The sequence below is a fragment of the Melanotaenia boesemani genome, chromosome 14, assembly GCF_017639745.1.
Source record: "Melanotaenia boesemani isolate fMelBoe1 chromosome 14, fMelBoe1.pri, whole genome shotgun sequence".
Classification (NCBI taxonomy): domain Eukaryota; kingdom Metazoa; phylum Chordata; class Actinopteri; order Atheriniformes; family Melanotaeniidae; genus Melanotaenia; species Melanotaenia boesemani.
This window is the reverse complement of record NC_055695.1, coordinates 12,183,392-12,471,749: the sequence shown is the minus strand read 5'-3', so window position 1 is coordinate 12,471,749 and position 288,358 is coordinate 12,183,392. Positions and strand designations below refer to the sequence as shown.

The window sequence follows — 288,358 nt, the reverse complement described above, 5'->3', positions numbered from 1 at the left end:
AAGCTCCTGAATTGGATTAAGTGGGTATAGAAAATGGATGGACAGATGGTTGAAGCTGACAGAGAAATGCAATCTCATTCCAGAGTCTGTGATAGCAACTGTACTTTGGTCCTCTGTGTAAAATAAATCAGTTTCTCACTGTAGACTTACTTCCTTCTGGGATTCAAAATGTGTAAAATTTCTCTCTGCTTTTTGAAGTCATAACACACCTCTCTTTTGCATTACATTAAACTGTTATGCAAAATTATAAAATTGCTCACTTTCAAGGCTAAAAAAATCTGTGCTTCACTGTGTATGTAACACGCTAAAGTTCTGCATTACATAAAACTGTCACAAATGTCACAATGCACTACTTATAAGTCCCACAACTGGCCATGCTTAAACATTCATAAATACCTGGTTAATGGTTTGCCACAAGCCACCTTAACCCCTCCTTACACAAAAAAGCAACAATTTTGGGCTTTCATTGGGATAATAACATAGCTTAGACATGTGGAAAAACAAATATATCACATTTTTCTAGTGAGACTGGCCTTGATAGAGAAGCTACTGTACCTCAGGTACCTGGTCTAGGCAACAAATAATCTTGCACTGCAAAGCACGCTGAACCTTGTGGCTACAGATGCAACCAACCACGTCAAGTTCCACCCCTTTCTGCAATAACATGAATCTGAAACTGGAATTATGCTCAGACTCATCCAAACTAAATTGGAGAAATGCAGCCTGTTCTGATGGATCTCAGCTTCTGCTCAGGCTGCAGATGATAAGCTAGGATTTAGTTCATCCCCTGTCCTGAGCAGCCCTCCAGAGTGCAGACTGGTGCTGGTGCTGGTAGTGTAATGTGGCCAATGCTTTAATGACACTTCAATGGGCCCTTTAGTGCCAATGAGTTTTTGTTCAATGCCACCATGTGCATCCCTTTATGGTCACAATTTACCAACAAACAGCTACTTCTTGCATGTTAATGCACCATGTCCCAAAACAGAAGTTGTCCCAAATTACTTTCATGAACACAACAATGTATTTCAGTGGCTTCCCCGGTCTCCTGTGGGATGTGACAGAATTGTAGATCTGCAACATGGCTGCAGCAGACAAATCTTCAGACATTATGTGAAATCATGTCAACATACACCAGCACACTGAAGGATTGTTGCTTGAAACCTTTGAAGCTAATTACACAGAAATAATTGTATTTTCCTTATTAATAATAATAAATAAATTATTATTAATTATTATTCCACAGCCCTAAATAACTTGGACGTGATTTTGCATTCATCAAAAATGATAATGTGGAAAATAACTGGAAAAGATATATTTTTAAATTAATGGTATAACTACATCAAGTAAAAAAGATTAAACTTTCATTAATTCTTCCAAGAAGAATAAAGAGTGAGTTTGGTTTGAAGAGCGTGAGATGAGGCTTGTTGCATCTACAGAGCAACATTCAGTACCAAATGATTGCAGTCCAATAGTCAAATAACTGAAAAATATATTTTTTAAAAAGCAGAAATCATAGCAAAGTAAAACTAAGAACTAACAGTAAAATGTAGATTAACTTTCTTCCTTTTTATCTGCTAATGAAATGCAGGCAACTTTTGTCGTAGACAGAAAACATGAAACTTCTCATTTAACATTATACTTTGCCACTGATATACTTTTCTCATGTATGTTTGCTGCAAAAAGAGGACATGAATACATGACAGGAAAATTGAGATTCTAAAGCTTTATCCAGGGAAAATGACAGGGATTTGTAAGCACTGCTGTGGAGAATGCCATTAAGCTCTGAGAGCTTTGCAAAATGAGCTTGTAGCTTGACCAGTTATAACAAAAAATTAATGTGTATAGCATGAATGTCCAAAATTTTGGCCAAAGATAGTGTTAGAAAAAGGTCTTTCTAAGGGGAAAAAAGTTTAAAACCAATTTGATAAGGGAATTGTCCCTCTTTATCATTTGCCAGAGCAGACTGTGACCAATAAGATAAGAGGAATACAAGCAGCATCACATGAAAGAAAGAGTGAGAAGAGAGCAGGAGATGTAATGCAAAAGAAGAAGACTAAGACTGTGAATGGAAGCTTTTGAGATTAAAATAAATAGGATGATTTTCTACAGATATAGAAACTAGCTATCATCCAGTAATTTGATTCTATTCATTCACAGGAATCTCTGCAGGATGGAGAAAATAATAAGACTAAATGTGAATACTTAGAGTGAGATATATAAAAGCAAGGTAGAAGATAAAGAAATGTTTTGATTCCCCCTTCAGTTGACAAGAGATGTGTTCCTAAAGTTGGGTAGCAGTCTATAAAGCAGTATTTCAGACCGTAGTAGATTCATTTAATAACTTAAAACAATACATATGAACTTCTGAGGAACAGTATTTAGATTACAACAGAAAAACAACAGGAAAAACTCAAATAAAACTACTATAAACATTATTTTAGATTCACTCTTCTTTTCTCTTCTCTTCTCTTCTCTTCTCTTCTCTTCTCTTCTCTTCTCTTCTCTTCTCTTTTCTAACCCCAGGTCCATCATTGTACAAAGGGAACAGCAACAGTCCCATCATATCTGGGCCTGGGTATCACTGCAGCATGGCATCTTTCCATAGCGAGCAGAAGGGGGAGATTACTCCTTGCTCACATCAAAGGAGGTTTGTCTTACTTGGGTCTGGCGTTTTGCTGGTGGAGCGAGTCCTTGGAGCAGCCTCTCTGTTCTTATCTCTCCCCCACAGACTCTCTGCTTTCTGCTGCAACACAACTGGGTCCCAGTAACACTGACACATGAATGCATGGCTCTGCACGGTCAAATGTGCACACAGACAAACACCAGTTCACATTCTCTCATATGAAAACACATATACAAAAAGACACACACAACACTGAGACAGATCTCTTTTTTTTCTGATATTAGTAGAATTTGTTCTGCTGAGTGAGTCTCTGTCTCCCTCCTCCAGCCTTTGGCAAGACCTGAACCTGGTTCAGCGAATATTCAGAATGGATTAAATGATTATCCTGGGACAGATGTTTCCAAAGGGAACTATGTGAATATGATTTTGAATTTGTCAGTGTCTTAAGGTGTACTAAACCCGAAACAACATCAAACTGAAAATCCCCCACATGGCCTATCTAAACAAATAGGTTTATAGGAAAATCTCAGAAAGATTTAAACCTCAAGATAAACTGTAACATCATGAAGTAACTATTTAGCGTGTGCTACTGCCAACAAGGAGTTTGCTTAAGTAAACTTTCCACATAGCTTAAAAACTGGGAGTTAGCATTGCTTTCTTTCCCCATCTTCTTCTACTTCTTACTCCCTTACTCCTCTTTTCTAAATTTGGAGTTCTGCAAGCCATGGAGCTGACACCACTCCCCAACATAAATGTAAGTAAAAAGAAAATAATAATGTTAAAAGAAAATAGATTAATGACTCAAATCTGCGTGTGTGTGATGTGTGTGTGTGAAAGAAGCAGGCTTAAACAGAAACAATGTGTGTGTTTGACAGTTTTCACTGATAGCAGTTACTGTAATCGACAAACATTAATCGACTTTGTTATGAACTGTGCATCCAATCTGACAGCTAAAATAGTGTGAACCCTAAACACTACAGTTAACTGCTTTAAAATAAGTAGACAAACAATGAGCTTTCCAGTTAATAAACATTAACATAATTCAACTCTGTAAACAGTTGTTTAGAGCAGCTAAAATAATTACCATTGCTCAATTACCACAGTGAAGGAAATCCAGTCACTGGGACTCTCTCTCTCTCTCTCTCTCTCTCTCTCTCTCTCTCTCTCTCTGTGTGGGTGTCTCTCTCTCTCTCTCTCTTTCTCTCTCTCTCTCTCTGTAGGTGTGTCTCTCTCTCTCTCTGTCTCTCTCTCTGTCTCTGCTCTCTCTCTCTCTGTGGGTGTGTTTCTCTCTCTCTCTTTCTCTCTCTCTCTCTCTGTAGGTGTGTCTCTCTCTCTCTGTGTCTCTCTCTCTCTCTCTCTCTGTCTCTGCTCTCTCTCTCTCTGTGGGTGTCTCTCTCTCTCTCTCTGTCTCTCTCTCTCTCTCTCTCTCTCTGTCTCTGTCTGTCTCTCTCTGAGGCAGGAATCACCGAGTTCAGAGTTACAGAGTTACAGTTTTAAGAGAAAAGCAAGACTAATGCTGACATAACTAACTGGATATTGGTGTATCATTAACCCAGTTCTGCCAACTGGATTTCCTCTTAGTATGTCATACAAGACAAACAGTGGCCCCTATTGGTCAATAGGATACATTACAGGCACAAAAACTGGATCTCATTTCAAAGTATTTGGTTTCCCTGAAATGTCACCAGGTATCTAAGGTACTTAAATACACCACATACGGTACCACATATGGTACACTTCTTGATCTCCCACTCTTAAGCAATCTTAAATCTGCAGTATGCAACGTGAACAATGGATGACAGTTTTAACATTCACACGTTTATGTTTCTGGGGTTGAATGAACTGCTGGCACATTCATTCACAAATATCAGCTATCTCTGCTACCAAAAACACTTTGTCCTTGGCTTCATTTCAACATCCCTGTCCTGTTTTGATTCCAAAAGTCACTGCCTGGATTAAAGACAAACACAAGAGAACAAACTTCACTTTTATGCAGCTCTATCTGGAAGCTTTTACTCAAACCTTTCCCATCATGGACATCTGCACCTTTTTACTGCTATCTCTACTCACTCTGAGTGCATACGGGGGAGATTTTGTACTGATGCCTATCGAACTTGCTCCTATCCCATGTAATGACAAAGCAGTGATGAAGCTGTCACGTCTGGCTGTAACCTACATCAACGAGGATCGCACTGAAGGCTATAAGTTTGCCCTCAACCGTATTACAAATGTCCACCTGCATGCTCAGGTCAGTACAGAAACAAAGTCTTGATGGGAAAGCTGCCCCAGTTTGCTACAAAACATTGAAAGTGGGTTATTTGTTCATATTCCTATCAGGTGGGAAAAGCTATTTTTCCTGCTGTTTGGTTTTAAATATGACTTTTGATATAAACCAGCTGTTGCAAGTCTAACACGGCCAGACGTCGGCAGGACCCCACTTGAAAACATTTGTGTTTTTTAATAAATAAATAAAACTAAAAATAAAACTGTGACTTATATATGACTTTGTTATATTGTCACAATGTGATAACTCTCAGAAATTATAATGAAATTAAACTCAAGGACATTTTGTGGTATCTGTATCCAAGTTTACATTAAATCATTGCTAAGAAAAATAAAGGCAATTACATTACTGTGCAACCTCTGAGGAGTAAAAACAATAAATATTGTTCTCTGCACTTTGCGCTAAGCAACCATCAGCTCGTGTCACTTTTTATAAGCATATAGCGTTAAAATCAAAGTACATAGCTTTATGTCCTGAAAGGAGAGGCCATCCCCCTTTCACGCCTCATGAAATAATAGGCCTTTACCACAGCAGTGACTGTTAATAAAGTCCAGAGCAGTCCGGTGCATTGCTGCTGGGACAAACTGACTTTATTAAACTTATGCTGTCTGCTGCTGAAAGCTACTGTGGTCTGACTGCGAGATACATCACCTTTTAAGAGGCTCAGTTCAACATCCACTAAAGTGTTGGCATTTGTTTTTAGTGTTATGGCTTGGCTCAGTATTGTACAAAGTATTTTATGGAATTACACAAAGAGCTTCTATATTGTTCTTTATTGCATATCTGAACAACAGATGGTTGGACAGTTCCCACAGATCTAATCCTGAGATATCTGCTTGTATTCACATAATGTTGCAACTTCCTGCACAAACACTGGAGCATATGATTGTTTTTACATCTCTTTCCTTTATGATTTCTCCTACACTGTGAATGGCAGGGCCCAGCAGGCAATGTGTATTACCTGGATCTGGATGTCCTGGAGACCAAGTGTCACACAGGCAGCCCAAAACCATGGAAACGTTGTGACATCAGACCATTCATGGACACAGTAGGACACATATGCATAAACAACCAAACAAACATTTCTACTTGTAACATATCTGTATTGCAGTAAAGTTTGCCCCACCCTGTAAAAGAAGATTTTATTAAATTAACTTTCCAACTTTTAGGCACCTTGACTAGGAATTTATGTAGTGTCATGGTTGAGTTAGTTGTTTTTTTTTGTTGTTTTTTTTTTACAGATTGTAAGGTTTCAAAGAAGCAAACTGTGGGAAGTCAGGTTTTTGGAAGCATACAATTTGTAGGCTTTCTAATATTTAGTTTACTGCATGAGCATAATTCGTGCAACTTAATTTTAATTTGCACCAAAAACAGCATTTTGACCGAACAAAAACAACATCTTTACTCCAAAGACCTAGGTCCTCCCATTGGCAGATTTAATTAAAATAGACCCATAAGAAGAATATCAGCAATAGAGCAATAATTCTTAATCAGTAGGCCATGTGTTATTTTAAAAAAGTTAAGCATTATTTGTCTTTCTGTCAAATAAAAAAATGCATGTTAATGAAAAACTTTATCATAGCAACGATTCTTGCTCTGCTGCAATCCTGTAAAATTTAACAAAGCAGAAAAGTCTCACAACAATGTTACAATATACAGTATCATTAAGCCCAGACAGTGTTTTCCAGAAACTTTCCAGAAACTTTAGACATTCGGTTTCACTTTAATGAATTAAAAAGATGGAAATAATTGGTAAAATATTTCAAAATATTATTGTAAAGTAGTTGTGATTGTGCACAATCTGCAAGAACCAACATTAATTTTGTGTATTTTATCATTTTTAGCAAATCTCTGGCAACTGCAACACCACCATTCTGCACACACCAGAGGGCTATTCCTACCTGTACAGCTACGACTGTGCTTTAGTGCCAGGTAATACAGTTATGCTAATGGCTTCACACATCAGTTTAACCTCTTGAATACCTCTGGGTCCTGGAGACAACATTGGATTGCAGGGGGTATTGGTTGTATTAAAAAGGTTGACGCATTTGTATCTAAAGGCAGGTATTTCTCCAGATAAAATATTATAATACAAAAATTAGCAGTAACAAAGAGTAAATTACTGTATCAAATAAGGAAAAAATAAAATGTACCAGTGAATAAGCATGTCTCACTGTGCAGTTTCTGCATGCACAAATAGCTAATATAATTAATAAGAACTCAATGGCACAGCTAAATGATACTTAAATAAGTAGTCATTAGTTACACATGCAACAAATCAAATGTTGTCCATGATATTATATCTGTTAATTTTAGTTTGATCTCAATACATTGTTTTAAACTGTATGCTTGTTTTTCTCTTACTTTATGGCCAACACAATTTTTCTAATCCTTCTTGTGGTTTAAGCCTTGTCTCTGATGAAATTTCAACAGCTAAATTCTAATCATTTACACAAGTCACTAAACTGAACTCTTTCACCTTGTACCTCAGACTGAGGGTCTAATCAATGCAAATAAAATGTTCTTTAGAGGTGCAAAGGTTCCACATGCTTGAACATAATCCACATCAGATGTCATAGATGCCATACAATCTCTGCACAGGTTTACTAAATTACTTTCGGTCCATGTAGATCCTCCAAAGAAGCTCCAACAGACCTGTCCAACATGTCCGCTCCTGCTTCACGTAGACAGCCCAGAGGCCATGGCTGCTGCCCAGATCACGCTAGCAGCCTATAAGATGCAGTCCACTTTGGGTGCAGGCCTTGGAGTGAAAAAGATCACCAGAGTTGCCTCACAGGTACAAGCATGCAAGAAACAAAGCTCCAGGGCTGATTTCACTGCTCAACAATGTGTTGAAAGGAAAACTGCAGTCAAGACTAACCTCTGGGTTCACATGAGCAGATAATGTGTTGCATTTTACGCTTATATAGTACAGATAAAAATCATTATTAAATCCTTCAATTTAAACCATAAATGGGTTTTTATAGATAAAAGACATGCTGTGGACAACCTATTTTACTGGACTACTTTTACTGGACCCTTGCTGCTGTAACAGGACTATTTTTGTTGCAGTATCATCTACTACTGGAGTACAATATGGCTGAAAAGATTAACTGCATTGGCAACTAGTCAGAAATAAGTGTTTACTGAATCTACAGTTATGATTGTAGCCTGGATACATCATTTTACATCAGCTTGTCAATTGTGTATAACATGTGGAGGTACTTGGAAGAGAGACTGCGTGAAATACATATTTATTTCTCACGTACCACCCATGAGCCGTCTGATACTAGTGGGTTAATTAATATAAGTTAATTCTAACAAAAGAGATGGGTTGCAAAGGATTACTGAAGATACTTCAGACCTTACTGCTTTTCCTGTTTATGTTTAGGAAGCAAATGAGGATTGAAATTGTTTGTTTGGGGACTAAAGCTTAGTCTTTTATTGCCACTCTTTGCTAATGACAGGAGGATGGCCATTATAGGACAGTGAAGCACCAAATTATGCAGTGTTTGTGGATATATTTGTGCAATCTGCTTTTTTGTTGTTTTTATTTATTTATTTTTCTATTGCAGGATGTGCCAGTTAAGGCGATCTTTGTTGAGTACACAGTCCAAGAGTGTCCAGAGGGAATTACAGAGAGAGGGACCTGCCAGCGCCTGACACTTAAATCTGACACAGAGGTACTTAAGCTGTATTTAACCAGACATATTGCTCACACTCTTAGTGGTCACTTTAATTTGTACATCTGTACAAATTAATGCAATCCCTTTTTTTTCTCTCTCTCTCTCTCTCAAAAATGGTTATATTGTAATGAGAAAATACTGTTGGAAGTGTCCATACAGTATTTAGTGACTATTATTACAGCCACGGTGCTGGAATTGACTTTTGAAGCCTTATGTATGTAAACTAAAGGGGGGAAATGTAGAAAGTTCACTATAAAGTTGAAAACAACATTATTCTACCTGAAAACAAACAAATAAAAAGACTCATACATGAAAAATAGAGTATTATAAATGTTTGGAGAGGTAGAATTCATAGCAGACCTCTGTGGATTGTATAATGAAGTGGCCACTAAGTGTTTGTAAATGTAAATTTCTTAATTAGTGTACAACTGAAAAACATGCTGACAATGTAATGCTAATTAATGTTGCAGAAACTCTGAAATACCTTTGATTAGCTGAACTAAAGCAACATTTTATTAATGTAACTTCAATTCATTTAGAAATGGCACCACTAAAAGACTTCAGTAATTATTTCCCTTTTTTGATAAATTTGACAGGATTTTGTTGCATCCAAAACTAAATAATAAAATGTTTCATTCTTCTTTTCCTCAGACTGCCGGTTTCTGTACAGGATCTGTGCACGGAGACATCAACAATAATCCTGATGTTCAGGTGTCCTGTGAGATGTTTAAAATACAGGTACATACTCCAAATCAGGGAAATATCTCAAACACCTCCATACAAGAACTTTTATGTAAAATAATAAAAAATAAATAAATAAAAAATCCTACGTTGTAACAAATGTTCTTTCGTTCTTGATAAAAGCAAGAGACAGAATTATGTAACTATTAATTTACAGGGTGAACAACAAGAAAAAAATCAACTACTTTAATAAATGTGTATCAAGAAGCAAGTAAGGGGAAAAACTTTACTAAATTGAACAGAAAATGCAAACCTGAGTTGGATGTGTAAAAACAGATTTCCAGGCCTGAACATGTCTATGATAAATTTTATGTTTCTGTGCTTGCCTTTTTTTTTTTTTTTTTTTTTTTTTAGAGCTGTGGTGTAAAATGTAATATTGCATTGCTGATATTCTTTTTGCTGCAGCTTGACTTTGCTGAGTTATAATTTCAGTGCAATGTTGCTCATTTGTCTGCAGAATGTGGATGTGTTCCAACCAGTGCAGCCACAAGGTCACAACCTCCCCCAAGATCCTATGATCCCAACCCTCCAAATCCTCCCCCAGGACCCAGGAATTAGACCGCAGCCTGTCCCCTCTGACCTGCCACCACCCACTAAGGCTCAGCCAGTACCCTCAGACCCAGCAGTTGCAGTAAACCCATCTGTCCCACTCACCTCTTCTTCCAGCGAGTCTGATGAATGTCTTAGACACCCCCAACAACACCAAGTGATTACAGGATCTTCTGAGTCATCCTCAGAAGAAATTGGTGGCCCCGTGGCTCTTCGTCCACCCTTGAACTTCCGCTACCAGAGGCGTATTCGGAAAACAAGGCAGACGTTGATGGAACCTTCACCCTCTTCCTCCTACCACCCAATATTCCTGTCAGATTTTCCTAATGGGCCTTCTCCTTTCCGCTCCTGTCCTGGACCAGCTCGATATGCTACAGTGTAACCAGGGCTGTTCTGCCCTGAAATCCATTTGCTCATGTATGATTAAGACCCTGATCCCTGACCCTGATTAACTGATCAGCTCCTTGTCACTGCAGGCTTATACTAATTTGTGCTGATGAGAGGAATTCACTGGCTCTGAAGCCGCCTCTGCAATTCGGATGTTAAATCAGCTCAGACATGTATTTGGAAATAGCTTCAAACATGTTTTTTTTTTTTTTTTAATTCCAATAAATCCCTTGTGAACTACTTGAAGGTAGTACCTACTGTAGTGCTGAAATTGGTGGTAAATTTTTTTAGAGATTAATATTTCAGCTATTAATCTATTCATTGTTATATAGAGCAAACAAAAAGTTCATCTGCAGCTATTTTTTTATAATCGCTTAAATGTACATGTCAGTTTACAGGTCCAATTTTATACTTGAGGGCTATTACAGCAAATCTTGACATCCTCTGCTTAAATTATTTAATTTTAGCTCCTGTTTCTTTAAAAGGTACTCTTTAGAAAGGCATACTAGAGAATGAAGAAGTAGGTATTCCTATTATTAAAAGAAAATAAAAACTTTTAAACAACTTATAGACATGTATCAATGTCCTCCCTTTCTGTAATTTCTTAACACTAGAAGAACTGTGTGTTCATCTTCAGTATTTCTCTACACTGTTACAACCCAATGCTGCTGACTCCCCAGTTTAATCTAATTTCTATTGTGCGTTTGACATTTTTGGGCTCAAGTTTTTGGTAACAAGATGTGTAAACAATGGCAGCAAGTGAGCATGAAAACAGAAAGAATAAAGAAATCTCTACAAATAACTGTTACATTTACCATAACCTGTCTTTAGAAAGAAAACCCACATAAAACCTGCAAATGAAGCAACTTCCCAGTACATTATGTTGTCATGTGCTTCATCAGCGTCAGTAGACTAGGTTTTATTTCTGTGACTCACTGCTTGTTTTGTTATGACTACATCTGACTTCCTGGAAACTCTGAGTTTGCAGTCACTGACTGGGAAAACTACAGAAAATGTCACAAGAAGTCATATTTGCATGTTGTAGCTCAAGTAAGGTTTTCACAAGTCAGCTGATGTATACAATGTTTTGATCAAAAAAGTCCAGTGCTTGTGCTGGGCTGGTGATGCAGAAAACCACAGTGCAGGGAAACAGTTTATCAGTTTGTTTGTTTTGTTTTCCCAACAAATTAATGCCTTAACATCACCAGTCTAGTTTATAAATGCATGACTGATTGTTATTTTCAAATGCTGAACTGTATCTCTGAATGGCACTGTCCTCAGACCTGGTGCCGGTGTAGCACTTGTTTTTTGTGGCTTTGGCAACTGAAACAGACAGGAGTGATTCCAAATTAAACCAGCTGCTCTAGAGGAACTGTTTTGGTGGGAAAACCTCAAACCACAGGCTTACATAATACACATTTCTTAAACAGTGATGTCACATAGCAAAAGAAAACTAGTCTGATCTTGAAACAAGGTGTATTCAGTACCTTTGTCTTTGTATGAAACTATTTGTTGACACACTGAAGGAAAAATGGTTGACCACATGAGTCAGCATTTCTTTTGTGACCCACATTTAACTTACAGCATTGACACAGGACACGTCTGGTTAATTAAGCTGAACCACTGGTGTTTAAATGGGCCAGGTGTCAGGTTGGTTTGTTGACCAAAACTTTTAAGGGCTAGAGGAAATTACAAGTAGTGTTCATACTGAGTGCTAGCTCAGTCACCTACAATACAGACTATGTATCAGTGTTATGTGAACTGAGGTAATCTTTTATTGTTCCACTTTAAAAGAGACAAATCATTTTACAGTTTCGCATTATCTAATCACATAAATTCCTTACAACCAGATTAGTACTCTTTAGCTTCAAACCACCTACAGTGCAGAAGCAAAAGACAGTTATAGATAAGACATGACTGCATTTTCCAAATGCATATGGTTGAAATGTCAAGAAAGCATGCATATCCACAAAAAGCTGACCACTTTTACAAGATTTTAGTGTATGGCTAAAAATATGTATTGTAAGTTTATATGATCACAACAAAGTCTTATATCTAATTGTTAAAATCAAGTAAAGACAATCTGCCATGGAATGCTGCTAATTCATGTTATATATTCCAACAATAGTTTCTTGATACTAGTGAGTTACTGTATTTGAATTTGCAAAATTGAAAGCTTACCAGGATCATCCACAGGGCACAGTTTTAAATTAATATTTCTTAAGAAATAATAATAAAAAAAAAGATTCCAGAATTTGCTATTCAAACCAAGATTATCCTCTTTGACTTGAGTTGTGCCTGAAATCACACACTCACAAATCTCCACTGACTGCTTAGGGTGTTGTATGTAGAGGATTAACTCAGGGACTCGTTTTAATGAAGAAAATGCTTTTGGACATTACTTTGGTCATGTTCCCTGCAACATTTATGATATGACTGTGTTCGCACAATTTCACACAGCAGGGGCCTTTTCTACAAAGCAAGAGGTTTAGCGAGGTAACTTCAGGATCAACTCTGGGTTTTCACCGCTATAAAGCTAGTTTATTTCTTGCCAGGGTGTACCACTGTAGCAACTTATGCTGGAAATTGGTGCTTCTGTAGTTCATAAAGCAGTCTGGAAATAATAATTTAATATGAATTCCAGAGAAAATAGATGTAAACATATAGATGTATCGTTTTCATTTTGCATGGGTTGGGAAAAGAATGCTGAGGTCCTGCTCGATGCTGATAGGTCCCTTGTACAACAGACATTGGAGAACAGATCTTTATTACATCCATTTGGTACTTCTTATTTGCCCGTTTTATTTGGTGTCCCTTCACTTTTATAGTTTTTGCTGAAGTTGAGAGGATTTGTGTGTGCTTGGAATGTCACCACAATCTCCCAAGAGGACATAAGGGAAAACAAGCCAACAGAAACATGTTTCTCATGTAGAATTAAGAATACTGTATGCTGATTTAACTTTATCCATGTGGAAAATTGCTATGTGATTTGTGTAAACCCTTTTTAGAGCTTAGAGGATTTGCAGACTAAAAATCACCATAAAACTGTTGGATCTGTGTGATATCTTTTCAAATAGATAATGAAAATTTGTCATAAAATAGAATCAAATGCCCATGCACACCTTCATTGGATGTGTATTTTGGTCAAACATGCTAAATAGTTTAGGCTTTTGAAATATAGTTTACAATGTTTAAAATATGGGTAACATATCTAAATCGATCAGTTGACACAATGACATAGCAGTAACTGTATGTTGGTAAGTCCAGCATAGGAGCTTATTGTATTCTGACTAGACTGTGTGATACACAGTCCAATCTTTCGCCAGGACATTGATCCTGTTTCCACAAAGCTTCCAGGTGTACCAGACATAGTATTACATATATGTAAATGTAGCTGTGACAATTTTTTTTCCTCTGGTTTGCTCAAGATTTAAAATAGATATTTTTTCTGAAGTTGGAAATCATTTCACCATAATATTCACCTAACAGCCTTTGTTGGTATCATCATCTTTTTATTAAAGTTATAGCCCAAAACACCCCAAAAGAATGAACTCTGTATGTGAAAATATTTCAGGCATGTCTGAAAGACCTTTGTGACTGTATTCTGTTGTCTACTGTTGGTAAAATAGAATAAACAAAATTTAAGAAATGCTACTTACATTTTTAAATGCTGCTTTCACGTACCTTTTGTATTTTTATTTTTCTATTTATTTATTTTATAATTTTTTTTAGAACGTTTGTATATGTGTGTGTGCTTGTGTGTGCGTGTGTGTATTGTAGAAATAGGGTAGCAAAGATTAAGTAGAGCGGCAGAGGGCACGAGAGACCTTCAAATGTAGCTACAACCCGTGGTAATTGACTCTGAATCAATTGAGGCTGATCTCCAAGTATTACGGTATAAAACATGACTCAAGGCAGAAGTACATGCCTCCTCCTTTAACGTCATATTTAAAGCTTATTGTTTGGTCGCTTTACAAGAAATATCAACATTTCCCATGTGTCCTGAAGGCAGCAGCAGTTGTATCCTAATTGGACCCAGATTATGAGCGCGAGGAGGGGCCTCAACTTTTGCTTCCCGAGACAACGTAGACTTCTTCCTCCCAGATGGACAAGTGGATTGTAACTTCGCTGTAAACAACAGTGGGAACTGATTTAGTAGTTTGGAAGATTCTGTCTCGATTTCACTATTTTCTAAAGCTGAAGAGATGTTTATGGTTCATTCAAGAACTTCACTCTGAGGTAGGCGAAATCATTTTTTGACGTTATTGGTGTCCGTCTTGTCTGCTATAGTTTTACAAACATTGGTAACCTTCGAGAGAATTTGCTTTATTTGCTCTATGTAAACCGTTTGTACGATATTCTCACACTACCAAGTAGACAAACTTGTCCTGTCAGTGTCTACCGTTAGGACAGACAGGGGACGTGTCATGGCATGTTTGTGAAACTGACTCATTTTCACCTTTGTAGGACAAGCTTTCCCTGTCGTCTCCGTAAAGACTGTCACGAGACCAAACAGGGCTGAGAAAATTTATTTTAGTTTAAATCAGCCCTGCAAACTTGGTTTAAAAAGCACACTATTTAATGCATACTTTCCCTTTTATGGTTTAACGCACTCGAGTAATTTAGGCTCAGCGGTAATTACAGAGCAGACCTCCGTTATGGTGTTGCAGCTAGTTTTCCTCTCGAATTTGCTGTAACTTTTTTCCCCCCTTAGGTTGGTGGCTTTTCATAAGCTTTTTTTTCCGGAAAGGAAAATGTTTATTACTGTAGGACGTATCATTTAATTGAAGGGAGATGGGTTGGGCGTAATCATCTTGAAATAATTAAGGTTTCCAATATTTTAATAAGAGAGTATATGAATAAAATAAGTTATAGTTTCTATGCAAAAACTGTGAAGAGGGCATTTCTTGTTCTTGGAATTTTACACGTAGTTTTTATATACAAAGCATTGGGTTACTGACATTACTAGAGATTCTGTATATTTCTCAAAGTGTTGGCAAAAACAACAACAAAAAACAAACAAATAAGTAAACAAACAAACGAACAAAAACACTTTCCCATGTGTTTGTTGTATGGGAAAGATAAGCGTATTTTCAGCGAGTAAAAACGATTAAAAAAAAATTAATCTGCATTTGTTATTGTAGGTTTAGTTGAAAGCAAACGTTTAAGCCATTTTAGTTCCTGCAGGACAACACCTTATATTTGAGTTTGTCATTTTTCTCTTGATGTGGTATTTCACATTAAAGAGATCAAATCTGTTTTCAGTTCACTCTAAAAGTGCAAGCAAAACTAAGTGTATTCAGATGAAATGAGTAGTTTTGTTTTTATGCTGCCAAAGTTCCTGTTATTTTGTTGTAGAAATTCTCGCTAACCTGCTGACACTACATTCTTGGAAGTGAGAATAAATCGTGGAAATGTAACAATACAGTTACGTATAACATGCTTAAAGTGAACTGAATTATTTACATTTTCTGCCTATTTTTTCACAGTTGGGGAAAAATAGTGAACACATGCTGGAGGATCAGAAAGCTACTAGTTTACAGTTACTACAAAGACCAAGGAGAAATGTTACCAACTTTAAACTTTTTACATTAGAAACTATGCTAACTTATGGGGATTTTTGTGGCCTACACTGTATAGAGTTCACAAAGAATGACGTAATTGAATTGCAAAATCTCCAGTCAATTCTTTGTGTGTAAGCACTGCAGTCAGTCAATGAGATCATTCTCAGACAGGAGGGAGGCAAACAAGTCAAGTACAGCTCAGTGCAATGGTATGTGCTAAAGAGATAAATCTAAAAAGTAGTACTAAAGGCTAAAACAGGTCCATTTAATATTAAATATATAGTTTTAACTGTTGGTGGAAATTGACATGCATAGCATTAAGCATTCCTTTACTGTCTCCACTGACTGGTGAGGATGGTCTCAGAATTTTAGGCTATGTTTACACTGCAGGTCTTAATGTTCAAATCCAATTTTTTAATATCAATGATTTTTTTTTTTTTTTTTGATTTTTTTTTTTTTTTTGCGTGGTCGTTTACATTATTATTTCAATGCGACCTTCATCCCACTGAAGTGTGAACGGTATGTGGCCTTGAAGTGACACGCATGCAGGGGGGTTAACACAACATCACGTGGTATTTATTCGCTATAATTAAGGGTGTGTCCTTTTGATTGACATGTATCCAATATCCACGGAAAGAAAGGAGAATGCAGCACAACCACGGTTTAAAGCTGGCTCACAGCGTGCCTTAGCTTTAGCACGCCAGCCTCCGTTAGCTGGTTAGCAACCATTAACTCCGGGTTAGCTCGGTTAGCTTTTAGCTACAGGCAGCTCGGAGTTTGATGGGTGTCAATCATCCACCCCCACCTTGACAGTCCCCCTCTCAGCCCCACCTCTTTGCCCATTTTTGGATTTTCCAGGAATGACCACACGCGTGACGCTTCCAAGATGCCAACTCTTTAGAAACCTACGCGTGACTTCACAGAGGCTCCTTCCATCCATTATATACAGTCTATGCTCTTAACTGATAAAAATATGCCTGCCTGATCAATGAAAGGAGACTGAGATAAAGGAAAGCACAAATGTTAACAATACCCTTTTGTGGAACAGTGGCTTCTATTTCTGTACAGTTGTATGTACAGACAATGCAGCCAAGTTCGTCTGTACAGAGCCCTGCACGGGTCCAATGTTATCAACCTGCACCCGCCCAAACCTGTTAGGATGATTACTAAACCTGACCTGACCAGACGATTTAGGATAAACACGACCCGACCCACACATTAACACATTCTATTTGTAAATAACCCCGTCCCCCCCTTCATTGCATTACTTTACATAATTTGTTTATATATTTAAAATGATGGTGTCGTTTTGTTGTAATTTTTGCCTGACGTTTGCCTGACTTCTGTGATGTCAAAGTTGGATGAAAAGCGACATGACCGTTCAGACTGAGGTCGCTTCCACACAGATCGGATACATATCCGATCTAGGACCACATATGAAAGTTGCCTTGGTCAGATTTTAACAAATCTGATTTGCACTGTTGAGATTGTCACAATAAAATCTAATATGAGTAGGGATGTCCCGATCCCAATATTTTCACTTCCGATCTGATCCGGATACCTGGATTTGAACATCTGCCGATACCAATTCCAATCCGATACCGCTTTTTTAAATAAGTGTTAATATAGTTCTATGGATATACTACATAACCGGGCCATCTAAAAATCATGCATCAAACTATGAAACAAATATTTCATTCCCCAAAAGGAAGAAATGCTCACACCATAAATAAAGATTTGTAACACTGCTGCTTTTTATTAGCTTTTAGCAGCAATTACAGGGTCACACTACCATTCAATGTGCAAAACAAAATGTAAACATTCATTACAAAATCCAACTAAAAAGTGCAATCATATAGACTGTAACTTCAATAGGTACCAAATATTATTAACTAAAACAGCAGTACCTCCTCTTTTAAAAGTGAATAGAACTGTTATCACAGATAGGCTATTACCCCTGCTATCAACTTAATTCATTTTAACATAAGGGGCAGATTCTGTTTTAGAAAGATGAGCATTTCAGCTTTCTCAGCTGTCAGCCTGTTTCTTCTTTCATCAATAATATTGGAGGCTGTGCTAAAAAGCCTCTCACTCTCCACACTTGTTGATGGTGCACAGAGATATTTAGCAGCAGCGGATGCTAGCAACGGCAGTCTGGATTGGTTGACTTTCCAGTACAACAGTGGACTGTCTGAACGCAGAATATTTGGCTCACTGAAGTAAGTCTGAACTTCAAAGCATGCAGTAGGGGTAGCTGACTCTGTAACAGCTGTGCATTCATCCAAGATTTCATTGAAAATGCTTTCAAGTCCACTACAGTATCCACCTTCGACCTTTGGAGTCTTCTTTGCAGGCTCTGAGGCTACTGACTCAGGTGACGTCCCCTCTGTCGGTCTTGAGGCTTCCATCTTTTTTAACTCCCCCAGTAATGCATTTTTTCCACGCCTTGAGGTTTCTGCATTAGTGAAGAACCTGGATAAAAATAAACATATGTAAGATTTCAAATTAATGTACCTTAACACACAAATGGGATATATAAAGTGAACTTAATAGACATCATACCTGTCCTTATATCTTGGATCTAGCAGTGTAGCAACAGAATATAATGGCTCAGATTCCACATCACTGAAACGTCTGTCCACAGCCTCAAGCAGGGTGGTTCATGGTCTTCACTCCCGCGTCTGCGGGGTCTTCTCGACAAAGCGCTCGTTTGAGCACACAGACAATGGGAATGACATCAGATGCACATGCAGATGAAGAGCTCACCTCCCTTGTCAGCTCCTCAAAAGGAGCTAGCACCATTACAGTTTTTTCAAGTAGGCTCCACTGGTTTGCGGTCAACATGGCTGGAAGGTCGTACTCCGCAGCATATGCACACAGAACCCGTTTTTGAGCGATAAGGCTCTGGATCATGTAAAATGTGCTGTTCCATCTTGTTCGTACATCTTGCTGAAGGCGCTTGACTGGCATATTCAGTTCCATCTGAATGTCCTCTAGGCGTGAATATGCAAGAGGGGAATGCTTGAAGTGACCCACTATTTTTCTGCCGGCAGACAATGCATCATTTATGCTACGCTGTGCTAGCAGTCCCTCGTTCACAACAAGTTGCAAGCTATGTGCAAAGCACCCCAAACTGGCCACTCCAAGGCGATCCATTGCTTTGACGACATTACTCGCGTTGTCTCGTAAAATGACGTGGACATGGCTCTTTTCAATCCTCCATGCTTCTAACATCTCCTACATTGCTATAGCATTAGCCTCCCCCGTGTGTGAACCACAGAACTTCTTTGCATGTAGCTCTGCTTTTTGCAGAGTAAAAGTTGAGTCAATCCACTGGGCTGTCAGACTGAGTAAAGACATTGGACACACGTCTGAGCTCCAAATGTCGGTTGTAAAACTAAATGTGGCAACGTTTTCTAAGCACTTTGAGATGAATTCGCACACTTGTTTGTATTTGTTTGGTATAGCCGTGTCAGAGATGAAATGTCGGGAAGGCAACTCGTACCGTGGCTAGGCCTGTCACGATAACAAATTTAGCTGTAGGATAAATTTTCTCAGAAATTATCGCGATAAACGATAATATTGCGCAAAGCGCTAATGTGTCATTTTGAGACCATTCTCAACTAATATAATGACATATGCCATAATAATGCAAGTACCCCTTTTGTAAAGGTCAATAAACTAAATAAATAAAAGCGCCTTTTTCACATACGCCGGGACACCGGCCCAAAAGTAATGCGACCCACTGGGAATCCTCCCAAACCTCTCGATTAGCCGGCATTGCTCTTAATGTGTATTTTGTCAAATACGCTAGTATATAGGCTGACTCTATTTGCGTAATGTGCCTGCGGATTACAGGGGTTATTACGGTAGACCAGGAAGTGGGGGCTTTGTACTGACGTCGTAAGCTAGAATGTGTGTGTTCTGCTTACATGTGGGGAGCAGCGAAATGATAAAAGAGGAGGTGCTTGCATCTATTATTTCTCCATTCGACTTATTTACATATTTTAGCATGAGAATCGGAGGTTTAGCGCGAGAGCGTGAGAAGCCACTTAAATGCGCAAGTCTCACGGCCATTGCGTGTTGGCAGCCCTGCAAAACAAATGCGGCTTACCGGCTCGTGCTGCAACATGCTGCAGTCAAGTATGACACCAGAGAGATCACTCCGCAACAAACCAGAGCGTTGAGTCGAAATACTCCATAGTGAAACCTATTGTCATACACAGTTTATGGTAAAGGGGGGACTAATAAAAATTATTGCGGCCGGCAAACTTATCGTGCTCTTATTTTCTTATCGTTCAATTAATTGACTTATTGCTTATCGCGACAGGCCTAACCGTGGCTCCATGTATTCCATTAATCGTCTAAACCCAACATTTTCCACAACGGAAATGGGCTGGTCATCCAGCAAAATGAATTCAGTCACTTTCTCTGTGATCATCTTAGCTTTGTTGCTCTCTGATGCAAGTTTCTCGCGCCTCTGTAATGTTTCCTGCAGCGTTTGTTGTTGTGGCGCGCTCTTCTTTTTTGCACTGGTTGTCTGAGTAAATTCTTCAAACTCCTTTCCGTGGTGCTTACGTAAATGTTTTATCAAGTTCGAAGTGTTGAAATCGGCTTTGCTACTCCGACCCCTGGAAACACTCTTTCTGCACAGGTTGCAATCCGCTGTTTTGCTTCCCGCATCAGGAAGCTTAAAGTAGGTCCACACTGCTGACATTGCAAGAGCGCTAGCTAGGTGCTACCTATGATGCGTTACCTACTCGTCATGTGACAGGTACTGCGGCCTTCTCGCCCACCAGCCCTTCTCTCCGTGTTTAGCAAAAGAAAGTTAGGCCAAATGAATCGGATCGGACATATTAAATTTTTGTTATCAGATGTCCAATCCTAGCATTTTGTACATTATCGGTCTGATACCGATGCTGAATATCGGATCGGCTCATCCCTAAATATGAGTCACAAATGGGCAAAAAAAAAAAAAAAAAAAAAAAAAAAAAAAATCTGAATTGAGCTGCAGTGTGAACGGAGGCACAGTGTGATGCATTCTGTACAGTATAGCAGATAAAAATCAACCAAATGGAGCAGTGCACACAAACATTCCTGGTGTTGAGTTGCAGTCCACGTGGTTTCAGTTTTGCACTTGCATTTATTTATTTGTTTAGTTACTTTATACAGCAGAATAACAGTGTTGCAGAGTACTGCTTCCCAGCACAAGCCAAATGTCCTCATTGGCATAAACAAAACATATTCTATGCATCTTATTTATTTTTTGATATTACAACTTTGTGAAGTATGAAAAATATAATTATTACAGTTAACAAAGGCTGGAAGTGATGGGTCATAGTAAAATTATGTCAACATATGCAGCAGTGAATATAATTAAGGTAAACAGCTTTGCTGATTCAAGTGTGTTCTTATAAAATAAGAGATACAAATACATGCATAGCCGTGTTCAGTCTGTCCTGATGAACATCACCTATGGATGTGTGCAGATTTCTTGTCAGTTTTTGGATTGTTTAACACTTTAAACTCCGCAGTTTGCAGGGATTTATAATGTGGCTTGTCCTCTGGCTGTGTTCACCCAGGCTCGTGTTAGGACTGCTGGGTTGTTGTCATGTATGGCGCCATTTCTCTTCAACATGCACAAGACAGGGAGCATTTACTTCATGTCCGTGAGAGGTAGGCTCTATGTGTGTAACTGGTGTGTAATATGTATGTATGTGTGTGTGTGTAACAATGTTTTTTTTTTTTTTATTTATTTTGTCTGTGACAGTAACATGACACCTTACTAGCTGACTGATGAGTGATTCTGACTGCAGGAGGTCCTTACTGTAAATATTTCAAAGGACTGAAATTGTGAGATGAAGCTGTTGTGTGTTAGGTAAATGAAATGTGTCAGCGTGTAGTCATTTTTAACACTGCAAACAAGTCCCATCAAGCCAAGGCATCAGCACCCTTCAGACTAGAAGTACTATTTAGTTTTGATTATGTATCTGCTTCTCTTGTTCTAATATCAACAAATTTTGCAAGTTGTAAACGGTAAGGTTGGGTTATGGTTGGGTTTTTTGTAACACTGCCCTCATCATGTAAAGATTTACCTGGCATATGGTCAAATGAATTGGTTGCTTCAGTGTCACATGGCTTGCACCATTGTTCGACAATCTAATGGCGAGAGGAGCATATTGCTTCTCCCTCCTTAGAGTGCACATTAATTAGTCCAGTCAAGGGATTGCTCTTGATTGTCAACAGTTTAGTTACGAGAAGCTTTGGAATGGAGATTGTGGTGGGAGGTGTGACTGTTTTTCTAACTCCCCTGTACCAAGACACTTATGTATCCCTGTGGAATTTGCATGAAGAAATTTAGACTATAATGAAAATTATTTTATTGATATGTATATAGTCATACAGGGAAAGTACTTTTGATAACTTAGTGGTAAAATATAATCTACTAAAGCTACATGATGCTGAATGACTAGTTCAGTGTTGAGCAAGTAGCCTTAGGATTCACTAGAGCCACTTGGCTATAATTAACACTGACGTCTGGACTAATTGGAAGTGACACACACCATCAGGTGGCTTATAGATGCAGGTTACCAGTGGCTAGAAAAACACTACCATTTACTAAACATGGCACCCTGTCCAACTGCTCTCACTTCAAATTATTTCTGCTTGGTAACAACCTGGAGTTAATCTGGATTCAACAGAACAAGAGGTCTTCCACGCTGGCACTTAAAACGTTAAGGTCGATGTGAATGCTGAGAGGATTAAGTCTTTTGTTTTGCTTTAACAACCTGTTAGCTGAGTGCACGTTGAAAAGACTGCAGATCTAAGGGAGTTTTCTCTATTCTTAAGAAATTTGGACACAGTGGGCGTGTACGTTATGTACAAGAAGGAAAAGAAGATAAAGGATGTTATGCAGAAAGAGTGGTGTTTCCTCCAGAGAGTGATTGAGAAGCTTGAAATGTCGGTCGTGTCAAGTTTCCTGCAGTGCATGAGAATGGGAAAAGGCAGTAGGTATGTCGGACTGTGTATTGTATTTGACCTCAGTATGACTGCGATTGCTGAATTTTCTCTTTAGATCATACAGAGCACATCGTCTAGACAAAATAATATTTTAAATGATACATTTATGGCAGATTCAGGGTAATCTGTCTCCACACTGTGTATAACAGCTATGCATGAATGGATTTGTTTTGCTATCCTATGAAATATTTCCTTGGCATCACTCACCTTTTCCTTTTATGCCAAGGTGTTAACAACTGGTATTGTCTCCTGGTGTGTTTTGTGTCTGTGTGGTTATCTTTCCTATGAAATGGAGACTTCATGTGAATGTGGGGACAGCAGTTCGGTCCCCATGGGTACAAAAGTTTTTTCCTCAGTATAAAGACTTGATTTTAGTGTCAAGGTTAGAATTAAGGCATAGTTGGGGTTAGGGTTAAGATTAGGCATTCAGTTGTGATGGTTAAGGTAAGGGTAAGAGGCCAGGGAATACACTGTGTCAATGGAGCGTTAGAACAACACACACCAGTCTGTGTTTGGTTTGTCATGGCAAATTGTAATCTTGAAAATAACATGTTGTTGGAGGAACTAGCACAGTCATTTTTAAGCAATTTTGTGGGTGTTTCCATTTCTGTCTGTGGACCGATTTAGTCCTGCAAGATGTAACCACAAGATTTTACAGGTGTGTAGTTGAGATCAAAAAGAAAAAAGATTGTGGTCTGCCCCATGAGTTATGAGTATTCAGCTAATCAGCTATAACAGATGTAAATATACTGGATTCCATAGAAGCTTTTAATGAGATCAGTTAGGATAAAAAGGGCAGGTGGAGAGCAAGAGGATGGTACAGTAAGTAGAAAATTGTAGTTTGGGCAGGACTGCTGAACGACCATACAAACCAGTTAATGTAAATCTTAGCTTTTTTAGTGTTTAGTGGGGATTTGCTGACCATTTAAAGACATTCCATGTAACTTTTCAACCTTAAAACTCTTCTTTCCTGATTTTTTTGACAGCACAATGCTTTCATTATGTACATTTCTGGAGCTGTCACTGCCCAGCAGCATCCTGAGGTTGAGGAACCACAATTGACAACATCTGGTTTCAAAATGCCACATACTGTTGTAGTTGAGTTTCACTTTATGCACCGAGTCACACTCTAGCAAATGGATATCAACACGCCAGCCAGGCACACCAGGCAAGTTGAGGTGAATCTGTTGAATTTTTTATTTTTTTTTTATTTTTTTCTTTAATAATTTCTATGTTTTGTTCACCTGCAGCCAGCATTTTGAGAGCCTGAAAACATGATATTGCCATGTTCCAGAGTGCGATGGCTGCCGGCAGGAATGATGTGCAGTATCTTTATGTCTTGCATCAGACTTCACCATGTCCCACACTGAGTACACAATGTTGTTTCTTCACTGTGTTGTGAAGAGGATGTGAAAAATCGTCCATTATTTTCATCAACTTGTGCGGTATTCTTTTCTGAAAAATTAACTCGAGTAGCTTTAGCGTTATCTCCAGCACAGAACAAGCATTCTTGACCAGTTTGTTCAGTCTGTTTAAGTCTCTGGCTCTGATGCTGATGCCCTAACAGATGGCTGCAAAGCTGATTGCACTTTCCTCAACAGACTTATAGATGATATGCAACACCTTGGTGCAGACATTGAATGATCTTAGCTTCCTTAAGAAGTAGAGTCTGCTCTGTCTCTTCTTGCAGAAGTATCTGTGTTGCATTCCCAGTCCAGTCTGTTGTCTAGCTATACTCCAAGGTACTTGTACTCTTCACTGCCTCAACCTCTTTTCCATTATGGAAACAGTATTTTTTTGCACTTGTTCCTCCTGAAGTCAACAATCATCTCTTTTGTTTCTATTTAAGATGAGGTCATTGATTCTGAAACATCTCACAAATTGACTGCCCAGGGGGTATTACAAGAAGTGTTTAGTTAGCTATGTTAACCTAGTCTAAATGGTGATCTTAGGTTTTCTGTTCCAAACTGGCTAATCTAGGTAAGTTAATACGGAAACATGTGCTGTGAACATAGCCTGGTAGGGAATAGGTTTTGCTCAGGCAGGGCCCCACATATTTCCAGCATAATGTTTTGAGGGAAAGTCACCATATGCGTGATCAAATCTCTCAGAACCAATTTAATTAAAAGAAAAGAATAGGAAACTCTGTTTTCAATACTTTTTTAAAATTTTAATTATTGTCTGGCAACGTACCCATTGCATGTTTTATTGCTTAAAAAGAGAAACACTTATGCATTGTCATCATTCACTGACAGGCTTTTCATTTTGGCCTATTTATCCATGAATTTTTTTTTACCTCTTCAATTTTATATATTCCATTTCCAGACCGCCTTTGCGATCTGGCACTGGAGGTGGAGTTTTTAAAGGTCCTTTGTAATCTTCTTGTCCCCTGCTCTGATGATGTAACCCCCAGGATACCCTCCATCATCGGGTGCTCCTGGCTGATGCTCACTGCGAGCCCCTTCACAGGGGTAAGGGGTTGTTGCGGTCACCACAAACCCGTCTTCCACCCCTCCACCATCTTCTTATTTGCTGTGAAATACACTTTTGCTGTGAGTCTACGGCAACATCTATGAAGTTTTTGACTACCAGGGGAAATTTGTCCAAACTCTTACCAGTCTGAAGAATGTTTTAATAGTTTTTTGCTTGGACCCAGGCATGCTTAGGGACGGTCAGGTTACATTCGATAATATATATATACATACATAGGCCTGTCGCAATAACAAATTTTGCTGTGTGATAAATTTTCTTAGAAATTATCGTGATAAACAATAATATTGCGCAAAGCAATAATGTTGTCATTTTGAGACCAACTAATATAATGACAATGCCATAATAATGCAAGTACACCCTTACAAAGATCAATAAACTTTCATTTCTAAAGAACATTTTACACTAAAAAAAAAAACAAAAACAATAATTAGAATGGACTCTCAGTCTCATTAACGATGAATGAAAACCAAACACAACCAAAAACAAAAAGTATGATAGAAAATAAAGTCTGCTCTGTAAATAAAACTGACCTTCAAAATATATAAAAATATTACACATGGAGTTCAGTCAGGGAAAACTGCCAGGTAGTACTTCTAAAAATGAGTTTATCTCAAAAACTAAAAGAGACAGATTAGGGGTGCCCTGATACAACTTTTTCACTTCCAATACAATACCGATATTGCAGCCTTCAGTATTGGCTGATACCGATATCAGTCCGATAAAGTATCACGAATCATACATATTTTTACTTATTGTGTAGTGTGGAATGTGAGAAAAGGCTTAATCAAATTATATTACTAAGAGAACAATAGTCAGCAACAGCAGGTATGGAAAAAGAAAAACAGACCCATTTATTAATAATCATTTGATCTTAGACTTAAGGATATTGAACAAGTAAATAATATAAATAAATAATACATTAAAAGACCCTGGAAAAAAAATAAAAGTTGGACAATATTGTGCATTGTCCAACTGTTCAAAGTTAAGAGTCCACAGTTTCAATTTCACTGACTCCCCAAAACAATGTGGTCATTGCACTTAGTCTTCACAAAAAATAGTGTCAACAAAATAAACGTATCACAAGAGTGGAAAACAAATAATAATCAGTCAGACAACTGAAAGGATGACTAACCTTCTTACTTCTGTATTTCCACTTTCTGCAGTCTGAGGACGATGTGGGGATTCTTTTTTTAAGACGATAATCATTTCGGCATACTGACATGTCAGCCTGCTCCTGTGCTCTTCAGTGATATTTGATGCTGTGCTTCTTGAGCCTCTCGCTTCTTTTTTGTGATGCTGCTTCAATTGTGCGATGATGTTTGATGTATTAAACTTCCCCAGTTCTCTTCCACCTTGAGAAACTTGAACGTAGGGTGGAATGGACTCTTTATATCGGAGTGCTTATGTCGGAGATTTTTGATGGAGGTCGATATAATCAGATACTTTTTTTTGGCTGATATCGAACCTATTTCTGATATCAGTATCAGATTGGAACACTCCTAAGACAGACCATTGCAATAGCTTCTGTAGTATGAAGAATTTTCTTTTTGTGCATTTAGAAATGTTTTGGATAACTAAGTTTTGTGTGTTTATTTTGCAAAATGTTATGAAGAATTTTCAGATTTTTGAATATTTTTTTTTATATTTATGGCATAATTTCAATGCTTTTATAAGTTATTATTGTCCATTGACCTTCATAATCTTTTAGCTTAAGGTGTACAGATCATAGAAATATAAAGCACTTGAGGATACTCCAAGAAATGACACAGCTATGAACAAAAAAACCAGAATAGGCCCAGGCGGACCATTTCTATTGCAGTTTTTAAAGGGTTAAAAAGCACTGCTCTCCACATCACTTTAGCTTTCTGCTTACTTTCTTATTGCAAAAGGTTTTTCATTAAATAAAATAAATTAAATTAAATGGAAACACTTTATTCATCATTAAGACATCATTAAGTATCAAGCCATGGAAAATATGAAGCATTTGCAAGGCTTCTGCTCTGCTGTAATAAAATCCTGATTTTATAAGCGCAGCATTATTTGACAAACTACCAAGATAAGTTGCAGCCAAAATCACTGTGCTGCACAATGTACAAAAACTTCCAAGAGTGAAACTCAGAAATGGTAGAATGTCTAGAATGTAATAAACTTGAGTTAGCAGCCAGGCAACGGGTGCTGCTCCACTTTTTCTGCTCTGCCTCTGTTGTACTGTTGGCACTGCTACAGGAGCACAAGTGAGCCTGTCAGCTATTTACTTACTTGACTCTGCAGTTCAAAGACAGCAGACAAAGTGCATCCTGTTCTCTAAAAGCAAGACTTTCTTCTCTAAGCAGTAGCTAAAGATTGTCCTAAAAATGGTTGACTTTTACTCTCATTGCTTTTTAGGCTAAAGGTTTCTGACCAGGTTTGAAAAATAACTTTATATAGTGACAAATGAACTTAGTTGGACACACTGACCCACAGTAAATCTGCATCAGAACTACAGCTACAGGAATTCACTTGAGGAACATGTCCTCCCATCCTGAAAAAAACTCCAAAAAGCATAGTAACTCTTCAGATGTATTTGAAATACTCATGTTGAACATTTATGCAAAAGTAACTTGTTTGGAAAGAATAACTGCTGTGTTAACCACTCTGTAGTATTCTTCTCATTTTAACAGTCTGCAAACATCAGGCAACAGAGACCAGTTGCTTGACTTAGAGGGGTGTATTGCCCCATTCTTGCCTAATATTGGATTCTGCTCAACAGTCCCAGGTCTTCCTAGTCTTAATTTCCTTTTAATGATTCCCAGCATTTTCTCTGGATTTTAGGCAGGCCAGTTCAGCACCCATGCTTTTCAACTGCTAAGCATCCTGTTGTAATAGATGCAGTATATGAACTGCTGAGATATGTAAGACCTCCCCTCACTTTCCCTTGTGTGGGTGGTAACATATTTTGCCGTAAAAGCTGTAAAAACCTTTCAGCATTCATACTGCCTTTCCAGGTTGCAAGCTGCCAGCACAACAGGCACTAATGCACCCCTGTACTATCAGAGATGTAGGCTTTTGTTTATAGGTCCAAATCAAATTGTCCTATCCCTCTTTAGTCAGGAAGATGCAGTGTGGTGGTTTTCTGTTTGATTCTAAAGCTTCTTAAAAAATTGCACTAAGTCAGCTGTCCTGATTTCCTTTGGTAGGTGGATCCAGACCCCAAGGATCTGGACTAAAAAGTTTAGTCTCCATTTGTTTTCTGCTGTGCGACTGGAACAGATAAGGCCTCTGCTAGAGGATCACAAAGTGCATCAAGTAGTGTAAAAGGTTAACAGGTCAGTGATGTAACAGCAACAAAGACCTTTGAGTTTTTCAAAAGTAATAATTTAAATCTTAAAAGCAATCCTAAAATGTACTGGCATCCAATGTAAGGAAATATGAACATAGTGGTAGCATGCTTCCTTATTCTGGTTTGGCAGGAGAGATTTGCTAAGTCTATAGTCTGTCCAGGTATTTTTGATTCACATAAAAGTCACATAAAATGTGTTACAGTATTCCAGCTGTGATAAAATAAAAGCATGTAAAATTATTTCATTGTCTTTTAATATTAAAAAAAAAAAAACATAAAATCTTGGGAATATTTCAAAATGACAAAAATACAGTTGTGCAAATTTATGGAATGTTCCTCATACTTCAATTTATCATTGTGCTGAGATTCTGGACTTTTTGGGCATACCACACACGTTTATAGTTGCATTTATACATCTGACGTGATAGCCGGAAATGAGACGTTAACCCCTTAACTCCCGGTAGCAAAGCGTGCAGGTGCAGTCAATCTAAGAATGAAAGGCTAGAGAAATTATAGGCCAGAAATCTGAATAATGAAGCACTAAAGGTGCATAGATGGAAGTTATTGTGCATATTGTGAATATTTCTCTCTCCTCACCATCTAGAAGCTGCGAGATTCTAATCCTGCTTTCTGTCGGTTCACCTGCTGCTGATATTCATCACATATTCTTCCTTCTGTGTTTAGAAGGAAGCAGCTTCACAGCTTTAAATTCATCCTGCTGATCTTTTACATTTAGTTAGTAAATCCTGAACATTTCATCCTTCTTTCTCATAAATATTTGATTTTATAAATATATATGAAGAAATATTTTAACTGTTGCTGTTTAAAGAGAAAACTGCCGCTATTCTATTCTATTCTATTCTATAGTCATTTAGCAGACGCTTTTATCCAAAGCTACTAAACCTGTTTGTGTGTTTAGTGCAGGGGTCTGCAACCTTTCCATTCCAAAGAGCCATTTTTCCCTCAGCCAGCTAAATAAGACACTATTAGAACTGCAAATGTTACAAGACTTTTCAAAAAGGCAGCTCTCTCTCTCTCTCTCTCTCTCTCTCTCTCTCTCTCTCTCTCTCTCTCTCTCTCTCTCTCTCTCTCTATATATATATATATATATATATATATATATATATATATATATATATATATATATATATATATATATATATATATATATATATATATATATATATATATATATATATATATATATATATATATATATATATATATATATATATATATATATATATATATATATATATATATATATATAATGTGTCTGTGTGTGTGTGTGTATATAATTTTATTTATTTTTTATTTTTTGTGGAAGAGCCGCCATAGGATATTTGATATTTTTGAAGAACCACATTTTTATTTCCATTTTTAGGTTTTAAAATAAAGAAAAACATAAACCTTTGTAAAAAGAGGATAGACAGACTTTCTTCTAAGGGATGTAGATACTTGTGGAAAATGATGTAACGTAAAAGAAAAAAAGTCCCAGGTTTCCAACCTAATGACAAGAAAGAAAGATTAAAAAAAATATTGTAGCCACGTATTTAGAGGCATTGTGGAAGGTCTAGAGAGCCACTTGCTGTTCCAGAGTCGCAGGTTGGAGACCCCTAATGTAGTGTTTGTAAACCAAAATTTACTGCATTTTCTTTAAATAGCCATAGGCCTTCTTTTAAAGGGAAAGAGATATTTTGCGTGTAATATTTGTTTTGTTTTGCCTTTTGAGGCAATCGCTGCAATCAAACGATTCCTGTAAATGTCAATGAGACTTCTGCACCTCTCAGCAGGTATTTTGGCCACTCCTCGTAAGCAAATTGCTCCAGTTGTCTCAGGTTTGAAGGGTGCCTTTTCCAGACGCCATGTTTCAGCTCCTTCCAAAGATTCTCAATAGGATTTAGGTCAGGGCTCATAGCAGGCCACTTTAGAATAGTCCAGTGTTTTCCTCTTAGCCATTCTTGGGTGATTTTAGCTGTGTTTTGGGTCATTGTCCTGTTGCAAGGCCCATGACCTGCAACTGAGACCAAGCTTTCTGACACTGGCCAGCACATTTCTCTCTAGAATCCCTTGATTGTCTTGAGATTTCATTGTACCTGCACAGATTCAAGACACCCTGTGCCAGATGCAGCAAAGCAGCCCCAGAACATAACAGAGCCTCCTCCATGTTTCACAGTAGGGACGTGTTCTTTTCTTCATATGCTTCATTTTTCCATCTGTAAACATAAAGCTGATGTGCCTTGGTAAAAAGTTCCATTTTTGTCTCATCTGTCCATAGGACATTTTCCCAGAAGCTTTGTGGCTTGTCAACATGTAGTTTGGCAAATTCAATTCTGGCTTTTTTATGATTTGTTTTTAACAATGGTGTCCTCCTTGGTCGTCTCCCATTAAGTCCACTTTTGCTCAAACAATGACAGATGATGCGATCTGACACTGAAGTTCACCTTTAACCTCTACGTTTTTCTGGGCTCTTTTGTTACCGTTCGTATTATCCGTCTCTTTGATTTGTCATCAATTTTCCTCCTGTGGCCACGTCCAAGGAGGTTGGCTACAGTCCCATGGATCTTACATTTCTGAATAATATGTGCAACTGTACTCACAGGAACATCAAGCTGCTTGGAGATGGTCTTATAGCCTTTAGCTTTAACATGCTTGTCTATAATTTTCTTTCTAATCTCCTGAGACAACTCTTTCCTTTGCTTCCTCTGGTCCATGTTGATTGTGGTACACACCATGTCACCAAACAGCACAGTGACTACCTGTAGCCCTATATATAGACCTACTGACTGATTACAATATTGTAGACACCTGTGATGCTAATTAGTGGACACACCTTGGATTAACATGTCCCTTTGGTCACATTATTTTCAGTCTTTTCTAGGGGTACCATCATTTTTGTCCAGGCCTGTTTCATGAGTTTATTTTTTTAAATAATTCTGTTGAAGCATGGTTGAAAAGCAATATCTGATTTTCATTGGTTAAATGTAATATAATTTTTATTTATTATTAGTTTAGTCAGATTCAAGTTATTTCTGTGACCATTGTGAGTTTTTCTTTCATTAACCGAAGGTTACCAACAATTTTGTCCACGTCTGTAAATCCCACCCAGGCCACTTTCATATGTGGTTCTTGATCGGATACATATCCGATCTGTGTGGAAATTATCTCAGTCTAAACGGTCCGATTTTCACATCATAGAAGTCAGACAGACATCACAATTCTGCTGTTTTACAATATTTACTGTGTTTTCCTTTTTTTAATTGTAAATAAAAAAGTCGTGTTATTCTCTGAGCATGCGTGTCACTTCAGGGGCACATACCGTTCACACTTCAGTGGGATGAAGGTTGCATTGAAATGATAATGTGAACGACCATGCAAAAAAAAAAAAAAAAAAAAAAATCGTATTTCATTAAAAAATTGGATTTGAACATTAAGACCTGCACTGTGAACATAGCCTAAAATTCTGAGACCATCCTCACCAGTCAGTGGAGACAGTGAAGGAAAGCTTAATGCTATGCATGTCAATTTCCACCGACTGTTAAAACTATATATTTAATAATAAATGGACCTGTTTTAGCCTTTAGTACTACTGTTTAGATTTATCTCTTTAGCACATACCATTGCATTGAGCTGTACTTGACTTGTTTGCCTCCCTCCTGCCTGGGAATGATCTCATTGACTGACTGCAGTGCTTACACACAAAGAACTGAAAAACAACACAATTTTCAGTATGTGTTGATTAAATGATGATAGTTTAATAAGAGAAAAAGATGTTGCTAAACAGATGTCAAGTGGGGTAGTTGGGATTGCTGCCATTTTAATACAATGTGATATTAAAAATATTTACCGTTGACTTCAGTCACATAGATCCCGTTTCCTTACAGGATGGAATCTTCCTGTCTGGACCTGGCTCTGGAAGGTGAGCGGCTCTGTAAGACAGGCGACTATCGTGCAGGTGTGTCCTGCTTTGAGTCTGCCTTGCAGGTTGGAACAGAGGACCTCCAAATCCTTAGTGCCATCTACAGTCAGCTAGGAAATGCCTACTTTCACCTTCAGGAGTATAAAAAAGCTCTAGAGTACCATCAGCATGACCTCACACTTACCAGGTGAGCATTTAAAAATGTCAATGAGTCATGTTTAGTTAAACCTTTAATCACACTATTTCCCCTCACTGATTGAATTGTCAAACTACAGTCCTGGAGTGTTACTGTATGTGGCTGTTTTTTTCCACTTTTTTATGTTTTCTTAGTCTGTATATACAATTTGTTTTATTCATTTATTTATTTTTCTCCATTTCAATCCCAGAACAATTGGAGATGAACTTGGGGAAGCTAAAGCCAGTGGTAACCTTGGGAACACGTTGAAGCTTTTAGGACGTTATGACGAAGCAGTGGTTTGTTGCCAAAGACATTTGGATATTACAAAAGCCATATATGATAAGGTGGGTTATATTTTTGACAATTAAAGTTACAAGGTATAAAAGTTATTTAAGTTAATGTGAAAAGTTCATTTGGTTTTTTTTTGTTTTAGTAAACCAAGGATAAATTCCGTGACTGATAAAAAGGCTCATTGACTTTGAAATGAATAAAGGGATTCAAATTTAATTTTACCCATACCACATGAACCACTTAACGTGCTTCATAGCCACATAATATTATAAGCATGCATGACAACTAAATAGAAAATTTGTACCAACCCTTAGAAAAGTTTGCCAGCCTGCATGCAAACACGAAAGTCTGATTTCAATGTATTTTAAGTATTTAATTACAGCCGTGGTCACTCTGGTTCCGGTCTGTTAAAATCTGCTGTGCGTGCTGTAGGTTGGGCAGGCTCGAGCTCTGTATAATTTCGGAAACATTTACCACGCCAAGGGTAAGAACATCTGCTGGAGTGGAGCTGAGCCAGGAGAGTTTCCAGAGGAGGCAAAGATTGCCCTGAGAAAAGCAGCATATTACTACGAGTGAGTTGCTGTTTACCTTATCTACCTATCAACTGTGTTTTGTTTCAGCATGAAATTTATGTGAAATTATACAGAAGCATTTGCAAAACATTTAGGAATGAATTAAAAGTTTTGGTCCTCCATACTCTTTTTTTATAGTGTTTTTATTGAAATCGATATCTTAGTTGGTTAAATTTACATATTGGCAGTGGTCATTTTAGTTCTTCAAAAGGCTGTCTTTTAATTAAACCTGTGGATGAAATTGCTTTTAAAATGTTCTGAAGTTTGACCGACTACCAGCAATCTGTATCCATGGTAGTATGATAAAGCGTTGAAAACATTGAGCATTCATACTTTGACTTTTCATTCATTCATTCATTCATTCATTCATTTGTTTTCTGTACCGCTTAATCTAATTAAGGGTTGCGGGGAAGCTGGAGCTTATCCCAGCAATTAACAGGCGAGAGGCAGGGTACATCCTGGAAAGGTCACCCGTCCATCGCAAGGCCACCTTGTAATTCAGTACTACTAATTAAGTCCTTTACCCTACTTGGAAAATAGGTGAAAGCAGTGACATGCTTTACTTAGCGGCTACTTTATTAGGTACACTTGATTAGTACAAAGTTTAACAGTTTTTCCTTCAGAAGTGCATTTATTCTTCGTGGCATAGGTTCAACAAGGTGTTGGAAACATTCCTCAGAGGTATTTCTCCATACTGACATAGTAACATCATACAGTTGCAGATTTTTGGGCTGCTCATTCATGATGAGAATCTCCCGTTCCACCATATCCCAACAGTGTCTATTGGATTGAGATCTGGTGTCATGAGAGGCCATTGGAGTTCAGTGAACTCATTGTCACGTTTAAGAAACCAGTTTGATATTTTTTGAGTTTTGTGACATGGTGCATTATCCTGCTGGGAGTAGTACACTGTGGTCATAGAGGGATAGACATGGTTAGCAACAATACTCAGGTAGGCTGTGGCATTTTAACTATTAGGGACCGATCCGATCCAACTTCGTTATTGGGCTCCAAGTGTTTTACTCCAAGTTTCCAGTTTAGACTCAGTGTTACAGTACACCCGCACCTACAAGTCTGATGGAGAATGAGCTGCCTTTTCTACTTTAGCATGTCACTAATTTGGATATATTTGCAAGACAGCTACTTGAAATGTGTGTATGGCCAAGGGTTCCAGGTTAAAAAAAAATGTTCAGTTAAGAAGGGAAAAGAAGAGCAGAGCAGTAAACTTTCAGCAGATAACATGAAAGCTGAAGGGGTTAGCCTACAGAGAAGTTGCTCTAATACATCATTCTGGTCAGTCAGTCTCTATCTGACAAGGAAGGTTCTAGAAAAGTCTACCTAAAATGCTATAATGCTGCGTGACAATGAAACTCACTTGCAAGAAGGTGAAGGAATTGGGAATTCTCCAGTTTGGGGTGTTTCACAGCACAGCATTAGCCTTGCTTTCACTAATTCATGTAAACAGTTACAGTCCTGTTTGTAGGATCTTCAAACTGAACTGAAAGTTCTTGCAAACTGACTTCATGAAGACCTTCCGGCCAGATTGAACAGCAGCTTCTATGATCTGAAGTCCTCTTCAGCAGAAACGAGTCTTCTGTGTTGATACTGCAGACCACAGTCAGAGTGCCACGCTGTCAGACTACCTAATGTTCCCAGATTATTTATACACTCTGCTTCCCTTTCAGCACATTATTTTGGACCTTAAATTTAATGAAGTTGTTACTGCTAAATTATTACTGCCTTTGTTTTCATTAAGATTAAGAAACAGCTACAGACATTGTATTAGATTTACTTTGGCTGTTATCAGATATCAGACATATTCAGCTACTGTTTCCTTTCCATCATCTCCAGTCAGTCTGCCCATTCCACTCTGATCGCAATCATCAACAAAGCATGTTCATCCATACAACTGCTGCTCACTCTTTTCTCTTTTTTGACCAATCTCTGTAAACCCTAGAAATGGTTTTGCATGAATATCCCAGTAGATCAGCATTTACTGGAAAAACTCAGGTCAGCCCATCTGATACCAACAACCATGCCATGTTCAAGATCACCATTTTTTCCTCTATTTTGATGCTCCATTTGAAGTTTAGCAAGTTGTCTTGACCATGTGTACATGCTGCCATATCATTGGCTGATCAGAAATTTGTGTTAACAAGCAATCGAACAGGTGTAACTAAGAAAGTAGCCGGTTAGAGTATATAAATGTATATACACATTTGGCTGAGAGAAATATTCTTGTGTTGTCAAGTTGAGTTATTGCACGGAGGGAGTCATTACAAAGCCCTGGTAACTTATTACAGCAATTTTATGTTCATGCTTGTGTGTAAATATGGTATTAAATTTGTATATGTACACTATCTCCACCCTTAATTAATTTTTTTTTATTATTATTATTCTTGTTAATAAACAAAGAGCAAACCTGTCCGTGGCGAAGGAGTTAGGCGACCGTGCAGCCCAGGGCCGTACCTGTGGAAACCTTGGTAATACTTATTATCTCTTGGGTGACTTTCAGTCTTCAGTAGCTGCTCATGAAAAGGTAAGAAGCAAATTTCTTATAACAGCAAAGATGACTTAATCTTGTGGGGTTTTTTTTTCCCCAAGTGCTTTTGTAGCATTAGTTTAATACTGGTTTAAAGTGGTAATAAGTGTATAATTGCTAATGAATATTCTTACTGGCCATGAAGAATGTTTTCTCTTGTTTTCTTTCGCTTAGAATATTTTATGTTTATTCTGGCTTCAATGGGAGTCATTTGTAACTTTACTATTTGTTCTGCTGGGCAGCGGCTTCTAATTGCTAAAGAGTTTGGTGATAAGTCTGCTGAACGAAGGGCTCACTGCAACCTTGGCAATGCACACATATTCCTCCGCCAGTTTGAAGTGGCTGCTGGTCACTACAAGTGAGTGAATCTGAAGCTCTGTGCTAGTCTATCTAGTAAATGGCTGGTTATCCTTTTTTAATATAATTTTTTTGTACTACAAAAGTAGGCTAAAATAAAATAATGACTAGAAAAAGAGGAAAATAAGATTAAACTTAAATTTACACTGGAAAGTATGTTCATTACACAAATAGATGAGAATATTTTTATGTATGTCCTTTAGGACTTGTAGATCGTGCGTGTGATCTTTAACTAATGTTTGTAGAGGCGCAGTGTTTTTCTCAACTGTCTTCAAAATCCTCTATACCACTATTTTCATATAACATAAGAAACAAAGATAGAAAATGAAGAGCAGATAACTATCACTCTCCAACACCCACCCTAGACATTCTTTGACCTTCTTCCTTCCCTTCTTGTTTGTCCTAAGGAGGACTTTGCAGCTGGCCAGGCTTTTGAAGGACAGAGCAGTGGAGGCTCAGGCCTGTTACAGTCTGGGTAACACCTACACACTTCTGCAAGACTATGAGAGAGCCATTGATTATCACCTCAAACATCTGGTCATTGCTCAGGACCTCAAGGACCGGTACCATGAAGGCTATTTATTACCAGTTTCTTTGCTAAACTGTCTTTGAAGTGAAACATGCATGTGCACTTTGAATGTGGGTGGCCCTTGTGTAAGTGTTTGTTAAAAATTAAGAAGGGACACTATTGTTTGGTCATCAGACATCTTAAAGACATTACAGAACTTTAGCAATTTTCTCACTGATGCGCCCCCTATTGTCGGCTAATTCGGCATCCTTCTTGCATCCTACCTGTACCGTGAGCTCCCTCCAGCAAGTAGAAGAAAGTCCTATCTTTCCTTGTCTTGTCTCTTGTTCTGTCTTGTTCTTTCTTTCTCTTTCCTCTGAAAATGTCCTCTTGCATGTCTTTGCTGAATTTTGATATAGCCGTTTTGAATAGTGCGTGTTCAAAACGGCTGGTGTGCTTATATCCTGTGGCATCAAATGAGTCCAGAATGAGGTGTTTTAAGGTCAGAAAGCTACATAATGTGTTTTTGAAAGAAGGCAAAATATTTATAGTGCATACTTTCTAATTAAATCCAGTTAGAAAGTGTCTAAACTTTTGACTAGTAGTGTATATTCATTCATAAGCTAAGCTTTAACAGGTCAGCTTCACAGGTGAAGTACCTGAAAGCTTCTTTTGTGCCATAATTCTATAATATGGCCAATCTTTTAGTGTAGTGTGCAAGACCGTTTTTTCTCTGTAACTTCCTGGAGAAATGCTTAAAAAAGATATAAGTTATGTGATCTCTAAATCAGAATTGTTTCTATTTCTAAACAAGTGAAAAAAATTGACAGCATTGTATACAGAAAAAACAGATCATATTTGGATGCGTTGTAAAATACAGTATGTAGAAATGAATACTTAATTTATATGTATTTACTTGCTAAACCATTCTTTGTTGCAGTTGTTTTCCATGTATTTAAAATTTTATAGTTAAATACTAACTGTTTAAGATCAGGTTGTTAGGATTTTACTCTTGAGTTTGAGGAATGCCTTTCCCATTTTTACACAACTACTGTTAAAGTAGCTTAGTTTGTTTCACCTTGTCTCTTGCTGCAGAGTTGGTGAAGGGAGAGCCTACTGGAGTTTGGGAAATGCTCACACTGCCCTGGGGAATCATGAGAAAGCCATGTACTTTGCTGAGAAACATCTGGAAATTGCCAAAGAGGTGACTGTTTATAATTCACCTCCTTTCTCCAAGTCCATTCAGTTGTTTTCATCAAGCCACACTCCCATCTAGTGGTTGTTTTGTAAACTGCAGAGAATAACTTTGTTTCTTATGTGTAGCCTATTTACTGAGTCCAAGTTTAAATTAGCACCATAGCCCTGTATTTTAAATTCACATGCTCATATTAAACTTTTAAATTTTATCAATGATGCAGACTGGTGATAAAAGTGGCGAGGCGACAGCTAGGATGAACTTGTCAGACCTACGACTTTTTGTAGGCCTCAAGTCGAACTCCAACATGCATCACGTCTTAAGCAACACCAATACCAACAGCTCTGCAATCACAGGAACCCACCAGGGTCATGTCAACCTACCAGGTAAATAAATGCTTCTTGGAGCAATATGCCTAATCCAGTTTTTACATCTGAATGAGTGCAACTGTATTTTCGAAACATTGATATACCAGAGAACACAGTTAATTGACATTCATGTGATGTAGAAATGGCAGGTGTGTCCGAATTACGCAGAGATGCAAATCTAAATTTTCTATGCTTGTTTCAGGGGTTAAGTCTTCAGTAAGGCAGATAGGCAGGGCAGAAAACCTGGAAGTTGGTCCAAAGCCTGATAAAAATCAAAGTGGAGATTCATCTGCATATCCAGTATGTATGACTTTACTTACAAAACGAAGTTGCAAACTCTTCTTTTTGTTGGTTCTTTTATTCATAAGATCATTTGCAACCCAGTAAAAATTCTTAGGGTAATTGGGATTTTTTAAATTAAACATTTGTAGTCTTCCAAAAAGTAGTGCCAAGTTAACAATTTGCCGACAGTCTGAGCAGGATTTGCTTGTGTCATCCTGAACATTACCATCTCTGTCCTGTTGTGGATTTGAAGTTGTCTAAAAGTTTTTAAACTTTTCACCATACCCGTTGAACATACTATGTGTACAGAGGATACTATTTACTTTCTAAGAAACTCATTATTTTTTACATAGTGGCCAAATAAAGTGAGAGACTATGGGAAGCTGCTGAATGCAAGTTCATCTCCATCCAACACATGATTCAAAATTTATATAATTTACATGTAGATTCATTCAGATTTTTTTTCTTTTTAACATTTTAAATGGACCTAAAATATATTTTTAACATGTTTTTCACACAATTTTTAAAAACAAATAGTCCTTAAAATGTTGTATTAAGAGTCACACACACACTCAACCTATGGGGGGGTGAAAGAATGGATGAATTGTCAATGATTTATGTTTTAATACCTAAAACATGATTCGGGAATAGTAATGCGTAAAGTTGACTGTCTGTATGGACTTTGTATTGACAGGAGTTTGAGGAGGATGTGTTTCCTGGGTCATCAAAAAACAGCACAATGAAGGCGTCGACTAAACTTTTCCTTTTCCACCGGCTTAAAAGTAAGAAGCAGAAGAACAACAAATCATCTTCCAAAGATGAAGAAGAAAACCACACTGAGCACAAAGTTTCTGAGCAAGATGAACCAGTGCCTTCTAAGGTATTTCTAAATTACAGCGCGGATTACAGTACATAACCTGCTTAGAACATCCCAAACGTGCCTTTTTGGCAGCTAGGTTTTATTTCAAAAGTTAAATGTGAACCATTTATCCTGTGGCAAAGCCTCATTCCCAAAGTTGTTCCCATGTGGTATTAAGACAAATGCAGAGGAAGTATTGTCACAAGAAAGGTTATCATTTCAAACTTATATTTCACTTTTCTAAATGGTCTCAGTGCCAGTTTTACAGACTGTTAAAGACAAGGTTAGTTTGTACAAAATGAGTTTTTGTATAGTGGAGTCAAAACCTTGTGCATTCAGTGCCCACATAAAGCAATTTTCTAGTGAGAAAAGGAATTAAAGATGTAGAAACAATAAAATGGGGAAAATACACATAGAGACACACAGAACAGCTGAGCCTTAAAAGCTGCCATACACAAGTACAGGAAAATAACATTTTAATTGTCAGCTATTCATTTGATTTTATTTAATCACAGAATAATTAAATTATTGTACTTTATTTTCATTTATCCTGTTTTTTTTTTACTTGTTTAAATCTTGTCAGCTGATCAGTATTACCTGATGATAATTCCTCAACTTTATTTTGTTTTTAACATCACAGTCGATACCACAAGACACTGTTGGAGAGGACGGCTTTTTCGACCTCCTTTCTCGTTTCCAGGGCAACAGAATGGATGACCAAAGGTGTACACTGGATAGCCAGAGCCACCTCCCTGCCCATTCCTCTCCCTCCTCTACCTTACCTTTAGCTGAAGAGAAATGTGAGTCAGTCCTGTGTTTTCATCTGTGTTCACACCATACTATATGTAACAGTATTGTTTTCTTACTTGTTTTTCAGGGTTATATAAATGTCAAAGAAATCTGACTATTTGGCTGTTTTTTTTCATGTAACTACATCTTATTTCTTCATTAACCACAACACTAAAATATTTTTCAATAGTTCCCTCTGGAAAGAAGGCATTGCAGCCCCAATCCCAACATGGTGTGAATGCATCAAGTCCCTAAGTTTGTGCTGTGACTGTTTGTGTTGATTCACTGTGCTGTTTGTGTATGGGTTGACTTAAAGCAATAATCCACCCAATATCTTCCACTCCTTCTAGTGAGCAGTGGGATTTATGGACCCTCGTGATACTCTAGATTAGTTGTTGCAGTACTCAGCTGTAATAACTGAATAACCTCTTATCACAGTCATACTCCACGAGAACAGAATTCTAATCCAGCCTGATCATGTTGGGTGGGATATTGCTTAATAAAATGTAGAATTACATATAACTGAATATATATTATGTATTTCTCTTTTCTATGTTTTCCTTCAACAGTTATGTGTAGGTAATTAATAACAGCTGTTAAAGACTTATACACAATCATTTTGTCTCCAGCTATTTCAGATCGCGATCCTGGTCATTTCCTGGAGCTGCTGGCCAGCTCCCAGGCCCGTCGCCTGAACGACCAACGTGTCAGCCTCAGCCAGTTTCCTGGCTTACGTCTCAGCACCTCCAACCCGCCTCATATACCCAACACCTCCAGAACAGACCAAGCCCTGTCACAAGGTGATGAAATATAAAGCACATCCAATTTGTGTTATGTTTAACAGCCCTAGGTTTACAAATACTTGTCTATCTTCCCAGTCCTAATCTCCAGTGCAGACACACCCCACACACCCTCCGTATACAGCCACCTCGAGGCCAGCACTGACCAGCCTGAGGGGGATGAGGTCTTCTTTGACCTGCTAGTCAAGTGCCAGGTGAGAAGGCCCAATGCATTGTGTGGAGCTCAAGTTATTAAAGTTAATAAAGACATCTGTGTCCAGGGAGCAGTTTGTTTATGAAATATTACTTAATGTCATAGACACTATTATTTATGTATGTTATTCTGGCATCAGTTCATTTGCAGTTTTTGAAAGTCATCAATCTCTGTAAAATTAAGTTATTTAAACTAACTCTTAAGGCTCAGATCAAATGACAACTGATGTAAAGACTCAATCCCAAGTGTCTTGGAAAAGGTTAAAAAAAAAATAGAAAAAATTCTTGGGAAAAAAATTAACCGACTTATTTGGACAACAACAAACTGTTTCATTTGAGCTTTGTAGGTTTCTTTTCACAGTTGACTGAGAAATATGTCAAAACAAGAATAACCTGTTCAAATATTTTGAAATATGAAGAAGGTCATCAGATAGTTGCATATTTTCTTTTTTATTTATTTTATGCTCAGATGTTACAATACATTCTTAAAACTAAATTAGTATGATTTTTTTTATTTTTTAATATTGTTTTGTGTGGTTTGATTTATGCACTGATCTTGTTTTTTCTTTCTTTCTTTTCTTTTTTTTTTAGGGCTCCAGACTGAATGACCAGAGGTGTGCTGCTCCATCATCTACAGCCAAGGGGCCTACTGTTCCAAACAATGATTTTTTCAGTCTCATCTTGCGTTCCCAAAGCAACAGGATGGAGGAACAGAGGGTTCCACCTCCCACTGGCATCACTCAGTCCAAACCTGACTGACTTAATGGAGAGATTTCTTGTATCCCAGGATATCAAATGAAGTAGCTAAGCATTTTTCCTTTCATTTCTAATTAGATTTTGTTTTTATAAGTTTGAGTCCTGCAAGTGGAATACATGGAAACCCTCTTTGAATAAGAATCTTAGATGTTAAAAATTAGACATTGTGATAAGATAGAAGAAAGAAGATTTTTTACTTTGTTTTTGATAAAGGCCTTATATGTGCGACATATGCTTCCATCAGAAACCTCTGTCGCAGTGACGTCTGGCTACCCTGGAGGCTTGCATCAAGTCAGTATGAACTGTGGTTCGTGGTGGTTCATATTGGACTCAGTTCTGTATTCCTGTATCATAAGCAAAACAAGTAAATTACTGCTTTTTAATGATGGAGAAGGGATATAATTTGAGCCAAAGGTTCTGCAATAAAGCAAACTGGAATACTGCAAGCAATATAGTGTACAATTACATTTCCTTCAGTCTTATGAAAACATGGCATTTTCATTTGAACTGATCACAGATGTGTCCAGAAGTACCTTTCCAGATGGTCTGAAATGGAAAATCTCTTCTGTGAAAATAAAAGGCCATATCTAACGCTACTGAATACTGGAGCCATTAACATTGACTGCTTCTGGATATTCTTTCTGAAGATTTAAGGACTCAGTTTTACACTGTTAAACATCGAATGGCTTGTTTTATTACTATGATTTTACAGAGGATTAACTAGTATGTGGGGGAAAAAATACTTTTATACTTATGCCTTCTCCTGACAATGGAGAAATAAAATCTCAGTTTACATTTCAGCTTATTTATTGAATCATCATTCATTCTTGTGTGACACAATGCTGATATATACAATATACGGTATATACAGATTTAAATGATCATCTTTTCATCTATACAAAGGTGTATTTACAAGGTTCATTGCATCATATTTTCTCAATTTCCCATTCACCATCTGGACATAAAGGTCAGGTCTCTTCAGCAGTGATAGATACCATTTTACCTGGTCCAATGACAAATCCAATTTTAAAAGGGGAACAAAAAGTTTAAAGACTTTCCAACCAACTTCCATCTAATATAATAGTGTAAAGTGCACAGTGTTTAGTAGGTTATTGTTTATACAGTACAGCCACTGATATTCTTGATGGAGAACTGTTACGCTTCTGAAGTCAGCCTCTCTTGCTGCTCCCTGCATCTGGAATGAGAAAAATGGCTCAGCTTAGTTCCCATTCAAGATTTGACTTAAAATGACTACATTTTAATTGATTTGACATTTCCATCTTAATTGTTTTAATCTAAGCAAGGGGTATCCAAAGGTTCTTTGGACCAAAGTGAGTAGAAAAATTATGTTACCTGTTGATGCAGCAGTTTAAGATACAGTTGTTGCTCTTGTCAAGTCTAAACACTCCAGAATTTGGCAGATCTTTACACACTGCCAGGAATTTCTGCAGCTCTGACATCAGGACTCCACTCTGCTGCTGTTGCTAAGTATTGTAAATCAGAAAGTGACATTACCTTAAACTGACTGTGACAACCTTTAATCCTTTATCTAAAACTTATGTGTTTTAACCTGAGCAGCCAACATTTAAGACTGGATATGAAATTGGCAAATACAAGATAATGAGTAAAAAGTCAACAGGTAGTTATCATTACCTTGATTGTGTCATATGTGTCAGTGATGATGGTGATGAAAAGGCTGAGGATCATGTATATGAACAGAGACACAAAGGTATAAAGGTAAACCCTGCTGAAGATCCACACCAAGCTGCTTTTCTGCTTCATGTTCTTAAATGTCGGAAACATGTCGTCTCCATTGATGAGTGAGAACAGACACTCTGACACTGTGTTCAAGGTCCGGAACTGAAACAATGTCAGATAATACAGTATGTTAATTTTATAAACAGAATTCTAATAAATCTGGAAAAAAAAAGTTTCATTCTTGCTCCTCTAGACTTTTCCTCTCCTGTGTATTATGTTACCTTCTCATGATACGGGCCAAGAACGATCCAACCACATAAACAGTAACTCAGGTAGATGATACCCGCACAACAGATGAAACGAATTACATTTGGAAAAGCTGCCCTGAGTGTCAGAATGAGAATCTGGAAGTAGTCAAAGAAAGAGTTCAAGTGTAAACATTACTCTGGACAACAATACAATATATATTCTTTTTCTAAACTAGGCTGAAGTGCACTAGTTGACATTTACCCATAAAATCCACAATATTTTCCCTGTTCGATGCAAATGAGTATTGCTGCAAAGCAATGATCTGCTGCACAGCATGCAACACTGAAAACCTATTGAACATTTCCTGTGTTTCATGTATCAGCTGCAGTCTTACATTATACTTCCTAAAGTAGCCCATATAGCGGATAACACCAATCCAGACAAACATGGTTCCTGTGCCAAGAAAGATGCTGCACACATTATAGCTTGTGAGGATCTGCAAAAACAAGGTTTCAGAAATGTTGCAGATGAGCTCAACCAATAAGGGAAAATTGTAGTTTTATAAATGATCTGACTGAAAGATAAATCTTTACCTTTGTCTGGATTTCTATCTTCAGAATGGAGCCTATAATGGTCAGGGTGTCACTGACAATGATCAAGATATACCAACCGTTCACAAACTCCAATTTATCTGACCACGGTGTGTCTTTACCGCAGTGTTTACTGCAGTGTTTGGTGTACTCCTGTTCAGGATAAAGCAAAATGCAGGTTTTAACTTCTGCAAGTAACGTTTTAATCATTTTACTGTATACAATGCATTTACAATACAGTGTGCAAAATCCTGCCAGCAAATTAGACAAGTATGTGCAAGATACACCCATCCATCATATGCTTTTCGCTACTTTTTACCCATTAATACATTTGTTTTTATTAATTAACAGATCAAGTAAATTTCCACCCTTCATTGTTGATTTTTGGGTAAGTTGACAATTAACTTTGCTTCACTTAGATACACAATAACCTGATATGCATCATGCAGTTAAAGCTCTCAGCAAGTACTCCTCTAGGTGGGGTTAGCAAAAAACTCACCAACATCAGCAGAATCCCTTTGATCACCGAGCGCACACAGAGGGTGAAGGAGGTGATGCAGGTTATAACAATGAGGCAGTCAAACAACACAGTCAGGTATATCTGTTTAGCAGCTGAGGGAATAAAGCAGTTCAAATTACATTTAGTCTCATGGGTTTAAAGAAATGCAAGTGATCCTCTGTATTCTCACAGTCAACTTACAGGCTCCAGTTACTTTCCAGTCTCTACATTCATTGATCTCTACATCACTTTCCAGCTCAACCTTTATCCTGCCACTGTGAGCTTGGTTGTTGAAGGTAATCTGTAAAACAGACATACCAATTTAAAGAAGAAATGCAGACAATACTCAAAGTTCCCACAACCTTAAATTTAAACATTATGAATAATCAACTATCAAGCCTTAAAACTAATGTTTTAAGGCTTTAAGACTGTGCAATAAAAAAGAATTGGTACAGAATTCACATTGGCTTTTGGGTAATGCTACAAAGTGAATGATGCTTTTGAGTCTTCTTTTTTTGGCAGTTAAGAAGAACAGAAGTGCAGTCAATTTTTTTTTTTAATTAAATCTACAAGCACTGCTATAAAAGTATGTTTAATTGTGAGTAAAATTAATTTGTGCTCAAATTTAAAGGCAAAAAGTATATGTGGATCTATATCTTTTGTTTACTGAGCTAAATCTATTAAACGGTACTAAATCAAAAAGACGCAAGTCATCATCTCTTGTGACTACTTGCAATAAAGCATTTTAATTCCAATGTATGTAGTTTAGCTTGATTGTATAATCTCAAAAGTTGCTCCATGCAGATGCAGAGTTGCAAGAACCCCCTGTTACATCAGAGGAAGGGATGAAGTGATTAGGTGTGTCATATTGCTGTTCTTGTGTGATCCATGAACACAAGACATACAATAACATTGAAGTCGTAGCAGTCTGGCAGCTCTCGGTGTCTCACAGTCTGTAAATTTATGGCCTTGATAACAAATGTGATCTTGATGCAAATTAGCCTGAAAGAAAGAGGAACAATATGAACTAATGGGGCTTTTCAAACACACTACAACAGAAGGGGAGCAAAAGAGTGTTGCTTTAAGTTAGAGAAAATGGCAAGGATGTTTACAAACCTTTTGAAATGCACCTCAAAGTTTTGAAGCAGATCACGTGATGTTAGAGAATACATGGGGTAAACTTCTATGCAATCTGTTATAAACAGGCCACAAAATAGAAAGAAACTGGTGATAAAACACAAGTAAACGGGGAGAAATTCTTTCAGTGCAGAGAGTGATTCAGGGGTTTTGTTATTGTCACTATTATAAAGCAATATGAATGCCATCGTAACTATAAGAAACGTTAGTCTTAGACTGAACATAGGATTTCTCAATAACGTTGTCTTCTGCATTAAAAATAGTTCATCCCAGAATTATCTAGTCATTCCTTTAAAATTGAGAGTTCTTTAGAGTATTGATAAAGACTCTTTTTGAAGATGTTTTGGGTGATTTTTGAGTTTGTGAGAAATAGGTTTATTGGTCTTTCATTGAGGGGATCCTTGTGAGGGGCAGTCCTTATATATTCTGGGTTGTCTGAATACCGTTTGATGTCTTACAGTGATGACAGACAGTTGTTCCTCTTTACTTATCTGAGTAGTACTGCCAGAAGGTGTCAAGAAAGGCAAAACATACTTTCGGTTAATTTTTGACAAGGATAATCTTGTCAGTGTTGTTAGCAATTACCTTTTAAAGCTGACTCCCAGCCAAGTGCTAAATGCTTTTTAATTAGTTTGTCTCTTGCAGTAACAGAAACTAGATAGGCTTTGTAGGTAGGGAAGCCAAGACTTTAAGCTACCCATCATTGCATAATGGTTTTATTTTATCAGCACTCCAGCCATTAATAAAACTATCTTTAAACAGTGTCATTTAATCCTAAATAATTGAAAGAAAGAAAGAATTAAAAATAATATTTGAATGATAAGGTGTCCTCTCCTTTGGTTAGTAGTGCCAAGTCAAAACTGATGATTATCATGAATGATTTACTAGCAATTGTAAAACTTACCTGCATCCACATGAGCATCTATCTCAAAGGTTTCATTTCCAGGGTAGATGGCACCATTCCTGTAAAACTCTTGACAAATGGACAGCGCTGTGTAGCCACTACCGTTTTTCTCATATGCATGATTGCCCACTGTGTTGTTGTGCAGAAGGCCGTACTAAAAATGAAAAATTGAAAACAGTTAATACACTTCAAAAAAAAAAAAACAGCATGGTGGAAAAAGTACTGATACCAAAGGCTTATATTGTATCTATTAGTTTTTCCTGATTTCTATACTAAAATAACTTGCAGATCAGGACATGCATTACTTGTTCTTTGTCGGTTTACATGGCTTAAAGAATAACGGAAATGTTATATGGTAGCTTTATGCAATCATAAATAACATATAACTTATGGAAATGAACAAAGTCCAATCTCCTGATGCGATAAAGCCAGTCAGACTTGCTGCACATGTAAGGCAGCAAAACAATAAAATTTCAACAAGAATTTGCTGTAACACAAAAGCAAAAGAAAGAGATCTATAATATGACAATCAAAATAAATCAACATGCATTGTCAATCAAAGTCAGCTCACTTTAAGTTTTTTACTAAAAGTAAAATCCGCTTACCTGTGTTATGATGTAGTCAATGTGATCATAAACATCTGCTTGTCTATAAACAGCATATGTATCCATCCCTCCATCAACATAATCTTTCAAGAAGAGGTGATTGAATGCCATCAGACTTTCCTCCTTAAATGTAACAACCATCTGGTTGCTCAGCCCAAAGGACACCAACTGTGACAGAATCAAAACACTTTTATGGGGTTGATTCAAACAGAAGAACTGATATTATGGTCGTATCTGAGGTTACTACATACCTGTATGGTAATAATTGCAATTTTGACAATCTGCAGTATAAGTTTCCATGGTTTTCGTCCACGTGCATGGTATTTCTCACAGGGGTTCATAAAGTAGTATTTTATTTTCCTTCTGAGGTGCTCAACTTCATCTAATTCTGAGAGACACTGAGGCTGGTGCTCTTGCCAAGTAGGAGGGTGGTTTATGTTACACACAGCATACAAGTCACTGGGTTCCTCCATGTCCAAAATGACTGCAAAATTAGGGATTTGTTGGGAGAAAACTTACTAAAATTAATAAATATGTCACAGAAAAACCTATTATTACCCCCAATACTTCTCTTTAAAAAATAACAAACAAATAAAAATAAAACTCCTATTGTTACGTAGTTTTGCATTGAACTTAATTGATCTTGTAAAGCACTCCTACATGACAACTGGAGACAAAGTCACTAAACAGGAAATACAATAGAATTAAGGAAGAAAAAAGATTAAAAACGAGGCCTCAAGATCACCTCAAAGTGTACTTGTTGAATACACAGCCATTTGCCTTCAGAAACCTGACCCTCCTCTACCACTAAGGTGACAATCAATTATTGATTATTTGTTGTAAACATATTAAACTTTAAACCGAAAGAATAAAAATCACTATAATGCAGAATAACAGCGGATAGTTTACTTACCAATGTCCCGCAGCAGGTTTATGAACGTTTACCTCAACCACTGGCTGTTTACAACACAAAACCCGACTTAAAATATAATCGTCTCAAAAGAAGAAAAAAAAATGTACTATCTATAAATACTATAAATGCTTTTTTTTTTTTTTACCATGAATGTCATAGCTGGACTGATTAAAGTTGACTGAACATCTGAAATACCTGTTTCACCATTGAACTTCGTAAGGTTTTTTCCGTATAACGTCACTGAAAGAGTGTGAGCTGGTTGGCTTTTTAATCTGTCAATCAACTAAGCGACTTCTTATTTTCCCGCCTCTTTTGTAACCAATGGTAACCAAACAGTACCAGGCTAAGAGAGTTCAAACTGAAGCGTAACTAACGGTAAAATGATTTTTTAAATGCATGTATTTGTCTATAAGCTGTTCTGTTTTTATTCAACTACATTAAACTTGTTTAATGTAGTTTAATAGAAAGCAACTGGACTACTTTAGCTGTTCAGCTGTTTCATACTCAAACATTGAGAATGACTAGTCAACATGAAAACATTTAAGCTGGTTATTACGAATAATTCAGCGTTAATCTTTGCAGATTTTTTTTCTTTCTTTCTTTTTTTTTAAATAACAAAACTTTACATTAATTCTTTTTCATTGTGTAAGCATCGTTATGGATTTTTTTTTTTGTTTGTTTGTTTTGTTTTGTTTTGTTTTTTACTAAAATATTGACAAACCCACTTCCACACACGATAAGTTCATTTATTTATTTAAATAACGGCAAGAAAGATACACTGGAATCCCAATAGACCACAGAAGGGGAAAGCAGAAGGTCTGACATTATAACATTTTGTTTTTACTATTATTTAAAGGGTTGGAGTTTAGAAACCATTCAACTGAATTAATATGTTTGGCAAGTTTTTATGCACATTTAAAAATGATAATTCTCTAACAAAATACATACACTTGTGAAAGCACATGAAAGTAAACTGTGCATTTGTGTTTGGTTTCATAGGAATGGGTATTATATTCCAGTTTTTTTTTTTTTTTTTTTTTTTTTTTTTTCAGTGTGTTTTTCTACTGTCGCAAAGACAGTTATACTTTGAATTATTGCAGAACAAGCACAAATTGGTGCATTAAAACTCAGAAAAAAAGCACAAAACTAATACAGAAAGTTAAGCACTACTAAAATAACAGGACCTTTCTCTTATCCACCACAAGATGTCAACATATGCATTGGTCATAACCTCAAAGCAAAATGTTGTATACTGCCACTGTGTTTGACTCTAAGCTACACTGATAGTTGGTTAAATCTGTTTGTAAATCTTGAGACAGAAAGTGCAGTTTGATGCTTTGAGAAATGTATACTGTATCTGTGTTGATTTTAGAAAATTTGCTGAACCAGTTAACAAGTATGGCACCTAAAAGTAAAAAAAGGCCAAGAAGCAGTGCAAGCAGTAAAGTGAAAGGTAAAGGTGAGTATCCAGGTATCATCATTTAACAATTTAGGTCTTTGTGTGTTTGTGTTTTAATGATCTATAATTATGCATATAAATGAAACAGTAAGTTGACTGTTACTTTCCATTTAGGTCAGAAGACTCGGTCTCCCTCGCCGCAGGAAAGAATTGGTAAGAGAAACTTACCTTGCCTGGGAAAAGTGTCAGGCCTTTAACCTAAAATGGTAAATGGATTGTACTTATATAGCACTTTAGTCACATGTTGACCACTCAAAGTACTTTACACTACATGTCACATTCACACACACACACTCGTACAGCACTTCTATTGTTACATATTAAATGCTTTCACTATTACACACATTCATACCCCGATAGACACATCAAGAGGCAACATGCGGTTCAGTGTCTTGCTCAATGACACTTCAGCATGTAGTCAAGGGAACCGACCCACCGACTCTTCAGGTTGGCAGACAATTGCTCCTCCTCCTGACCTATAACTTCCCAAAAAGAAACTGTCTTGCACTGAAATGGGGATGCAACTGAATAAAGCAATTCAATTCAGTTCAGCTTTATTTGTATAGCGCCAGTTAACAACAAAATCATCTCAGGGTACTTTATAGACAAAATCAATTCGAGCCAATTCCAAACAAAAAACAAAATGCATTTATCTGATGTTTTGAGTGTACTATTGCATACTCTCTGGACATGCTCTACTCAGCTGTGGGTTGCCATTTTCAAAGTTGATTTATATTCAACATACTAGCCTTGATTGCAAGCTTTTGGCCACATACTCAGACCATCATCTGTTACTGTTTTTTTCTAAATATCAGGTCATTGCGCCTTGTTGGAGCTATGAGTAACTGTTCCAAGATTTCCCAGTTACAGTATGCTCTGTTTTATTTATTAATTTATGGATTTCATCCACTCCAGCGCATACATCACATAGGCACGATCTAATCTGAAACAGATTTTTTTTTCAGATTTGCAGACATTCTTCCGGGACTTACCCCAGCCTCAACTCAACTATAGCCCTCCACTTAACCATGTCTTAACCCTAAAACCGAATAGTTAATCTTGTAGATATCAGCACTTTGTTCTTGAACAGAAAAAAACTTTCTAAAACAAATGGAATTTAATTACATTCTTAAGGGACATGGAACATTGCACATTATATTCTCTTTGTCTCCCAAGCAAATATTTCCCATGAATACAAATACCATAGTTGACACATAACTTTGTGAAATGACGGGTGTGTGTTTCCACTACAATGATTTGGCATGAGGCCGAGAAGAAAGGTTGACACACCCTGCTGGGAAGTGGTTACTTAAGCTGTACTTGAGCATTCCCAGCATCCTCTCAGCAACCTTGTGGAAAGACTTTGAAGAGAGAGACCACAAGCAGGATGAAAACTATCATTATACAGAGTCCTGTTTACTGTAGGCTGCCCTGGGCTTAGCCTGGCCTAAGATATAGTGGAGTATGTAGATTGTTTAGTGTAAAAAAAAGAAGAAGAGGAAAAAAAACTTTATAGTGGTGATTCAGAAGTGAGATATTATAACAGGTATGTATTAAGGAACAATATTGCATAAAAAGGGCAACAGAAGTTGCACCTAGGCTATTTATAAGGGCAGCATTTCATCCCTTGAAACTGTGTGATGGCCCAGCCAATAGGGAGGGGTAAGTTAATGATAAGAGACATTGTGTGTATTTGATCATAAAAACACTGGAGAGAATCAGCTCCATCTTTTTGTTCTGGCTCATCATAGTTTTGTCTTCATTTTTTGTGTTTCTGGTTCTTCTACCATTACTTTCAGCATATTTGATATGTAATGTGTGACAGACTGCGATCCAAACTTGCATTGTGTTGTGTTTTGGCTGTTGACTTTTCCTCGGTCTACATAGTATATCACAGGATTGTGTGCAGGCCTATGTCATGCCCATGCTTCTTTTTATTGTGTAACTTTCTACCATGGTTTATTGATAGAGGAAATTTACTATGAAGTAAATTTTGTGTGACATTTGACTTATTGATTATGTGGGGCGGCCAGAGAGATGGCCAGATTTAAGTGCTATCACAAATTAATCTTTAATAAAAGTCTGCTTCAGCACCCAGTGTCCTCACTGTATGCTCCAAAGATATAAGGTTTAAGGATGGAGGGGTTCAGCTCATTCTAACATCTCACTCTCTGTGTTTCTTTCTTTCTTTTCTTTTCTTTTTTTTTTTTTTTTTTTCAAAATTGATTTGGTCTCTCTTGTCAAGGTCACCCTGAAGATATCTTCCCCCTGGTCCTGACATCAGCCACCCAGGAGCTCTTTGATTGCCGCACTGATGAGGATGTCACAAGGGAGAGCCCTTACAAGCTTCTGAAGAAAGACAACATCATACAGGACATTAAGAAAAGAGCTGCAGTGTCCGATTTCAGCCCTGTGAAACAGCCTGTCCTGGTAAGGGGGGAATCATTGTCTTACAGACTACCCAGACAATATTCTTACAACACTTTTATGAGACCCCAAGATAGGGGCCATGGGAACAGACTGAACAACTAGTTTAACCTAATTCGCTGTCTGTTCTACCTGTGTCAAATACATAACCACCAGCCTTACTTTGTGAATTAATCCCTCTTCTATTACTTCAATGGCTCCCTTTCATTACTTTAATAACATGAGAGTTTCCTTAGGGACTCATGTAGACTCATCAGCTTTAAGCCTTAAGTAGTGCTAGCTACGTTTTTACAGAAAGTGGCCTTCACTTTGGTAATATTTGTGTGAGATGTTTTCAGCCATCCAAATGCCAGCTGCTAACCTGACAAACATAATGCTGTAGAAATTCCTTTATGGTATCCAAAATCACCTGATATATTTTAAACTTATTATAATTTTGTCACAGAGATGGTTGAGTATTATGAATTCCAAATTCCTCTTTGACAGGACTATCCAGAGGAAGAAATCTTGCTTGTTTTTGACAGTGACTTCACTTTTGGTCAGTGTTTCTACTTGGTTCTGACACCAGAAAGGAAGAACAAAATACTCGAAGTAAGCAGACAGTATTCACACATATTCACAAAATTTACACTTTTACACTCACTCACTGACTCACTCACTCTTTGAAGTTTATTAAGTTAATCCTTATTCATTAATTCTGTAGCTAAAATATTTTACACATGGAAGCGGTGCTGTGCTATGTCCTGTTAATAGTATTGGATTGTTATCTTGCTTTCCCAGTCATCATACTTTTATAAAAATACAACTCTTCAGAACTCCTGATCCTACTTCTCCTGCTCCTACTTGGAGCAGGAGACATTGTGATAAGTGTAAATGTGAAGATTTGTGAAGATTTTCAGTTTTTAACTTACTATTATACTTCAAGTTATTTATAGTTTGCACTCTGGTAATTCTCTCTGTGTTCTGCAGCCCCCGGAGCCTGAAACACTAGAAGTGTCTGAGAATGAAGTCAATAAAACCCCGGAATCAAAGCCATGGATATCTCTTGGCAGCGAGAAGGAAATAGATGAAGAATCTATCAAAGAAACCAGAGAAAAGGCATATATATATATATATATATATATATATAATTTTATTTAATTTTTTTATTTATTTATTTTTTTCTTGAAACAAAATGAAAATGAAACAACAATATATGTGCAGTGTATCAAATCACACTGTCTTCTGTGTCCTATGTGTGTTCCTAATGTACTTCTTTATCTGTTCTGTGTCCTTGACCTCAGCTGAGATTTAAATTCTCAAGAGTGCGAAGGAAGTTTGGGACGCCAGTATGTTTTTCTGACCGCAATGCTTCAGATGCTAAGGATGGCTACGTGGAATGTGCTTCCTACCCAAACAGCAAATTCAGCATCAAGCAGATGCAAAGGGACTGCAGAAGTCAAGCTGTTCCCAGTATGCACAGCAGCAGTACTCAGACAAATTGGTATGCCAACAAATCATAAAATAGATTTGTTCAGTCAGTAATAGTCAGTCGGAGGTTCTGGAAGCCTTGTACAATAATTTTTCTGGAGAAGTGGTAAGGGATCTAAAGGCCAGAGACAGACTTTTTTCACTTAAAGAAAATGTAAATATTACATTTCTTTCTGAAGTTTTCTCTGTCATGTCACCATAGTAACAAACTAGTCTTTTTTTTAAAGAATTGCTTTGACAGTAATTACTTTACCTTTAATGTGTGTGCATCTGTGTCCAATTTACAGGAATCATCTACGAAATGCCTTCACTCATTACAGTCCAAGAGAGTTGAGCAAGGAGGAAATAGAAAGCATCATTAACTCAGAGAGTCTAAAGAATTTTTGCATCTCAGTCACCTCCAGGTAAATTAGTATAGTTATTCTCTTCCCTTTGCTTCCCAAAGGAGTATGTAATGTGGAGGCTAATTGAGAGCCAAAATCAGACTCATTCAGCATTGTATGAGCCTTTAAAAACTCAAACCAATTAGTTATTAACACATTAAGAATAATATAATAGTCACAAAGATGATCAGGAAGTCTAATAAGGACACTTGTTGTTGACACTTGATTTTACAGCTTTGTTTGTTCAGGTATGAGACAAATTAACATTATGTACATTAGCAGAACACTCACTGCAGCTGTAGCTATGGAAATATACCACACAGGAAATAGATAGAAATAGTAGATGTACATATTACATCTAGACCTTTTACAGAAATGTTTATTGTTTTGTAGGATCATGCATGCCCTTCAACAGGAAGAGATTATGAATGTGTTCATTGATGACTGGAAGGCTCTGGAGACCGGAGATGAAGCTGGTGACTGGTCTGGAAAGGTGGCTAAGGGTCTGATGCTTTATCAGGCTTTTACAGACCAAAAGTACACTAAGGACAGGACAATCAGCAGTATTAACTGGCATCCAACCATCCATGGTAAAGTGTACCATCTTAGCAGGGAAACGATTTGTATGTTAGATTACAACAGTTGAAATGTCATTTTTAAAAAAATATATTTTTGAAAATTCTGCTCTGTGAAGTTGATGTAATCACTCAAAGCAGTTTTTCTCTAAAAACCATAATATTAACAGTAAAGATGAGTGTTGCAAAGATATGATTATACTATGTTTCATATGCAAGGTAGACATCGGCTTTAGCCCCCAAAGTAGATAATCTTCTTTTGAAGCTGCATTGTAGTTGACAGCATCATATGATGTGCTTTTTGATGTGGCAGGTGTGATAGCTGTTGCTTTGATGGAGAAAAGGGAGGAGCCTTTGGACATGTCTGCTGTGTTTATCTCCAGACCTTCTTTCATTGTCTTCTTTAGCTTTTCTGACCCCTCTAATCCCCAGGTATGGAAGAACAGATGAGAGCACTTCACTGCATGAAAGTAGAAATATATCCCGTCTTGCTTAATATCTGTTTGGCATATGCTTTTATAAGAAATACCTTAAAAAGTTTGCTCTTTGCTTTAATTCTAGACAATTATATGCTATAGGAAATTTTCACTTATTTTAAATTTAAGAAATTTTAATAATGAACTCTTTAATGTCGACCTTCCTTTATAAGAGCTTTTGGGCCTCAGGCTTGATGAAACAGAATCACCTGTATGCATATAGTTTTGTTGATTATATAGTAAGCACACCTTGCATTTAATTACTAGAATAAATAAATGAGAGCTAATGCATGGACATTTCTGCTTTGAAATCTAATATGTATAGCTTGTGTATGTGGGGTTTATATATGTATATCTCTTTGCAGTTGCTCCTGGAGTGCCCAGATGACATTTTAGCATTTGATTTCTGCCCCTCCAATCCAAATATTATTGTTGGCGGCTGCACAAACGGCCAGGTGCTAATTTTTAACTCTACTGTCTCAGCTATGCTTTATACACAACCACTTTAACAATCAATTGTTCCTTCTTATATAACCCATTTTCTATTTCATTAGCAAGTGTTATTTTCTTCCTTGACACATCAGTTTGAATGTTTTTACTGTTGATCTGCAGTCACTATTTTTTGCTGTCAATGTCTCAGGTTGTACTATGGGATATTATAGCTCACATCACACACTTGCAGGACAACCAACCTAGCAGTAAAATGGCCTCAGTCAACAGTGACACATTTGTAAGTACCTGTATCCTCTCTTTAATGTGTACAATGTTGTTATAACACTATTCAAGTACTTGGTATTCTCTGTTTGTGTTTTATATGGCATCAGTACCAGTAGTTCTTTTGTGAGTGATGATGTAAAAAAAATCTATACTCTTCAGCAGTGTTGTGTAACACATTGAGATGATGATATGTTTCCTCCTGAGTCCTCTCCTCCTACCTACTCTTTTATTAGATGGGAATGCAGTTGCCTAATGGTGCTTTTGTAACTAGTCTCAACAAATTTCACTAATTTTCAAAATGCTTGGAAGAAATCTCATACTAGTTTAATTCAGTAACTGGCCTCGCTCCCATGTAAAATCTGCCACAAGACTTCACCTGCTGCATTTAAACAGTATGCTTCCCGAATTCTAGCCCACATTTTCTTTGTGTGTTTTTACTGCTTCTACAGTGCAACAGCTGTCTCCATCCCACTTCCCACTACTCTTTTGCTTCCCCTCCCCTCCCACCCTCTGTGCCCTCCTCCATTCTCTTTGTCCTTGTTTGCTCTTAATTCCCTAGAGTAAACAGCAATAGCTCACATATGCCAGCTGTTACACAAGTCGTCATCTACTGCGGTAGTTTGTCCCCATATAGAAGTAAGCATGCAGCCAAATCAGATCTCTGCCTTCCCTGCTGTTTGCAGTGCAAACAATGACAGTTGTATCTCCTAAAAGGCTTTATTTGGATGTTTGCTGGTGCGAAAGACACCTCCATTTGTTTCTGGCTTATCAGATGAAGAATTAAAATCAGTATTAAGGCAGCATGTGGACAGTGCTAAAGACATGTTTTAAACAAGTCATCTGACTGGTTAAATAGTTGTTCATGGTATTTTTTTTTGTTAGGATCTCTAGTTGAATATAGTGGATGTGATCTTTATTGTGACCTTTGTTTTACAACATGCCAATATGTCATGTCAACAGTGGCCTCATACAGAGTAAATAAAAACATCTAACTGCATTTATTATGTTTTCTCAAAGTATTAGGATTAAATGCACATTCATATTTTGAAATCCAGGTGGACCATTTACAGATGGCTTCTATGCTGTGTACAATGTTCCTAATTGGAATAATTTATCAACACTGACTGTACAATACATTCTATGCCTTTTGTGTCTCCTCTCTGTCCAGGATCCTGATGAGAAAAAAGGGAATAAGATTCCTGTTGTCCACTTCAGTGCAGTGTCTGTCATAGAGAGCTGTCACAAAGCCCCTATCACTGATGTCCAGTGGCTGCCACCAACATTTCAGGTATGTTTCTTAAAGGAAAGGGGTTGAAGGGGCTCCACAATTGTACACAGTCATCATCATCAGCGTATCATGATCAGGTCTTTATAATACTGAGACTAATTTAGACATGTTTATGTGTTGATTTTATAACTTTTTCTCTAATAAGGTGACCAGCACGGGCTTACCAGTGGAGAACACAATGAAGATGTCTGCTCAGATTGTCACCTGTTCACCTGACTGGTAGGCTTTACTCAAAGATGTTTTTATGGATTCAGTGAGAAGAGTTTTTTGCAGGTCTATTTTATCCATTGACATTTTTGTCTGCAGAAGCTGTTACTCTGTTACAGTTTGTAGTTACTGTATTTTTCCAGTATTTAGGAAAACCTCAAGTTTCCAATATATTCTTTATTGACGGTGTCCATGTTTAAATATGAACTTTTGAGTTCCAGGTTTTGTTACCTTTTAAGATCTGACCATTTGTGTCTTCGCCTCCCTTAAAAGCACTATCATGTTCTGGGACGTGAGGTTACCTAAACTGCCCCTGTCGGGCAGAAAGCAAAATGTGGATCAGACGACCCCGAGCACAACCTGTAGCGTACATGAAACTTTCAAATACTTGGAGCGAACATGGAAACCACTGTTCAAGGTACTGCAGTGATTGTTGGTTGGTTCATGATATGAGATGCTCACTGCAAATGCTTTTGGTGTTCTATTTCTTCCTGAATTGTTCAGCTATTGAAATCAAGCCTTATCCTCAATGTACAACAAATAAAATACATGTATGTACTATAAGTCACAGACAAGCTAATGCTTTCACTAACTATATGTATCATGACCTACACAAATTAGGAACATTAGGGATAGGATTTCCTTGTTTTTGCAATTATGTTATGAAATTAAATATCAAAAAAGACTTTAGAGAGCGCTTTTTATATACAATGAAATGGTGGTGAACATTAATATTTTTATTGTAAATTATTTAGCACAGTATATGTAGGTTTTTTGTGTATTTACACAGAGTTCTGTTTTGTGTTTAGTTTTTTGTTTTTGTTTTTTTTTGTGTGTGTGTCTTTTTATCCTAACTGATAGGTATACTCTGTGGTTTTATTTAATGCTTGCCAGTTCTTCAGATCTAATAAAATTTCTTTTCTTTTATGTGTCAGGCTGTCGTGCCAAAGATTGATACAAGTGGTGAATATGTCCCTTTAAAGTTCAGCCTTGAACTTTACACCAGTAATGACAATACAGGTAGGACCACAAAAGGCAGGCATAACACTTCAGGTTCATGTTCATGTTTTTTTGTTTTGTTTTTTTGTTTTGTTTTGTTTTTTCTCAGTCTGTTGACTTTTTTTCTGTGTTTTCCAGCTATCATAAGTCAGCACGACTGAGCTTCAAAAGTTTGCCCAATAAGTTTTTGAAGTACTTCAGGGAATTATAAGTAATTTACACCAGTTTAAAGTTCACATGTTCTTCCCGTTGTTTTTTTTGTTTTTTTTTTACATTAATCAGTACTCCATGTTTTCTTTTTACTCTTTGAAGATTCTATTTCTTGTCTATATTGAGGAGTTAGATTCTTTAATTCTTTGGATGGTGAGCACAGTGACCAGTGAGGCAATGTTCATTTGCCTCTCAGGTACTGTGCTCCTCTCTGTGTCTGTCTGCCTCCTCTCTGCTTTGGTTTCATACCACTCTATCAAGTGATACTTCCAAATCAAGGCCTTCATATTTGCAGAGCACTGGTCTTGCTGACTGTCAGCTCTTTATAATATTCAGCTCAGACTCCTTGATGAGTGCAGGATGATCATGTGTGTCCTGGGTGGTCAAGAAGAGGCTAGTCTTTGTCTGGCTGAAGGTCTGCTTCCATAAACAAAGCTTTGAAGACTTTGTGTTAAAACATTAATACACTTGCTAGCAGACTCAATAAATGGGCAGGTTTTTCAGCAATCCCCAGGCAGCACTGTCTGTGTGATTAATATTTTTGTGCTGCTTAAACTCTTTGACTGATTTTTATTGAAGTGCTACTACTGTCTGCCTCTGATCTCTATATTTGGCATGATTTTCTCTCTGGCTTCAGCATTTCCAATATTGGTGTTATTTAAATTTCAAGTGTAGTCACTGTAGGAAAGCTCTGTTTCACCTTCACACAGTCCCACATGATTTTCCACCCCTAGTTATTATGAGCAGGCATCATGGAGATTAAGCAACAGTTTAACAGTGTGTGCTGTGGTAAAAGAGAATCAATGTTTGCAGCCATACAGTATCCTCTTCCTCATATCTTAACACACATCTTAACTAGAGGAAGTGGATTCATAAGACATGTGATTGGGTAATCTGATCTGACCTTCAAAAGCAATCTAACAGAGTAAGGCTTGATTGGGAGTAGCCTGCTTGGTTAGGGGGTTGCTAAGCAATAGACCCTGACAGACATTTGCACTTTTGTAATGCAGAGGGAAGATACCATCTCATGCTACCTTTGCCCCCCATGTTTTTATCTCCTTCCCCTTTTTGTCCTTAACTCTCACTCCCAGGTCTTTCTCATATGTTTTTCTCTTTCTCCTCATATCCAGTATTGCTGACCTTTGACCTGTTCCCATCTTCCTCTGTTTTTCATTCTGACATCTCATTAATAGTCAGATAACAAAGTGGAATGCCCCAAAGCCATTGTTTCCGCTATTTCCTTACTCCAAGCAGATGTTTTATAAGGCGCTAGTTTTACCTCTAATTTTTGCTTTCATGTTATGGTTATGTTATTGTCCTTTGGCTGTATGGTTGAGGACCATGCTGCCTCTTATGAGCTGTTTAAAAAGGCCAGTCACTATTACAATTAAGAAAAATTATGAGTTCACTGTTTAAAATTGTCTACCTGTCCAGAAAAAGCTGCAGAAAATGGGCATGTGGGGATTCCAGACTACAGCCAGCTAAAAGTACCCTCAACCAGTACAGTTAAGGTTCTGGAAGATGTCAATACCAAGTTCTATGTTGGAACAGAGGTGATTATTTCTCTCTTATTTAAACCACACCAAACATTTATTTTAATTTCATACATCACTCTACTGCCTCAACACCTGCTATTATAAATAACTTTGCTGCCAAACTGCCCCTTTCTCACTGTTAGCCTTACATAACTGTGCAGATATTATTTTCACCTGTCATGTTTCAAAATCATGCCCTTAAGTATACAATTAAACTGTTGTATGTGTTTTTTGTTTTGTTTGTTTGTTTGTTTGTTTTTGTTTTTTTCCCAGGATGGGGAAATCGTTTACACTGACTGGAAAGTAGAGAAAGACATGTCTGGACAGCTGTTTAGTAAGTGGTCTCATTTGCCAGAATCAGTGTGTTCAAAAGAGCATTAACAGTGTATTCTTGACTGTTAGCCAACAGTTTGGTATCAAAATAAGACACTGGCAACACGCTGGTTGAATCATAAAATAATAATGCCCAATCTATCAAATTATTTTAATAGCCACTTTCACAGTAAATTACATCTTTGGTTTGACAGTTATGCTAAATATAATTATCATCATGAAATTTAACTGAGATGATCTTGGAAGCAAATTCCTGTGAAATTAAAAGTGCATTTTTCTTCTTGTTTTGCTTCTCTCCCAGGTGCTAAACCTCTTTACTGTTTCAACGCTCATCATTATTTGGTGAACACAATGCAACGATCACCCTTCTTTAAAGACATTATTTTGACAATTGGAAGCTGGAACTTCGCCATTTGGCAGGAGGGAGTGATGGTAACGATACAGACCACATCCTAGGTCACATCTTAATCTTGACATGACTCTTGTGGAGAATACACTTGTTAAATAAAGACAGCTTAGCAAGCACATAATATTTACCTCTACATCTGATTTTGATATGTAACACACAAACCCAAACTAGTTTAAAACTGAGCTGATTTATTCCAGTATTTAAAGTTTGAAAACTGGAACTTGACCTTCATATAATTCAGAATCATTATCACCAGACAAATGCGTTTGATTGAATGTAAAGTAGACTCACCTTTTCAATCAATTGTAAACTGCAACATCTAGGATGGTCCTCTGGTTCTGTCACAATTTTCTGGAGAGGAGTGCACAGCGGGATGCTGGTCCCTGTCACGACCGGCAGTTTTCTTCATTGGGAAAGGAGACGGCAGTATTGAGGTTTGGAACCTGTTGGAAAACACCAACCAACCTGCACATGTCTATCATCATTTCACCAATGCCAAGATTACCTGCATCAAACCCTGGATTGTCTCCTGTAAGTTCCCGACATCTTCTGTTCACACCACATGTTGCTCCATTAGAAGGTTTTGATTGATTTCTAATCACATTTTAATAATTTACAAAGACTGCAGGAAAAAGGTGTCTGTATTCTATGGTAATATAATCTATAAAAGTGTTTTTAGTGGCTTTTGTTGGTCGGCACCATCAGACTGCTTTTTCTCACTTTCACTGTTTCTAACTACAGCCGCTGGTACATTTATTACATCAATGTTGGATTTAGCGTTAAAATTTAAAATTTATTCATCACTCACAGAGACCAAGGTTCAATTTCAACACAGGAACTCATCAAATTAGAAGAACCAAGACAGTGCAGAACTTTGCCAAGCCTTTATTTATTTATTTATTCATTCATTTATTCATTCATTCATTCATTCTTGCCAATTATTGTTGTCATAATTTTTAGTTAGAAGCTCTAAAAGCAAAATTATCCCCATATCATACCCCCATATCCACAAAATTCCTGGGTCCAGGTAGTGATCCAGAACTAATTAAAAAATAAATGAATAACTTGTTCCTTATTCCATTTCTGAGATTTCCAGAAAATTTCATAAAAATTTTGTTACATTCAGTGGCAAATCAAAGAGATATTAAACCATACTGGCTGCTATATGTAGGTGACAGAGCAAACATCCAGTCGAAAGTTCAGTAGTGTGATGTATAGACACTCTACATTCTGAGGTGTTCTTACACAAGTTTCTAATTTGAAAACTGTACTTTTCTACAGTTTTTTTCTACAGGAGGGGCTTAACCCTGTTAGCTTTCACAGCATTCTCCTTTGTTGTATAATCATGTGCTCTGAAGCTCATCTACTTGGTTGTTGTGTACCTCCAGCCAAGCAGCATTTCCTGGCAGTGGCGGACAACCTTGGAACTCTCCATGTTTTCAAAATACCACAAACCCTCTACATTCCCTCCAGGCATGAGGTAAGACACCTCAATCCCCTCCTAAGTTGTTTATTTTAAAAGCCTGAGTTTTCATTCATATTTTCAAGAAGAAAATGTGAACAGTAAGCCGTTGCTCAACATGAAGAAACTTTGCTAACTTCAGTACTGCAGCAGACCAAACATTTACTCCAGTTTTCACCAAAAAACAGTTTAGCATCACTATTACACCTGCTAACCAGTCTTTCTCTGGTGTTTATATGTAGACCTTACGCATGAAGAAATACTTTGAACTGGAGAAGGACTGTTTGAAGGATTATTTGAAGAGGAAGGAACTGTGGGTGAAACTGAAAAAGGAGCAAGAGGAACTCAAGAAGAAAAAGGTTTTCATTTTAGAACAGAAGGTGCTTGTTCAATAAAAATGTCAATTTAGAAGCTGCCAAGTGTGTCAACCTGTCTAAAAGACAGAAAGGTTAATGTCAGGAAATTAAGTGTTCCAGTTCATTTTTATACTAGAAAAGCTAAAGTAGACTGTTCCTTCTGCATCTGTGTCTTTCTGTAAGTGTCTCCTATTCTTTCTTACCTCATGTTTAATTCATTCAGACCGTAATTTGATCCTGGCCACTGGAGACTGGAGTTATTGATAGGCTCTGCCTGGATGTGTCTCAGCTAGAAGAGTAATGACTAAATCGCTTAGTGGGCAAATGCTTCCACCTTTGACTAGATGGCTGAATATCTTTAGTATAAATAATGATAAAAACTTTGTTTTGCTGAATGTTGGTTTCTCTACTTGTGTATATTTTTACCTACTTCCAAATTAGCATGGATTCCCACATATGTTGCCATAATTACCTCCAGCTTATGTTTCCTGTTGAATTTAGTATACTATTTAAAATTCTACTTTCAATATTAATCTGTGAAAAGACTTATTTTTAATTTGATTTATATAGCACTGTTCTCATTTGCCCAAGGTGTTGAAAGAAAGAATTCAATAGTATAATAGTTTGTTATTCTTTAATAGTTTTATTAAAGAACAGCGGAATCTCTCCCAATTGGTTTAGGTATGTAGTGTTCAGATTTTTACCGTATCACTATTGTTATGTTTGAACTTTTATCTCAACCATTTGCAAAAATGATTTTTTTTGTATTTTTGTCCCAAAGAAATTAAAAATGCAAAGAAATGTTTTTCTTTTGCTTTTTTCGTAGTGTGAATCTTAAAGGATTATAAAACATGGGGTCTTGGATAAAGACTGTTTCAAAGTAGTCCAACATTTTCTATTTATTGTTTGAGACTCTATTTCTTCTGTGATTCTGTAGGAAGCTGACAAACCAGTCACGTCTCTGCAGAGCACTGAAGATGAACTGAAGCAGTACAGAGATGACGCGGGGATGGCAGAAAGCATCCTGAAGGGCTTGGGCCTGTGGCCAGCAGCTTTAAACGCACAGGATACCTAATATCACACACATTTACACACACAAATACAAGTTGTCTTTTGTGCAAAGATAATTTAAAATTGATACCTTCAGTGTTTTTAAACAGCATCAACAGTGAAAATCTCTGTGCCAAGGTTGTTTTCTTTACAGCTGTTTTTTAAAGTATTTGTCACCACTTATGAGATGTTAAGACATTATTAAATTTTCCTTATTTTATTTAGTTGAAAATCTTGAGGATATTTTATCACCGCAATAGATTGTTCTTCCCATTAACAGTCAGATAGTCTGGGTATTAAAGATTCAGGGTCAGCAATAAATCATTTTCATCCTTTCTGAGATTTAGTTACTGATTAGTGTCATCTATTTGCCCACATCTTCTCTAAGGATACAGTGTGTAACACATCAATAATCTGACCCTGACAGGATGTCATTTTGCGGATGTTATCAATAAGTGCCTTCACCAAGTGAAATAAATCTGGATTTTTCATCTTGTGTGATACGTAAATGTCTAAAAAATGTATTCATTTTCTATATTTCTTAGTCCAATTCAGGGTCGCGGAAAGCTGGAGCCTATCCCAGTTAGTAGCAGGTAAGAGGCTGGGTATACCCTGGACAGGTTGCCAGTTCATTGCATGGCCAATACAGAAAGACAAATAACCACTAATATTCACTCCTAGGGAGAATTTTGTGTGTCCAATAACCTAATGTGCATGCCTTTGGACAGTGGGACGAAGCCAGAGTATCCGGACAGAACCCACGTATACACTGGAAGAACATGCAAACTCCGCACAGTAAGGCCAGGGTTTGAACCTCCCCGCAGCAGACTTCTTGCTGTGAGGCCGCACTGCTAACCACCACGCCATCATCCAGACACACCAAAAGAAGCTGACTTTGGCTTAAAAGAAGATTAAAAACTTAAAAATTACAGACAGGGTAACCTTATGCAAAACCGTTAGTTACCAGCTGTTATTTCCAAATTATCCAAAGAATTCAAAATATTTCTCAGTTTGTGTATTTTATAAGGCAACAGTTTACACTGCAGGTTTTTTTAAGCACCTGGGGGGAGAACAATGTATTAAACAACTGCAGTACAATCACTTATAAGGTCCTAAAAGGACAGAATGCACATGTCTCAAATGTTATCTAATGGCTAAAATGCAGAACATGTACAGCCTCACTCTTCACTTCCAATTACATAAGAGAATTCACTGTAGTTCAAAAACGTAAAAAGTAAAGTGCAAGGCAAGCGTTTGGTTAGGGAGAAACACTGTTGCTGCAACACTGAGGGCTATGAAGAAGAACACCTGCACTGTCTGTAGACAATGCTAACAGTAATGAGGACTGGGAAACTCCGGAAGTGACACTGGAAACACTGTAAGTGCAGTATACTGTCAACATATTTTCCCGGTTGCGTTAGCATCAAATTGCAAATATTGCACTTATATATCTCCCAGTCAGTGTAGTGCTGCAGGGACACCCTTAATGTTCAAATACAATGCAGTGAGCTCCTGACTAAGCTTCAGTATGAGAAGAGTTGAGAGGAAAAGGAGGTTGTAACTTCAGATTTCACTATAAGGTTAAGGATTAATTAGAGAAAATATTCTTTCACATTTTTCACGACTGAGAATGCCTGCAGTAAGTAGCTTTCCATCTTCCTAGTTTCATTAGTTTTCCTCCTTACTGGGACAGAAAAGTAGCGCCGCAAACTTATAGTCAAACTGACAACCAGTATCCTGCCAGAAAAGAAGCTGCAAAGGAGGGGGTACGGGTCAAACACTGCATAATGTAGGGGCAGCTGTCTATTGCCAAGTTTTCATACTGTGTCCAAGTTGCCTCAAAAGAAAAGGGTGAGCTTGAGGGTTGAGAGAATCAATAAACGCCACAAAACACATATGTTGGAAGAGAGGGGGAAGGAGAGGGTGAGAGGAAAGATGGAAAACAGGATTCTCCGCAGCTGAAGTGAGCTGGGGTCGACTTCACTGAGGCCATGACTCATTCATGTGGACGGCCCTATCACAGAACGGAGGGAGTGGAGGAGGGTGAAGAATAGGCTGATGTGAGGGTGCACAGAGACAGGCATCCATATGGCCCCTAAGACACCAACAAGGTCCCAGTGACAAAAGGGGCCTTCACTCCCCAGTCATCTTCTCTTCAAACATTTCTGGCAGATCTGCTTTGCAGTACCTCTCCCTTCTGCAAAGCCTGTCATGTTCTTCTAAACCAGCTCAGGAATGTGCTGCCTGCAAATCAACACTTGCACAAGGGGTGTCTTCACACTTGCTGGTTAGTTATACTTCTAATGGTTGATACAAAGAATGTTATGCAGTTGAGTGAATTTATTTGTAACAAACCATAAACATTTGAGGCATTTGAGGTTCCACCTAAATATGCAGAATTCTTAGCTGCTCTGCTGCTCAGCACTCCTTTAATGTTTGGGACAATGGACAACAGCACAGCCATAAACCCAGAGACTCCCACTGGCATGAGGGGTATTCATGATGTCAGATATTCCACAGTTGACTTCTTCATCTAACGCCAAGAGATTTCCCAAACATAAAATGATCTGTAACCGAGGGGGCTGTCTAAACAGAATGGATGGCCTGCGGTTCAGTTTTTATCGTCAGTTCTTCAAAGTTTTCATGCTAAATCCAGGGAAACAATGCAAGCAGGTGCTGTGTAGGAGGGGCTGTAAATCTGGCTTGGCGAATTAAGCCATTGCCTTGGCATTGTTCTGGCTGGCCTCTTAGCAGCTCCTGCTGGGGAGGGTGTTAGGTGGGGTGAGTCTTTTTTTGTGGCTCCACAGATCTCCAAAGATGGTGGCACCCTGCACATTTTCATGCATGGTCATCCAAGTCAGACCCCAGCTGCAGAGGGAGGGATCATGCAGTGCAAGGAGATTGTTGCATGACAAAAGCTAAAACATTGTAAGTGAGAATCAGGGTCTCGTAGAAGGACTGTTGTTTCTTTTTCTTTCAAAACGTTTGCTTTTAGTAGAAAGAAAATACATTCCTTGTGTCTGTGAGGATGTTGATAAGCTCCTTTAACCTCAAAGCAGCCGCCCAGTTATTTTATTTATTCTCAGTTAAATTATCAAGCTTTGTTTTCATTGATGTAAACCAAAAGGGCTGTTTCTCTTTAGTGCTGCAGTGAGGTTGGTAGTGAGTTTCATTTGGTGAACTTTGACCTCATAAGAGATCAGGTGACCAGGACACTGCTGTGGAATGTTCCCTCGACTCTTTTTCATTTTCCAATTTCAAAGCTCTCAACAGTTTGGATTCTTGTCATTTTATCAGCCCCTCCCAAGGTCTACAGCAGCCTGTAGCATCAATGTTTGCGTGTGTGTGTGTGTGTGTTTTCATGGAGTCTGGAATCCATAAGCTCAGTATACTTGCAAGATTCAACAACTTTTTGTGGATCAAAATGCTTGACCCCACTTGTTTAAAATGCTCTTTGAGGGTCAAAAGTTGGATTTAGGGTTAAAGTTGGAATTAAGTTAGGGTGAAGGCAAGGGGAAGGCTTTCAGTTGTGATTGTGAGGGTAAAGGACTGTATCTACATTATGTCAACAGTGGGTTTCTGCACACAAGGGTGTGTGAATGTATATCAGTGTATACAATCTGAATTTGGAATCATAAGTCTTAGGTCATTAAACACAAAACCTAAAGGAGTTGATTAACTCAATATGTAGAACTATTATTCATAGCTTTGCAAATTATTTAAGTTTATTTTGCCTGTTGTTGAGCATCTCGGACAACAGCATTCAGCATAAACTATGATTCAGTAAAACGTTTACTATTACCTTTTGATAAACATGCCAATGTCTTCAGTGACACTGTTTGTCTCCATTTCTAACATATTTATATTTTAGCATAGTTTTGTGCTTGTGCCATAACCAGTTTATTAAAGTTAAATTTAACATACATTTGATTTTCTTTGCTTACACTTGCCACACTTACCATTACCAGCCAGCAAAAACAATGTTTTCATCTGAGCTATTGTCACGTGTTAGAAAATGCTAAAAATGCTTCAACTGGAGAATTTCAGATTCAGGTGCTGTCATTTTAATCTACCACTTAACATTGTCTTGGATAATTCCAGACTAGGATGCAAACCTAAGAAGATGGGGGTCTGTCATCTCAGCTATTAGTCTGGCACTGCTAAGATGTCCAAAATATTAGAGGTCTGGAAACTTTTCATTGTGACATAGAATTATCAGTGAGACCTGAAATCATGTCTGTGTCTTGCCCATTTTAGAGTCGCCATATAGTTGGGATGAGAGTTGCTAAATTTCTCTGTTTTCAGACAAATTTACATACTCAAAATGTCACAAACATTAACCTACTGGCCAGAAGAAAATGGTGAAAAATGATACTCTACAGAGCACAGCCAAAGATGTCAACACTGAGTGAACATGATTTAGTTTGGTATTTAGTACAGTGAAATAAGCTTTTGGGCAATGGTGGAATGGAACGAAGTACAAGTACTTTGTACTTAAGTATGTTTTTTGTGTATCTGTAGTTAAGTAAATTTAGTTGTGGGTACTTTTGATGTTCACTACATTTCTACAATGCCTTGCATTATAATTTACAGTCATATTGCAGGCTTTATTGTTTGTCTTATTTCAAATTATGCTGCAGAAAATGTCATTGAATTGAATAAACTAATATATCTTATAATGACTATTGCCATAAGCGAGGGGTTTTGTGCTTCTGATTCCCTCCCTTCATATCATTCCTGAAGTAGTTCATTCACTCATCATAACAGGGATTCATACTCATTCATGTTCATTATCCATAAAACATGTTTGAATCCTTTAAATTGAGAAAAAAAAATGTTTTCTCATAATGTCCAGGTGCTCCTTTGAAAAATAAAATCATATTAGCTGGTGGTCAGCATCAATGAGCTACCACCTCAAGCAGCCTGGAAACGAAGTTAAACTGCTGACATCTGCAGAGTGCTCTGTTGACAGCAGGAAGGAGATAGCATGCACTAAAATGCCAGCTGTATCACTCCACTTCCTCTGGATAACTCAAAGTTATCTGTACACTTCATATCGGCATAAAGTTAAAGGCTACTTGGAGGATGAACTACCACTAAAGGTGCACCACCTGCAACTTTATCAAACCAGTGAGGCCCAAATCTCATTGAGCTTGAGCACAGCTGCTGTCAAGGCCTCTTTTCAGTCTCACCTTTCACATTTTTCTCTCCTATCAAGCAGAGCAAACCTTCATCTTGTCCAGGAGCTGAAAGGGGAGTGTTGTGTTCTGAAGGGGTGGGAGTGGGATGATGAGCAGCTTACCTTTAGGAGGGATTACTCTTATTAAAATGAAATAGTCCAGTCCTGAGTGACAGAGCAATGGAGGTGAAGGAGGGAAGAGGCCTGTAGAGCAGAGAAGAGGGCCTACGTTGTGTGAGGCCCAGCCCCAGAGGATCTGAAGCACCGCTCCTCTGTGTTCTCCTTCCCTCTATTCTTCACTTTCACTTCTCCCTCTCTCTTCATCTTCTCCCCCTTTCCTTTGGTCTGTTCTTCCATCATCACCACAGTCCAGAACAGGCGGATCTGTCAGCCCCGCATCAAGAGATCTGCCCCCTGGCTCTCAGATGAGCTGCCAAGTACAGAGGCTGTACTGCAAGGGAACAAAAGACCCTCAAAAACACAGCAGAATGTCTGGGACCTTGATAAAATGTGTTTAATAGCCCTCCTATTGAAGGCCACTGCATGTATGGAATGTGTACCCAGGGTCACTACATAAAGGTTTCCAGCTATTACCAAGACTTTACTCACCCAAGGAGTGAATAGTTTGCACTGAATGGAATGAGCCATCCAATGAAAGATGGTAAAAGTTTAAACATGAAAAATGTAACTTTGCAACTGGAAACTAATGACATGGAGACTGTGATCACCCTTGTGACAAAGTTCCATGATTACATCAGAGATCCAGCATACAAAGCATGTTTTTTGTCATGTACGGAGGATTTTGGGTTATCTCTGTCAGCAGTGGGTGGATTCATGACTACAATATGTAAGGACAAACTTACCTACATTTCTTGTTTTTTTTGTTTTTTTTTTACTTAAACAGCAACAGTGGAAATAGATAGGAAATAAATCAGATTTGTCATTTGGGTCAGGTCCAACCATAAATCAAATGTGGGGATTCGGCTTGGAAATATTAGTCTCAATGTAAAAGGCTTCCTGACCTCATAGAAACTTAATGGCACACTCAAATCCTCTGGTGGTAGTTCCGATATTCTGGCTGTAATGGGCTGAAAGCTAATGTTAGTTGATGTTAGCACTCTCATGACCTACATTTATAGAAGAAATAAAAGAATTAATTTTCATATAGGCTTTCTTAAGCATATATATTTTGCTAAGGATGGTGCTTACATTATAGAAATTTTACAGGCAATCTGTTTAGTTGGTAACACATGACATTTTCAGAGCTGTAGTTTCCAACTGTTAAATTATTTTGGTGGTAACTATAAACATAAACTGAGTACAAATATCACACAACACGGGATAAAATGACTCAACACTTCGACCATATTTCACTGTTTATGTTGTCTGTTACTGATGGGAAAAAGACAACAATAATCTTAACATCACGAAACTTATTTATATTTGTTTTTCAATTCACCTCTTTGTTGTGGGCAGCAGATACTTGAAATATGTCAGGGAATTGCCCTTGCTGGCTTGTGGGAATCTCCCAGAATGGATCTCAGCTTTGGGGACATTCCCAGTTTGCAGCTGCATTTAGCTATCCTGTAAAATCTTCTGTTGGAAGGCGGTACTTGGAAGATATGCAGAATATGAAATAAGCAGCATGCAGATCATTAAAAACTAAAATTGACCATGAGTAGATTTAAAAGCAACTTTCAGAACTGCAATTTGATAGTGAAATGTTTTCAAAAATATGCAGTGAATTCAAATAATGCTGTGAAAGCTGCCTTGATGGCTCTGGATGAGGTGACACATTTCTGGTAGACAGCATGACAAGCCGAAGTAGCCAGAGGCCTTTCAGCACTAAGTGGTTTTCAGCTCGTGTTGGATGTCGCTGCAGTAAGTTCATATCATGTTTTTCATGATTGCAGTGAGCAATGAGGTAGCTTTAGACTACAAAATATACACATATCTGCTTGCACTTCCAGTCCTGTTTATATTCACTCATCTAGTTACAGTTACGATTGAAGTTTCTGTGATAATGCAGCCAAATATTTTACTGACAGTTTGAAAACATATATCATCTAAGAATAACGTTCTTTTCAGCCTGAAAGTTATTTTTGGGCCTTTTGCAAAGACTAAATTTAAAAAAAGATCCACTTCAGCTGTAATATTTATTTAAAAAGTATTTAAAACTTCATCTTCAAACATCTGGACAAGTGTTTTATATTTAGATTTGTGAGCTGGCTCTAGATAAGTGCCTATTTTAGAAGTACTTTCTTCACATCTGAATTACAAAGCTGATCTATCACCTACAATAAAAGCAAGAATGAAATCCCATATGGGGAGAAAGGCAGACAAAATAAGACAAAGTCTGTTTGAACTGTGAAGATCTCTACCTAATATCAGGCAGTCTGACAGAGTGAACTGAACTGAACTTTTGTTCATTTCTAATTCAGGAGAGAAGAGATATGGGCCTCATTCGATAAACATCCTTGACAGCCACCTGCATGTGAAACCAGACCTTTTCTCCTCTTCTTCTTCTGATCCGTTCCCGTAATCTCTGCTGACCTTTGAGTCAGTATCATGGCTGTAAGTCAAGCAGGACACAACAACACACGGCCTATGTTTCAGATTTTTTTTTTCTAGCACTTTTTTGTGTTAACTGTGGCAAAGAAAAAAAGTGAATGTATGTATATAGAAGGACTTGAATTTCTGGTGTTGGACAAAACAGACATTTAAAACCTTAAAGTGACCATAAGTAAAGTCCTGAATCAAAAGGATGCAGGACTCCAGTAACTGATTTATACATAAACCATTCTGTTTTTTAAGATTAGTTTAGTACAGTGGTTCCCAACCTGAGCTCCAGGACCCCCAAGGGGGCCCCAAAAGCACAGGGGGCCCCCAAGTATTTGAACACTCAGAGCCATTGGGATTAATGTCCACACATTGTCCCCATTTTAAGAAAAAAATGAAGGTTATATGTTGTTATTCTAACATAGGCTATATCAAAGGACAGGACTCAGCCAGAATACATTATTTATGGTGAGAATCTCACTTTTGAAAACACAAAACCAAGCATGGTATCGGCATGGGGTGGGGCAGGGGGGTCCCTGGCTTTTTAGTATTTGGGGTCCCCAAGGAAAATAGGTTGGGAACCACTGGTTTAGTGTACTTTTTAGATTGATTGACAAAAATATTCCCATAGGAGATTAGGAAATATTTGCACATTTCTCCTGATGTGCCATGAACTGGCACTGGGCGTGAGCTGGTAGGAAGAAGAATAGGGAAGTGGTTCAACTAGATAACCAAATTTCCAGAGCATCAGAATTTTATCCCTCCGAGCCAATCAACTCTTTATTGATGCCGGCAGGTGCTGCAGCAGTACACACCCAATGCAAATCAACATTATTTACATGATGGGCTATTTGTTAGGGTTAGGAAATTACTTTCAGTAGAAATTACTATACAAAGGCTTAAATTAGTTATAAATCTAATAATAACTAAACATCTCAGATGAAATACAAGGTAGATCAAAAGGTTAACCACTCAGGAATGTAAAATAATATACTTTATCATGACCGAACATTTCTCAGGATCAATACAACGCACTTCTCGGTTATGTTTAATGGTGATTTAACTGTCACATTTTCTTCCAAAGGACAGAGGACGAGACAGAAATTATTCATATGATCTAAAACATAACACACCACAGATGAGGCAAACATTGCTGTAGTTATATTGTACACTGGGTGTATGTGGGAAGCAACCACAAGAGACTTTACACATTAAATTTCATTATTAGCGTTCCAATATTCGTTTACAACCCCAGCAAGGACAAAAAATATAAAACCATTTAAAGAATTATAATAATAAAATAACTGGAACTCAGCTTTCAGTAAAGCCTTTTGAGCAAATTGGACATTTGTATGCTGGAATTACTCTAGATTTAAAATTCTACATTTAAAACCAGTTTAAAAAATTATCTGCAGGAAAAGCTGATCACATCTTGTATAATGTCTACCAACAAATAAGGCTCTGGTCCTTTTTGTGTCATCAGTGCCGGCAGATGGTTTGAAGGAGTCCTGCTGAAATCACTTTCACAAGATCCACTCAGCAGCTGCCACAGCTTCATCAAAGCACAGCAGTGTTTGCACAAATGATATGCAAGTACCAAGAACACCAACTCTTAAATAAAGTGTACAAACAAAACTACCAGATCAAATCATTTATTAAATTTTTAATACAGATTTGCAGATTTCCATTCAGTGGCTCTTGTTTTTTAGAACGTAGAGGAATCCACCTGAAAGACATTTGACCAAACAGAAATTTACAAATACTCTAATTACAATCAGAAATGTTCCAACAGGGACTTTTTCTTTTGCACTTCTTTATTGTTAAGAGCGTAGGGGCTGATTTTTTCATGTTTATACAGAGGTGAAGTCAGAATTCCAGTCCATATTTTGTAATGATTGTATAAAATAAATGTTTGCACCAAGCAGCAGATTCACAGCAAATTTTGCAACAGCTTTTTTTATTTATATATTCAGAACACTTTTAAAGTTATTTTTCAGATAAAAATAAAAAGTATAAGCTTTTAAAATTGAAAACTTTTTCTTCTACATCATAATAATTAACTTAATATTCAACTAAATGGATGAATGCATGTAAATTTAAAGAAGACACCTGAGGTGTCACGAAATATTTGACCATGTAAAACTGCTTCTATGTTTCAGTCATCTTGTACATTTCAAAGATCCAGTCACTGCCTCGAGGTCCCTTGGAAGAAAAAATAATTACAATGCAGTCGTCTGTTTATTGAAGGAACATAGGGTTGGAGCAAATGAACATACAAAATACTCTTATTTTACACATAAATATGAAGCACAAAGGCAGATGAGACAGAGCCTTGTTTTTCATTAAAGCTTTTGACCATGCAACGTTCAGTACCTTAAAAAAAACAAAACAAAAAAGAGCAAAAGCAATGAACACAGCTTAGTCCACCAAAGACACAACACAATGTCAAATATATACACAAAATAACAAAAATAATAATATAATTTTTTCTGCAAGAGCACAATTTTACAGCTAAAGTTGTACCATTAGTCCAGCACATTACCATGTGTACAGGCAACTCAAGGGGAAATAAGCAACTATTGCTACAGGCTGACACTACGAGGTCATTGGAAGTATTTAAATATGCCACTGAAATATAAGCTGTAAAAATAATATACTCCGAATACATTATATAATTATGTACATATACATAGAAGTTAAATACTGATCAATCTGAATCCCTGGATTGCTGAAAATGTCCTTTGCTGCTTTAGGCAGCTAGTAATGTCCTACTAACTAGATGGGGCCTCTTCTTTGTTTCACTGCTGAAAAAATGTGCTTCACATTGTCTGTTTCACTGTATAATGAAAGTGGGGGAAGTAGGAAGGTGACTTTATTTTCTTTACCTTATGCTTTCTTGTTGTAAAGAAGATAAATTTTATGTCCATATCAGCTCATCCACAGAACAACTAAGTTGGATCTGTTGAGGGATTTTTCTTTTAACTTTGGACAGAGCCAGACTAGCTGCCCCTCTGGCTAGTTTTCAGGCTAAAATAAGACTAATTGCAGCCTGATTCCAGCTTATATTAACAGACAAGAACCAAAATAACAAATGCCACATGAAAACATGCTGCCCAGATGTGAATACATAACTGGATTTCTAAACAATGAAAACTCTTGCACAATGTAATTAAACATTCTTTCATATAGAGGTTTGAGATGTGGCTGTTCATCATTTAATTCAGACCACAACAAAATCATTTTTATTCCATGAACTATTATAATCTAAAACCACTACCTGCCTTATAAGTGCATTGTTGTTGTACAATATTTAGAGTATTATACCTCAATAGAAAAGCTTTCTGCTGCCTTAAGAACGAAATCCATCCTAAAACAAAAGTGTACATTGTCCTCCAACAATCTTGGTTGATTTAGTCAACACTTTCTATAGATGCTTAAACAGAAAATAGAAGATAGCAGCTTTACTGTTCAGAGTAGAAAAGTTAAATAACAAATTGTTTCAGTATTATAATGGGACAAATGTGACTGAAGAGCACTGGTCCCAGTCTGGGTGCTGAAACCAAACCATGTCTGTACCTCTCCCACATTCAAGTACCTACCTGTAGCCTGAAAATGGTTAAATATGCTAATTTCCAGCCCAAACTGGCCCAAGCAGTCAATCATTACTGGGCCAGAGTTAATTCACTTTTGTTGTGCCACTTAAAGAAGGTGCAAGTACCCAGTTAGCTCAATTCAAACACTTATTTTAGTTCAATTACTTTCATAACTAATTTTGCTGGTAATAATTTATTTAAATTTATATTTAACTCAATATTTTCCTTCTATTGTACTTGTGTGGTCACATAAACCAACTAGCATTAGTGTCACTATTTTGTAGTCCCATAATACATAGAGTGGATTATTACCTTGTAACAATGAAAAAGTTCAGGTTTATAGTGAAACTGAATCGTAATAACATCATAAATTATATCTTCTTGGTAGTATTAAGCTCATAGGAGTCGATGTGTTTTATTTCAGGGTGGATTTTCCTTTTAACGTTCCACCTTCACAAAATTAAGGCACCTTTTAAACCCCTGAGGGGTCAATGGGTTCTTCTAATAAGAAGAGAAGCAACAATAACAACACAGAACAAAGAAATGGACCGAAATAAACCAACAAAGTAAAGTAAGACTGTCAACAAAGTATCAGGAAAAAAAACAACATTAGGGAATGTCATTTGGTAAGGTCAAATGCCAGAAGTGCCCAGTTTCATTTCTTCTCATCTCATCTTGTTAGTTTTGTTTTTTACAGCAGCACCGTGTGCCACGTTGCCATGGTAACATCACAAGATCTCCATGGAAACACTGTGGCTATATTCAGAAGCACCTTAAACGGTAAAGGAGTGCCCCAAACTGTGTGTCTGTATATGTGTCAGTGTAGGCGTCAGTATCCAACATTGAGCTTGTTCTTATTGAGCTCTCTCTCCAGGTTTCCTATCAGTGTGTCGATGCTCTCCTGCAGGTCTCTCAGGTTCACTCTGTTGCTTAGCACGGGGCTGATGTCCTGGATCTTCATGTAAGCCTGGTAGGTGTGCTCTTTAGGCAGGCGAGGTGGAAAGATGTGCTTACACATCCTCTCCTCATCTGCCTCCTCTTCTAAAGGCTTCCTGTTGTTTAAACCATCACTATCTCCTGTCTCTTCCTCCTCTTCCCGCTCCTCCTCCTCCTCGTCCCTCATCACCTCTTCTTTCTGAGTTTGCTCAGCAGGATCAGACACAGGACTTATGAGCTTCTCTTGGTCTTCCTCGACTGTGTCCTCCTGCCTGTTGTGACCCTCCTCAGCAGCCTCTGTATCCTCTGAAGGAACGTCGTCATAGTCCGCCTCCTCTCTGCTGGGGGGCAGCAGCATTTCAGAGGGGAAGTAACTCTCACCACAGCCACTCCAGTCACCAGCGTAGCGATTGCTGGGGCTGTCTAGACGTCCTGGCTTGGGCCGCAGAACGCCCGCCATCTCTGCTTCTGTGAGGTTCAGGACTTGAGGGCGCTCTTTCCTCCTTCGCAGAGGAGGAGGTGACAGCAGGTCAGATGAGACCGGAGCCACAGATGCTGCATGGGGATGAAAACAGGACTGGTCATGTGGGTCCACTACTGTAGGAATAAAGACAAAATAAAGATACAATGAGAACATTTGAGCAAAAAAAAAACAAAAAAACCTCACATTTTCTCATTTAGCTTTTGTTCCATCAAGTTTAGAGTGTGAAGGATATTTTTATGGCAGCTCCAGCATTTGTGTTAACAGTTTGTAGTAATTCAGTTTGCATACAATATACTTAGAAATATTTAGTCTTTGAAACAGTTTTTGACACATGGCCACAATATATCATGTAAGCCCAATAAATAACTTTATAAAGCATAATCATAATTTGATACAAAGCAAACCCAAAACATGCAGAAGCCTGATAATATACAGATATTTGTGGTATTATTTTTAATGTTGTACAAAAAATGTGAACCTTTTTCCTACAGCTTTTGAAACAAAAAGACCTTTACTTTCCATAAAAACAGAACAGTCTGTTCATTGTTTTCATAAGGATTATTTCCCCAGTGGAAAGTAGTTCCAGTTAAAACTATTCAGAGGTTTATGAATTATCATGAGCAACTGGAACACTGTTTATGGAAAGATGGAAACATTGCTGTGAGGGTCATAAACCAAACCATACATGGTATGAAATCTGAAAAAAAGCAGGATTCCACAAAGTGAGAAAATATGGTTTTTCTTTTTGAATTCATAAACAAGCATATTTAAACATGTGGACAGTAAGTCAATTTACTGTCCAGTAGGGGTCTGGGCAGTAAATGTACCGAAGTGAATAAACGTGCCAATGCAGACGCATGCGGAAGTCACACACCACCACACACTGATTTTGTTGCCATCCTTCTGTTTGTTATCAACTTTTGACTAAACCAAAATTAAAAATTAACCAAACGTAAGCCCTGTTTAGATGTTATGACAGAATCATCTGACTGAACAATTAAAAAGAACACTGAGCACTCCAACACAGCCAGCACAGTCTGGTTACCTGTCTGCCTCTTTCTCTACAACTTGTTGCCCGCTAGCTCTACCTAACTGGATTGGAAAGGAACAAAAACACAGTTAGAACTTTAAGTCATGCTCAGATGTACAAGATAAAGTAACCCTATGTTTCAGTTTTTTAGATAAATATATAAAAGATGACATTTAGATGCCTTGTTTGTTTTATTGTTTTCATAGTTTTGAAGCAGAAGAATTGGAGAACCATGAATGGTTTTGTTCAGTCGTCACATTAACTGTTGCTGCAGAGGTTGCACATCTGACAACACTCCTGAGGCTACAGACTAGAGCAATTATCACTTGAAACAAACAGAAATTATCCTCCTTTCAGAGACACTGTTATTTAATTTCAGACATGATTCACTGATGGCATGAATAAAAATTAGAAGAGTAATTATCCCATTTTTGCTTGAGACACAGTTTGGTGCCTCTTTTGTCATATTTTTGTTGATGAAAAAGTGCCAAATGTTTTTTGTTTGCTTGTTTTGGAGGGGAATGTCATGTATCAATGGGCCAAGTCCTGGGAATTAAGCAAGGGCCAACTTCTTTCTGCCTCTATGCATGGGGTACCCACTAAACCAAATGTTTTCAGTGTGTGACACCTCTGAACATCAGACAGGCCACGGTTAGCGCTCTTGTCTCGTCTGTCAGAGCCACGTTGATATAATACAAGCAGAATGTGGTGGGGCACTGTTTTGCTGAAATCAAGATGCTCACTGAAAGCTATTGTGTAGATGGCAGCTAGCTTGCTCCGAAACCTGTAAGGTAATGGTCCCTTTACAAGTATGCAAGTTATCCATGCCATGTGCATTACACAGCACCGTACAATCACAGATACTGGTTTTTAGCTTCATGCTGGTGACAAACTGAGGGACCTCTTTTCTCTTTAGCCTGGAAAATGCCACATCAGTTATTTCCATTCAAAGGTTACAGCCACTGTGGATTGGTTTTCAGTCTTGTCCATACAAAGTTGTGCAATTTTATGCTGAGAAATGGTTTTCCTGTCCTTCCAAATGGCGAACCTCTCCACATCTTTATTTCTGAGAGACTCTAATAGTATTTCATCCCCAATTACATAACCGACCTGTTCACAAATCTCCATCAACTGTCTTTTTTTTACTTTAATAATAGACCTTTTCCAGGCTTTTGTCCCAAGTTTTTAAATTTTGTTCAGCTCATTTTAGAAAAACAATAATTTCTCAGTTACATAATAGTAACTTAAACTAAATGTGCAATTGAAGATTTGAAGGCTTCATCTTTTTTGACTGAACCTGCAACTGGGTTTAAGAATAAAAATATACACCCATCTTAGCTTTAAATGTTCTTAATTAATACTTGCAAAGATAGAAAAATTTAACCAAATGAATCTGGAGTCCAGATGCTGCCATCATGACTGTGCTTGCTGTGGTCCATTGGCACAACAAAAAGAGATAAAAATAATTGACTCTAGCAATCTTATTCCCTTTCATTCTAGCTGACAGGCCATCTGCTCACGCACAGTTGTCAGACTTTTAAATATTCAGTCTATACACAGAAGTCCTTCAGCCTCCTCAATGTTGGTGCGCGTTCACTCTTCCTGTAAAGAGCCTCAGTGTTTTTCCACCAACAGTCATCAGATGTCCTTGCACTTGCCCAAAGACACTCGCAGTTGAGGCCTGGGCAACAATGCCTCAGAAGGTCTGGTATGTGTGTGTGAGAGGCGTGAAGTGTTTGCTGAAAATATACCATAATGATTGTGAAATGTTAGGGTGAAACTCCAGGGGCTGAGGGGTAAGGTTAAGCTTGGAATGTCTTTAATTATAGTCCATGCATTCTACACTCTTTGCTGGGGAAAAGGACAGAACGGAGGTGCTACTGTGGATGTAAACAAAGGCTCGAACCTGGAATGAAAGCTTTGTTGGTGTCAACACAAACAGTAGCCAGGTGAGATCAGCTGCAGGCAGGAAAAAAATCATTTTTTCAGACTATAACTTGGGGGGCTTGCTACAAACAAAGATGGAAAAAGTTTTCAAAATGTAGCAATCATGTGCATTTTGAAAAATGAGACATGCTGAATAGAATTTCACTGCACTCAGGGAAAATAGTGAGTTACAGAAAGCAAAAGCAGTTTTGAATGTGTGTTACACAGAAGGACATTTTCAGTTTCAATGCCATAATGTTTCTTTGTTTTGTTTTTGTTTTTGTAACTGTGACCAGAATAGGCAACCTGGCTCTTCTTTTCTTTTTTTTTTTGTAATTTGCCTGTGTTTGAATTCTTTACAAAATGTTGAACAGCCACTAACGGTCCGCACATTCATTAGAAATAGAGTGAACACAGATTCATAAAATTACACCTGCAACATAAAAAACGTATCAAATTATTTGCTGTAACTGATGCAGATTGTTTTACAACTGCCTGAAGCTCTTGTCATCACTAGACTGGCTTTTGATTAATCTTTGAGTTCCTTCACATCTCACACTGAGCAGACAGCTGCAGCTGGCAGAAACAGCTGTGCAGGCAGACAGAAGACCTGCATAGAGGCAAGCTGTTACAGAGGATGTGTCCTTGATAACTGATTGATCATAAGACAGAGGAGCCACGCCTCATAAGTTTGTTTTCCATTTGGGCTTACTGGCTTTGCTCTGACTGGCTCAGCTCACCATGATGAAGCACTTGTGGAGAATTTGATCTTAGAAGGGGCAAACAGATGGTAGCCAGTGGCTATCAGCTGCACGTGTGCCAGCCTCAAACCTCAAGGATCAAAGCAGCCCAGTCCCTTAGCAGCCTTTATATAGCTGAGCCGCAGAGCTGACACTGATTTGTAAGACTGGTTTCTACAAAAGAGATGCATGACTTAGACTATAAATGAGATGTTCTTTCAAGCTTAAAGATTATCTAGTTTATCTGAAAAGAAAAAAAAAACAGAAATTACCTGGCCAGACTTGCAGCAGGTAATGCAGAACTTCAATGTGTTTTTTGAAGTGTAACGCGCTTGCCAGCTCCTCAGAGTCGATGAAGACGCGGTTGGTGTGGCAGGATGCCTCCTGACGCTGGCTGAGAAGTACTGGGCCAAAACACACAGCCAGATTTTGACATGTCATCTTGTTCACTTCTTGGTAGGATGCCACCAGCTTCAAATGATCAAGAAGCTTCCGCAATGTCATCTGATGCCGACACACACACACAAACAAATAAGACATATTATTATGATTAGTAGTTGTAGTACTCCCACTGCAAACAGCAGTAAAAAGCCATGCATTATGAGGAATTTTAAAGATTTCATTGCTTTGTTAATTCCTTTTACAATGACCACTATTGCAACATCTGTGATGAAAAATTTCACTCATTGTCAGCTACTACTAATCTAATAACATACCAGTAAGAATGACACATGCACAAGCTTTGTGGACAACATGAGCCCACTATTATCACCCTGGGTAAAAACCTACGTAATGCTCCTTTAACACTAGTAATCTTTAGCATTATCATCATTACCATCTCTGCCACAATTAACACTTTCACTGCTGCATTTTGTTCCATGCAGACTGTAAGAGTCAACAAGGGATGTGCAGTTTATTTCCTCACCTTCTCCACCTCTGGCAAGTTTTCCAGCAGGCTAGCGGTGTGCTCCGAGTCAGCTTGGTCGTTTTCACACCCTGCTGCTCCCATCTTCAGTGGTCTTGCGGCCATAGACTCCAGCACTGCCTCGTACAGCTGCTTGTTGATCAGAGGGTAGGGAAGCTCGCGAAGGTAGTCCTTTAACACTCCTGAAGAGAGGGAGAGAAAGATGGCAAGTTATTTAAAATTGAAGCTGAATAGTAGCTAAGTCAGGATGGGAAGGTGAGGTTCAAGATCTGTCAGTTAATAACAGTACAAACAAGTTCTTTGGATTTAGTTTTTTCACCACTTGAATAGAGAAATATGTGCTCTGATACCTGACAAATCACTGACATCCTTGTGAGATGCTGCCATTGAGAAATCAGCTTTTCTTTTCCTTATGCTAAAACGATTGAATCTGACATATTGTCTGTGCTGCAAATTAAGGCCTTATTGTTTCCAAGGGTGATCCTGTGGTGACTCCAGAGATTTCTCAATAAGTGTGCGATTGTTTGAGGGTCTGATGTTTGTGACAGGACGTTCACAGATGTGACTTCGGCCTCCAGTAGTTCAGACAAAAGCTATGGAAAAACATGAAACCCACGCTGTCTGTCTCCACTAAGCCCCTGAAATATCACTGGCATGTCTTTTCATCAGTCAAAAGGGGGGAATTAAAAAAAAAAAAGGTTTTGGCAGTGTGTCAGGTCTTTGCGGTGTGTGTCTGCTCCCTTTTCCCTCCGCATGAACCTGGATCAGTTTGAAGGGAAGGCTGGAGGCTGTGTAATTAGTGATATTGGTTTTGCTCCAAAGTGACACACACCTAATGTTTGCAGAGTAACAAAGCGATGACCCCATTTCTACGAAAAGTTGAGATGATCTAAAACCGAACTTAAGACAAATGCCACTGTTCAAATATTATTCATTTGAAAAAAACAAGTTGATTTAAATGAAACTTTTAAGAGATTTAAGTTGTTTACAGGGTTTTGTTTTGTACACTGTTTCTAGGCATGCATTTTGCCCAATAATGCCTGCTTAATGGTTAACTCTGTAAACATTTTCTGTAAACATTCACTTTCAGTAAAGGACCAGAGAAACATAAAACTCAAAAGAAATAGGTATAATCTAACTATTATTGTTTAGAGCAGTGCTTGTTGTGCTGTACATGATAACAAAGATGACATTTGGCTTTTAAACACAACCCACAACAACTCAATAAAATTCAAATACAATATTTACAAGCATTTTGCAGCATTAAGGTCCTGAAACAGTAAAATATCCCACAAGCTGGCCTTTTGCTGGTTAATTGATAATTGACCTGTTTTCCATTAACTAATGAGGTTAATTAGAAACAGATTACTAACATAAATGGATTCAGAAAAATATTTCACAGAAGCCACCACTTTTGAAACACGCTGCTGCCATATTGTTCAATGCCAGACTATATTTTATCCAAAAAACAAAAAAAAAAATGCAGTTTTTGTTTTAAAAATGTGCACATTATTAAATTTAGTTAAGATTTACATGAACCACAGTCTCCACGCCTTTAAAAATTTGTTTCATCAAAGCAGAGGAGGATATGTTACCTGGTCAACCGCAATCTATTTGGAGAAATTCGCAAAGCAGTGACATAACCATGTGAGACGACTGATTCTTGAAATGGTGCTAGAAATAGATGCTCTGACTTCACGACCTCCACATTGCTGGATTCCCTCTAACTGACCCGTGGTGTTGTTCTTATTTGCGTCTTGCTTTCTATTTACAGCAATCCACAATACGATCCGCTCCTTAATCCATTGACATCTCCTTGGGCGCACTTTAACATGCTAACTGTTTAATCCCAGTAAGTCCATGCTCTGCTTTTTAAAGGAGTCTGAGGCTTTAATGCTTTTCAGTCTATTTTTAACTACATTGTAGGTCCATCATCTGTCAGTATCTTGAGAATAAATGTTTTTATGTTGGCGAATAACACAAGTTTTAGGTGATTCATTTCCTGTCTTTCTTTTTAACAGAAAGATCGAAATTCATTTCCGTGTTACACTTCAAAGTCTTCGATGTGCATCTGTTATATCATAAGCGTTACACCTACAGATAAAAGCTATCACTTATAGTTTAAAAAAAGTTATATAAATGTTTTTTAAAAAATCCTGCTTATGTGTTAAACAGTTTTCCACGCAGGCTCAAATTTCTTTTTACTTTTTTTTGTTTTTATTCTGCTCTGCATCTTATAAAAAAAGGTCACCAGTAAAACCATAAATGCTAAATATGTAAGATTTAAATCTACCATTATGATAAATAAAAAAAAAATAACTAAAAGTATGAGAGTCATAATAATATTGTGCATTTCTAAGGCAGTCAGTGGATAAACAACTCATACCCAAACAAGCACATTTCTTATCAACTCATTCCTCACAGGTAGACACAATAACAGCTTCATGTATGCAGTAGCAGGTTTTAGCAGAGCTTGAGTCAAACCAGCTCCTGAAACTAGCTGATGTTTCCTTCATATTAAGAAACAGCTCTGTTATCGTCCTTCTTTGTCAGGCTGGGCATCAGTGAGCAGCATTTGATAGGAAAATATAACCACAAGATGCAGCACATCTTGTCTCCAAAGATGTGCTGATTTCCAAGCCAGATTACACAGAAATGCTTTGACAACATCCCCCTGGCTTCCTGTTTTTAGTATCTGTGGAGAAATTACTCAGACAATAACAACCAGCATGTTTCATTGTTGGGAAACAGATTGTCTGGAAGGAAAAATGGCCGATATGTTTATATCCTTTTTTTTTTTTTTTTTCTTGTTTGTTGATTTGTTTTTAGGGGGCACCCTAAGACTTGTTTTTCCTCCATTTAAAACAGAAACTCATGCATGGAGGAACCTCTGACCTTCCCTGTGATGTTTCGTCTTAGCTCAGCTTAAACAACCCCTAAACAACCTTTTCTTTTTTGTCTTTGCATGCAATGTATGAAAGCGTCACACACGTTTGGGCTTTTTCCCTTTCAATAAATTAAACCAAGACAAAAAAACAACAAAAAAAAACCCAATAAAAATAAAATAAAAAAATAAATAAAAAAATAAAATAAAAACAAGCTAAGTTTGTGTATCTGCATCTGCTGAAGTTAGTATATACCCATTCAGGTAAATCATTAGCCTGCTATGAGTCAATGCTGTGTATACTTTTGTGTCTTAGCCCCAGTCGGTGATGGATCAACATATACACACACACGCACATGCACACACACACGCGCACACACACACACACAAATGTTCAGTGGGGCACACATATGCACACTAACACAGAAGGTCAGAGGCTCAGGGGTGAACAGGTGTGCCTCCCCCACAGGTGCTTCACCTTCTTCACAGCCAAGATGACAACAAACACCCACCAGGGTCTTTTGTCTCACAAACTGTTGGGGTTTGGCACATATCTGCAGTAGAAATCCACTCTATCTGCCTACACACTCATCTCACATTGGAATAGATCCAGAGATCACACACATCAGAAAGACATCAGCAATAAAGCCACATAAATCCTCTAAAATGCTTCTTCAAAACATGTGATTAAAGCTATAGATGATAGCAGCTGAAGTATCTTTTCAACTCAGTTCAAACTATTTTAATGTTCCAAATGTGCCACCAAACACTACAAGACACACAATGCACTGGGGCACGGCTCCACCTTTGACCTCTTGTTCAAACAAAGCGGAGGGTCACTCTTCTTGTCAGTGCTGCAGTCAGTGCCTTGCCTGGAGAACAAACAGGGGTTTGTTCTCCGTCCTGCCCCCTCCCTGCTGTCCTGCACGCCCCCACAGCACCGGTGGGGGGGCAGAGGAGATGTGTGTATTGCTGCCTTGTCCAGTGGCACAGTAAAGCTTTACACAGTGGTTACTTCACGATTTCCACAACCTAAAACAAGCAAATCCCAGGTCTAAATATGGAAACAGTAGTGCTCTCATGCTTCAAGTGGATTAATAGCAGCCATATCAGCAACTAGGTGCAATTCCAGACCTGCAGGTTAAGAAATATACTGACACCCACAGGGACCTGCTGCTCTTTGTGAAGCGACTGCCTGCTTCACTGGCCGGCCCAGGGTTCAGCTAATCCCCCATGCGTGAGCCAAATACCATCTGTGTTTGTTCGGCAACAAAGGGGGCACTTGTTAATGACTTTCCATGTCTTCACTGGAGTACTGCAGAGGGTGGGGGGCAAAGTAGGGAAGTAGGCTTTGGAAAAGATGAGTCAGGCAAACACAGATCAATAACTGTGCAGAACTCTCAACTGGAGGGTTTTTCATCATTGAAAGACAAATATCTGAACTGGTTTTCCATCACTGGTTCACTTTGGAAGCTTGCTTTTTCATGTAGGTCAGGCAGGGCGAGGTGAAGGTTTAACTTTAAGTTAATGACACTAAATAGCTGATTGACTTTTGTAATGATGTATTGATTTTTCCAGAGTAACAGATAAAGCTAGCACTGTGGGACTGAATTGTCTAGTAGTCTTTATCATGTCAAATTAGTGAGACTGTCCTTACTATTTAGACAACAGTAAACTTCCAATTTTTATTTCCATCTCAGTGCAGCTTTTGATCTAGCTGACCACCATATTCTTTTAAATGATCTCAGGGACAAGGCTGGTATTCAGAGAACTGCCCTCCAATGGTTTACCTCCTATTTAACAAACAGAACTTTCTCCTCAACAGCCCCAATTACTTCAGGAGATTCTCAAGGATACATTTTGAGCCCAGTTTTATTTACAGTGTATTTGCTTCCCTTAAGTTTCATATTCTACAATCACAACATCTTATTTCAATGCAATACCTGAGACTCAGTTTAAACTCCTCAAACATTTACATAACTGCCTCCAGAAGGTAAAATACTTGAAGGCTAACAACTGTATTCCCCTAAACATCTCAAAAAGATCAGCATGCCACTTAAGTTTAATTAATTTTATTATTCAACTCAATCCAGCAACCTGAGTGTCATCTTTGATTCTGACCTGAAATTTGAAAACAGCAAAGGATGCAAAGACTGAATTCAGTAGAACATTTTGCCTCCAAAAGTGCTTGTTTAGTACATTCACACATAATGAATCATTTCCAAAGCTGGCAGCCATACCAAATCTCTCACACGTTCTCTTTTATTAAGTCTGGTTGGCATGCAAACATTCTTAATATGATGAATAAAAAAAATGATACGTTTTTAGCTTTTGTTTGACTCCTCACTTCAAACTTTAGGAGTGTTACGGCTGAATCTACAGTAGCCGACAAGAGTCTGTGTTCCATGAAACGACGACATGAAGACAATAAAATTCTGAAAATAAGGATACAGCGTTTACATGTTTGACTTTAAATATCCAACAGGGAAAGCCCTGCGTAGAGAAACAACTCCTCTGGGTACCAATGGACATTTTCATGCATAAGAAGTGTAAACTGTACTTTGGATATTTTTGTGTTTTGGGCGTTAAAATGAGGAAAAGCAAAACTACATCTATACTTCAAGCGTAGTCGAGATAGTTACTCATAACAGCGATGAGTCTGGTGAGGAAAAATCAGATCAATGACATTTCTGTTACAGTATGAATAAATAAAAATGGTTATATTCATAAATAAGAAGCAGCACCTGTTTAAAGAAGCGGTTCAGTATCCTATAAATCACAAAAAAATCCCTTATTTCCTTGTTCAGGAGAGGGAGCAGTGATGTGGTGCTGATATTAACGTGTTACCACGTGCCCACATGAAGTGTAAAGATCGTTTTACCACCGAAGCAAAGAGCAGCTGATGATTATAATCTGTTGAAAATGCTGTTTGTTTTTATTTTCCACTCATGTTGATAACACCTTTGGAGAGAACTGTGATATGAAACAAAAGACTGTGATTTGAAACAATGTAGGTCTGCGTACCAAGCATGTTTTGCAAGCTTTGGATTGAACTTTGACCCTTTGGATAATCCCTTTCACTGCCTCCACTTTTAAATTTGCCGTGTGACACGCAGCTCTTAGCTCATCCATTTGCCGTTCACTTATTAGCCTCCAGTCTGGCTCTACACTCCAGAGACTCTAACCTTGTTTTAAATTGTAGTTTAAATTGGGACATAATGATAATATTAATCAACTGCTATTTATGGATTAAATCTCTAAAATGTATGTTTGAAGGCTAAATCGTTGATTGTAAATCATAGGCATCAAACCTCCCCCTCTCCCAGTCTGTCCTCTTCCACTCATTCAGGCCTAACTGCAACAGCAACTCGCTTGGTAGAGCAAATTTAGGCAGCGAGCAAAACCAACAATCCTCGCTGGTGCTGGCCCTTTTTTTCTAACCCGCTCAACTGTTAACTGTGTTCTTTGCCCTGCTATGCAAATGCATGTGGATCAAAGCAGGCATGATAGGACGACTATACGGGGCCTCTTTCCAAAACCAACAGCAGCTCCTACAATGTCCAGAGGTTTCCATGGTCTTCCTCCTTTTGTGGGAGGAAAAAAAAAATCATGACCCAAGTAATTTTTTACAACTTTGCCAGCCCCCTCATCTGTCACACTCTTAGAAACATTACTCAGGTCTGTGACATAGCTGTTACTTATTTTAATTTAACAGCAGGAACTCACAGGAACCTGAGTGGCATTTTCAATTAGCTGCTTTGACTGCTTTTCTAATATTCACACAGCTTCAGGATGAGCTGTTTGACAATGGAAATCCTCTGACCCGACTAGGGCTGGGGTGGGGACACTACACAGCATGTCTCAACCACAAACCTGAGGGAGAAAGAATGACCTGAATGTACAGCATAGTTAGATTTCTGTCTGCATGTGTGTGTGTGTGTGTGTGTGTGTGTGGGCCTTCCCCTCAGGCACTGATCTATATGTTGGCTGCTGGAATGTTTTTTTTTACACACATGCACACACTACCGGGGCTGCATATGATGACCTTTCTGCAGCGGTCACACCGGTTCATTCACATCACTGCATCAATACTGAACCCACTCTTCAATCAGCCTCTATTCTACACATCTGTGTCCATTCTGCTCCACTCATTTAATCTTTTTTTCCCAATGTTTGTCATCAAAGTCTAAGTTTTTTTTTCATTTGTTTCTAGCTTTGCCTATAAAGTAAGTGTTATTGCTTTTATAGTAAATTACAATTTTAAACTCATAATTGTGTGCTTTCCCATAATGCAAAGCATTTAAGGAATGCTTAAAATGTTATGTGGCCTTATTGGTCAAGTAAATCAAGAGTATAACACAAATAAATCTAGTAACAGTATTCCAGAATTTTCTGAGGAATTTCTGCATATGTTTGTGGATGTTTCAGGTAGAAGTTAAAAAAATAGCGGACTGGGGATTAAGTGGTTAATGTTTTACACATACTGTTCAATATGCTAATTAAGTCAGGAAAGGAAGCAATTTCTGAGACAAATAGAGAGAAAAAGGGGGACCAACACTCTCTGGAAAAGTCATCTATTTAGACAAGCACATACGAATGAAACTGAATCCATGTGGAAAACATGTGATCATGTTACCTGTGATGACGTTGATGTCCGGATACGTGTTTTCACACAGCTCCACGGCGTGGCTGTCTCTCTCAAACGCCTCTCGTAGCTCCTTCTTTACTGCTGCAGAACCACACAAACGGTAGAGACCCACCACCTGGAACCACGCAAACACAGATACAAATGTAGGTCAAATAAATATTAAACAGTGACTCAGGTATTTTTTAAAACCATGTCTATTAAGTTCCATCTGCATTCCAGTAATGCTAGAAAGAAGCTAAAGACACAGTCAGAGACAAAGGTCACTTGTCTGCTTTGTCTCATGATGGGACATTGAGGGACAGGAAGCTGCTCAACTCTTAATAAACAACAAAATGAATATGAACTGAAATACAATGTGTGATAGAAAAGTTATATTTAATGAAATTTTATTGTTAGCTGACAAAACCGCACAAGGAATTCCAAAGAGCTTTTATATAATTGTGAGGTGACTTACTAAAATAAATGAATTACTTATGTTATTATGTTTGTACTTTTTAGAGAGAAAGAAACTTAGACAAATAACTTAAAAAAATAATAGACCTTAAAAATTTTTTTAAAAAAAAAGCCTATAATATTTTTCTCTTTAAGGTGAGCAGTTGCAACCATGGTGGGTGTGATTTTTTTTGCTAGTTTTAGGACAAAAGTACTGAGTTCAAATTTCTTAAAACATGATACATGTGAGGATCTAAACTCAACAAAGAAATTTAATTTCAATTCAGACCCATTAAATATAAAAAAAATACTACACATAAATAAATCTGTTAATACGCAATAATAAATAAATAAATAAATACTGTTTTCTTTCGGTTTCCACCACTCTCCCTCCTCCTTTACCTGTTATTCCTCTGCCTTCATTAGCAATAACAAATGATGTAATAAATGTTCTTTCCCCAGCATTGGATGTCAAGCTCACTGAATTTAAAGCATGTTTTTTGCCCCTGAAAATAACCTGTTAGCTGTGGCAACTAGTCAAGCCTGAGTAGCAAAGCTGACCAAACCTTTAATATTTCTATAGTTTCCAAGCAGCTGGCAATGCAGCCGATCTGTAGAGAAATACTGTGGGGAAAAAGCCAAACCTGGATGACATCACTATTTCCAATGGAATAGAGCTAAAGACTAAAAAATTCACTAAATTTCGCCAGATAACGTCACACTTGAATGAGCCATGTTTGACTTCAGTGCATCTCATTTGTGCAAGACTTTTCCATCTGTTTGCTTTTCTCCAACTTGTGACGCTCAGATTTACTTTATACAGCCAAACTACCACTAAAGCTTTGGTCAGCCTCCTATTTTTCTGTTTCTGTCATCAGCCGAGTAAACAAGTCTGAAACTGTGACCAAATAGTGGCCAATTAGGATAAGTTAACGCAAAAACTGTTCTGTGGTTTTGATGATAAATAACTCAAAGGAAAAAAAATCTTTAAACATTTTCTCCCACGATGTGTTGCCTCCCATTTAATCACAAGAATGAATCACAGAATGGAGCTGATGCAGAGAGAGGGGTTGCTTCAGACACATCCCACCACCTGATGTTCGTCCAATGAGTCACGATAGATTTGTCACTGGACACTTTGATGAAAAAAGTTGCAGAGGAAGTCTGAAAAGTACTGCAATTCTAATTCAGTTTAAAAACCCATAACAGTTTAATGTTTTTATAAATCTTACAATAAATGACAAACAAGGAATAAACTAACAATTATATAATGAATCAGAGCTAAATGCAGAAGAGGGCTGACTCTCCTTTAAAATAAATTAGTACATGTTTGTAATCAGGGATGCAAACGTATTAAAACATACAATAATTCTCCTGTTAACTTAAAGTGCAAAGCTAACAGTATCACACAAAGTCTGCAAAGTCACAGTAATGTGAGTTACATAACAACACCTCTGTAAAGAATGTTAGTATTATCTTACCATGAGCGTGGACAGGCTGTTAAAACAGAGACTGAGTAAAATTTAAGACATCAGTCTAAGCTCTTATTTAAATGCTGAGGTGCATTAAAAAGTTGAATGAGTGCATTTTAAAGTAAAACATTCTCAGAGGTCTGATAAAAATGTCACATCTTCTTACTAGGTGTATAAACACCAAGTCCTTTAATAACTCAGGTGACAGCTGAGAATTAAAAATGAGAGTAATAAACCATTCATGTTTCTTTACCAAAGCCTCCAGAGTGTGACCTAAAGGAACTGGAGACATTTGATAGCTGAAACTCGGCACCACTACTCTCCTTGTTATGTTGGGATTAGGCCCGACTGCAGACATACCATAATTTCTCCTACATGTGTCTGTCTGGTATGTGGCATAGCAGACCAACTGGTGTGGTTGCCCTAGTAACGTGTTAAGTCAGTGGGCTGTGAATGGCAGGTTGGGTCCGGTTTCACACAAACACACTGGCGCAAATACTAACAGCCCTTCCGGGCTCCAGTGTAGGAGTACTGTAATCTCTCCCTGTCCCACCAAAACGGCTGTTTTGGAGCTCCCCTCAAGTCGAGCAGCATTTTCTGAACCACACGAGAGGGAGAGAGGAGGACAGATTAGGCAGGGATTTGGCTTTGTGTACGAGTAAACAGAAGTTACCGGGCACAATGAACAAGAAGTCCATTGAGAAAAAAATAAAGTGTCTCTCTTTGAGGGAGAGTTGCGTGCAGGCGGGGAACAGCTGTTTGCAAAAAGGGGGCTTGCACTTATACACTTCAGCTGCTGGGCAACACAACAGGCAGCACCAGCCAAGGCCTATTTTTGGTATGAAGCAGGCACAATGACCTCTAAATAAAATGATCTGAACAAGAAAGTGGATGCTGCTCAATGTTGTGATATATTTTCCTGCTCAAAAATGGTCTTTTTTTGTGTGCATTTTGTTTGCTTGAAAAATAAACCCAACCCCCTCCCTCTTTGCTACATTAGTTTTCTATGAAAACAGGATGCAGGTCACTGATGTTTTCCACAGATCAGACCTCCAAACCATCCTTCACCCAGTATGCTGATTCCTCTATAATCACAAAAAGACCACATATAAAATACATATAACATCTACACTTCACACTACATTTCACTCCTAGTCAATATTCCCATAGATTCAGACACCAAAGAATTTTGATTAGGGTGTGTATGTGTGTGTGTAGGGTGTGTGTAGTTTGGCTTAAATTACGGTAGCTGTTTTAAAGTTGTAAGTATGATTTGTTAGTCTCTTAGAACCATTTTCAGCTTTTAGCATTTGTTTAGGCCAAGAGTCTTGTACAAATAACCTTTTTAATCATAAAATTATTTTAAGTTTATACATGATGCAGCCTTCAAACAGGACCAATAACATCCCCATATCACCATTTTTTTTTACCAATTCACAGCCTATTGCCACCACTTTCTCTGTCAGATGCTCAGTATGCATTACAATATAAGTTATAATACCCATGGTTAAAAAAGAGACATAGAACATTTATGCAAAAATATGAAAGATAAAGTCAACAAAATTATTCATTCAAAGACAAAATAAAGCTTTAGAGTAAAAGTCAAGGGGAAAAATAGACATACCAGTAAGCCTGCTCTTTCCTCAAGTGTGTGGATGTTTTCAACACATTCAAACATTTAAGTGCACCCTTAACAGCCATGTATGACATGTATGTATGTAGCCAGGATTTCTTCCTTTTGAAAATGTCTCTTTTTAATGGGCTCTGAGTGCTTACATACATAACCCCAGTCTGAAACAGACATTGTCTGCAGTCTTTTCAAAACACCCACAATCATCCAGCATCTTAGTAGCTTGGAAAAGCCCTGAGGACATGTAATTCTCTAAGTCTCTGAGAGAGAGTCTCCATAAAAGATCCACACAATCATTTGTGAATCCTCATTGCACGCCTGGCCTTGCATACTCTGGTGGCAGAACTTGCAAATTCCTCTGAGATCTGATGTCAACCCAGTCCTAACCCTTGTCTGCATGCAACCCGGAGGAGTCCTTAGACTTGATCTGAGACTGATAGCAAAATCTACCTGAGATATCTATAACGAAAAAAGGCAACAAATAAGAGAGAAAAGGATTAGAAAAAAGCTGTGAGGGACAGCTGACAAACATGACTGAGTAAAGCACAGACAGGAAAGTAACAGATAACATCACAGAGACAAGGTAAAGTGAATTAAATAAAACCATGGAAACTGATCTGACAGATTAAAAACTATTGGGTAGGTAGATACAGCTGGCTAGTGAGGAGACTTGTAAGGTGAGACTGGAGACACAAAGACAGCGAACAAAACCTTTAAAAGGCAGACGATGCCAGAAATGTGATAATAACCTCCCGTTTTGAAGCGCTCTCTTTTAATACAATCTGACTCACAATGGATCAAATTTTTATAAACTACTCAATTTAATCTAGTGTAATGAAAGATGTTTCAACCCTACTTTGAAAAAAAATGGCAACTAAATTATTCATAATGCAAACAACCCCAAACTGTTCAATCAGCGCTTCTGCTGTGGCATTAGTATTTTCAGCAGATTCAGCCTTGAGAAGAAAGCTTGATAAAAATAAGTCCTGAGATTTCTTAAAATGATTTCTTCCAGCTTCCACCTCTTCAAATGTATTTCATCCAGTTCTGTCAGGAGCTGCCACATATTTGTAATAGTACCCTGTGAACACATCAATTTAGACATTTTTTTTACAAAAATGGTAACTGATTCAATTTCTTCATTTAATATTACCGCAAAAAAACTCTGGACTTTGCAGCCATGTTGTTTTATATCTATCTATTCTTTCATATCTCAAATAATTAACCATCAGATTAGCCTGTTGTTATTAAAAACAATTATTTGGTGGAAATTTTGCAGCCATGATAGCTCACCTTTTAATATGTTTTTTGGGTTTGCTGTTACTATTTCCAAAACACAGGTGGTAGGGGGTGGGTCTTATTTGATTGACAGACTCTATGGAAAAGCCTAATGTTTACCTACTGGCCCCAGGCACCCAGTGCTCTTGGCATGCTACCCCCTCACTATCCCTACACCAAAAGTAATCAGTCAAGAACAGTACTCAGACACTTTTACAACCGCTGTCTCGGTTCTAATTAGGAGGAATGCTGCTGCCTCTCACTCCATTTCAGTACTAGGCTTCAAATGAAAGAGGAAAAACAGGAGGTGACCACATGATCCAGAGGAATACTTCACTCCCCCGTCATCCCTGCTTCATCAACCTCTTAACTCTTTCTGAATAAGAGACCCGGGTGCCACAGGGAGGAAGAAATTGTGGCATCTTGACGTGTGCTACATCTCCTTAATCCATTCAGCACATCTTTCAGTATCATTACTAACACTACTAACATTACTAACACTAAAAGACCCTGTGGATGTAGGATTATTTCTTCAGATACTTTTTACCTCTCATACAAAAAAGTGACATATAATTGTATCCTCTTTTTTAATTATTTTAATTCAAAAGGATTAAAGTGGCTTTGATTATAGATGATATAATAGAGATGACTGAAGAACCACAGCTCTCCAATGGCTTGATTTTTCAGCCTAACAAGTTTCTGCCTGGCTTTCACACACTGACAGTGTTTAAACTTGTCTTCAGCATACAAATTATAGACTATACACCTGAAAAGGCTAATTCATCTCAACTAATTGATCTATTTACTAAATGACAGAAAAGTAGTGTATTCAGTATTGGCTGTAAAAAATTTTTTACTTGGGTTTAACTTTGCAAATGCAAAGATCTTTCTTTGTAAAAGTTCACAATAAACTGTACTGTCATATGGAATACTTTCACATCCATGAACACGGACTCAATGCTGTTAACTATTATCTACACTATGAGAAAACAAGCTGACATTTAAAGCAACACTTTATAGCTTTTTGACCTTAAAACAACATGCTTCTGACTTATTTTGATGACACAATGACATTCATTAGGCACACTCCTGGAGCCATCACTGTCCTGAAGCACCCAAAGGCTGAGAAACCAACCTTCACAACTTTTAATTCAGTTTGAGATGTTGACTTTTACTATTTTCTTCTTATTACTTATTTGATTTGATTTTAATATATTGTTTTATTACTCTTGTGTTTGTGTAAATGTCTTTGGTCAACTGTGTTGTTTTCAAAACGCTATATAGATAAAGTGGAGTTGGAGTGGAGCATCTACTTTATGGCAACGTGTCACATGGCAGCAATCAACACATAGATGCATACCCTGGCTAACTGAGCAAAGAAATGCAAGAGGATGTTATTAAATGAAGTGAGGAAAAGAAAGAGAAAGTGACAGAACAAGAGCTAAGACAAGAGGCAAGATCGGACTGACCATTACTGGCTAGAAAGATCTCAGAGAAGCGACAGGATGCAAGAGGGATGAAATATCTGCAGTGCTACTTTAAACGCACAGTAAACAATTACAAAATAGATCAGACAGACTTGAGGGGAACTGAAAGTTGCAATCCTAATAAAAAAATATAGATTTAATAAAAGCGCACACTCACCTGGCAGCCTCTTTTCTCAATCTCATTGATGCACTTGCTTATTAGGAGCGGCACCATCAGTCCTGTGTTTTCCCTCTCCACCACCCGCCACGCCTCCACACCAAACACCTGCGGCTCCCTGTCTCCATCCGGCCCGCCATCCAGAGAGTTCTGCCACTGCTCCATCAGGCTCAGCTTGACGTAGATCAGTCCCCGTGGCTCCAGCTTCACTGCCAGCTGATGGGAACGTGTCACCCGGAAGAGTGTAGGTAGCACCACCGTGCCATGGCAGCAGACACGGTTACGCTTCGGCGTGGGCTCCCAGCTAAACACCACCAGCTTCAGATGCTGTGCGTTTTCCAGCTCGATGTTAAAGGTGTGGTCCATATCCAAAAAGGTAGTTCGACAGGTGAGGAGAGCAGTTCGTGCTTTATTAACCGAGTCCACCTGGATGGCACAGTAGACATCGCGAGAGTCAATGCGTGGAGGTTTGAGGTCCTCTGCCCCATAAAAATGAAGACTCATGAGTCCAGAGATGTACTGGCTGCACTTTGGCTGCTCTGTGAAGCTGTAATGACGGAAAGCATCAATGTCTAGCTCTGTGCCATTGACTCTGGAGCTTCCACCTCCTCCTTCCATCTCCTTGCCTTTACCTCCCTTCCCTTCAGCCGAGCCGTGTTTCCCAGATTTGGCCACCAGCTCTGGCGAGTCACCGTCGCTGAGGTAGCCACCTTTACTGGCGGACTTTGAGCTGCCGTTACTTTTCTTTTTACTGAAGCTGTGCTGTGTGGACACACTACTGTCCAGGTGGTAGCGTGAAATCACATTACGTCTTGCCTGCCCACCTCCAGATGACGCTAATTGAGGAGGACCTGAAGAATGAGGGACAGTCTCGGATCCACTGCCATTGGCGCGAGGAGAATGGGACCTGGGCTCCAACTGATTACTGCCATTGCTGCTGTTACTGTTACTTTGGGTCCCCTTGACACTGAGTTTACGACTAAGCTCAGGAAGCTTCTTCATCTTCATGGAGATCTTCCTGACAGTGCGCGGGGACTTGATCTTGTCAGGAAAGGACCAGTTGATGGAGCTGCTCTTTTTGGCTGGGTTTGGGCTGGAGGGAGGGGAGAAGCCTGCAGCACTGGGCACTTCAAGACCATCTAGAGAGAAAATAATAGGGCACAAGAAAAAAAAATCAAAAAATTATCCAACCAAATTATTGATTTTGTATCTCTATGGATACTTTGTGGGAATGTTTAAAAATGTTCTTGCCACATTGTTAGGCAGGAGAAATGTTTATCAAGCTAATTACTATGAACAAATGGATACCTCCTGATACCTTTAAAAGTTTTTAAAGGCACTATAATTGCTGGTTTGGCTACACAATCTGCCTTTGTCCTATGATTACAAGTAAATTCTCAAATGTCTGGTGAAGACAGACAGGAAAAAGAAGATGAAAACCATAGGACAGATGTGCAGGAGCCATAATTTACAGTTTCAGAAAAATATAGAGCCTTTATAAGATAAGAGATAAAATAAGATAATTCTTTATTTGTCCCTCAGTGGAGAAATTTCGGTGCTAACGCAGCAAAGGGGATAATCCAAAAAACAGCATTATAATGATAAAATGAAAAACTACAGAACAAAAGCTATAAGTCTATATAAGAAAAAAATCTATATAGAAGTGTATATAAAAAATCATGGCACATATTCAAGTGATTAAGTTTTCAGGGACCCAGTAATCTAGAGATGGATCCATTCTGCTGCCAGGGCAATTGAATACCATACCATACCATACCATACCATACCATACCATACCATACGTACCATACCATAGCATACCATACCATACCATACCATACCATACCATACCATACCATACCATACCATACCATGCCATACCATGCCATACCACACCATACCATAGCATACCATGCCATACCATACCATACCATATGTACCATACCATACCATACCATACCATACCATACCATACCATACCAAACAATATCATACCATACCATACTACACCATACCATACCATACCATACCATACCATACCATACCATACCAAACAATATCATACCATACCATACCATACCATACCATACCACACCATGCCATACCACACCATACCATACCATACATACCATACCATACCATACCATACCATACCATACCATACTACGCCATACCATACCATACCATACCATACCAATCCATATGTACCATACCATACTATACCATACCATACCATACATACCATACCATACCATACCATACCATACCATACCATACCATACCATACTACGCCATACCATACCATACCATACCATACCAAACCATATGTACCATACCATACTATACCATACCATACCATACCATACCATACCACACCATGCCATACCACACCATACCATACCATACATACCATACCATACCATACCATACCATACCATACCATACCATACCATACCATACCATACTACGCCATACCATACCATACCATACCAAACCATATGTACCATACCATACTATACCATACCATATCATACCATACCATACTACGCCATACCATACCAAACCATATGTACCATACCATACTATACCATACCATACCATACCATACCATACCATACCAAACCATACGTACCATACCATACTATACCATACCATACCATATCATACCATACCATACTACACCATACCATACCATACCATACCAAACCATGCCATACCACACCATACCATACCATACCATACATACCATACCATACCATACCATACCATACCATACCATACCATACTACGCCATACCATACCATACCATACCATACCAAACCATATGTACCATACCATACTATACCATACCATATCATACCATACCATACTACGCCATACCATACCAAACCATATGTACCATACCATACTATACCATACCATACCATACCATACCATACCAAACCATACGTACCATACCATACTATACCATACCATACCATATCATACCATACCATACTACACCATACCATACCATACCATACCATACCAAACCATATGTACCATACCATACTATACCATACCATACCATACTATACCATACCAAACCAAACTAAAACAAACCATACCATACTATACCAAAGCAAACCATACTATACCAAATTGTATCAACTTTATATAAACCACTTTAAAACAACCACAACTGAACAAAGTGCTGCACACAAGTAAAATCAAAATATAAATAAAAACAAAAGAAATGACAATATTAACAAACTAATCCACAAATTAATAACCTAATTAATAAATTTCAGCACTTTATAGCACAATTAACATCTAAATGTAAACTCACACAATGTTCATTATTAATTTACTACAAAAACTCTAAAAGTGCTCTTTCTAAAAGTAGAACTTTTTAAATCAAACGTCAAGTAATTCAAGAGAAATCTATAAGTTCAGTTTAAGCAAAAACAGAAGCAGATTATCAAAGAAAATATCTCGAGACATAGATGGTTTCAGGGTTCAGGTACAACCTTATGCTGAACTACTGTAGATATCACCATAATGCTGAAATTTAAGCATCAGTGATTGCAGACGAGTGGCTAGTCTACAGGCTGGGCTTCATCCATGTAGTTTCAACATGTTTTTCATGGCTGATTTTATTCCGATTAGCCTGCTCCTGCTATCTGACTTTATTTGTTTAAAACAGCTGTCTATAAATGGAAATAATAATTATAGTGAGTGACCATAAAATAAAAATAATCCTGTGATGGCTTCACAGCTGTAACAATAATTGGGTGATCATTTTCTCTGAATTTATGTGATTACAATTAATACGCTGTTACTGTCAGTTTGCTGATTTCTACCATTTTCTCCATTTGACACAATCAAAAGAATATTTCCTGCATGACTGAAAAAATGTGTTTTTAAACTATAAAAGGAATATATATTGTGTCATTGGTCATGAAGATTTAGATGAAAGTGAAGTAGGAAGAATATTTTTAATGATTTAGCCCAGATATTAAAGCTTGGGGGACAGAGATTTCTTGTTGCATAATTTACTGCTCTACTAATTTCCAAGAATAAATCTCAAAATTGTGATTTTGTCAGAGAAAAGAAAATACAAAAAGAAACACAAACTGGAAAGGTAGCCTGACCCTGCCAACACCATCAGCTCTATTTTCAGAGGGGACCTGCTGTGCTATTCTGGGGCGAAGGCCTGTAGAGTGAAAAGATGGAGGCAGAGGAGGTGCAACAGGATGGAGAGAAGGGTAAGATGGGGGGCAGGATTGGCGCAGGGTGTAGCCAGCAGATGAGGGACAAAGGCACCCCTTGTCCAGGCACTCTGAGGTCTGGGCGGTCGACTGGAAGGCTGGCAAGCCGGCTGGTGAACGTACAAATGAACACGGCTGTTCCCTCACATTCCTCATCAAACCATGTTTGCCCCCGCTCTAAACTGAGCTGAGTGGCCTTCCCTGACATGGCTTCCTGCCAGTAATAGACACAGAGGCACTATGAGAAGAGAGAAAATGGGTGGAGGGCACTGGAGGCGCAAATTCACCAAAACAACATCTGGGGAGGGGTCGAGGATACAGAGAGCCCCGGTCAAGGCTGAAACAAGGTTTTCAGAAGTGAGATTCCTGAAAATACACGAAGCACAACTCTGTCTTTCTGTGAATTCGGTAATAAATTAGGAATTAAATTACAGAAGCCGCCAAAAGAAAATACAGACACACCCCCCCCAAAAAACTGTAAATAGCCAGAAAAGTTGTGAAAAAAATGGAATACAAGAGCAAGGCAGCCCGATTATTTGTGAACTTTATTTAACATACATTTGCTAACAGCTAGTTATATTTAAGCTTTAATTCAAATGATTATACTGTAAAACAAGAACTAACTTAGCATCAGATAGTACATTAGACATATTGAATCCTACTAATGCCTTAATTCTAGAAACATAAACATCTTTAAACCTCTGTTTCATTTAACAATGTAGGTGAAGCTATTAAATAAATAAGTATAGATTCAAAAATACACCTGCGCCAGAAAGTAATTATTGATATATTTATATATTTATTTATTTATCAATTTCCTATCTGTCAGTAAAATATGACTTGAATTAATTAAAACTGTAAGTTATCTTTTCAATCTGGTGATCTTGGTTATAATCACACCTAAAATGACAATTATTGTCCCAAGATGATATAAAATAAAAAAATAAAAAAAAGACTGGCCACTTCTTTATTTTTTTTTTCTAGCGCTTTAACCTACATCAAAGCTGCAGCTCTGCTGGTGTCCCATTTATTGGATTTATTGAACTGGGGTTATATCCACCAACCCTTTGAGGCAGATCTTTGACAAAGTTAATGGCTGTTGTATTGTTAATGATGTAGCGTGCATACACATACATGCACACACAAACACACACATACACATAAGCTAGTCCTCTGTAGCCTTTGGCCCCGTGGCAGCAGCCAGCAGAGTAACATGACACCTCACAGGCTGAGGTTCAGGGGCGATGGTTTGACACCCAACCCTCCAGGGCCATGTTCTGGGGTCAGAAGGGCAAAAGGTCTGCATTCCACTGGGTGACACCTGAGCCTGGTAACTGTGTGTGTCCTCCACCCAATAGTTTAACATACACACCATATTACTGTAACACAAAGACAGAGTGCATGTAAATACACCTCCATAAAGAAGAAGAACACTCGTCTCCTTGACTCTGCCACCCCCTCAGGCACAGGGCCACTGTCAACTCCTCACAAAGGCCAGGAATTTATGACACTGGCTTTTGCACTGTGTTGGCACCAGAAAGGTGTAGGGCGAGGGTGTGTAGGGTATGTGTGAGCGCACGTGAGGAACAACATGATCCTTATCAAATATTTGTTTCTATGATCATTTATCAGGCAACAAATTGACCTTCTAGTCAGCACCAAGATGTAAATAATAGTTAAATAATCTGAGCTGTCATTCGATTATACTGATATTAGGCGCCTGGTCTACAAGAATGTGAGAATGTGTGTTTGGGTGTGCGTGTGCGTGTGTGAGAGAGAGAGAGAGAGAGAGAGAGAGAGAGAGAAAATGAGGTTGAGCAAACTCTGATAAGCCTTGGAAGAAGACAATAATCTGCTGCTCCTGATTGCCCCTGTAAAAGCACTTGCATTCACTTGTATATCTGTGTCTGCACAAGCATGTCGGCCAAATGTGTGTGTTAAATGTAGAAACAGAAAGGACCAGGGCGTGCTGACAAACAAGGGAAATGTAAACAGTAGGGTGAATGGCATACTTGTCCTGTGGTTTCTTTACTTGGTGACTAGAACTTAGCCTTGATCTGCTTCCTCTCTGCTTGGTGCTAAATCATTCAGTGCTGCAAGGTCCTTCAGGAGCTGCAGGCGCCTGGCTGTTTCATTACAACAGCTACAAAACCCCTGCTAATATATCCAAGAATGTATTCATTCTCACTAGCACCACATGGCTCCGTGCCAAAGTGCTCCTAGTGAAGCCTAACTCGCCCACTGCTGCTGGCATTTCTGCTTTGCTGCAACTGCACTGACAGTGGCTGCTAATTCTGGTCAGCCTGCAGTTGATCCAAACAACAACAACAACCCTGCTGTATGATAACGAACAACTATTCTCACAGAAACCTCCTCACTGCAATAATGGCAGTTATGAAAGACTGAAGAATTTATTACCACTGTCACTTGCTGGGTAAAAACAAGAGGCTGATCAGTCACAGAGTGCATCTGTAATGTTGAGAAGAATGTTTCCACTAGTTGTTTAGAGCAGATAACTGGGCCATTTAGTTACAATCAGGGGTTGATGTGTGAGAAGAAACACTGCAGGCCAGTCACTGAGCTGGAATTAGTTTCCTAAACACCAGCTGGACACATGTTTAAGCTTTGCTGTCTGTGTGTGGTTGAAGGTTTTTAGGGATTGGTGCTGCAGCTTTCAAGGAGGAAACCTTGGGGTTGATCAAGCAATCGCTTCTGCTTAGAAAGGTTTTTAACTGAGTGAAAGAGCCCTGAAGTATCTAAATGGCAGCCATGATAAAACATGGGGGAGTTTTTAAATGTGAAATGACCTTTAATTGTTCCTTTATTATCTCCTATAGCATAGCAAACACTGTACTATCCTTTGTGAAAGGAAATGAGATAATTCTGTCCCACAAAGCACTGATACAGATTTTACCACAGCAAACCTGCATCACAGCTTAATGGAAGTCTGGGTGGACACTTGTCCAAGTGCAATTGTCTTTAAAAAAATTTTAAGGTTAAGAAAAAGTGTTTAGTAAAACACACAGGATATATTTATACTTTTTTAATATAATTGTAGTTCCTCAAATTTGAAGCTAGCTTTTAATCATGCAAATAATTGGTATTTGAGTGGTATATGGAATTAAACAAGTTAAATATTTCATTGGTTATGATAAATTGTAGTAGGTTTTTCATTATTTTTGGAATTTGTCACCACGGACAGGCTCAGAAATGCTGTACCAGCTAACCTGCACTATTCTGACTTGGGACCTCTTAATCATTTATAACTAGTAATTCTTTAGGATTATGCTTTGATGCGTGCAAATAAAATACTTTACCTATCAAAACAGAGACCGTAGCACTTCCACAGCTGCTCTGGTGATGAAATGAAGAACAGACCAGAGAGAAAATGCAATGACAAAAGTATGTGACCTGAACTTCACATCTAAAGTTAAGTTGAGGAATCTGTTCTGGATTTGAAGTGGTGCTCAAAAAGTTGCTGACTTCCTCCAGACCCAACTGAGCAATCATCAGCCAAGATTAGGTTCCAAGTTTGAACTCAGAGGCTTGAACGCTCTGTAACTTTATCAGCCAGAGCCAATCCTCATATGCCACAGCCAATGTGACCAAAACAACCTCCAGAAATGGCTCTTATCCCATTCTGAGTGCTTGGCCAAGTCAGATTCCCCAAATAGGCTCTAAAGAGAACAAGAGATTGGGAACACACTGCGGAGCTCACCACCCCTAAAGTCCATCAATCATTATAGTCCATACAAATAGAGCATTCAGATGGACAAAAAAGTCAGTCAATAGGCAGCACACGAGGAGTCTGGAGTGTATCCGGTAAGAGAAAGAGAAGCAGCCAGCCAGACAGAAGAAAACTATAGTCATGGAGAGTCATCTACATCTACACTGCTTCATTAATTCAGCAGACCCTCTTATTCATGCTAAATCAACGAGAGCCCTGTCAAACTTTTATTCCTGCAGATAGAGTGGAGTCTGTATGAGCTCATTTTCATGTAGAATCAGAAACAAGAAAAGATGGGACAGAAACAGTGTAATGATGCTCTGGCTACGCTCTTTGTTCCAAAGACTTTGCCAAGGCCTAGGTCAAGAGCCATTACTCTTTAAGTGGCACTGGAATATTTAGAAAATATGACGAGTCAATCTATCATGTGGCATTCTGAATGCACATACAGTGCATGCTGTAAAGAAATGGCATGCTTAAAAGGTAACTTTGATGTTTTCACCAACAACATGGTTTAGTAAAGCATTTCATTCTTATCTAACTTATAAAGAAGTAGTGTACCAGCACTTCTTGCAGGGTTTCTATCCAATTGTATTGTAGGTTTTAACAGAATTATCACAAAAGGTAATAAAAAAAAAAGAAAATACGTATTTCCATCCCCTCATTCTTTCAGATATCTCCAGTCTTTCTGTTGCTGGACACTTTTTTTTTGTATAAATCTTGCCTGCAAACAAGTCAAATTGTGCAACAACTCCATCCAAGCAATTAGTTACAATAATATGCAAAAAGTCTTAATGACGTAATCCCAATAAGGGACACTGAGGGTGTACTGACTGCTGCCCACCATCCCCCAACACTACCCAGCAGTTTAAAGTGAAGGAGTGGTGTCATCCTGCAGTCAAAACAAATCCTGTTACCAGCGAGCTCAATGCACACAGTAAAGTTGGGTACTAAAGCTGAAGGCGAGACTGCAGCAAAGTGAACCACAGTGCCCACTGTATCCACAATAAACAAACAACCAGTAATGAGTGTTGATGACACGTAACCGGGTACATTGCTCTTTTTCTGTTGCAGCGAAGTGTGGGATGGCGTCACCAAAACCCACTGGAATCAACAGCTAAGTCAACATATAGCAGGGAGGGAGGCAGTTCCGGAGCAGGAGGGAAAAGAAGAAAAAATAAATAAATAAATGGCTTGTTCCTTGTCTCAGTTTCATAAAAAAAAACAAAAACAAAAAAAAAAAACACCATCACAAAGGTGCAACTGACTGCTCCAGTAAAGCAGAAATATACTGCAGGACACGACCAAGGTGCAGAACGATAGCAAATTAAAAATTAATTACTTCTGAAACTGTTAGATAACTCAAGGAACTGAACTAATAATGATTTATGATAATAATAAAAATTATTTTCTCTTTTTTTAAACCTGCTGAACAAGCAACTTCAGCCTCATCTGCTTACTCAGCAGGAATGACCATAATAATACCAGCAAATTTCATCTAGACTACAAAATAGGTCTCTAAGCTCTCAAACGGTGCACCTAGAAATAGCATTAATTTAATTAGCTCTGTGCAGGATGATTAGTGCCCTTCCTGTGCCGGTACACTGAGACTCTCTTGGGACTGGTTTAATCCTAATCCCTCACAGAAAGTCTCGGGCAGATTTGTTAAGCCACACATGATGTCAGAGAGAGCCAGTCAATGAGAATAAAGGAGTTCATCAGCTGCTAATCAAAAGGAAAGATTGATTTTAGGAGTGATGCTACATTTTTTTTATTTACTGAAACTGCATGCTGTTACATTTTACTCATCTGCTGATGTTACTGCTCTAATTAATGTGGGAATTTTCATACATTTAACACCTCAGTTACTGTGATTTTAACTTTTTTTCCTGAGTTCAATTCAGGCCTTCATTCCTGCTGTAAAATGTTTGCTGTGAACACAAGAGCTGTAGTATTTACCAAAGTATTCAGGCTGGTTTTGGGCTCCCACAACTTGAAATGGCTGTTGCGTGCCACAGAAAAGTGTAGTAATTATAGGCTCAGCTCAAGATGTACCGAATGGTTCAAACTACCATGTTGCCACATCATAGAGAACAAAAAGTCGGAAGTTAGAGAAAAAAAAAGGCTGAGCTTACAGAGACAGGGAGCAGCGTGCTGGCTGTCATCGTCACGTTGAAGCTACTGTGCACACAAGCAAAATAGGAAGCCTGGAAAGTGAAGCGATAGCAATACAATGAGCGCTGCTTAAACTTGTTATGAACCCGTTTTTCTTTCCACACAAAAGAGAGAAGACTTTGGGTTAATTTGGGTTAAAAAAAAAATCTTTAAAATAAATGAATTTACGAATATCACAGCCTTTTCTGTGGGCTGTAGTTACAAGTAAATGGGTATTTTTTCACTCAGGAATGTCAGCTCTGAATTCCTCCTGTCTAATGTCTGTCTGAGTTTGACTAATGAGGGACACTGATATAGGGGGATATGATTAGGTTGGCATAACTCTTGTCCGCTGAGATCAAAAGGACACAACAAGGATAACACAGGTTAGCTGTTTGCTGTAACTTTTTGTTTTATAGCTAAATATATCTAAAAGTTTCTCATTGTTCTCCCAGATCATCTTGTCTGAACTACATACATTTACTAATCCTAATTTTTCACCCTTCTTTTAATAAGTGTATTTTTAAAAGGTGTACAGGTAGTGAAAACACTTAGGGAATATTGTGATACTGGGCTTTATAAATAAAAATAGCTTGATTTAGCTTTAAGAATTCAACAGCAAATCTTTTGGGCTTTACCTTGAACTATGCCATTGAATATTTCATATATTATGGGTGGAACTAAATAAGTTTGTTTAATGGGAATACTGGAAAACGCAGGCTGTAAACACTGCCCAAAGTGTGTGCAACCACAAAAATCTGCATAAGCAATCAGCCCAGAAAAACAGAAATAAAAAGCAACTGATAACATTAACAAATAGCAAGACAGAACAAATGCATGTCTTTTCCGGTTTTTTTGCTCACCTGTTGGCCGGCTTGTGGAAAGCACCCCCTCCTCCTGAGGTTTGCACGCAAGCATCTGTCTGTGCGCATGCAGCACCTCTGAGGAATGTGCAGCATTTCCCTGACTCACATCTCCTAAACTGCTGCCGAGGTTTTCAATGAGTGCTTCTGGCCCGGCTCCGAGGGATCCCTCCAGGGCCCTGCCACCCTGACCTGCGTCCCCTCCCCTGCTCGGCCTCCTCTGAGGGACCGTTCGAGGTGGAATGAGAATTCGAACAGAGGGTCGATGAGCAATCTCTGGTTCGTCGTCCTCAGGGATTGGGTTGTACCAAATCTCCCCCTCATCATCTGCATCGTTCTCTTCAGCTGGATCCACACTCCGAGGATGAGGGGACACCTTTGTCGGACCAACGTTTACCTAAAATAAGACAGACGGAGACATAGTTAAACATGTAGCTAGTTCTGTGTTATCTTCACTTTTTTTTAGATAAATATTCTAATTTCTTTTTTATTTCCATGTTCATGTATCTGCTTTTTATCTTTAATGTAAACCAAGCTGACTAGTGTCAGGCTGGATTATCACATATAATGAGACTTTTCCAAATTATTCCCTAAAATCTAAGCTCAGGCAGAAAGCTAACCTCAAGCAGCTGCAGGCGTACTGGCCGTGGCGGTGTTCCCCCTGTAGGTTTCTGGTTGTCTGGAGAGGGACTGGGAGGAGGAGGTGGCTGGTGGGAGCCCTGACTGCTCTCCTCATCAACTCCCAGCATTCCCTGCAGCTCATCCCTGTAGTGATTCTTTACCTGGGAACTCTGCTGCAACCAGTTGCGCTTCTTGGAGACTGTGATGGTGGTAAGCTGCGGCCTCCATGACAAAGGCTCGTTGTTCGGTCTGCTCACCTCTCGGCCATTAGCACACGGGATTTGGACATTCTCAAAGAAAGCTGAAGGAGCAGTGGAAACAGACCATGAGATCTACAACATCATGCCAGGAGACACTAAAATCATTATGTTGGTATGAAAAGGCAGCTAATAATCGTCTGAATCGTCATAATTTAAGTAATTAGTGATATAAACTAGATTGCAGAACTGATGTTTAATCTCAAACAACTCATGTCAAGACAAGTTGAAGAAAACATCTGTATCAAAAAACCACAGAGCATGACAGTACTGAATCCCATCCAGTTTGACATATTTTTCCTCTTAAATCTTTGTCTGTCTTTTAAAGTGGCTTTAAAAAGTCACATCTCAGACTTATCTTTTTTTATAACTTTTGGAAAGACCATCATGATTTAGTTTTTGGAATCATGTTACCACCACCATCTTTTAAGCACCTTTTCCTTTTTCCACTTCTGTGACATCTCATTTCATACCAGATTTCAGGAATATGTGGGCTCTGATTTCAAAGGGGAAACTGTGGGTTTTAGTGCAAATATCTTCCATCGAAGCAGCTTGGAAAAAGGGGCAAGAAACTGCTGACATTACAGCTAAGAAAATAAAGAAGAGAGGGGGAGGGTGGGCTAAGAAACTGATGATAAGTGCAGCCAGTGGCGATATGTGCACAGTGAAACAGACCAAGTAAAAGAGACAGTGGCGTGTATGGTCTAATGTCCCGAAAAAGAGGCACAAAAGGAATTCTTGCTTTGCTTTAAGCATGTGAGATTTTTCAAGCGGATACTTAGAAATCACAAAAATTTGTTGCAGAGGAAAAACAGCCATGAGCTTGTGTGACAAGGAGAGAGCGGTGCTGAGATCTTGCTCTAACATGTACAGCAGGCTCGTATAAAAGACTGTTTTGATCCCCACCGAGTCTCAGACGAGCCCCTCCATGTGCTGTAATGACAACTTCTCCCCTCCTCAAGGAAATACATTTTCACGCATGTTAGGCCATCCAGTAAATTACAGCCCTGGGGATATTTTCACTTTTTATAATTAACGTTTGACACAGGACTTCCAGTATATACAGACTATATGTGACTGTGCCACAAAATATGAAAAAATTTGAATAAACCACAGTATTTATTTTCTACCATTACGAATGCAAAGAGCCCTGGCAAAAGAAAATTGCAGGATAGATTACGACATTTCTACTCAGTAGTTTGACATTCAAATACTTTCTCTCCTACGTGGTTCCATTTATTTACAAAAGCCTGAAAATGGCACAAGGACAGTGGCCTCCACGGGGAAATTCCTGGAAGTAAACCAGCCTCCCCTGAACAGTATCTAATACATTTCCTGTGATCTAAAGCTTAAAAAGCAACTGTTGTCCCATAAACCTAAACTCTTTAGTTTCTCTCTACAAAAAAAAAAAAACCCCAACAAACAAAAAAAAAAAATGCTGAACCTTTTCTGCAACAAATGCAGCACAAAGTGGGATTAAATAGATTTATTTGGGATAAAACTCCCTTGCACTTCTGCTGACCGTATAAGATGCTTGTTAGTATTCTGTAATCATTCAGCCTTCAGTAGCAAGAAAAAGCATCTTATTTTTAACATTTAAAAACAACCACAGCCTCATTTGAGATTAATAACAACATCAACAGGATGCAATGCACATTTTAAGGTATTTTGTCTTGATTTAATGTACAGAGGATTTACAGTCAGAATCATGTTTGTATGACTTGAGCCGTGGTGTCTTTGCATTAGTCTGGATTAGAGCTTTTTGTGGGCCTGGAGCTGAGTAGTTTTAGGATGGGCTGTTTGCAGAGAGAAGGGAGAAACCTAAACTATATTTTTGGTGGTTAACTGAGTCCTATGTTACTGTCTGAGACCGAGCTTCCAGACTGTATTCATCTCCTCATTTGGTTTGTGTTCATCTGCCTGGCCTGGCTGCTCCTTATAGCCCTTTTAACACTCAAAAAGTACTTTATCTGCCTCTATTTGGAAATCTATGAAAGAAAACACTGAGCGAGAGACTGCAGAAGAAGACGGGTATTTGTTTGTAATAAACTAGTTCATGAGAGCTTGGTCTATTAAAAAGTTTGATTCAAATTTATCATATATTAATTAAGGAGGATTTAGGTTTAAAGTAATCTGTGAGAAAAAGGAAGAATTTATTCAATAAAGAAGTCATTTAAATGGAAGGTTAAAAAATAAGAACTCTAAAAAAGTCCCTGAAACTGCAGACCCTGCAGTCAAGCCTCAGCCTTGCAATGCATGAGTGAAGAGAGGCGAGATAGTAGTGCATGGACCTGTTGTCAACATGCCGCCTTATTGAAGGGGTCTTTCATAACTGGAAAAGGAAGCTTGTTCTGACATGAACAGCATTCCAGACCACAGCTCCACATTTACAGCTTTGCTGCTGTCTCCCTCCACTGTCACACTCCTTCGCTGGAGAAACTGCTTCCCAAACAGAGAGAAAAAAAACAGAAGCAAAAGCCGACTATTTAAGAGCTTAAAAATTCCATCTGCGCGAGAAAAAGTTGGATAGTTATGTGTGGTCTATAGAAAGCAACGAATTCTGGTGACTGATTACTAGTTTTAAGCAAAAAGAGAACATAAACATGACCAGGTTTCACCATCCCAGTTCAACAGGAGAACGATTCCAACTCAGTCTAAAGACCAGTTTACTCAGAGATGCCTTTCTCAAAATGGAAATTCCCAAAACAATCAAGACGCTTAAATATTTTCAACCGGATCTGGGTTACACCTGACAGCACAGTACATTTAGTAAATGCAAAATTACCGCTAACTGTAACTGGAAACACCTGAAAAGAGATCAAATGAGCTCACAGGCAACAAATACAGACGGATAGCTTCATGAGAAAATGTAAAAACGGGAAAAGAAAAAAAAAGAGAATAAATTATGAATTTAACCACAGAACTATCACATAACGCCACGTTGGAAAATATGTTAAATCAGTTTCTTAATTTAGGCTTGGATTAACTACGGCCTGCATATAAAAAATATTTGGTTTTTATATTTTCTTTTGGCCATACTGACAAAAACATTGTACGTTACTCTAAACCCGCCCATCTTCTTTCACCACATTTAAGGTTCACATGAGAGACTCATACATTTTCATCCGCTCTTATTCTGTTAATTTAAACACAAAATAGAGCGAGAGGGAAGACCCAGTCCATTAAAATGTCCATACAGGAGCTAAAGCAGCCTGTCTGTCTGTGCCCTCATGGTGTGAAGACAATGTGTTCACTGCACGGACAACTCACACCCCTGACCTGAAGGTAACAGATGGCCAGAGCCCATTATACAAAGCTACATGTATTTGTGAGGAAATGAAAAGGAAATAAATAAATAAATAAAGGAGAGGTGGTGCAGAGAAGGTAGAGTGTAAAGTTATCAGGAAAAAGGTTTGTGCTGGTATGGACCTGTGCCATGTGAGCCTGATAGTAAACCCAATCATGTTTATGTCTTAATCCTCTGAGTGGTGGAATTTTTTTCCCCCACTAAGACAATAGACTTGATCCACTTTCCCATAGGCCTTTAATTTCTTTCCTGGATTCCCTTTTCGTCATAGAAGCTCCCCTTTTGATGAGAGCAAATCACAAATCAGCTAGTTTTCTCCAGCATACAGACAAAACTTTGTTGTGTATACAGACTTGCTGAGCCCCCTTTAGAGAGAGTCTTTTGCAGTGTGCCACGCATCTCTGTTGACACTCATTTATATGCAAATGAGGATTCTCAATGTAGATTTTTCTTTTTACACCAGGGCAGGGACGAGATCGCTCAGGGATACATCACATGTCAACACTTGCATCCCACTGAGGCATCCTGGCAGCACTGCCTATAGTGCTGCCATCACTTCCTCCTCAATATGTTGGCTTGAAACCTGAATTCTTTTCTGTGCTGCAGCTCTTTCATTGACCCTTTTGTCCTTTCTAATTGTGTCAGTTTTAAAAAATCTTGAAAAAACGGCAAATGGGTACACAGCACAGGCCAAGTAGGTCTAAAACATTAGCAAAAATGAAAGTCAAGAACCTCTAAGATAACCACCTGATACTACTGAGGAATGATCATCACTATATGACTCATACATCTTGTAAAATCATCCTAGTATGAAGCCTGATGCTCCAGGTTGCTCTTCTATCACCTGATCTGTCTTTAACGAGACAATCCTCCATAAATCTGTCCAGGTACAGACACCCAAGACAAGACAAATCATTTCACCTCCACCTTCTGTCGTGCATTTATTTAAAAAAGAAAAGAAAAAGAAAGAAAACAAACTCAGCAGCTAAGTAACAAGGTTTTTGGCACAGTGCAGAAACCAAATACCACAACATTCTGACAGGATCTGACGGCAGTCTAGAGGGATTATATTACACCTGCACACACCTCTCAAGCTTGAAACAACTGAGCAAGCAAGAATTAATATTAATATTAGATACATTAAATATAACAACACATTAAATTAGATAAAGCAACACATGCATTCTAAAATTTGATAACTATTATGTGTTTTCCAAATAAAAGGAAGGAGTCTTCCCAAGCCTACGGATGGTGTGACTTATAGTGAGCCATCATATCAAGGAAATTTTAATATTTTGAGAAGCACCAACTGCATAATATTCATGTCGCGAATGAATCTCCCCATTTGTGGTGTTTATGGCTCAGTCTCAACATGAAGCTTGACTAACACACCACTCCTTATTTTAGGTCTGGCCAAAACACGACACCTGTGTAATGCATGCTTAGCAGCACACACACGGCTCCAGCACAGCAAAACACAACAAAACTCAAAACCCAACAACTGCAAATACAACATGTATACACTGTGGAAATGTGCATTTGTGTGCCCGAGTATCTAATATTATTAATCCAAAATAAAGAGAGAGACTACCATGTGTTTTACACAGTGATTAAAGGACAAATTAGGGTAGAAATAAATTAGATCTGGTCTAATTAAGCCAATATGTTCTTCAGTGACTGTACAGTGAAATGTTGTTTCCTTAAACCACTTGGGGGAATAGCATGTCTATTTTTAGAGGATTGAAAAGGTCTCTAAATTTGCATAAATCACAAGTGAGCTATAAACTCATTCAGGGACTTTAACCAAAATCGTCCCCAACTCTTTATATCTTTATAAGGTGCTGGAAGGCTCACAGTGGCAAGATAAGCCAAGGGCTGATGTTAATAAACACTTAATTGCCTTTCATTTTGTTCAGTCATGGTGAAGAATTAAGTGACACAACGCAAACAAGTTAAACAACAGGAATGGCATCTGAAAAATTCAATCCAAAGACTCTTTAAAATGCAAGTTAACATAGGGTTGTCAGGAGCAAATGACTGAGGAGGAAAGTGACATGACAGAACAACCCCCCTACTCCAAAGTAAAAACCAATTCACTACCACAGAAAACACTGATCTGGTGTCTGTCTTGCTTTGGATTCCTCTGGCTACAGCTGTGGAAAGGTTCAGTGGGGACAGGGAGAAAAGAGGAAAAGCTTAGGAAAATGGGGGGGTTGAGGCATTCATGGAAACTAATATCTAACCAAGAACTAACTTTATCTAAACTAAATTATGGGGAATGAAAGGCCTGTACAATTGGAGAGCTGTAATAAGCCAACAGTGGCAAGAAGTCAAACAGAGAGGCCCTCTGCCCACCAGATTCACAGATCTCTCTATTTCTAGCGACGCAGCACACCGACAGTCAACTCCAGGCTGCACACATTTCAGATCATCTGTTTGTTATGGTAAACAGTACCAGAAGAACTCATGCACTCACAGGAATGATGGCTCGCATATACACCCTAATACAAACAAAACTACTTCTGTAAGGAATTAAAAGGGATGGTTGTGTTTTTGGTCCAACTTTAAAAACACTAAAGTTTTCCACATTTTTTTTTACCTAAACAATAACCAAAGATTATCTCTGTCTAAGGTTTTTTTTAACATTCTGCCTCAACTTTGGAAAAATCCTTCAATTTGAATTTCCACGTTTCTGCATCCAACTGGAAAAACTCAAGTCTGCTAAAAAAGCCATTGAAACGGACACTAAATAAACCTTTCAATGAAAATGTTTTGACCACTGTCTACATTTTATCTCTTGCAATATATTATTTATACATTAAATGGAGTCAGAATAACTAAACAGACTCATTTGGTGCCAAGCAGATGATGGTAAGTTATCCTTTTGTGCCGTCAGTGGTTTTGTGATACTTATGTTTTACAACCAATACACAGATCATCAACACAAAATCAAAAAATCATTAAGCACATTATTCATGATCAAACTTTTTTTTTCAGTAAACACACACAAAACCCACCACCAACACCACAGACAAGCGATCTAGTAGGAGAGTGAGTTAGTTGTTACTGAACTACACTGTGAGTAATCTGACCTAGGACCTTATACGCTATTAATTTTTGTGTGTGTGTGTGTTAAAATGCACCTAAATTAGTGTAAAGGACAGAACCCACCACCAGTTAGAGAATCTTAATAGGAAAGCAAGAGGTCTGAGGTGTCTCTTCCCTTTGCTTTGCATCCAGAAGAGGAGTGCAGGGTGGACCGCCACCAGGCAGAGTTTACTATGAGTAGTGGAGGATGACAATAATCAGACGGGAGGAAGAAGGATGAAAGGGTCTCTGATTTAGAGGATCCCCTGGAGATGAGGCCACGCCGTGTAGCCTTCCTACCTGGCTGCTGCTGTCGTAGTGACTTGATTGTAGTGGACTTGGCCTTAACAGATTTACCACCTCTGCTGGATGCCTGGACCCCCGGTTTACATCCTGTGAGGCTAGCTGGAGGACAGGGCCTGTCCTGACTGTGGACTCCACCACGAGGCAAAGACGAGCCTTCAATACGCTGCTTCATCTCAGACGACAGCAGGCGACCCTTGTGCATCCACTCTTGCATCTTATTGACAGTAACACCATGTGCTTTGTTCACTGAGCTGACTACCTGTACTCGGACTTCAGTCAGCTCCTGCTTACTGTCCTGACCCTGCGTTGCTGCTTCGGTATTGCTATCTGAGGACCCAGTTAGGCTGTTGACTGAGCCGCTGCTCTCATTGAGCTGCCCGCCACAGTCTTCTTCACCTCCAGCTTCTTGCTGCAGCTCCTCACAGCTGATGGCATTGCAAAGCACCTGAGGTTCAGACGGCTCACCTGCTAATTTGGTGTCAGCTCCTTTAGCCTTACTTATCTTTGCAGCTTCGTCATCAACGATGTCTGCATTCTGCATTCCAGGTGCCTGGATAGAGGCTAAAGGTCTGCCTTGATATCTAATAGCTCCATCACTAACAGAACGCAGTAATGTGGGTCTTTTGGTCAGTGAGAGGTTGACCATGCTCGTACTGTTCAGTCTTGCCTTTGACTCCAGATTCTCAGTGAGGCAGAGCAGGAGTGAGTCTGTATCAGATACTTGCTGAGGACTGTTGTCGCCTCCTGAAGACCATGAGTCACTGTCCATGTTTTTGATAGACAACCTGGAGCACAGACTGTCCCTGGAGTGGCTGCTACAGGAGGAAGTAGCTTGCTGCTCAGCTAAACCATCACTAATCTGCTGGACATCGAGGTTGATATCATTCATAGCATTGATAAGAAGGTAATAAGCCTCTTGCAGCTGGTTCCTAAGTTTGTCTGTCTCCTGGGCACTGTTACTGTCATCAACCTGTCCTTTATCCTGACCAGGCTCAACATTCTCTGCTCTATCACCATCTGTTTTTGGTCTAATTCTTTCATAAAAGGGCAGGATTTCATTATCATAGTAATCCTCATCTTCACTTTCTAAAGGGTATCTAAGTGTCCTTTCTGTAGTACAGAGAGACGTCACTTTAAGGCTGCAAATTTGTAGCTCTGTAGGGAAAAAAGTTGGGCTTTGCAGACCACCTGCTGTTCCTCTAATATCCTCTGCATAGTCTGGTCCATAGCTTTCAATATTTCTGATTAAAGGGTTTTCTTCCAAGTTTCTTGACACACAGTTTGGATACACAAGTGCTGTGCAACTTGGCGAGTTTGTCTCCAAATTTGGACCGCTGTCAAAACTCCAGTTGGCGTTGTTTTCCTGTACAGCCACTACGGTGCCTGCCATGTGCCGGGAGTGTCCTCTGTTTCTTTGCTCTGCCCCCTCACCATCAGCAGCAGTAACCCTAAGCTTTACTGGGGTAACAACCCTCGGATGGGCCTGTACCTGTGATCGGTATAAAACATGATTTGAATTGTCCCCAAACCCGATTGAATCTCCAACCCTGCACTGCACAAAATGTTTTCTTTGGACATGCGGTCGTCCGAGTGGGATACCCGTCGTGATTTTGTCAGCGGATGTGGGTCCCTGGTGGCTCCTGTCTTTCTCCCAAAATACATTTCCCTCAAACTGCACGTCTCTTTGAAGTGGGACCCCCAGGAGCTCCTCATTAACGCGAACCCTGCCCCCGCTGCTCGGCTCCTGCGGACGTGAGCCAGCCAACTCTGCAGCGCGACTCTCTGGGACTATTCTAACCCCCGCGGTTTGCACCACCGATCCTGCAGCACAATTCTCGTACGTACTCATTCTCTCTGCTGTGAAATCCAGCCCTGTGAAGAAAACTACCGGGCGAGCCTCGTCGGAATCTCGCTGCGTTTGCAAAACTTTTTCTTTACCTTCTCGGCCCCCATTCGCCGCAGCAGCAGAGCTGTATCCACCACCGAGCGTCGCTCCTTTCTTGGACTTCTTCCCCCGGAGTTTCGCTAATAAAGTCCTCCGCAGAGGATCAGCCATTACTTTCCTTTGCCCCCCAACTAATTCCTCCCGGTGTCTTTCAGCACGCTGGCTCCAGAATGAAAGGGCCGAGTGGGTTCTCCTCGGTCAAAGCTCGCCGAGCGAACTGGGTTCTCTCCATTCTCCGCTGTCACCTCCGCTCTGTCGCCCCACTAGAGCGCTCCTGACTCACTGCTCAATTGCACCACCTCTCTCTCTCTCTCTCTCTCTCTCTCTCTCTCTCTGCTCTGTCCCTCTGCTCTCAGACACATACACTTTACCTCACTCCCTCCTTTTCCCTTCCCTCTCCAGCGCCTTACCTCTCCCCGGGTTTGCAGCTTCAGATATTTGGAATATTTTTGGCGCTAAGTTCAGAGAAAGTGAGCAAACTAACTGGCACGAACGTTTAGTATGTCCAATTTACCCGTTTAAGCTATGGTTGGGAACTTCGAAAAATTAATTTAATTAATGACAGCATTACTATAATATTGCATATAATATTACCAAAAGAGCAATATGCACTTGATTGTAATTAAAATGTAAAATGAACGATTAATTAATGCTAATCATTTGATAAAAATAAATTAATTCTAATGAAGAACATATTAGATTAATAGTTTGATCTTTAAATGAAAGAATTAGTGACCACAGTTATGGAATCACAACCTATTATTTTGGCTAGCTGCTTGCAGTAAATCTTTGTGCTCAGAAAGATTCAAACTGGTGCAGAAAAATATCTTCGCCATCTAACAGTTGTCGCTGGAGCTTTAGCATTGATGTATCTTTCTGTTATCTTAATATATCTTGACATAACAAAAACAAACTTGTGATCAAAATAAATAATTACAGGAAAAGCTGGAAGGCTTAGTCTTCATATAATACACCTTACTGCTGCAATTTACACTAAAATGTTATAATGCACCTGCTTGTGTGCTATAAAAATGAAATTGTGAAATTTCAAGTTGGGACAAAATCATGCTCTTGGCAAGTCCCTCTTTCAGTAATTTGAAAATGCCAAACAGAAGCAGTTTAGTTCTGCATCAGAGTTTGTTCACAAATAGCAAGCCAATGTAAGCTGACATTAACGTCACTAATCCAACTCAGTCGACTGTGATTTCCTTAATTACTTTGTCAACAAAATAGGCTATTAGGTAGAACATCATATATATATATATATATATATATATATATATATATATATATATACTCCCTACACTCCATACTCCCGAAGTCCACTGTTCCACAACCGGGACGAAAACCACACTGCTCCTCCTCAATCCGTGGTTCAACTATCCGATGGACCCTCCTCTCCAGCACCCCTGAATAGACCTTACCAGGGAGGCTGAGGAGTGTGATCCCCCAGTAGATGGAGCACACCCTCCAGTCCCCCTTTTTGAAGAAGGGGACCACCACCCCAGTCTGCCAGTCCAGGGGAACTGTCTCCGATGTCCACACGATGCTGCAGAGACCTGTCAGCCAAGACAGCCCTACAGCATCCAGAGCCTTAAGGAACTCTGGGCAGACCTCATCCTCCCCTAGTCACAGCACTTAATCTGCACTACTCAAAGTACAGATTGATATTCTCCTGTCTCCATAATCTGTCTTTTCACCTGTATGCAGGTGATTAGCAGATTTATCTGCCAGTTACTCCAAGTTCTCCACTAAGTTTAAATTCCATTGATAGTTGTTTAAAGGAGATAAAACACTGGCTCTCTCAAAACCTCCTCCACCTAAATAATCATAAAACAGAATGGATTTTGCTTGATTGCTCCAACAAGCCAAATAATGTTATACCCAGTCTAGGTCTTCTAGCCCCCCACTTTAGCCAGGTTGTAAAACATCTAGAAGTGAAACTAGACTGTTGAAATTGGACAAACAGATGATTCATTTGTGAAAACAAGCTTTTTTTCATCTGTTGTCCAAAGTTTATTAGCTCTAAACTTGATTAATCAAACCTCCATCTCTTGTTTACGGCTTGAACAAAATTCTGCCGCTCACCCCCTAACCAGCACATAGAATAAAAAATAAAAAATAAACATATCACTCTTGTCTTGTTATACACAAGGGCTCTCATTTTGGTCCAGGAGACAGTTTAAATTGCTGCTGTTTGTTTTTAAAGCATTGAATGGCTTTGCACCACCTTATCTGTCTGAACTTTGGAAAACCCACCAGCCCAGCAGAGCTTCACTTTCTGCTGGTCAACATCTGTTGGAGGTGCCCCGATCCAGGTGCAAGAAATGGGGGGATCGGTCTTTTTCAGCGGCAGTTCCAAGATTCTGGAATATTATTCCCCAAGAGTTATGCTCCTTTACTGACCTGCCTCTATTCAAAATCCAAACTCAAGAACCAATAATTTAAAAAGGCCTTTGACTTTTAGTACTTTGACACTTTGTTTTAATGTGTTTTGTACCTTTAGCACCTTCTTTGATTCTTTCTGTTTTCATGTGTTTTGTATTTATTTGTTTAATGGTGTAAAGCACTTTGATCAACTTGAGAGTTGTTGGAAGTTGATATAGAAATAAACTTTGATTGATTGATTGTAAGCATTAAAAGTAATGCCAATGTAAACCCACCTCTTGACCTCCATTCCTGGCACAGAAATACATCAGTTTCAACCTTCATTCTCCCTCTGTGCCAACCTGATCTCACAGAAATACATGAAACAACCACAAGATCTCAACATTTATTTATGTGTGTGAAATCGCTTGGCTTAACATTATCCTGATTCTCGTGTTACCGGCTCATAAATTTGAACAATTTTTTGTTATAACATATAAATGTGTTCAGACCTTGTGGTTATTGTATCAGTGGTGCCTTAAATGGTCCATGAAGGATTTTCTGTCACATAGGCTTCAATTGTCATCAGGTCTTTATGATTATTTCAACAACTGTGCCAAGAAGTTATTTCTTTTTCAAGTGAGCAAATTCTGCTTTACAGTAGAGGGTAACCCTTTCCATCAGTGTCTGTCATTTAGTGAAATTTAAAAATTTTAGTTGAGGTGTGTCCACTTAAGTTTTTAATTCGTAGGCAGTTTCATTGAAGCCAGCGATTTAAAGCCTGAAAACACTTACTTTTAAAACCAGGTCGCAAAGTGAATAAATGGGGGTCATTGAAATCTGCTATACAACAATATTTTATTGTTTTTATATATAAAATAGCTGCTTAGTACTTGTGCATCCAATCATATTTTTTGTCTCTGTATTGTGTGGTTCAGTGAGGTCAGTAAAATAGTGGAGCTCATGTCTACCCTGGTAACCTTGATTTAATGAAACATGTCTAAGACATGCCACATTGCATATAATTCATTCATATGTATATATATATATATATATATATATATATATATATATATATATATATATATATATATATATATATATATATATAATGATACTTTATAACATGTAATTCTTTCCAAATGATTGTGATTTTGTCTGTCATAAGGAATTAGTCTTCTTATTGGTTCATCTTTATTATAGACATACTATATTTTATCCTCCTCCATGACAGATCAAAGTTAAATCTAGATCTGCCAAATGATGGATCTCTGTTGATTACTGGAGTGACACTGTGACGGAGACCGGTGGTTCCATCACCACCACAAGTCTGGCACATATTATTGGAATGTTTGGCAGATAGGACCACACAGATTAATTAATTGTTTTATTGAATGTTAGAACAGAGAAAAGTGTTTGTTTGTTTGCAGAGGGGGACTGGCCATCCTGCCCAGGGAAAAGAGAACTTAAATTAGTATTTTAACGTTTAACAACATTTGATACTCATTTTTACTTTGATCTGTGTCTAATTGTGTAAAGCTATAAGCTCAAGAAGGAAATGGCAATACTCACCTCTTGTCTTTATTGCAGGGCAGGAGAGGTAAAAGGGGGAAGTAGGCCTAATTTCCTGTTTAAGAGGTTTCGGAACAAACCATGTTAACAAAGAGGGGTGGGAAGTAGTTTATATAAATTAAATGTGTATTTGAAGCATGCTGTAAAATTATTAAGTGGATTATGTTTAAGTTTGTATATATGTAAATATTGATTTATGATGTTTGCTTTACAGGTGTTATTTTAAGTAAGATATGATGTGGATATGTTAACTTGTATAGTCTAGTCCCACTTCAACAGGTGGTTCCGGCTAATTACCTGCAGCAGGAGGGTATAAAAGCCCTTAGTTGCTCTTTAGAAGGTTGTTGATGGTTGTGGTTTAGATACCAATAAATTTTGCCAATCCCAGGCTTAAATGGACCCAAGTCTCACGCCTTTTTTTAAAAGATTGTTGGGATCGTCGGCCAAATTGACAAGTGGTGTCAGAAGTGTGGGCTTAAAAAAAAAAAAAAAAAAAAAAAAAAAAAGAGAGAGAAGATATGATGACCAGAGGTGGAAAAAAGACTGATTCCAAGGAACTGGAGGAAGACAATGAAGCTGCTGCCACAGCTGGTCCAGGTGACAGACTGGAGGAATTAGCTGACATGGTTAAGTCGCTAATTCAGTCTCAAGTGGCAAGAGACCAGAGAATGGATAAAGAATCAGCTCGCCAAGAACAAAGATGGAAGAGTATGCAACATCAATTTCAGCAGATCCAAATCCAAGTAAGAGAAATGAGAGAGGAACAGGAGCTGGACCAGACTGAACATGAGATGGAAAATGAGACGTATGGGGAGGATGAAGAGGATCCAGATGAGGGCCCAAGTCAAAAAATGGTGCCGAGACGGGAACCTTCCACCCACAGAGACCCTAAATTACTTCCACTCACTGCAGAGGATGATATTGAGCACTTTCTGACTACATTTGAGAGGATGGCTCAAGTCTGCCGTTGGCCTAGAGAAGAGTGGGCTGTCCGACTAGTTCCATTGCTCACCGGTAAAGCACGAAGTGCTTATGTTCACATGGACATTAAAGATTCTGAAGCTTATGACAAAGTGAAGGATGCCATTCTTGCCAAATATGAGATAACTGCGGACACCTATCGACGACGGTTTAGGTCCCTGGATGTTCATCATGGTGAAACCCCAAGAGAACTCTATGTTCGTCTGAAGGACATGTTTTATAAATGGGTGAAACCTGAGAAATCCACTGTGAAAAACCTTGCTGAAGTGATGATCATGGAGCAGTTTCTCAGGATGGTAAATCCCGACTTGGAAGTGTGGATCAGGGAACGTGCCCCTAAGACAGCAGAGGAGGCTGCACAACTAGCTGAGACCTTCATGTCAGCAAGAACGGGAACCAGGAGGATCACCTTTGGTCGGGACACCTTCTCCACTGCTCGAAGTAAGTCTGATGGGGGTGAAAGGGGTGGTGGTACAGGTCAGAGTAGGAATTATTCTGGTAACAGACATTTCACTCCTAGTAAACCCAATCCTTCCAAGAAATTTTCTGCAGGTGCAAAGCCAGATGTGAGATGTTATCAATGTAATCAGATTGGTCACACTCAGTATACTTGTCCAGCTACTACACACAGCAAGCCATCCCTTTTGTGTTCAGTTCCTAGGCCCCCTCATCCAGTTTCGGCTCATGAATTGTCACAAACAGCACCAGTACTTGTAAATGGCCATCGTGAAATAGCCCTCTTAGATACAGGAAGCTCACAGTCGGTAGTTCTGTCCAGTTTAGTACCTAGAGAGCTATGGAGCGATGCTAAGACTAAGATAAGCTGTGTTCATGGTGATGAGAGAGATTATCCGGTTGCTGAAGTTTATTTGACTGTTGGTGGCCAAACATTTCTTTTGCCTGTAGCTTTAGCACCAAAGTTGCCCTATGCAGTCATTCTTGGTGTAGTGGGGGCGTGAGGGTGTGGTATAATAGACTCAAACACAGGGTGGATAAGTAACTGAATTTATTTAGGAGTTTGTAGATGGAAGGTTCGACAACGCCACCTGGGGCTTAGGGCCCCGGGAGATAACTGTAGATTCGTTCCTGCTAAGAAGAGACAGAGACGTGAGTTGAAAAGTAACCAATTTATTCTAATACAAGGTGGCTAATGGTATTTAAAATCTATATGAAACAGTCATATACAAATTTGTAAAGGACTAACCCACAAATAAGAAGTCAGCTGGGAGGATTGGTAGAGGGGCAACCTACAAAGGAAAGTGCCCAGGGGTGCCACCACTTACCTTGTGAGCACACACACACACGACACACTTCACTACAAATCAAGACGTGGAGACCTGTGTACCCAGTGAGTCAAACCAAACACAAAAAGTGAGGGTTCCCAACCACGAGTGCCTAGCCCATCCACTCAATGGCTCCCAGCTGTAAAAAAAAGAAAGGAAACAAGGTTCAGACAAAAAAACAAAAAGTAACTAGGTCAAACTACAACTTACACTACCAAAAAAAGAAAAAGAAAGAATCAAAACAGGCAGAACAGCAGCAGGTGGACCTACAAAAAAACAGAGCAAGGATTAAATAAAAATCCACCTTTTGCTTTCATAAAAGATTCCTAGCACCCTACTCACCACCCAAGGAGACCTGCAGACAGCCAGGAAAGAGAGAGAGGCAGAAAGGAGGCCACCAGGTGCCTTTTATACATGCCCTTGATTAGAGGGGAGGGGCCAACTTGAGCACACATACCCAAAGTATTGAGTGCTCACTACAATCTACCCCGCCGATTTTAAAATCGACGTCCCGATGATTATTGCCCTGGTCTAAAAAATGAACACAGACATCTTAGAATTAGTAGCCCCCATTGCCCTACTCCCTGCTGTCTATGGCAGGTGATGGAGATTTGGATGTTTTCCGGCCGTTATACGAGTGGTCCTCCTTAGGGAATGCTCTGCATCTGTTGGAGTTTGGACTACCTCCACAAGATCAGCAGAGGGACAGACTGGCCTGGCTTGAGTGGATGTGGGGGGTTGTGGTGGTGTAGAGTGAGGGTCTGTGGTGGTTGAACTGGAACAAGGGACCAACCTAAACCACTCACCCTCAGTCACCGGCTCCTCTAGGGAATGGAGTTCTGTCTGCAGTTCATCACTCCAAGGCTCCTTTTGGAAAGGGAGTTCTGCCTGCACTTCACTCATAGGACGGTCGTTAACCATTTTAGCCTTCAGCAAGGAGCGATGAACATGTTTTACCTTGCTGGGGTCATCCTTAGGTGCAATGGTATACACAGGTCCTCCTGTCGGGGTTCTCAACACCTCATACACCACGGAGCTCCAGACATCTTTGATCTTATGACGACCTCTGACCCCGGTCTCCTTAAGGTAAACCAGCTGGCCTTCCTGAAAAGGGGAATCCCGTACCTTTTTATCATGAAGCTCCTTGCGCAGCTGGGCTTTAGCCACCAGGTGTTGGTTCACACCCTCATATGCATGACGTAGCCGAGTCTGATGCTCCACCATCCAGTCATTAATGGTGCCAGGGGTTGGGTCTGGCACTCTTCCCAAGAGAAAATCCACTGGCAATTGTGGCTCTATGCCAAACATGAGGAAATATGGGGACTCTCCTGTGGACTGATGTGCAGTAGTATTATATGAGAAGGTAAGTGATGCAAGATAACATGACCAGTCCCTCTTTTTGGTGACCGGTAGTGTGCGAAGAAGGTTATGCAGAGTCCTGTTAAACCTTTCACACTGTCCATTACCAGCGGGATGGTAAGGGGTAGTCCGACTCTTTTGTATTCCATACATCTGGCACAGTTGTTGAATAAGGTGACTCTCAAAATTCCGGCCCTGATCCGAATGGACCCGGCCCGGTACACCAAACTTACAAAACCACTCATTTACCAGAACCTTGGCAACAGTAACAGCAGTTTGGTCAGAAGTTGGAACTGCCTGCGTGAATTTGGAAAAAACATCAGTCATTATCAAAACATTTTCCATCCCATTTCTTGCTGGCTCCAAGGTGGTAAAATCAATAGCCAGAATTTGATTTGGCCGGGATGCAAGTAGATGGCCCATGTAGGTACGTGTAGCAGGGTGAATATCTTTAGCCACCTGGCAACGTTCACAGTTCTGGCACCACTGCTTTATGTCATGATGCATTCCAGGCCAGTAGCAGCGCTGACGGACTAAGCCAGTTGTTCGTTCTACACCCTGATGTCCATGTTCATCATGCAACTGCTGCAGTACCTGCTTCTGAAGGGACGCAGGAAGAACCAGCTGCAGATTCTCTTCTCCATCAGGGTTGCACACACGACGATAAAGCACCCCGCCTTTCTCCACAATTCGATCCCACTGTCGAATTAAGATCAAAACCTCCTTGGTTATATGGCGACGTTCTGTTGCATCAGGGCCTTGCTTTCTGGACCAGAATGTCAGGAACTTGTTGATAGAAGGATCAGCTTCCTGCAATGCACACAAATCTGACAGAGTATGACATGGAAATGCAGATATACCAATTTGAGTAGCTTCACTTTTCTGCACCTCAACTGCTTGATGCAAAGCTTCTGGAACTTGCAGACCAGAGCTAACAAGGTCTGATGTACTTGCCGGGGCTGGATGTTGTCGGGAGAGGGCGTCAGCATTTCTGTTATTTCTGCCAGGCCTGTATTTGATGGCAAAGTCAAATGTAGCCAGCTGTGCAGCCCACCGCTGTTCAGTCGCACCAAGCTTTGCTGTTAAAAGGTGACTGAGGGGATTATTGTCAGTAAAAACCACACACTTCTGTCCCAACAAATAATCCCTAAATTTCTCGGTCATGGCCCATTTAAGGGCAAGAAACTCCAGCTTCATTGCACTATAGTTGTTCATATTGCGCTCTGTAGGTCTAAGGCCACGACTTGCATAGGCTACAGGTCGGATCTTACCATCCTGTTCTTGAGAAAGTACCGCACCAAGTCCATCATAGCTGGCATCTACTTCCAGAATAAAAGGCAGAGCAAAGTTAGCATAGGCCAAGACAGGAGCTGACGCCAATTTCGTTTTCAGATCTTCAAAACTGTGTTCACACTCATCTGTCCATACTGCAGCAAGGGGCATCTTTGTGGGCTTGCGAGACTTGCCAACAGTCTGTTCAGCTACCAGGCGGTGCAGCGGAGCTGCAATCTTGGCAAATCCTTTAATGAATCGCCGGTAATAACTGGCAAACCCTAGGAAGGAACGCAGCTCTGGCACAGAGGTTGGCCTTTCCCACTTAGACACCGCCTCAATCTTGCCTGGGTCTGTTGACACACCATCCTGCGAAATGACATGACCCAGGTAGCTCACCTCTGTTTTGAAAAAGGAGCATTTCTCCAACTTGGCCTTGAGACCCTCTTTCTGCAGACGACCCAGAACAGCATCCAACCGGTTCATATGTTCCTCTACAGTAGAAGAGAAAACAACAACATCATCCAGGTACAATAATAGAGACTGGCCATGTTGGTCTCCAAAGATTCTCTCCATCAATCTTTGAAAAGTACTTGGAGCATTGCACAGCCCAAAGGGCATCCTGTTCCATTCAAAAAGTCCAAATGGTGTGCAGAAAGCAGTCTTCGCTTTGTCTTTCTCAGTGACAGGTACTTGATTATACCCAGCAGCTAAATCCAAAGTAGAGAACCACTTGGCTCCAGACAACGCATCAAGTGACTCTTCGATGCGTGGTAAGGGAAATGCATCCTTCCGCGTTTTGCTGTTCAAGAGGCGATAATCCACACATAAGCGGAGGCTGCCATCTTTCTTTTTGACTAACACTATGGGAGAGGCGTAGGGGCTACTACTCTCCCTGATTACCTGTGTTTCAAGAAGCTGGCGAATATGGGCCTTTGCTGCTTCATATTCTGAAGGGGGAATCCGTCTAAACCGCTGGCGTACTGGCACTTCATCCACTAAAGGGATATCATGGGATATAAGGTTAGTACAGCCTATGTCGCCTTCATGTGTTGAAAACACACTCTGGAATTTTTGCAACAAAGATCTAACCTGCTTTTGCTCCTGCCCTCCAAGGGCTGTTAAATCCACTGCATCAATTTGGTCCCTCACAGAGGTATGGGCTGCATGAGAAGCGACAGTGGCAGGAGCATCCCTCTCTACAAGACCATCACCCTCTACAAGGCCAGCTGGGGAGCTCACCAGATAGGCAGTGCTAATGGTACCAAGTACAGTACGAGGGTATAGCACAACATCTTGCGTCCCTACATTAACAATGGGGATATAAGCTGTACCTCGGCTAACCCGTACCAGCGCTGGGGACGCTAAGAGCCCAAGAGGCAAACCTGTGGTCAGGGGTTCAAACAAGACCTCATCCACTGTATAGTGCTTGTGACAGGAAGCACTTACAATTTTTAAAGTGCCTCCAGGTATTCTGCAAACCCTCCCCCCTTTAACCTTTACTCTGCCTGAATAATCTGGTTGGGCATTAACTTTAGCCTGGTGACACTGCTGGAGAGCTTGCCGAATGGGGACTGGAGCCTGTGACACATTAGTTGCCTCAAAAAGAGCTGAGCCATGTTCAACAAAAAGCTCATGGTAACATTTTTTGATGATGTTCATCCCCAATACCCCTGGGACAGCAGGGGCACCATTTTTAGAATCTTTAACCACCAACACCCCTCGCTTGGCTACCGCTTTACCACAGAGCAGCACATCTAGTTCAAAGTAGCCAATATAGGGTATTGCAAGCCCATTAGCAGCAGTCAACCTCAACCAGTTACAGGTACGGAGCTTATCTGAGCCCCAGGGTGCAAAGTTCTTTTCAAAGAAACTTTCAGTTATTGTAGACACCATTGACCCTGTGTCCACCAAACAAGGAACCTGAACCCCACCCATAAGTACGGTCAACCAGGGACATGCTGACACTAACCCGTCAGGAACAGCAGGGAATTCTGAGCCTGGAAAGACCCCACCTGAACTTTGGCTCAGCAGTTCAGGGGGTGACAGTTTTCCTGCTCCTGTGCATCGTGATTCATGCTAGAGGATACAGCTCTTGGCCCTGGCTGCGGTCCTGAAGTCACAGGTCTTTTCCTGCAATCCCTTGCAAAATGGCCTGGTTGCCTACATCTCTTACAGACGATTTTATCAGGGGATTGAAACCGATTGTTGGGGGTAAGATTAAGATTAGCAATGGTATGGCTTAATTGATTCAACTGTTCCTGTTGCTTTTTAAGCATCTCCTTTAACTCATCCAACTCAAGGTTACCATAGGGATTACCTGATGGTTGGTACAGGTGGCTAGGACTAGTCTGATACTTCTGCACCGTGTGCTGGAAGCCTAAAGCAGCAGGAACAGAATTACTTCTACCTCTCCCCCCTCCCGGCATGCCTTCCTGCTCCCACCTTATAGCCTCCGTGCGAACATCTATTAGGGTGGCGTCAGGGTGTGCACGGACATACTGCTTCAATTCTCTGCGGAGAAAGCAATCAAACACATACTCGACAAATTGATCTCTAAGCATCACATCTTTGTTTAAGAGACCAATTGGGGCCTTTTGGGCAACCCTCTCCATTAAACACATTAGAGCATGTGAAAACTCTTGTAGTGTTTCACCATCTAATTGTTTCCTGGAAAAGAAGTCCTCCTGCAGAGACACATAAGACCTGGTACACCCATATAGTTCCTGCAAAATAGAGAGAACCTTTTCAGGGTCCTCTCGCTCCTCACGAGGTCGGTAACGGATCTCATCTCGAGCCTCTCCTTCCAAGTGGTCATACAGGAAGAATGCTTTCTCAATGGAAGACAGATGCCTAGAACGAAAGCATGCTTGGACCTCTTCGACCCACTCGGCCAGCCCAAGACCAGTTCTGCCCCTGAATACAGGGCACCTTCTCTCTCTGGGAAGGTAAATCAGTCTCTCTATCGGTGGAGTTGTGACTGTGGATGGTCCGTACCCTGAAGAACCTGCAGCAGTCGAATCACTCGGCCCCGCCTGGCTTCCATCTTGACCTTGTCGCAGCCGTTGGTTCTCAGCTTGCAGTTGGTCAATGAGCGCCTTTAGCTGGCCAATCTCCTCCGCCATTTAGTGATGCCAGTAGACGAGGCCCTGGGATCCAATGAACCTACTGCTGCTCTGCCCAGAAAAATATACTTGAGAAAATAACAACTCAACCGAATCTGCCACTAAGAAAAAAAGAAACCACAAACACACGTCTCTGCTCTAACAGGAAATCCTGCCGACAACGCCAATTTGTAGTGGGGGCGTGAGGGTGTGGTATAATAGACTCAAACACAGGGTGGATAAGTAACTGAATTTATTTAGGAGTTTGTAGATGGAAGGTTCGACAACGCCACCTGGGGCTTAGGGCCCCGGGAGATAACTGTAGATTCGTTCCTGCTAAGAAGAGACAGAGACGTGAGTTGAAAAGTAACCAATTTATTCTAATACAAGGTGGCTAATGGTATTTAAAATCTATATGAAACAGTCATATACAAATTTGTAAAGGACTAACCCACAAATAAGAAGTCAGCTGGGAGGATTGGTAGAGGGGCAACCTACAAAGGAAAGTGCCCAGGGGTGCCACCACTTACCTTGTGAGCACACACACACACGACACACTTCACTACAAATCAAGACGTGGAGACCTGTGTACCCAGTGAGTCAAACCAAACACAAAAAGTGAGGGTTCCCAACCACGAGTGCCTAGCCCATCCACTCAATGGCTCCCAGCTGTAAAAAAAAGAAAGGAAACAAGGTTCAGACAAAAAAACAAAAAGTAACTAGGTCAAACTACAACTTACACTACCAAAAAAAGAAAAAGAAAGAATCAAAACAGGCAGAACAGCAGCAGGTGGACCTACAAAAAAACAGAGCAAGGATTAAATAAAAATCCACCTTTTGCTTTCATAAAAGATTCCTAGCACCCTACTCACCACCCAAGGAGACCTGCAGACAGCCAGGAAAGAGAGAGAGGCAGAAAGGAGGCCACCAGGTGCCTTTTATACATGCCCTTGATTAGAGGGGAGGGGCCAACTTGAGCACACATACCCAAAGTATTGAGTGCTCACTACATTGGGCTTGATGTTCCCACTTTGCTAGATTTGGTACACAATGCAAAAGCTGAAACTCAAGATATTGCTAATGATCAAGAGGTCCAGTCAAATAATTATGGCTTGGACCTGACTTTAGACCCAGGGTTTACGGGACCCAGTTACAGTTATGTGACCACAAGAGCACAGAAAGTTATTAATCCTCTTAAAGAGCTACCATTTTATAATGATGAACTGGAGTCAGGTCCTTGTAGACCAGTTAAGTCTAGAGCTGAGAGGAGAAGGGATAAGTTTCTGGGTTCAGCTAAGTTAGAAAATGTGCAGCCAGGAAGACCGAGTCAAAGTCTAGATTTTGATGTTCCTTCAGATATATCAGGGCTTCAGAGGGCTGATCCAACATTAAAACCATGGTTTGACAGAGTCTCTGAGGTTAATGGGAACAAGCTTGGCAAAGTGGATGTTCTGGCAGATGCCACGTATGTCGTGAGAGATGGCGTTCTTTACCAGTGTAAAGGAAAAACTGAGGCCATAGCTCTACCACAGTCTCTTAGGCAGAAGGTAATGGAGCTGGGTCATTCAATACCATGGGCAGGCCACCTTGCTTTTCAAAAGTCTCTCTATAGGATCTCTTCTCGCTTTGTATGGCCTGGCATGTTCACTCATGTGCAGCAGTTTTGTTCCTCATGTAAGATATGTCAGCTATCCTCGAACAAAGGTGTGGCTCGTGCTAGGCTACAGCCATTGCCCATCATAGATACACCCTTTGACAGAATAGGAATGGACATTGTGGGCCCCCTTGAGAGAAGCTCCTGTGGTAGCCGGTTCATATTGGTAATATGTGACTATGCTACTCGCTACCCCGAGGCTTTCCCGCTTAGATCAGTCAAAGCTCGTCAGGTTGCTAATTGCCTTTTACAGTTCTTTTCTAGAGTGGGTATACCTAGGGAGATTCTCACAGATTGTGGAACAAATTTCCTGTCTAGGCTATTAAAGCAGGTTTATCAGTTGCTTGGTATTAAGGGTATTAAAACCACCCCATACCACCCCCAGTCAGATGGACTGGTTGAGCGGTTTAACCAAACTTTAAAAACCATGCTACGCAAGTTTGTTTCAGAGACTGGATCGGATTGGGACCAGTGGCTGCCTTACTTATTGTTTGCATATCGTGAGGTGCCACAGGCCTCCACTGGATTTTCACCATTTGAGTTGCTGTATGGTCGTCAAGTTAGAGGACCACTGGACTTGCTGAAGGAACATTGGGAGAACCCAAAGGCAGCTGGAGAAAACGTGGTGGCATATGTGGTGCGAATGAGGGAGAAGCTGGAACGGATGACTGAACTGGCCCAGCAGAACATGAGGTTGGCTCAGATCAAACAGAAGACCTGGTATGATAAAAAGGCCAGGGAGAGGATTTTTCAACCAGGACAACAGGTGATGTTGCTGCTTCCCACTTGTGACAGTAAATTGCTAGCCAAGTGGCAGGGACCTTACAGAGTGACAAGATGTTTGGGTAAAGTAACCTATGAACTGTACATGCCTGAAAAGAAAAAGAAATATCAAATCTTTCATGTGAATTTGTTGAAGGAGTTCCTGGTGCAGCCACAGCCATCTCTATCGTCAAACCCCTCATCGACTTCACAGTGGCCTCAGGATAGTCCAGCCCAGGCGCCGAAACATCCACAGCCTGTCAGACAACAGCTCCTGGCTCGTGTGGTTGAGGATGGAGAGGAGGGTGAGCAGTTTTTTCCTACAGGCAACGCAGAGGCAAGTTCAGTCACACTCTCACATCTCCAGCCTTCTCAGCAAGAGGATATAAGGCCTCTTCTGGACCCGAATTTGTTTCAGGAAAAACCAGGTTTCACTACTTTGGTTCAACATAAAATTCATTTGAAAGATGATGCCATTCCTCACAGGAAGTTCTATAGGATTCCTGAACGGCTAGTGCCACAACTCAAGAAGGAGATTGAACTAATGTTGGAGCTTGGAATTATTGAAGTTTCAGTGAGTGAATGGTGCAGTCCAGTTGTGCTGGTTCCAAAAAAGGATGGATCTTTGAGGTTTTGCATTGACTTCAGATATATAAATGCAATCTCCAGGTTTGACCCTTATCCAATGCCTCGTATTGATGAACTGTTGGAAAGAGTTGGGAGGGGCAAGTTCATCACCACTCTTGATCTGTGTAAGGGTTACTGGCAACTGCCCCTTGCACTGGAAGCAAGAGAACTAACAGCCTTCAAAACACCTTTTGGCTTGTTTCAGTTTAAGGTGATGCCATTTGGTTTACAGGGGGCGCCTGCAACATTTCAGCGGCTCATGGACCAGCTGCTGATGGGAGTGTCGGAGTTTGCTGCCGCATACCTGGATGATGTGGTTATCTTCAGCCAGACCTGGGAGGAGCACGTGGCTCACCTGCACCATGTTCTCAGCCTCATTGAATCTGCTGGTCTTACCATTAATCCCCACAAGTGTAAAGTGGCACAGAGCCAAGTGGAGTATCTGGGCTATGTGGTGGGGCAAGGACAGGTTAAGCCTCAGGTGGGAAAGGTGGAGGCAATTCACTCATATCCAGTGCCCACAACGAAGAGGAAAGTGCGTGCATTTGTTGGACTGGTGGGATGGTATAGTAAGTTTATTCCCCATTTTGCTGAGAGGGCAGCAGTTCTCACTGACCTTACAAAAGCCTCTGCACCAAACAAGGTCAAGTGGACTGAGAACTGTGATAGAGCCTTCAAGGATCTCAAGTCAGCCATTGCAAGTGACTCTGTTCTGCATAGCCCTGACTTCACACAATCATTCACGCTACAGACCGATGCCTCTGGAGTGGGTTTGGGGGCAGTGCTGTTGCAAGAGTTGGATGGAGGACAACGTCCAGTGGTCTTCCTCAGTCGGAAACTTCGAGACCGGGAGACAAGATACTCTACAGTGGAGAAAGAGTGTCTTGCGGTGAAGTGGGCTGTAGAGTCACTGCGGTATTATCTATTGGGTCGACATTTTATTCTGGAAACGGATCATCGAGCGCTTCAGTGGCTGCATCAGATGAAAGACTCCAATATGCGGATTACGAGATGGTATATTAGTCTGCAACCCTACAACTTTACAGTGCAGTATCGGGCAGGAAAGTCTAACGTTGTGGCTGACTCTCTTTCCCGTATGTATGAGGACTGATGGACTGGAGTCTTAGGGGAGGAGGGAGGAAATGTGACGGAGACCGGTGGTTCCATCACCACCACAAGTCTGGCACATATTATTGGAATGTTTGGCAGATAGGACCACACAGATTAATTAATTGTTTTATTGAATGTTAGAACAGAGAAAAGTGTTTGTTTGTTTGCAGAGGGGGACTGGCCATCCTGCCCAGGGAAAAGAGAACTTAAATTAGTATTTTAACGTTTAACAACATTTGATACTCATTTTTACTTTGATCTGTGTCTAATTGTGTAAAGCTATAAGCTCAAGAAGGAAATGGCAATACTCACCTCTTGTCTTTATTGCAGGGCAGGAGAGGTAAAAGGGGGAAGTAGGCCTAATTTCCTGTTTAAGAGGTTTCGGAACAAACCATGTTAACAAAGAGGGGTGGGAAGTAGTTTATATAAATTAAATGTGTATTTGAAGCATGCTGTAAAATTATTAAGTGGATTATGTTTAAGTTTGTATATATGTAAATATTGATTTATGATGTTTGCTTTACAGGTGTTATTTTAAGTAAGATATGATGTGGATATGTTAACTTGTATAGTCTAGTCCCACTTCAACAGGTGGTTCCGGCTAATTACCTGCAGCAGGAGGGTATAAAAGCCCTTAGTTGCTCTTTAGAAGGTTGTTGATGGTTGTGGTTTAGATACCAATAAATTTTGCCAATCCCAGGCTTAAATGGACCCAAGTCTCACGCCTTTTTTTAAAAGATTGTTGGGATCGTCGGCCAAATTGACAGACACGTTTATCTGAAGTGTATCTTGAGTAATCCTCTCTTTTTTGACCTTGGATATAACCTCTGTCCCTGCCCGCAGCACAACCCAAGGCTTTAAGAGCATCCGAGACGGCGGAGAAAGGAATGAAACATACTTCACTTGAACCTTAAGCTGTTTGTTTGCTCTTGCCTCCACTTGGAATGTGCAAGAAGATGAGCTGCTGAAAAGCTGCAGTGGGTGTTTAAGTGCACATGTAGCTGTCCCTGTAAGACACACATTTACTAAAATTCCTACAGTCCAACTGATTCTGAATCCATTATAAGCCCTCTGGGATAACTGTGCCTGTGTTTTCAAGGATACAATACCTACCAATGATTGAGGGCATTTATTGTCAAAGCCATTCATTGACAGGGGCCCTACAATACTGACCCCCAGCCCTCTCCACCACCATCACCACCACTACTCTCAGTAAAACATGATAAGCATCTGTTATTGCCCTGCAGGAGCTGTGTAGGCCCTGACGCCTTGTCCTGCCTCCCCGACTGACTGACTAGACTCAGTCTGGGCAGTTATTCACAGGTCAAAACCTGCAGGCTGCATATTGTGTTTGTGTGCGAAGGAGCAGAAAAGGGAAAGCAAGAGGAGTGGGGTGTGGAAGGTAGATGCTAAGGCAAGAATTCAAAACTTTTGACTGCACAGAAGTGTTGCATGTGTGCATCAATAAGCTTGGGTTGTATGAAATGGCAACATGTAACCACCATGCATTAAGTTTTACACTTGAGCAAACGGTTCAGACAGGATAACATTTAGCCATCTTTTAGTCTGTAAAGGAAAAAATTGCCACAAAGTGCCAGTTCAAGTTATTTGTTTGCTTTCTTTGACAGTCAAAAACTCATAAATTTACTGTTATAGTGGACAAACAAACCAGATAACTACAATAATCAAATGCAGAACCTGGTTTCTCTCTAATTACTACAAATAATATGTACACAAATAAAAAGTTATATATATATATATATATATATATATATTGTTTATTTTTTATTTTTTATTTGTATACATTTTATTTGTGCAGTGCAGTAGAAATGGACAAGTTGTCTCTTTTTTTGTTTCCTTTCTGTCCCCTCCATCAGTCCTTTGTGCTTTTTGTGAAGGCTGTAGCAGAACATCTGCTTGGCTGGCCCCCCCTCTTTTTTTAGATGGCCTGGTCAGAGAGTGTATGAGCAGGAAACCAAGTGTTTGCCTGTGTGAGAAAGAGAGACAGAGGAAAATAAAAGGAATTGGAGTTCATATGTCTATGTGCATGCACGGTTGCATATGCATGTAAGTGTGTGTAGGAATTCAAGGTTTTGCAGCTGTTGGGGCTCTCCTCTTCTCCCGATGGCTGCCCATTGTTCCCTCTCTCTCTGTCCTGGCCTGTTTATGGGTCTTCCCTTCTTTTTTTCCCTCCCCAAACCTCAACTAAATTTATGCCAGTGGACACAAGCCTTTCTCAGGGTATAAATTATGCTGGAGAATCCTTGTCAGAGTAGTTCTGCCAACAGCCTGCAGCTCTAAGTTTCAGAGCGTGACATTCTTGTCATTCTCTTATATTTCACCACTGAAAAGAAAATATAAAAGGAACTCATGCTGTGCCTCATTTACAGTATATCCAAGTGAACTTTAACAAGTATATATTTTCTAGTTTTGAGTGATTTTTTTTTTTTTTTGAGACAATGCATCTATAAATTTGACCCCAACCATATTTTAGGCAAAACACAATCAGTTTTATGCCCAGAAGTTCATTTATGTCAGGGTGGAAAATTCATTATTGCTTTAAACAAGCACTAAAACTTTTTTACAAAAGACTTCAGGGTAAATTATTCTTTTTTTTTTGTTTTGTTTTTGTTTTTGTTTGCTGTGCAGCAAAAAATATATGTATATATATATTTATATATATATATTTGCAATTGCTAGAATAACATATGCAGTTCAACAGTTAGCCTGTTGTAAAACTGTTAATTGCTGATTTTATACTTCTTATTTAAAGATCAAACAGACAAGATATTACATGGTGATAATGAGCAGTGTGTTGATTTAACAAACAAGCAAATGGTACCAAGATAAAAGAAAAAAAGAAACATGAAAGCAACCAGAACATGAGGTTATATTCCATCTGTGTAATCAAAAAAAGGACAAACATTATAAACTATACAGCCTCTACAAAATAATCTAGCTCTAATAAAAGACCGTTATCAGTGAAATGAGATGTAAACATCAGTATTCAGTGACTCCTCATATCTGCTCATCCAGAACCCAGATAAGCTCTCATGTCACTTGATACCATCTTGTCAACAGAGCCGGGATATTGACCTAAATATTCTCCTTGAGCACAAAATGTTCCAATGTTTAAATGTTGTGTTTACTGCTCATATTGGTAAAATATGTTAAAATTTTAAGGAAAAAAATAGATATGAAGGCTGCTCTGGTTGCAAATCTGAGATGAAAAATACACACATCTCTTTTTCAGATTTTCTGAACTCATTTAAACAGGAGTGGTAAACACAGAAAATTATAAAACACTAATCAGTCAAAGTTTATGGTCAGTATTGCCAGGAAGGGTACTCATTATATTAGCTATTGTCATAAGGATCGGATGAACAGTGGGTCTAAGTTTCATTTAATGACTGTTTGCAGGAAATTATGACATGCTAATTTCTATCATCTATCTATCTATCATTACCAGTTTATTTAACAGAAGGAATTAAGCATAACAACAAGAAAATATTACAAAATATTATTCCTTAAATAAAATAGCGGTGTTGTATTCCCAAATTTCTACTGAACAGATGGAAGTACAGTAGATCCACACTGATTCTTTTCTGAGTTTTAAGCCCAACATAACATTCAATTCATTGGTTAACCACAGGACAAGGGTCAAGATAACAAAATTCACACAGACAGTATCGCCTCCATTCCTGACCAGTTGGCCGAGCACCACAAAGCTGATTTAGACACACACACAGAGCCTGGACTATCTGTCCGTCTGCTTCATATCGTTATCAAGAAACAACCGCTAACGTGTTTATTGTGACAAGGGGTCAGACATCTTGTTGCCTGCTACTGTTCTCTATCATTCTAAAACTAAGAGGACATGAGCCTAATGTATGTCACAGATGTACTTGGGTGGTATGGAGAAAAGGACTCTAATGTTAGTTTAAAAAAAAGGGAAAAGTTTGGAAATATTCAGCTGCAATCAGGGGCTGGTATCACAATGTTACTGCAGTTTATAAAATCATGCTTCTGTCTGACCATCATCTGGAAAATTCTAGCCCTGACATAATATAAAACCAAGAAAGAAGAATCAGGCCTGCTCTGAAGGTGAAGACAGGGCTCCAGCATTAAACATGAATCTATAGCACATGGAAAATTTACTGTACTTCTGATTTAACATGAAAGTGCAAATTTAAATCCATCAGTGAGCTCCAGCGCTTTCTACTTTTTTGCTAATTTGATGTCCTTCAGCTTGATAGAACTTGATACAGCCATTGCTTTTTTGTTTTTTGGAAGAAGAGCAGAATACCCTGATTTCATAAAAGCACAAATTTCATGGTAGAGGGATGTGTTTGCCACCCACAGGTTCCCCTTTCTTCTGAACATCTGTTTCTCACAATCAGCCAGATTCAGTGAAAAGAAACTGTTTGCTTCAAGAAAACACCCAAGAATGAAGGAAGCTTCGGAGGTGTTGACATGAAACCAGCACCCTACACTGATATAAAGGGTGTAAATAATTCAAATAAATGTGATTTAGGTTGATTGTCTGTCTGCCCTTCCCTTGCTGATACATCTGAGGAATTAATGGACAATTATTTTGCTTGACAGCTGGTTATTTCTGAAATTTGCAGGTACTGAAAGCAGAGAACACACTGTACTGACTTGGTATTTAGCACCATGTTTAAGACAAAGAGCCTGGTTATTATGAATCTTTGTCATATTTAGAAATGACAGACCTTTTTTGTTGCTGTCTTTTAGACTAAAATACTAAAAGTTAGAGAAAAAAAAGTAGTGATTGAACTGTCTCTGCGTGCCCGGCAGCACCCCACTGCCAACAGAACTGCAAGCTGCCACATTGTGTTGACTCTGTGACAATGTCATAAGTCAGACAGCAGCAGCTGCTGGCAGCCAGCGCAGTAAAGGTTCATGAATACTGAGTGGCTATCATAAGGTCTTGACCTTCCAGTAAATGTGTCAGAATGATAAAAGATGACCGTTACTAACGTTTTTCATAGTCTTAAGTGGACCAGGGAACAGCTCAGTTATTTGGAATTTTTTACACTTTAGTTAATTAGACGCATTTGCTTTTAACCCAGTGATGATAAATTTTATAAATAATTTAAAATGTTAAGGTAAAATCTAACTCTTTTTTTTTTCACTTGACCAACTATACAAATATTTTTGTCCCAAGTGCAACAGAAGAATAAGACGTTCTCTTATTAAATTGAGGATAAGGTCAGCCATGTGTGACATCCAGTGAGATGAAAAAATGCTTTCCTCTGGCAACTTGATCCTTGTTACACAAAGAAGCTACAGTCAAAGAATGCAGCGGATATCGTATCAAAGACAGTAATAATCCAGCACCACACAAACAGCTCCGAGGACAGGGCATTGCAAAACATCCATCTGGGAAATTTCCAGCTACTAGACTGACGGCGAGATGATTAATTCTCACGGTGACCTCACTGTTCATTGCACACACAGTCAGTCCAGAGAGAAGAGTTATTTGTTCGTAAATATGGCTGATAAAAATCAGTTCACCGGTGACGTTGTGGAGGACCAGGTACACATTTCTGACAAGGCCAGGCACATACCTGGAGGCTGGAATTTTATCAGAAGCATACTTACCACCACTTCATGTCAACCAATGATGAAGGATAGGACAGGAATTCCTCTGATCACGAACTGTAGCTAAGTGGAAACTTTTTCGATGCTTGGAAAGCCATTATATATTTACTACGGCAGCCACAGAAATCCACAGAATGTGGGAACCTATTACAAATTATCTGAATAACAATGAATAATTCTTTAATGATTTTCTATTTGTTGTTCCTTTCATATAATTCAAAACAATACATGCATGACAATCTGTTTACAAAAAAACCCCACTTTTTATTACTTAAGTGTTTTATAACGAATAATATTTCACCGAAGACAAAAATATACAATTCTCTACACATCTGTTAACAGTGAATAAGCAGAAGAAAACAAAAGGTCCATAAAAGATTGAAACTTCCACTAATATTCTGTATTACAGTAAACAGGAGTTGATTTTGCTAATTTAAATGTAATATGACACAAAGTCCAGTATCTCAACAGGACCGATATTAGACGAACTTCTGAAATGAAGGCTAGTGCTCCCTTTAAAAAAAAAAAAAAATCAAACAATTAAACACACATGCAGGTCTTGCTTTGGGAGACAACTTTACTACAAACATGAAGGGAGGCAGTTATAGTGCAGCTGCAGTGACATCTGGTGGCCATACCTGGGAAAAGCAAGATTTACAGCCTTTTTACACATTTCTTTGAAGGAAAGTCAAAGAATTTACACACACAGTAATATTTAAATAGTAAATGTGGATTCAGCATAATGAGACAAACCATGAGTAAATCAACACAACCAAACATCACAGTGACTTTATATCATCAGCCAGTGGTGAAGTTAACTAACCTGACTTTCTATTCAATTTGTCACTGCAGATTAAAGCCAAATAAAGAGCCAAATATTTTCATCTCCTGTCCCAATTATGACAATGCATTTATTCACCAGCAGCTTTCCAAAGTCCCAGCATCTCTAAGAAAAGCACCCACATATGTAAAAACAAGTCTTTAATGACAGGGGTCTTGTTTGGTGAAGCGCATATCTGTGTATTCTATAAAGCTGCATCCACTGAGTTTGATCATCAATGTCTCTTTGGAAGAGAGAAGTGTGGAAATTTGAGAAAGCCCATCAGAAAACAAACAAAAAACAAAATTCTTTTTTTTTCAAACAGATCTTAAGCCACATATTTCTGATATTTTTAGCCTGATTCCTTTGTGATATAAAACTGTTTTTCCTTTTTTGTTTTTAGCACAATTTAAAATAATAATGCAAATTGCAGTATGTCTGTATACTGATTAAATAATCCTGTATATCTTCCAGCTTCTTGGTCAATGTGCTGAAATGTGAGAATTCTTCTGGTGATGTAAAATTTTTTTATTTGTAAGTCTCTCGTGCTTCATTCAATCTTTTGCCTCAGGATCCTTTTCTCCTCCTCTACAAAGTTCTTTTCAGAGGTGGCTTGTCCCAAGTCCCTCTTCCTCTTCTCCTTCTGCTGGAAGGTCTCCACTCTGCGTTTTTTGGCAGAGAAAGACGATTGTTCTGATTCTTCATCTGATTCACCAAAGAAAAAAAGAGAGGAAAAAAAAGTTTTATATATTAGATAGGAATTAACTGAAATACAAGAATTAAGCTCAACTTAATAGTAAGTTTGGAGCAGAACCCAGAGCAAAAACAAGCTTTTTAAACCATGTAAGACAAAAAAAAAAAAAAAAAAAAAAAAAAAGATCTGCAAATACTTTTTTTAAAAAGGTTCTTCACAATGCTAACAGACTAAAGATGTGTTCATATGTCCCAATAACTGCCCATGACTTCACACTACCTGCAAACTTCTCATCAGGCTCATCTCTTTGTCATATTTGACTGGTTTTGTCAAAACTCACATAAGTAAAACCTCTAATATATTTTTTCTTATATACGGCAACTCTATGCAAAAGACATGCACACTAAATATAATAGGATTTGAATTCCATCTGGTAATATGAAATAGCATAAAAAGAAAAGTGGGATAGTATTAAAAAAGGATGTCTATGACAGTTATCAGCTGATCATTCTGTCAGTAAAAGTTTTAAAAATGTTACCCTAATCGATTCACCTGAGTCAGGAGGCTGCTCTTCTGCAGGCAAGAACCGGGCTTTGCCAGAGTGAGACTGCGGTGCATCTTCACCGTTGTCTTCATATACATTGGACCACTTTATTGCCATGTCCATTCCTGGGGGAGGTCCTTTCTTCTTCTCTGGCTCAGCAGCATAGCTCTCAGGAGGGGGCACAGCATTTGTCTTCCATGGCTTAAATTCTCTGGGAAGCTTTAAAAGACATGAGAAAAAAAAGTACATAAAATTTACAAAAATAAAAACTGTTCACAAGATGCACTTATCCTGTAACTCCTACATGGTAAAGCATTAATTACACGTCACAAGTTTAACAAAATTTTCTATTCGTAGTTTAAGAGGCAAGACGTTGTCCATCAGGATGCTGGTTTAGCCCCAGCATGCCCAGTTACATGTTGAGGTGTTCTCGGGCGACTTCAGCCTGCTGAAGAAAAGCAATGATATACAGACATTTTCTCTTATACCAAAATTACATACAAAAACAGTCAACAAAACATTACAAATCACCACAAAGCTGGAGTGTTGCTAATAGCGCTAACTGTGGCTGCGGAAGATTAGCATAAATCTAGCTGCTGCTTACAAGATTAACTCACTGAAATCGTTTCTGTTCACCTGTAAGATATGAAGTTGTCTATCTGTCATCGTTTAATTAGGAGTCTTACCTCTTCAGGAGCTTTGACTGTAAGACTGTCCCAGTCTATTTGCTTGTTGAGTGGGTTATAGAGGAACGTGGGCTTGGAAACGGAGCTAAATAGCACGTCAGGTCTGGGTAAAGGAGCTCCACTGCCGCTACGGTTAGCCGCCTGTTGGGAGGACTGAGCTCCGCTCTCCTGAACGTCTGCCTCCGATCTCTCCTTTCGACTGTCTCCCTCCTGGTCCGAGTCACTGCTACTGTCGCTCAAATCGTCGTAGCTGGTAAAGAAACCCAACGAGCCCAGTTTCTTTTCTTCCGTCATTTCTTCTGTCATGCAGGGATTATTAATTTTATAATGTCGAAGAACCCGTTAAAGAGACGGAAAGAAGAGAATTCGATTATTCAGATCAGAAAACTCCAAGAACTACTCCATCTTAAAACAGCCTCCAAAATAGTCGCAAAGCTGCTCTCCAGCTTTACGGCTACAATTTGACGATTGTCGTAAAACCACACAATTAAAGGAAGTCCGAGCCATAGATATCTACAATAAAGGCCTCATTAATAAACTATTTTATTTTGAGTTTATTTTATTTTATTAATAAACTTAGTAAAGTATTTATTGTTGATATCTATGGACCGCAATTACCCTTCTCTTTCCTTAAAAAAAAAAAAAAAAAAAAAAAAAAAAAAAAAATTGTCCTGTCTAGCATGGCAGAATAATGGTCTGTGAGCTTTATGGGTAAATTCTTACACACACACACACACACACACACACAACACACACACAGATATATATATATATATATATATATATATATATATATATATATATATATATATATATATATAAAACCAGTTCCCATATCCAAGGTCTGGAAGAGAGTGGTCAGTCTGACCTTACACAAGCATGCACAATAAACCTGCAGAAAAACAGTAACTTCAATATTCTGTAAAATGAGAACACACAATATGAAAATATAACAGTGAATGGATTAACAATAATAAATGAATAAAGAAATCTGAATATACGTGTGATTATTATATGAGTACATATGACTGATTACCATATGCAGTAAAATTCCTTCAACAATCGAAAGACCTAAAAATGTGAAAGCCAGTCCACAGACCTATTTGCAATACAAACATCACAATTTGGCAATTACTTAATATTAATTACCCCACAGGGAGTCATATCCTTTGTGTGCTAATGGTTGGGGAGGGCGAACAAGTGACAAGCACATCACTGAAAACTCTGGCTACCTGGAAAATCTGTCACCTGGCGATGTGGTCCTAGCAGACAGAGGCTTCACTGTAGGAGATGCTGTAGGCTTGCACAGTGCTCACCTTAGAATACCTGCCTTCACAAAGGGGAAACAGCAACTGCATTCAAGTGAACTTGAGGATTCAAGGGGACTTGCAGCTGTTCGGATTCACGATGAGCGCATTATTGGTCTTGTGAGGAACAAATACACCATTCTACAAAGTACAATACCCATTTCTCTGTACCAGACATCAGCTGCAGGAAACCTCACATCACTAGACAAGATAGACAGAGTGTGCTGTCATCTGTGCAACATTTGTCCATCTGTTGTCCCCTCAGAGTAATATGGGTGTCAGGATCATGACACTGTAAATAATTTTTTTTTTTTTTTGGCTGCAACGATTAGTCAACTTGTTAATTGTCATTGACTATTTAAGTAGTCAATTATTCGTTAATTAATAAAGCTTGCCATAGAGTGAGGCCTCTCATTCTGACTTCACATCTCTGCTGCTCAGGATAATTCTCTCTGCATATGGATTTATTTGTTTACATTTTGTTTCAACAGACGGATTTAGTAAAAGATGTATTTTTAAAAACAATCAATCTTTCATGTCTTTATTTGATAGAGAATTTAATTTTACCCACACCCTCCAAAATATAAAAGCAACAAGTTTGATAATAGCCAATAATGAATATTTCATTCAAAGACTGACTAGCTGACTAATAATTTTTAAATACAGTCATGGATGAAATTATTGGCACCCCTGGAATTTTTCCACAAAATACACAAATACTCCCAGGAATTGTTGCAATTACAAATGTTTTTGGTTCAATTGTGTTTATTTCCTTCATATGCATTGGAAAAACACAAAAAAGCTGAAGAGAAAAGCCAAGATTAACAAAATTCTACACAAAACTCAAAAAATGGGATGGCCAAAATTGTTGGCACCCTCAACTCAATATTTGGTTGCACACCCTTTGGAAGAAATAACTGAAAGTAATCTCTTCCTATAACCATCAACAAGTTTCTTGCACCTCTCAGATGGAATTTTGGACCACTCTTCTTTAACAAACTGCTCCAGGTCTCTCAGATTTGAAGGGTGCCTTCTTGCGACAGCAATTTTGAGGTCTCTCCATAGGTGTTCAATGGGATTCAGATCCGGACTCATTGATGGCCACTGCAGAACTCTCCAGTGCTTTGTTTTTAGCCATTTCTTTGTGCTATTTGAGGTATGTTTTGGGTCATTGTCCTGCTGGAACACCCATGACCTCTGACGCAGACCCAGTTGTCTGACACTAGGCCCTACATTGCGACCCAAAACATTTTGATAGTCTTCAGATTTCATGACTCCTTGCACACTGTCAAGGCACCCAGTGCCAGAGGCAGCAAAACAACCCCAAAACATCATTGATCCTCCACCATGTTTGACTGTAGGCACTGTGTTCTTTTCTTTGTAGGCTTCATTCTTTTTTCTGTAAACAGTAGAATGATATGCTTTTCCAAAAAGCTCTACCTTAGTCTCGTCTGTCCACAAAACATTCTCCCAGAAGGATTGAGGCTTACTCAGGTACATTTTTGCAAACTCCATTCTGGCTTTTTTATGTCTCTTAGTCAGCAGCGGGGTTCTCCTTGGTCTTCTGCCATAGCGCTTCTTCTCGTTCAGATGACGACGTATGGTCCGAGCTGAAACTTCTACACCCAGAGTCTGCAAAACAGCTTGAACTTGTGTGGATGTTGACTGAGGATATTTATCCACCATTCGAACTATCCTGCGTTGCATCCTTTCGTCAATTTTTCTTTTCCGTCCCCGTCCAGGGAGATTAGCCACAGTTCCATGGGTTATGAACTTCTTGATTATATTACGCACAGTCGACAAAGGAACTTTAAGATCTCTGGAGATGGTCTTGTATCCTTGAGATTGTTTATATTTTTCGACAATTTTGCTTCTTAAATCCTCATGCACTTCTTTGCGCTTCTTTCTCTTCTCCATGTTTGGTGTGTGACACATATGCACACAACACAAAGGTTAAGTCAACTTTTATACCTTCTAACTGGTGTCAGGTGTGATTTCTATATTACCAGCACCTGGTAAGTGCCACAGCTGAGTTTAAACAAGCATCACCTAATTGAAATAAAATTATTTACCCCCGTTATAAGATGGCGCCAACAATTTTGTCCATCCCATTTTTTGGATTTTGTGTAGAATTTTGTTAATCTTGGCTTTTCTCTTCAGCTTTTTTGTGTTTTTCCAATGCATATGAAGGAAATAAACACAATTGAACCAAAAACATTTGTAATTGCAACAATTCCTGGGAGTATTTGTGTATTTTGTGGAAAAATTCCAGGGGTGCCAATAATTTCATCCATGACTGTATAGGAATATTCACGGGAAGGCCATATGACTTCTTCCACAGGGCCAGTGTAAGTCAGATGAAAAATGAACCCACTGTCATTTTTAGCATGTTTTAATGATCAAATAAGACATCCAGTCATTTTATTTTGCTAATAAATACATTTTCAACTTTCAAACAAGTTTTAAAAAAATATTGGTGATCAAAGAAACATTGGAAAAACATTAGCTTCCTTTCTACCTTAAAATACAATTAGCCAGCTGGGTTATAGCGTTGAGATGAGCTGACATGTTTGAAACTTGAGGTAATGGTTTATTTAACCAGTAAACATGCTGAAAATAATCCAGGCCTCTTTTTCAACAACACTTGCACTTTAATTCCAAGGCTGTATGAATGTAATTATCACACTGAAACAATAAATGTTTGAGGAGTTCATTCACGTGTAAACAAATTCCACATAAAAAAACCAACTACAAAAACGAAAACCTGCTAAAGTTGCTTTTTTTAACTCAACACATTTCCATGTCTTGGGCACCCGGATCAGCTTAAGGCAGGATCTGTGAAACTGCTTCCGTGGGCAGCTTCCAGATGTGCAGATTGTGGAATCTGAGTCTGCAGGCTGACCACAATTGCGACCCAGTTCAGGTGGCTGTTCAGTGGCTGTGGTGTTGGTGGAATTGAGGCGTGGAGCTGTGTACCATTTTACCAGGAGCTCAGGTAGCACTCCTCTTTTGAGAAATTCCACCACTTTGCTGTAGGCATCATGGAAGAAGACAAGATCGTATGGGATTCGCTGGATGAAAGCTTCCTGTGGTGTCCAAACCATGAAGTCAACACGCATTTGTGCCTGCACCTGATGCATGTACTGGTGGTTGTGTTTCAGGGACATAACCCCATCCTCTCCCGTGGGAAGACAGAATGATGGATCCTTGCAGATTTGGGTGAGGGAGCAGTGCCTGGTTTTGAAGGGGCATTTTATTTCTAAAACTCCTTCACCATGGCAAGCACAGGAAACCAAACCATCAGGTGATGCTCCAATCCAGGGAAATTCTGGGTTCATGATGAACCCTGAAACCCTTACTTGGAGGTTTTTGTGGTGGTCTTGCATCATAGCAACATAGCTCTCTCCTCGCTCACCTGACCACATCTGACAAAGATTGGAATACAAAATGTGAATGAAAATTTGACCATGTCTTATATTGTTAAACTAAAATCTTCAAGGGGCTATCAGCCATGTTGCTTTATCAGGTGAGAAATTTTCTGTTTGCTTTCATCCCTGTGAATAGTGACCTGTACACTATTTAAGATTCTCCTCATCTACTTTTACTACTCATTTGTAAATGCTTATTAGCGGTAAATCACATTTATCATGATAATGAAAAAAAATTATAGGCATCGCAACTTTCAAGCACTGCTATATGCTAGGTGCAAGCCTCTGCAGGAGTTACATCAACTGATCCTGCTAAATGCATGGTTCCCCAGCATTAAATTCTCAGTAGATGTACTACACGTCTCCTGTCAAACTTATCATATATGTACCTTGTTGCCTCAGTGGAGAACTGGGAAGCACGGGGATAGCAAATCCTTTTGATCAAGGATGCAGGTGTATCTGCTCTGGCTGCCTCATTAAAAAGTGATGATGTGACTCTTTATTTACTTTGCTCCCTGGTCTCCTCCTCAACTATCACACACTCAAAAAAACAGTGACACATGAATATTTAGCAGTTAACTGAGTTCTAAAGTACACTGATGAAATTGAAACATCAGCCACAGGACAACTTTCAAAATTAACAATAAAAAAATTGAATATATTTCTCCTAAACTGAAATATTAATGTTACCTTTCAATCGTTACGGCTATTACTCCAGTAAAATGAAATATACCTAGTCTGAATTTAAATACTTACCTGTTGCTGTGTAAGATGAAGATTATCAAAGACCATGGCACTCTCAACCAGAACTGAGGACAAGTCCATCTCTAGCCAGGAGCTTGAGTACAAGTTTGATAGAGGAATCGCCCATAAAGCTAGTAAAGTAGCAAATAAAGACACAACGTACCTTTCCTATAACCAAGAAAAGATTTTTGTCCACCAGGTGATGAAGTTTGGCCTCAGTTAGAGGGATGGATTGTGAATTAGATAAATATAGATGTCGGCAAAAGACAAATTTGGCAAATGTTGGGCAGATTCAGAGGAATTCAGATGATATATGATATGCATCAAACCCTAAAATACCGATTTTTATTTTTCCAAATAGAGTTCTTTTTCTCTAGCAGAGATGCGCGATTGCCATTTTTCTCTGTGAATAGTTGATGGCGCTATGTCCTAAAGATGGCGGCCACATGAAAACCGTGACGTCAGTGAAACCCATGAATCAATCTATCTATCTATCTATCTATCTATCTATCTATCTATCTATCTATCTATCTATCTATCTATCTATCTATCTATCTATCTATCTATCTATCTATCTATCTATCTATCTATCTATCTATCTATCTATCTATCTACACTGCTCAAAAAAATAAAGGGAACACTAAAATAACACATCCTAGATCTGAATGAATGAAACATTCTTATTAAACACTTTGTTCTTTACATAGTTGAATGTGCTGACAACAAAATCACACAAAAACTATCAATGGAAATCAAATTTATTAACCCATGGAGGTCTGGATTTGGAGTCACACTCAAAATTAAAGTGGAAAAATACACTACAGGTTGATCCAACTTTGATGTAATGTCCTTAAAACAAGTCAAAATAAGGCTCAGTAGTGTGTGTGGCCTCCACGTGCCTGTATGACCTCCCTACAACACCTGGGCATGCTCCTGATGAGGTGGCAGATGGTCTCCTGAGGGATCTCCTCCCAGACCTGGACTAAAGCATCTGCCAACTCCTGGACAGTCTGTGGTTGGTGGATGGAGCGAGACATGATATATATATATATATATATATATATATATATATATATATATATATATATATATATATATATATATATATATATATAGTAGACAAAGTGATGTGTAATCTTGCCGTTCCCTACCGCATCCACTACAAAATACTGCTGTTCACCTACATCCATAACTTCACTCCTCCCTTCCTTTCTGATCTCCTTCTTGTCTCCATACTAGTACATTCCCTCAGATCCTCCTCCTCCATCCACCTCACTGCCTACCTTACCATGGGGAGCAGAGTTTTGAGCTGCTCTACTCCTCATCTCTGGAACTCACTCCCCCCCAGACTTCCACAACTCTTATTCAATACAACTGTTCAAATCCAAACTCAAAACACATCTGTTCAAACTGGCATACTTACTGTAATATTTCACACTGCATTTTATTATTGTTTTATGCATCCTTTTATTTATGAGTATGTCTGTATATGTCTGTCAGTCTATATACATGCATGTATATAAATTGTTTGTTATTATTGTCTTTTATATATTGAAACCCAGAACTGACTACGGCAGTGTTACAATAAAATCAGAGATTATACAATACAATATGTATCTATAATGCACTTGTAAAAGTCATTTACTTTAGTCTTCTTTTCTGACCTCTAGAGTGCAGCACAGACATAACAATGATGATATGAGCAGAAGTGCCAAACTCAGCTAAAGCAGTGACAACATATTGTCCACTTAATGTTTCTCATCATAAAAGTTTCATCATGAAACTACTCCATAAAATCTTCGTTATGGCATCATGAATAAGAATAGAATAATAACTAACTAGCAAAATAATTAAGTTCACCATGTCCCCCAAACCTAACCACAACTTTGACCCCTTTCTTATTCTAAAGGGTTAAGACCTTCCCCTTCTCTCAACCTGTCCTCTGATGATTAAGAGGCATTTAAGGAACCTCGAGTCTGTTAAGGGTTTTCTAAACTCAGCTAGACTAAGAGGTGCCAGGCTTTGCCCTTGTGCATAGGTCACCTACTGCAGTGCTTATAATAGACAAGGAAACGTAAATCTACCAGATATACTGCCCACAGTATCTCTCCCCAATCCGTCATGTCTGACTTTCATGCTCTCTGTGGTAAATTATAACAATGCAGGTGCTTTGAATTAGATGCTTTGGATTTTACGGTGATCTGAGTCAAATATGCATATAGCTTGACTAAGAGTCAGTTCTGTAGTAACAGCAATAGCAGCAGTAATAATGGCAGTGATATATTTTATAGTTGCTAAATAATATTTACACAGACAGAATTTGGATGCACTAATAAATATGACTAATGAAACTTGTAGGTCTCTGTAGCAAAATTCTTATTTTCAACTTTTCACAAATGCTAGGAAACATGAATGTCTCTAAAACAAGAGTAGGGAAGTATTAAACAATGTCACAACCCCTGTTCAATCAAAATTGAGTATTGACACTGCTCACAAATCTTCCAGGTTTCCAGTCAAGTGAAATGGTACTACTTTGTTCTTAACTTAAATTTGACCCTTTTTGCACTTTTTTTTTGAATGAGCAGATATTGTTGTTTTGACTGGAAGATGCTCACCTGAGGTGACAGCTTCAGCCATTCAGAGCTTTAAAAGACATAACACATGTTAATGTACAACAGATTTTTTACACTATCTCAAGTAATATCTGTGTTAAAGCTTCAGCTCTGAGACTCACCTTAAGTGTCTATGTCCCGAATAGAAAAAAAAGCTCAATTGTCGATTCTGATCATTCTCTAAAGCCTTAATAAACTTTAAATGGATTCTACTGTAAACCTATGGAATCAAACTTCTGCAGACTGAACACTGAATGAATAGAAAGAAACACTTGGTTCTCAGCTTTAACATTCAAGAATTATTTCTTTAAGCTGCAGAAAGGATTAGATCACTTGGTAGTTCCTTACACAGTATATCAGATTTCTGACTCCAAACAGGACAAATGTGGTATTTTGAGAATTTGATATTGTTTGAGACTAGTGATAAATTTGACCCTCGTTATTTATTTATTTATTTATTTTTTAAAGAAAGCTTAAGTTGATCTTCTTATACATTTTTTTAAGTGAGGATCTTCAGAAGTCCCAGCACCACCCAGGACTCCTGACTTTCTGATGAATGCATGTTTGCAGGTGCTTTGATCATTTTCCTGGCTCTGGGCCATTTTAACAATGCAGGTAAACTAAGTAGAAGCAGGATGGATGCTGCCCTGTGGCTGGTGCAGTCTCTTTTTCCTCTTGCATACTTTTGTTTTTCTCCAGTCACCACTGTGCCTGACCATAATGTGAGAAATTCCACATGGAGTTGAAAAGCCACACCTCTCCATGTCTCCATTTAATCTTGCCATTCATAAAAACTTGTATGTCTCTTTTTTGTAATTCAAAGACTCGATCAGCTCAGGTCAGAACACATTTGTATCAGAGTAGCAGTGGATGGTTTTCTCTGATTTAGCAAAGAGAGCGCTGGCAGGGTTTTCTTTGCCTCTCTAACCTGCTAATTTGAAGTAAGATTTGTTTTCCTGAAAGTAATTAATGGACTCAAGGAAATTATATATTATCAAAGATTTTCTCAGACATTTTTTAGCCTCACCTGTGAGTGTTTTTGAATGCACACTGTTTCTGAACGTGGTCTGGATTTTAATAGTTGTAATCCTGTTTACATTTTAGGTAATTAAGCCCATGGTTGCCATCTTGAAGTTTCCAAACAACCCTGAAGGATAAAAAAAAAGTGGTTCAGTGATGACTCTATAAAACCCAGATGTTTCTTTCTATCTGCATATCTCCATTTGCTACAGTTGACTGTAGCCTGAAATAGAGCACTTGAAGGACAAATATGTTTAATATTTGTCTTCTTCTTGTAGTTTGATTTAAGTAAGTTCAAATAAAAACTAAGAAGAGTTTAAATGGACAATCAAAGTAGTTGCAACATCTGGTTGATGACACTGACCTTTGACATAAAGCTCCATTGATGTAGTGGGATAGATGCTAAAATAGTGACCTTAAAAAGGTTAATGGATAGAACAGACACATCAGATCACAGCCTTTATTCAGTGCACATGGTTCCTTTTTTTTCCGGAGAGAGAAAGAGAGAGAGAGAGAAAAAGTGGCGCATCTGTTTTAGTTAGATGTCAAGATGAGGCATTCATGTTAAAACATGCATTTCTACATTCAAACATCCTGAGTGTAGTTTTGCATTTTGCAGAATTTGCATTAGCATTACAGTTTTCCACTTATCATGTTTATCTTCACCCCTCTTTTCCCTCCCTTCAATTTTCTTTGCTTTTAATTTCATTCCATTCCCTCAAGTTCCTGTATCCACATATCTTTTTGTCTCACACAGGCACACACACGCATACACACACACACACATACACACACACATAGCCTCCACTATTGTGTTTTCACTGGTCACTTAACACTCAGCGCAATTTCAAACCGGAGAGGTGGCATTCTTTGGCTCGTTACATTAACTTGAGGCTCTGTTTACACCATGGCCTGTTGAGGCTCGTGGCTGGAGTCCGGAAAAGGATCCAACCAATGTGGCAAGAGAAAAGAAAAAGGGAGAAGGAAAAAAAAAAAAAGCAGAGCAGGGCAAGTGCAGTGGGTGTTGGGAGTGATCATCCTCATCACATGTTCCACGGTGTCCTGCCGTGTACACGGCTGTGGACTAAACACACAAAGCACACTCAACCCTGTGCCCTTCCTGATGCTTTGATTTTCTTTGCTCCCTTTCCTCTAATTCCCTGCAACCTCCAAAACATGCCCATACAGACAGCACACACATATACACACACACACACACAAACACACATACAATTTCTCTGCTTTACTCTAAGGTGTTCATTCATACATTTGTACAGGTCTGACAGGAAGAGGGAGTGAGGACTGTGACTGGCAGTTCATCTCCTTTCAAAGCCTTAGATCTAGGATGGACTTCATAATAATAAATTCTACTACTTAAAAAAATACAGTAAAGAGAAACGCTGCATTAAACAACGAGTAACATTTGAACTTCATTCAAAGCTTGTTAATATTTAGTAAATGCTCTCCAGTTTCTACTTGTGTATTGTTGTATTTGCTCTCAGTCCTTTTATGCTGTAGTCCATTCCATCAGTCAATGTTTTAAATTTATAATTTCAGATGATTTATCGGTAGGCTGCAGTGATCCACATTTGCATCTTTGGCTCTTGGCTATAGATTTTCTTGTTACATTATAATTAGAGGTTCCAAGTTTTTCTGAGAAGACGTGATCATAATATGTCCTCTTCTTTTCCAGATGTACTTATTCTTTAAAACTAGTGTGAAGATCTTTAGTTGAAAACTAAACTGAAAATATCTAAACATGTATATTTGAATAAGCACAACTTATCCAAGTATCCAAGTCTTGAAAAGTGCTTAAACTAGAACAAACAGGAATGAGAATATAAACAAGAATAAGAGGGTCTGTAATATGACAAATGAGAGCCAAGACTGTCTGCAAAGCAGATTGGTCACCACAGTGAAAAAACTTCCCTGACTGTATGTTCTGCACATGTCACAGAAGAATGCTTTGAGCTGAGGCCAGCAACATCTACTTGTCAACTGCATAATTCAAATGGCCCCATTCGGTTCTGTCTGCCAATCAAATCTACAAATTAAAGAAAGGAGAACAAGGTATCAAGAAAATAATGCATCAGTCACTGCTCATTGTCTTTTAGCTGATTCATTTACACAAGACAGAACGGAGCTGTCAAATCCAAGGAGTTGTTTTAACACATGGAAAAGCAAAGGATATTTTTCCCTTTACGAAAACACAAGGGCTGTGTGCCAGAAATGAAGACTTCCTGCAGAGTAGGAAGCACTGCCTGGCTTCTTCGTTTGCATCTGTGAAGAAAGATATGAATCTCGGGACAATATATTCCCTTTATTGTTAAATAAGGCTTTGTCAGAAGAAAAGTATACGTGTCACCTGGACAACAGTGAAAACTAAAGTGGCAGAACTTATATTTGACAACAATTTTCTTTGGATTTAAAGGAACTAAATAGATTCAATTCAGTTTTACTTCTGTTGTGCCAAACCTTTAAATCACCTCAAAGCTTTCTGAATTGCATGGCCAAGATGTTTATAAAGAGAAGCCAAATGTTTTCCATTTAGCAAAGCAAAGAAAGGTTGTAGGAAGAAACCCCACACAGAACAAGACTAAGGGAGGGCACCTATCCATCATGGGGAGCAGAGTTAAGAGGAAAGTGGAAAAAGAAAAGGAGCACTGAGGAAGGAGACAGTAACCAACCAAGCATATTGGTTGAGGTAGTAAACACTGATCAGAAGTGATGCTTTTCCATTTCATTTACTTAGCATCAGTATGGAATATTTAAAGTGAGTGGAGCTAATTAATCAGAGGATCCTCACCTTTGGATGTAAACAACTCTCTCTTCCTTGTTCCATGAAGCCTTTTGAAAGTACAATATAAATCACAGACATCTTATTTGTGCATATGGATCAAATATTGTGTACACAATTCATGAATAAATGAGTGTGTTTATTAACTGCTAATATGGATTTGCAAATCCATCTTGGTTTCTCTGCTTGGAACTGAGCTCTGTAGCATTCAGATGCTAAAATCTCTCAGCAAAGACAATCAAACCCGTGTGAAACTTGTAGGAAACTCATTCAGTACAATTAACACACTGAACTAGTCTACACTCCCCACTTGTTAATCACTTTGGATAAAAGTATCTGCTAAATCAGTATGATTGCATAAACACAAGTAGTAAAGTTGCTACAGGTTCACACATGCTGCACTGAAAAGCAATTGATTCTACCCACAGGGAGAGGATACTGTAATTTGCTCAGTCAAACCGTACCATACCAATAACATAATGGAAAAATGCCAAAACATCCCCCTTAGAGCCAGAGCTGCATGTGGTAAGAAAAAAAGAAGAAAGAAGCAAAAACTGAAGATATACAAAGTAATTACATGCTCAGTGCATGATGGGAGGTCCTCAAACAGTCTGGGCCTGCAGCAGTCTAATTGGCACATGGTTCTGGGTCACTTGAGCTGCAATAACTATTGAAAAAAAAAACAAAGATTTAAGCCTAATCTTAAAGGAAAAACCTTTCTTTTCTTAGAAGAGAAACCTAATAGCTAAAGGCTTTGTCATCCCTTTACGAGAAGCTCTACAAACTACAAGCCTCACTCTGAGAGCAGAGTGCTCTCTTTACATGATGTGGTATTATGAGGTCTTTATGACAGAATTAAGTCATGAAGGACTTTACATGTCAGGAGAAAACATTGTAAACACTTTTCTGGATTTTACAAGGACCCCATAAAGAGAACCTAAGTTTAAAGAAATGGGATCGGTGTTGGCAGAGCACTAACTTAAGCGTTTTCTATCAGTTAGAAGCTTTTCAGAAAATTATTTGAAAATCCTGATAAGGAATAACAATAGTCCAAAATATTTCTTTAGCATTACTCTAAGACAAGATGTTTTAGTAATATTACACAGGTGAAAGAAAGTAGTCATAAAAACATGTTCTATGCCTGATTAAAGGGCATATGGATGGATGTAGATGCGTAGATGTTAGATGATCCAAATGTATAGACTGGCTGCAAAACTAAAGACTGTATCTTAGTATTTATTAGTCATTGTTCCCATCATGTGATACCACACTACCTGACAAAGAACAGCTAACTTACATTTGTTTATCAATTTATTTATTTATTATGTTTATGTATCAATTGTGAAACTACTACAACTTGGAAAAGTGTACAAATGTTCCTATTTCCCAACTTCTGGTGAGACCCAACTGGCTTAAAACCAGGAAACAGAAAGCAAACAGATAATTAGAGACTGTGCGCTCCCCAAAGTCATAAATGAACTGTCATATCTACACATACTAGGTGTCTGCTGCTTTATTAAAATGTAATTTATTGTGCATTGAACCAAAAGTATTGGCGTCGACCTGAACTGCATTGAAAAATGAGCAATGATAACAAAAGGAGATGAAGAGACATTTTTGACTAAAATATGATTCAATGTCAAGTAAAAGAAATATCTAAGAAAAATGCCAACACTGACTACATGAGGGAATTGCAATTCATGACACGGTGGGAGACCGTAGTACCAGGAACTGGACCCAAATGCAGAGACACTCGGAGAGACGAGGTAAGAGATGCAAATGTTATTTATTACAATGAATGTGTGAGGAAAGGTCCAGGTCCGGTAGATCCTTCTGTGAAGGGACAGAGGGTTAGTGTGGGTCTGACAAAGAGCCTGATGGTGTCCGTTGTGGCCGTGGCTTACTGAAGTCCAGCGAGGGGCGAGAGATGGAGGGAGCTGTCAGGAGTTGGTTTCCGGAGGTGGTGAGAGTGTTCGGTTGCAGGCAGGGCGAGCAGGCTGGCAGTTGGCTTGGCAAGCAACTTGCTAGGATCCTGGGTGCTGTGGTTATCCGAGGGATCGAGATCATGGGCTGAGGAACACAGATATCAAAGTGAGTCGTACTGAGAACAAGACACAACACAAGAATTGGAGAATGGCCTGGTTACCACGCAGTAGAGTGTGACAATCTGGCGAAGACTGGAGCTCCTGCTTGCCCCTAAATAGCAGGGAGTAGAGTCAGGTAACGAGCCTGCTGATGAGCTGCAGGTGGTAGTAATTGTGGCTCCAGACTCCGCCCTCAGTCCCCATGGTAACCTGCTCACCCTGACCTGCAAACTCAGACACACACCAAAACATGACAATTCAAGTGAGTATAACTTGATTTATGTTCTGCTGGTTGTTATGCCGTGAATATATAAATATTCTGGCCACAAAATTAATCTGTTCACTCTACTGACTGTTTAATCAGTGTCTAGATCAATGATATTCAATAGGTGGTGATGACAGAATATTTGTTTGTGATGCAAAATTAAATCTAGGTGGCTCAAATATACAGTATACACTGCAACAAAAACTTTGATCTTACTTCAGATTTTCACTTGATGAGAAAGATATCAAACATATCAGCTAGAAAGGGTATTAATGTGTTTGCAATGTCTGATGGTCAAACAATAACCCAACTTTCTGCTCTGTGTGGTGCAACACCAGTGCTGTCCTGCTGTAGGTCTCCTGTGTGATGGGGCATGTAAAAAAAGATGGGGGGGCACATTTCACACCTTGGGGGCAGATCGGTGGGGGGGTTGGCGGTGGTTTGATGAACAAAGTGCACCTGGCTGAGAGATGAGGTCCCCCACCCTCCCCAGTACAGTCCTGGTTTACAGATCAAAGGCGTAATCCTTGCTCTGTCCAGTCACACACTCCTCCTCCTATGCCTCTCCTTAAAATCTAAAGAGTGTTTCATCTTTCCAGCTTGGCTTTTGACAGTCTACAAAGTGCACACTGTGAAACACTTCACCCCCATTCCTATATGTATACTTGAACTACCCGTTTCCCCTGATGCCCATGGTGAACCCTGAAGCCCTAACTGTTGGATTTTCTGACTCATTAGCTCTGCTCAGTCAAGTGGAGCTGCCTTTAGATTCCTTCCAGCCAAGTTCAACAACACATCCAGTGGCTCCAGCTGTGAGGTGATAAGAGAAAGAAGGTTCCAGCCATTAGACCCCCGCTGAGACTTTGTTTAGTATGAAATGAGAAGAGAAGGAGGGGGCAAAGAGGAGCATGAGGATAGACGATGGGAGTGCTAATCAAGGCTAGCAGATGGATTGGGATGTGGTAGGATTTGGTCAGCAGGGCAGCACCGCACCCTAACGCAGTGCAGCGTATTTAACGCAGCTTAGCAGTGTAGTTACAGGAGTGTTAACGCCTGTCAGTTACATGGCTGCTTGTCTTTGCAACAGGTGTCTGCTTGACCCTGGGTCTGATCTGTATCCTGTTGACCAGGACAAAGGAATAGGGTAAATAACATGGAAAGAATATTGTTTTATACCAACACTCTCAAAATATGAGATGCTAAATAGTTTGAAGGAAAATTATATCTCTTATCCCAAGTGCTTAGACATTTGAATAATGAACATATCAAAAGAAAAAAAAGTTAAGAGTTGTCTAAAGAGTTTTTATCATTATCAGAAATATCTTCGCACAGTGGTTGCATTTATATAAGGTGTATGAAATCCTCATCATCCATCTGCTGCTGGTAAAAACAATCCATCGTACTTAATTGTAGCTAAATGAAGGGTCATTGAGCTGTTTTGCCATGTTGCCATGTTGTGAGGATTGAGCTTGCACAGAAACTGTGTTGCATACAGGAACTGTGAATGTGGATCTTCTTTTGATGCACATACTGTTGAACTAATTCACAAACTTTCTCCCCACTGCAAGTTTTTTTAAACATGTTTTAAACATGTTACAGTACGACAGCATATCTTTAATACCTGCAATGCAACTGGCAAAACCTACAATCTAAAAATTAATTAGCACATAGATGAATGCTTGCGTTACAAATGGTTTGGTTTGATGTTTGGGACAAAAGGTTTCAGACAATGCAACCTTTTGAATTGCACATCTTGTACCCAGATCCATGCATCTACAACTTTTAAATTTACACAAGGTACAAACACATTGTCCAAAATGGCAGTTTATGGTGTGAATGGAGGTATTTATTCTGTTTTATTCTTTATATTGTCTATCTAGTTATGTAGTGTCATTATTATTCAATGACATTGTGATTCAGTTTGTCTGAATAAGCTACATTTCACTATCTCAGCCTCCTTCTGATTAAAATAATTTTTAACAACAACAACAAAAAAGTAAACAGTAAGATAGCAAGCCCAGGTAAAATAGAATATACTTCATAAGATGTTGCCCCATCCCAACACTCAACAGACCATCACTTAATATCGTTTATTGGCCTTTTTTGATGGCCAATTTTGCATCAATATTAGAAAATGACTATTTCACACACAATGTTCAAGGCAGAAATGTTGTGCGTTTGTTGCAATTCTGCATGTAGGTGCAGAGTCAGGATTGGACTGAACCTTTGAGCTGGCAGCAGGGGTACTTAAAGAATCAAATCTGTGAATGTGTAGAAGAAAGAACCAGTGTTTTGTCACATTCTGAACCCTCAGACAGAATTTGACTTCTTTTTACACACAAGCACCGTTAGTCATTCCAGTTTTATCCCTATCCCTGATCCCAACCCCTAGACCATCACTACACACTACACACACAGGTGATCAGATTCTTTTGAGGGGTGGGATTTCAGCAGAACACCAGCATGGTAGAAAAAGCCAGACTAGGCACTGATGGTGTCATGTTACACAGGGTTGGTGGGTCTGTAAAATACACGCGTCTGAGTAAGTCAACAATTTTGACAGTGAATTAACATTTAACAACATCGTGACTAAATAAATTTAAATAAAATTAATAAATTTTATTTATTTTTTATTATTTTTTTAAAACTTTTAGACTTTTCCATGATGGCTATGGCTGTTGAAACCTTCTAAGAGATATTAAATGCTGCATAATAAAAAAAATAAAAAAATCTAATGATTGTTGTAAATATTAAAAAAGATGGAACCAAATATGTTTGTTCAAAAACTGTCTGGGCTCGATAGTTTTGGTATAGTTTTATTTTGTCAATCAAAATTTAAATAGTCTATTACAAAAGAGACAGACCAGAGAAGACTGACTTAAAACAAACAATCATGCTTTTATTTCACAATTTAGCATCATATTAGCTATTTATGTTGCTTGATGGGGTGTTTATAATCTTTTTGGAAGACAGCCCCATTTTATGAAATAGATTTCTGAATAAAACCAGCAGTATGTGTAAGCAAGATCATATTTGCTTGGAGGGATTTGCTTTAAAGGGATTAGGATACAGATCCAATGTGTAGATGTAAAATAATTAGCTATGATTTTTTGTCTTTGTTACAAGCACAAGACTGTAGAGTAAAAAATGACTTTGAAGCATATGTTAGAACTTCTTGTTTGGCCTTACACACACAAAGTAATGACAACAATGTCCTGAGATTTAACCACAACTAATCTTAAAAGATATTCAGCACTGAAAATGAAACACTCCCCACAAGGGGGCAGAAACTATGACCAGGTTTGACCATCATCTCACTCATCAGTAAATGTGACCTCAACTCTCATTTAAAAATAGTGATCTATTGTTTCTAAAGTCACACATAAGGAAGCTCTTAACTTCTCTTAAATCCAAGAATGGACCTCAGGCTTTTTTTTTCAGTCAGTGTAATAGTGCTTCTGGTCTGGACAGCAACATATGACGTAATGACTGAACTCTTTTGCTGCAAGGCAGCCACCCCAGAGCTGGCTGTAACCCCTGATAGCAAACACATGAGGTAGCGGTGATTGTCCATCTGTGACTGCAACTTAGCTTTTTAACCTGTGTAATAGCTGACAGGTGGTAGAACTTGCCTCAGCAGACAGTTAAGCTGTAGGGAAGGAAGTCTGAGCTATTTTTGCCATGGTGACAGTCGATGTTGACATGGGGCAGCTGATGGATGGAGAACTATCTGAGCTTGAGCTAAGCCTAACATGGGTGCTTACCCTCCACCCTGTTGCCCCAGGTCAAAGTTACTGTAAAATATATTCTCACTGTATAGTTTTAGTTAAATTTTAACTTTTAAACTTCAACTAAAACATTGTAATACCATCCATGTTGTTTTAATCACAGCACAACAAGAGATGCTTTGTTGAAAGTGGTCTAAACAGAGGGAGATCTCTGTCTGTAGACAACACAAGAATTTTCCAGCCTGTTTTAAGTTGGTTTGTTCTCCTTGACATAATGGAAACCCAAATATAAACAAGCCAAGCATGTGGTTATGTCACAAGTAGACATATTATATAATGAGATGTAGTAATAGGCTGAATGAATGTCCTGCCAAAATGAATTCTATTTGTTTTACTGTAAAAGCAGATTTGTTTTTCAGTTTAAAGGTCTATTTCCAAATTTGGAACCCAAATATTAGCACCACTAAGGGGCAGAGGTTTACCAGAACATGTACGTTTTCATTTTTATTCCTAAGATTTACTTATGTATTTATTTATTTATGGAAAGGGGGGTTTTAATTAAATTTTACACTGACATGTTGATTTTTACTTGTTGTGAACTGTTTTATCATTATTTTTCTACAAAGAACACATTTAAAAATGATGTGAAATAACGTTAAATTAATTTAATATATTACTTTATGCAAAAAAAACCCATAACTAATAACACAATGAGGACTATTTAGGGTTCAGTAGCTTGCCAAACGACACTACTAACATGTAGTCTGGGGAAGTTGGGATATAACAAGCAGCCCCCTGTTTGGAAGATGATCAGTTTCCCTCCTGATCTACATAAACAAAAGTATATAAACTATGTCTTGGGTTTTCTTTTCCTTTACCAGTTTAGAACACAGTGCAAATTACATTATGACCAGCAAGATGAAACATCCCAATTTTTAAATCTACACCAGCACCACAAGTGTTAGAAGTCCATTTTTGTCACTACGGTTTTGTTTAAGATGTTGATTCTTGCCTACATTTTGCTCATGTCTTGGGGATTTTATTGTGGGAAACCATAAAGCACAATAGTCCTCTTTTGCACAATTTTGTGTGAAGCAGTTTTTTAATATTAGGGTTATGTTTTTATATGCTTTCTCTGCCACGAAAAAACAAAAACAAAAAAAAAACAGAATAATGTCTGGTTTTCATTGTTCTTTTTTGAAGTCCTGAATGTATGCACTTGGGTCTTATAACAGATTTGTAAGGCTGCAGTTTATGCACAGGTAAGCACTGAAGTAAAAGATGGCTTAACATAAAAAAGGTGTTTAAATTGCCTCAGGTGGCTTTCAACAGCCATAGGATGAAAGATATTCACACTTGTGCATGTAAAAACAGAGATTTCCAAATGTCTTTTGCCTTTATTTTCTCAGAGGTTTTATCCAATAAGTGTTTTTTTTTATTTTTGGGGGAACCAAATGCAGAGCATGTATTCAAAGCAAAGATTATTAACTTAAAGCAACTTGCATCTTTAGCATGTCTAATCTTTTTGACACTCATAGTCCTTATGCCTGAATCAAAATCAGAGAAAATTTATTAAACCCATGAGGACACAAGTAGTCCACTAACAAAGAGCAAAGATTGCCAGGTATCTTAGTGAACATCATCACTCCGAGGTGAATAACAAATGGAGGACGTGAGGGCAGAAATAAGTGTTTTTGTGCAAATGTATGGAACATTATAATATGGTTTCTTATAAAAAAGTCCACCTTCTCTTAAAAGACATAATTATAAGATGAATGATTGCCAGCAGATGAGCAGAGGGCTTGTTGGGGGGTTGACCTGTGAAGAAAACCAGGCCTGTGGTCAGAGCAGACATGTGAAATATTTCTGTCCCTCTTAAAGTGCTGGAGAGGGAGCAGCGAGCTGGTGTGAAATCTTTCTGGTTTGGATACATCCGCCAGTGAATGAGGGGGGTGTAATGCTGAACCGAACGGCCAGTAGCACCAAGTTTGCTTTTCTGCAGCATCTTAATTTTTGCCTCTTGTTGTCACTCCAGCACCTTTGCCATCTTCTCTGACAACTTCTGTCTATCTAAAACTGGAGCTAATAACTACTGCAATTTTCAAGAAGCAGTAAGCTTAAGCTTAGTGTTTATCAACAGCTTAATATCTTCCCACATATATTATAACCATACATGTGTTTCCAAAATCACAAGCACCTCTTGTTGTTTTTAAGCCTATGCTAAAGCAGGTGCTTGTTTAAATGAAACTGTGCTATAAAAAGTTTGATAACAGAATCAATAATCTTCTCTAGTATTCTGTTACAGGAAACTACCAGGAGCAGCCATCTGACTGTGTTTACTGCACAGTTTAGAAACAGACTGAAACTGCTAGCCTGGCTTTATGTAAAGGTGATAAAAATCTGCCCCCCAACACCTCTAAAGTTCACTAACCTTTAATTAACATTCCTTAACATGTTATTTCTCCTCACGCATGCAAAACGTGCTTTACAAGACAAACTATATTTCTATTGTATGCAGACTTATGTGCTACCTATTGTTTTTTATGCTAAGCATAGTTAGATGGATGCTGGCGAAAGCTTCATAATTTGCATGCAGAAAAAGTGGCGATGTCAGAGTTCTCATCTAACCCTTGGCAACAAAAATACCTCCTTTAATGTCAAAGAGAGGAATTATGCAGAGGGATGTAATAATATCTGCCATAAACAGGATATGGACACATGATAGATGAGTGACAATCCACAAGATAACACTTCTTTTACTCTTTGAGTCTCTATCTTGATTATTCCACACATTATCCCTGCATAAGGATTAGCATCCTCAGCTCTGGCTTCACTTCACACAAACTATATGGGACTTGGCCAGACCAACTCACAACCTAATAGTATCACCGGAGATAAGAATGAGCATGCCTTTCAAGCCATCCTCTCAACCCTCCCATAAAATTAAATGGGATTTTGTATGAAGAACATTGTAGTTAGCAAGCATAAAGCCACTCTCTGTTCCACAGCCAGCTACTCAGAGAAATCACGCCAGACAGAGGATCAGCTCCAGAGATGAAAGTGAGGTCAAGGTGGCTTTTTTCCTCATCCTCCCTAAGTTAAGCTTCCTCCCTGGCTACTCCTGTCTTCTTCAAAAACTGAGAGCAGTCAGAGCTAAGGAAAATGATGGTAGATGCAGAAAAACTATATATATCAATTCTTGGCTAATTTTGCAGGAGACTGTTGCATTTATTGATATTATGCTGTTGTATTAATTTTATAATTTATGTTTGCTGTTTAACTTGTGCACTTGCTGCACAGTCCACATGAAGTTGTGCATGATGCCGTTTTTCTGCAAAACTAAACCCTTTATGGGACTTAAAAAAAAATTAGATGCAGTGAAATTGATTTGTAGCAGGCTTAATAGTTATGTATTAAAAAAAAGGAGAAAAAAAAAGTAAAAATGGGCAGCTGACAGCAGTCTACTGATCTTGCATGCAGTGAGAAAAAAAAACAAAACATATAAAAACATAGAAAACTTTTAAGCATTTAAACTCTTTGATCTTTTGCTGAGACTGAAGTCCACCTATGGAAAATGTAAGTGTTTGGTTATGCTTTAGAGAGGAGGGTATTGGTGTAAGTACAGTCCCCACAATTTACACCTCATGTTAAGATTTAAACAGCATGAAATCAAAGGAGATCTCTGTATACCACCATGATGAAGCTACTCCTCATCAACTAAATAACATCCTTACAGAGGTGCTGTAATCATCTTGCTGTGGGGCAACGGGGAACCAAAGAATGAATACAATTTAATACAAAGAGACCCTTGAAGAAAATTACTTACGGGTGTAACAATCTGAGCCTGCAATAAAAAATCCTGGAGTTGATTCAGAATACTACTCTAAATGTCCTAGAGGTGTCAAACTCAGAATGTACCCATAAACACTAACTGGATCATCTGTGGGTCTGTGGAGACAGAGATGCACCTCACAGAAACTTCCTGTTTGGTCTGACAGAGGGTGAACAAATCTGTTAGTAAGAATGGAATAAACTGCCAAGATCCAGGTGTGCAAAACATGTAGAGACTTAAATGAACCTGTAACATCATGTAAATCCAAACTTAAGAATGTATTTAATGGAGTTGTTTCCCTTTAAGTTTCCTCTGGACATAACATTTGTTTGATTAAGAGAATGCACAATGTTCCTTTCCCCTTGAAGATAGGAAAGCCAGATGAAAGAAGCCTGAATTAACAACAGGTGACTCTAGAGCAACAAAAAGTGGGAAAAGAACATTAATTACTTCCACAGTTCTTTTTTGTTCCGTTTTGTTTCAAAGCAGCTATTTTTTGTTGGAGTGTCATTCAATTCTTGTACAGACACTGCACTGGCTTCCTATGTTAATTGATGTTATGAAAACCATAAATTATCACACTTGAGTAGTTTATTATCCTGCAGCATATGATTTTGGTTGTGTTTGGATGCCATGGGTTTTTAAAAGTTGACAAACTAGTTTGTTTTTGTGGGCTCCGTTGACTTCTGCTCAGCATGTGTAAAACCAATTACAGACACACAAACCTCTCTTTTGGTGCAACCATATAATTAGAGGTAGGAGAGCAAACTTTTTTTAAATGAAATCTTTTAAGTAGAGTAAAAATATAAAATATGGGTACAATTAATGAATGATTAAACACTTAATCAATTTCTTTCTGAGCGAAAGGTTTCTTGGGTTAATGCTCAAAAGATGCATTTAGGAACTAGGCATTGTTTCAAGAATCATAACTATCAAATCCATCTGAAGCACTTGAAAGACTTTACAACTAAATTAAAAGCCAAACACAAGAAAGTGCTATGCCTTGCTGTGTGTGTGTGTGTGTGTGTTCCTCCTCCGTGCCTCTTCTCAGCCCCTCATGACCCCCAATGGGACTTTCACTTTCCCTGCACACTCCCAGACTTCCTCAATGCCTAAACACCCCCTTCGCCCTGGACTCCCCTGGTCCCTCTCTCCCCACTTTCCCATGATCCTTGACGCACTACAAACCACCTCACAGCATACAATCTCGCTCACACACACATGCCCTTAGATGGAGTATTGTTTCAACTATCAAGTGCTCTGTATTTCACCATGTGCTAAGCACTCCCCCAGCTGTTGCCCACTCTCTCTTTACTTGGCAAAATAACAGCCATACAAGCCGGTGACACGCACACAGGACAGAAATTACATAGGGCCGTGTCTGGTAATTAGAGACAGAAGCAGGTTCAGGATCTTGTCAGTCTACAGGTAGTTAGCCGTCAACCTGGTCAAACAGACACATGCCAACCCTCCCCTCCAGTCACATTCGTGGTAACACTCACTGATGAGATGTTTAGCTAATGAAGTACACTTAACCCACCTTGTCTACTGCAATATGTTCAAAAACATGTGCTCTGAGTGGGTACCCAGAGTTTTACTTCTATAAAGTGTCATGGCTTGTTAGAGCTAAAATCACTGAAGAAAAGTGTGCAGGTAAGAACTGTATTTGCAGCTGCTGGGACAAGAGCCAGCAACAACACTGCATCCAAAAGTACAGACTCTATCACACTGCCAGTTATGCAAAATGTAGGTTTTACATATGACACACAGAACTTTCGTTTTGAAAAATTCTATTTGAGTGCGGTAATGCTGATTTTTTTTCTTTTTTTAAGTTTTTATTATCTCCATTACATTAACAAGTTAGGTGAGAACAGACGTGTGCAGCTTGTCCATTATGTAATATCTTACAAAAAGAGGAAGGACTGTATTTGAGCACATCCTGCTGTACTTAGTATTATGTCTGGTCTTTGTGAGCTTTTAAAACTTTATCTGTGTCTACAGCACTAATCTATTGTGATTAGAGTAAATTACAATATATTTACCAGCCATTTCACTGAATAAGTTTTAAAACTGCAGGAGGGAAATACCATTTGTTTCAGGGGGAAGATCAATGTACACTCATCTGCTTTTGCCAATTTCTCAGGAGAGAAAAATGAGATGGGATCTGAATCCTATTATCACACTAGTCACTATCTGGACGCAACATTGTGTTGCTCAGTGCACACTGGAGCATTTAGAGCACATCTGGATATGAGGAAAAAAAGAGACAATTTATCTTGAAAAGTTTGCTGCCAATCTCTGCATATTTTTCTAAGTACATTTTATGGTATAACATAGTACAAAGTTTTACAGGGCTTCCTGACTGCAAGAAAAGTCATAACTTCATCTAAGTTTTATTAATTTGATATCTGAGTTAGATCTTTTCAGTTTGTCTTTAACAGGCAGCAAATGGAAAATGCTTTACTTCTGTATGAGAAATATTATTTGAGCCTTGTTGGATCAGTGCAACAAACAAATCATGTAATTCATTTGTTTATATTGTTGATTCATGGTCTTTTCAGAGAATCAGCATCACAACATCTTTGTTTCCTGGAAGTGGAAGAAAACATCTGGTTGAAGCATTATTATTCTAAAATACTGACTGATGGCAAAGACAGAGAGAAAGAGTGCATCCCATGCACGTGCTTCCTCTTAAAAGACAACTGTCTTTGATGAAGTGGAAGCAGAGGCAAGGTTGACCCACTGGCACACACAAAGACGAATGCTGGTGCACAAAAGGCCTGTGATACTTTGTTTGCAGGCACTACAAAATCTTTATTAAATCAGTGTTTATAGAGGCTGGCAGGCTCACTTGGAGTTTTCATGTCACTTTGACTCTCTTATATCACTCAATGTTTGGGCATTGCAACTATTCACTGTAACTGGTTTTTTTTCCCTTCTTTTTTTAACTGTTTTTTAGGTTTAGAAACCTTGTGAGTTCCACCTGGGACTGGAAGCAGGAACTGCTCTGTCTCTTTGTAGCACCCCCCTTGTTCCCTAAACTGCAAACCATATGGACTGCCTCCTCATCCTGGCTGAACTGAGGCCATGGATGGCTTGAGGATGCTGGGGTGTGTGGAGGAAGTTGGAGTGGTGCTGGGCTGAGGTCCCACAGTGCTGTTTTTTGTTAGAGGTTAGAGCCAGATTGTTTGCTATATATATATCAGAAGGGAGAGCATCGTTTTCTGGGGAGTCACTGCGGTGCTGTGTGGTGACAATGAAACACAGCCTTATTTCCAAATTTAATTAATGCCATGACAAAAATGTTTTATGATATTACTTGAGTTTATACATCTAATAAATCTCTGCAGATGGAAAATCCCGCCCCATCAAACTGAAAAATGTTAAGCTGGATTTTTTCTTTCAACTGAACACGAATGAAGATTCTAGAAGGCCTACATTTAGATTTCTATAATTTTACAAAAAAACAGGGAAATAAATTAAAATTAAGGACAACCACTGTGTCTATTTAATCTGTTTTTGGCCACAGGATTGTCAGTTTTCATACTGACTGTACTTGCTTTCCATGCAAGTAATCTCAAAAAGAAATCTGTTTTAGGGAATCTGATGATTATATTTTAGTAAAATGTTAGCACAGTAGTCTTAATATTTTTTCTTAAAAACCTGCGGACAATTTATTTTTTATTTATTTTGAAAAAACAGTCTTTAGCTGTAGCACCTGTTATGTGCTTGTCAGCAAACATCACTTGCCTGAACCAGCTGATCTTTTCTATTCCTCTCGTGTCCTATTTTAGTCTTTCTAATATTAGTGAAGTTGTTTATGCTGCTCTCTACAACACCCGGAACTGATGCAGCATTTTAGGCTCCTCACCCTACTTTGGGATAATTCACTTGTTAACAAAACACTACAAAACACAAGCCAAAACTCTATCCATGATGTCACAAGTCAGTAACTGGTGAAATTTAACACCACCAGCTGGTTGGAGTTGCGATGGGGTGAATACGGGTCCACTTGCATCAGTGCAAGTCAAGGCACATAGCTGAAACCACCGCCTGGAGGTAAAGACGCACAGGAGTAAATCTGCTGTTGTGTTGGAAACCAAGACGAAGCCTCACACTCAGTATCCCTCTAAGGAGTTGCGTTAACTCTACCACAGACCGACTTGTCGCTCTCCAAGCCACTTCTTCTTCTACCTTCCCGTCTTCCTGTGCAACCGTTGCGCGTCTCCACTTGGAATAGAAATAACTTGATCACTGCGCGCCGCAGAGCGCACAGGAACCGATGCTTACATTATAAAAAGTGGGAGAGCAACTCTCCTCTGGACTGCAGTGCGATGAGGAAATTCTAAAGTAGCGCTTTTGGCTGTTACCAGAGGCTAAGCCCATGTGCAGGTATCTCTTTGAGTGTGATTCTGTTTTCACCCAGATCTCTGCTGCCTGGACAAATGCATACAAATGCATTTAGGAGCTCAACGGACAAGGAGTGGACACGTTTCCGCGGCAGCGACGTAAGTCAACGTTTGGTAAAATATCAACATTGAGCTTTTCCGTGGTTTCAATTGTCCCCCAAAGAGATTTTCATTTGAAACAACTACAGGAAGGGCCCTGTTCAGGTTATTCAGCGTCTTTCCCTGACAGTGGCGCCAGCTTACTTAACTAGTCGCAGCACCTACAAGTTTTGTCATTAAAAGACGACTGTGGCTTTACATTTCTCGCTCTGTGAAAAAGCAAAGCAAAAGTAGGTTATTGATTGTTTCTTTTGACAAGTATTCAGCGTAATTCTGATTTTTGGTTAACCTTTCATTTCTTAGTTCTGCATAACTACAGTGTTAACACATTCCCTCACATCACTGTCCAGCTTTGCATTCCCCATCTGCAATAATTGTATTTCTATTTCGATATGGGCATTGGCTTTGAACTCGTGAACATGATCTGGTGATTCCCTACATTAAAACCTGGATAGTGATCTGCAGCAGAAGCGTTTCACTCACACAGCTATGATAAGCTGGAAAATAAACACAAAGGCATGGTAGACAGGATGAATGAGGATGTCTCAGGAGCAATGAGACATATTCAACAAATGATAAATCATTTTAATAATTATTGAGAGATAATTCTGAATAAGCTTTTTAAGGCCAAACAAACAAATTTGTGGTGGTACAACACAGTCTTGGGTCTTCAAATGAGGGAAAAAAATCTATTCAGTAACCTTAAACCTAAACATTCCTCATAGACGTGTGTGTTACTGACATCTAACATTCAGGCTTTTGTTTTCCTTTTGCATCTAGCTGCTTCTGTAGTACAAGAACAATATGCATGTCTTCAAATGGTATTTAAAAGAACGTTAATCTCTCCCATCTCCATTAAAAATGATTGATTTATTTCCTATCTCTTGCAGATATTTAATAAAGATTAGATCACAAAAAGATTCTGTTGTTCTCAGGTACTTGTGTTTTCTGAATAGAAAGTACGTGAGAGTGATAATGACAGCCTTATAGGAGAACAGAGCTGACTCAGTATAAGTCTGGCCTCCTTTAAATTCACTGACAACGTTAGTGTGTATGCATCAGTGGTTAACTGGCTCTTGTGCTCTAGACAATCACCTACTGTTAAAGGCATTGCTGCTCTGTTGCTGGCAACGCTTGCCTCCTCTCAGTCCACCATACATAATAGTGGCTTGAGAGGAGGCTGGACCGTCAACATAGCCAAGGTCTCACATTAAGCTTATGATACAAGTGAAGACATGTAGTGCTTTTTTGAGTGAGGCAGCATGTTTAGACTTCATTGAGTAGTGTTTGCTGAAAGGCCTTACAGCCTTCATGTGTTTCAATCAGAGCAGATGATAATTTAAAAGAAAATTTACTGTAGATTAGGCTTCAGTTTTATGAAATGGAAGTAGTTTTCAATGTTGATGTGAGTTTTTTTCACTTGTCTGTAGAGTGGTGAGAGACATTTACTATTCTATATTGACTTGTATTAGGTGTAATGCTGCTCTTTTGGCATATAAATGACTGTTAGAAAAAAACTGTGGAAATTAAGAAATGTTCTCTTTACAAAAGATGAAACAGCACTGTTTGAATTCATCATAATAAAGCATGTCACATTGCTTTTAATATCTTACATATATCACTAAAAACCAGGAACACACTGAGGACATTGTTGTGTTCATTGTCAATCAAAGATTAAACATGTACACTGGAGAAGTTGGGGATTGAAGAAGCAACCTTTCAACCCAACATTGTTAATGGAAATGCAGCAAAGAGACATGACAATGTTACAACATGAAACACCCACAACATAGTGAAGGTAGAATGTGTGATGACAAGGATTCACTTTAACAACAAGTGTTTTGACAGAAACAAAGTCCTGGTTGCTCAAAATAGTGCACATACAGTCCCTGACTGAGGGCATTGTCATTAATAGCTGTCATTGGTCCATATTAAGGCCTGTTGATTCAGCAGTGATGACTGGGATGGAAAAATATACTTTTGTTCTATTTTTTGTTGTTATTTATCTGAACTAATAAACTAAAGAATAAACTAATGGTGAGATCACAGCCTTTCCACCTTCTTGCTGCAGCTTACCTCACCGTCTTCGCATCAGAGACTGTGGGGGGATTTTTGGCCTGTCTTTGTGTGTGTATTTTACCCTCCTAACATCTGCAGGTTCCTCTGCAACAGGAAAAGGCAAACCAATAAAGGCCAGTGGAAGTTTACTCACAGCTCTTTGTCTGCTCGCTGTCTTGTGGACTAAGTCAATCTTTACTCTAGTCTGCAGTGACCCCTTGACTCCAGTTACCAAATGAAGGAGCTGATAAACGTGCACTATTCAAAACCCCTTATCAGATTACATAACTTACAGCTTCTTGAACTTCTCATTGGAATTGTTTGGAAAGTGTTTGTCTTTCAAGTTTAGGCTAGTGAATCCTGATTTGCATAATCTGATGGAAATTAGAAATGAAGCCCATTTTTTTTTTTCATGATGAGTAATTCTGGTAAGGCCACAGATCCTAAAGCTGAAACACAGCCTGCAGGAACAGATAGTGGCAACACATCACTTACTTTTTCATGTCCATGAATGTTTGTGTTGAGAAGGACAAGCAAAGCATGCAGCAACAGAGCACCTGCTTGGCAAGTGATAGGTGATTTCCTTAAAAGAGATCTTGGTTAGTTGTCAGGTGAGCAGAGTGTGGGTTTGTGTACAGGCTTACATAAGCAGCTCTATAAGCATCATGTCATGTTATGTAGAGTAGGTCAGTTATTGCTTTCCTTCTGTTTTAAAAGTCCTTTACATTCTTGAGTTGAACTCTGCTGAGTTTTTTCCAAAGGGGAATGAAATCGTAACTTAATGCTGCATGGTCAAGCTCTATAAACCTACATTTTCCAAATAATGACTCCACGTGGAGCATTTCCAATTAGCGCTGATATTCTGAAGTTAATGTCATTCAGCAGAGAGTGAAATGTGATGGGTCATTCAAGGTGATTCCAGTCATCTTTGTTTATATGCTCCAACATGTTCATACAAATCAACACAACTTGCTTTCTTGCCAAAAGCAATGTAAAGAAGAACAGCTGTTGGCTTTGTGCATTCTTTTCCTACGATAGACTAATGAAAACTTTATTAGTACAATTTTCTTTTCTGTGATTCTCAGTAAATTTGAATTTCAGAGCTGTTTGGGTACATTAACATTTTCCTTACTTCTACATCCTACTAATAGGTTGTTTGATGACTGGCCTAACAAATAAGATATGTAAACATTATGCAATGAATGCCACCACTCAAAAATAGACTTCCTGATTAATGGTGATGCAAGGAAGTTGTTTCCCTTTCCCGATGAGGACTGTCAACAGAACTTAACTGAGTTAGTTCATATTTGGCAAAGCTAATTGAGCACTTTGCCTCCCATCTCCTGCTCAGTCTATTTCTTGGTTGAATGAGCCATTGTTAGGGATCCAAACTAATTTGAAGGGGGAAGGCAAGATCTGTTACTACTGGAATGATACACTGCAGAAAGGAGTTTTAAGTTGTGATTATTTATAGTCTTGACATGACACCCACTCCCCACATAGTGGTATTTCCCTTAGTCAACAGAGCTCTGTTTGGGGAGCTTTGTCCTGCTTTCAGCACTATTTTCCATTAACTCTTAGGACTGGGAAACATGTCATAGTGTACTGTCACTTATAAAAGGATTTACCTTTAATTTAATGAGGGGGTAAATCATGTAGATCCTGCTACCAACCTATCTGCTTTAGTTGTTTAACCCTTTCCAGGCTGCAAAATGCAAAATAAAATATGTAAATATTGGCTCACCATGTATTACTGGGACAGAAATCTGGAAAATGTTAGTGTTGCTTGTACCTGTGTAACTGTGGATGTGTTAAATTAAAAACTGTAGTCTGCATGGAGGTTGAACCTCAGGGATGCTTTAAATAGTCCATGAGCATGGAGTCTGTTAGGCCAACCCCAGAAAAAGCATCTGAATCAGCATCAGATGGCCTTACACACTCCAGATGGGAATGTTAAGTGTTATCTTTAGTTTTTTTATTTATTTTTTTTGTCTGCCAACTTCTAAGCAGAAGCAGCTTATTGGCACTTAATATGTCAGCTTTATCCTCTTTCAGTGAATTATTGTATTCATATATACCCAGCTCATTCTTTTCAAGTGCTTCTCCGGCTTTGGGGATATGTCTGTGTTCCCGGCTATGGAATGTTGTGTTACCTTTCATAATGGGGAACAGGTGACTGTCACAGATTATGTTGTTTCTACTTAAAACCAGGCATTTTCATTACCATTTTACACTTGAACTTTTCTCTCCCATTTTTCTCCTCCTTTCCCCATTTGATTATATTTCTTTTCAAGTCTGCAAGGCCACATGAATCTGGGAAAACAAATAAGGCTCTTGCTTAAACAAAGCAGGACAAACAATTGCAAACTTTCTTTTTCCCCTTGGTTAATGTGACACTCGAAGGCCATGAAAGGGAAATGTTTCTTAGGTATCATGCTGTGTGCTGCCATCATACATCACATTCTCTGATGGTTTAAGGAGTGTCAACACACTCTGATCGACAATGCTGTTACACAGCTGCATATTAAAATAGCAGGACTACTGTCTCCTCATGTGCTTTAAACAGTCTCCACACTGTGTCAGCGCTGGAAGTTGCCAGAACTACTTTAAGTTGTATCAGCAGCTGTTGTTGCCGATGTGATTGATTTGGTGTGATTATGAAAAGTATTCTTTGAAGCTTCAGTGTACATAATGTCATGAATGTTGTACAGTGTATTGCTAATTTGAAAAACTAGTTCTTAACACAATTTTTCCCAATATTTCTAAATAACTATTTTTAAGTTTTTCGCTTAAGGTGCATGGCACTTAAAATCAAGCTTGACCATTTCTTTTTGTTCAGTTTACTGGTCTTTAAATTAATTTGCATACTTCTGCTGATTAGGCTGTCAGTAAATGTTATAAAGTACTGCATAATGATAGTTATAAGGATGCTGATAATGTTAAAACAAGGATGACAAAACATATTCTATTGTCTTTGAGGAAATTTTAAAGGTATGAAATTGGTTTAAATCGGATAGAATAAGGACTTCACCAGTGTCATCTCTGTGCTTGCCTCTGATGTAGCTCTCCCAGTTTATTTGTCTTTGTTTACGGTGAGGTAAACATTTATAAAAATCCCCTGAATAATGTAAAAGTTTTTCATTTTCAGTGTTGATATTGAAGCGACTGAATAGCAAACCGAATAGTATTGCAAAATTAATAAAGAATAATTAAAAATGGCCATATTGTTACCTATCTGTGTCAGTGCACATACTTATCAATATACTGTGGGATGTGTCAGTGAAACATGTAAATGAACCATGTACATTTACATTTTCTGATCAAGCTGTGCTGCCGTTTCTCTCTGGCTGTAAGGTGGGCAGTGCCATCTAGAGGTCAGGTCAGTGAGGGTCAAGAGTGAAATCATAAAAGTATGACAGAAAAAAGGCACAATATAAGTGTGGCAAACAGGTTGTAACATCCTGTGTCAATTAAAATTGATTTACTGTAAGTTTTAGAACATTTGCAGTGAAGATGCCATGTTTCTCCTCAGTTGTTTCAGTATTTTCTATTTAGATTGCTGTCACCATGAAAATAAGGCTGGTAAACCAAGATCAATAACACAAAGCACTCTTTACAACTTGAAAAATGCAATTTTGAGGGCAGACAATACTTTGGTCTAAATCATAGCTAGTGACTTTGCTCTCTTTGCTTCCATTAACAGCATGAAGTTGTTTTCGCCCCAACTATATGATAAAAGCTTTTTATACTAAAGCATGTCTGCTTCTTGTGAGTTACAGGGAATATCTCCAGCATAAACTGTCAGATAATTGGCCATCTTTCATCATCCTCTAGGCCCTACAGAAAGAGATCAAAATTTTTCATTTGAAAGTGCCAGTTTCAGGGTAATTGTTTTGCATTCCTGGACTGAAATATATTCAACATGTGTTTACTTGCATTTTTATTTTAATATAATTTCTTAGATTTTAATCTTAGTCTTGTCCACCACATCCTGCCTTACTAAGAAATCTGTGCCTTATCTATAACTGATGTAGCAGTTGCAAGAAGTCTCATCTGTTCAATTTGAGGACACTTCTCTGTGTATACAGTATGCAGTCAGAATTTCGTATTGGGAAGACAAGCATGCTGAACAACAGTCATGTGAACATGTGACAACTATCAGTCCCATATAAAGTTTAAGTCTTTTCTCATAACCTATATGCCCCAGTTGTCCGCAATAAGAGGCACTCATAACATGATCCCCCTAAAGTTTCAAAATCCTCTCTCAAGGATTTTGAAACAAAACAAACACAGAGATTTGTCAATTCACTCCCACACACAAACAAAGAGGGCATAATACACTTCACGAATCCCCCTATACCACAAAACGTGTGGAAAAACACATGGCCACTAACACAAAGTGCACAATGCACATACAACTCCACTAAAGCAGCCATTCCACACAACGAAGAGGGCCCAACACAAGTGCCTCACGAATCCCTCTGCATAACAAAACGTAGGGAAACACATGGCGTCTAATACAAAGTGCACAAAGCATATAAACCCTAAAGCAGCCCTCCCCACACAAACAAAGAGGGATGAAACACAAATTGTCTAAATCATCCGGCCACCACAAAACCCACAAAACGGCCGATGACGAGTTCACCTCTGCATCCCCGAAGTCAGGCACCAAACATTAAGATGCCTCTCACCAAAGAAGTGAGCAAGCGCTGCCATCAGGTGGGGGGAGGGAAAATCCTCTTTGTCTGTCTCACACCCGACAGACGACGAGGATTTTCCCTCTCTACACACACTAGGTCGCTCCTAGGCCAGAGCGCCCATTTATAGCTGCAACAACAACAACAGGCTCTGAAACACCATAACCTCTCCCCACACGCCTCCAACGGAGCCATCTCGGCATCCGAGTGCCAACCTCCGAAACACAAAGAGCGAACTCCCCCCTCAGCACGAGACCTGTCTGACAGTCTCTACAGGAAGCAGCCGGAAGGAAGCCCTTCAAAATAACAGACAGATTCTACTTGCGTCCACATTCATGACAACAACAACGGCCGGCTTAGCCACAACGTAACAACAACCCAGGGATCTTTCTAGGCGATATAAAAAGGAGAGTCTACCCCTACCAGAAAGAAAGCTCCCGGACGAGCCCCCATTATGTTACGACCCATATCAGGGGCATGACTGAGCGCAACACAAAAGTATGTTGGGACTAGGGCTGCTCGATTATGGGAAAAATGATAATCACGATTATTTTGATTGAAATTGAAATCTCGATTATTTAAACACGATTATAGATAAGAGGTTTGGGGGGGGGGGGGGTGACATTTGAAGTGTTCAATTTACTGTGGTAATGCCAACTAGTTTTGTCTCACACCAGCAGCTATGTTCCGCCTGGTGTGATCTGGAAAAAAATAGTCTGGAGACATTTTGTTTTCACGTTGAAATCCGTGTCAATAAAATGTAGCGCAACATTTCTATACGGCTCTGGTGCGGCTTTACCACAGGTCCGTAGCGGTGGCAAAACATCGGACTGTCACCACGTCTTTCACAACATCCTCACTACACTCATCATACAGGGCAGAGAGAGACACTCCACTAAAATGGTGTTGAGATGGCAGTGATGCCGTTTGTCCAAAGTGTTGATGAGTTTCTTAAATTCTGGATTGTTCACTGTGTTAATTGAGAAAAAAGTTCTGTTTATAACGTTTGTCTCTCTGTGACTCTGGGAGCTGGTGGATTATTTAGTTGCGACTCACAAAAATTGAACATTTTTACTATTTTTTTGTGTTGCGTCGCAAGCCCCCGTGTGCACGTCTGCGTGCACGAACGCAACATTTTACATGCACGACTGTCGCCTGTCGCTTGGCTGTAGGAGGCCAGTGATTTTCGCTTCCTCGCGCAAGTTTACATAGAAAATGATGGAGAAGGAGGGACGCCGCCTTCCTTGTGTCCAGGTGTCTGCAACTCGTTCTGAATAAAACTAAAGCGGTTGTGGGAGGGGTCTGTAGCAAAGCGCTGCAATGACAGCTGAGCTCAATTTGAAAACAGCACAAATCGAAGGACAAAAAATAACCGGACCATTTTATTTTTATGATCGTTGAAAACCCAGATCGTAATTGCGATTAAAATTCGATTAATTGCCCAGCCCTAGTTGGGACAGGTGTAATAGTTAAACACAACACATTTTATTGACACAAACAAAAATACAGAATAAAACCTGGAACAAAAGTTTAACAAGTGTTGGGGTTAGTGAAACTGCTGAAAAGAAATACAAAAAGGTTTAACCCAAAACCACAGAGTAAAACGAAGGAGTGTCCATAACTCGGTGTGAAAACTAAACGAACAAAAGAGCAGCAGTTCCCATAAACTAAGCGACCTCCGTCACAAACAAAAGCCTAACCTAGCCCAACAAAACATAAACAAAGGATAACAAAATGGCAGAACACAAACTAAAGGTGCTACAAAGCTTGAACCTGAAACTATGTGGATAACAAAAGGTGAGTCCAAACTAAATAGACCATAACTAAGTCCCCTAACAGCCAGGAGTAACCCTGCTGTAGATACAAAACGATGTGGCACCAAAAGGACCACCCTATAGCACAGCGAACACCCAGAAAAGCCATGCCACCATACTTCTGCCAAACACAAACAAAACCCGAAGGTTATCAAAATGACTGAACACAAACTAAGGCAGAGCAAAGCTTAAACCGAAACTGGGTGGATAACAAAGGTGAGTCCAAACCAAACAGACCATAACTAAATCCCCAAACGGAACACGAACAGCCGAGTGTAACCCCGTTGTATATACAAAATGGTCTAATACAAAAAGACTTCCACTAAGCACAGCGAACACCCAGAAAAGGAACGCAGCCATTCTTCAGCCAAACCAAGAGAAGAGGCCACCTGCGCTAATTGGCCTCTCTCATGTAAAGTGAGGGGAAGCAGCCTGTGCTGCCCGCTTCTCCCTCTCGACTAAACACTGCAGCAGCCCTTTATTTTGGCTTTCCACCAAGCTGCAGTTTGATTGGCCAAGCGTGGAACCAATCAACGGGGAGGAGACTGGGGTGCATTTGATCAAGCCACTCAGAATGGACGTCAGGGCCAGGGATTTGCATCTAGAACAAGCCCCAGCTGTCCGCAATGAGTGGCACTCATAACAGTTATAGGTGCAATGTTACTCTCTTTCATGCAACTGGTTTATCCTGGAACTTTATCTCTGTGATTGACACTGGGTCAGTTTGATTTTCTCATACACACACCTACTCGTTAGTGGTCTTACGGCCTGTATTAGGAAGAATAAGTGTATATAGTAACTTTAAAAGGACAAAAATTTGTGTTGCACAGTTTTAAAAGCAGAATTTTCTTAATTTTCTATAATCATTGCAAGTTTTGATTGTGCAGATTCTTTGAAGAAGCTTATATAATATTAACTTGGAATTGTATGTCTGTTTAGGTGGAACTTTCTCCTGCTCCTGTCAGTATGCTCAGCAGTACTCTCTGGAGAAGAAGACTACATAGCTCAAGGTAAACAGCAGAACTCTAATGCAGTGGTTTCCAGCCTATTTTCCTTGGGGACCCCCCTTCATGCAAATACTAAAAAGCCATGGACCCCTTCCCCACCCTGTGCAGAAACCATGCTTGGTTTTATGCTTTCTAAAGTGAGATTCTCATCATAAATACTGTATTTTGTCCTTTGATAAAGCCAAAGTTAAATTAACAACAAAGAGACTTACTTTACTTTACTTTCTTAAAATAGAGACATTGTGTGGACATTAATCACAATGTCTCTGTATGTTCAAAACCTCAGGGACCCCCTGTGCTCTTTGGAGAACCTCGGACCCCAGGTTGGGAAGCACTGCTGCTCTAATTCATAACTACACAGATTCCTGGTGTTAATAACAATGAATTAGATTTAACCCTTGGGCTGCAGGACAACCATGCCGCCCCATATTAATGTTAATGTTGCCTTTCTTGATTTTTTTCTTTAGTCCATAGATCCCTGTTTTTTGGTTAATCAGTTGCCCTTGCACTGTCATGTGAAAAAATTTCTGTCTTATTCTTTTAAGCCAGGTTTCTGATTTGGTTCACATTTGGAGAGTGAAAATAAAAACTGATTGATTAAAAGATTAAAAATGCAATAGCTCCTTTCAATAAACACTAAACTCAAATGGCAGACGGATTCTTCCCAGTTCTGATATGACATCCCACACATTTCCAGAGGTACTTTTCATTCCTCTTCCGGATGTCCATTTTTCCTCTTCTTTGTTTGTTTCTGACCATTAGAAGTGCACCCCATACTGCCTCCTTCTGCTGAAACAGGGCAGTCCATTTTATTCTCTTTAAATCATTCACTGAAAATGTGACTTCTTAACATTTTTTGGTTCATTTGTTTGTTTTTTGTTTTGTTTTGGTTTTGCAGCTTTAAAACGTGCTTCAGATTAGTGTTGGTAGTGAATGGAAACCCAGTTACAACCATACTAGATACAACTCCTACTACCACCATTTAATGACACTATACAACCTAGTTTATTTGCTTAAACCAGTTAAAAGCAATATTTTAATGTGCATCAAAAATGGCTTGAAATTTGCTAGACAGTTGGCTGGAAACACAATAATAAAGGGGTTGGAATTAAATCTTAAAGGAATGATCTCGGTCCTGATGCTGTTATGCTAAAATCATCAATCCATTCATGCATTTTGAAATGAAAGAACTTCCAGAAAAAGATACACTTCTTGTGCAGCAGCTGGGTACAGGTTACAATTATAGTTTTTATAATTTGCATTATTGCTAAATCTAGATCTAAGGGTAGCTCAATACTCAAATGTTGTGACTTCTTCATATCTATGTGTATGACTGAGTAAACCACCATGAGGGCCTACTTCCCTTTCTCCAGCTTGCATTGTCATCTCTCCTTGTATCTACTGTAAATCTGATGAGCCTACTCCAAGAAGAATCAATCCATCATAATGAGGGGAGGAGGAATGCACATAGATTGCTAGAACAGCTTGCCTTAACATATGAGACAAGTTAATTGGAATCTAGGTTGATGTTACCTCAGGCAAAGAATGTCAAGGACATCTTAGAGTGTGCTTAGATCAGCTGTGATAGATGGGTTCTCTATCTGAGCTGTAGGACAAAAAGCTCTGTGAAAATGTGTGCCTTAATTTTTTTAATCACACAGTTTTTTTTTTTAATATATATCTTTTCTTAATCTCCTGTTTTTAAGCACTGTTACAGTATTTTGTACTTTTTAAACCACCTCTACAACAGAACTCCAGCTACTAGCTCAGTGTTTACGATAAATGGTGTAACTTTAACAAATAAACCAACTATATACCGAGATAGTTACTACAATGTATTCTAACGAAAATACACTTTATTTGATTTTAAGTGAACTTCCCAGAATCTTAAAATGTGGGGCATACATGTTTAAAAAGTAATGTTAAAACTTTGGATATAAAAAGAAATCCAGTTTTTTTTTACTGTATTTATTATTCATTCATAAAACTTTTATCATCCTGTCGTTTCTCTATAGATGTTTCAGACATTAATTTGCTTTTAACGGAACTGAAAAATCAAAGCATGATATGGGAAGTCATGGTGTTTGCAGCCTGTGTAATTATTATTATTTATTTTTTAAATTCAATTAAATTTAATTCAATTCAACACCTTATTTTTCCGCAAGGGGCAATATAAACGGCACAATGAGCAGCTTCATTAAAATAACAGACAACACATCAGACAACAAACACAGTGCTAAAAATCATAAAATGCTAAAATCAGAATACAACCATTCCAGCAGCTGTCAATGTCAAAGTGGTCTGTTCTCAAGATAACGTGTTATGTGCATTCAGTGGCAGCTACTGGAACAGAGTGGGGTCAGTGTTCAAGAGCTGGACTGCAGTGGTGGGCCTTCACCTTCTGCAGCGTGGACAATGCAACCTGAAGGGAGCCACTCAAAGAAGAGGGTAGAATGTGTGATGGGTCCTGTATAATCCCGTGGACTGTGTGAAATGTTCAACGGCTACAGACGGAATCAAGAGCTCTGATAGGGTGTCCAATGGTTTTAGAGTAAACGATGTTGAGTAAATGTGATTGAGCTTGCAGGCTGATTGAGAAAAACTATGAGGTGAAATAGAAAGTCAATACGTTCTCAATGTACAAATGATAAAGAGAGTGTCTTTTTTTCACTTTGAAGGAATTTAGCTTTTGGAGAGGATATTGTCTCTGGTGACACTTCTTAAGGATCTCCTCTGTGTTTGTGGAAAACCTCTGAAGACTGTCCAAGACTGTACACAGATATCTGTACTCCCCCACCAACTCCACAGGCTCCCCACGAATGGTGGCGATAACAGCCTCTGTCAGTTGTTTCTGCTTGCCTGAGAATGTCACGATGGCCTCTTTAGTCTTAGTTGAATTTTACTGAAGACAGGGACCCTCACACCAGCTGACAACATCCTGAAGGGTGGAACCATTGTGTAGGTTGGGAGCTGATGGTATCATCAGCAAATTTGACCAGGTTTGGCTGAGTGGACCTGCAATCATCAGTGCAGATGATGTAAAGCAGAGGCGACAGGACATTGCCCTGCAGGGAGCCAGTGGAGGTGTGGAGGATGTTGGAGTAGGAGCTATTAACCAGAACCCTCTCTGACGGTTTGGTTAAAAAGTTAATTATCCACAAAGTGAGCTGGTGAGCCAAACTAAAGTAGGGTATTAACTTCTCAGCAACGATGTGAGGCTGCATGGTATTAAATGCAAATGAGAAGTCTGCAAACAGGAGAATACCGATGGTGCTGGGGCTCTTCAAGTGCGCATGGATGGTCTCCAAGAGGATTATTTTGGCATCATCCACTGCCCTGCTAGCAATGTATGCAAACTGTAGAGGGTCCATCAGAGGCTCAAAAGACTTGGTGGTGGAATCCTTAATAATCCTCTCCATCACCTTCATCACCAAGGAGGTCAACGCCACTGGCCTCAGGTCATTTAATGTCTTAGTAGGGCCCTTCTTGGGAATGGAAATCACTTCTGGGGCACTCTGCAGCAGTTCATGAAAGTTTGGAAAAGTTGCTGGAAATCCTCCCCCAGCTGCTCAGCACAGTTCTTTAGGGTCCGCCCACAGATGTGTCTCCTGAGGTTTCTGAGCACCTCTTCCCTGCTAAAAGTGATGGTCTTATCTCCAGTGTGAAGTGTGGAGATGATTGTCTGAAGTTCTGTATTATTTTCCCTTTCAAATCTTGAGAAGAATGCGTTGAGGTTGCTGGGTAAAAATGTTGTGCTGCAGTCATCAACCTGAATGGTTTTATGACTAGATGTGGTACAGTTCACAACCGCCCTGTTCTTCAGGCCCTGCCTGGCAGAGCGGAGATTCCCCCGGGTAAAGGAGGCCTCTACTTTGTTCTTATAACTAAACTTGGCCTTTTTAATGGCATGTTTGACCTCTCAGTTTACGTGCTTCTTTTCCTTTTCTGAGCCATTGAAGAAAATCCTTATTTTTTTTATATTAAGTACTTGTTTTAATTCTTTAGTGAACCAGGGATTGTTGTTAGGGAATACTGTAATGGTTTTGGTTGGAATTGTACTGTTCACACAAAAAGAAATAAATGCTGTCACCGTGTCTACCTGCTCATCAATGTTGCTAGAGGACAATAAACAGTTTCAACTGGTGGTCTCAAAACAGCCCTGTAGTCTGTAAATAGTGTCTGGAGTCCAGTGTTTGATGTTCTTAATTGTTCTTTCTGACCTCTTGACTGCTGGTAGAAAGCAAAATGGAAATGTGGTCTGCAGAGCCTAAAGGGGGAAGGGGGACAGCTCTATATGCATTACGGATTAAACCATAGCATTTGTCTTGTGTTTTTCCAGTACACGTGATACAATTGATATACTGTTCAAATCCTTTGAGGGATTTGTCAGGTGAACAGTAGTTAAAATCACCCATAATTAAATTGGGAGCATCTGGGGAAACTGATTTTAGCCTAGAGTGTCCTTGACATGTTCAGTTGCAACAGAAGCTTTCGCTTTGGGGTGTATGTAAACCAGGATGATAAATATTTGTGGAAATTCTCGAGGTAGGTGGAATGAGTGAACGGACATAGCCTGCAGTTCAATGTCAGTGTTACACAGTTCTTCCCTGACCACAACGGATGAGCACCATTGTGTGTTAATATAGATGCAGATCCCACCTCCATGATGATCTCTGTCAAGCCTTATGGGATAGCCAATTAACCTCTAAAAAGACCAACTGAGAACCGGTTCTCATTTACAAAGAGGATCTGGGCATTATTCCTAATGTTCCTGATGTTTTATGATGTTAATATTGTAAAAAAATAAATTAAAAATTCCCAGTTAAATGTAATAAGTTTTGTCATTCAGTGGCCACAGCACTTTTGTTTTAGCCATGAGCTGCACAAAAAAAAAAAAACAGACAGAAAAAAAACAAAACATTGCTGCTGGTCTACACCCTGCCAACTCTATCTAGAATTACTCTTATTTGTCTAAAAAGATGCTAAACCTTTTACATGTAATGTTGTATTTCCACTTTGCCAAGCGCTGTCATTCAGTGTATGTTGTCTCAGAACACATGCCACAAATCTTTTAAGATGTTAAAAATGCAAAAGAGCCTCTTACATAAAAAAAAAAACCTTAATTTAACCCCTGGGGGCAGCTACAGATGATTAGACTTTGGCTGGGATGCATGTTTTGAGATACGAGCAGACAAAAATCACCAAAAGCGAGTAGTTCCAGTATAGTTTGCACAGTTTCTTTGAGCTTTGATTGTACAGTTTGTTTGGCACTTTTAAACCTGTTGACACAACAGATGGCGGAAAAAAGTGCATGGTTGCCATAAAATTTGAATGAGAGGTGCAGAGACTTCTTGCCTCAGGCTGTTCACATGCTATACCCATTTATGATGTTTTCAGTTAGGATGCTCTGTATCGCTTCACTGTAAAAGTTTACAAGAAAATGACTGCGGTCAACCTTATTTACAATAGTTTCTGAAGGTTTATTATGCAGTTCCAGAGAGGAAATGGGTGATTTCCATGTCAGTCTCACCATGAACTGTTTTGCTGCTTCACCTTAACTTCATTGATGTAGACAAGGGTGAACATTTTTCTCCTTATTTTCTAAAATCAACAATAGCTCCTTTCTTTTGTTGACATCAAGCTGCAGGTTCTTGTTTTGTAATGAATTTGCATAACTGGCCCTTATCCATCTTATGATTATCGTGTCATCCCCAAACTGACTATGCAGTGTTGGATGTACAGAGTAAACAGAAGGGGGATGAATTTCTAATGATCAGATGAGAACAAAGCCCCATTCATTTATAGCTAAATTCTTTCAGATGAGCTGTAAACAGCAGCTACTTTACAGTTAATGTCAATATAATCTGATCCAGATTTAGACCTGCTACAAATATGTGCCAGTGTGTGTATTTCTATTTGAATCACTGCACAGTCCAACTCCACCTTTTTTGTGTGTGTTTAGGCAAAGACAACAAAAGGTGAATACTTACCTACAAATTAACATCATTGGGAACATCTCAGCAATGTTTATTTTCTTTTTATTCTGTTGTATTTTAATTTTGGTATATTAACATTATATGTGTCTCCTCTGTTCAACAGGAGTGGATATCCTCTTTCAGTTGGGGCTAACATCTCAAAGCAGCACAGACAATCTCTACGAGAGGACAACATCATCTCCCACCATTTCCACCAAAGTTCCCTCAGTTTTGAATGTCCCAGTTCCTGGATATGGAGTGTTATTCAACTCACACTCCCTCTATGAAGTTCCAGCAAGCAGTCTGTTCCCTTCAGAGTTTGGTGATGAGTTTGCTGTTGTGATTAGCCTAAGCTCCTGGAGAGCTAACAATGCTTTTCTCTTTAGTGTTAAAGATAGCAGGGACAGACTGCGTTTTGGCATTCAGCTGCTACCACACAGAATAGTGGTTTACACTGCTGAGAAAGCCTCAATCTACTTTACCTACAACTGGCAAGATGGGCGCCAGCATCCATTTGCAGTTGGTGTTCGTGCACGGTCAGTTTCCTTTTATGCAGATTGTGGAGCAGTGCAGCAGCAAGAGCAGACCCTGGGGAGATCTCAAACACTGGGGGAATCTGGGGGCCTCTTCACTCTGGGGAGGATGAACTCAAAGGCAGCCCCATTTATTGGTCGAGTCTGCCAACTAGATATCTATCCCTCGGCCCAAGCTGCTGCACACTACTGCAACTACCTTAAAAAACAGTGCTGGCTGGCCGACACTTACCGATTGCCTTTGCCACATCCTGGTGAGGATATTACGGCAAACGACCCCACTTCTAATCCTTTTACAAAGTCCCCTCTTGGTGAGCTACCTACCCAGCATACCTTTGTCAAAGTTACAGCTGCTGATAATCTGTCCCCAAGTAGTTTGGGCGCACAACATTCAACTCTGAGCCCTTCAATGCAACCACATCTGCAGGAACAAAACCACATTTCTACAATGGATCCTTTAGCCCACCCCAACACATTTTCACTTCAGTCCGTCAGACCTACTGCTCCAAGTAGACAAGCAGATTTTGATCTTTCCCATAGCAGAACTGTCACCACAACCCAAAGTGTGTTGGCAAAAGGCAGAAGGCCCCAGGGGGATGCAGATCACTCTGAAAACAGCACAGAGGAAGAAAGTAGCTTTGAGAGCCAGCAGACTCCAGATACCTCCCCAGGTCTGATTTCCCCAGTCAGGCAAAGTCGAGTAAAGGAAGGACTCAGGAACAACCCTATCACCAGCTCTGAAGATTCAGGCGTCAGGTCTCAACAGACTCATCACATCCCGGAAACTCATCCAAGAGCCAACACCACTTTGTACAGGGAGAACCAGGTGGATACTTCACCGCATGACATGGATGGCAGCTATGATGATTTAGACATGGGAGGATATGATTATGGATATGATGGGTCAGACTTCTTCTATGACTATGAAGATGGTTTACGTGGACCTAAAGGAGAGCCAGGTTCTCCGGTAAGTGACAGAATTTATGAGGATTTATGAGATATATGAATGTCTGCAGAGCTGAGGAATAAATCAGATTTTTTTTTCTTGAGATTATCAAGCACAAAAACAAAGAAATCAGAAGAAGTTTACGTCCAGTGACGGCTTAATTTAACACAGCTTTCTAAAAAAAACACCTAGAATACACAAAAATGTTGTTTTAGTCAAAGTGTGGGTTTGTGTTTGTGTATGCTTTGTGTTTAATATTATTTTGCATGTCTTGGCTGCTCTGACAGTTTAGATGAAATATTGTTATGCTGGATCAACTGGAGGTCAATGGTTGACTCTGGGTCATTGGGTCTTAGATTAGACTTGAAAAAAAGCATTTTTTTTAGCCACACTATCATATATATAAATCTCTTTATGTATAGGGTACCTGTTGTCTCAGAAATATCTGTTATAATTATTTGTATGTAAGAAGCTTGTTCTTGTTCCATAATGGTTAGTTTTTGGCACTGCCATGCTCCACAACAGTAAGAAGTTGTATTGTTGCATCACCATAAAGATCGTATAAGGTATGTACACTGCCTGGCCAAAGAAAAAAAAAAGTCACCACCTGGATTTAACTAAGCAAATAGGTACGAGTCTATAGGATAATTACTGATTGTCTTTCAGCTTGCAACAAGTTATTTAACCCCAACTGATGCAATGAGTAGCTTCTCATTTACAACCCTGTGAAAAGACTCATCCTGTGTTTGTGGAAAAGATGTTAGTCTGTTTAAGAAGGGACAAATCATTGGTGGTGACTTTCATTTGGCCAGGCGTTATAGTACGTTAACAGAGTAAAGGTAGATATGACAACTGACTTCTTGACCACAGACCAGTCATTAAAACACAATAAGCAATATGACTAGTTCCATGTTCTTATTCCAAAGGAGTCATTTAGAAACTATAACTTTAATTCAGGTTTTTGGCTTTTAAACATATTTCACTTATGATGATTTTTTTAAACATTTAAAATGTGTGTAAAATATACTGGCAGAGGATGAGATTAACTGAATAGACAGCTTTACTACATGTTTTAACTAAGTGAACATACAGTATTAATGAACTATTTTCTATTTAATCTGGCACAAAAAGTTGACAATGGAACGTTTCTTAAGTTTCTTGCAACTGTTTTCATTCAGATGAAGAAAAGTTTATGGCTCCTATGCAGTTATTGGTACAGTGTAATTCCTAAATGTGGTAATTACATAATCATGATCATTTCCTATATCCATGCCAGCTAAACATCAAATTTCATTTTATGTCTGCAGATGATGTAACTTACACCAAACTTTTTATTCATGGGAGTAAATAAACCTGCTCTGGACAATTAAATGTTTGAGATAAGAAATCAACACATTTATCTTCAGAAAAACAAGAATTAGAAAAGCACCAAATATTAAAATTCCAAATAATACAAAAATGGTCAGTCTCTGCTTAACCTGCTGCTCTAGTGCTAAACCATGGTCCTTTAAGGTCATTACACCTTAAAGTCCAGTTGTGTAATAATTACTCCCATCTAGTGGTGCTCTAATATAATGCAAGCAACTGAGTCACACTCTACTGGAACCTCACCCTTTACGTGTGTTATTACAACTACGATAGCGGCGGAGATGGGCGACGTATTGATTCGAAATAATTATCTGAGAGATATTTTAGTGTTAGAATGCTTGCGGTTCTAGTGATTAAATCACTACGAGAAACTGGTATTACTTTGGTCTATTCTGTTTGACTAGAAGGAGGACAACTACCCCCACCCCCATTGACAAATCAGCTGAAATAAAATATAAAACACGAGGGAAAGCTCTCAGAAAATACGTCTGAAAGAAGCGCACGGTCACCTACTGGTATCACCTCTGTGAAGAGTAACAACTGAAAACTGTTGCGACAGAGCTTTTCTACTGTAGGCTAACTAACAAATTAGCCATTTCTGCCGATATATAGCAAGTAACAGTAAATAATCCAACTTAAACTGGAGGATAAAGTAATTGCTGGACTACCCTGCCCTGTTTCAAACATAACACCAAAATAAACTTCACTCTTAGATTGAATTAATTTACCTATCCAGCAGAAAACCTGCAACCTCCGCATCAGTTTTGAAGTCACTCTCCTTCATCAGTTGCCTCCATCTGGTAAACGCTCCACCGGTGTACACTCTTGTTTTCTCCTGGTTATTATTTCTTTTTCTTTTCTTGGCTATTTTTTCCTCTGTCTCGCGGGGCAAAGAGTATGGATGGTCCTCCATTTCAATGTAAACTGGTAAGCTGAATGATCCACGGTCGTCTTCGCTTGTTTATTCCCACCCCCTGGAAACTTGCGGGGATTTGCAGGTAAAAGGCGTAAAGCTAACAAGAGTTTCCCCTTTCGGCTACCGTATTCAAAGATGACAATGCAACATGGCAGCCTCCAGTTAGGTGCGCTGCCACCTATGTATTTATAAACAACTCATGCTGAGCTACGAGAACGCTTTCATTTGGATGCGATTGTAATTAGACTTTGGTAAAATACTTTTTTATTATAGTGATACTTGATTTGTGCTAACAAAAAGCCAAATAAGCTACACACTGTACCATTAATAATAGTGTTGTAAATATTATTTAAATTAGTTAGAACTGTGTCACGTTAAATCAAAGGCTTAAGTGAACTTGATGCAGTAAGCATGGAAATAGCAGCAAAAATAGAAGTTGTGATCAGCCCCACAACAATCCAAATTGTTGCGCCTTTAATAAGAGCAATACTTCACAGTAAATCTAAACTTTAAAAGTTGGGATGAAAAAGAACTATGACCTTGTTTTACAATACAGCTCATGCCCACTTTTTGTAATGCAATCTCTTTATGTAAGCTGCGTAATGTGGAGACAACTTGCTTCCCAACCTTATTCTTTTGATTGCATTGTGAAAGCAAAAGTTCACTGTATACTGTGATACCGCTAAAGTTATTGTCATATAGGTCAATACCAACAAAACAATTAATTCTGCCCATCATCCTTTCGTTCAGCTCACTTCTTGAATTGACTCTGAAAGAGTTAGTTCTTATCTTGGCAACGCAATTCAAGCATGTGACGTTCATTGTTTTAGTATGTGAATGCCTCCTTTTCTTTGGACCCTGTTGTTCTGGCCAAAGCGGAGATCTGCTCACAGTTTCCATGTGTCTGTGTGTGGGAATCTAGAAGAACAAACAGATGTGTCTTTATAAATTTCTCCCTCAGTACTCATGCTACTATAATGTCAATCTGACAGTGTGCTCAACTATAAATCTTTTGCCACTGTGAAAATACTCAGTGTATTTAAATACGTAAATATATGTTATCACTGAACTATTATACCTTATAAGGATTTTGTTTTTACTATGAGATTACATAATGATGTCATCCATTGACAAAGATTAACACTTGTTTCTAATCTTCCCTCTCTTTTTCTAAGTGATGGGAGGCTTACACCCCATCCTTAAAACCCCACTCACAGCTCAAACCAGCATGTTGGAAGGAAAACCTTGGTCAACAGGAGATACATCAAGAGGCAGTGCAGGTTGATGTGTCTCTGCATATTTAGGTTAAGGGCCAGACAGTAAATTTGTCCTCTCCCACTAACATTTAAACACTTATAAGCTGTCATTCCTTGTTTTCTCAAATCTGGGATAACATCAACATAAATAAATAATAATTAAAAATAAAGAGGACTAAAGAAAATTGACAGATTGCCTGTTGATTGAAGAGATCAAATTGAATTAAATGAAACTAAATTGAATAAGTCTTTATTAATCCCAAAAGGTGAAATAATATTGTTGCACTGTGTATTACTGAAAAAATACTATAAACAAACAGAAAATATATAAATAAACAAAAAAAATTATTATAGTGTTTGAAAAATGATTAATTAAGTGGTGTTATGTGTAATACTATTTATAAGACTAAGGGACTGCATGTGGCTACTAAAGGTTTGCATGTGCAAAACATGTGCAAACTTGAAAACATTGAAACATGTTGCAGTTCATTTATTAACCGAGCACATTAAGGATTGCGTCTGTTTAATGGACGAAATATTGTACGAAATCCATTTAGCGCGTTTGCCCTTGATGAATATGCAATATGGGCGTTTCTACTAGGAAACAGAAAATATTAAGAGGGGCAGATGCAAATAGATCAACTTCACACACACAATGCGATTTACCAAACATGAAATTGATTGCACTGGCTAATTTAGCATCCGTTAGCACGTCAAGGCAGGTGCAAACGGGCACAACTTTATGCACAAATGGCTGCAATTATTGTTGCAAGGAGGAGTCTAGACACCTCAAAGGCGACAGAGAGATCGTGTAAATATTTTTGAAAGATTAATGAAACATATTGCTGTGTGGCTGTTGGATGCTGTTATGCAGGATGGGCTGTTGCTGCTGCGCTCTGGGTCTGCTAGCATTCAGAGCCCTCACCATTGCCTGTACCCATCTTTCACCCCTCTCTTAAGGTTTTGCCAACTGTTCAGCAAATACTCTTCCATACTGAAGTCAGTCTGGTGGCATTTAGATTTCTTTGCTGGAGCTCAGTGATATTTGTATTTGCCCGGTCTACTAATATTTATATCTCCATTCATCATTAAATTTCATTTTGCGTCTGCTTCTTAACTCTCCATGGCATCACCACACCGGCTAAATCCCCATTTGAATACTGCTGTTTGCGCCTGTTATCAATTCTGCCAACATTCTTAGTTGATCGCCCGCAAAAACAAACAACAGGTGCAATCTGTTTGCATGTGAGCACAATTTTGCACTCTTTATCAGGGATCTTAGTAAATCGGACCCAAAGTGCTCTTAGTTTAGAGAATCAGATGGTGGAAGTGAAGCAAAGATGTACTCAGAATGGGACCACCAGAAGAGCTGCCAAGAATATCTAGATTCTTTTTAACATCTAAAACAGTTCAAACCTTAGAAATTTCACTGTAGATTAAGCACTTTTACATTAGACAGTAAGTTGTACTTGGTCCACATAACACTGTCAGTGTTGTAATATGATCTGGAAACCTGAGCTATTTTTGAGGAGACCATGTTGCTACATGGAAGTTCAATCACTAAAAACATGCAGCAACAAAGTAAACAACTGCCTGATGCAGAAGTAAAATTTACAACACAACTTCTATGTTTCATTTGTGATTGGGGTGGGGGGGTATCGCAGTTGAATAGGATGCATTTACTCGGTTAAAAGATTAATGTAATAGGTTCTTTAGTACTAATGTGTAAACTTTGCAATATGTCATTTTTATTTATATTTTATTTATACCAGAACATACCATGTCACAGTTTCATATACTTCATTAAGGTATTTGTTATGACAAAGAATATGTTAATCCCACTGCTTTACCAGAGTCTGCTGGTATCTTGAGTATGTGACTTGAACGTTCTGCTTAAAGCTTTGTTAACAGAGCATTTAGTACAAAAAAAAAAAAAAAAAAAAAGGCTTCTTTCTTTGAACCTCATAGCTATTACATAAATATAGCACATGCTCATCATTGAAGAAGCCTGGACAGTGAACTACATGTTATTGCTTGCCATTAACATACTCTATCTCTGTTTTCTTTCCCCTTCACTCCCTCTCTCTGTCTATCTTTACAACATTCCCTTTCTCTCTCTATCCCCCTGTCTTACTGGTTTAGGGTCCTCCTGGTCCCCCTGGTTTACCTGGTCCTCCTGGAAAGAGAGGTTCAAGGGTGAGTAGTCTGTGTAGAGGCAATGGTACACAGGCAAGATGTAGCCAAGTACGTGCAATCTGTTACAGAGGGAGCATTGCATTTCACTCAAGTATGAATAAAATGTGGGTAAAATTCAAAAAGTGTAATTAGTAAAAAAGTAAAAAAAAAAAATTACTACCAGACATGTAGCTATTTCCCTTCCTCATGCAACAGAAGACAGCTTATTATGGTTAGAGCTATATATATGTACCTAATAGTAAAATATCTACAACACTATGCAACATAATCTGAGATTTCACCAGTAGTAATAAGAGGCTTCACACATAGAAGACGTTAGGGTGTATATATAGCAAAGATTAGGTTGAGTGGCTCTTAAAAGTCTATATAAATCAATTTTGGTGTTTCAGTGCTTTTATATTAAATGTATTGCATATTGTGTCTTCTCTATGATATTATCTATTTCCTGCATGAGGAGAAATTTGACATGCATGCAGCTGATTTATTTAACTTTCTAAAATTTGAATATAGTGAACAGAGATTAATTTGAGTGGTGAGTCACCTGCTTATCCAGTGGAAATGACAAATCAGAACAGTTAACAGAAAAGTTTTTTGGGAGGTTGGTAGTCCTCTTTCTCTGCTGCTATGACAGCTTTAAGAGTCTAACATTGCTGTTTAACTTAATTAATATGTTTTTATTTTGTCACAGTATCCAGTAAAGAATAGCCCTGCATCTATCAATAAAGAGGTGCAATCCTGTGGTAATCAGGATTAGATTTGGGCACTAGCTATAGTAGACTGTAATGGGATCATTTGCCTTGCAGATGCATGGAACTTTGTAATTGTTAGTAGTGTTTGGAACAAAAGACCATACTGTCTATACTGAACCTGCAGAAAACAGCAGCAGCATGAGTTGGATATGTTGCACTCTGATCTTGAGACTACTCTTTAGACTTCTGCCAAGGCTGTCATGATGCAATGCTGCAATCATGCCACAAGGCCTTAAGGCGTTTTGAAGCAGAACAAGACACATTTTATTAAAATGAAGTGGTATGTGTCAGAGGCTAGGTGTACTATAAGTTGATTTTTGCGCTTTCATTTACACTGCCATCTTTCTGGATCATTTATCCCAAGGAATATAAAGCACTTCAGTGGAAGACAGCATGGAATACAATTAGCTTGATTTTTTTTTTTTTTTTTTTTTTGCTGCTTTTACCCTGTTGTACGGGTTCAGCAAAAGCTGCCTACAAACAACATAAAGCGCTGCATTTGTGAGGGCATGTTGATTATGCTAGAGACAAGATAATAACAAGAAGCTGAAGTTGTGGAGCATTGTGTCAAAAAGTGATGACTGTAGCATGTTTGTGTGCTGTTGTTATAGCCACAGATCTGAAGAAGAAAGTATGAACAATTTGGTCCAATCTATTTCTGCAGTCGGTGTTCACATGAGCTCAACACAGTGGGAGATTTTCTACTAGAGATGCACTAATGAGCTGGAGATTTTAGTAGGGGCCTGGAGCTGCTTCTATACATGCACTGGAAGCCTGAAATGTTCTGGAGGTTCAGAGCTTTGGCATATGAGAAAACAAATACTTCTGCTGATGATCTATTGATCAGCAGCGATTATGACTGTATAAATGTGTCAACAAATACTGAAGAGCATTGGCTGTTTCAGTGTGCATGTATGGCGGTGTGTGTGTGTGTGTGAGAGTTTGTCCTGAGTGCTGTTCTCACTTCCCCCCCCACCCCACTAGTATGGATACATACAGATACATGGAATATTAGTATCAACACAATAAGGAGACTTCTGCTTGTGTGTTGCAAAGAAAACAGCAATTTCCACAGCATAATTTATGCTTCACGTTCTGTTTCCTGCACACTCTAAACAGCTGTTCATCTGGTGCTCCTCCCCTACATTTCCAGCCAGGAAAGCACTTCTCGAGCAGAAGGCTCCCTCTGCGATGTGCTTACATAAGCAAAAACTGCAGAAAAAGACCAGACCAGACTGTCCAGACATTCTCCTAAAAATCTGCAGTGTTGGTGTGTGAGAACGGCCTGGGTGGAAGATCTTCACAGAAAGTTCATTGCAAATGTTGCAGACATTTGCATTTGCAGATGGCGCCCCAGAACATTTCAGAACTCCAGTGCATGTGTGAAGGGATTTTATGATGGCAAAGCAAACAGTGCAAATGCAGTGGCCAGTATATGAAGTAATTTACAAGCCTGCATGTATTTCTTTGGCCAGTGCAGTGAATTGACAAATTATGTCACTGTGCTTGAGGCTTATGTTAAACAACGTTCATTGTTATGGCCAGATTATGCTGAACTGTGTTTCCACCTCCTGTACTTGCATCCCTGCTGTGTCAGTACATTAGTTCTACACAGATGGAGGGGAGGGCTGTCTTTTGGTCTGAACAGGGTCTTATGTCTGCTGTGTTCTACATAGTACATGACAGCGTGTTCAAAGGCAGACAGGCTGGTAGACAGAATGCCTGCATACAGTAAAATATGTCTCCTACTTAAAGGTTGGAAGCACTTGGTTTCTGCATAACATGATGTTAACCCCATAGGCTAGGTCATAAAAAGGAAATGAAGACCTGAGATCATTATTTAGAAGAAAGCTGATGGTATTGTTAGTTAAGTTTATTTGTGTAGCATAATTCAATGACAAGGCAATTCAAAGTGCTTTAAAGAGACATTAAAGCAAATTTACCACCCTCCCTTTGATTGTCAAAATAAACAGACTTGACAGCCTTCTTATGCGGGCATTTATCATGGAAACAGACTTAAATTTACTTCAGAGGATTTTTAAATGTAATCAGTCAGTGAGTGTACAAGGTGGTAACATATACAGTAATCAACATTTACAGGATTTGACTGCATTGTTTTGCTGTATTTATTCTCCTTATTTTACATTTTACAGTTATTGAAAAAAGTATCTTTTTAACTTCTATTTGTATAGTTCCAATTCACAAAAAAAGTTATTTCAAGGCACTTCACAGATATAATCAATTTCAGTTAATTCATTGTAACCCAGTTATTAGTCCAATTTATAATAACTGTTTATAAAAGCCAGTTCATTAGGAATAATTGCCAAGCTAAGGATACTGACTGTTGTTAGCATTTAAAGGGGTATTGCACCCTAAAATGTGTTTTTTGAGCTGTAAACAACATAGTATTACTTAATTATGATGAAAACTACCTATACTGTTGATAAAATTAGTAGTAAAATCCAGGTGCAAAATAGGCGGGTCCTTGCCTAGCAGGTGTAGAAAACCACGCCCACCAACGCATACGAACGGATGTAAATTTACATGGTGTAGATTTGCTAGTTTCAGACTTCAATTCTTTCACTAAGTTTTTGATTAAATATTCCTGCAATGGGATGGATTTGTGCTTTTGAGGGATGTAAAAGTAACACCGGACTGTATGCTTTACCTGCTGATCCTCATTCTTGTCTGGCGACAGACAGCAGCTCAGATCATAGCAGCGGCATCTTACAGCGGCACTTCCAGCAGCTGCCACAACCTACCATGAGTCACCAGTTCAGGACAACCTTGTTCTTATGTAGCTGAGGAGATTCAGGAGGGGAAAAATCCTCCACCTCAAATACTGCTCTGTGGTGTAGGTGCTTTGTGTCTCTTGCTTTCCGTCTTGCTAGTGGCCGCTGAGCTGTTGTCTGTCAATCAATCATTTCTGCCTGTGTATTGCCGACCCACCCACTCTCCACTCCCTGATCACCCCACATCTCCCATCCCAACCCCTGTAGTTTCTGGCATTTTTCAAAATTTGGCAGTGGGTGAAGTTACGCCAAAAGTAGGGGCTGTAGTTACACTTTAACAACAATTTATTGTTTTAAAAGCTGTGTTTTATCTACATATGTCATGAACCAGCACTATATGAATAAATTGAAATTAAATTAATCTGTTTTAGGGCCTCCCTGGTCCACATGGAAACCCAGGAACACCTGGACCACCTGGGCCTAAGGTGAGTGACATTACAGTTTTTTTAAGGCTTTAATCATGAAATAGTAGGTATGATTTATTTTGTATAAGTAAATATGCACCCAGCAGCTCAGTGTGGCTTGCACTGGAAAATAGTCAAATCTTTAAAATATGCATGCATACATCTGCAGACCATGTTGCTGATATAAGTCACAGTCTATCTTGACATCTCATGTAAACTGGACTCATATACTGCTCGCTACATGTCCACATTTATTCATAAATTTGGCAAATAATCCCTTAAAACCCTGTTAATCTTAGATGCTTTACATCAAATTGTGGCACTAACTGAACCAGACCAAAAAAGATATTTGTCTGGCAGAGAAATAAAATAGATATAGACCAGAAAGTCTTTGTAGTCTCAGCAAATTACAGTGTCAGTGCAAGAGTTGTGTCCATACCAATCTTACTGATCATCTACTATTCAAATAGATGGAATACCATCTCTTATGATAATCTGAAAGTGAAAAGTGAAGGTGGCAAATTTGGCAAAACTTATATCAGTTATGTTAACTTGGCCTGTGTTGTGATTAGGACTTAAAATGAGGATTTGAGAGCAATAACAACATATCCATTAGCTTTACTTCCAGTAGGCTTGGCATGTGCAGGTATTCCAGGTAAAAAGGAAGTAAAATAATAAAAAAAAAACAAACACCACCCCTATGATGACAACAAATCATGGACCCAGGTTTCCCTTGCCCAGACATGGGTCACCGGGGCGCCCCTCTGGAGCCAAGCCTGGAGGTGGGGCACGGAAGCGAGCGCATGGTGGCCGGGCCATTGCCCATGGGGCTCGGTAGGGCTCAACCCAAAAGGATGACATGGCCCCCCCTCCCGTGGGCTCACCACCTGCAGGACGGGCCATAGGGGTCGGGTGCAGTGTGAGCTGGGCAGCTGCTGGAGGTGGGGACCCTGGCGGTCTGATCCTCGGCTGTAGAAGCTAGCTCTAGGGACGTGGAATGTCACCTATCTGGCGGGGAAGGAACCTGAGCTGGTGCGCGAGGTTGAGCGGCTCCGGCTAGATATAGTTGGACTCACCTCGACACACGGCTTGGGCTCTGGAACCACTGCCCTCGAGAGATGCTGGACCTTCTTCCATTCTGGAGTTGCTCCCGGTGAGAGGCGCCAAGCAGGTGTGGGCATGCTCATTGCCCCCCGACTTGGCGCCTGTGCGTTGGGGTTTACCCCGGTGGACGAAAGAGATAGGGTGAGAAGCTCGGTGATCCGGGAGGGGCTCAAAGTAGAGTCGCTGCTCCTCCATACCGAGAGGAGCTAGATGAGGTGGCTCGGGCATCTGGTCAGGATGCCTCCTGGACGTCTCTCTGATGAGGTGTTTGGGGCTTGTTCCATTGGAAATAGGCCCCGAGGAAGACCCAGGACATGCTGGACAGACTACATCTTGCGGCTGGCCTGGGAACGCCTCGGGATTCCCCCGGATGAGCTGGTGAATGTGGCCGGGGAGAGGGCAGTCTGGGTTTCCCTACTTAGGCAGCTGCCCCCACAACCCGACTCCGGATAAGCGGCAGAAGATGGATGGATGGATGAATAATTAAATTATTCATTTATCAACTTGTAGTTACAATCACTGAATGATCTTTCCAAAAAAAGCTAGTGGTTTTGGAAAAATATATGCTGCTAAGATGCTGTTTCTAAATCCTCCGTGATATCTGATTTACTCAGTCTACCTTCAAGTACCTACACATGTTATACACCATTGAAAAGTAATTTAATTTAATAATGAAATGATCATTTTCTTTTATGTTTGTCTTAATTTAGTGTCCATGGTTTCAACAAGGTGTCCTGAAGTCTTGAATCCTTAAAAACCATTTCCCAAATCTAATTTCAGCTAACTTTAGCTTTAGCTACATACATTCTAACTTTATGCTTTTTAACCTCATGATGACAAAATAAACTAAATAATCTTGATTAAGCAAAATCAGTGTTGGCCAGTGAGGAACTTCTGAATCTTAAAAGAAGTTTGTCAAGGCTCTCATGTGGTTATAGGTTTAAGGATCTCTGAAGGGGACTTTCCACAGGACTCTTTTGCTCTATTAAGGTTGTAGTGATGCCACCTAATCACTGACTTGTCCTTTAATCCTCCATAGTTATAAAACTGTTCTCTTCTGCAGATGAGTCTTTTACCATACATCAAATGGCATCAATTATTAGAGATTGATATTGACATGATGTTGATTACAGTAGAATTAAACCAGATGTGGCCAGATGTGAGCAAGTGTCACAATAAAGAACTGTAATGTTGTCATAGTGTAGCTGGAAAGACCCAAGGGTAGATATTAGCCTAAATAACACTTTCCTATATAACTGTTGGTTTTGTTTTGCCACAGTGCATAATAATACTAGTTCCAACTCTTTAGCCACAGCACTGATTACTTACACAGGGAGAAAAGAAAGCATCTTTGTTGAGTTTTTTTCAAGGGACCAAATGGACTGATACAACTTAGGCAAGGATGTGGGCAGCCCCATGCAGATGTTTGTGGCAACTATATTCCTGAATGGCTACCACAAAGTGGTAATAAGTGGTATATGCTGCAAGTTATGCAGTGGGAGAAAAAAAGAAAAGAAAAAGAAGTAAGGATAATGTTTCCTTATTTCTCTGAAGATTTTTGCTGAGTGGATAAAAATGTTTAACGTTCAGTGTTATTATTAAATAAATGAAACCGAAGAGTGAGATCACCTTTTTTCTATTTCATCTCTGCCCTCGCTGATATACAGTATTAAGCACATTTGACTGAGGTTTACACATTTGTTATAGAGAAAGATTTGGCAATCTCTTGACTATCTCTGCTTTCAGCCTGTACTCCCACATTCATGTGAACAGATACAAAGTGTATCCAATCCCGTAGTGACTAGTTGGTGAGTCAGTCTTATCCTCTGAAACCCTTTGTGGAGGCCGGAAAGGGACTGAGAGACTTTTTGTCTTGATTACTGAAATATCTTTTGTTGAAATGTGTTTGGTTGCTAGGGCAAACAAATGAATATAGTTACTGATGTTGAGCTCAGCTGACATGCACTAAGCCCCATGTCAACTTCATGCACCCTTGACTGTTTTTTCAAACAGGAAGCTTAATGCTGTGGCGCTGAGCCTTTGTATGCTTCTTCAGCTTTCAGTCAACTACAGTAATATGATTCTTAAAATCTACATGTAGTGAATACTTGTTCAAAGTGGGTATGCCCAGCTGTAGAGGAGACTGTGTTAAAGATGGAGGCTTAATGCTGTTTGGATTGCATATGTATAGGTACTGTGGAGAAACATGGCTTGAATAGGGAAATTATTAACTATAAAAAAAAATCCTCATACTGAAAAATGGCGCAATGATTTCAGATGTTGACAACTGCTGATGAGATTGTCGGATGGAGAAGTATTGCTGAAATTATGAGATATACCTCCATAGATGCAGCGCTAGCAAGAGTTCCAGATTTTTTTATTTATTTATTTATTTTTTGATTGATTACAAACAAATAGATAAAACCCTCTATCTATCATTTTTTCAGCATAAAAAACATGTGATTTGTGGATGTTGGAATCATTTTGTGCTGTTCAACTTTGCTCCAGTAGTTTTTGTTTGTTCATCCGAAATATGGAAGTTGTGTGTGTAGGAGGAGAAACAAAGAATAATTTTTAAGTTATTCCGACTTCTTTAAGTTCAACTTTTTTTTTTTTTTTTGTGGAGTGGGATGATGGGAAGCTCAAGGCTGTTACATATGAAAAATGCCAGGAGTACAAGCAGCCATGCCCAATAAGTTCACTGCTTTGGGCATCAAGACTGCACTGCCCTTGTATGGCTAAAACCACCATAACTGAATGCTACACTCATAATCTAACAACTAAGCAGTACTAAAATAATAAGAGCTGATGTTCACTTAGTGTCAGAATCATGGGCTGCTGACATGACACGCAGCAAATGATGCCAGAGCTCCTAACTCCGGTGCACTTGTGTAATAAAACATGAAGCAGTGTTTCCTCGCTGGTGGAGACCGCTCTCCTGCAGGTAGCAACTCACTTATCATGAAGACTAATTCTATTCTGGACAGTTACAACTGTTTTAATGCTTTTACTGTGTACAGTGCTTTGGGCAACTGGTTTTGTAAATATGCTGTATAAATAAAACTCTGTTTGATTTTATTATTTATCATGGAGACACCTTGAATATAAGAGGCAGATAATTTTATTCTAAAGTTTTTTTGTCTCTGTCTTTTGTTCACAACACATTCTACTGGGAAACAAAACTGTGAGCATCAGTGCCAGCTGCAAACTGGCTGTTATTCCAGATTGTGTCTCCCTTTTCTCAAGGATACACAGTATCTGTGACAAACATTTCAAAAGCCTATGGGAGGCTTTTCTCAGAGAGATAACTGCATATCAGACTTCTCACACAGCCACCTCTCTTGCGATGAGTTGAACAATGTGAAAGTCTGAGAGATTAGACCAGGGGTGTCCAGCTCTGGTCCTCTAGGGCTGCAATCCTGCAGGTTTTAGATGTCTCCCTGATCCAACACACTTGAATCAAATTAAATGACTCTCCTCAACAGCTTGTTGTCAAATTCTGCCCAAGCATGTTGACCCATCAATCAAATTCAGGTGTGTTGCAGCAGGAAACATCCAAATCCTGCAGGACAGCAGCCCTCGAGGACCAACTTTGGACAAGATGGACTAGACTGTGGGTGGTGGTCATTGCCATATTCATGCAAAGTATATATATAAACAACTACATAAAAGACATATCCTATGCAATAATAAACAATCAAAAGGAAGGAGAATTAGATCTCATGCAATATCAAGTCCACAAAAGTATTTTTTCTTATTTGAAAGGGAAAAAACTCCCCATTATTCAGTATTCAGGAAAACAGACAGGATATGCTGGAACAGGACTTTAAATACATCTGTTGAACATTTCAAAGTGGAAGAACCAAGTAAACTCTTCACAGTGGGTTCACCTTCTTTTTGCAGCTTCAGTTTAGATCAGATCAGTAAAATAATTCAGAAGAATTTTGAAAATCGTTTCCTTATAAATCTGAAGCAAATATAGCCTCCTGTAATGGTGCCAGCTTTGCCCAACTCTGTTGAACTCATTTCACAGTATCTATAATCAGTAAAGGTTTTAATTTTTAGTCTGTCACAATTTATATTTTAAATACATTCTCCATCACCGCACTTATCAACTTCTTCTGGAATACAACCACTTTGGATTATCCTGTGTGATAAATAAATCAGAGATATAATTTTCCTCTTTATGATATCAATCTTCTCAGGCCCTGTTGCAGGAAAGCAGGCTTTAAATAATCATATTTAACTTAAGCTGTTAAATGTGCTTTTCGTTGAATATTTTTTGTTGCGTAATATTAAATATTGTAAAAAACAGTGAACAAATGTCCAACTTTTGAAGAAAAAAAAAAAAAAAACCTTTTATTTTGCAAAATATGTGGCAGGCAATGTTTTTTGTGAATTGAAAGCTCAAGACCTTTTAGTGATTTTGCAAGCCAGAATAGCTGTATAAATCCAGTATTGTTCCAACAATCTAACTTAAGGTTTGGTTGTCCAGTGACAGCAGTTTTTGGTTAATATCATTGTCCAAAGGGTTCTCATCTAGATGGTAAATGTTTTAATTACTCATTCAGTCAAGAACTCTAGAAATGTATTCCTTGTGTTTAATTTAGTTTAGTTTTTCTCAGGATCCTTGTGAGATTTTTTTTTGAGTACCAGTTATATGATTTGACTGTCTACCAGAGGTCTAGCAACAAAATATGGTGTTTATGAGGTGATAAAAAGAGCTGTTCCAATATTCCCTGAATGAAAATCTTCAGCTTTTTTATGTCAGCATCATAAAACAAGCCATGTCATAATTTAAAGTTCAGATTCTTTGCACACATTTAAATCAATATTGTCTTAATTATATGATTAAACTTAACTTTCCAACACGTAATGAACTGTAAAAGTGTCTATAATATCTATAAGCATTTTTCCTCATTCTTCTATATTTTTATGTTAAAAACATTTCTTTGGAAAATATGGCAAAGCCAGCAAGCAAGAGGTTATCAAAAAGATGACTGACTATGTGTTCCTGTTTGTGTTTTAGGGTTCAAAGGGAGATCCTGGACTGTCTCCAGGCCAGGCTCCACCTGGCAAGAAGGTGAGCAATCTGCCATTTCTCTTAGTTTTTATTCTAACAATATTTCTGCCTTCTTTTATGAATAATAAAAATAAGTTTCTGAAGATAAAAAGAATGAAATATTAGTGTAAACTTGCTAGAATGCTTAAACGGTTCAAGACTGATGGTTCATTAAGCATTTTCCATGAGTCTAGTTTTGCTCATGTCTTTCTGATACCACTGATTTGTCTGATGTCACCACAGCTGTTTCCTCTTATTTACTCCCCATCATCATCTCCTTTTCTTCTAAACATCAGAGTAATGATTTTTCTATGCGGCACTGTTTTATATTTCTTGAACATTAGTACATTCTCTAATATGACTAAATGACAAACATCCATGTTGAAAGCTCTTTACTATATTAGGAAGAGAGATTTTATTATTTAATAACAACCCCATCAGATAAATTAAACCCCTTTGTGATTTGCCTGCTAGGTATATAACAACAATGAGGTAAACTGCTATCAAACCAGCATTGTGCAGAGGTTGCAATGTGCCTTTTGGATTTTACTTTTGTCTGTGCAGCAATCCAAGTCAAACTATGTTATTGTCTTTTACATGTGTCATAACAAGCATTTTGTTCTAAGCGATTAAAAATGTAGGTCAGGGTTGCACATTAGCTATGTAAACACAACTGGATAGCATAAGTTGCTGCTCTGATAATGTGTTGGTCACAATGTGCCTTATGTGTAGACAATGCATTACATTTCTATGGCTGTTAGTAGACAGAGTATAATTTTTCCTGTTTCAGTGTATTTATCTGAATTATTATATTTACCTTCATACAACTTTTCACTTCCAATTTGTTATTCTCAAAAATCCAGTATGATTTTTGAGAATAGTAAACCATTTTTTAACATATGGTTTTAATTAGAAGCACCCAACTTTAAAGTAAATACAGTAGATGGTGGACATTGCCTGGGGTACAAATATGCTTTGAACTGTCAGTCTCAGTCACTCATGAATAATTCAGTATTTTTCTTACTACAAAGAAATATTGTTTTCTGTTACATAATGAATAGTGTTTTGAAACCTTACCGTGTTGTTCCTTAATCATGTTAGATTAAAAGGTGATTAATTTGCTTCACTTTTTTTTGTGATAAGTCATTTATATAAAAATTTCAGTGTGGTGTCTTAAATAAGTTTAAGCAATGTAATAAAAATGTTACTTCTTGTTTCCATCTGGCTTATGGGCACACTCACTTTGATAATATTGTTTCAAATGTTCATATTTGTGTTTGTGTCATCAGGGTGACAGAGGTCCACCTGGTCTCACAGGACTGGATGGATTTCCAGGCCCATTGGTAAGATTAAGTCCCTGTCAAATAATTCAAATAAAAATAAAACTTGACTAAAAAGGTCCTAGACACTCACATCTTTATATAAACCATACAGCAGAAGTGTATATTAGCACAGCTAAATTCTCAATAAAGCAGCTCTCATTGGCATACTTTTTATTTTTGTGGTGCCATGTGGTTGAATGTGTCAAATTGTGACTGAAAAACAGTCCAAGTAAACTATGTGTCGACTGGTAGTCACATAAAGTGTTTCCAGACTGTTACTGTGTTCTAATAAAATGACCCTTTTCTTATGACCAGCAGTGTGGATATCTTTTCACTGCCACACATTACCTACAAACAATTATACAATTATACAACCAGTGGGCTCCTGAGCTGCTCACAAGACTTTATCCACACAGCTATCCAAGTAGCCTCCTTTTGAAACTGTGAGCCAGGTCTGTGCATATCTGTCCTTAACCTTGCTTCCCTGGAGGCCACACTAGAGTTTGCAGTTTCTGAACATAATATACCCAGCACACGAGCTGTTCCCCATCAGGTATTTTCAGAGGAAATGACTGGCTTGAGGTCTATGCTCTTTACCCCCTTGTGGGCCTTTTTATTGAGTGTGAAGGTTCACATGTCACAGCCTCGGAAGTGCATGAGACTCAATGGTACTGTTCAAGAAGCGCTTCACGGTCCCAAAAGCACACTAACCTGTCACTGACCTTGTATTCTGCAGCTGTAAACATCTTCTGTTGATAATCACATCAAAGAAAAAAACAACGGTTTTAAGAGAAGAAAAGCCCTGATTTTCTGAACAATAAATCCTGTTTAGTTTTAAAAAAGAGGTGTTTACTTAGCTAAATGTGGGATTTGGCTATTTTGCAAAGTAGTGTTTGGATTAAAGTGAGTGAACTTCTCCAAGAATTCTATTGTATTTCATACATTACATTTTGTAGAAGATGGAGGAGGCTCCAGCTTCCCTGCAACTGTAAAATTGGAAAAAGTGGTATAGAAAATGAATGAATTTTGTAGAAGATTTTAATGTTTTACTTTGATCATTTAGGTGTTAAACATCACTGACAGTGTACTGTATGAGCCATGCTCATAAAACAGTTTAGCAGTACACTAAATGGCGCATGGATTGCTGCACAACATATACAATATATACTGTAAACTAAGTAATGACATTTTCTTGAGGAAGAAATTAAAAATGGTAAAACAGATTATTGGCATCTTCCTTAATGCATTCCAATGAACGGCAAACTGCCCAGAATATTACAGGTGGCATTCCTCTCAGGCTCCTAGTCTCTGTTGTTTTCTTCATTTTCATCTATGATGGTGATTTGTGGAGTTACTTTTTTTAGATCACGTTTGTGATGGGATGAACGCTAATGACTTTGGCAATGCCCAAACGCAGGTCCAAAGTCAGTCCCTGAGGGTCACTGTCCTGCAGGTTTTCAAATCACATGAATCCAACAGCCTATGAAGTTCTGCACAATGACTCATTAATTTGAGTTAGGTGTGTTGGAGCAAGGAAACATTGAAAACCTGCAGGTTTGTGGCCCTTAAGCACCAGAGTTTGACACTCCTGCACCAACTTCACATACTGCTTCACTCTGAGTTCTTGTTGGTCTTTTTAATTGTAACTTTTTTAATTTTTAACTGTGAACTTAGAATTTAGTTCTAAACATTAGTGCTGACTGTTGACTTTAAGTGTTATTTATTGTTGCACTGCTGTTGGCTGTAATTTGCTCAGTATATTTGTTTTATTTCATTTTCAAGGGTCCCAAAGGTTATCCAGGTCTACCTGGACCACCAGGGGAACAAGTGAGTAGTTTGTGTTCATTAAAAAATTGTATTTATCCTATGTTCTATCAGTTCTCATTAGCATTAATTAAGAAAGGGCTACACTGTTACTGCCCAAAGGTTACAACTCCAGAACACCTTGAACACAACAAACGTATCATTACTCTCAAACGTGTACAATACTTGAACACAGTTGGTCCATATAAAATCATGTTCATGTCAGTTTCTGTTTGTTGTGTCTTAATATTCTCCCAGTGGATTATCAGTTGTTTTTGCTCATTAAAACTCCAGAGTTTATTACCTGCTATCTTTATCCTGCCTTTGGGTCCATTACCTTACCTCTTTATTTTGGCTTCTGACTCAAAAAGTATTGAAAATGTCTAACTTGCAAAAGGAGATGCTGTTAAATGGTTATTATGAAATCCAGTTGTTGTTTTGGGAGCTATAATATGTAACTAATGCAGTAATCTTGAAAATATTTAAATAAATATTTCAATCTTAACTTTCTGCCTTGTGGAAATTAGATGAGTTTGTTTTCCATTTATTGTAACAGAAAGTGGTGCACAACTTACAAATTCCTAAAGACATGCATATGCATACACAAAACACAGCTTGCATGCAACACAAGGCAGTTATATCAACTGTCCCATTGGGTCCTTGGTTGTCTTTATCTTTTGTTTATCCCTATTACATTGACAGAAACACTCTCTGGCTCGTTACAGTAATAATAATTAATGAGTTGCATTAATGTTGGATGGAAAAGGGAGATGGTGAGGGAGTGGGTGGGTGGGTTGAAAGTTTGCAAAAAGCTACAGTTTAATAGATAGACTTGTCTGGAATGAACAGTGCTTGTTTTATTCCTTCAGACAGTGTTAGTAGAAGTCTGCGCCTCTCCTCTTTCACTTTATCCATCCCCTTAATCTCCCCATTTACTTTGCATTCACTTTGTCTCTCCCGGCTTCTCTCGCTTTTCTGCAGGGCATACCAGGACCTCCTGGGGAAGCTGGAGCTGCAGGTTACCCTGGCAGGCAGGTGCAGTGAAAAACAAAAAAATAGTTCTTCTAATAATCCTTTAAATCTTCATTGCTTAACTGAAAACCCTACAGAGAACACAACAATGATACCATTGCAAAACACTTTAATGCCTGTTGTCCCGTTCACAATACAATATGAATTTAATGGTAAACAGTTACTATTTCCCCTTCATTTACAATAACATGCATGTATTCCTGAAATTGGTTCTCTGATGTTGTTAAACATGTACAGTGTGATCTATTGACTATAGCCTCACTAAAATGGGGAAGGAATACAGAATAAACATAGATTTATAGCTACTTTAACCATCTGATAATTATCTGTTCATCCATCTGTTTAGTCATCTATTAATTGTTTGCAGCCAACTGTGTTTATCTAATGATGCTATTCAGAGTCTAACATGTTAAGATTTGCCTTCTCATGAGAAATGAAGGAGCTTGCAACGTTTTTGGCAGTCTTCCTCACCAAAGTCAATTCTTTTTTTGCAGGGCTTAGCTGGGCCACAAGGTAGCCCTGGACCTAAAGGTGTCAATGTAAGTAAAACCTAGCTCTCTAATTCCCCCATGTCCTCTTTTCAACACCCAATCTTGATTAAATATTTAATTTCCTGAAAAGGATTAAAATTGTGTGAAGCACTTGAGTTTGGCTTGAGAGAGTTTGGCTGGGATCTGACCAGGATCTGATTTTTGACATACTGCCTTATGGTAGTCAGCTTGTGGGGGCTAGTACAACTCTGGGTTGTCCCTTTGAAGGCTGAGTCAGTCCTCTAAGTATGGGCTATTCCTTGGAAAGGAATGTCCCAACACAAGAAAAGAGGGGAAAGAGAAGAGGATGGAAGAGAAACAGATGAGAGAAAGAATGAAAGCAAAGGAAGGGGGTCAAATAAGCTGGCGAGTGAAGGGACTTGATGTGAAGCAATGCAACTCAGAGAAAGAGGATAACTGGGATTATTGTGTCAGGCTGAGGCTGGCATGGCGAAAATGAGCCACACAGACAGACGGGGCTCTGATAAGATTGAGGTGGAAGTGTGTGTGTGAGAGGCAGGGTGGGACACTGATGAAAAGATCTTACATCCTGACTAAAGCCCAAGCCAGTCCTCTACATCTCAAAAAAGCAAACAAGCAAAAAATAAACTAAATTATTCTTTTTAGCTTTGAAAAGTTAGCTGTCAAAATCAACTTCATGTTAATTATGTTCACTTAGGGCAGCAGTTGCTTGGGTTAACAACAACTATATCTGAGAGAACACTTTAATAACACCTACCAGAAATCATGATTACCATAATGTCAATACAGAATTAATTACATTGATAACACAATAGCTGTTCAGTTATTTGTTGTTGTTTTTTTCTTAAAGGGAGCAAATGGATATTGGTTTTCTTGTGGTTGTTGTAATTAGCTTGTAATGAATCATCAGCAGATACTGCAGCTTCTTAGCAGCCACCCAAAAATATGACTGATTCAAGGACTTCAGCTTGGACACAAACCTGTCTTAATCATACTCAGTAACAGAGAACCCCCAACCCCATTATACACTGTAATGCATTTCAACAGGTATGAATCATGAACATATAACAGAAATAACTTCAGACTGTGCCTATATTTAATAGTATCTACTTGAAATAACAGGAAGGTATGAAAATACAAAGGGGTGTATTGGACAAAGTAACTCTGCAAACTAGCCAGTGACAGCAGATGTTTAGTAAATATGGAGCGTACGTGTTGAAAGATATGCAAATGCCTATAAGAGTGTGGTCTTCTTTAATTGTATTAATTGTGTTCAATAATTTTGATTTTGTTGTTCTTAACTAAAAGGGTTTCATTGGGCCTCCTGGAGTTGCTGGGCCACCGGGGCTGGAGGGGGAGAAAGTGAGTGCTTAATTTTGTGTTATTTGTATGGTGTTTTGAATTAGTCTTGATTCATATTAAACTGATACACATTTCATAAATGATTTTTTTCCTTTGAAATGTAATTTAAAGTCCAATATGATCGAAATGTAGTTTCTAAGTGTTGATTTTAAAGAAGGTCTTAGATGTAAGATAAAGTTTGTTACTAATGCTTCATCTGCAGTCCGCCTTCAACCAGACCTCCATGCGGCTTCACAAGCCAGCAGAAATTGAATGCATTATTCATGTTGCAAATATTAACCATTTGGCAGTGAGCTGAGGATTTGCAAAACCCCACTCCCCTCTGGCCATGTGAGAAATTGTGAAACAGTGAAATGAAGGAAAGTGAAGTCTGGTGATGCTCATTGTACAAACTGACATATCTCAGATACTAAACACAGTAAAAAGGCTGTTGCTTGCATGAGCAAAGAAAAGAGGCTTCTGTTTTGATTTTGTTTTCTTTTTTTCAAAATCTGTTATGTGGAATCATATAAGTTTTTTAACATGTTTGCAGTCAGTGTACAAGCTATAGTAAAAAGTACTTTAAAAAATGCTGAATTCACTTTGTAGATTTACTGGAAGAAACACCAGAGACACACATTAACACAACAGTTGGAGTTTGTTACCCATTTACGTCTGTTTGCTTATCTCTCTTCGTCTGTGCTCACAGAGACTGCTTAAAATGGCTGGATTAGCAATACAGCCCTTCTCATTTGTTTTCTGATTATATTGTTTAATAATTTAGAAAATCTGGCAGAATAATACAAGTGCTACCCATTTACAGCTACAGTTTGGCACACTCTTTAAATCCCTTAGTCAAAAACTTCTGGGCTGTCAATTTAAATGATGTAATAACCATTACTGTGTTAAATGTCTCAAGAATGTGTTTTTTACAGATTCTTGGGACATGTAAGGCTTACAGTAAATCGTTTAAGAGGTTATTATATTACAGGATTTCGAATGATCAGGAGATTCACTCCTCATGAGATTCAAGTTTAAAGGATTAATCCCTGGCTCACAATAGGTAGTTTCAAGAGTATCTGTTACAGTTCATGGAGTTATCCAAACAGTTTTTAAAGAAGTGCTTTAAACTGCATTTTAATCAGATAAATGACATAATAATAAAGGATAACAATTTACCATTTATCTTCCTTAAGGTGACAGAAATTCCTTAATTTCTATCCGTCAAATTTTTACACCATTCCCTTTGTTTCTCTTGGTTCTGCAACAGGTTAAGTTACTTTTTCCCTTTTCCTTATCCTTTCTAGGGCATCACTGGTCCTGTTGGAAAACCTGGCCCCAAAGGAAGACATGTAATTATTAGTCAATTTTAATATTTTGCCATGCATTCAGAGTAACAGAAAATTAAGAGACTAAACTGTTGCTCGCTATTTGGAGCTACTGTGTGTATAATTAATATTCATTGTAAGAATAATGATAAATTTGATCCATAAGGTTTACATTGTTTTCAGAAGAGCAAACTCTTTCGATCTACAAAATACTAAAATGATATCAATCTTAGGCCCACTGATTTACAGGACATTTTGTTGGTTCTAATGCAGGATTGTGTGGAGTATTTATGGGGAATCAGTGTCTTAGTAGACAGTAGAGAGAGTGTTGCCAGTTTGGAGAATCAGGGGGTAGTGTTTGACAGGGAGCTTAGCTAAGAGCAACTCACAAGGGGGTCGTATAAGCTATCGTTCTTCTCTCTCTGTTATAAATAGTCCTTCTGTTATATTCTGGCTCATATACCTCTTCAGACCAACTGAGCTGTCAGTCACAGCTATCAGCGACAGGATACAAGCAGAGCTGCAGAGCACAGAGTAATGCAGAGCAACATTCGTCAGTTAAGAAAATAGTCACAACTTACTGATGCTAAAGTTGTGTTTGCTCACACCTCTGACATTTTTAATTCTGAGCTGTATAATGACAGCAAATTTGCTGTTTTTATGGCCCCCTTGTAAACAACTTTGACATAAAGACATAAATATCTTCAAAAAACTGTGAAAAAGACTTTATATAAAACAGTGCACAATTATGTCTATAATAAGTTAAATGTTTCATGGCCTACAAAGTTTGTTCTGGGATTGTTTTTGAAAAAAGAAAAACCTTTTAGATAAAGACAAGTGGAATGTCTGGGGTGGGCCCTGATGCTGAGAAAAGTGAATATTTTTAAAAACAAGCTTTAGTGCTGTGTTGAAATTGCCAAGCAGGCAGAAAGCCCAGTGTCTGTTTAGTTTAAAGTCTTTCTACTGGAACAGTGATGTTTAACTTAAACACATCCAGTGTTTTTAACCACCAGTTCTACACCATGACCATGAAAAGCAACAGAGGAAAGACATGATATCATAACAAAAAACACAAACAAAAGTACAGGTAGAAATAAGGCGAAGTTCACTGCCATTGGTTTCTTGTGCTGAAGTTCCAAACATATTAAAAAGGTTCATGTTGAATGCTTTGAGATTTGTTAATAGATTTATGAGTTGATTGTGGATCTGCTTCCTGCCACAGGGGGTGATGGGTGATGTAGGAGAGAGGGGCCCTCCTGGGCCTGATGGCAAAGAGGTGAGAGCTTTTATCTGCTTCCTGGTAATTTCAGCTGATTTTTTTCTTTTTTTTCCACCATCTTTTCCCCACCATATTTAAAGATATGTGTTAATAAGTAACTGAATTGGTTTTATGTATTTTAAGACTTTTTGTCCCCATTTTAAAAATGAATTTTTATACTGTAAAAAAACCAATCAATTGACATCACACTGACAGCCTCTGTCTACGTCTACAACCTTATCAGTATGTGTTAGCCTGATAATACTCTTTAGAGTTTTCCTTAGCGATGAGCACTCTTGGGCTTTCTACATAAATATGCTGAAATGATATGCCATTTTTGAAGGAAAGTTTTTCAAATTTAGCAGGATTAAGAATAATGCATTATATTGTTGTAGATTTTCCATCCTATAAATTTAAGATGGTGCTTTGATGTTTTACAGGGTCCTGCTGGTGGGATTGGCATTAGTGGCTTTCCAGGTTTAAGGGTGAGTCTACATGTTGTAATGATAACATTTAGCTTGTAATGCTTAATTTTCAACACCTTTGTTTGTTAAAGTCTGCGTGTGTTTGTGCCATGAGTGTGCCAAAATAGCAAAACACCCACTGTTCCCACCCACGAAAGCAGTTTTGAGTAGTTTGGCAGGTTTCTGTGTTTATCTGGATGTTTGTCTTTGTCTTTGAAACAAACAACAGCTTCAAACTGTGAAAAAGCAGTTATGAAATTTGATCAATATGTGGTTAAGCTTAAAATGCAGACTGTGTTGACTTGAATAGTCTGACCTGTGAAGACAAAATGTTTGTTTTAGTTTTTTGACGGCGACAGTGTGTTCAGACATGATGTGCAGCAAATAGTCGCCGGTTAAATCCGACACTAGGATGGCAAGGATGTGCTTCAGCATATGGGATGCATTATTTATTAGATGAACTAAAGAAGTTTCCAAGTGTTCCTGAGTGTTCCTCAATATATTTTCTTGAACTTATTTCTAAGATTGTGACTGTCTTTCATTCTGGTTATACGGCTTTAGTAGTCAGATTGGAGCATGGATGATAAATTGCAGGATGTACTGTTCTGCTCCATAAACCCATACAGTACCTCTCCCTAAATGAATTTTCACATTGCCAGCTTTTTTTTGGGTTGGACTTGTCATATAAATTAGTAATAATTTTGTGTTTTAATGGCAATAGTGTGTTTATCATTGTTAATCTAATACTCAGTTTACTTCCAAGGGGAATTCCATTCATGTTTAGCACTTGGCTACTGTTAAGGCTGCAATCAATCTACAAGGGCTAAGCTGGATGAGATTCAAAGTTTAACAGTGACTGAACATGTTGGAAAAACTGCAGGCGATGTGAATGTTTAGGAAAGCACAGCTGAATGGTATCAAGGAAATGCATTTAGTGGTAGGTTTATACATAATACAGTTTTAGGGCTTATTTCATTACAGCTGTGCCACAGTTGAACTGACTAATAGTTCTTACTGCAGGTCTAGCTCATCACTAGCATTATGTTTTATTTTTCTTCCAGTCCTTTATAGTTATTTAAGTTTATTATTGATCAAAGAACAACCCTGGTGGCAATAGAAATATGCTTCCTTACCCCAGTTTTTGAATTAGCCCAATTTTTGTGCTAATGAACTTGTCAGTATGGAAGAATTCATTAGACCTGACCTTGCTTTAGCACCTTGCACACAGTCCAGAGTCACTACTCTGTGTGTTTTAACAGAGGAAGAAGTGGGTAACAACTTCTCTCATTTGTAAAGGAAGTAAAGTCTATGGCATGTATAAATTGTACAGATGTATAAACCTGTCCAATCCATTGCTAAACCAGTATGTGGGGTTGAATGTGATCATAATGAGGAGTTAGTGTGGTACCTACAGCAAGCAGTATTTGATCAGATTTTCCCAAAAGTAATTAACTGTTTCCAGTTCAGGTTAACGTTGGTCTAAATTTGGTCCATGTTAGGTGTATAAACATGGCCCATATTTCTTTCTTTCTTTTTTTTCTTTTGTTCTTTTTTTCTTCAAATAAAAAAACAAAATGAAAAAAACACGGCCCAAATTTCAATATCTTTTTTGGGTCAAACAAAAGCTTTGATGGAATGATCTAATTTAGCCATGAAAGCAACATTCACAGACGTCTGATGTTTGGTGGCTATAGTATTTATTATTTATCCCCTGCTGTGTTCACTGTGTTAATTGAGTGCTGGTCCTTGGCGAGGAAAATAAAGAAGTTATGTTTGTTTACAATGTTTATTATCTATTTGTGTCTCTGGGAGCTGGTGGATTATTTAGTCGCAACTCCTCAGTCTAACTTGAGAGGTTTTGGGAACTGGCGTTGAATAAAACCACAGCGGTCGGGGCTGTGGGAGGAGTCTGCAGCGGAGCGCTGCAATGCCAGTGGCGCTCAATTTGCAACTGAAAACAGCACAAGAGTAAACTGCGAAAGAGCAAAAAGTCAGATCATAATTGAGATTAAAATTTGATTTATCACCCAACCCTAGGACAAGCGTTGTAATCCAAATAAATGGTTTGGGTTGAGCTGTAACCTCAGAAGGTGATCAGATCACACTGGTTGACATAAATAACTTGGTACTACTTGGAAAAAACATAAAACAATCAAACAAGCTAGAAATGTCACTGTCATCTTTTTCATTGTTTCCTCTGACTGTTTTTTATTTACCCACTAGCTTGGAATTGGGTGAAGTGATATAACCATCAGGACATCAGATCTTACATCCAGCCTGGCTAGTAAATAGTCACACAAGGCAAAACTTTTTGTAAATCAAAGAAACATGAGTGCAAAGACACAAAAGTCATGCAACACCAGCATTTTCAGTCATCTACCATTATGGTGTGTTTGAAGAAAACACTTAAAGCCCTTAAATGTTACCACCTGCATTCTCCCACATTTGCATTACTCCAGTGAGAAAAAATCCAGACAGTCACAGACGTAATGGAGAACAAGCTGTTTTTACTGTTGGAGTCTGAGTTCACAGAGGCCCCTAAAACATCCAGATGTTCATGTCAGCAAAACTGATACAACTGTATATGGCACCTTTCCTGCACCATCCTTTCAAGCTTCATTTACATTGGCTTGTTGTCCTCGTAGCATTGGATTTATTGGGGTTTTGTGAGGGGTTAAGGTGTGGGACACACCAGGCACAGCAGGAGGGATGGGGTTTCCTTACCTTCAGTTTCTGGCTGTAAGTTTTCTTTAGTACTGAGTAAAGTCACACAGGAAATTTTAAATTTACATAAACCAGACAATTGCAGTATGATGTTGATTAAACATGCTAGGCAAACCTGGCACCATATGGATAATGAATGGGATTTGACTCTGTGTGCACGTTATAATACACTGATTGGCTGCATCACCCACAAACACACACAGTACACATGTTTTATTCCCTTTTTGTACTTCCCATTATTCAAAATGTCTTACAAGTTTATCAGTAGAAATAACTTAATGCTTTTGTTTGGTTCAAATTATGAACATCAGCTAAATTAAAGGTTGTACTGATGACAATTTGCAAACACTAGTATCTGTAAACCATCACTCTGTGTTATCTAAACAATAGAGTTGGCTCTGATATATTGCGTGCCTTGGCATCTTAGAGCAGTAACAATAACAATGATCACAGATTCAGCCCTTTTTAATGACTGGAAAGAGTGGATGCTGACAAATGCTTTAACGTGCCATTTGTGGCAGAAAAGCTTTGATCTTTTTCTAAAAAGAATCTCATGTCAGAACACAAACTGATATTAAAACCTCATGTGATCAAGGTCTGTCTTCTCTTACCCTGTTCTGGAAGAGACAGTTTTCAAGTTTCCTTTCTTTTCCTTTCCTTTCCTTTGAGTGAACAGCTAGAATCAGACACAGTGAGGGCCATTAAACTTTGTAATTACAATTGTCATGCAGCAAGAAGATGCATATATGTGGCTAAGTGTAGAGTAAGTACTTTAAGGATCTTAATTTTATCTGACTACAGTAGACCTGGAATAATAGTAAACATGAAAACTTTATGGCTTATTTTATTTTCTAAGGTTACAATGGTTACATTTAAACAAAAAGTACAGGACATCCACCAATGTGCTTTTTAATCAAATTGATTCATTTGTCCTTCCATGTGGTAGGCATGCAGTGGTTTGTATGATCTCAAACCACCTGGCATTCAGCTTAGTTTTGACAGTAATTTTTAGTGAAGGCTTTGTGTGAGATATTGATGTCCCTATTTAGAAGAATTAGCATTTTCCATTTCCTTTTCTCATTATTTTTTCATGTGTTCTGTTTCATCATAACTTATATTGTCCAGATGGACTTCTAGTTTTAGCCACATGTCCTTCATAATATAATAAAAGTCATGTTCTTACACTGGTGTCTTACCTTTTTGAAAATGGACTGATTGCATTAAATAAAAATCAATATCCATCTATATTCAGAGTAGGCATGGGCTGGTGTGATTCTGATAGTATGATATTCCTCAGCAGAAGAATTTATAGCTTTTTTACCATACTGCAGTATTGTGACTTCAGTTCCAAAGATGTTTCTTTGAAGTATTTGAATAAAAAATAAACTTTTCCTTCCCCACCAAACAGCCTGTTTTGTCAGGTAGTTAATAAGTCATGCTAGAGTAAGCCTTTTTTATTTAATGAATGCTCAACATGCCAACTTCTGTAGCTGGTTTCATGTCTAGACAGCAGTGTTACCTTGATTTAGTCAAAGATTGATGGGTAGTGCTCCCATAGACATGACATCATGTTTGAAGTATGACCTCCTCTGGCAGCCACTTTTTGCAACATGTCTTGCAGGATGCATTATCTTTGTGGAAAGCATGATTAAAAATTGTGGCACACTTGTAACCAACAAACAACCCATCCCTAATTCAGCCACGGATTTGTGCTATTTTATCAAAATAACACAAGTTAAATATATAATGAATATGTAAAGACTGAACTTTAATTTGATTGTATTTATACTCACGTTAGAGGATGTTTTTCTATCTAAATATGTAGAGCCATGGTTTTCAATGGACCAAAGTAGTTTGACAATTGAGTTTAAAGTCTTTAAAGGACAGATAATATACACTAATCTGTCAGTATTTTAACAATTGAGAGTAAAACGTGTGGAGTTGATTACATATGTAGTATTCTTGAAAATGTCAATATATAACTCAAGATTTGTATTTAAGTGTCAGTCAGATTCAGTCATTTCAATTGTTAAAAAATAGGAGAGAACACATGCAAATGCATGCTGCTGCCGACAGAAAAACAAACAAACAAAAAAACGCTGTATCCAGCATCGTTTTTTCAGAGCCCTATATTCATTTTGGTGTGTGTGTGCTCCCATGCTTGGTTATTTTCAGGCTAATAATCATGAGAACAGAAACTGTCACCCAGAAAATGGACAAAAAGCTGTCTGATCATGTCTGTTTATTTCAACTTACGATCACATTCCATGTCAGAAAGATGTTATTACAACAAATTCAGAAACGTCAACGCGATTGTTGCTGCTGAGTAACCTGGTTTTGCATTGCATAGTTGTAAGCTTTTTGTGAGCCCCAATCTGGGTGGGAGAACATTTTATGGGTTGCTGACATGAATCACTACCTAACAATTTTCTTCCATAAGAGTGAAGTTAGAAAAGTTCAGACTCATACCCTCAGTTTGCAAAAACAAAACCGACCCTTCAGATATATGGTGGGAACTTTAAGAGTAGTTGAACAAGTCTTCCAAGTCTTCCATTAGGAGGATATTTCGTAACAGCAAAAGGGTTCATCACAAGTTGCCAGTAATTCATAAAGCTCAAAAATAAAAGGGCTCAATAAGACGTTGCCAATACATATTTTTTAAAAGCAAGAGCAGCTGAGAATTTCACTTTTTAAAGACAATGAAAAAGTTAAAAAAAAACTACAAATTAATTAAGGACAGCTGCTGGTACAGCATCATAATAGTGGAGACAAATTCTTTGAGAATTTGCATGGATAACAGACTTAGGACAGCCATTGCCTATGAAGTATTATAGACTAAATACAATAAAAATAATACATTTTTTGTGAAATTGTGATCATGGTCCAATTAGGCTTTAATCCCCTAAAAACATGAGTATACAAAGCAGCAATATGCAGCACAATTACATGTAAAAATTGGTTGCAATTTCACTCAGTTACATTGTTAATATTTCATTAAAAAATATTACAATGACATGCAGAACCAAAAATATGTTTTTCTGTCCACATAAGTCCTGACTTTATTTTTGTCATTAATCTGTGTGATTCAAATGATGTGCATGTTCTGAAAAATACCTTTACATACACACAATATTCGTCACTGTCACAACAGCATTATGACCACCTGTTGCAGAGATGGTAAATGCAAAGGGCTCAGAAACATTTTCTGGTCATTCTCACTTTGCCCTTGTCAGTAGGAGTGGATGTTGTGGTTTGGCACTGCTGAGCAGGTTAAAGACCAGACCCATAAAAACAACAGGATACATTGTGAGCTCAGCTTAGCTCTGTTGAAAGGTTGTGACAAAAAGGAATGTTCTGTGTAGGAAACAGGAGTGTGTTTATGTCAAAATAACCTCCACAAGGGAGAGGAAATACTCAAAAATACCACGCAGCATCAAGCAGTAGTCCTGGGCCAGTATCAGAAATACAGTATGTTCTCTGTGTTTTTTATACATTAAGTATATTGTGTCCTCTTCTTGACAGGGGGACGTAGGGCCTGAGGGACCACGAGGACTGCCTGGTATGGCGGGACCTCAGGTAGACTTTATAATTGAACCTGCACATGTTCTGAATTTTAGGAGAGTGCTGTGAACTGCTCATCAATATCAGCTTTCATAAGTATTCCATCTTCTCAACATTGTTACCCCCTTATTCTTTCCATCACAGGGCCCAGCAGGACGAGCCGGGTTGCCTGGATTGAAAGGTGATAAGGTGATCTAAATATTTATATTATTGCTGTGCATATGTGTGTCATTTGTTGATGTTCATAATTGGAGATCGAATGTAATTACAAATAACCCCAATGACACTTTCCATATTTGTATTTTGCTGTTGTCCCATAGAATGACTGTGACTCCACCACAATGGACTGCAGTTGGTTGACATAGTCTTTATACTGCATTACAGCCTAGCTTGTTTTGTGTAGTGGCAGATAAAGTGGTTCCCCACCTGCGTTGGTTTCTATTTGGAGTGTCCCTACAGCTTGCATTGGGTCTACCAAAGAAAAGAAAGAGTTGGTTGAGGTGGAGTCTGATTAGAGTGAGAGGAAACCTAGAGACAGAAGGGCACTAGACAGGACTCAGCTAGGCCGTAAGAAGCAGCTTAATTTTGTAGCAAAGCAAAAGCCTTTAGTAAAACTAAACACACAGTTTATCATCCTGTCCAAACTCTCCTATAACACATCAATTAAGCAAAAGCATGATTAGTTGCAAGATAAAGATGACATGATAGATGGCAAATTACAGTGATGGGACCAGCAGACTAAAGCAAGCAGCTAACCACTTCTTCATATTATTACTTTCGGAATGAAAGTGAAATAAAAATAAAAACATTTGTGCTACTGGTCTTAAGTTAAAGTGACAGGTAATCATGTACAAAACTAATCCATCAACTGTGTTAGTTCAGTAAATTTGTGATTCAGATTATGGATCATAAGAGTAGAATAGAAAAACAATCATACTAATAAGAAATTCACAGTGTCTGTAGTATGAAAATCACAACTAAAATGGCATAAAAATGGTTAAAGCACAGCAGTGAATGCTTCCTTTAAACTGTGTACTCTTCCTTCTTTCCCTTCTTAAGGAATTTCACCCACAAATGACCAAATATTATTTTCTGGCTACAGTTTTTAAGAATATTACTTAATGCTGTGCATGTATTATACTATAAACACTTCACAATGAAGCTGTCTATCTCAAATCTGCTGTTATTATATGATCAGAGTGGCAGGGCAGTATTGTTATATCTATGTATGATACTATGAAATCTAGGGTGAAGTGGGACAAAGGGGCGAACCAGGAGAGATGGGATACCAAGGTGATAAGGTGAGTCCACTGTCATAAGCATAACATATCACAAGTCTGGATTTCAATCATTTTGAGAAACTGATGAAAAAGCATTACATTTTACCAATCATAACTTTGTCAAATCTTAACACAATGCTCACATTTTTTGTGGATATATTTATCACTTCATAGTGCTTTTAAAATAATACATTAGCTCTTTTTTTATTGATTTCTTTAATAAGTAGAATTAGTTGATTTAGTTTTTGCCAGCTATGACAAATAATCAGAGAAACTGAGAATCTGTGGGAGATTTCTAAATGAGTAAAAGGTGAATCTGAAGAGTTCCACAACCACAGACATGCCTTGTTGATGAATAAACATTAATCATATGATGTCATCAGACAATGCCTGTACTATATGAATGAATGTAATTATGGACACATCCAGACACGCACGCCTCTATATGAAAGCAGAATCATTCACGGTGTGTGTGACTAGTCTAAGACTTTTGTGCTTTTATCTTTCAGGGTGCTGCTGGTGCACCTGGTCCCCCTGGGCCCAGAGGAAAGCCAGGACCACCGGTATGTGTGTTTAAGTGCATGTAAACTGAAAGTGTGTTTCTGTAATCAACTGCTTTTTTATGTGAGTTAGAGCCATTTTATACGGGTTTTGTTAAATTTTATCAACGATGCCAGGCAAACGGTGGATCGCAGCAAGATTCAGTCTTTTGTATTTGTTAGCTTTAAAACAGAATTAAATTCACATCCAAAAAAATCACACCTTTATATCACACTTAGTAAATGAAGGTCATTACAGACAAATAATTTAGTCAATGTTTTAGAAGAGCAAAATTAAGATAAAACAAGGAAGAATCACCAAAAACTCCTCTGCAAGGTATTTCCAGACAACGGATGTGTTTTCTAAAGTTAGGTATAGTACTAATATTGTTAAACCAAAGTAATGACAAATGTTAGAAAGAAAAAGATACGATTCACTGTAATTTGCACCATCCACTATCAAAGCCTTAATAGTTAATAAAACATTTAACAGCAAAAAGATTGTCCTTCTGAGATGTTTGATCTATTCAGCCTTTTATTGTTTTTTTTTTCTTTTTTAATGTTTATTGCATATTAAGGAAATAGCAGTACATATGAGTCACTTAAACATCTGTCAGAAAGATCCAAAGCAGGGTAATCTGTTCTATGAGACAGATGAGTGAAAGATGAGGAAAAACATTTTGTCTGGATTGCCTTCAGCAAGTGAGAGTAGCCAGTTAAGTTGATATTAAGTTAGATACGAGAACACATTTTATGACTGAGTGTCTTTTGAATGACTGATGTGAATTTAGATTTGATGTCTGCAGATGCACAAAGTGTACAAGCAGCATCATAGTGTGGCTGGGCCATGCGCCTATAAAAAGTTAAAGGATTTTTTCAAGTCTTTTTTCTAATATTTTGACAAAATACTTTTGATACATTTAACATTGCATGCAATTACAAAATTAATTTCCCCCATTGGGATTGGTACAGTATAGTGCAAACAAAAGCTTAATTTAATATTATGTGTTTTGCATGTTGGCTTCAAAAACTATTTTGAATGTGTGCAGTGGTACAGGACAACTTCTGCTAAATATTTCCAGCTTGGTAGCAGAAACCTGGGTTTTCAGTACACCAATAAAGTCAGATTTTTACCACCATTTATATGGGCATAATTTCATATGTAAAATGTCTGCATTCATGTTTGCTTTGTTCCAGCCCCTTTCATATCATTCAGGATACAATGTAAAAATGATTCTCCATATGTGGGTTGTCTCTGCGTGGGAGTGTGTGGGCTGCCGCTGTCTTGTACATCTTGTAGAGAGCAGAATTTTTTCCCATTCAGTAGCATGTCACCTTTTGATAGAAACAGCCTTTAAAGAAATTTTGCAATGTGTAATTACTCTTTCCGAGTCTGAGGTCACAAAACAGAACCAGTTTAAAAAACCAATGACACTGTGCCTTTGTTTGGTACAAGCTGTGTGTGTGTGTATGTCTTTGTAGAACACAGATAGGGCCATGGCTAAGCCCATTCTGAAAAGCAGAGTGGATATTAAAATAAAGAAAAAGTTTTTCATATGAATAAATCATCAGAAATGGCTAATTGAAATGAATCTGTTATTTTTCACACAGCCCCATTTAGAGCTAACTATTTGTTCTTTACCAATTAGTGTAATTAAGCTGTTCTTAAATAGTTTAAGCTACTGGAATGTAATATAACTTTATGTGGAGAGATGACAGCTAAATTTATTTCAGAAGATGTATAAAGTGAAAGCATTGTCTCTGTGGTGCAAAGAATGTCGAAAAGTTGGGAAAAAGCTTAGTATAAAATTAAACCAAAACTAAATAATAGAAAGTTGTAAAATAATTCCTACCTATCTTTATAATCTATAACTGTATTTCTAACAGGGTAAGATTGGAGAAATTGGGCCACAAGGACTACCTGGGCCTCCAGGACCAGAGGTAGGAGCACATTTAACTTGTTACCAAGTCTTAAAGGGATGCTGTTTGGTTATTGTTTGTAAGCATATATCAAATTCAGACCCTTGCACCTGTCAGAGATAAAAATTAATATACAGTTTATTTCACAGCGATTACTTTCTGAATAACGAATCAGCCAACTGTTTATCCAAATACATGACCTACGATTCCATTCTGCTGCTCTCTTCTTCAGGGTCTGCCTCTTTTATTATTTAATATGTGGAATAATCCTTGGACCACTTAATTATGGGATCGCCTCAAAGCTCAGAGCATGTGCTACCAGCAGAAAAATACTTGAATAGCTATTGTATTGTTAAATACATTGCAGGACGTGAATAGTTGCTTTTTTTGGGCACAATCTCGTTATGAGTCATATGCCGAACTGTCCAAGCTGTTAAAACATGCACTAGAGAGTAGGGCTGGGCGATATGAACCAAATCTTATACCTCAGTATTTTTATATGATGTATATTTCGATATAGATATATATATATATATTTTTGTCAAGTAACCAAAGAGACAGCTCTAATTTTCAGCCTTCAGTGCTAAAAACACTTTTATTAAGGATCAGCAGCACATGTGCATTAAAACAGCTGACTGAAATTAAAGTACCTTTATATTAAATTAAAACAACAAAAATACAGCTGTACAAAATGCAAAAGAAAAGATGCTTTTAACTCAAAACAAGCTATCTACATATAAACAATATATTGCGTCTGATCTCTGATCTCGATATATTGCCCAGCCCTACTAGAGAGTGTAACAGATGTAACTGATGCCTGTGTGACCAATATTTCAACCACAGATTGACAGTTACAAGTTTTGTACATTTATGGACAAATTTGTAATATTAATATTAAATTTAAAATATTAACGAACAGTAGTTAGAGGTTTGATTTCTTTGGGATGTTAAACACTGAACAGAGTACTGATACTGAGTATTAGCTCATTTATTTCTGCTGTAAGTGGACTATATAACTAGTGATGGAATTTTATGTTAATCCCAAAACGAAAAGCAAGGGACTTCTGAGGTACATCGAATGCAACATCTTCTGAAGTTGAAATGACGTGGAGATGCAGAGTGAAAAAGCTAGATTGATGTAACTACCCTGCAAATCTGAATTGCTCACTGGATGTTACAGTTTCAGATCTAGGTTGTATTTATATTTTAGTTTCTTAATTTGATGTCGCATATATGCTCCCTAGAAAAAGTATTGTCACCTAAAATGTCTCCTTTAAGGTTTTCGGCACAAATACGTTGAGAACACAACCAAATAAAAAGGAGCCTCAGAGATTCCAGTGGAGGGATTGTTTCTATAGAGAAATACACCACCACACCATCCACTTACAATATAGTGTGTCAATGAAATTATCGAGAGGGATTTCTGTCAGTCTGCTCAATCTGCCTTTAATTCTCTGTTTGTCTAATGCTTAAGAGTTTAACAATGCCATTTGCAGAAGTATTCCTTTATTACTTGCCAAAAACAGCAGCTTTAAGGTGTAAGAACCTCTATTTCTTTAAAACTACAGTACTTGCAGTGTTGTAAATTTAACCTACTTTCCTGAAGGTTAATTTTTAACTGAATCTAGGATGTGGAAGTGCTGCACTGTGTGAGATGGCTGTAGTTACTGTACGATATAAATGTTTCAGTGTTGTTTATGGGAAGCATTATTGAAAACTTAGAGATCCAAAGGGAAATGCATGGTGTTTATAGTCTATATTGTTAAATACAGAGAAGATATAAACCATCCCAAAAACAGAAGCAGCTATAAAACATGAACATTTCCTGTATTTTTTGTTAGAATGTGTGTAATGTGATAGGCACAAAGCCAAGGGAATGCCTTTGTTATGGCTGCTCCTTCTTAAGATTATGATTACATTAAAAGATTAGAGAGCTACAAAAATCCCTTGGAGAGTCTGATATTGCGGCTAGCTGAATAATTTAACCATACTGCACTCATCTCAGGCTACACCTGCAGCTTACAGTGATTTCATGACTGAAGACAAAGAAATTATGTTGATAAGAATATTTTCTTCTTCTTCTTCTTCTTCTTCTTCTTCTTCTTCTTCTTCTTCTTCTTCTTCTTCTTCTTCTTCTTCTTCTTCTTCTTTGTTGGCGTTTGTCAAAAACAAATTGGTGCATTACTGACACCAAGTGGTCTGGAGTAAGCCCAAGTTCTTGAAACATGTGACATTTTCTTAATAATAATAATAATAAAAATAATAATAATTATAAGAGATTTTTGTCCTCTGATTTTGAAAGGGTTTTCCTGGGGATATTGGAGTGCCAGGACCAAATGGCCCACCTGGACTAAAGGTAGCATCTCTATCCGTTCAAGGGTGATGCTTTCAGTTATTGATTAGAATTCACACATATAGCTGTGTTTCAGGGTTTGCAGGGTGCACGAGGGCCTCAAGGCCCGCCAGGGCCAAAAGGCATACAGGTAAGATCCTTTCACACCCAAATAAATTTGCACAGTGCAAGCTGCCTGCTTGCACAGTTTTTTATTCACTGTCACAGTAATGTGGAAAATATGGCTTGTAAAGAAATCGTCATGTCATCATTAAACCAAAGCACGGTTGATTAATATGCTGCTTCTGTTGCAACTAGTCATATGTGAAACAGTTGCAGTTCAGATCAGTTGCTGCTCAGATCAGAGTGGAAGATGTTTTTTCTCTGTGATATCTCTCAGGGCATGTTCCACCAGGTGAAGTCATGATTTACCATTGGGTGCTTATAAAAACAAAGCTGAAAGATTTTCCAGACCTGGAAAAAAGAACAGAAGCCTTTGGAAGGTGTGCAATGCAAACAATTTTGTGTTGATAGTTAGAGCCTTCAGCTGGCACATGTTTGCAAGGTGTTGAGTTAGCCAATAATTTCACAGGCAATATTTGATACCCAAAGAGTATACATATAGAAACAAATATTTTACTGTTACTTACAGGATTTCATTTTGTAAAACAACTCGTAAAACAGCTGTAGTCGGGGTAGTGGGTGAGATTGTTATGTCAGGATGGGTATCAGACCTATCTTTAGGACATCTTCAATGTTCAGCTTTTTGTTCATCATCAGTTTTTGCACATTTTAATTTGTCCATATTTTTGTTGTTTCAGTTGTGTGTGTTTAACCATAGGTATGCATATACCTGTAATGAAAAGTGCTCTGATGTGTGAGTATGTATTTTGAGAGTATTTGTCTTTGATTAACTGTACTGCTCTTCTGCAGGGTGATGAGGGAGTACTGGGCCCACTCGGCATTTCTGGCCCTACTGTAAGAACTCACATACTAAATATATACAAATACACATAGACATCCATGCTGAACTTTTTGCAGGTGGTTTGAAAAAGCACAATTATCTTGGATGTCCTGTCATGAAGAAGTAGATGACATTTGATAAACACTCTTTATTTTTATTATTACCTTTATCGTAGGGGAGACCTGGAAGGAAAGGCCACATTGGTGAACCTGGCCCTGAGGGTTTAAAGGTGAGTCAGTATTTATAATGTGTGTGAGCATATTATCACTCATTTAAGTCTGATGACAAATAATCTGATGACAAATAATCACAGAGTAGGTTTATTTTTTAGTTTTTGATTAGTAAATCAGAACTATTTTGAAAATATCATATAGTAAAACATTGAAAGAAATTAAAAAAATAATAGGAGATTCCCAGTGTCTAAAGATTAGCTTCCACCATTAAAGGCTTCTGCTCACAAAAAAAATGTGAATCTAATGGATTTGCTTCAATATATATTGATATTTTTTACAATATTATTGTCCCATTACAAACAATCGTAGTTGAATTGTTTTGTTTTTCGCTATTTTTATTTCAGTGTTTGTCTTGTAATTGTCTTTGGAATGCAATAAGTTTTTTCATATTGTCAAAGTATTAAAACTTTTAGGATTTTGTTATTCTAAATAATGATCTGTTGCTTATGTCATTGTAACACTGTCTCAGGATTTCTGTCCCATTAATCTCCCACACTGTGTTGGAAAGATGGTCTTAATTAGGAGAAAAATAATTTCTACCAGGCCCATAGGGATGCAGCACATGGCAAAGCCTGAAATTATTCACAGTCCCATGATGTTAATGTGTTTGTTCCTTCTCACACTTTAAATAGCCTTTAAGTACCCTGCAAGAAGTAAGACAGGAAAGTCATTGGGGCTCTCTTTAATTACAACAGTTAATCAGAACACTGTTTTATGTTTACTGCTTGCAGGGGGAGAAAGGGGACATAGGAAATGTTGGAAAAATTGGACCACAGGTAAGTCCACAACTATCCTGGAGTGGATTTGAAGCCTTTTATTCAATCCCAGTAAAAGAGTAAAAGTCGAAACTTGCTCATGTCTTGCTGTTTTCCTGATTTACTGTTACTGTTAAGAGGACTTTGGATCAAAGACCTTCTATGGAAGTGATATTTTTTAGGTTGCACATTTGTTTCTGATTTAAAGTCTACAAGAGTGTGTTTGGCTTCTGTTGTTGCCAGGAAGCACATTTTGTTGTCTGTGCAAAGTATAATAACGGCTCAATAAAAGATGAAAAAGCTGTTACAAAAGGATGAGAATTATTGTCCATCAAGTGATTTTGCAAGTGTGCCAAAACAATCTGTGCAAAGTGTGTTTCTAAAGGATTTAGTTAACTGCAAGATAACACTGCTATATTTGCTGCTATTAATATTAATGTAACAATTATACCCTGAAGAAAAGCAGGAAAATGCTTCCTCCTTGAAAAATCCTCAAGAAAACAATTCTGGACTTCAAAAGTGTGCTTGTTCCTTCTTGGGGCCTCTTAATGTTAATATTTGCATTCTGTGCATAGAAGAGGCAACCAAGTGGGCCATGTCGGAGTGTGTTGTCGCAGTGCACATATGAGAGGCATTAGGCAGTTACTGAGTGGAGGGGCCTTTGAAGCCAAACAGGAACCGTGGAGCTATGCAGAGTGGAAAAAAAAGTCTCTAAAACATATGGAGTCTCTAATGAATGCCATTACATCACTTTCCTGATAAACTGAATGTGTAAGAAACTGAGAGAACATTTTAACCCAGGGCTGATGCTATGAAGCATTAGTCCACCTGTCTCTTCTGAGTGCCCCTGTGTCACCACGAGGCCTCCCATAAACTGTTTCAAGTAAAAATTTAATGGAGGTTTTAAGAGATTAAAGCAGTTTTGGCCAATTTGGATTAGCTGCTGAGAGTTCCATTTTTATGTCACCCTTAAGTCCATGATATATAAAACATTTATTAGCAAGCAAAACCAAAAGTAACTGCAGGTGAAATGTTGCACATTTGTCAACCTGTATGCTTTGATTCTCATTGACTCAAGATGTTAATTCAAGGCACGTGTAAAGACTGTACCCCAACACTTGTGTGAGTTCAGTAGTATTTCTCTCCTAACTGTAAAGTTAATGGTTATATTAGTACTTCAGTAACCTGGGTTGTGCTGTCTGAGAAACCAGAATACAGGTTCCACGTCAGGGCCCTGTCTAATGAAAAACCTTTTAAAACCGTTTCCATTTGTTATTTGATACATGGTACTATGCAGTCCCACTTCATATTCTGAGTATATGAGCTCAGCTAAGAGCTTCTGTTGTCTGTAGGCTGGGTTGTTTCATTGTCATTAAACCAATACTGAGCACCAAAGGATGATATTCTTATTGTGATGATATATGAGAAACATTTTCAAGATGTCAGGCTTTTTAGGTTGAGTTAAGGCATAACTAATGAAAAAAATGCCTCATCATGTTTATTTACTGGTTTGTTTGTACGCGCTTATTTCATCTCATGTTGAGACGCTTCATTTTCTCTCTTTATGGTGATATAAGAACCTTGGAATCTGTTAACTGTGTCAAGTGTCAACGCTGTAAAAGTATTGGTCCACACAACAGAGACAACCACAGTCTGACCACACTGTCTTTAGTGGTTGGCCACAATGATCCGGAGACAAGCAGGCTTATGAATTATTACATTAACACATAGACCATGTACTGTGGCACTTCAGTATTCTGGTTTTTGCTTTGTGATGAGTTTGTTCATGTCAGTTTTATTTCTAGTACATTTTCATGATTTATTTTTTATTTATTTTTTTTTATAAATGTAAGCTCAATGACTAAGTTTGAAAAAGAAAAAAAAAGTTAACAATTCTGATGTTAAACCAGGCACCCATAAATTCTGCTGTTATTCCTGAACCTAAGGTTATCTACTGGGAAGACTGGCACTGTTCCAAGCTGAAGCCCCTTTCCCAGATGACTGATCTGGAAGTGATTAAGCTCCTCTGAAAGCTCCCAAATATACAGTACATTTCCTAGTGTGTTCCCTTTAAGGACCTTCATATAAGCTAGTCAGTATATTTAGGGGTAGTATGCACTGAGTTTGGGTTGGTCTGTAAGTAATATGCAACAAGTAATTCTCAGTTTTTGTTATTGTTTAAGTGTTATTTCTCTATCTTATACTTATCCACGAGTCTCAACAAGGCTGTATTGATATCTAGCTCATGTAAAATACCAATGCTGACAATAATGTCACACTGTTATCTAAATAATAATACTGGTGATCTCATTTGATTAAATTGCAGTGTTATTTACTGCAAATTGGTCAAATAAGGAAACTAAACACTCATTCAGTTTTCTTTTAATTCTGTATTATATTGTTATGATGTGGTCACAATGAACAGTTTTTGCTGCAGTAACTGTGTTGTAAAATCTGACATTATGACAGCTCTAACCTGAATCTGTCTTTAGATGTAACAGTAGTGAAACTAAACTCACCCACACTGCAGGTTTCTTCTGAAATCAGCAGCACCTCTGTTTTTGCTGACGTAAATATTCTATTGTAATCCACGACCTGTTGCATTCCAGGTGTCATGACAGCTTGGGAATTAACCTTTAGTACTTCATCCTGATGCGTTTTTGTGTAACACTATTTCTTTCCTCCTCTCCTTTCCAGGGTCCAGTAGGCCTAATTGGGATAGCTGGGGTGATAGGAGTTCCTGGTGAAAAGGTAAGGAGTGTGTTTCTCTGTCATTAGGCTGTCAGAGAGCATCAGCTGCTTGCTTGTCAGTCGCAGACCCCTATAATTAAGCCTGTGTTTAGCAGTGTTGGCTTGAGGCCCCAGAGGCCCCGGAACACATGCTTGTATAAACACTCTTATTTTCACATCAATATCAATATTGTCAAACCTATGCCACCATAAGTGCTTTTGAAAGCTGTTGGTCTACTGAACCAAGTTGTTTAAAAGTTAATTCAAGAAAAATATTCATCTTAGTAGTTGGACAGATTTTCCAGTAATTTAATGTTAAAAACATATAGAAGTCTAATTGTGTCTAATTTTTGTGTCACTTCTAAAACAGGGCTGTGAGTAACAACGCACAAGCATGAGCTGTGTGAAATTACTCCTAGTCCTTCTGTATGTTTCCTAGCTGAATACAAAATGCTCTGTCGCTTGTGATGGTTTTGTCAGCCCAGTGGGTGTTGATTATTGACAATCCTCCAAAAGAAAAAAAAACTCCCACCTTTTACCTTCCATCTCCATTGTTCCCTCCCTCTATCTCAACCTATTGCCCTTTCTTTCCTATTCAGAAGGCTCGTTTGTCAGAACATGTTCTTGTGATAGGAAGCCATCTGCTTGTCAGATTCTTGCTTGTCCTCCAACTCCACTTACAGAAAATCCTCCTCCTGATTCAGTATGTCAGCACCAGCCGTACCCTGACAGCCCACAAATTCCTTTAACATTATAGTTGTATTTTTAATTCAGCACCACCCATGGAAATGCATAAGTCTTTCCATTACATTGACTTGAAGTGAATAGATAGCTGTAGGTCACAAATGCCAGAAACATTAGGAATGATCAATACATTACTACCACAAGCTTTAAGTATGCTAAATGAAAGAAATCCCAGATGAACAGTATCTGCTTGCTCCAAACCTTACCCTGCTGTTGCTTTAACCTTCTATGTTTAAGAAGTTCCTCTCCAGCTTCATGACTTTTTTGTATGTATTTCATAAGTTATTAAGGTGTTTTAAGTGGTATTCTTTGAAAGTCACAGTATAATATTCAAATTATCTCATTTTGTTTTTATTGTCTTATTTTATCCCAGGGTGACCGGGGACCACCAGGTCCAACAGGTCCAGTTGGAGAGAAGGGACCAGCGGTAAGTGGAGTCACTCAGGACATCCTGCTGAGCTCTGGTTCCATTGTATGGGTTTCCAAATAACCAAAAAATAAAGTATTAGAAAGAAGGTTTCTAAATATCAGTCAATACAGTTTTCTCTAAACTAATGTCTTAGAGCAGCTTAGATAGTCTTAGAATGATAAACATAAAACAGGCTAAATCTAACCTGTATATTATGTGAAACTACACAAATTAAATAATTTTTTTTTGAATGTCTCAGAATGCCCTTATAGTTTTGATATTTGGCTCTTGTATGAATGTGACAAACACAGGAGGCCTGTCTCCGCCTCTAAAAGATTGGTTTGATAAATATTTATCTATTTGTTTGTACAGGTTAATAGCACATCATGTTCTCACCCCCCACAATGAAAATGTATCTCTAACTTCTAAAGGCCTTGGCTTAGCATCATGTCTACCATTTTTGGCCAGAACTCTGACATAAGTGGGTGACTTAGTGGTTTTTTAGAATGACTGTTTGGCTAGAAGAGAGGATGACTAATATAGTAACAAGCTATAAAGTTGGAGGTTTTAACTGCTGCTATTGTGTGTCTATGTTTAATGTGTGTTCCTGTGAAAGAGAGAGAACAAGAGAAATGTGTGATTCATGATACGAGTTGAGGCAAACCAGTTGTGAACCAGTTAGTATTGTAATGTAGTAGGTCATTTCAGAAGCTTTGGGCCATTTGTTAACAGATTAGCGTTCACATCACCACATTCTGCCTGCTATAAAAGATGATTTGCAGGTATTATGCTTTTCAGGGTTTTTCTCTTTTTTTTGTCAATCTTAGCCACTTTGTCATTGCTCGCTTTATTATTTCAGTATTGTTCTTTGTTAGATTTTGTCTTTTTTTTTTGTAGACCTGGAACATATTTAACACAAAGTAGTACAAAACACTGCTCTTCAAAACACATCTGCCAGTTTCCAGTTGCAGATATAATCATATTTTACTTAATCTTTCAGTTTTGTTGTACCTCTTCTCCATAAGTTACTGAAGCTTTAAGGGAGCATATCTTGTGTTTTTTGTATAATGCTAACCATTTTTTTTCTTTACATGTCTATCCTTTATTCTCTTATGTTAAAGGGCTATCCAGGGTTACCAGGAAGTCCAGGAGACATCGGCATGCAAGGTGCACCCGTAAGTTACATACCCTCATTACAAACGTCTCAGAAATTATTTTATGTGCTGATATGCAAAAAAGATTGTAAAATTTCTAGTTAATGCATGTTTAAAGGTAAATTCAATTGTTTTCTGGAAGATATTTTAATTAAAAAAAAATCTTTCTTTGCTAACATTTTTGTTTCTCTAGCTTCTACATATCAGATCTACACTGGATAACATAAATACCTAACTCCCAATATTAACTTGGACTAATAACCTCTTGACTACCAGGAAAAAAAACATATTGTCCAATCACATTTTTTTTGTTACCAAAAGGTACCAAAGCCCCACCCCTTCACATTTGGTATCATTGAAAAGCCCTAAACGCCCTCTGTAGATAGCAAAAGGAGTTAACTCAGTAGAATGCAGTGGGTGGGAGATATTCACAAATTTACAAGTTTACAAATTTCCCCCACAGAGGACAAATTTGAACTACTGGTAGTCAGGAGGATAAACAAAGTTGGGGGTGCAATGAAATTAAGGGGATTATATGATGCGTTTTCCTGTTTCTTACAGTTTTGTCCAGACATGTAAAGACTTCGTCTTAACTGACTCATAGCTCAGTAGTAATACTTATAGGAATAGTGATGATAGTTTAACTAAATATAATCACAAGAGTCCACCCTCAACACACTTCATCAAGCCAAGAAACGATCGTGATAACATAAAACTTATTTTCCCCTTTTTTTAAAAAAATTCCTGTTTTAGTCATGTCTGTGCTTTCCATTTTGTGCTTTCCGTATCTTTTTTCTCATAGGGTCTGCAAGGACAAAGGGGCAGTCCAGGCATTGCTGGTCCAAAAGGTAGAAGGGTAAGAGCTGTGTTTAGCTTTTGGACATGAGTTGTATCAATCCCTTGTATGCTTTGTGAGTCTACTTCAATTTAGCCCAGTAAAACTTCATTCATTAGAAGTGCTGTTTTTCTCGTCACAGGCAGATTCCCATAAACTAGAGGTTAAAGTAGTTAGAGACATGTGTTTCTTGTTCCACTTGGCCTGGATGTCTTCGTAGGTATAATTACAACTGTTTCATGAGAGCTGTGAATCTCATGTTAAAAGAAATTATGGCGATGTCAGATAGAAAGGGAAGGTAATACTAGTAGGCCATCGTGTGGTTGAGAGGAGAAAGGCAGCTACAGATTAAGTAGCAAAGAGGACTTTCTGACATGAGATCTGGTTTCATGGAGCTATACCAAATTGAGCTTGTCTTAATTAGTAAGTAAACAAAATTAAACTGTTCCAAAAAGCTCAAATTATAGGCTATTTGTTAATTAAACAGACTTGTATGACTCTTAGTAAGTCTTTATATCATCATGATCTTGTGCTTACAAAGTATGAAAATTAGGCCTGGTGGATATCAGATGATGTTTTTTAGAAAACATTAAGGTGAAAATTTCCAAATGAACATGGCAGATAATAATTTCTAGACATTTTTTTTTTTTTTTTTTTTTTTTGCTGTACAAGTAGGCAATGTGATTTTTATGCAGTACTCACTGAATGTTTCTAAAATAGTACCGATCAGTTAATGTATTCGCATCATTCAAGAAAACTAGGGGTCAAAATATATGGTCATATAATATATGGTCAAGTATGTCAATGATTTCAAATGCATGACTGTTACAATCTGTAATTATTCAGCTGTTTTTACCAAAAAAAATTTCTGTGGGTTTCCAGTCTGGTGAAAAACAAGGTTTTGTGTTTTATTAGGGGTTGTTATCAGTGTGCAGGTGGTCTGAACACAGTGTTCAGAGCTCTAAAGCCTGGTACACACATCACGATCTTCGGGCTGTTTTTGTCCCGATTTCGCCTCTTCCCGACCTTGGACGGCAAACGCTCAGTCATTGTGAGATTTCCCTGTCCAATCACCATTTGGTCTGTGGTGTGTTCCCGATAATCCGCTCTGAAACGGGTCATAGCCGACAATTGAGAACATTGAACATGTTTAATATTTCAGAGCCGATTTCTGAGGAACGCCGACGACTCGTGCATTGTGACTGCGTGGGTGGTGACGTGGTATGAAATGTAGCCAATCAGGGAGCGAGCTGGCTGGGGAACAAAGAAGTAAATAAAGTCCGTGTTAAGGCCGTCTCCGGCCTGGTATTTTTTTCAGTTCTGGCTTTTTCTGTTAACAATAGTCCCAAGACCACCATCATTCCCTCGTCCTATATTTCCCCTTCAATGCTGGGTGTTGTGTTTTCCTATTGTTAATATGTTTCCTCTTCTTCAATTATTGCCAGTTGTTGCTATAATTCTTCTTCTACATTTTGATGTTTGTTCGTTTCGGAGGACTAAATTGTAGATGAGTTGCGGGACAGCATCGTTATGTGTGTGTTGTTCTGTGATTACATTTTCAGAGCATACCACTCAAAACTGATTTTTTTATCTTCATGTGTGAGGTCTCAACCAGATAAAAAATCTCACAAGATTAAAAAAATTGTTATGTGTGTACCAGGCTTAATTCAGCCTCTGAAAGATAGTTTTTCTCTGTTTTTGGCAGCCTAACAGTTTCATAACTGAAAGTCGTTACCTTATTTTGTCTTCTGTTTACCTATTTTCCCACTCTTCAGTATTTTGCCCAGAGAGACATGTGGCAGCACTTAACATGCTACAACTTGTTTTCAGCTTAATCCACTCATGTCAGTTTGTTGTTACATTCACCATCCAGTCTGGATAAGATGTAATTATCCTCAAATCCTGGCTTCTTCTCGCCCACTTTGCCTCCTTTGCTGAGTCATACAATCTGTTATGGGGCAGTGAAAATAAAACAAGCAAAAAAATTGAGCCAGAACTAATTGAAAGTAAACATACACACTTCATATGTACTTTTTCTGAATAAAAGGTTAATACAACAACTTGAAAAGAACTAAATGTTTAACCAAATTACCTGCACTAGTTCCCTTCCAATACTTTGTTTTTTTATTATTTGTTCTGTGCTGATAGTTAAAATCTGATAGCTTATCATCATTAAATTTCGTGTCAACACTGGAACACTGTTTTATTTAAAGGCACTTTTTCTTTTTTTTTCTAGAGCTCTGCCCACATTAGCACTGGCTTCAATCAGAGCCGTGCATAACAGCCAATACCTTGTACAGAGTGAGACAGTTCAAATGACCAAATTCACATTAAATGAGCAATTGGGCATGCATCTGAGAATATCAGCAAAATTCAGAATAAAGGCAAGAACTGTGTATTAGCTATTTCCACAGTTACAATATGCAATCCTAGAAGTTAGAGATCATAAAAACTATCTGAGCACTGCCTGAGCACAACTTTCATCAATGTCCTCCTGTTTTCAGTGGCCCCAATACCTAAATTATTATTACATTTAGCCACATTCACAGTGTAGTTGTCATTTATAACATTTTTTCTGTCTTATTTGTCAATTGAAGAAATTATAGGGTACTGATTTAAATGCAGGCTATTATCACAAAATGTTATCTAGTCATTTCTATACTCGACAATTTAGTGAATTCCTATTTTAGCCAATTTAGTTAACGTTGTCTGACATAATCAGCATAAATTCAAATAACTAAGAACAGATCTGCTGTACTATGTTGACCTCAAAAGTAAATGCTTAAGGCAAAAGTTTGACATACATATTTTACAACCACCATGCAACCCTTAACCCTGACTTAAGTGGAAGGTCCTTCTACTCATAAAACATCAAGGGTGCATTGTCAGATTGAGTTTGGAGTTGGTTTTGATGACGTGAATTAACTTGTGCCACTGCTTTTCTAAGGACTCATATGACCATGTAAATGTTTGGCCAGCATATTGTTTACTGCCCCGCTCATGCTCATGATGGGGGATTGAATCAAACTATAGATGCAAAGCAAACTGTAGCTTACCTTAGCTAGGCTACTATTAATAAAATGGCATTGCATAAATAGAATAATAGTGAAATAATTGAATTTGATTGAACTGGGTTATTTTAGGATTGAAATAATTTGTATTCAGTTTTAATTGGATTAAATTTTGATGTGAATTACGGAAAAATTGAAAACTGAAATCAAAAAAGTTGCCTAAGCAATCTTACATCAAGATTAAAGATGAACAGATATGCCACAGGAAGGAACAAATAAAAAAGAAGGATATGTCTCCTCTGAAAGCTGAAAGAAAGAGATTTGCTCGAGCAGTATGATGGTTGGACTAATAGCGGAGACTCAGGCAGATTAGGATCAGAATCTTGAGATATAAGATATTAGACAAAAAACAGGCTGACAAAGAGTTGAAAGAATAAACAGGGTCTCTGAATGAATTCACAGATCATTATCTGTCACCTTGCACATGTGGCGGTGCAACAATGCTGTGAAACCCCTGATATGCTTGTGTGGATGGTAGGCTGCAGCTTTAGAGATGAAGCCCACCTAAGCAGACAAATAATACACACTAATTACTTTGTTGGAGGTGTTATTTCAGTTGGGTATGCTGTACAATGCCCATGCCAACATATGTTTGATTCTTTGATGCTAAATGTGCAGCCATTTCTTTAAAAATAACGGACAGAGAATAATCTAATGTTGCTGTTGTAAAGGGGCCCCGGGGTCCAGATGGTGCACTGGGAGAACCCGGTCCTGAAGGCATCAAGGTAAATAAATACATTCTTTACTTTGATCCAAAATGACTCCCTATACGTCTTTGTAATTTAGCAGAGCTGAGATTTTTATCCTAAAATTCTGATCTATATATTTTTACAGGGTGAAAAGGGTGAGGTTGGACAAAAAGGAGAACCAGGATTTATAGTAAGTAGTTTATGAATCACCTTGCCCTATATTTATAGAGAAGTAAAACACACCTCTGCTGGCTGCTGAATTTATGATGTCATGATCCTGCATCTATCTTATGTCTGACAGATTTTTAATGAAGGCTTCATTCTCATAAGAAAACGAGAAGACATGTTTATAAGCGTCATTTATCCAAAGCCAGCAATAACCACCATCATAAAACAGGCATCATCCAGCTGCACCTTGGTGGCATATACTTTATAAAGATACACATTTACTTTGTGTTAAAGTAATTGCTACATGTGATTTTCAACAATATCTCATGTTACCCTTTGGGCCTTATATGTCTGCAGGCTTTGAATCAGTCTTCATTAGCAGAGAGGGTCTTCTTGCTTCTTTAATGGCTTTACCCAAATGCCATTCTAATGCACTGCTGCCTGCTTGTCTGAAGGAAACCTGAGCTAAATACTGCATATGGAGGAGTAGCAGGACTAAAGTAAAGGACTCTAGCTGAGGGAAATGTGCTTGCAATGTCTAAACTGGGAAACACACAGAAGTAATCTATAACAGCAGGCCCATTTTGAGTAAAAGTTGTTTTCAGTGCAGGCAAATTTATGGTTATGAATATAATAGTACTATATAAAAAGAAAATATCACTGATTACAATTGCTCATTGAAAACTTATGTGTAAATGTTTTTTTTCTCATAATAAACTTCTGATTTAAGCTTCTTTTTAATCTATTAATTACTGATGTCTCTTTTCAAAGGGCAAAGCTGGGAGTCCAGGAGAGAGAGGCCCTCCTGGAAAGCCTGTAAGTAATGCTCAACCTGTAGTTAATTTTTCAGCTGAATATCTCTTTCAGAGCTTTAATCATCATCTTCAGTTTACCAAGATGCATTATTGTGGGTACAGCGGAAAAACAGACTCGTAAAAACTTTCCACATCCTTTTTCCACCTGTGATACAGTGTGTAATCATTTAAATTGTTCACAGTAATAAAGTCACCCTGGTGAAAGTTGAAACTCACTGGTTCTTTCAAGCTCATTGCCATGTGTTTGTGTATTACTTCTTTTTCATTTTGTATGGGTGTGAGGTATTTGCCCTGCAAATAGTTGACATGCTTGTATGAGCTAAGTGTGATCATGTAATTAAAACTTAACTGTTTTTATTACTTCTATTCATAATGAGTTTTAATGAAAAACTGGCATTGTTAGTAATACAAATGTGTACAATGATGTGCTTTTTAAAATATTTTCAAGTTATATTTTCACATTTACTGGATCATGAGTGTAGTAACTTTCAGATGGTTAAAATAAATTGACTTGATTGTTGAAGAAAAGAGTTAATGTTGACTCAGCATCTTGTTTAGTGTTACACAGTTGACTTTTGGCAGCATGATGAGAACTACAATATATCAAAGGTGTATTTCTTCCTTTAATAACTAGATTTGCCATCGCATGCATACTTAAGCGGCTTCGGCTGCCCCTCAAATAATAAATGGGCTACTTTCTATTTTGGCTAAACATTTTACACTTTTGGATTTCTAAAAATTACTTTGGAAACGTGCATGCATATGCACTCACTTTTAGTCTGTTTTCAACATATGCTCTTACACACAATGCATTCATTTTGTCATGCACTTATTTGGACCTCTGTGTGATTAACTAGATCTTATGCATTTAATCTGGTGGTGGAGAACAACTTTTATATCCACTTTATTACCAAATGTTTCTGTTAGAGAAGCTGTTGATGTACTGTACTGTCACTAACTAATCTTCCTCATAACTTATACACTGTTATAAATCATCCAACTTTTAAAGACCTCATTTGCCTTTGCTGCTGCTTTTTCGGCTGTTCATGGTTAAGCTTAATTTATCTTCATATAGAGTCATAGCGCCATCTTGTGTCTGGTAAATTTTAATACAAATTAATAGTTCTTGTGAAAAAAACAAAACAAAAGCAAATATGTTTAGAAGAGCTTTTTGAATGCTGCCCAAAGTGCTGTTGATGAAAACTATGGAAGCCTTTATCCATCATTATGCTTAAAATATAGACCTTAAGGGAGGTCAAATGACCACAAGCAGATTCTTAAAAAAAGAATGAACAAGCTATTAAACAATTAAAGGCACTACACACACAAAAAAAGAAAGAACAAAAAACATTAAACCAAATCAATGATTTTCTTAAGGAGACAAGACACATGCATAAATGAGAGTACACAAGGTTTATCTGAAAGATGCAAACCAATCACAACTGATCAGTAAGACTTTTGCCTTGATCCACACCTTCAAAGTGTTCTGTTACTGTTACTTTTACCAGGATAGTTTAATGAGAAGACAATGGAGAATGAAAGGAAGGGCTCATGATCCAAATCATACTAAATCATCTCAGAAACAATAGAGGCAGATTTTTGGTATGGTTTAGGCATGTAAGGCTGTAAATGGAACTAGATCACTATTGAGATCTATTGAGAGGAGTATTAAGGTGAATTTTCACCACTGACATTCAAATGATACACAACAGAGCTGATGAGCAATGATGCAAAACACTAAAATCTGTGTGCTAATAACATTTTGATTGTTCATGTTATCCATGAGTTTGCACTGAGGTAAAACAACAAAGATTTTGTAACTAACCAAATACTTACAGACACAACTACAAATCCTACAGACACAAACATACTCTCTGTCTCATATAACGCAATCTTGTCTAAACTTGACAACACAGTGTTTGAGCTACAACAGATAGATATTACAAGAAATCCAGTCCTTTTGTTTAGCATCAAATGTGTTGCTTGTTGGTGTCATGCAACATCAAAGTGTACTGGAAGTGTAATTACATAGCAAGTGATGATGATAATGATCTCTGTCAAGTTTTTTCATGCCTGTTTTTAAAATTATGCAGAAGAATAAAACATCATTGTTTGTCTTTCAAAATGAACGCGTGTGTCTCCAGGGTAAACCAGGGTTTCCAGGGAGCACAGGGGAGAAAGGGCCCCATGGTGAACCAGTGAGTATGCTTTCCTTTTAATGTGGTTGTTTCATGAAACTGCAAACACACCACACGCTGTCAAAAATCTGCTTGTCTGGAGTCTGTTATTATTAGTCATGACCAGAATGATACTTGATCACAAAGGTTTCACAAGCCAGAAGCTGTAAAAGTTAGAAATATTTAATAAACACTGAAGAAACTCTGATGTTGATTATGTTGATCCTAAAATAAATGGTAAATGAAATAATAATAAGCATTTTTAACTTTCGCACTATATGTTCCCTAACTTGTGCATTCCTTGTTGGATTAGTCTTCAAATTCTTGATTTTCCTGGAAATCCACCATTGCCCGGGGGGCATAAAGAATGTCAAACAATCAGATAAAGATATGTGTGAGGATGAGAGCCTTCAATAAACCTAGAGGCACTGTTTATGTTATGAGTCTCGTCTTGTGTTTGGATTATGTTCATTTTCTTACTCTAGGCATTACCACCTCCCAGTTTTCTTTTTCCATGCAATTAAAAATGTGATATGTGTTAGTTTTATCATTTGAATCTAAAATTTGTGTTAGGTCTGTTCTGGTATTTTATTCAAGTCTGATGGTGACATCTTCGTATCACTGTGTTAGTTTGCTCTAAGCATGGGGTGAGAATTTTCTTCTGTTTGTTTTTTTCAGGGACCCAAAGGACCTCCTGGAGAGGCTGGACCTGATGGAGAACAAGGGCCTGAAGTACTTTACATTAAATATTCAGGGTTATTTATCAGCCCGATATTAAGTGATTCTGGGCTTTAAATGGTATGTCAAAAACATCACAGTCTTTTCTCTGTGTAATTCTTGCAGGGTGTTCCAGGTGTTGAGGGAGAATTGGGTGCTGTTGGAGAGCCAGGGTTAAAGGCCAGTAAATTATTACTATATTTTTTGAGGTCTTGCACTTTTTCCTCTCAGAAAACATAAGGAGCTTCTGTTCCCATCACTTTCTGGTAAAGTGGAAATCCATGTTTGATCCCGACATAGCTGAAGACTGGTAGAGAAAACTGTGGTTGAGTATGTAGTAGTGTTGTTGGGGAATAGTATTTAACCTTCACAGAGCATATTGTGAGTGTTGTCTTTTGCCTAACTGCAGGGTGATGTTGGGCCTCCAGGAAATGAAGGGGAACAGGGGCAAGAGGGAATTAGAGTAAGTACAATTTATCCACTAATTCCTTCTTTCCTTTGGTTTAATTGAACATCCCGGATCCCAGATGAATATTTACATCGCAACTTTATTTTGGACATTAATGTCAAATTTTACTGGTGCAAAGAAGTAAAACTATGGAACTGCTTTTCAATGAACAAAACAAATATGTCCCAAATATTGCCTCCAGGTTTTACAAGGGATGCCAGTGTGAAAGAACCTCAAACCTGAATTCTTCATAAAGGCCAACAGGGGGCACTTAATTGGTTGAAAAAATAAAGCGAGATGCCAGACAATGATGTGAAAATAATCTTCCTTCTACGTAATTATTTACCCCAGTGAACATATTCCTAAAGAGTTTATGGTCTCAGTCTTTCACACAGAATGATTGTCATTTTGTACTGTTAAAGAGTAAATAAATAAGACAGACATCCCAGCTGCTGCCAGCCAAAATGTAAAATTCGAGGCTAAGAACAACCAACAGATGACATCACATATCTGCACCCTTCTTCTAACTAAATAGTAATATATCTACTAAGCACTAGAACTGCTTGAACTTTACTGACTTAATACTTCAAACCACATAGTAACACACACCTCTTGGTTTGTGTTACTCTGTTTAACCTCAACATGATCCCTTTCACTGACAGATACAGAATCATTTTCTTGAACTTAATATGTGATCAGTCAGCTTAAGTAAATCAAGTAAACACACACACTTTTTTGTTATGTACAGTACCAGTCAAAAGTTTGTTCAAACTTTAGTGACAAAAGTGACAAAAAAAAAAAACTGTTGAGATTGTCTTTAATTTTTCCAGGATGTGGGAATCTGACAAGAACATCTCTCTTGGAATAAAGTCAATGTTTGTAACAGTGAAGAGGTTTTGTTGTCAATTATAATTTGTTAACAGGGTCCTCCTGGTCCACCTGGTGAAGATGGCCCTCAAGGGAAAGATGGAGCCAAGGTAAACAAAAGAAATAAAAAAAAGCTTATTTTATTTAACTTACCTTCACTCTTCTTTTACAAGGTTAACAAGAGTTTTTGGAAATTTTCTAAAATCTTCTGGTTAACCCAGAGAATAATTCAGTATTCAGAGAGGTTAACCCAAGTGTTAACGAATCAAGTGACTCAATTTAATGCTGGATATTGGTAGGATATTAATTCTAATAAAAGAAATAAAAATTAAACTCTTTCACAGAGGTTAAAATGAATAATATTTTTCACTGATCCAGCTGTTAGTAATTTAAAGCACCATAACAATCTTTCACACTGCATCATTCATTATCTTTTTCATACTGTCAGGGTGAGCCTGGTGATTCTGGGCCAGCTGGGGAGCCAGGGGACAAAGGGACAGAAGGAGACCCTGGACCCCAAGGTCCATACGGATTACCTGGGAAGCAGGGTTTTCGTGTATGTTTAATTTTTGACTCCAGACTAAAAATGCCAGAATCTTAATCCTTTGATGCTAACTTCAGTTTTTTTCTTATGTTAAACACAGAAAAAAATAAGCTTGTCTATCACAGACTTTTTACTGCAGAGTCACTAAAAGCACTGTCTCATATATGCTGGTTGTCTAGAATAGTTTGACAGATGTCAAAGTCCTCTCCAAAGACTTGCTTGTTTTGAAATACAAACTATAGAATGTGCCCTTCATAGTACACATACTCTGCTCTCTGCAATAGCTGCTCTTTATTAAACATACATATTGATTTGACAAGATATTTAAATACTAATAATGTCAAAAACATTATCTTGTAGTGGCAGTATTTGCTGGAATATCAAATGAATTTACAAAGTTGTTGGAGTTCAGAGATGCATGTCTATGCCTCTTAATATAAAAATAGATTTTTGTATATATATTTGAATTTGTCTCTTTCTTTAGGGACCAGAAGGAAAACTGGGTCCCCCAGGAAACAGAGGACGGCACGGAAAGAAAGTAAGTATTTATTTTTAAGAAAATCTGAATTTTTTTTCCTCTTTTGACAGCAAGCCAGTGATTGGAGCTGTACTCCTGGATTTTTTTATAGCATTTGTTATAATAGATCACAAGTCATTAATGAAAAAAGTTACTTGCATATCATTTTTGGGAAAGGTGCTATTAAGCTTATGGCAAGTTACTTGCGTCGAAGACAACAATGTGTTCAATTTCATGGCTGTATTTCAGACATTGCGACTCTTAGGAGTGGTGTTCCACAAGGGAGTTGCCTAGGCCTCTTACTGTATTCCATTTATGTGAATGACTTACCTCATGTACTAAAGAGTGCATGTATGGAAATCTATGCAGATGACACTACAATGTATGTCTCTGGAAATGTTCAGTATGTGAATAAGCTATTGCAAAAAGACATAACTTTGGTCTCTAAATGGGAGAATATGCTGAAGCCGAATGTGCTAAAGACAAAGAGTATTATATTTGACTTGGGTTATATGATAAGACCTAAACCTGAACTTCATCTGACTGTACAGGGTACTATTGAACATGTTAAACAAGTCAAATTATTGGGTGGGAATATAGATGAAACACTGTCTTGGTCATTCACACATGAACAAAATGGTGACTAAAAAAACGTAGAAGTATCTCAATGATACAAAGAGCAACACATCTGTTACTGTTACGGCAATTAAACTTCTTGTGCAATCTTTGATACTATTTTGCTCAGACTACTGCCTAGTATGGTGTAGTGCTTCAAAGACAGAATTGCATAAACAACAGATCATGCAGAACAGGGCGGTGCGACTAGTCCTGCACTGTTCTGGTAGGTTTAGTATTAAATGGATGCATTGAACTTTGTAATGGTTGACAGCTGATCAGGGAATGGCTTACAGTCAGGTGACATTTTTCTTGAATATTTTTCATGTTCAAAAACCAAATAATTTGCTGTTAATGTTAGAACCAACTAATGCTAGACATGCCAATGCAACCAGACTTGCCTTGAGTACTCTACCATTGCCAAGAACTGATGCACTTAAGAGAATTGTAGTGTATAGAGCTGTGACATTTTGGAATATGCTCACACTGCATATAACCACATATAAAATAATTTACAAAGGCTATTATTTGTCTACAGGTTAGGTTTTGTTGGTCACTTAATTTGGGAACTGCAATATTCTCTAGAAACCTAATTTATGTGAGATACATAAGGAGCGATATAGTGCGATTTATATTAGAAGGATAAACACATGGTACATTATAGATACATTATTTTACTTATTCAAATGTTTTTTTTTTTTTTTTGTTCCATTAATATTGTTGTATTTTTATTGTATTTATCTGTATTTGTTTAAATGTTATGCTTGAAAATGTTGTATTATGTTTTATTATTTTGCTTTAAAAAGATCTGGACTAAACTAAACTAAACTAAACTTTTTTATAACCACTACAAATGCTGTCCGTGGGCTTCCATAGTTAACAGCAGACTCAGCCCTCCCTTGCACCAGAATGATGTTTGTCTGAAAGCATAAACAGTTAAACAGTGAAGTGAGCCGTCACTCACGCCTGGACAACTTCAGGCCACAAACTCTCGACCTACATGATGAGAATTATTTCTGCAGTGGATCCCGTATGAAAGGATGGACTGAGATCACGGAAACAGTTTTGTTGCATATCTCTATGCAATTCAAGTCATTTATATGGTAGAAAAGTTATGATGTTATTTACTTTTTTTTGCTGTCATTCATTCATATAAATAAACATTTAAATTTCAATATTGTTTTTAATAAGTTTAACATATTTTTTGAGAAAGTAAAGAAAAAATAAATCCATTCAAATCAGAAATTGGATTTGGTTTGAAAAAATCTGAGATTTTATTTTTAAGTCATATCGCCCTGTCCTACTGTTTTCTTTATAAAAAGCAGTTAAACAGAATGTATTTCTGTCGTCTGTTTAAATGATGCTTTTAAATCTTTTCAGGGAGAGAAAGGTCCCCCAGGCATTGCTGGGGAGATTGGCCCTCGCGGAGACATTGGGCTGCCTGGCAAGCCGGGACTGAAAGGTGCCAGAGGAACTCGAGGCACACCTGTTAGTTCCCATTCTTCTTATTTGCTTTTACCTATGAGTGATACGGTGTCTTCAGACACACTTTGATGTTAACAAAGTCCCAGACAACAGCAAACAAAGTAAAAAGTATTTCTCTGAAGAGTTCTTCAGTAATTTAAACCAAGTAGTTAGGTTTTTTATATTTTTTGGTTATGTCATTTAATTTAAATTATTCTTACAATGAAAAAATAAAATATTTGTCTATTGCAGGTCCAGTTTTGATCATTGATTTTTTTTTTTTTTGCTAAATTTAGCTAGCTAAATAAACATTTAATACAATGACTTACAAAAACTCAGGTTTGAACAAATGTAAGCAAGAACTTGCATAATGATGACTGATGATTAACACATTGTAAAAAGTTAAAGCACAAAAACTGTTCAAGCAGAGTTAAGACTTACCTCTTTCAATCATGTGAACATGGAGATTTTGGCATTGCTGATTTGCATTCATCATTTTACATACCAAATATAAAATTATGTTGTTGTAATAACCATGGAGAATGGATTAAAATAGACTTTACTTGTCATGTGTTATGTGTTTGGTTAAGGACATGGTTGTACTTGCTTGGACACAAAAAAAAGAGCAAACAAAAGCATTGTTGCTGATTCATCATTTTGGTTTGTCTTTTCTTGTTTTTGCTGCCAGGGTCAGCCTGGAGTTATGGGAATAGAAGGGCAACCCGGACTGCCAGGATACCCAGTGAGTTTTTCATACTTATAGTTTGGTGGGAATTATTAGAAACCTGTAAACATGCATTCATATTACGTTGTACGCATACACATTGATAGATGTGATTTCAACCTGGCTCTGCACATCTCACTTTGTTGTTGAGTGCACAGACTGAGTTTTTGAACCATAATATGTAAAATGTATAGTTTTAAAACATTTTATTTAAGGCTGTCAAAATTAACGTGTTAACGGCGGCTACTAATTTATGTAATTAACTGCAAAAAAAGACGGCTGCTGCGCATAGCACATGCACAGCATGTCATTAATGACAGCGAGACATGGAGGTATCTAAAGGCAAAATGGAAAAAGGTCAGTTGGTTGGCTCTATGCATGGATTGGAGAGCATCACACCCATGGGGGATGAGGATGTTTTAATACCCTCACTTTTACTGGGGAGAGGGTACAACACCTGCACTTTTCCTGCATTTAAAAAACTAAAAAAAACTTTTCACGTACTTTTACACAAGCATATCTGGTCGTCTTTGTGTCTATACAGCGCACAGCAGCAGCCTCCTCCTCTCCCTTTCCTGTTGTGAATCATGAAGGCTTTTTGAGATTTAGATGGGCAATAAAGGAATCTGATTATGAGTCACAATAATACTTTGTAATTAGAAACCCGAGTTTACCTGAAATAAGCTTAACATGGAATTATGTGCTGAACATGTGCTGGAAACATCCTGGCTATTTTTGCTCTGTGAGCATGGTGTAGCACTACAGAAATGTCAACCAGAGTAGGAACTGAGCATGTTGAAATCTTTATGATAGTTTACTTAAGGAATTTCACAGCCTATTGAAACTTTTCTACTTGCTCATACTTGACTCAGACTACAGAATAATTTTTGAGTTTGCACAACAACAGAAATTTTCTAGTGAAGTGTCGTTATATGGACTTTTGTCTGTATCAAACAAATCTAGTTGATATGTTGACAGCCTTTACAACTATGATACTGGTGGTCTCTTAATGTAAAATAGTCCCCTTTTTTTCTGTTTTTCTTTTTAGGGACACCCTGGCAAGCCTGGGCCCATTGGGCCGCCAGGGCCCAAAGGTGAAAAGGTAAGATAATACCTAAACAAGTGTTGTAATTGAACATGCTTTCATACTTTGATTTAGTAGATATGCTTCAAAGTCATTGAAAAAATGAATAAATGTCTACTATGCATGCATGCGTTTGTGATTGTGTGCATTTTTGCCTCATTCCAGGGTTATCCAGGCGAGGACAATAAAACCCCAGGACTACCAGGGCCCTTAGGTGAACCAGTAGGTCTTGCTTTCCTTTAACCTCTGTTTTCTAATACACTTGGGGCCTGAGCAATTGAATTGAAAGAATGATGGAAGTCCACTAAGACTGACAATACTGTATTTGTGTTTCTTTTCTGAATTTTGTCATACAAATGGACTTATTTCTCAGCTGCAGACTTGACTTTACAATTAAAAGATATAAAAAAGAGTTTTTCTAACATCAGGGTCATGCTTAAATTGAGCTGTGTTTGTGTTCCAGCCCACAGGTTCTATTGGTATACATTTTTACTTAACACTTTTCCCTGAGACATCATCATTCACTTAATTTTACCTCAGGAAATCTGCATTTTGCACAGTACCCAAAAACAAATCATCCTTAATGTTAAAAAAGGATTAAGGCCTAGCAAAGAATCTTTGAAGTGTAAACCCAAGTTAGCTTGACTTTTATGCTCTGAGACACATTTCCCAGCACTGAACATGTCCACTAAGACAGGCTGACACATAAAGTTAAGATCTGCATCAGAATTGATAGCCGCCTTACATATGAGTAGATTTGCATGAGTATGAGCAGTACAGGACATCCTCTGTTTTCTTGCTCCTGAACAGGTAAGTTCAGGTGCAACTACTTTGTTCAGATGCTGTGTAGCTGCTTCCAATAAACACATTGTTCAGCTGATATGTACATGTGTTCATGTCTATGCATTTATGCCTACACAGGGGCCTCCAGGGGAACAAGGAGAACGCGGAGAGCCAGGAGATGAAGGATATCAGGTAGACAAAAATCATTAAATCAACATAAACACATATTATTAGCATAACTGTCAGATATGGTGTTTGTCTACTGAACTATCTTTCATTATCTTTTGATCTCTTTGCATGTTGGATTGGATTGCTAAGTTTATAGCGATAAGCTACAGAAAACATTGTTATTTTATGCCCTTGGTGGCTTTAAGTCTTTTTAAACATTGGCAGTTTGTACATGGGTTACAAATCTTCTTTTAAATAAGATGAATAACGGCTATTATGTGCTATTGGAGATGCAAATTATAAAGAGAATGTTGTTTTGTTATATATATCTTTTAAAATGTTACCTTAAATTGGAAATGGTACACAGTTAACATAAATAATATTGTTACTGACAAATTTTATTGTATTTTGTTTTATCATTATTATATATTAATTTTGTATTAGATACTAACAGAACTCTTATTAAGGTGTATGTTTGCTGTTGTGTTATCTATGGCTCATTTTAACAACGGTATGTGAGAATTTAAGAGCTAGCAAGGAAAATCATAAAATGGGACTCCCATTTTAAACAAATGGGAAGTTATGTCGTGTCATATTGCAGGACAGATACTCATTTTGATTTAGAACATTTAACCTGAGCTTTGTCTCATTTGGTGACACTGTTTTCTCTTTTCCTGGTAAAGTTTTAAGCTGATCTGTACATTTATTCAGTGAACTGTGTGCACTGACCGTGATGTTTCTGAACCTTTGTACTTATCACAAGATTGTAGGGTCTTTTTTTAATGCAGTTTTTGTCTTTTTCCTTTTTTAATGGAGAGTTGATTTAATCTCTCAATCTTTTAAATTATACTGTATTTATTGTACTGAAATTGCATATTAACCACATTCTTTACATTTTAAGATAGGTTAAAGATGTAAAAATATTATATTTCTGATATCATGCAGTGCTGTATGTTGGTTCCAGACTTCCTATACTTGTAGTATACATAAAAAGTTTAAACTATTGTGTATTCTTTTGATCATATTAGGCCTGCAGCTAAGTCATTAACTGTATAAAATTATACTTTACATGCAGCAACATGGCTTTTGTCATGAATACCTGAAAAAAAGACACGTATGTGTCATAATATTGATAAGGTTTGAGTAATGGAGAAAAAAGTTAAATCATATCTTAAATGTTTGTTTCAGGGCCATATTGGTACTACTGGATCTCGTGGGCCACTTGGACCCCAAGGGCCACCGGTAAGTCAGCAATAGATCAACCGCAAAGTAAAGTGGATGCAGCATATAATAACTGTTGTCTCTGGCCATTTTTATATTTGCTACATGGATCTCAGTCACCATTACGTTAACATAATTTTGTACCCATGTTAAAGCATCTTTACTACAAATGGTCACATAAAAAATATATTTAATTTTAAAGCTTTTAACTCTTAAAAACTGAATGGACGCCAAACTGTTTTGGAAAGTCAACATTTTTTTTATCTATCTATCTATCAATCTTCCCATCTATCCATCTATCCATCCATCCATCCATCCATCCATCCATCTATCTATCTATCTATCTATCTTCTTTTTTGCATTATTCAGGGGTCACCTGGCCGCCCTGGAGAAACAGGCCAAAAAGGAGAAAAGGGAGCCCCAGTGAGTCATCACATATAAATTTATTAAATGCTTAGTTTAAGCTTTTTATACCGTATACACTACTGGTCAAAGGTTTGGACACATTTTTCTATTGTGCTATATATAAATCCATGAGTATTCGAAGTGTAAAATTTCTTATAGTAAAATATATTTTCTTTCTTATTCATGCTTTAGGGTTTAGCTGGAAAGAAAGGAGCGAGGGGTCTGAGCGGAGCTCCCGGCAGTGAAGTGAGTGTCACATCGATTAAACCAAGTGTTTGAACTGAAGCGACATAACACTATGAAAAGCAACACTTTTTCAGTGCTTAGCTGTGTGATGATGATGCAGCTCATCCAAGGGAAAAACTTTCTACATAATTATAAATTACACTCTAATACAAATAAAAACAAGACAGAGACTGATGAAGACAAATGGAACAACTTAAATGCATTTGGCTTCTGTCCATCAACTTTCAGTTTAATACTTTGATAAACATAAAAACTTCTCATAATTAGCAATCAAGTAAAATGCTGACAAGCAAACTCAAGACAAAAAAGAAAGAAGAAAAACGAAAACTTAAATGATACAATGTAACAAAGAAAAAGTAGCACAAAGGGAAAAAATCTTTCAAAACAATATCATAAATTGGGAAACAGTTTTATAAAGAGGCCCAGTGAAATTGAAATTCATCAGAAATAAGATGTTGCTATGCATTATTTCTATAGTGTGAAAAAAGATGGAATTACCAGAACAAATGGTAAAGAAGCAGTATCTTTCCCAGTCACAACACTGGGAAAGCATAGATAAGCAACCAATTTAAATATTTTTTTAAGTAGTCAAATGTTGCTTTCTGGGTAAATATGATCATGTTATTAAAGATTTCCAGACTGATGAGTTTTCAGTGACTCAGGATGTCAGAGAAACAATGCGACTGGTTTTACTTGAATTAGTGTAAAGGATTATGTGGGTGCAGGGGACTAGTTTAAACAGCCTTACACTGAGTTTTAGTGATATTGTTATCTTCCAGGGCCCAACTGGTTTACCAGGAGTGAGAGGCTTAATGGGTTATCCAGGACCTGATGGTCCCCCGGGACTCTCTGGATTATCAGGACTACCAGGAAAACAAGGACGACAGGTAACCAGTGACATTATAATCTTAGCTCTGTTGATAGAATTTAAGCTCAACTGACATTATTGCAAATGTTAACCACACTTAAGTAACTAGCTGGAAGATTTTTGATTCTAGGAATTTATGTGTTTATTAAATATTAAAAAGGCAAAGCTCACTGATAAAGTTTATGGTCAAGGACAATTAAATCTTTTTCTCTAAGCTGCAAAAGACTTCCTTAAATTCAGTTTTCTTATCTACATTTTGTTCCTTTAGCAAGTCTGTAATTTAAATTTTTACTTGAGCTGCTTCAATATGTTGTGTTAAGATAGAATTTAAGTTCATCTAATCAACAAATGACTTGTCTGATTTTCCGGGCCGTTCAGTGGTTTTATTTAACCCTTACATACTGTTCGTGTTAAATTTGACTTTTGACAGCAGTAAAATTACTGTAAATATAAGTCTTTTGCCCTGAAATTTGATGATTTTTTTCCTAAGTTGACCTAAAAAATGTAGAAATTTAACAATTTCCTAATTATTTTTGTCTTTGTGCTACACAATTGGGCATGTGAGGACATATTTAACTCGTATCTATTTAGATGAATTATAGATGTGCCAGTGTGGGTCACATCAAGGAAAATTATCCTCCTATAAGAACTGTCTGTGTGCACATAGAGATAGACCCGCTGGCCTTTCAAGAAGCATGGTGGTTATCTGGATATAGTAAAATAGTGAAACACCATAGGAGTGATCGATATGATGCATAAAAGGAACAGAAGTCATGCAGAGGTCAAACGATGTCATGAAACAAACACAATATCTACACCTGAGATGTAATATAATAATAAAATTAACTATTTTAAATCAGTTTGGTTGAGAGGACTTTCATAGCGTTTTAACAGTACATGAGCTGTTATTTCAGAAGCTGATGTCATGGCAACAAGACATAATGTGCATCAAACCCCTGGTCTGATCATCCAAGATGAGGAGGTTGGTGGTGATTTGAGGAGAAAGTGTCAGAGTAGGAAGACAAGGAAGAAAACTGTGGTTACAGCCCAACTGATTAAGATGACTGATTGTTAAGAGCATGCAGCAAGTGATACAAGTTGTATTAACATTGATAATTGAGGGGTGGTGTTTAGCTCGACTGGTTGAACAGCCAGTTCTTGTACAGAGACTACAGCTCCTCCACAAGGTGGCCTTTTGCTGCATGTTGACCCCTCTCTCTCTGACCCCCTTTTCTGTCTACTAACTGTATAATTGAGGCCATTAGAACCAAGAATATCTCTGAAAAAATATACTTATGATTCCTTATGATATAGCTATTAAGACAGTGTTCAATGGTTGCAATAGGGAACCATGGTTATATTGTAAACTCTAACAGTTCCAGAAGGTTCACACCATTTTTTAAGTTATTGTGGCTTTTATGTTTTTATGTTTTATAAAAAAAAAACAGGGCATGACACTGTGTAGTAATAGATGTTTCTTTCCAAAAACGAGCATTATAACACCTAAAAAATAGGATACATTAGGACAAATCATTCATTTATTAATGTGGCAAAAGCTATGTAGACATTCTAAATAGATCTGCAGTTTAAAGTTTGATATAGGCCCCTACTATGGGAGAATTATTGCTCTGGATCAAAATTGACCCTTCCCATACTATGAGGACACATAATCTGAACAGTAAATAAGTGCGCAGCCTGAGAGGAGGATTTCGTACATAAATGTGTTGGTCATTTTCAGCCAAGAGCTGGAAAGCCAAGTCCTCTTATGTGCCTTTTTATTTACATATTGTTATTTGAAGTCCAATAACTCTGGTGTTTGCCACTAATATTTTATCATTGATTTGAAATACCATTGTTTCTGTAGTGATTTCCTTAACTTTATGGTGTCTAAGATTCTTCAAGTGCAGAGGTTTATATTCTGTTTTGTTTCAGTCTCTGATACCTTTTCTTAAATGTTTGATGTTTTTGGCAACATAATGTTTTCATGAGGTAACCGTTTGCCTCATTAGAGTTGTGCTTTTAATGCACTCTTTTACTGAATCATAAATTACTTATGACTGTGTCGGGAGATACTAGTTTCAGTTCATCACAACTTTTCTCCAAGGTGATATTAATAAACTCAGGTCAGGTTTTGCAGACCTTGTAGCAGTCTCCAATGTTTTTCTCCTTCTCTTTCACATAAACAGTAATATTTTTTAATAATCTCCCCATTTGCTCAGTAGTAATAACTCAAGAAAGAAATGCAGTCAAAACCAATATAGGAATCTCACAAAGTTTTAGTAGGATCTCAAGAGGTGATTGAGCATAAATCAGATGTTTTCCTGGAAACTCCTGTTTTCAGGCAAACCATTCACTAGAAACAGCATGAATGCTTGAAAACTTGGTAACGCTCATGTTCATTGAATGCACTGTTGCTGATATTCAGCTCTCAGTTTAAATAAGGTTCTTATCTACTACCTTTGCTTAGCCCAAATTTGCTTTTTACTTCTTAGATGGGGAAAATTATATTGCAGCTGCAATTTAGTGTGTTATGTAATAAGTATAATCTTCTGTATCTGATCTATGTGTATCTTCAAATTTCTAACAAAAATGACATCGACAGTAATGCATCCACCCCTTTTTTCATCACCTTCTAAACAGTATTTGTCTTTGCCATGCCTTTTATGGCAGTAGTATTGTCATTTGCCCTTTTGGAAGGTACTGCTTTAAAAGTTGATAGAAATTGTTTAATCCAGTGTACTTGTAGAGGTTAAGCCATTGCTTGAAGCCACTGAGATGTTCTATTCTGGTATGAATAAGCTTGACACATCCTTTACCTTATGGTTGTTGAATGAAAGCCCACAAATGCTGTTCTTTGCAATAAAAGGTTGATTTATTATCCATCTTTCCTGCTTACCAAAGCAATAATCCTCCTGACACGCTTGAAGCAGTGTGTCGGTGTCAGAGTAAGTGCCCTGCGCTGGTTCCGGTCTTACTTGTCGGATCGGTCTTTTTGTGTTCACATTCAGGATTTGCCTCACCTGCAGCCCCTCTCAGTTATGGGGTCCCACAGGGGTCCATTTTGGGCACACTGCTTTTTTTCCCTGTATATGCTGCCCTTGGGGTCTATTTTTCAGAAGCACAATATTGCTTACCATTGTTTTGCTGATGATGTTCAGATCTACATCCACTTAAAACCACAGGGAGATTCTCTTACTAACCATCTCAGCTGCTTGTGTGATCTGAAAGCGTGGATGGACTTAAATGTTCTCCACTTAAATAAGGAAAAAAACTGATGTTGTGGTTTTTGGAAGTTCTGAGCTTCTAAATGGTACAGTTAGTGTTCTCGGTCCGCTTACTTCATTTTGTCCTATGGTACAGTACGATACAGTACGGTACGGTATGGAATGGTTAAAATTAAACAGTTTTCCTACCCTCAGCGATCCTTTGCAAGTTCAAACATGGTTTGAATTTCTACTTTTGACCATTCTTCCATCTGTATTTCACACCAGATGTGTGTAAAATTCAAGACAATATATAATACCTGAGTCCTCTTTAACAGACATTATTACAGCTGTCATTGATCATCTGTTTGATGGTAAACCTCGACAGCGTTTTGTATGTAGACTTGTGAATTTGAAGGGCACTGCATTCATGGTTTTCAAGTTTCTAAGCAGCTTTGTGTGTCCTGCATTAAATCATTCATTTTGGTCCCTCTGTAACTTCTCCTGTTTCTCCAGTGAGTGTAGTTTCCATTTGTAAGGGTGTATTTATTCAGTTTTAATTAAATCTCTGAGTGATTTTATTAGGCTGTGACTTTTTCTTATGCAAGAGTTCCCCAACACCTGGTTTTACCCAGAAGAAAAGAACAAATACTACAGTCAAGTCTTTCCAGTCTGTTTCTAACTTGTCCGCTCTCCTTAAAGTGACTGAGCAACAAGCCATGTGTGAGACGACGGACCTTTCAGTCTGTTATTCTAATATCAGTCTCTACCTTCAGTTTACCACATTGTTGATGAAGCTAGAAATCGCTGTGGTCTGCAACGTGAGAAGGCAACTCAGAAACAAGCAGCCTGTTTTATAAGAACACTGTATATGCGCAAAAACTGCTGTTTCTATTCTACAAATATAGAAATGTATATGCAGATTTTAAAATAAACAGAGATAAACCAGTTGAAATAATTAGTGACAATATTTCATATGCCTAAGCTTTCATTATACAAACGTCCGGCATAGTCACGTATACTGTACAAATATTCAGTATGAAGAAAAAAGATATTTATATATATTTTTTAATGCTTTAAAAACTCTGAACATTAACTTTAGCCACTGCCTAAAAAGGATGTGTGTTTGATAAAGACTGCTGCTGACTGCTGGAAACCTTTTGTTGTAAAAGTCTGTAAAAAAAAAAAAAACATAAATAAAAGGCTTGACCATCAAATAAGCTTCAGATGTGAAGTGTTTTATTACTACTATTTTATTACTATTGGGTAAAGTTTCAAGAGCCGTGTGCTGTTTGGGTGTTGTGTGCACACAATGATGCACGGACAGAACAACCCCATGGTGTCCCACTGCTGAACAGCTGGTGTTGCTAAAGTTCCAAAAACTAGTGCAGCAGCTAAGTTACTGAAGGGACAGGATGCTGTACACTACCGGTCATAAGTAAATGGGAATGTGTTCCCAAACTTATGATCAGCAGTGACATAGATGTAAAAAGTTTGCATTTGAGGAAATCCCTTTCACACATCTTTTTGTGCTCTCAAGAGTGCAAATTTTGTTTAAGAAAAAACAAACAAAAAAAAAAAACTTAATTTAAACCCACGAAATGCCAGTTTGCTTCAATCCATTATGCATATATATATATATGTGTATATATATATATATATATATTTTTGTGTGTGTGTGTGTGTGTGTATTTTTTTTTTTTTTTTTTTTTTTTTTTTTTGCTTGCACATTGTATGAAATTATATATAAACATATAAACATATTATTCATCTGGCGCTTTTATTTTCACACAGGGTCAAAGAGGCTTACTGGGACAAGAGGGACCTGTTGGGCGCCCTGGTCCTAGAGGAGAAATTGGACTTCCTGGACAACCTGGAGAAAAAGGACCATCTGGTCAGAAGGTAAAAGTGATAATACTGAAGAAGTGTTTTAATTCCATTGTTGTTGTATGTTATGAAAAATTAAGACATGCATTTTGATAAAATGCAAGATATGCTTGCATGCATTTTAATGCATTATTCTGGCTAATTCAGGGAGAGCCTGGCCTGCCAGGAGACAGGGGACCCACTGGATTCAAAGGTATGGAGGGGGCCACGGGTGACCAGGGCAGGAAAGGCGATCCAGGACCCAAAGGACAACCAGTGAGTAGACACAAAACAAGCATTTATAAAAGAAAGCAAACATTCTCTTTGTTCAGCTGTGTATACAATCACATGAGCAATCATACTGTAGCAATGCAAACTCTCAAACCAGTCTACGACAATATAGACAAAATGCATCACATGAAAAATCCTTTTTGTGTAGTTAGGATATGTATTCACCTGATGTTTTCTCTTTTTTTTGTACCTGTTTTGTGCTCAGCTTCATAAATACTTATCTAATGGTGATTTAGATGCCGTCTTTTTCACATTCATTTTAATAGTTGAAATCATCATTTTAAGGTCACTTCATTGCTCACTGCACAATCCCAGGAATGTTCTTGTTAACCTTGTATGCTTATAACACCTCTCTAAATATAACTTCAGGGGTCTATGTAACTGATCTGTATTGGGTTAAATGTGCGTGTCTGATACTTTTTAACCCTGAGTGGAGGAACAAATTATTTGGAAGAGACCAGGAATGGAAACATTCCACGGGTAAGGCCAGGTTATGTAAGATCTGCACACTCCGGCATCTACTTTACTTATGTAACCTCTCAAAGTAGAAGAATAAAGAAACATTCAATCCCCCACTTTCTAGTAGTTATCCCACTGACACTCATTAAACAGAGAGGAGACTCAGGCCCTTGAGTCAGATCACTTTACACTTTTCAGTGAATAGTTTCTCAGCCAAAGACACTGGTTTGAAAATGTAGCTGTCCAAAGGATGTGAATGTCTGGCTGTACAAACACACTGTCTGCCCACCTGGATGACAGACAGTGCTCAGACACAGAGCAGGATGTAGACAACTCTCTCTGGAGAGTGTGTTCAGGAAGGTATGTGAATGAGTGTTGGGGCAACTGTAGGAACAAAGCCCATGTCTGTCCAAGTTCCTCTGAAAAGGACACGATTTTTTTTAAGGGCCAGAATACTGCGTGACTTTTTTTTCTAGAGCTATAGGCAGGACCATAGTGAGATCAATTTTTGAAAGAGTGTGAGTGCTCCTGAGACATTGAGCTTCTTTGCTAGCTCTTCACTAACTTAAATGTTAAAAAATAATAATTTGTTAACTTTATTACTTAGTTATAAAACTATTGATTGAACAGCTATTACATATTATTTATTGATTTAATGTTAAAGCGGCAATGCTTTTTATTGAATTTATGATAAAGCTATAAATAAACTCTTTAGGCAAGTTATGTTATACTTCTTTTGTCTATGAATCTACAATAAAAGTATTAGAAGCAACTATACATAAACAGTTCATGTAAACAAAACAGTTATGTGTTCTACAAAACTGCATTAACAAGTCAGATTCTTTATTTTTAAGTTTGGGGTCATTGTCCTTCTCTCAGGGGAAGAGGAAGTTTGTTTTTTTTTCTTTAGACTTTTTAACAACATTTTAGCCATTGATTTTTACTCATTATTTTTACCCAAATCGGACATCTCTTTACTGTCAGTTTCCGCCTGTTACAAACTTGAATTAACCTTTTAAAAAATGTGGGAGGAGGGGAATTTCCTATCAATTGCAATTCTGAATCTGCAGAGTCACAAATGTATGAAGTCATATTTTTACAAATTGTGTAAAAAATCATATTCATCAATGCATTGCTCACAAAACTCCACTCATACAACTGTAGATTCTTAATTAGTATACAAGCATATGAAATAATCTGTTTTGTCTACAGGGTGAACCTGGAAATTTAGGAATGGTTGGTTTGGAAGGCTTTCCAGGGCCAAAGGTAAGACACAGAATCACTAACTAAAATTTAGAGTGCACAAGATTATTAAACATGACAGAAGGGAAAATTATAAATTAAAAGAATTTCCTTAAAACAGGGGCCAACAGGTGATTTGGGACTAAGAGGCTTCCCTGGCCCTAAAGGACCTGTAGGTACTCTGGTAAGTTTTTATAAAGGTCTAAAGATATAAAGGCATATTCTTCAGATTTGATGCCAAATATCAAATCCCTTTGTTGGAATGCTTTACAAATCCACACATACAAAGCTCTTCTTTCCTAAGTTCATGTGAAAATAGATGAAAAATATTGAGAACCAAGAAAAGCAAAAGCATCATCTCCCCTCTGCTAACACAACCTGCAACTGGACTTATAGTCATGCATTTACGATTATTGTGACCTAGATGTCTGATAATCTTCACAAACACATGACACATATTGCTTGGACACATACAAAAGACACGCTTGTCTCCTGTGACACATGTTGCAACTAGACTTGTGCATTTATTCTCTATCTTACTGTTTGTTTTAGGGGTTTACTGGACCTGTAGGCCCAGAAGGAATGATTGGCCCAATAGGAAAACCTGTAAGTTTTACTTTGTGTATGTTTGTGTATTCAGATTATGTAGGCCAACAATAACACAGTTATTACAAGGTAGTGGTCTATAAATGTCACATTATGTTTAACTTCCTATATAACCCGGCTAATAGTGACCAGGGTGGGATAAAAAAAACCTGTATATGTATCTTTTCCTTAGGGGCAAAGAGGTTCAAAAGGAAGCAATGGTGAAATGGTAAGACTTCTTTAAAATTGGATATCAACATCTGGAAAGTCTGTTTAAACAGTCTAAAGTATTTTCTGATATTATCCAGTGCCTTTCTATGTAAGTGTGAGAAAATTCCTCACTGAGGCCTCTAATCACTGGGCTATGTCAAAACAGATTATGGGTGTGACACTTTAGACTGAGAATGACTTAAGATGGGCTGAGAAGGTGTGTGAATGCAAAATTGGACTCAGTTAAGTTTTGTTCACACCACACTGGGCTTAGCTGTAACTCAGGATCTCATGGAGTGTGTGAGGCCTCAAGTCCTCTTAGATAAACACTTCTGAGGAAATGTCCTGTCAAAATGTTTGCATGCCTAACCACAGTGGAATCTGCATAGTGACTTTTGTATGCCTGTTCCCAGTCTGTAATATAAACTTTACTTAGATTCTCAGCTCAGACTGAATCCATCTGCAATGTACTCTACCACACACACAAGCTCACTGTGTGCACGGTGGATCATTAATTGGTGTCTTTCCTTCACTGACAACACTGATGATGTGTATACTCTAACAAACAAATACATAAGCTACCTAAAATTCCACTGAGACTTAAAAATAGGTAAAAAGCCAAAAAAAAAAAAAAAAAAAAACCTAGCAGCCACAGATGTTAGATGCCTCTTCAGCCTGAGGAGGCAGTAAGTGACCACCTACAATATGATGCTTCTGCTCCCTTCTCTCTTTGCTTTTTTTCTCAGAACAAATACATAAAAAGGTTACATAATTTATTATTATTTTTAGCCATTTTATTAAATTTTTGTGTGTACTACACATTTAGGGGCCTCAAGGACCACAAGGAAATCCAGGACCCAGAGTAAGTGCTCAATTAAGTATGAAATTTGAGTATTTTAGGTTCTGGTTAAATGGCTTATATTTCTAACCTTATAATGATTACAAGGTTTTTTTTTTTTGTTTTGTTTTAGGCCAGTATGCACACTACTTGCATTGAGTTTGAACTGCTGCTGGTTTATACGTTAAAGAATAATAATACTCTTAGAACTATTTTAGCTCTTTTGGTTATGTAACATAATCATGACAGAGCAAAAACTGACTACAACTAAAATATGATCATTTCCCAACTTGTTACTTATGTAATCAGTTTCTTACCTTCTTCTTTAGGGACCCCCTGGTGCTCCTGGTGCAACGGTAGGTTAATCTCATCAGTAATCTAGACAGGTAGATGAGATCAGTTAGACAGCAGAGGTCTTGTGTAAAGATAAAAGTCACCATAAGACAACAAATAGACAGCTGTAAGGTAATCTTTTGAAAACATTCATTGTGTTCACTTAGCCCAGTGTATTAACTAAGTTATGTGTCTTCATCTTATTTTGAATAGGAAGTTATCAAATTACAATCTTTCTTCTTGAAATTTTAAAAATTGATTTGTGTCATTGCAAAGCCAAGATTTGATGGAGCCAGGGCCTGTTCCCTGTCTTCTTTCAATAGGTCACCATATCGTCCATCCATCCATCTAAAGTGAGATGGACCATTAATGAACTTCTTTGTGGCAGTTCAACAGGGCTCTTTCTCTCTTTTTTTAAACATTTATAGTAAATTCTGAATCACGTGTAGCTCTCTGCTCTCTGAACAACCTTTTTTTCCTTAGAATAACCCATGAAAATAACAACAGCATAGCAGATTCCTTTTTGTTTACACACATTAAATGATAACTTGGATGTTTGTCCTGAGTGGAATGTGTTATTCTTCCCCCTACTGAAGTCAAGAATGTGGTGGTTTGTTTATGCTAGACTTATTTTACTGCTTTTCTTTGTTATTAAACTGTACTCCGACTATATATAAGTTTTCTCTGTAAACTGTACATGTCTTGGTTTTCTGTAATCAGTGAATAAGCCTTCAGATTAAAATATTTTAGTAGAATTTTGAGCAAAGCATTGAATCTGTTATGGTTTTCATAGAGCTGTTGATTTTTAAATCCACAGAGGCAGATTTATGATGACTTAGCTGTCTACAGTCTGTCTGACACCAATGCTGACCTCAGGACAGAGGTAAAACACATAACACAGATGGGTAAAGAAGTGATTATTAAGCAAGTTTTCTGGTAGATGGACAGTTGAACACTTGTTGGAACAAACTACAACAGTGCCATGTTTTCATCTGGAGAGATGACAGCATTGTCTTTTCCATCTGTATTTAGAGTTTCCAGAACATGGAGAAGGACCTACCGGATGAGAATACAGAGATTATTAAGACTCTCCGCTACCTGAGCAGTGTGATTGAAAGCATCAAAAAGCCTCTTGGCACAAGGGAAAACCCAGCTCGTGTCTGTAAAGACTTGCTTGATTGTCAACACCAGCTCAAAGATGGTGGGTTTTGTAGGGCATGTTCTGAAGAGATCTGATATGAAAATGTAGTTCTTTTTACAGTATTTTTGGTCTATGCAGATGGGGTAACACTTTCTCATTTTGTCTCTTTTCCTCCTTTGACTGTGGGTGTTTAGATTGGTTCTGGATTGATCCTAACCTGGGCTGTTCCTCGGATGCTTTCAAGGTCTTTTGCAACTTTACTGCAGGGGGACAGACTTGTTTACATCCAGTGGCCCCCAACAAGGTATCAGCGGTGATGTAAAACAATGAACTCAATGAATTCATGTCTTAGATGTCATATTTAACAGACTGTAAAAAAAATATAGCACAAATTCAGACCTGATTCTATTTTAATCCAGCAATAACTCGAAATGTTTATATTATTGTGGTTATGACTGCAAACCGATCACAATGTCACATTGTATGTGTCTTCTCCAAAAGTTGTTGTTTGGTGTAGGAAAAGTCCAAATGAAGTTTCTTCATTTGCTGAGCTCTGAGGCGAGCCAGAGTATCACGCTTCACTGCCGAAATGATCCATCCTTCAACACTGAGGAGAACTTCAACGTCACTAGACCCATACATAGAGAGAACATCGGACTTCGGTTTCGTGGCTGGAACAAACAGATATTTGAGAAAGACACACCACTTGAACCCCATGTGCTACAAGACGAGTGCAAGGTAATAAGTAGGATAAGGTTCTGAAAATTAGGACTAAACAGTATGCATTAAATAATTATTAGAATAATTGTTAAAAAAAAAAACTTCTACAAAATTCTGTGTAGATTTTTTTAAAATCCTTCCCGTCTATTAATGACGTGATGGTAAAATGTTATAGTAGAAAATGACAAATGACAGCTGATTTAGAGAAAGTTCGATCTGTGCTAAGAAAACTGAAAATACTTCTTTAGTATGGCAGGTATATATTCAGATTAATTATGTTTGCCTTTGAATAGATTATGTTAGAGTAAAGTGGATTTTGCGATGCAGGAATCACATTTCTTTACTATTTTCTACTCCATCTTTTATGTTTCAGATCCAAGATGGCAGCTGGCACCAGTCTCATTTCTTCTTCCACACTCAGGACAGTCGTCAGCTACCTATTGTAGACATGCAAGAATTCCCCTTTTCTGAACTCAGTATTCAGCAGCACATAGAAACTGGACCTGTCTGCTTTCTCTGATGCAAGGTCATCTTGCAACTGCACGCTTAAACCACTCACATCGACAGATATTGGACCCAGGCCTTATACCAAAGAGATGCGTCCATATCTAAACACAGGGTGGATTCAAGTTTGTTATCTTTTAGGTTAGGGTGGGACTGTGAGAGTAGCAAATTCTCAATGTTCACATACAGGCAGCCCTACATGGAAGAACTCAATCTCTGTGGAACATTCAGAACAAGAAGGCCAAAAGAGAACAGTGCGTACAGATATTTAGAAATTAAATGTGTAACGTATGGTTTGTTTTATTTTTTGTGTGTGGTGTTTAGTTTCACTACATATTGGACCCATAGTAACCCCTCATCACAGGGTAGGGCCTCACAACACACCAAACCCCAAAACTCACTCCTTTTCACCTCTTCCCCTACACATACGCTGACCATCCTAAGCAGGGGCCCAACCCGAAGGACCGTGCCAGGCCTCTGCACGGGGCACTGTCTAAAGAAACCTTTATATGAGTGCAATAGCATTTGGATATTGTGTGACTGCTTAAACGTGTAGTATATTTAATCAGAGGCTATATTTAACATTAATATTTTTGTCTTTGGTCTAGCCCATTTGGACCAGTACATTTTGATAGATGGTGCTCTACCTCTACCTGGTTATTTGCTTTCTAGAATAGTTGCTAATGTCACATTAGCATCATTTTTTGACTGTGTGTTGTATGTACCGGTTACATCAAGATTTGTTATGTTCTGTGAGTACTTATGTTAATTTGGTCATTTCTAATTTATGAACCAATATTTGTTACACTACATGTTTTTGTAGCTTTTCCCTCTATGTGGTAGGTTCCCAAACCTATCATTGGTGCTGCAACAAAGAATACGTCATCGATATTTCCTTTGTATATATTGACAACATATTGTATGTTTATTTATAACCTTTTTTTCACTTACATTACTGTACCACAGTAAGTTTTACTCTCAGAGAACTTTGGCCAATGACAACTCAGTCTAATTAATATTTATGTTTAAAAATGTGTTTGTGACAACACACCTGTGACTGTTTATTGTACAGCTCTTTTCAATTCATTCAGATGTGGTTCATTCACTGGCAGCTGCCGTAGGCCAGTCAGAAAACGCAGAAAACAGTCATTATATTCTTAAGTTATATTATCAACAAAGTGTTATTCTATAAAGTTTTAAAGGTTTTGAGGACAACATTGGATGCAAATGTGTAAATACAAAAATTTTACAGACAAATAAATTGAATATTTTATCCACAAATGATTTGGTGCTTTTTTATGAAAAGAGGATGGCGACTTAATGGAACTGCATGATCACCTTGATATAAGTGCAATGGAAGTTTATTCATCTAATTTCTGACCCCAGAATCCAGCAGGCTACATTAAAAAGGGAAAAGCTGAATTAAAACCCACCTCCTGCCTCACTACAATAATATATTTTTTTTATTTTATTATTATCACCGAAAGCAACCCAGCACAACCTGCTTTCAGATGTAAAAGTATGTAAGCAATGTGGTGTTGTTTGTTTTAAATAAGAACTTTTAAAATAATGAACAAGAAAGTTTAGAAAGAGTGACATAAGCTGGAATCTTTTTGACACACATTTGTCAGAAAGAGTCTACAATAGAAAAATTGTATGGGGGAGCTTGGTGTGTGTGGGGGTGGGGGGGTCTCACTTAGGTTTTAAGATAAGAGATAAGAACGGGGGCATTTGAGTGTTACTACAGCTCAACTAGAGAAAACAGTAAAGAAAGCATATTAAGAAAATGTTAAATACCAATACAATAAAATAAAATAACTATATAACTTAGTAAGTGGTGCTTTGTCTTTGCTTTTCACGTTCATAAAACAATATGTGGTTGGAAGACAGTGAGCCGAAAAGATTTTAAAGTGTGTATGTAAATTATTGTAACCAGATTTACATCCAGCGGGACAACTTAAGGATGGGGCTGTAGTACATCTCCGCAGACACCAGGAGGCAGCAACGAGCGGAAATCCAACCGGAACTCATTTCCACGTGCTGCCCTGGCGGAAGACGGTTTGTTTAGAAGCTGTCTGTGTTACGTTCAACGTGTTGCTCATATTTGCCTTTTGTTTATTCAATAATTGTTACGAAAACAAATAAAATGTCATCCATGGAGAGTCAAGTCGACAGTTTCTGCGAAGAGGAAGAGCAGAAATCCACAAAAAGAAAGATTTCACTCTCCAGGTAACTGGCTTAACTGACAGTCGAGTCTTCGATACACGTTTTATTGTGCACCATTTTCAGATTAGTGTTAATGTTGGTCTGTTCCACCCCCAGTTTTCATATATGTATTGTTGGTATTCACTGTTCATGAATAGAGTTGGAGGTGGTTCGAGTTTCACCCTGTTTACGCTCGTTAGTTTTAGGCTACTTTAAAATTATACTGGTGTAAAACCAAATTATGTGACCAGTTAAAAGTTTTTAGCTGCCGACAAGACATTTCTCAATCTTGTCAGTCAGTATTTCAAAGCCATTCTCACCCACACACAAATGTTTATCTTAAAGCTATCAAAATCATGGCACCTTGTTTATAAAATCTTTTCTATATAATAAGTTACAAGTTTTATCTAAGAACTATCCAAAGGAATGTCTAGATTTAAATTTTATCGCTACGAACTTGGTGGTAGTTAGATCAGAACTAAGCTCTCCTTATATCTCTTTCAGTTACTAGAATCTCATTTCTACATACTCCCTCCTCCATAGTTTTATCTTTTTATTTCACACTGTTACCCAAAACAAGAAACAAGTAATAGATAAATAATTAATGTTGGCTCAACCTTTGTACTCTGTGACAAAGTAATCATTATGTGCCATGCTGAAAGTGTTGTTTCTCCTGCAGCTGTGGAGTTTGCAGATCAGATGAGGCAAAATACAGATGTCCTTCCTGCCATAAACATTCCTGCAGGTGAGTTGTTTTGTTTGGGTATGAGGTAGTTGCTAGCAATTAACAAAGGATGCAGTTCACAGTATGTTTTGGAAACGTTTCTGTTCATTTTTACATTGTGAAATATCTGATATGGGGATTATTGCCAGCACCAGTGAATCTTTATTTTCTTTTTTATAAGGCAAGCCAGCATCTAGCTGTTACTAGGATACGTCTGTTTTTTTTGGGGGGGGGGGTATTGTGTAAATGTAGACTTGCAACGCGAATAAAAAAACATTTAGTCTTTAGTTTTAGTCTCAGATTATTGTAAAAGCGTGTAATTTGTGATATATTTTATTATTACGATGAAATGTATCTCTGTTATCTTTGAATGAGGAAACTGCGCATACAGCAGATCAGAAAGCTGTCTAATTTGCAAAACCTGATGAAGTTGTACCTCGTGCTGGGCTGAGACACGGTGATAATGTTGACGTTGAACCCTTAAATCAGACATGCTGGTAACTTTATTCATTCCGTGGTTCATATAAATAATTTTATTCTAGTTTTTAGAAGACAAATATGAAATTGGCGTAACCACTGGTAGATGTTAATCAAGGGCAACGCACACATCGTTTTGCTGCGTGCGGGCAGGTGACGTTCCCAGTTACTCATAACTGTCCCTCTATGAGAGACATGGAGTTTGCATTTTGTTGCTCATCACAAACTAGGTGATTGATGAAATAATCTTGAAAGAAATCAAATATTTTCTTTTTTAGGACCATTGGTCTGCAGTGGTCTGCAGTACAACTAAACAATCTAGCTACAGTAGTATTACAGTACTTTACTGTGATGTTGAGTTGACCTTTTTTCTCTGATGTTTCTTCTTTCTCTGTTTTTGTTACTGTTGCAACCAATGCCTAACAAACACAGAAAACAAAATAAATTCAAGATTGGCAGATAAAATGCCTTCATTGGTATCTGTGGGCCACTGCCTAACACTGTCAGTCCAGGTACTGTATTTATTCTGCTGTCAGCGTCAGGAGGCGGCACCAGATACGAGGTTGCCATTACAAAAATGGCGGTGCAACACACAAAACAGCTGTTGGATTTGTCCATACTTATTGTTTGCAGTTGACGAATAAGTGTTTTTTCAAATGTTCCTAAAACAATCCTTCAATGTCAGTTATCTAAAAATTGTGTATAGACGGTAATGGATATGACAGAAATTATTAGGCTGTCATCGCCTACTGAACTAAAAGCATTTAATACCAAACCCAAAGTCGTAAGAGTAATGGTACATGCCAAATACTAATGGCTTTTGCAATTTTTTTTCATTTTAATACCTAGCACATTATAGTAAGTGAAAGAGCAATAAGCTATAAAAGTTGTCCCCTGCAAACCTTCCACTGTAAAATACAAGTGAGTTTTATACATTGTCGCCCTATTAAAATAATGGCCTCAGTAATTTTTTATAAAAACATAAAAAATTGATCTTTTAGATATTTGCTTCAGATTTTCTGTTTTCAGAAAAACATGAAAAAATGACCTAGGCCATTATTTTAAAAGGGTGACAATACTGATAGACTAAAATGTTGTATAACTACATGCATATTTAAATAAAATAGAAAAAACAAAACATGTATAATATTGAACTTGCTCACATGTGTAAGATAAGCTCTTTTAGTCAAGATACTTTTTCAGTTTTAAACAATAAAAGGCACAGTCACGTAGAATTATATAACTGTATTCTTTAGAAATCCTCCTGCACCTTTGTGTGCAGAAAAAAAACAAACTGTTGACTCATTGCCATGTTTTTGTTTTTACTGACTGAACTTTGCTTTGATTCATGGCCAGTAACAACATGCCACTGGAAACACTTTATGGGTCTTTTCCTGAAGCATTTACAGCACAACCCCCATAATATCATAATAAAAGTCATACCTGAAAATTTCATTGAATCTTATCAAAAATGCTGCAGAATGTCCTTCCTCTTCTTTCATTGTTGGGTGTTGTTTTGGGCATCATTCAGCATTCCTCTTGCATAGTTTGCAGGGATATGGTCTCTATCTGACATGGGCCAAATACCTGTCTCGCAGCAGAAGTCTGAACATAGGTCTGTTTATGGTGGAATTAAAAGTCAGGGGTTCCACCTTCCTCCAATCTTTCAGAATTTGAGTTACACAGGTTAAAAAAATATCTGAATCAGTATTTTAATTCAGGACATCTGCATTTGTTAGATGGGATGGGGTGGGAAAAGTATTGCAATGTTTTATTTAAATAATAGCAAATAGGTCACTTATGAAAATAGTCTGCATCAGCATTTAAAGCTTACTCACAAAGAAACTATTCCTTTATTTAAGCTAATGTAGGTTCAGTCATTTGAAATCATAATCATTCACTCGTGTATAAAAATAACTATTAACAGATAGTGGTACTTTATAGTGTTGCTGTCACTAAAACGTTGTGTTGAAGACTCACACACACAAAAAGGCTTGGATTTTATTGTTAGGCCATTTGCGCACTCCCAGTTTTGGTGATATGCTATAGTTGGTTGATAAATGACAGGAACTCCCTGATAATTAAAGTTGTTTAACCAGGTATATCATATAAATGTGTCCATCCTTCATTAAATTTTGATGTGTTGTTGGTTTATTTGCAAGGTTTTAAGGTTAAAAAAAAAGCATGCTTCATTGTGGCCTTGTAATCTCCATGTGCTAATTTGTCCATATTTTTCATGTTTTTTTTTTTTTTTTTGCTTTGTTTTTTTATTTTTGCTTTTTATTGTTTGGTAAAACTGGAAGTATCACAGAACTAAATTTTGTGAAGCATTGCCTAACATGTTGTGTTTGTGTTTTCCAGTTTGCTGTGTGTGAAGAAACACAAGGATGACTCCGGATGCAGCGGGGTTAGAAATAAAACAGCATTTGTGACTTTGTCGCATTTTGATGAAATGACACTTCTCAGTGGTGAGCATCAACTTTGCAACAGATAATCCAGCGATTGTGTTCGACTCAGGTTTCTTGAAAACCTTAATTCTGACCTAAAATCCTGAGTACTTTGAGAATGTTTTTAATGATTATGAACGTTTCCTTCTTTCCCAACTCCCCTCTCAGCCACTATAACAGACAAACATCACATTTGACTGCAGAAATGCGGCTAATGAGGCCCTGTTTCCTGGGCAGTTGTGGTCAAATTGTTCATTATTTAATTAGATTGGATCAGAAGATTTTGAGTCATCAAATAGCCTTTTTGAAAATGTCCAGATGTAGAAAGTCTTGATGGTGTTAAACATGCTCTTTTTTAAAAAGATTGAGGCTGCTGTACTTTTGGCCCCTTTTATATGATGCAGAAATATTCTTCTTTTTTTTTCTTCCTAGTATCTGTCCCTTGACACAATTCTCATCAAGCTGGCCTACAGATAGTTTTCTCAGTCTTATAGCATAGATTTTACACTGATTTCACAGTTCACTGTGAAATTAAAGGTCAGATCTTAAATCTGGTACAAGCAGCCAAAGTGAAGTTTTAGACGCATCCACTTTTCACAAATAGATTTAAAAACACACAAAACACTCAAAGTTGTTTTTGCATTTGTTGACAGATGTGTATGGATTGATAGTGGGACAAATACATTTTAGTCTGTTTCATAAGTGAAAAAAGTAAAAGTTACAAATGGTCTGAAAAGTTTCATTTGGCTCTGCAAACAGCGGCTTTAGTTTATACTAATGTGATTATTAAAGCAGCCAATACACACTTCATTCTGGATATTTTATTTATTAGTTGTGACAAGTTTAGATCAATTTTTTTCCTTGTGTTTTTCATTACTTGCCTGTGTTGTAGATTACAGGTTTCTGGAAGATACTGGAAGATTTGCTGATGGAGCCACTAGAGACAACCTTATCCGGGTTCCACGTTCCACTTTCAAGGTAAATAATTAAAGTCTAGCTGACCTTTATAAACATAATAATGACATAGAACATTTTCAACCCTGAACTGGATTAAGCAAGCATAGAAGATGGATGGACGGACGGACTTCTAAATGCTTTTGTTTTTTGTGCATTACTGCTCATGTAATTTGCAGCTATAGTTATGCAATACCTACTGCTATTGCTCCAAATCACCTACATTTATTTTTGTAAGAGTTCATGCCATCCGCTACCTGCACTGACTGTTACTACAGTACTACTCCAGTGACATTTGATAGTTTGGAGTAAGTCATGTACTTATATGGGTTTTGGAGCTGCTAACTGCTGCACTGGTCAAAAAAAAAAATCTATCAAAATAATGAGGCTCACTCACAGGGAGACATAAATGCTTGGCACATGATCTGTGTTAGGATTTTAGCCCCTAGCTTTTAATAAATCTCTCAACTGTCTCTCACCACCAACCTGAAGTTATGACATGGCCAGAAAAGCCGATGTTCTTTCAGATCAGCACACTAAGTAGACGTTCAAGCCATCTTTGGTTAGTTGTTAATGGAACTTGCACAACCAGATATATTGGTGCAGAACAGATGTATAATTTCTCTACGTATTTCTTCCTATTGAAAATACCCTTAGCCGCACTCCACTGGCTTTTTTTTACTGAAATGTTAGGCAGTCTTTGGTCCCGTTAAAATCTGCTCAGGGCCAGGAGTTTTCTGTCACATCCTCTTTCACTGAACACGGGCTCCGTTTGAAGTCTGCTGGGAGATATTTCTTTAACATCAGAGATCTGAGGGGTTATACTTGTGATGGGGACTTTTTTAGCAATACTACACTAGACCATAAATCTGCCAATTTCTTTGTATGTGAAAATATTATAGACACAATGTGATGTTGTGCATGGAGCTGGGTTAAAACAAAGGATCAATCAATGTGAATCTATTTAAATTTAATTAATCCAGTATTGATTTATAAAACTCAGACTATTTTATTTTTATAAATATATATACATTTCCTTTTCCGGTGACAACAGTGACCGTACTCTCACGTGACACACCAATGCTCGCTGAGATTTTAGCATATATACACAACTGAAAGGTTGCCTGTGTCACTTCAGTCCAAAATCAGCTTCTCTCTCCTAGATAATGCCAAATTTGGATTTCCACATATACCATTGGATTTTATTCACCTGTAAACTATTTAGCCGCTTATTACCTCTCACGTTAGCAGCTAATGCTAAGACCGTGGGCTCTGCATTTTTGAAAATAACAGGATGTGATCTCACCACACACGTACCCACCGCCCTGATCTCATTTTCTATACAACGCCAAGTCACAACCGACGTTATGGAAAGTCAAATTTCCTAAAGAACATGTACTTAATTCTTTTATTAACAAAAACGTAACTAAATAACTGAAGTTGTTTATTTGATTTACATGAGAACATGTCATAGCTGCTTCGTGTCTCTGAGTTTCGTCTTGATGCTACACACATAGACACGTGTGTGCACACACAGGTGATCACACTGACGTCAGCAAACAGTACATGTGTCGGAAAACATGTCAATAAGCTGAACATCAGAAGGAAATATGAGAGTTTTTTAAACTCTCTCTGCGAGGTGAAGATAGAAACACACTCGCCCCGTTCAGAGAGTGACATGCACATCGTGGGAACGTTCACGGCTGAACAAGCTATCGTCATGGTGGTAATTTTTTTAGTTCTATTGTGGCTTAAAATAGATTCAATATTCTTTACATTAACACGTCATCTGAGATCTGAACTTTAAGAATATTTAGAGCAACTCCACTGAAAAATGGTTTACATGGGGACTTTTAAAAATTTACTTTTTAAACTTTTTCTTTTGGTTTTCTATCACAGCGTTTCTGGCTGTGAACCTGAGGAAAACACTGACTGGTAAATGTGGACAACGAACTTTTGAATATCGTAATTCAGAAGGGCATGTAGAAGTCTCATATCAGATTATTACAATTATCTGATTACTCTCAGATATCTGGTTTTGATGGTCACGTAAATGAACCATCAAAATCTGTTTTATAAAAAAAAGTTATGAGAATGTTTTTAATATTACGGAAAAATGTTGTTACACAAATATCTGTAAATGAGTTGAAATTAGATCGAATTTAATCAAAATTTAATCAGATCAGGCTGATACTGAGGCCTAGTTGTGCATACTGCGAGAGACTTTGGTTATTTCAGCTGACAAATTTAGAAAATATTATAATCAGCCAAAATCGTGTATGATGCATAAGGCAGACTTTTTGGGATTCATTCATTCATGCATTCAATGTTTGAAATGTTACACCTTTATCCTCTATAAGGCATGGGCTACTTTACAAAATAAGGTCAAATTGTCCATAAGTAAACTGAAACAACAGTTTCTAAAGGCAGTCATACTTAGTCAGGCTCAGTAATATTTACATATCACTACACGTAGCCGGCCTAAGTAGCTGCAGTTTACACGTAGGTGCACACAGTTGTCTTAATTTGTTATTAAAATACATTGGTATTCTCACTCCATGCTTTTTCTAAAAATTATATAGTCAAATACCTACATGTTTTCAACGGATGCCGCCAAATACATGAACTCAAAATATAGTGAAAATACAATGAATCAACTAATGATTTTAAAAATGAAATTTTGTCTGAAAAGGGGTTTATAGATAATTTAATTTAAACTCTGATTAAGCACTGATAATTTGTTTTAGAATATTCTGTGGTATTTTCTTTTGCCCAGGCAAAGAGAATGGCTGTCCATGCAAGGAAGATGAACATCACCCTGAGATTCCTCCCAGTCACCTTCACTAAGAGCAAAGAAAACTCCACCTTCTTCCTTCCAAAGTAAGTATACAGTCATTCAAAAATGGACAATATTATCATTATTTGTCCTACCTTTAACTAGTTTGACAGTACTGTATAAGTATTGACCTGAATTTAGCTAATTTTAAGATTCAAGTTAATCACTGACATTTTTTTTCTGTATGATCTTTTGTCTTGCAAACTCATTGATGATTTTTAATATTCAAGACAACTATTCTTATTTTACCAAGAGAAACTAGTTAAGTAGTAATGTCATAAGTCTTAATCATGATGATTAACATAAAATTCTTTATGGATACTTCACATTTAACACTTTCTCATACAAAAGAAAAAATATTTAGGCAGAAACAAGTAAAAACATACAAAATTGCACCACTTTCAATTTAATTTCAATTCCAAACATCATGAAGATATTTATGACATGTCAGTCACTTTTGAAGACTACACATACTGGTTCACAGATAGAAACCAAGTTCTCTTTTATCTGCAACTTTGCCACAGGATGGCACTCTTGTTAAGCCCTAACATTTGTTTCTGGTACTTTTCTTGGGTCATCTCACAGTGGTGGTGTGTATGGTGATTAAATTTTGATCGGCACAGGTCTTTCAAATGTAAGTGAGGTGTCACCTCCATCCATATTACTATGGAAAAAATGTAAAATAAGCTCAGATTTTTAAACATGAGAGTTTGAACCATGTTAACTGTGTTTAATTAGCTGAACTAACAGAAGTGTAGTTTTGCTGCATTTCAGTTTAGTCTCTGTGTTGTAAGGCAAATATCAGCTACAGCACATGAAACTCTTTTTTTTTTTCTCTTTGTGTACCATTGTGTTTATGGGATAGAGAAAATCCTTAATGGTCTTGATTTTTTCTAAAGAGGTCCTGGAGGTAATAATTCTTAGTCAAAATGACAGGATTTTATTACTGGTCACAAGTGTGCAACTAAGTTAATTTTGGACCCAGTGTTTCTGTATGTTAGCAGATATCAGCCAACATATACTTGGACACACTTGAACTGTATTTCATGCTGCAGAAAAACTGAGTGGACAGGTTGCCATGCTAGACCACAGTTAAAGGAAAAACCTGTAAATTACTGCAGGACTAAATGAGCATTTAGTCTGTCTCACATTCTGTGATGACACATGGCACTAGCCAATAATTTATCGTAATGTTTTTAAGACATGTTATTTTATTTAAGTTGCAGCTATTTGAGATGTATTTGCTCATCAAAGCACTTAATTCTCGAGGTTTGCATAACGTAGATGGGTAGTTATTTTGTTTACAGACTATTTGTCAATAGCAAATTTATGACTAGTCTGGAGTTTGAGGAGTTTAACACTTGTTTTTAGAAAAGCTTCAGAAAATGATCATTACTGCATTAAAATTGAAATAATAATTCTTTCACATGGACCCACCACCTTCTTTTTTCCCACTCAGTATGCTCAATTCCACTGGTGGACTTGTAATTTTTGCCAGCTATCCTCTACTCCCTGAGCAACCTACTGTCACTCGTTTTTTACATCTAAGCCCTGCCACTGTAATCCCACCATGAAAGAATAGAGGAAAAGAAAAGGAAAATGGTTATTGAACTGCATATTACAGTTTTCATGAGACTGAAATGATCAAGTACAACAGTAGGTGCCACTCAGGATTGCCACCAAAGGAAAGCTCTGTCTGTCCCTTCATCTACTTTACCTTTCACCGCCCTCATTTCAATCCTCAAAATCTGCATTTCTGTCAAGTCTGTCTTTGGTGTTCTGCATGTGGTGATGCAATTGTGTTCATCTCAAGCTAAAAACAACCTTGTCAAATTCTAGTTGCAGACTCCAAATCCATACTTCTTGTTTACAGTGCAACAGTTGATTGAATGTGTTTGAAAGTTAATGAGATATGTCAGTTAAGTTTTAAAAATGTTCCTCCTGGGAAATTTGTGAAAGTACCATCATTAAACCAGAGAAACCCAAAAGAATCTTTACGCTTTTCTTTTTCTGTTAACTGAAGATGTATTAGGAGCCAAATCTGTATCCTTGCTTTAATTTGGTTAGTTTCGCTGTGTCCCTAAATTTTTTTATAATAATTACAAGAGTGTCCCATTCACAGACCAGCTAAAGGAAACCGGGGATGGAATAAAAGGTATACTATTAGTAGCAAGAGATCAAGAAAAAATTTGGTTCAGAATGTACCAAGTACATAATATAGAAAGCAGATGTGAGAGCAGTTAGACTGCAGCTGGTTAGTGACATATTCTTGCTATGTATTTGCACTGCCAGAGAAGGATCATTACTGGCAAACAGCTGACTGAAGGGCTTTCATGCCTGCCAGTGGTGTGTGTGAGTGTGCATGAGTTTGTCTTTTTGATCAAATGTTTGTAAGCAAAATAATGGCACTGAACCTACTTTCATTTGTCTTTGCGTTGCCAATGATCAACTTAAAAAGCAATGAACAAACAGCAGAGAGCAACAAAAATTTACAGGGTACTACTTAGTCCAGCCTTCGGAGGGTAGGTATATAATCGCTGGCATTTGGCAGAACATTGGGAGTAGTTGTGTTAGGGTGGAATTATGTTTTCTTCAGCCTTAGCTTGGCATGGCAGGAAATTTTCCTTAAAGACAGCTTGAGTGGACTGGACAACGCATTGCAGAAGCAGTTACTGTGTGTAATGACTGAACATATTTCTATAATAACTTGAAATAATTAGTTATATGAGCTGGTGTGGTTTTGTCCCTCATATATCATTTTTCCATATACTGGAAATCAGCCTCAATTAACCCAGCTTTCTGGGTTAGAGGAGGTATAATTTTTCTCCCATTTATTGACAAGTGTTGAAGAACACTAAACTTTAAAAAATGTGCCACTTTGTTGAAAGTGGTGGGGAAAATGACCGTCCTTAGTAGATAGTGAATAATGAAAGTAACTCCCATATAAATTATTTAGACTCAGCGAAATGAGAACATGGGTGTATTTTAAATACAATGACTCATGACTCACATTTGGGGAGATTCCCTGTGTCACTTTAATTTGTCAAACTTTAGCTAAGTTCAGAGGGAATCACTTCACTAATTGTAATTGGATAAATGTGTTGCTTTAACGCTTGCACACTGCTTCATTGTCACTGCAAACTCTCTTCCCTGCAGTGGTAAAAATCCAGTAGGGGCCAAGTGACAACCTTCTAAGGACAAACATTAACTTAATCCAAGAGTGCCAAAAACTCCTGCTAACTCAGTGGCCACTTTCAGCTTATACAGTTGGCCATAAATTATAACTACAAGCCTAATACTGAGTTAGTCCTTGTGCAGCCAAAAGGTCTCTGACCTCTAAAGTGCCTGGTCCTGGGTTGTTGGCAATAGATCTTTTTGAAATTTTGTGCAGGTTGGGGTCATTGTGGCTTGGGATTGCCTTCAGATTTCATGAGCTGAATGGGAACTCTTGGCATCTATAGTTTGGAGATTGGGTGAGCACCACAAACTCTGTTGTATGCCTTGAACCTTTAATTAGGCACACCACCTAATTAAAATACAAAATCTTAAACTATGTGTTGCACAGCCTGCTTGATTAATATAGCCTCTTTCAGAAAATATATTTAATTGGAAGTATTGTTTGAGTTTTTGTGTAAATTGGGGGGGATTGAGAAACTTAATGTATGTCTCTTTGTAGAGCCTAAGTAAAGGCAGAAGCACTATATGCTTTGACCTTTTATTATTTACCTTAAGAAACATTGTAGTTCGATCTTTATTTTCCACTTGCTACATTACAGTGTAGCAGATAAAGGGAGAACAGCGAGATGACTTCATTAAAGGAGTAAGAGTTAAACCTCAACCTGCACAAATGGTTAAAACTGTGATTGCTATCAGCTCAGATAATTATGCTCAGATAATTATGGTGACAAGCTTAGTTCTCCAAATATACATCAGCATCTCTTTGGATAAAATACAAAAGGCACACCACCTAATTAAAATACAAAATCTCAAACTATGTGTCGCACAGCCTGCTTGTTTATTATAGCCTCTTTTAGAAAATGGGTTCAAGATGAAAAAGAAACACAAATAAAATATAAAATTTCTTTTGGTGTTTAATAACAATGTGGATACAACAAACCTGTTGATGTCATTTTACATACATTTTGTTAAGTCACACTACAAACCGTTTTACCATCAAACAGCAAAGTACTTAACAACTGTAACATGATTTAGAGCGTAGTAGCTGTCACACTAAAACAAGCTGTTTCACTTTGCCCCCAATTAAACTGAAAATATGAAGGTACAGTTGAAATGTACAAGATGACACAGTCTAAGCTGAGACCGTGGAAAATGAGTGTAATTTTAGCACCTCAATTAGACTATTAATGCAATTTTGAAAATGGTGTAATGTAGCAATGATATTCATCACAACATTATTGAAACACGAGTGGGGCACGAGTGATTTCATGGGTTGAATGAATGCACAGATTGATTAAAACAGAGAGAACCATATTTTACCCCAGAATTCATGTCATGGCTCAATATTCATCACTTCATCCTCATGTGCATAACGACCTTTACTTTCCACAAACTAAGTTCAAGTGAAACAATCAACAGCAGCTTTAGTTTATGTTTTTAGACTCAAGCTAACAGTCTTCTGGCTGCTTTTGGACTGATTAACCACTGGTGATGCAGAGCAGAGCCTCTATCAGCTGCTATTCGAGGCAAAGCTTGCATTAGACTGAGCAGCAGCAGTTTCATCAGCGTTGCAAACACTGCCATCCCAATTTGCTAGTTGACTAGTGGGCTACATGCTTTTCAGCAAATTCCAAACTGTAAATTAACCAGCAGATACTTTTGGTAGTACACTCACGTCTTTATTCTTGTAAAGAAAACTTTACAACTTTATTTAAATTATCATTAAATCAGTGCAGATATTAAGAGTTTCCAGTCACTGGTTTTGATCACCCTGGTTATTTAAGTACAATTAGGAAATATAACTTCCCAGAGGTCCAATATGTGTGAGTCATAAAATCAGTAGCCATTCATCAGGTCCAAAACTAGGTTTTGGGCAATTAATGATATTTATTTAGGAAATTAAAATATCTCCCTCATTAGGCTTTTGTTTAACTGTTTTTCTCTTTGGACACATTGTGCAAAAGTAGTGCAAGTACTACAGTCTCACACATGTTTGAATCCTTCATTCAGGGCTTTTCAGGAAAAGCAGACCCATGACGCAAAACTGCAGTGTTGGTCCAGCAGCAAGTGATCAGGCCAGAAATTTAACAAGAAGACATCACATGCAGCTGCATGTAATAGTTCTCTCTTCCACTCCACCCTCTGAGGTCGTTGATCCAAATATTGCTTTGATTTCTGGGCTTAGTTTTTGTATCTAAATAAAAAAAAAAGGCCCTCATATTCTGTCATCTTTTACCAGCACCCACTTGCCACCTAAATCCTGTCATGTGCCTGAGACTAGAAGAAAACACAGGACACAGGGTTTCACGTGTAGCTTAATTTGTGTTGGATCTGCCTCATCTTTTAACCAGCCAGATGGATTGCAGCTCCTCGGTGCCAGAGTACCAGTCAAGCATTCTGCTCCCTAGTGATGACGGCACAAGAAACTCCACTTACTAACTTAATAAACAGAGTGTGCTCTTGTTAACGAATGAATCCATCTTCATCTGAGTCTGCTTTATTTTTCTGTCTCCTACACAGATGCAGACCATTGTTTTGACTCTAGCAGTTGCAGTGTTCAGTGTACTTAAAGCTAATCACTCTCAATCACATGTCCATGTTTAGTTTATTCACACACTAAAGGTATTGACATAGAAAAGTTTTCATCATAATCATAGTTGTATCATAATCATATCATCATAGTTGTCATTTCACCTCGTCGAAGGGTAAGAGCTGTACACATCTTTAGCACATGAGTAATAACTGATGAAGTTGTGAGAAGCATGAAATCCTCACAGCCACACAGATTCATCCTAAACTCCGGGATAAACTGTCTGTCACATTTTTTGATAAGCTTTATTCTTAAGGTGTCCTGAAAGCCAGAGCATTGGAACTTGTAGCACATGTGTGCACATGTCTTGGGCAGTGATTCTGATCTGATTTCTTGCTTTAAATACTTGTCATTCAACTCTTCCCTTTTTCCATGTTTCCAGTCTTTTACTACTGTCTGTCTATACAGGGCACAAATGCCAAATAATATCTTTCAAAAGAGCATTTTTCCCTGTGGGCATTGTTTGTCAAGTATGTTATGGTAGAGAGGATTAACTTTCTGAAATGGGATTAGCAAGTAGCTGGAATAGAGTGTAACAATATTTATTCAGGACTATTAAATAACCTTGTGTTATTAAGCTAGCTCCCTCAGCAGCTGAATTGGTGTAAATCTCTAATACCTGTTATCACATCTGCACTGTAGCCCTAAAAAACAGCCTATGTATGGCCATACACATGTCTACAATATTGATTCCTGACTTCTTGCTGAAACTTTCTACCCATCGTCCTGGTAGTTGTCACTTTTTGGATCATGTCCTTTCTCTCAGAAGTTCCACCCTGGCATTCCTCCAGAGTATTTCCACCTGAGGGAACACACCTCCTGTTGTGATGAGCAAGTGTCAACGGAGAATGTTGACCTGATTTTCTGTATGCTCTTTCACTTATATGCAAATCCAACACAGACATGCAGGCAGGCATTGACATTGGTAGGCCAGTCATAAAAACAAAGACTTATACACAAGGTTTTCTTCCCGGAAACACTTATTCATGTGTGTGGTATTAAAAAATGAAGTATTTTAACTTTTTTCTTTTTCTTTTTTCTCTAACTTTTCTGGCCATGGACCAATCCTATTTCGTTCAGAAAGACTTTATTCTTGTTGCCAAACAAGCTGTTTGATGAATAATCCCTCAAAAGGAAAAATGTTCTTTAATCCAGACCATGTAAGGTAGCAGATAAATAATTGCTAGGAATTATAGCTTTTTCAACATAATCCTTACATACTTCAAGGGCTTATTCTTTTTAAACAGCCTTGTTTTTTTTCTTTTTAAAGTGGATTTTATTCCTGTGCCAATGAAGGAACTACCCAGCACTATTAGCCTTTTGCTGTTTGTTGCTGTTCCCCTTTGGAGTTTAAATTGTGTTGACGGATTCCCGGACCGTTTTGGCAGTTTCCGGTATTTGAAGCAGTCATCCTCTATGGTTAAGGCTTCCGTTTGCTCTCTTCTCTCTCTCTCTCTATCTTTTTTTTTTTTTTTTTTTTGCCAATGAATGATGGCGCTTTTCCCAGGTATTCATTATTGCTTTGCCTGAAATGAATGCTAGCATCTTTGGACAAGCCTTTTTTTCCACTAAAAGACATAGTTTCCATTTGTTGTAATGACAGAATAATGGCTTCATCACACTTGATGCCTCATCTTCGTTTGTTTGCATGTACAAACATATATGTCTGCGCACACTGACGCACCAACGTCGAAACTCTTCCAACATTAATTTCTCTGACACAGGGTTAATAAGTGTCAACTACCTCCTACAGTTAAAAGGGAATTTCCCTTTCACCTTGTTCAACATGCCTGTTGCTGTTGCTACTTCCTAATGGTATTTTCCAGGGTGCTTGAAACCAGGGGTATCTGGCTGCTTTTGCACTGGCAAAAAATTTTTTTGCAATGGCCCTGTAGCAAACACTTTGTGAGCTGTTGCCAGTCTGTTCCTTTACATTTTCCTGACTTACTGTTAGTCTATTGCATAGTGATACTGTACACTAAGTTTTTCAGTGTGAAGCAATAAAAACCTTTTCCCTCTGAATAACTACATGTCAGCATACATGGTTGTTCGATAAATGCCTTGACAATCCAGGTTCAAAAAAGTGTTGGTCCAATCTTTAGAATCATTGGGTTTGAAGTCTACAAATTGTTTCACCAAATCTAGGTCAAGACAAGATGGGCCAGTCTTCAAAACTTGTGTGCAAGCTTTCTTTATAGACAAGTAAAAGTAGCTACTGAAAATCAGTATATTACAGATATCAAACGAAATGTCCAAGCATTGCTCAGAATATGTCTCGGTTAGTTCTGAAGCCATAATAACAAGGCCTCTTGTACATGCTTCTCAATTATGCTTTGCATCTTTTTTAGTTTGTTTGATCTTCATTTCATCAATCATGGCCTCAGTTCTTCTACTCTGGTAAAGAAGGGCTTGAAGAATCAGCTCCACCTTATATTCGGTTAGCTCTGTGGTCTTGGGTAATGAGCTCCCTCTAGTTATGTTCAGTACCAGGAGAGAAGACCTTATTGCTTCTTGTGCAAGTTGTCATGAGCCTATTTCTTAAGGAGCAGCAATATATACTCTTAAGCTACTTTCACATATGTATTTGAGTCTTTAAATGTTCTAGAGATGTTTTTAAATATAGGTATGTGAGAACATGTGTATATCTTTGGGCTTTTGTGCACACTGGTGAATGTGTCCTTTCTGTGGACCTGTGTGCTGTTTGTTTCTCTTTATTGTGGATACCAGCAGATATGTCTGGTACTCGTATCAACACAATTAGGAGCCTTGTCTGCTATTCTCAACATGTTTAACAAAAAAATAAAATAAAAAAAAGCCGTTGTCCATTTCTGACAACTGAAGTGGATCTGAGAGAGTGAGGGGAAATAAATAAAAGAAACAGCTGTTAGGGAACAACTGTTTGCTTTTAGAAAACGCCTAACAACGCAGATTAAAAAAAAACAAAAAACTAACCACATGTAATTGTCACTGCCCATAGAATTGCTCTAGAAGGAGTAATTATTATGTAACATCAACCAGCTGGTGTTTTTTCTCCCCATTTACATTTAAGCATACACATACAGTCACAGAGATGGGCAAGACCTTGAAACAGCCAACTGTATTATTTATTTTTTTCTTGAACAGTTTTATTAAGTTTCATCTAAGGCTCCGTTCACACTTCAGCTCAGTTCTGACTTTTTTGCCTATATGTGATCAGATTTTTTTAATGAAAGTCTGAACAGTGCAAATCTAATGTTTGTTTGTTTGTTTGTTTTTAAATCCGACCCAGGCTGCTTTCATATGTGGATAGATCTGATATGTATTCGATCTGTGAAGAAGCAACCTCAGTCTGAACGGTCGTGTTGCATTTCATCCAACTTTGATGTTAGAAATCACATCACAATTTTGTTTCACAATATTTACTGTGTTGTTGTCTTTTACTTTAATTGTAAATGAAAATTAAAACGACACCATTATTGTAAATATATGAACAAATTAAGCAAAGTAATGCAATAAAGGGAAGGACAGGGGTTGTATTTACAATTACAATGTTAATGTGTGGGCTGGCCCCCTTTCACATCCTACACCATCAGGTCAGGTCCAGATTTCTCTGGAAGATATCCACGGGGTCGGGTTTGGTAATCCCCCAGACGGGTTCGGGCGGGTGCACGTTGGTAAAATTGGACCCATGCAGGACTCTGTACAGATGAACTCGGCTGCATTGTCTGTACATTCTTCTATACAGAAGTAGGAGCCACAAAAGGCCATTGTTAACATTTGTGCTCTCCTTTTTCTCAGTCTCCTTTTTTCATTCATCAAGTGGGCTTAATTTTATCGACTCCGAGTGGGCAAGTACTTCCAAAATAATAAACAGATGTTAATCATCCAGTTGCATCTATAAATACTACGCATTACCTGACGTGTTATCCTCTGCACGTGTGTCACTTCAGGGCCACATACCGTTCACACTTCAGTGGGATGACGGTTGCATTTAATAACATAAACGACCATGCAAAACAATCATATTTCATTAAAAAATCAGATTTGATCATTAAGACCTGCAGTGTAAAGGTAGCCAGTGCCATGAGAGTACAAATTTTCTCACCTATTTGTACAGCTAAACAACCATCAAAATCTAATGTTTTTGATAAAAACTAAAGTTACAAATGAGTTTTTCTGCATCTCCTGTAGAGAGAAATGCTTCCTGTGGCACCTGAAGCTCATATTTCCTCAGAGTGGCTCAGAGTTCAGTCAGAGGAGGTGAGTAACCCAACAGTAGCACATTTCTTAAATAGTATGTCCATGAAGGTTTCTGCTCAGCCTTAGTCATTCTTTGATGACAGATATTGCATCAATGCTTCATATGATCTAAACATGATTTAACTTAATTTTATCTTCTCTGACATCTTTTCCTGTTGTTATAGGGTGGCTGACACACAGACCCTGATGCAGATCTTGAGTCCATATATCCATCCTACAGATTCAGACCCTGTGATTCGTCAAAAGTAAGCTGTCAGCTTTATTCTCATGTGCTTTGATTCTGTTTGTTTCAAGGAATCTATGCATCCATTAGACATAAATGCATCTACATGTTTTATGCTCATTGAATTTTATGCAAATCCATTTATAGGATCAACACACGTAATTTATGCCCCCCTCACGAAATGCTCTGTTCAAAATGTAGAATTAAGACATTCTTTCCTGTATGATTTCAACAATGATTCTGCTAAACCTTGTTTTCCACTTAGACAGCATCCCCTTGACATGGATTTGGTCAGCTGAATCTCATTGCAGTGTGGAGCAGCAGTGACAAAAAGACGCACTATCTTTAGAGAGTGATTGTAAATACTGTGCACTACATAGCCCACCTTCTCTAGTGAAGACTGGACTCATCTGGAGTCTTCATTGAACAAGTTCTGGAAAAAAAACGTGTCCTTGCTTGTTTCTTTGATGAATTTCTTTGCATTCAGCCATTGAGTTGATATTTGCTGGTGTGTGACATGGAGCCGTAAAGCCGTAAAAATGCTGCAGTAAAGTGATGCAGCGTCCCAGGAAAACAAAAATGCTCTTCAGCGCATTTTATCAGCCTTAAAATGCTGCTGAGTAGCAACAACTCCAGGAATGTACATAATAAATTTCAGTGTACCATCAACACGAATCAGAAAAACGTATTTTTAAGGCCAGAAATTTGCTTAATGCTACTTTAACAGCTGTGTGGGCAGAAAAGACAGAAATCTACAGAAGTTGACTGTAATGTGTATGTTTTAGCATGAATGATGATACGGTCTGCATTACAGCTGTAACTGCTGTAAGTGTCACCATTTAGGTGAGTCTGGGGTCAACTCTGGCCAAAAAAAGATAGTTTTAGATCAGCCTTGTTGTCACACCTTCATGTCTTTTAAAACAATAAAAAACACTGTGGTAGGAACAACCCCCCCTTCCTACTGCACTCACTCAATGAGCTCTTTGTGTTCTGACCATCAGTGACCAGCTGAAAAAGTGTTGTTTTTGTCTTTTAGGTGATGTTAGTATTTTGCATTAATGTGAATTTTTGTTTCAGGTTGAAGATGTATGTGAATTCTCCATTTGATCATGTGAAAGTCTTCATAAAAGCCGAGGGGAGAAAGGCCAACTCTGTGAGGTGAGAGTTACACCCATCCATTGTTTAACTTATTATCTATGTTGCATATGATGTGACAGTTTCTAGGTGATATAGAGACTTTGTGACCCTAGTTATTCACTTTATGTACCAATAACTAACATTCCCAGCATGCAGTCTGGAAGTACAGTTTAAAAATGAGAAATTAAGCAATTGCTTTTTCTAGCGAAAGATTTGGTTTGTAGCATAAATAAAACTATGTTTAATTTAGTTTGATCTGTGACTGAAACTTTCATAATTTTCTTGATTTATCAGTTGATTAAATATGTAAACACAGAAAATAGATCAGTGCCAATGTCCTTATATAGTTTCTTTTGTCTAATAGTTCAGAAGGCAATTTTTTAATCTCCAGAAGTGTGTCAGAGTCTTGTCAGTGCTCAGGCATCTTGTTCGTGTGACCTTGCTGACCGTTTGACTAATCTTACTAATGATGAGGGATTTATTCAGAGTGTGTGTGTGTGTGTGTGTGTGTGTGTGTGAAATCGATATAATTTGTTTATTGATATGACATCACTGCCTTGTAAATTCCTGCAAACCTACGCAGATCTTTGGCAAGAGACGCATTAATGGTCATTTTTCTTTCCTTTCTTTTTACTTTGCTTCTATCTTTGTATTCTTATAGTCCTCTTTTCCCTTCTCTAATTCATCTTTCCATAGTTTCTGTCCTGTGTGCTCCCTCTTACCGCCTTGTTTTTTTTTTTTGAGGAAAGCGGGAACGGTAATGATGGCACCCACTTGCTGCACCTACTTTTATAGTCTTTGGCTGTCTTCCATTTCCACTTTGTCATGAAGTAAATGATGATCTGGGTGCTCATAATCATTACCCCCTGGCCAGGATGAGACATCACTAAGCCTATAACATCTTTCATTCTTGTAAAGCACACACACACACACACATACGTATCTTTTTTTGACAGCAGTGTGAGAACAATTACTGAAAGATGACTGTAAAAATCTGCCAAGATTTAGCATGATCATTCTAGATGCCACCTTCTACCTGCTTGGATATCTTATAATAATCTTTACCTCTCATGACTCACCTTTTATTATTTATATAAATATATATATGTGTGTGTGTGTGTCTGTGTGTATGTGTATATAATATATAAAATTGTTAGGGCTAAACACGTTGCATTAATTAACACTGTTAATATTTTTTAATGTGCGATAACAGTTTTTTTTTTCCCCCCCTCCAAAGTTCTTGCTTACTGGCTCTGAACACAAAGAAGCCACATGCAGAGGCTTGCAGTTTAGTGTGTCTTCGTCCAGCTGCAGTGATGCGTCTGATGTAATCACGAGAGAATGGGTTTCTTAAAATGAAGAAATGTTGTCTGTCAAAGAATGAAGAGAACCAACATTTGTTTTTGTCCAGCTACCTGTGGAAGTGCTGCTTCTTGAGAAGAAGTAAACATTCTTTCACGTCCGTTTCCAAAAGTCTCCAATAACATCAGAAGCTAGTTGCTTCTTTGAAATAGTCACTAGATGGGTCTGCTTGCTAAATAGCACCAAAATAGCAAAGTTGGCAACACTGGTTTAGCAAAGCTCCAAGTGTCTCAATTTAATCGGTGTACCAGAAACCTTTCACTGACAAATGTTTATATGTGTATAGACTTTGTTATCTACATAAACAAGGTATAATTGTGCTGCTTTATTATGGTACATAACTCTTTCGCTGGAGGGAACATATAATTAATTAATAGGTGGGTGTTCTTTCACTATAGAAGGACATGAAAACTAAATGTGCATGCATTTAATTATAATTTAGTGTAAGAAATTACAGCTAAGGGAAGAAGAAGATGTTTAAATGTGATTTAATTTTTCTAATTAGATACAGTTGAGTTGAGATAGTACTGTTGAGCCAACTCACATTTCAATACCATCATTATCGACACTTACATTTTTATAGAATGCATGTCATTTCACCCCATACATAAATCATCATAGTGTCTCCCCCAAGAATGGCAAACATGCAGCAGTCAGCAGTTCCCATCATAGATTCAGATGGAAATGCACCTCAGTGTTAAAATGTGCAGAGCTGTTGTGCTCGTTAGGTACATCAACAGATGGAAGAAGAATTCAGACAAGTTTTAACTCTACCAGGAAAGCAATATAAAGTCTTGCGTAACTTGTATGATTAGTAACACCCAGTTTGCTTAAAAAACACAATATGAAACCATACTGTCTATAGAGAGGTACAATTTCTTTTAAAGCCACATAGTTTTTATTCATGCAAGTTTTACTGAGTTGGACATGGCATATTTACCACAGCAGTGTATTGCACCATTAATGTGACTTTACATTGAGATGAATATATTAGAAAACTTTGGCCACATTTAAATGTTCAGAGTTCTTGCAAAATTGTTGAGCTGATATTGGTGCTTTTCTGTTGATATCTTGATGTGGATATCCTTTTGGATTTTATGTAATGAACCTAAACAAAATGGTTAAAAATATTGTTACAACAAACTTTAAAAAATAAACAAATTAAATAAATAAATAAAACACAGAAGAATAAAGGTTTCTATTGATATTCATATCTTCTGACCCAGTGCTGGCAATTGCTACTAGAAGTCAAAGTCCTTAAATTAAGTTTACATCTGTGCAATTTAAGATTTTACTTACATCTATTAACTTAACTGGTTGGCAGCTTCCCAGTGTGCATTGGCTACAGTTTGTTGACACAGATGACCGAAGTTCAAACCCCAGCATCTTGGTTCATCGTCTTAGTATTTGGATACCTGTTGTCAAAGAGCCCAGTTTGCAAAAGCAGCTAGCAGCACAATAAAGACTGAAGAGTTTGCTAAATAGGTAAGGGACATAAAATTCTAGAATGGTACAGAATAGACTTTAGTTACTAAATTATTTTTAGAAGTTTTAATATACCCCAGTGGAATATTTACACATCAAGGCAAAAGGGGCATTTTTTCAGAACTAAGAAGGAAGCCAAAGGTACTCACTCTCCCCAAAATCAGGTTGTAATGGGGAGAAAAAGGCCAAAGTGTGTGAATCTTTTCACGTAGCACTGTACACCCTGTATTTAGCCTGTCATTTCTACCTGGTGTTTTTGCTCTTGTGCGGCCCCCCTGTTAAGGTGGGTCGGGACTTGTTGCAGTAAATGGTCACGGCGAAGAAAAACGTTTACCGGCACTGATATTTCCTGCTGTTTCCCCCCTAAGAATTATTTGGAAATTAGTCAAAGTCAACAGTTATCTTTGGCTGTAGAATATCTTTTCTAGAGAAAGCTCTTAAGAGTTTCTTCACAAGCATGTCATTGCTGTGGCACTGAAAGTTAAGAGAGAATTTTTCTCTTGTCAGGTCTTAGTGTAAATCACACACTTTTCTACTTTGACACTCAGTAAACCTCGCTTGTACCTGAGATTGTAAGCAGTTGCAGTACAGCTGGTTAAGTTTGTAAATTAAATATTGTCAATAAGGGCAAAATTAGGATGCTTGTCCAGGGAAATTGCTTTTCATTAACTCAGTACAGTTACATAACAGGGCTATGGCCACTGATTACAATTCTAAGAAGCAGGGGCCTCCAGATTGGGGTCTCATTCCATTTTAAGAATCTGAAATGGGGTCAAAGCAATTCAACCTCCAACAAGCCTCTTCTGTCTTAAAAGAAACCCTTTAATTTTGACCTGTATTATTAAGTCATGGACGGCAGAGGTAACGGCTTCGTAGAGGTCATTTGCCGCAATGGGTATGACTGCATGTTGTTGTTGAATCTACTGGAATATCAGTCCTCTCTCATAAAGAAGTACTTGTGCTGAACTAAACATAGCTTGGTAAGCAACATCGTCTTACTGGAAAAGAGGCAGACTCTGCATCAAGGGAACCATTCACACATTTCTGGATGTTTGTTTGTGTTATTTTTCATGTTTGTTTTTTTATTCCACTTCTATGATCCAGAGGATGCTCTGTCCTCTTTCCCTTACCTCTGCCTTTCCTCTCAGCTGGCCAAAATCATCACATCTGAACATCCTGATGTGTCAGACGTAGAATTGCTGTTTTTGCATTTCTAGCCAAAAAAAAAAGGAAACATCTGATGGGTGTGTATGCGTGTGCATTCAGTATCTATTTTATTTTAGTTATTTTTTTCATTTCAACAATGCTGTGGTCCTGTGAGACAGTGATGTTTCTGTCCTGCACATGCTGAGCTTTCTTTTACATATTTATGGGAGAAACGGGTCTCTGCTCAGCACACACAGTTGTTAAATCATAACCCAGACTGGCTTGAAGTTTTACTTTCCAATTGTTTTGTTTTTTTTTTCTTGTGGTTTTTTAACTAAGCTTAAGTCATGTAGCCTGTTCCTAAGTTAGCTCAAAGAATAGCTACACCCTAAAGTTATAAAATAAACTTAAGAAAACTGCAGCAGAACATTTAAAGGAGCAATGATTGCCAGCAAGGAGGGGAAGCAATCTTACTATGATTGTATGAAACATGGACTCGAATATGGTCAGTAATACAGAAGTAGGCAGTCAGAGATGATCATCCAGGAGAACCTATTACAAGGCTCTGCTGGAAGAAATTGTGGGGGAAGCTTTCATAGTCTTTGGAAGTCATAAAAGTCCTTTAGGTTTTGTCACTGAAGAATAAATAAGGCAAAGAATAATTTAGATTAAACTTTAAAACATAATGTACAAACTACCAAATGGCCAGTTGATTGCCAGAAGGAGAGAGAGATAGAGATGAATGGAGAGGTAGAGAGATAAATAGAGAGAGATGTAATTAATATGTTTTATTTTTTATTATAAAGTAGAAATATTTCCACTATGTTGCCAGTTTGCACCCATTTGAAGAAAGGAAATATCACTTATTTATCCAGGTGTGTTGTAATGCTCACTGTAATTCACCCTTTTGTCTTTTTCTATCCTGAAATAGGTACCATGAGTTGGACATTGAGAAGAGCCTAAGGGACAACCTGAGCTACAAAACATTAATTGAATATCCTGTGCTGCATGTTGTACTCAGAGATCATTGGAAGGAATATCCACTCAAAGGACCAGGTAACAAAATTCTAAGTTATTTGCACTGCAACCTTTATTTCATAGCAAACAAAATAAATAAATTAGTTTGTCTTTGGCTGCATTTGGATGTGCAGTTCCTTTTGTTTGTACTTTAAGTAACTACATAAAAGGTTGGATTTACAGTATGAAAGTTAAAACTGCCCCAAAACAGCAGCTCCCTATAATCACGCTATTCCAACAGAATTGTTTTATGTCCTGTTTTTGCCAGTTGAGGTTTTAAGACTCTGTTCCCTGATTTTTTACTATGGTAACGCCACCACTACGGAAATTAGTGTGTTCTGCTTAGCATCACACACACCAACTCAACCTCAACAGCAACCATTGCCAAAAAGAGGATCAAACATGGCTTGTTGTTCAAGAATGACCTCATGAGTTGCAATAACAGAAGATGAGAAAACAGGATATCAGTTCGTATTTTCCCTTGCCTGCTTGTCAGTTTATTCTCATGCTGGGTGTTCTGGTTCGAGAGGTGTCAGTCATCTGAAAACAGTCTCGCATATCATGAAGCAGCACACTGATCAATTTGTTCCTTCTCACACACTGTGGTCAAACTGTGTATCAAAGTATGGTCAAATAAGACCACACAGACCCATCATTAAACTGTCAGAACAGACTGGCTGAATGACGAACGAGGTCATTTTTAGTCTGACTTGTGTGTGTTTTCAGTGATAAGGCCTTGGTGCCATGTTGTTTTCCTATAATGTTAGCCATAGCAACATTGTGATAATTACACATGCTGTGGTCTGGTAAGCTGGGCAGGAAATGATAACTAGCAATCAGACATTGTGGCAGTGGCATATCTATTGAGGATAAAATGATGTTGAGACTGCTGGAGAATGCATGTAGTCAGTATTATGCTACAAGCTATTCGGCCAGCAAAGGTCAGCTCTCTGTGAGGAAGGTGTACCTCTTGTTTTGATTATTCTAATGTCTGGCTTCCCAAGTTTGTAATCCAAAGGTTTCCAACCTGGTGTTGATGATCTAGAAAAAAGGTGCTAGTCATACCATTCAAGGAATAGCTGTAAAATGGCTGCAGACTTTTCTGACTGTTAGCATGCTAGGTTTAGCCAAAGAAAAATATGCCTGATGTTCGTTTCTTCCCCACTATTTCTATATTGCATGACTCTACCTGTTCTCAATAACCATTTTTATGTTGGTTATGAAACCCACAAATATGTACGAACATTTAAGTGTTTTATTGTTGTGGCAGTAGACACATTAAATTATGTTCTGAAAAATACTGGGATTATATCATTTCAGCTGAACCAGTATTAGCCTGCTTAAGTTCTGCAACCAAGAATGCTGGCACAGTCCAAGACAGGGAGGCCGTGGCCTGGGTTTCACCGTCAGTACAAGAGTCTTGCACACCAGTAGCAACCAACATTCAAAGAAGACCCCAGGAAAGTACTCCTGAAACTGAATCACCACTGGAGAAAAGGCCAAAAAGAAGAGTCCAGATGGAAGAACAGGAGGAAGGAGAGATTATGGACACCAGTGATGAAGAGGAGGGAACTAATGAAAATACCCTGTGTGATGAGAGCCAGAACATTTCCAGAAGTGCTGCTAATGACATGGAGAATGTCGATTATGCTGCAAGTGATGTGAAGTACAGCAGCAATGAACAGTGTGCAATAAAGGACATTACTGCTCCTACTGATCACACTTTAGCTTTTAGAGAGCATGCTGAGGTCACAATCACAAAGGAAGACATGGTGAAAGAGCCAGAAGTGGTTCATACCCATCACACTCAAGATAGAAATGAGCCAGCTGGTGCTGTTGACAGCTGGCAAATGGAATGATGTTACACAGATGTTGAAATGAGTGATGAAACTGTCATGAAATCAGTTTTGTCATTACAGATGTGACCATTACAAATGTCATGACTGCGAAAAATCCACAGTAGAAAATATTATATAATATGATGAATCTTTTGTTTATTTTGTCTTTATTTGTTTGGAATTGTATTTTCTCAAATAAAATATCAGTGTTTGGAGATGTTCTTGTCTTTGCTGCATATGTTGACATTTGTATCGGGTCTAACAAAAGAATATAAGTTTCTGGCATTGCATCTTCATTCTTAGTTAACTTTGACACAACCAGTGACAGTCCAATCCTCATCATGTCACAATCTGCAATTCACACAATTTGCTGCAAAGAAAAATATATTGTAAAGTCTACCTGTTAACTTCTGGACCATTTTTTAAATGCGTGTTTATGAAAGATTATTGAAAGCTTATTTTTTTAAGATCTTATGTGAAGTCCAAAAGTGTGTATCTTCAAGTAAAATGACACTGGAGTGCCATGAGGAAAAGAACATTTACTTAAGATGATTCTGTGATTATTATAACATCTGCTTTTGAAAATGATGTGATCAAAAGCAGAACTAATAAATCTTGCTAATAAATGATTTTGATGTGATGTTTATATATATATATATATATATATATATATGTGTGTGTGTATATATATGTATATATATATATATATATATATATATATATATATATATTAATTGTGAACAACCAAATAGTGAAGAGATGTGTTTAAAGATGTGCCTTTTCGTTTAACACTTGTGAGATAACGTCCCTCTGCTGACTTTTTTTGTCGTCAGTTTTAAAGGAAACCATCCTAAAACTGATCCTCAATCAGCTTTGAAGTTCAAGTGATCTCAGAGTAAGGGTTTGGTAGCACCATTAGGTTCATTTTTCCATCAGCTAATAAAAACTCATGTTGACATACTCCTTTTTATGACACCTCTGGGGCGTTTTCCTGCATGCATTTTGTGTGTAGAGCCTCCATGAAACTTTTCCTCAATGATGTTTGCTTATTAGGACAGTAAGGTGCCAGTAATAACTGTCAATATAGCTCACTACAAGGCCCAGTGTTTATTAGTGTTTTTAAAACCTCTGCTAACTCCTTTTGGACGTTAACCTTGCTGGACAGGCCCTCTTTGATGTTTGTTATGTATTTTCCATCCTTTTTTTTTTATTTTTTTTTTTTGCTCTCAGGGTAGTGATTTCACATCTGACTGAGCACCTTTGCGCTTCTTCTGAAATGAATGGAGCACTTTGGGTGTTCATGGTAAAACATTGCTTGTTAATACATAATGCATGGTTAACTGGAGGGAATAAACAGGATTGATTACAAAGTGTTGATTCCAGCCATATAAAGTCACTTCTTATTAAGTGATCATAATGTTCTTGTAACACCTTTACTGTTGCAAAATGCCATTGATTTAGTTCTAAATCCAGTCCTACAGGCAGACAGGGTTCACTGGGTTGCCCACACAGAAACACGCATACTTTAATACTTTTGAGTGTGGTAGTTCTTGAAAAAGAGAACAGTTTTTAGAAATGAATGTACTATCAGCAAATGGATGAAAGTTTTTTTTTTCTGAAATCTTGTGTTTGAACATCTTTTTTTTTTTCATGACAGTCTTGAATTACCACACACTTTATTTAAGCAGTTCTCTTAACTTTCTCAATAAAGTTACTCAATGAGACCACACTAAAGTTGTGCCTTTGTTTCTGTTTGCTGTTAAAAGTAAATCTGAGCTGTTTTTAGTCTTAAAAGCACAGACACTGGAAATAATGCCACCAATTTAACTAAATTGTCCTTTGAAATATTTGAAGTCGGTTTGCAGTTAATTTGTCTTGATTTGGTGGGTAAGACGTAATTGTACAGCGTGCGGATCTACTTTTGAGAACAGCTTCAGGGACGTGGTTCTGCTCTGGTGGCTTTATCCGGAGACTGGAGAGGCAGGTACCGAAGCACATCATGTTTCCAAAGCCTGCTGTCACCCATTCTCACACGCACACAGAGTGGTTGCCAGTATCCAGACAAACAAGCGGATCCACCATTATGCATGGAAAAATATTGTTTAAAATCTCACACATCTCTAACCAAGTCTGCATGCCATATGTTAAATTAAAATCAGTCATTTAACAGAGTATATTTAGCTTATTAACTATACTAAAAACAAAATTCTAATAATATGCTTTAAAATCTGAGTTGGTCATTTTATTTTTATTTTTTGGGTTGTTTTGAAGAGTGTCTAGAATTCTGTCTTCGGTCTTGGGTGTAAATTGTACTCATTCATTAAATCACCTTTTTTGACAGGACATCTTAAGGGCAAATGCCTCTCAGCCTCTGGTTGATTCAACTCTTAAATTTTAATGAATTATGTTTGACTTCACCGCAAACCAGTGCTGTTGTTGTCTGGGAGTCTGATGTTGTACACGGGAAGAGATTCAGTGTGAGTCTAAACTAATTGTCTGCATTATGTCTGTTAA

The 288,358-nt window shown here is 38.2% G+C and overlaps 9 protein-coding genes across 14 annotated transcripts; 5 read left to right on the top strand and 4 right to left on the bottom strand.

Annotated features, from left to right (window-relative positions):
• Nucleotides 1-4,588: 4,588 nt before the first annotated feature.
• si:ch211-262h13.5 (uncharacterized protein LOC571127 homolog) lies at nucleotides 4,589-12,932 on the top strand. Its single transcript, XM_042007055.1, has 7 exons — nucleotides 4,589-4,871; nucleotides 5,845-5,955; nucleotides 6,752-6,839; nucleotides 7,538-7,704; nucleotides 8,483-8,590; nucleotides 9,245-9,331; nucleotides 9,792-12,932. The coding sequence occupies exons 1-7, from the start codon at nucleotides 4,614-4,616 to the stop codon at nucleotides 10,263-10,265; spliced, it is 1,293 nt and encodes a 430-aa protein (XP_041862989.1). The 5' UTR covers nucleotides 4,589-4,613; the 3' UTR covers nucleotides 10,266-12,932.
• Nucleotides 12,933-14,267: 1,335 nt separating this feature from the next.
• Nucleotides 14,268-43,069, top strand: LOC121653511 (G-protein-signaling modulator 2-like). 3 transcript variants are annotated; one of them, XM_042007051.1, is made up of 16 exons: nucleotides 14,268-14,509; nucleotides 21,417-21,510; nucleotides 32,551-32,772; nucleotides 32,972-33,107; nucleotides 33,487-33,626; nucleotides 36,042-36,165; nucleotides 36,411-36,526; nucleotides 36,933-37,088; nucleotides 38,129-38,237; nucleotides 38,452-38,614; nucleotides 38,799-38,896; nucleotides 39,573-39,758; nucleotides 40,438-40,537; nucleotides 41,156-41,326; nucleotides 41,405-41,520; nucleotides 42,110-43,069. In XM_042007051.1, exons 2-16 carry the CDS (start codon nucleotides 21,446-21,448, stop codon nucleotides 42,275-42,277), a joined length of 2,070 nt encoding a protein of 689 aa, XP_041862985.1. In that variant the 5' UTR covers nucleotides 14,268-14,509; nucleotides 21,417-21,445; the 3' UTR covers nucleotides 42,278-43,069. The 3 variants fall into 3 exon arrangements, with proteins under 3 accessions (XP_041862985.1, XP_041862984.1, XP_041862986.1); XM_042007050.1 differs by having other exon boundaries at nucleotides 40,378-40,537; XM_042007052.1 differs by lacking the exon at nucleotides 21,417-21,510 and having other exon boundaries at nucleotides 40,378-40,537.
• Nucleotide 43,070: 1 nt separating this feature from the next.
• mcoln3b (mucolipin TRP cation channel 3b) lies at nucleotides 43,071-49,090 on the bottom strand. 2 transcript variants are annotated; one of them, XM_042007053.1, is made up of 15 exons: nucleotides 49,015-49,085; nucleotides 48,870-48,913; nucleotides 48,208-48,440; nucleotides 47,957-48,124; nucleotides 47,352-47,505; nucleotides 46,427-46,502; nucleotides 46,216-46,312; nucleotides 45,512-45,611; nucleotides 45,311-45,423; nucleotides 44,815-44,964; nucleotides 44,616-44,717; nucleotides 44,254-44,376; nucleotides 43,928-44,134; nucleotides 43,628-43,758; nucleotides 43,071-43,469 (listed from the first exon to the last, which is right to left on the bottom strand). In XM_042007053.1, the coding sequence occupies exons 3-15, from the start codon at nucleotides 48,427-48,429 to the stop codon at nucleotides 43,430-43,432; spliced, it is 1,683 nt and encodes a 560-aa protein (XP_041862987.1). In that variant the 5' UTR covers nucleotides 48,430-48,440; nucleotides 48,870-48,913; nucleotides 49,015-49,085; the 3' UTR covers nucleotides 43,071-43,429. The 2 variants fall into 2 exon arrangements, with proteins under 2 accessions (XP_041862987.1, XP_041862988.1); XM_042007054.1 differs by lacking the exon at nucleotides 48,208-48,440 and having other exon boundaries at nucleotides 48,870-49,090.
• Nucleotides 49,091-49,166: 76 nt separating this feature from the next.
• dnai3 (dynein axonemal intermediate chain 3) lies at nucleotides 49,167-64,553 on the top strand. Its single transcript, XM_042006510.1, has 23 exons — nucleotides 49,167-49,244; nucleotides 50,242-50,328; nucleotides 50,443-50,481; nucleotides 52,574-52,758; nucleotides 53,242-53,346; nucleotides 53,725-53,853; nucleotides 54,039-54,238; nucleotides 54,513-54,629; nucleotides 55,002-55,198; nucleotides 55,497-55,615; nucleotides 56,025-56,114; nucleotides 56,300-56,389; nucleotides 57,545-57,664; nucleotides 57,810-57,883; nucleotides 58,145-58,289; nucleotides 58,807-58,891; nucleotides 60,515-60,633; nucleotides 60,889-60,949; nucleotides 61,250-61,380; nucleotides 61,681-61,888; nucleotides 62,746-62,837; nucleotides 63,062-63,178; nucleotides 64,113-64,553. Exons 2-23 carry the CDS (start codon nucleotides 50,268-50,270, stop codon nucleotides 64,248-64,250), a joined length of 2,622 nt encoding a protein of 873 aa, XP_041862444.1. The 5' UTR covers nucleotides 49,167-49,244; nucleotides 50,242-50,267; the 3' UTR covers nucleotides 64,251-64,553.
• Nucleotides 64,554-73,756: 9,203 nt separating this feature from the next.
• On the bottom strand, nucleotides 73,757-116,382 carry syde2 (synapse defective 1, Rho GTPase, homolog 2 (C. elegans)). 2 transcript variants are annotated; one of them, XM_042007199.1, is made up of 8 exons: nucleotides 114,152-116,382; nucleotides 107,200-107,501; nucleotides 106,580-106,976; nucleotides 95,586-96,724; nucleotides 89,118-89,244; nucleotides 81,598-81,779; nucleotides 80,945-81,176; nucleotides 73,757-77,089 (listed from the first exon to the last, which is right to left on the bottom strand). In XM_042007199.1, the coding sequence occupies exons 1-8, from the start codon at nucleotides 116,211-116,213 to the stop codon at nucleotides 76,386-76,388; spliced, it is 5,145 nt and encodes a 1,714-aa protein (XP_041863133.1). In that variant the 5' UTR covers nucleotides 116,214-116,382; the 3' UTR covers nucleotides 73,757-76,385. The 2 variants fall into 2 exon arrangements, with proteins under 2 accessions (XP_041863133.1, XP_041863135.1); XM_042007201.1 differs by having other exon boundaries at nucleotides 116,096-116,379.
• A 6,514-nt stretch (nucleotides 116,383-122,896) lies between these two features.
• Nucleotides 122,897-128,061, bottom strand: LOC121653037. Its single transcript, XM_042006237.1, has 2 exons — nucleotides 127,257-128,061; nucleotides 122,897-126,996 (listed from the first exon to the last, which is right to left on the bottom strand). The coding sequence occupies exons 1-2, from the start codon at nucleotides 128,059-128,061 to the stop codon at nucleotides 122,897-122,899; spliced, it is 4,905 nt and encodes a 1,634-aa protein (XP_041862171.1).
• A 10,980-nt stretch (nucleotides 128,062-139,041) lies between these two features.
• Nucleotides 139,042-141,006, bottom strand: c14h1orf52 (chromosome 14 C1orf52 homolog). Its single transcript, XM_042007214.1, has 3 exons — nucleotides 140,563-141,006; nucleotides 139,885-140,095; nucleotides 139,042-139,343 (listed from the first exon to the last, which is right to left on the bottom strand). The coding sequence occupies exons 1-3, from the start codon at nucleotides 140,866-140,868 to the stop codon at nucleotides 139,189-139,191; spliced, it is 672 nt and encodes a 223-aa protein (XP_041863148.1). The 5' UTR covers nucleotides 140,869-141,006; the 3' UTR covers nucleotides 139,042-139,188.
• Nucleotides 141,007-166,424: 25,418 nt separating this feature from the next.
• On the top strand, nucleotides 166,425-259,260 carry LOC121653495 (collagen alpha-1(XXIV) chain). The gene is made up of 60 exons (XM_042007024.1): nucleotides 166,425-166,887; nucleotides 176,396-176,466; nucleotides 182,563-183,938; nucleotides 189,600-189,653; nucleotides 193,566-193,619; nucleotides 199,732-199,785; nucleotides 201,054-201,107; nucleotides 202,869-202,913; nucleotides 203,871-203,924; nucleotides 204,416-204,460; nucleotides 205,742-205,795; nucleotides 207,082-207,126; nucleotides 208,325-208,378; nucleotides 208,801-208,845; nucleotides 215,071-215,124; nucleotides 215,254-215,298; nucleotides 216,357-216,410; nucleotides 216,899-216,952; nucleotides 218,816-218,869; nucleotides 221,151-221,204; nucleotides 221,278-221,331; nucleotides 222,114-222,158; nucleotides 222,320-222,373; nucleotides 223,109-223,153; nucleotides 225,830-225,883; nucleotides 226,980-227,033; nucleotides 228,137-228,190; nucleotides 228,972-229,025; nucleotides 232,747-232,800; nucleotides 232,910-232,954; nucleotides 233,704-233,748; nucleotides 235,892-235,945; nucleotides 236,603-236,656; nucleotides 236,768-236,821; nucleotides 237,051-237,104; nucleotides 238,013-238,066; nucleotides 238,405-238,512; nucleotides 238,985-239,038; nucleotides 241,013-241,120; nucleotides 241,785-241,838; nucleotides 242,869-242,922; nucleotides 243,070-243,126; nucleotides 243,826-243,879; nucleotides 245,044-245,097; nucleotides 245,446-245,499; nucleotides 245,674-245,727; nucleotides 246,507-246,614; nucleotides 251,593-251,700; nucleotides 251,833-251,940; nucleotides 253,627-253,680; nucleotides 253,778-253,840; nucleotides 254,209-254,262; nucleotides 254,435-254,470; nucleotides 255,278-255,313; nucleotides 255,619-255,645; nucleotides 256,440-256,505; nucleotides 256,655-256,823; nucleotides 256,958-257,067; nucleotides 257,265-257,501; nucleotides 257,857-259,260. Exons 1-60 carry the CDS (start codon nucleotides 166,835-166,837, stop codon nucleotides 258,001-258,003), a joined length of 5,175 nt encoding a protein of 1,724 aa, XP_041862958.1. The 5' UTR covers nucleotides 166,425-166,834; the 3' UTR covers nucleotides 258,004-259,260.
• A 732-nt stretch (nucleotides 259,261-259,992) lies between these two features.
• znhit6 (zinc finger HIT-type containing 6) lies at nucleotides 259,993-286,059 on the top strand. 2 transcript variants are annotated; one of them, XM_042006991.1, is made up of 10 exons: nucleotides 259,993-260,216; nucleotides 260,872-260,937; nucleotides 263,755-263,861; nucleotides 264,733-264,818; nucleotides 267,571-267,674; nucleotides 277,568-277,636; nucleotides 277,801-277,881; nucleotides 278,937-279,017; nucleotides 283,921-284,045; nucleotides 285,327-286,059. In XM_042006991.1, the coding sequence occupies exons 1-10, from the start codon at nucleotides 260,134-260,136 to the stop codon at nucleotides 285,863-285,865; spliced, it is 1,341 nt and encodes a 446-aa protein (XP_041862925.1). In that variant the 5' UTR covers nucleotides 259,993-260,133; the 3' UTR covers nucleotides 285,866-286,059. The 2 variants fall into 2 exon arrangements, with proteins under 2 accessions (XP_041862925.1, XP_041862926.1); XM_042006992.1 differs by lacking the exon at nucleotides 277,568-277,636.
• Nucleotides 286,060-288,358: the final 2,299 nt, after the last annotated feature.

Coding starts and splice junctions, on each gene's coding strand:
- znhit6 (XM_042006991.1), top strand. CDS start 260,134: ATGTCATCCATGGAGAGTCAAGTCGACAGTTTCTGCGAAGAGGAAGAG. Junction 263,862..264,732: donor TGAAATGACACTTCTCAGTG/GTGAGCATCAAC, acceptor CCTGTGTTGTAG/ATTACAGGTTTCTGGAAGAT. Junction 277,637..277,800: donor TCAGAGTTCAGTCAGAGGAG/GTGAGTAACCCA, acceptor CTGTTGTTATAG/GGTGGCTGACACACAGACCC.
- syde2 (XM_042007199.1), bottom strand. CDS start 116,213: ATGGCTGATCCTCTGCGGAGGACTTTATTAGCGAAACTCCGGGGGAAG. Junction 107,502..114,151: donor ACTACGACAGCAGCAGCCAG/GTAGGAAGGCTA, acceptor CTGCTCCTTCAG/CTTTCTTTGAGAATGTCCAA. Junction 89,245..95,585: donor TTGAGAAAAGAGGCTGCCAG/GTGAGTGTGCGC, acceptor GCGTGGTTCCAG/GTGGTGGGTCTCTACCGTTT.
- c14h1orf52 (XM_042007214.1), bottom strand. CDS start 140,868: ATGACAGAAGAAATGACGGAAGAAAAGAAACTGGGCTCGTTGGGTTTC. Junction 140,096..140,562: donor CAGTCAAAGCTCCTGAAGAG/GTAAGACTCCTA, acceptor TGTCTTTTAAAG/CTTCCCAGAGAATTTAAGCC. Junction 139,344..139,884: donor AGAGCAGCCTCCTGACTCAG/GTGAATCGATTA, acceptor TTGGTGAATCAG/ATGAAGAATCAGAACAATCG.
- si:ch211-262h13.5 (XM_042007055.1), top strand. CDS start 4,614: ATGCAGCTCTATCTGGAAGCTTTTACTCAAACCTTTCCCATCATGGAC. Junction 4,872..5,844: donor ATGTCCACCTGCATGCTCAG/GTCAGTACAGAA, acceptor TGTGAATGGCAG/GGCCCAGCAGGCAATGTGTA. Junction 6,840..7,537: donor CGACTGTGCTTTAGTGCCAG/GTAATACAGTTA, acceptor CGGTCCATGTAG/ATCCTCCAAAGAAGCTCCAA.
- LOC121653511 (XM_042007050.1), top strand. CDS start 21,446: ATGTATGGCGCCATTTCTCTTCAACATGCACAAGACAGGGAGCATTTA. Junction 33,108..33,486: donor CAAAAGCCATATATGATAAG/GTGGGTTATATT, acceptor TGCGTGCTGTAG/GTTGGGCAGGCTCGAGCTCT. Junction 36,166..36,410: donor CAGTAGCTGCTCATGAAAAG/GTAAGAAGCAAA, acceptor TCTGCTGGGCAG/CGGCTTCTAATTGCTAAAGA.
- mcoln3b (XM_042007053.1), bottom strand. CDS start 48,429: ATGGAGGAACCCAGTGACTTGTATGCTGTGTGTAACATAAACCACCCT. Junction 46,313..46,426: donor TTTGAGGTGCATTTCAAAAG/GTTTGTAAACAT, acceptor TCTTTCTTTCAG/GCTAATTTGCATCAAGATCA. Junction 43,759..43,927: donor ACACATATGACACAATCAAG/GTAATGATAACT, acceptor TACAATACTTAG/CAACAGCAGCAGAGTGGAGT.
- LOC121653495 (XM_042007024.1), top strand. CDS start 166,835: ATGCATTTAGGAGCTCAACGGACAAGGAGTGGACACGTTTCCGCGGCA. Junction 208,846..215,070: donor GTGGCTTTCCAGGTTTAAGG/GTGAGTCTACAT, acceptor TCTTCTTGACAG/GGGGACGTAGGGCCTGAGGG. Junction 245,098..245,445: donor TTGGACCCCAAGGGCCACCG/GTAAGTCAGCAA, acceptor TGCATTATTCAG/GGGTCACCTGGCCGCCCTGG.
- LOC121653037 (XM_042006237.1), bottom strand. CDS start 128,061: ATGGCGGAGGAGATTGGCCAGCTAAAGGCGCTCATTGACCAACTGCAA. Junction 126,997..127,256: donor CCACCTGTACCAACCATCAG/GTAATCCCTATG, acceptor CACGATGCACAG/GAGCAGGAAAACTGTCACCC.
- dnai3 (XM_042006510.1), top strand. CDS start 50,268: ATGGCACCTAAAAGTAAAAAAAGGCCAAGAAGCAGTGCAAGCAGTAAA. Junction 54,239..54,512: donor AGCAGTACTCAGACAAATTG/GTATGCCAACAA, acceptor TCCAATTTACAG/GAATCATCTACGAAATGCCT. Junction 61,889..62,745: donor CAAACCCTGGATTGTCTCCT/GTAAGTTCCCGA, acceptor GTGTACCTCCAG/CCAAGCAGCATTTCCTGGCA.